Source organism: Bos indicus, chromosome 19 (genome assembly GCF_029378745.1).
Source record: "Bos indicus isolate NIAB-ARS_2022 breed Sahiwal x Tharparkar chromosome 19, NIAB-ARS_B.indTharparkar_mat_pri_1.0, whole genome shotgun sequence".
Classification (NCBI taxonomy): Eukaryota; Metazoa; Chordata; class Mammalia; order Artiodactyla; family Bovidae; genus Bos; species Bos indicus.
The window spans coordinates 22,933,555-23,154,044 of NC_091778.1; the positions used below are offsets into that span (position 1 = coordinate 22,933,555).

The 220,490-nt window shown below is 51.4% G+C and overlaps 2 protein-coding genes across 13 annotated transcripts; one reads left to right on the forward strand and one right to left on the reverse strand.

Annotated features, from left to right (window-relative positions):
• The first annotated feature begins 6,582 nt into the window (after nucleotides 1-6,582).
• Nucleotides 6,583-195,226, forward strand: ABR (ABR activator of RhoGEF and GTPase). 6 transcript variants are annotated; one of them, XM_070772792.1, is made up of 23 exons: nucleotides 6,583-7,821; nucleotides 94,829-95,013; nucleotides 120,679-120,777; nucleotides 128,678-128,863; nucleotides 134,431-134,538; nucleotides 137,322-137,382; nucleotides 142,812-142,864; nucleotides 143,435-143,575; nucleotides 145,718-145,839; nucleotides 147,488-147,653; nucleotides 151,633-151,755; nucleotides 152,093-152,168; nucleotides 152,622-152,726; nucleotides 153,447-153,521; nucleotides 155,938-156,035; nucleotides 156,500-156,631; nucleotides 186,044-186,103; nucleotides 186,375-186,484; nucleotides 187,206-187,345; nucleotides 188,481-188,615; nucleotides 189,654-189,759; nucleotides 191,872-192,019; nucleotides 192,589-195,226. In XM_070772792.1, exons 1-23 carry the CDS (start codon nucleotides 6,765-6,767, stop codon nucleotides 192,676-192,678), a joined length of 3,576 nt encoding a protein of 1,191 aa, XP_070628893.1. In that variant the 5' UTR covers nucleotides 6,583-6,764; the 3' UTR covers nucleotides 192,679-195,226. The 6 variants fall into 6 exon arrangements, with proteins under 6 accessions (XP_070628893.1, XP_070628894.1, XP_019836764.2 ...); XM_070772793.1 differs by lacking the exon at nucleotides 6,583-7,821 and adding an exon at nucleotides 44,777-45,401; XM_019981205.2 differs by lacking the exon at nucleotides 6,583-7,821 and adding an exon at nucleotides 50,796-51,132.
• Nucleotides 195,227-196,618: 1,392 nt separating this feature from the next.
• TIMM22 (translocase of inner mitochondrial membrane 22) lies at nucleotides 196,619-202,866 on the reverse strand. Of its 7 annotated transcripts, none has more exons than XM_019981208.2 (4): nucleotides 202,450-202,828; nucleotides 200,394-200,590; nucleotides 199,710-199,782; nucleotides 196,619-197,679 (listed from the first exon to the last, which is right to left on the reverse strand). In XM_019981208.2, exons 1-4 carry the CDS (start codon nucleotides 202,685-202,687, stop codon nucleotides 197,603-197,605), a joined length of 585 nt encoding a protein of 194 aa, XP_019836767.1. In that variant the 5' UTR covers nucleotides 202,688-202,828; the 3' UTR covers nucleotides 196,619-197,602. The 7 variants fall into 7 exon arrangements, with proteins under 7 accessions (XP_019836767.1, XP_070628897.1, XP_019836768.1 ...); XM_070772796.1 differs by lacking the exon at nucleotides 196,619-197,679 and adding an exon at nucleotides 197,697-197,964 and having other exon boundaries at nucleotides 199,710-199,835; nucleotides 202,450-202,866; XM_019981209.2 differs by lacking the exon at nucleotides 196,619-197,679 and adding an exon at nucleotides 197,704-197,964 and having other exon boundaries at nucleotides 202,450-202,849.
• Between the last annotated feature and the right edge of the window lie 17,624 nt (nucleotides 202,867-220,490).

A 220,490-nucleotide genomic window follows, 5' to 3' on the forward strand; every position in this document is an offset into this window, starting at 1 on the left:
GGTTGCGAGGGATAGGGGAAGGGGAAATGGAGAGTTGGTGTTCTGTGGACATAGAGTTTCGATTTTGCACGCTAAAAAGTTCTAGGGATCTGTTACACAGCAATGTGAATATAGTTAACATGATTGTACACTTAAAAATGGTAATGAGAGTAACGTTATATGTTTTTATTACAATTGTTAAAAATAATAAAACACTTAAGAGGTGTAAGACTTATACATTAAAAACTATTAAACATCACTGAAAGAAATTGATTAAGACCTATCCCATGGTCACAACCCACCTGCCAGTGCAGGAGACACGAGAGATGTGGGTTCAGTCCTTGGGTTGGGAAGATCCTCTGGAGGAGGGCACGGCAACCCACTCCAGTGTTCTTGCCTGGAGAATCTCATGGACAGAGGAGCCTGGTAGGCTACACGTCCATAGGATTGCAAAGAGGCAGACATGACTGAACTTAGCACGCATGTATTCCATGGTCACAAATTGGAAGACTTAATATTGATGGGATGGTAATATACCCCAAATTGATCTACAGATTCAGTACAATCCCTATTGAAAGCTCTGATTTTCTTTTGCAGAATGACAAACTGATCCTGAAATGCATATGAAAATACAAAAGGCTCAGAATAGACAAAACAATCTTGAAAAAGAAGAAAAAAGTTGGAAGACTCACACTTTTTGATTACAAAACTAACTACAAAGTTACAGTAATCAAAACAGTGTGGTAATAGTGCAAAGATAAAAGGTATAGATAAATGAATAGAAGTGTGAGTCCAGAAATAAACCCATATGTTTATGGTCAATTGATTTTCTGTTTTTCTTGAAATATAGTTGTTTTAAAATATTATATTAGTTTTAAGTGTACAACATAGTGATTCAATAATTTTAGGTTATACTTCATATCGGTTTTGGTGGTTTAGTCACTAAGTCGTGTCTGACTCTTGCAACCCCATGGACTGTAGCTGGCCAGGTTCCTCTGTCCATGGGATTTTACAGGCAAGAATGCTGGGGTGGGTTGTCATTTCCTTCTCCAGAGGATCTTCCTAACCCAGGGATCAAACCCAGATCTCCTGTATTACAAGCAGAATCTTTACCTACTGAGCTACCAGGGGAGCCCTGGTAGCTTCATATTAAGTTATTATAAAATACTTCATATTAAGCTATTTATAAAATATTGGTTCTATTCCCTGTGCTGTAAATTATATCCTTGTAACTTCTTTATTTTACACCAAGTAGTTTGTATCTCTTTATCCCCTTTACCTATCTTGCCCCTCCTCCTACCCCTCTTCCCCCAAACTCCCTGGTAACCGCTAGTTTGTTTTCTGCATCTCTGAGTCTGTTTTTGTTTTCTTATAATCTTTTGTTTTATATTTTATTAATTAAAAAAAATTTTGGCCTCACTGTGTGGCACATGGGATCTTAGTCTCCTGACCAGGGATCGAACCTGCACACTCTGCATTGGAAGGTGAAGTCTTAACCATTGAACCGCCAGGGAAGTTCCATAGTCAGGAGATGATTCCAGGAAGCAGGAGTGAGGGAGAGGGAGACAGACAAGAATGGAAATCCAATAGAGAGCCCATCATGGATTGGTTACCACTGTGAACCAACTGTCATTCCTCTTGAAGATCCCTGAGCAACGATGCAGAGTATATGCCTCAGACAGGCTCTCCAAAGATAGGAGCCTGCAGCATTTATTAACCAGTTCCCATTTCCACCAGCCATAGGTGCCCCAGGGATAACTTGCCCCCTGTAGAAGCTTCCATCTGGGATGCTTGAGAAACATCCTAGGGCACAAAAGTGGAGAGTAGTAGGGGTGGGTGTTTGCAGTGAGACCCCAACAGCCATGGGAACTATCTGCTGCAGAAATCCACGATGGGCCAAAGGGAGGTCGCACAGAACACAGAAAGGGTCTTCAGACTGGGGACCTGAATAGGTGCAGCAAGCAGAAGAAATTCAAGAAATGCGATTGGACAAGTAAGCTGGGGTCAGAGGAGCCATTGTGAAGAATCTGATATGCCAGGTTACAAAGTTTAAACTTGATTTGCCAGTCTCTGGAAGTTAATGATGCTCAACAAATATTTATTGAATGAATGAATGCCAATAACAGATGCACCTGGGCCAAACCAAAGCTATTGAGATTTAGAATCTAGAAAATTAGCTGTATGACCTCTAACCTCTTTGATCTTCCATTTCTCTCTCACACTACCTTGACAATAACACCTTCTTCACAGGGTTGTGGTGAGAAATTAGATGCAATCAAAGCCATATGGCCACTAGAAATGTGGACTCAATAAATGTCAGCCACTCTACCCTTGCCCCCATGATGACCCAAAGCCAAGTAATAAAGCTGAACTATCCACCAGCTAGAGACAATGAAGTTTGCTCCTGGGATCTGTTTACAGAAGATGAATGTTGGCATTTCTGGCTATATTGGTCCTCGTGGAAAAAAATTAGTGGTATTGGTAACCACTTCCTTTGACCAAAAGGGAATCCAACTGCTGCTTTAATTAAAGGACAGAGTTGAAACTATCCTCCCAGGGAAATTACAAATTCAGAAATTGATGCCTATAGGAAGTTATAGGGTTTTTTCCTTTGTATTTAAATATGAAAACATCCTCCAATCAATATGCTGTTGACTAGGGTTATCTGTCTCTGCTATGTTGCATTTCTCCCCCATTCTGAAACCTTTTCTTTTTTTTTTTTTCTGCACCATGCAGCATGCAGGATCTTAGTTCCCCGACCAGGGATGGAACCCACACCCCCTGCAGTGGAAGCTCAGAGTCCTAACTATTGAACTGCCAGGCAAGTTCCACCATTCTGAAATCTTGTTGTTGTTGTACAGTTGCTCACTCATGTCTGAGTCTTTGTGACCCCATGGACTACAGCACACCAGGCTTATCTGTCCTTCACCATCTCCCAGAGTTGCTCAAACTCATGTTTAATAAGTCAGCAATGCCATCCAACCATCTCATCCTCTGTTGCCCCCTTCTCCTCTTGCCCTTAATCTTTCCCAGCATCAGGGTCTTTTCCAGTGAGTCGGCTCTTGGCATCAGGTGGCCAAATTATTGGAGCTTCAGCATCAGTCCTTCCGATGAATATTCAGGGCTGATTTCCTTTAGGATTGACTGGTTTGATCTTGCTGTCCAAGGGACTCTCAAGAGTCTTCTCCAGCACCACAGTTCAAAAGCATCAGTTCTTCAGTGCTCAGCCTTCTTTATGATCCAACTCTCACATCCATACATGGCTACTGGAAAAACCATAGCTTTGACTAGACAGACCTTTGTTGGCAAAGTGATGTCTCTGCTTTTTAATATGCTGTCTAGATTTGTTATAGCTTTCCTTCCAAGGAACAAACATCTTTTTTAGTTTCATAGCTACAGTCACCGGTGGCAGTAATTTTGGAGCTCAAGAAAATGAAGTCTGTCACTGTTTCCATTTTTTCCCCATCTATTTGCCATGAAGTGATTGGATTGGATGCCATCATCTTAACAGAGGCCAAGATGCTTGTGAACTCTGCTTGATGGAAAACCCCTGCACTGGCTGGCTGTGGACACTGAAAGCGCTTCAGTCCCTCCCAGTGGACAAAGATAGTGGTGGCCTCAAGAAGGTAGGGACAGTGTCTTCAAAACATGAAACAAAGGTGGGAGAAAAGCAGCAGCTTGAGGGACTAGGTGAAGGACTGAGAAATCACAGGAGCTGGACACTCAACTCAAGTATTTGAAAACATATCCATTTCCCCATGGCAATCGGTCACAAACAGTAATGAGTCATACCAGTGACACACCAAATTAAAAAAAGAAAGAAAAAGGAAGAAGGAATGTTGGAAAACTGAGTAAACACAGACTTTGTCCAGGAAGGAAATGCCAGAGTTGAGAAGTCTCAGTGGGAAGCACATTAGCTCCCAGCCTGGAGTGATTCACAATTGGAGTAGGAATTGCAAGGTGAGAATCCAGTCATCTGCCTGTTCATTCATTCATTCATTTCATTCAACAGTTATCAGCTATCTCTCAATCACGCTCTGCAAGCAGCAGCAAGAATACACACGTGGAAAAGACACAATCCCTGACCTTGAGAGCAGCTGTGAAAGAAAGGGAAACAAAGATGTCACTGATAATTGCCATGAAGTGGAACAAGGGCAAAAAGATAAAGCTTTGTATAAGACGGAGTGTGACATAAAGAGGAGGGAGAGGGACCAGAAAAGGTTTCTCAGAGATAGAGCCGTATCTTAAAGGAGAGTTGGAGCCCCCAGGCAGCAGGTAGTTCTGCCTGTGTGGAGGGACAGGAGTTCTAAGAGGAAAACGGTACATTTAAGAACAAGATGTCTTTGCGACTTCCCTGGTGGTCCAGTGCCTTCCAATGCAGGGGCCCCCAGATTCGATCCCTATTTGGGACCCTAAGAGCAGCAGCGGGACAACTAAGCCCGAGCGCCATAAATAGAGAGAAGTCCATGTGCTGCAAGTAAAGATCCCACGTGCTGCAACTAAGACCTCACACAGCCAAAAATAAAGTAAATAAATAAATTTTTTTTTAAAAAAAAGAACAAGGTGTTTTGGGGGACAGCATGGAGTTGATAAAGCTTAAGCCTACAAGGAAGGCAGAGAGGTGGGTAGAGACCAAAAGTGGGAAGATCTCCTTTGTGGGAGAGGAGTCTGGACTCCATCCTGGAGGTGTGAAGAGCCACGGGGTGGGGGTGGGGGGTGGGGAAGGGTTTGAACAGAAGAGTGACAGTGTCTCATTTGTGGTTGCATGCCTGCTCATTCGCTTCAGTCATGTCAGACTCTTGTGACCCCATGGACTCATCTGTCTCATAGACCCACCAGGCTCATCTGTCCATGGGATTCTCCAAGCAAGAATATTGGACTAGATTGCCATGCCCTCCTCCAGGGGATCTTCCCCATCCAGGGAACGAACCCCAATCTCCTGCTTTGCAGGTGGATTCTTTATTGCTGACCCACCAGGGAAGCCCCATTTGTGGTTAAGAAATATCTTTCTGATATCTTCCCATTAACCAGCCTTGAGGGACAGCCTGAAAGGGATTGAAAGGTGGAAGAAGGATGGTCTGTTCAGATGGTTTATATGAGCAGCCAGTGGTGAGAACTTGGAGAGGAGGGGTCACTGAGTTTAACTCCAGTCCCCAAAGGGCACTGTGGCCAGGAAGAATTCCTAGCTGCCAAGTCACTTAAGCCTCTTACAGGATCAAATTCCTCATCCTTAAAATGAAGAAAATGTGAGTCACCAACAAGGTCCTCCCTTGCAGAGAGCATGAGACAGTTGATCAGGCCCTCTCTCCGAAGACAGTGGGACCTCACCAAGGACCCTGGAGAAGGGGTGCAGCCAGGTGTGAAGAGGTGGTGAGGCGGGTGAGGCGGGAGCCCTCCCTCTGCCCCACTCCCAATGTCAGCCCAGCCCCGGGTCCCCAGCTCCTTTCTTTTTCTCTTCAGAGGAATTGTTGAGGCCACAAAGAGGAAGCAAAGTGGAGGGTCCTCTTAGACGCCCAGGTCAGCGTCTAAGTCCCCTGCCAGCCCTGGTTTGATTCAGTCACAAGGAGTCACATGGGGGTATCCTCAGCTTTGAAGTCACAGGGGCCTCTAAGCAGAGTCACTTGGAGCTGTCATCCTTGCCCGTGTCTCCCCTGAAAAGCTCTAGTGAGCAGTGGAGAGAAAGCTCTAATGGATCTCAAACACACACACACACACAGTCTCATCCCGTTTTGGATTAAGGAGCTCGGTGATTTTGGACATGTTAATTGTGTGTGTATGCTTAGTCGCTCAGTTGTGTCCGACTCCTTGCGATCCCATGGACTGTAGCCCACCAGGCTCCTCTGTCCATGGGGATTCTCCAGGCAAGAATGCTGGAGTGGGTTGCCATGCCCTCCTCCAGGGGATCTTCCCAACCCAGGGATCGAACCCAAGTCTCCCTCATTGCAGGCGTATTCTTTACCGTTTGAGACACCAGAGAGGCCCGAATTAGTAGTTCAACGCGCTCAATAAATCCAAGGCAGGGACAACCCCGCCGGTTCGCCGACGGCTCCCTTGACACCTGCCCTCGCCGCACGGCCACATCGCCTTTCCCGCACCTTTTCCTTCTTGGTCCCAGGCGCCGCCGTGACCCGGACGGGCAAGACTGCGGAGGGCCGGGCGGCTGAAGGTTGGCTGCGGCCCAGGGCGCCCCCGCGCGCTCCCTCCACGCCGCTCTCGCCTCCCTGGCCTCGCGGCCCCGCGCTCGGGAGCGGAGAGCCTGTGCGGTCTGCGCCGGCGGCGGCGGGAGCTGCGCAACGGGACTGGCCGGGAAGATGCGAGTCGCGCCCACGGCGGCCGCCTACGGGGTGGGCTGCTCTGCAGGCCCGCTCCGCCGGGCGCTCTCGCAGCCTCCCAGCTGCCCGCGCCGCCCAGAGGCGCCCGCGAGGCTCCGCCCCCGCCGCAGCTCTCCAGACGTCGGAGCCCGGGGGCCGCCGGGCACTGAGCCCCGGCCGCAGACCGCGGGCTCCTCGCGTCCTGCCCCCGGGGGCGGACCCAGGGCCCCGAGGCCCCCGCCTCCGCCGCCGCCGGTGGCCGCTGACGTCAGGGAGGCGAAACCCAGAAGAAGAAGAAAAGGGCTCGAGGGCGGAAGGGGAAAAAAACTTTATTATTATTATTTTTTCCCTTATTTTCTATCTGGAGCAGAAGTAAAGAGCAGGCGACTGCGTCAGCGCGGAGAGAGCCGGGCGCGACCCCAACCCGCTGCGCGCGGAGGCGCTGGGCCCCGGAGGCCCGAAGGGGCGCCCGGCATGTGGGACCCCCAGGACTTTGAGCGCCACTGGCGGGCCGAGTTCCCTGGGGAGGAGGTGCCCGTTATGCAGCTGGACTCGGTGCTGGACATGGAACGCGAGCTGGAGCGCAGCAAACTCAAACTGAAGTGGCTGCAACAGGTGCTGGCCGAGGAGAAGTTCAAAGCCGTCTACCTGCAGGCGGCCCTGGAGAAGCGGGACCTCGGCTGCGGGCGCCCGGGGGGCGGACTCGGCGACTGCGGGGGGGCCTCCGCGGAGGAGCCGGCGCCGGCCCGACCGGAGCGGGAGCCGCCGCCGCGGCCGCAGCGCGAGGAGAAGGGCGCAGCGGGTGGCGGTGATGGAGACCCCCGGGGCCCCTCGCTCCCCGACCCGGCGGTGGCCGCCAAGACCGAGAGCCCCCCCTACGCGTGCCTGGACCTTCCCACGTGGCCCGGGGCGGCGGGGGCCGGGGGCGCGGTGCGCAGCCTGACCGCCGCCATCCACCAGCAGCTCCTGCAGCCTCGCCTCCTCTTCAGGCCCCGGGAGGACTGCGCGCCCCCAGGCCACCATGGCACGGCTCCCGGCGCCCGGAGAGAGGAGCGGTCAGCCGGGCTCCGCGCGGGGCGGGGCTCGGAGGAGGGCGAGGCGGACGCCGCCTCGGGCGCGGACGATGGGGGCGACAGCAGTGACCACGATTTCGAGATGGTGGATCTGAACGAGAAATTCGCCCTCAGCCAGTTGCTTGTGGCCCCTTGCCGGCCCGGGACCTGCGATGAGGCCGAAAAGCCGGCGCGGGCGTACGGTTCCCATCGCTGGATGCACCTGATCCTCGGGGGCCGGCGGCAGGTGCGCGGGAGTCGGGACCTGGAGCAACTGGAGGCAGAGGCCAAGGACGGGCGGGGCTCGCCCCCAGCGGCAGAGGAGCCCCCCCGGCGTCGGGCTCGCGAGCACCTCCCCCAGTGGCGGCGCAAGAGGTTCCTAGGGCTGCCCGAGCGGGACTCGCCCAGCCACAGCTCGCCCGAGAGGGGCAGTGACTGCAGCCGCAACAGCTCCGACCACGAGGACGGCTCCTTTGCAGGTAGGCGCACCCCTGTGTGCATCCTCGCCTCTTGTATCCTGTATCTTGAATCTCCCACCCCTTCCTGGCACACCCTGATGGTCCTGTTTGGCCTCAGGCGCCTGAGCAGAAGGGAGACATGATTTACGTGTGTACCTTGAAGGCACTTGTAGAACTTAAAAATGATGGTGCAAAGTGGATTTCGGTTGGGCGAGTTTGAGAAAATAAACATTATGACGATGACAGGGGATGAAAAGATGATGCCCTCGACCACACCGTGCGAGGAATCTTTCACTTGGGGCCTCAGCCTTTCTACTTCATTGCAGCATCACCGCCACCCCCACCTCCAACTCATCCTCGCAGGTCGGCTAGGTTCCCCGGCGCCACAACTGATATCCTTCCCTGCACAGACTCCAGCGGTTCCCATTTCCCTAGATTCCTCGATATGGAAGTCTCAAACTTCCACTTAATTTTCTGAACGGCTCTCGCATCTTCTCCAGCCTGTAGCTTGTGTTCTGGCCAAAATGAAGGAAGCTCTCACGTTGGGAAAGGTCCATTATACCCTCAGCACCCCCTTCCTTTGCTGACTGTCTCCTTCCTAGAAGGCAGCGCCTGGTCTGTCAGCTTCCTAGGAGCCTGAGTGGGAAGGGGAGGGCTTAGAATCATAGAGTTTTTGAGCTGGCGGAATGGGCAGAGATCATGCCTACAGCCGGGCCTTCCTTTGATAAGGAGGAAACCTAAGCTCAGAAAGATTAAGTGCTTGTTGGAGCCAGCTGGGACCTCCCCTGGGGCCTCCTGTCATTTTCTTGTTTCTCCTCATATCTGCCCTGTCTTCTGAGGACAGGACCTGAGCTTAGCCATCTTGTGGTGGAATCCCCTTTCAATGGTCAGCACGGTGCCTTGCATATCAGTTCAGTTCAGTCGCTCAGTCGTGTCCGACCCTTTGCGACCCCATGAATCGCAGCACGCCAGGCCTCCCTGTCTGTTACCAACTCCCGGAGTTTACCCAAACTCATGTCCATCGAGTCGGTGATGCCATCCAGCCATCTCATCCTCTGTCGTCCCCTTCTCCTCCTGCCCCCAATCCCTCCCAGCATCAGGGTCTTTTGCTCAATACGTATTTATTGAATAAATGGATGATTGCATTGAATTGAATGCAGTCTCCTGCCCACCCAGCTCCCCACAGGTCAGGAATGGGAAAGGGGCCCAAGAGGAAAAGACAGATAGGAATGTGGGCTGTCCTGTGACCAATCCTCTGCTGCCCCAGGGACTGTCAGAGTCTCCTCAGCCATAGGGAAAGCATAAACTGTCCTCTGGTTGGGTCAAGCCAGGAACTTAAGATGTTTTCCCTGTTCAGTGAAGGATTAAAAAAAAAAAAGAAGAAATCACTGATGCTGGGATTCTTCCAAAATCTCCATTATTAGATCTTATCTGGGTGAGCTTGCATTTGAATGAAAAACTGTCCACTTTGCTAAAAGCACATTTGGAAGGGCCATCAAGTCATCTGTTGTGATCAATTATGCTTATTCATTAGCAGAGATTGGCTGCTTCTCCCATAGGCAATGCTTTTGCTGCCCATGCTAGTCACATTTTTATGTGCCCCCTTTAACTTAGAGTCTGAAGATTTCATTCTAGTGCCAAGTTCCAAATGCCCTCCATAGAGACTACCCAAGGGGCCCAGGGCCGCTTTAGAGCTGGCTGCAATCCCGTCTCCCCGCAGACCCACATCAATCAGTCTGCCAGGTGTGCCTGATGCACTGCTTTTCCCCCAGGTAGTGGTTTGATTTCTGTTCTCTCCTCTCTCCTTAAGGGCACTCTAGCACATAGAGCACCTTGATTCAGGTTGGAAACTAATTCCCTCTGCCCTAACGATTTACAAGAGGTGGTCTCTCTGGGTGGACCACCACCACCACCAACAACAAAATTTCCCTTCCTCTGAATTGAGGACTCCAGCCAGGGCACATGTCTGGCACTCATGGCATTGGCTCATGGTGCCTGAGCTGGTTTTCAGGCTCCATTCCAGGATCCTTCTGCAGGGCAGGCTTGTGTAGGGAGCCCTTGGAAAGCTGCGTGTGGGGGCGCTGCCTCGTGTCTCCCAAACCTCCCCAGTGAGGAAGCGAATAGAGGTGGACATGCATATTCATACAGGCATGCAAAACATCCATGCACTCCTATAACAGGTATACACACGTGCACATGGTCACATACGAGTGTCACGTGCACAGAGTCTAGGCAGAAGAGCCTTCAGACATACAGAGGGCGCTGGAGTGGAGAGGTTAGAGGACAGGCTTTTCCAGCTGTGGGTGACAGCCAGCCCACTGGAATCAGCATGATGGGGAGAGAAAGCGTCATAGGCCTCCTCTGGCTGCCTGCCCTTGGCCTTCCCTGCTTCACTTCTCTCCATAGCTCTTGCCAAATTACCATCTCAGATGCTACAATTTTGCACGTGGATCTTATTCATTCTCTCTCTCTGGTAAAATGCAAGCTCCAAAGGGCAAAGATTTTTATCTCTTATCCACTGACATAGCCCCAAAGCCTAAGAGTGTCTAACACATAATAGGTGTTCCATAAATATTTGCTGAGTGATAGTTTTGTTTTGTTTTTTTTAATGGAATGGAATAGAATGGAAAACATCAGAGTGCATTGCATACAGTAATGGTGAGTGGTAGTCTGCTTTAAAACTTTGTTTCGGTTCTGTATACTTGTGAATGTATACTGGCTGCTGATGTAGAATGTATTTCATGCTAAGGGCTGGTTCTAAAGATTTGAAAATGCTGATAAAGACCATGGGCTCTGAAGCTAGACTGCTTGTATGACCTTGGGAGAAGTTATTTGAATTTTCTGTGTTTTGGTTTTCTCATCAGTTAAATGGGACTAATAAACACAGGTGACATCATACCATTGATATGAAGAATAAATGGGATATCATTTCTAGAGGGCTTTGAACAGGGCCTGGCAATAGTAAGTACCCATAGTATTAACAAACTACAACTAACTACAACTCTGGGTCGTTTTCTTTGAGTCAGTGCTTCAGAGCTTTCCACTCTCAGATCATTCTGGATCACGGGTGGTTTGTGTTTTTGTGTTTTTTTTTTTTTTCCTAGCCAGGCTCTGACTCTTTCTAGAATCTTCCAGAAGCAGGGCAGGACCCAGGGCAGGGTGGTGATCTTGGCTTATGAGGCTCTCTGGCTGGATTGGCCCTTAAGCTCCTCCCTCTCCACCAGGAAGCATGCCCATTGTCACTACTCAGAGAGCCTCACCCCATCGGGTTTTATTGCACAATTCAGGCTTTGCTTTCCTCTCAGAGTTTCAAGGAGAGAGAGCATGTGAGACCTCACATAAAAAGGCCCAAAGGCAGAAGTGCCTTCCTCCTTAGAAAAGGGTCGTTTTCTCTTAGCTGAGCTGCAGACCCCCGTACCAAGACACATTTGAGTTTGTTCTACACATAATAGACAAATCAGGGTTTGAGTTAGAATGCCAGTTCTTCTTTCTTTATTTTTTAAAAGTGTTTATTTATTTGGCTGCCACAGGACTTAGTTGCAGTGCATGGCAAGGCGGATTCTTACCCCCTGGACCATCAGGGAAATCCCTAGAATACCAGTTCTTTTAGTATCTTCCAGTTCGCGTCTTATTGCCCTGTTGGTACTGAGGCCATGGATGGCATGAATGAAGGCGGCAATGCGAACGGGGTGGGGCTGGGGGCTGCAGAGCTAGAATCAGCCGTGTTGGGTCACATGTGCTGTGAAGACAGACCCACCTGTGTGCTCAGGCTCAGCCCCGCAGCAGGCGTGAGGCCGTGAATGAGCCGCTGGCCTTTCTACATCTCAGTCTCTATTAACAGAAATAACAAGAAAAGCTAACGCTTCCTGAGGGCTTGCTTTGTGCCTGTTCCTGTTCTAAGCATTTTACACGTGTTAACTCATGTATACCACACACCAGTTTCATAAGACGGGCCCTACTACTGTTTCCATTTTATGTATGAGAAGCATGAGGCTCAGAGGGCTTAAATAAACCTGCCCAAGGTTACCCAGCTTGGGTACCTCGGTAACCCACAAGGTTACCCTAAGTGGCACTTAGGATTTGAATGAGTGCAGTCTGACTTGCAAGTCTGTGCCTTTAAACACCAAGCTATACTGCCTCCAATGATAGCACTTACATCTCAGGATAGTTATGAAAATGACGTACAATAAAATACTTAAAGAGCTGACGACTTTATTCACACACTGACCTTTAAATGCATATGTGTGTATATATGTGTATTCATATATTATTTTGTCACTAAAGTCCCCAACAGACCCCAGTTCATCTGCTGAGGTCAACCATGAGGGTTGCCGCTTGCCCATGGGACTCCTCATGGACTTGGCCTCACAGGTGAGCAGTCTGCCTGCTGGATTTTAGGTCTCCCCGCCTCAGCTGGGAGCTCTTGGGCTCCCAACAACTGGCCAGCCACATGTGGAGGCCCTGGTATTTTCACTTTCATGTTGGCATGCTTCTGTATCACCCCTGCTATCTGCACCCTGGGTGACATGTCCTTCTTCAAAGTTTATGTGTCCCTTCTGTAGACTATGGTGTCCCCTCTGCCACACGTGGACCAAAGTGCACTCTCCCAGCAAAAGCCCACGTTGACTGGCAGCGCCATTCATCTGGTATTCTGATCGTCATTCAGATGATGAAGTAAATATCATTAATATTTTAAATTGGTAGCATTTTTTTTTTTTGCTTGCATTAAACTTGGCTTAGTGGAGGACAAACAGTCTTATTTTTGCCAGCCCTCAAAAATCCTTCGTTCATTTACTCATCCATTCCACTCAACAAGGATTTATCTGAGTCTTGCTTTGTGCCGGGTCTGTGTTAAGGGTCAAGACTGCAAAAATCGGTGACCTACCCTCAAGGTTCTCGTTGGCCTTTTTGCTTCTAGGGTAGAAACTTTTTTGCTTCTTTTTAGATAAAGGAACAACTTTCCAGTAGGTAACTTGTTAAATCCTGAAATGAGTGACTAAGTAAGGCCTGTCATTTAGAACCTCAGTGACATGCAAGGGCCTCAAATGAGAAAGGATCTTAGATTTGGTCTGAGAGTCTTCCTGCGCCTCCTCAGTCATATGAGGATCCTCGAGCCCTAAAAATAATAACCTCAGGGTCACACGGTCATGACCCTCAAGCAGAGTCTAGGAGCCAGATCGGGGCTCTTTCCATTGTAGCCGACGGTCTTTTCTTTCTTGGGATTTTAAGCCGAGAACGCTTAAGATGTGAGTCCTGTCGAAATCATAGTAACAGGCGCAGCAGACTGTCTCATTTAACCTCATTTAGTGGGTGGAAGTTATTCTTCCCACTCTGTAGATGAATATGTGGAGGCTGGGAGAGGTGAAGACATTTACCCAGCCTCAAACAGCTTGTAGTGGAGACAGCATGGAACTTGGATCAGTCTTACAAAGCTGACACTTTCTAGCTTCCAATATGTAAGGCTTTCCTGAGCCTGGTGTAGATTTCCAGATTTCTCTACTTGGGAGGCCCTGGCATTAGATTCTGCCAGGCTACCAAGGGAGACTTTTTATTCTTAATCTTCATGGGAAATATATTTCCTACTAGGTACTCATGTTACCTAGTTTATTTGTAACCTGATGGATTATTTTCTCTCTTCCCGTTAGTGACTAACGAGATTTTTGCTTCAGGAAGAAATTCTTGTGTTCGGTGGCTGTGTCTGAATGTCTTAACTCAAAATTTTCAGCCTTAGATGTGATAAAGTAATTTTTTCCCCCTATTCTCTGTTGTGGAGAGATATTAAAAAAACTGTTAGAGATATAGGAGCTGGTGGCTGGCTACAATTCATTCATAACCGAAGTGATGCGGATGCCATCACTGTTTGCTTGGTTTTCTAATGCATGTTCCACCATCTTAGCGCTGTCTACATTTCATGAACACCAGCCAGCCAGGCAGGTGTGGGTGAGCTTGTTAGCAATGTCTTCCTCCTCTACAAGTAGTAAATGCACCCAAGCCTGAAAACTTTTGCATTCCTCTGATCTGTTTTTCTTCTGATGAAGAGTCTATTCACAAAGCAGTGGGCTCTGTATTTAACTCTGCATCTTTGTGTATGTGTGTGTTGTTGTTTTTAATTAATTTATTTGGCTGAGTTGGTTCTTAATTGTAGCATGCAAGATCTTTTAGTCGCAGTGTGTGGGATCTAGCGTCCCTATCAGGGATCAAACCCAGGCCCCCTGCACTAGGAGCTCAGAGCCTTAACCACTGGACCACCAGGGAAGTCTCTGGATCTTTGTGTTTTGAACTCAGGATCTTCATACCTTTTCCTGGCTTTGAAAGAATGGTGCAAACACTTTCCGCCTCTGAAGAATGGGCTGGATGTTGCCTAGCTTGCAGGGTTGTATGGCTTCCCTCGGACAAGTTACTGACTCTCTCTAAGCCCCAATCCCTTGTCTGCCAAGTGGAGGTGATAATGATAAGACTATATGATACTCTTGTCATGAAGCCACAGTCAGATAATGTGTGTAGAGTCCATACGCACACAACAGGGCACATAAGTGTTTAATAAATCTTAGATGGTGTTATTGTTACTGTCTTAAGTCCAGGAATTTTCAGTCGGCTGACCCAGGCCACAGCTCACACTTATATTTCTTCATGGAACGAAGTTCCCCAAGCCTCTTCATCTGCCTCTTTCTCTCCTTTCTTACCTCGCTCCAGGTCCAATGATGTTTTGCTCCTTCAGAGGGAGCAAATCTGTGGTCCCTAATCCTTCCCCAATCAAGCCCTGTCTCCACTGCAAAACCATCATCTGTCTTCTCCTTACTTCCTGTTCTCTAGCCTCTTGGCTTCAGCCAGTGCTCATTCTTGTCAGTGTCTTTTCCAGTGCTTTTTCTGGCATTTGAGATGCCCTCCCTCCTTTTCTTCCCCAGTTGTGAGTCTTTCCTTTAAGGCCTGGCTTTTTCTGTGGAAACTTGTATTAGTTAAGGTATGGGTTTGCTGCATTCAACAAAACCCCCAAAAAGCAAGATAGAGGTTTCTTTATCTCTCATATAAAGGAATTCTAGAGGCAGACAGTCCAGGGAGAGAATGGCGAGCCTATAATTGTCAGGAATCTACGTTTCTTTTTGCTTTTCTGTTTCAAGGTTCCTCATGGTCCAGAATAGCTACTGGAAATCCAGCCATCACATTCTTGTTTCAGACATGAATTAGAAGAAAGGGGAAAAGGACATAAGACTGAGTAGCAGCTGTTGGTCTGCCTTTTAAGACACTTTCCTAGAAGCTTCTCTTGACGGTTTTTGTTTAGAGTTCACTAGCCATCTCTAGCTACAAGGGAGGCTGGGAAATGTAGTATTTTATCTGGGCATATGGCCACCTCAAATAAAATAGGGTCTCTGTTGCAAGGAAAAATGGGAGAATTGATATTGAGTAGGCAACTAGCAGCTTCTGGCACAAGCCTTTTCCAAGTACTCCAACCCATCTTGTGGTTCCTCGAGTGAGCCCCATACTTACACAGTCGTTTTATTATTGTACCATCTATTGATTCATTGACCCAGTGAACAAATAACAACGGAACCACTGCTCTGTGCAAGGCACGATGCCTTTATATGTTTACTGTAAAGTGTTGCTCTCAAACTAAGAGGTTAGCTGGCTCCTCAAAAGCAGGGATCATGGCTTATCCTTTTTCTCCCTCACAACAGTATCTATCTTTCACAAGGTTGGGTGCACAGCAGGTACTTGATAAGTTGTTTAGTCACTAAGTCATGTCCGACTCTTTTGTCATCCCATGAACTGTAGCCCGCCAGGCTCCTCTGTCCATGGGATTTCCCAGGCAAGAATACTGGAGTGGGTTACCATTTCCTTCTCTAGGGGATCTTCCCTTGATAAGTAGCCGGTTGATTTTCTAAGAGTCACAAAGGAGAAGCTCAGTGGAGACTTAAATTCCAGCGTGGTACTGTGCCCGACGATTCTGGTTATGTAAGATTTGTTTTGGGTTCAGTCTGGTTTTGAGGAACCATAGCAAGAGTGGGACCTAGGTCACCTCTAACCATCAGGGCTGGGTGTTGTGGCCACACAGACTTGACCAGGTGTTGGGGTGGATTTGGCTATTTAGGAAACGATTCTGTTTGGATTCTAAACTAGAATTATAGGCAGAAATGTCGGTGCCTGACCGACTTTCTTTACCACTGCTCTGTCTGTGTAGCTGTTTTTTCCATTGCGTGAATTGCTCGCTATTTCTGCACTGCGGAGCTGCAGAGTAAATCTGCAGTCTTTCTGCAGTGAGCAGAGCTTTGGTTCGTGTTCCTGTCTTCCCATTTGATCCCTGCTCTTGTCTGCCTGAGATAAGACTGTCTGAAGGGAGGTTGCCTAGAGCTTATGTCACGTCTTGCGGCTGCTGCAAAAATGATTGTTTTAAAAATTTTATTGGCACTTAGGAAGAAAGAAACTAGAAGATATTTTGCTTCTACTACCTGCACGGCACTGTGTTAGATGCTTAACCTACGTGATCACATTTAATATTCAGAACAGTCTACTGTTCTTTTCTTACTATAAAAGAGGTAATACTGTTCTCTGTTTTGCAGTTGAGGAAACAGACCTGTTAACCAACAAGCCCAAGTTTGCTTAGGGCTAAGTGGTGGGACTGTTTATTCTCCCATCCGAATAATTAGCTAATTGATTACTTTTATTGAGAGAGAATTCACATGCCATAAAATTCACCTGTTTAAAATGGACAGTCAAGTTTTGTACTGTATTCGCCAAGTTGTGTAATCGTCACTCTGTACTTCTAGACCATTCCCACCAGTCAAGTGGGACTGTTTTGAGTCCAGGCTTCTCCTACAACTGTGCCATTTCATCTTCTAATTTGCCACATGCAGTGATTTAAAATAACTAGACCGGATTTGGGGCAACATCAGGGCTAGTTTGGGTGAGATATGTACGTAAAAAGAGCATCGCCTGTTAAGTCGCTTTCTTTCCATTACTGTAGCAGTCCTGGTGTCCCTTTGAATTGCTGCAGAGTGGGGCTGGCTTTAATTTCTCTGGGCCCCATCCCTGCTTGTGTTGCCTGAACTTGGAGCAGGGGGCAGAAAATCCCTCATTCCTGCCCTGGGAATGTGATTGACATGGTGAGAGGCACCCTTATACTGACCTGTATCTTATTTGTCGCTGTAGCCCCAGAATGTCATAGTTCTTGACATATAGGAGGTGCTTATAAATGTTCATGAATATGCAGAGGTTTATTCCATTACCTCTAATCTAAATCACTGCCATAACTTATTGTTCTGCCCTTAGCCTTTCTCCTCCAGCCCCAGTTATCTTCTGCGTTAAAGACAAAGTGATTATTCTAGCCCCTAAATCGAATGAGATTAGACAGACTGAAGTGATCATACTAGCTGTCTGGCCCTTTAAAAGACTTTCCCCCAAGTCCTACCTAGCAACTGCTACTTTCGTGCTATTGGCCAACACTGAGTAGTATGGCCTGAGCTGCCAGGAGGGCTTAGAGAATCACGAATTTTCAGTCTTCAGCGTCTATAGTAAAGAATGTTAAGGGAGAAGGGGAACTGTGAATGGCTTTTGGAAAACCAGTGCAGTGTTGGCCCCACAATCCTTGCCTGAACTTGCACATTCATTTGAACAGTTATAAAATGGATTAAAATGGTTTGCCTCTCTGTTCCCCTGCTGGATTTCAAGTCCGTAAATTGTGTACATTAGATCATCATTTTAGAAAATTCTAGTATTCCTGCCTCTAACACAATGCTGGCATATTGTATTTAATGAACAATAAGAGAAAGACTGTGGGCTTCCTTGGTAGCTCAGTGATAAAGAATCTATCTGCCAATGCAGGAGACAGGAGTTCAATCTGTGAGTTGGGAAGATCCCCTGGGGAAGGAAAGGGCAACCCATCCAGTATTCTTGCCTGGGAAATCCCATGGACAGAGGAGTTTGGTGGGCTACAGTCCATAGGGTCGTAAAAGAGTTAGACATGACTTAGCGACTAAACAACAAGAGAAAGATTGTTTATTTTTCAAGTAAGAATTTCATGGACAGACTATTGGGGTCTTTAGCATTTAACACCTTTTTCATTTTCTCTGCCTCTTCTTCTTTACTTCCCCTTCTCCTCTTCTTTTTTTTTTTGGACAAGTAGGACCAATCGGGGACATATTCTAGAGCTTATGATTCTCAAGGGCTGTGTTGTGCTTTTCTTCCTGAAGCCATTTTCAAACATCATCATTTCAAACATCAGCCATTTCAAACACGCCCCAGGGAGATTTTGAAATGTGCCCTCCGGCTTGCTACCATATCCATCCTACCTATTGAGAATTTGCCATTTTGCATCCCTCTTTCTGATAGAGTGTGTTGTTTCTTGAAGGTGGTCAGTGCAATACTTCAGATCTGCCCAACTAGGCCTTCCCCAGCTAATGAAGATCTGTGCTTGTCATTAAGACCATAAACTAAATATTTAGATTCTCCTTTGCTGTCTAGGAACACGGTAGGTAGGATTATATTCATGATTCCCTTCAAAATGAGTAGGACTGTTTGCCTAGTTCTAACCAGTGAGTTTGAATGGAAATGATGTGTGCAACCTCCAAAGCAGAGCATTTAGTGTTGGAGTGAGACTCTTCAGAGCACTCTTTTTCATTGGCTACTGCAATATATGCTGTTCCAAACAGTAGCAATTCCGTTATCCTGGGTCTTAGAGAGAGGGCAATACAGAGCAGAGCTCCTATTCAACCCTCAGTGGACATATCCTAGAGTGAGAAATAAACCATTGTTATCTTAAGCCACTGAAATGTTTGGTGCTATTTGTTACTGCAGCATTACCTCATTTATCTTGGCTGATACAAACACCTGACTTATATTCATACAGAAGAATGTCTCCCTGAGCCTCAAAAATCAAAGTAATGTCCTGGAAATCTCCAAGTTCCCTTCTCACTAAGGCCAAGTGGTAACCATAGCTGTTTGTTTATATATTTGAGAGGGTGGGTCTCAAAAGTGTGAAAAACAATGTCAGAAATGGCTGAACATTTGTTTCATTCAGTGATTTGCTAGAAGGATTTATAAGACTCAGGCTTCCCTGATAGCTCAGTAAGTAAAGGATCCACCTGCAATGCAGGAGACCCCAGTTCAATTCCTGGGTCAGGAAGATCCGGTGGAGAAGGGATAGGCTACCCACTCCAGTATTCTTGGGCTTCCCTTGTGGCTCAGCTGGTAAAGAATCTGCCTACAATGCAGGAGCCCTGGGTTCAATCTCTGGGTTGGGAAGATCCTCTGGAGAAGGGATAGGCTACCCACTCCAGTATTCTGGCCTGGAGAATTAGGGTCACAAAGAGTCGGACACGACTGAGCGACTGAACTGAACTGAACTGAAGAGTTGGACATGACTGAGTGACTTTCATTTTCACTTTATAAGACTCAGTAGCAGACTGTACTCATGACTAAGATTTTTTTTACAGAGGATTCAGAGAAAAAGCAAGAAAAAAAATGTGTGTATCAACAGACTCCAGAGAGGTCCAGCACAGGCCTTTGATGCCCTTCCTTGTCTGAGGCCGTGTTGGAATGTTCTAACAGCAAACTATTAATATGAAGACGTGTGGAATATCTTCCCTCAAAGCACTCTGTTTGAATCTCAGGTTTGAATTTTTTTTTTTTTACCATAAAGAATAGATTACCTCTATGCAAATTATTTTATTTGATTGACAGAATAAAACATAGTTTATGGCAATAATATTTTATCCTAGTATTTACTCAAATAAACAACCCAACTTTACACCTAGAGGAGTTAGAAAAAGAAGAACAAACGAAACCTGAAGTTAATGGAAGTAAAGAAATAATAAAGATCAGAACAGAAATAAATGAAATATAGAATTACATTAATTCTATAATAAATATAGAATTAATTCTGTATGGAATTAAATTATAGAAGTAGAAAAGATCAATGAAACTAAGACCAAATTCTTTGAATAGATAAACAAAACTGAAAAAGCTTTAGCCAGACTCATCAAAGGAAAAAGAGGACCCAAATAAGTAAAATCAGAAATGAAGACAGAGAAGTTACAGCCAATACCAGAGAAAATACGAAGGATCACAAGAGATTATTGTGAATAATTATGCACTGACAAAATGGAAAACTTAGAAGAAATAGATGAATTCCTAAAAACATACACTATCCATGATTGAATCAGGAAGAAATACAAAATATGAACAGACTACTACCTGTAAAGAAATTAAATCAGTGATTAAAAACAACAACAACAAAAAGCTCTCAATAAACAAAAGTCCAGAACCAGGAAGCTTCATAGGTGAATTCTACCAAACATTTAAGGAATTGACATGTACCCTTCTCAAAGTGAGGGCTTCCCTGGTAGCTCAGCTGATAAAGAATCCGCCTGCAATGTGGGAGACCTGGGTTTGATCCCTGGGTTGGGAAGATCCCCTGGAGAAGGGATAGGCTACCCACTCCAGTGTTCTGGCCTGGAGAATTCCATGGACTGTATAGTCCATGGGGTCACAAAGAGCTGGACACAACTGAGTGACTTTCACTTCACTTCTCAGAGTATTCGAAAAATTTAAGAAGCAACACTTCTGAACTCATTCGATGAGGTCAGCATCACCCTGATACTAAAACCAGATGAAGATACCATAAGAAAAAGAAAATTATAGGCCAGTATTATTGATGAACATAGATGCAAAAGTCCTCAACAAAATATTAGCAAACCAAATTCAACAGTACATTAGAAGGATGGTACACCATGATCAAGTGGCATTTATCCCAAGGTAGCCAGAATGATTTAATACCTGCAAATCAGTCAATATGATGAACCATATTAACAAATTAAAAAATAAAAATTATATGATCATCTCAATAGATGCAGAAAAAAGCTTTTGATAAAATTCAACATCCATTTATGGTAAAAGATGTCAATGTAGTTAGTATAGAGTGAACATACCTCAACATAATAGAGACCATTTATGACAAACCTATAGCCAGCATTGTACTCAAAGCTTAAAAGATTTCCTCTGAGATCAGGAACAAGACAAAGATGCCCATTCTTACCACTTTTATTCAACATAGTATTAGAAGTCATAACCATAGCAATCAGACAAGAAAAAGAAGTGAATCCAGATTGGAAAAGAAGTGAAACTGTCACTTTTTACAGATGACACGATACTATATAGAGAGAAAATCCTAAAGATACCACCAAAAAACTATTAGAATAAAAGTTTTGAGGCTTTTTATGAGGAACTGGTCACATGGGCATATTTGGCTAAACAGCCAATCATGGCAACCAAATAGGGACCCTTGAAATGTAGCTAGATTGCATTACCAATCTTGATATTTGTGCACTGCTGACAAGCATGGTCCGTTGCTCCAGATGCAAAATCATGAAAAGGACACTAGAAGTTTAAAACCATGTGGATTATGCATGTGTGATCAGTCATGTCCACCACAGTGTCATTGTTCTAGTAGAATATTAACTTATTTGTGACAATGGAATGCACAGGGATTTTGCACATTTGGAATTAGCATGACACTCAGAAAAGTTCCAGAAGTACAATGCAATTTTCTGGCATCTTTGTCTGTTGATTAGATTTGGGGGGCCTTCCTCACAACCTACTCAACCACTTATACTATTATTTCAAATCATAAAGAATAGACTTTTTGAAACTATCAGTCTGTAATTTGGGAATACCTGAGTATAATGATATTGTTTTGCCATTCTGAGTGTTTAGTAGAAGTATATATTACACACATACTTTAATCAATACAGCCCCATGAGGCTAAGTATTATTATTCTTATTCTATAATAATAATGTCTAGAAACATTGAGTCACTCAATGAGTGACTTACCCAATGAGTCACTCAGCTAATAAGGAACAGGGTTACGATTAGAGCCCAGCTCTTTCTGGAGTCAAAGTTAGTCTACTCCATCTCGCCACTAAATCTTCATCTTTCCAGGCTACAGCTACTCATTTCTAAAATAAGGTGATTGGACTAGATGATGTTCCAGGCCTAATTTCATGAACACTAGTAAATTAGATGGGCTAGGACTCTGTACCAATGGTTTTAAGAGCTTGGCTTTGAATCAGAAGAACCTATTTTGGATCCAAGCTGTAGGCTGCTTATTATTTTGTGCCCTTAACCAAATTACTTCATTTTTCTATGAACCTATTTTCTTTTCTGTACAACAGAGATAATCATATCTCACCTGATGTTATAAAGATTAAATGAAATAATATACAGAAAATATGTAGCATAGGGTCTGGCATACAAGAAGCTCTGCATAAATGTACAGTCACTGGTATGGTGCTCAGGAGCATGCGGTCTAGGACCACAATGCTTGGGCTTGAATCCCAAGTTTGCCACTTAACTGCTGTGTGACTTTGAGCTAACTGAAATTTTTGGGGCCTTAGTTTCCTTATCTTGAAGAATGATAATAATATGATGAATACCTAATTAAATTGGTATGAGGATGAAATAACCTGATATATAAAGCACTTAGCACCTGACATGTAGTAAACAGTATATGTTGGCGAATTTTATTATTATCATCATCACAGACATTACTGGTTTGGCCACGCGCATGAAATATGTGCATGAAATAGATGGTAAGGGGATCGTGCTCATCTTGTTGCCTGGTCATATCCTTAATTGAAACCCGAGGCTCCTGGAAATCCTGCAGTTTGAATAATCCAAGAGCTGAAGCAGTGGAGCGTCCAATTACGGATGCTTCACAGCTGCAGGCCGGGGAGGAAGGTGAGGGCTCAGCACTGTCGAGCTGAGGTTGTGGTCCTATTAGAAGAAAGCCCTGCTTTGTATGCAGCTGCCTTGCCTTCAGTTTGGCTGCATAATTGTGCCTTTTTGTTTTATTTTAAAGCATCTCGAGGAATTCAGAGCCCTTTCCCGCTGACAGTCAGCCGAGAAGGCCACAGAGTGTCACGTCTCTAACGAGCCTCTCGGCCACTCTGATGGCTCCGTGGAGGCAGCCAGGCGGGGAGCGTGCACACAGGCCCGTGCCCGCAGCCACAGGCTCCCTTTGAGCCCAGGCCACCATGCTGGACTTCATTATGGGGCTCCCCATGCACCCCCAGGACCCCCCACGCCTGTCCTCATTGTCTCAGAAGGGCATGGTGTTCTTCCTGAATGCCGGGCTTGTTGGTAACCTTTGTGGGCTGGCAGTGAGAAAACAGAAATTAATTATTCATATCAGTGGGCCTGAAGGAGCTGTTGTTTGCAGAGTTGACGCTTCTTCTGGCTTCCAGACCCAGAATTCCCCAGGGGCCTTTGGACAAGCGGTAGACAGTGTGGTCCTTGGAGACAGCTGTTCTGAAAGCAGGAATGGCAAGTGGCTGGCCTGGCCCCGGGCTACATGCAGTCTGTTGATATGCTTTGTTTGGGCTGAAGGGGGTTAAAATTTTTTTTAATTGGGAGATTTCACATAAAATTTGGATTTTCTGAGTTTTCTTGAAAGATAGGAAGGTCGACAATACGTGTGAGCGGCACTGAGTAGCTGACCCCTTGAGACTGGACATGATTTCACTGATTGTCTCAGCTTCATCCACCTTTATCCACCCACATTGTGAGATGTGTGTGTATTGTGTGAACAGAGCTGCCTGGCCTTGCATCCTGCCTCTGCCACTTACTACCTGTGTGACTTTAGGCAAATTATTTAACCTCTACGGGCCTCAGTTTCCACATCTGCTAAATGGGGGTTATAATTGTTTACCTCACAAATCTGTGAGAACTAAGTGAGTTAGAATAAGTGCTTAGAATAGAGTGTGCTTGTTACATAATAAGAACGACCTAGGTGTTCATATACGCTAGTATGACACTACATACCTGCCGAGCATTTTAGACATTTGAGATGATAATCAGTTTTCCATAGAAGAAAAAATTGTATTTATTACCTAGTGTGCCTCTTAACTCACTAATAAGTGTTTCCTCCCTCTTCCAGTCCCCAGTCTCAGCACCTTGGAATTAACATGCCCACTCTAACAAAATGCGTGCCTAGTCGCTCAGTCATGTCTGACTCTGTGACCCCATGGGCTGTAGCTCGCCAGGCTCCTCTGTCCATTCTTTTCCAGGCAAGAATACTGGAGTGGGTTGCCATGTCCTCCTCCAGAGGATCTTCCCCTGGGATCAAACCCACGTCTCCTGCATCTCCTGCATTGGTGGGCGGACTCTCTACCACTGTGCCACCTGGGAAGCCCCTCTGTGATGAAGTATCAGCGGCTTAACAGGCTAAGTGTAGTGTCTGCACGTGTTCCTGGTGGGCTGGCTTGCTTCATGGTATTGCTGAGAATCCAGGCTTCCGTACCCCCTTGGATCTACCCTCCTCTGGATCCCTGTCATTCTCAGTCATCAGAGGGCACTTGGCGGCAAGAGAGTGAAGGCACACTTGCTTCTTAACTCTCTCAGCCCGGAACAGATGCCCATTTCTTCTGTTTATGTTCCACTCGCAAAGATGAAGCACGGGCCCTCTTAGATGCAGGGGTCCTGGCACGTGTAGCCCCTGGTTGAGTAGTTGGTCCCCAGCAACAGCCTTACTCTGGGGAGGGGACTGGGGCAGGAATCTCTGGTGGACCCTCACTTGTCTTTGCCACCAGGATCTTATTAAATAAGCCTCCAAATCGACATCTCCTTGGGCCTCTTTTCTTCCATTTCACCTATGAAATGTCTGCAAGGGTGAGTGCATTGTTTTGGGGGTTTTTTGATGGGGGGAAGAAGGAGAGAAACAACTTTTTTTTTTCATTTTATGCTTCAAATTCACACAGACTATGAAAGCACTGATTTAGGATATCAGAATTAGATTTGAGCAGTTGTATTTCACCCGTGTTACTTATTTGGAAAGAAATAGAACTTAGGCATTGTGCTTACATATATATTGAAATAGCTGCCCAAGTAATGGGGAAAAAGACATTTACAATCAGAATTTTTATTTTCAAATCTTAAGTCTCTCTTTGCTTCAAGTTAATTGTACACATTTAGCATTTAGCCTTGTTAAGGTAGGTAACTTAAAACTTAAGGCAGGACTTGCCTGGTGGCACAGTGGCAGGGAATCCACCTGCCAATGCAGTGGGCACAGGTTTGATCCCTGGTCAGCGGAGATTCCACATGCTGAGGAGCAGCTAAGCCCGTGCACCACAACTGCTGAACCTGCATGCTGTAACCACTGAAGCCCACATACCTAGAGCCTGTGTTCTGCTACAAGAGGAGCTCAAGCACTGCAGCAAAGAGTAGCCCCCGACTGACACAACTGGAGAAAGCCCGCGCCAAGCAACGAAGGCCTAGCACGGCCGAAAAAAACAACTGAAAGGGAAAGAGAAAGAGCAATAAAATAAACAGTAAAATATACTAGTATCATAAATTCTAAATATTGATGAAAGCCAAAATAAATGTTTAGGTTGGAGCAGTTCTCTAATACCTAATGGATTAGGACCGAAAAAAAAAAAGAGAGGAAAAAAAAGAAGCCCCCATAGAGCATTTCACACTTCCTCAAAATAGAATCTTACATTGATGCCTTTTTTTTAAACCAGTTTCTTTAGAGCCACACAGCCTGTCATCTTTAAAGACACGCAGTCACTGTGGGGTTAATACAGTGTCTCTGCCAGTATAGAAGAACTTCTTCTGAGTTAGGAATGATCTTCAACCTCTGAAGCCTTAATTCAGACTAAATAATATCTGCTTAGGCACCTGCAGCAGGGTCATCTTCCTGCTGTTAAGTCCCACCTTGATGGACAGCTGTCTCTAATGCTGAATCACAGCCTCTGGGTGAGTTGATTGCAGGCACCACGTGGAAAGAAAACTCAGAATCTGCAGTTTTTCCTCTGACCACTTCCTGTCTGATCCAACTCCCACCCTGAGCACATTACAAAATCCAGAGGTTTTAGAAACTGAAAAGTGGAAATAGCCAGCTTTCTCCCTTGGTACCTGGGCTGTAGTTTGGGACCATGTCTTAAAGAAAGATCCATTAGAAAAAACTGTGGCTCTGTCTCATGGTCAGAGGGGCTGATGCTCCGTGACTCCATTCCAGAATAGGCTGGGGAATTTCACAGTCCTTTCGCTGTTTGGTGAAAATAATCTCCGGAGTCCAAACTCTGGTCCCAGATATGGCTCCTACCCCAGGACTTGCTTTCACACCTCAATTTAAGACTTGTTTCATTCTGCCTCTTACTATGGTAACTTCAGTGACACCCCTACCTCACAAGGCTTGCTGAAGGTAGGAACTGTCTTCTAGGGATAAACAGGGTGGGCTCTGGAGTCAGATTTACTAGCTGTGAGGATCTTTAAAAGTTATTTCACCTCTGTGCCTAGTGAGCGCTCAGTAAATAACTCATATTATTATTTGTCCTCTGTTATCCTAGCATTGGCCACTGCCTTATGCATCCTACCTGCTTGTCACGTGTTTGCTGATTAACTTGAAAGAATAATTAAGGAAATTACTAAACTATCATTCTTCTACTTCTGGAATCATCTAGATAAAGTACTGACTGCAACTCAGAATTCTCTTCAGGAAAACTTTAAAAAGACAGATTGCTGTTGCCACATCCCATTGAAGTGGAATCCTAGTGGACAAAACCTGGAATCTGAATTTTAACAGGTCCAGGGGGATTCTCAGTAGCCAGCCCGGCTCCCCAGAGTCCGGGAGGCTTTGCTGGGTGCTTAATATGAGGTGGTGGTCAATGCCTGGTGTTTTTTGTTGTTGTTTTTTGATGTGCATTTTTATAGTTTTATTGAAAAGAAAATTTATTACAATTACCCCCAGATATGAAAAGGCTATCTAAATTATATATATATTTTTTTCAAAAAAGTTTATTGTGGTAAACTACACATAACAAAATTTATCATTTTTAACCATTTTAAGTGTACCATTCAGTAGTATTAAGTACACTCATAACATTTTGCAGCCATGACCACCATGTATCTGTAATTCTTTTCATCTTATAAAACTGAAGCTCTGTACCCATAAAACACTAACTCTCCACCCCCTACTTTCCACTGGCTCTGGCAACCACCATTCAACTTTCTGTCTCTAGAAATTTGTCTGCTCTGTGAGTACCTCCTAGAAGTGGAATCATATAGTATTTGTCTTTTTGTGACTGGCTTATTTCACTTAGTGCAGTGTCCTCAAGGTTCATCCATGCTGTAGCAGATGGCAGAATTTCCTTCCTTTTTATGGCTGAATTATATTCCAGTACACACCACAGTTTGTTTATCCATTCACCTATCAGTGGACACTTGGGTTGCTTCCATGTTTTAGCTACTGTGAATAATGCTGCTGTGAAATTGGCATACAGGTCTTTTTGAGACCCTGCTTTCAATTCTTTTGTGTGTATACTCGGAGTTGAATTTGCTGGTTCATGTCTGGTGAGGCTGTTTCTGTCCATACAGCCCAAAGGTTGACATTAAATAGGAAGCCAAAAAAAAAAAATCTCCAGTTTACTTAAGAACTTTAGATGCTTCTAAGCAAAAGGAGGGGAAAAAAAGCCCTTTTAAGTTTGTGTGAGTAGATAAAGAATTGCCAGACAGTTGATAAAATAATCCATTTGTTTTTGGAGCCAGCAGGCAGTCAGAGGGAGGAAGCAGCCTAAGGTGACCTTTGGCCTGAAGGCAAACACAGCAGCAGAAAGCTGAGTGAGACCTGGGCAGTGGTACAGAGAAATCCATTGAGATCTGGCCAGGTGTGCTTTGGATCGTGTAGGTAACCCTCTTGCTGCCCTGAGATAACGATCATGGGGTTTGAAGGTATCAGGTATCAGGTGTGACTGTGAACTCATTCATTCTTCCTGCTGAGCTCCAGAAAGAAGAGTACTGAGGGAGGGTCACATCTTTCCAGCCAGGTGACACACGACAGTCCCAACACAGGCAGGCTGAATTTCTGCCTTTCCGAATTCCATTACTTTCTGTCTCTCTCAAAGAGATCAGCCTTCACTGATTTAGATTTCGGTGGCATGAAATACATGTGTGTGTGTGTGGTCTTTGGAAGCAGGGACCAGTGTGGTATTAACATGACAGTTTTGCTGTGATGTGTAAATTTGCTGAGTTTATCAATAGCAGACCTGGTGGACTTTGATAAATGGTACGCTTTCTGGTATTTTTTTGAAAGTCACTGTGAGAACATGGAGTACTTATAACCTCTACACCCATCAATAAAAAGGTCAATAAAATACCTTCACTCTAATTTTCAGTGTCTATGAGGTATCTAAATCACCAAGTATTAGAGGGTTAAAAGAGAAGAATTTGGACAATAAAACACTACCTACTTCAAAACAGGTTCCCAAGAGTAAAGCATTGTGTGTCTGATTTTTTTGGCTATGAGAGATCAATTCTGGGCTATCATAAACTCCTATCTAGGAGAAAGGGAGACAGGCACCAATAAAGCAACTTTATGGACACCTGAATTGTGCCAAGCAGTGAACCAGGAGGGGTTCAAACCTCTGCTTCAAGGGCCTTCAATCTCCCTGTGGAACTAGGCTGGTAAGCTGGTTTTCACCACCTAAATGTATAGACAGTAGAGATCCATGCTATGGGCTTGCCATCTTCAGCTGCCTCATAAGACCCAAGGTAGGTCTCTCCAAACTGTTGGCAGCCAGTGCTGTTCAAATACTAACCACATCTTCGCTGGTTGACCAGTAGTTATGAAACTGGTAGCACCTGCTCCGCAATGCTGAGGGCACATCCCCTGGTACTTTTGCTTCTTTCTTCAGCTCCGGTGCCCATGAGCCTACCAGCAGGAAGTCCTCCCAGATCCTCGAAGCTCTCCTTTACAGAGTCAAAGAGGGAGCCGTCCTTGGTGCTGGTACACCCAAGTGGGCAGAGGACGTGGGTCTCCTTAACCAGAAGGACTTCTCACTTCACAGGCCAGCAGATGCCCCTGGGACACAGAGGTGGCGTGGGAATGCACTGACCAAGACCCCACACAGGCTGCTGCTATTCTTGGGGAGGAGAATGTCCATCCCTCCACGCTGAGCTCAGCTGGGGAGCTCCTGATGCCTTCGTCCTTCAGGTCCCAGGCAGAGCTGCTTCCCATGTGTCAGTCTGCCTGGGGAGGCCAGACGGGACAAGTTCTAGCCTCCACCACTACTTCCTTTCCATCCCTGGGGACCCTTAGAGGGTCAGGCAACTTCTCTTTTCAAACCCAGGCAGGCCTCTGATAATCTCTTTCCTAGACTGTAGCAGGGAGGCCCGTCTCTGAAGTCGGTGGCTCCAAAGTGGTTGATCTTCCAAGAGAGGCTGCCCAAGGAATGATAAGGTTATAAGGTCTGTGATTCCAAGAGTGTTTTTTCCCCAGCACCTCTCTTACTGGAGAAAAGGCAACAGGACAGATCTCATCCTTAGTGGGGTATCCCAATTTCTGCTACTCCAAACAACGCCACAGTGGAAAACCATGAATGGTATACAGTCCGTGGGTACACCTGCGTGAATATTTCTCTAGAAAATAGACAGGGAATTGCAAAGTTGAAAAATATTTGCATTTAAAATATTCATAGTTAGGACTTCCCTGCTGATCTAGTGGTTAAGAATCCACCTTCCAATGCACGGGAGGCAGGTTCAATCCGCAGTAGGGACACTAAGATCCCTCGTGTGTGTGCTCATGCCACAGAGCAACTAAGCCTACGCACCACAACTAGAGAGAAGCCAGAGGGCTGCAACTAAGACCCGAAGCAGTCAAATAAATAAATAAACAATTTTTAAAAGAAATAGCTTAAGAAGATGATGCAAATCACCTAAGCTTTTGCATATGATAAGTTTGCAGGAAGAAAGCCTGGCTTGCTGCATGACTCTACCCCTTCCCCCATTATCCTCTATGCATAACTTAAGGTATAAAAACTACTTTGGAAAATAAAGTGCGGGCCTTGTTCACCAAAAAAAAAAAAAAGAAATAGCTTAAAATATTAAAAAATAAGTAAAAACGTTCAGTTCAGTTCAGTCACTCAGTCGTGTCCGACTCTTCGCGACCCCGTGAATCGCAGCACGCCAGGCCTCCCTGTCCATCACCAACTCCCAGAGTTTGCTCAAACTCATGTCCATTGAGTTGGTGATGCCATGGAGCCATCTCATCCTCTGTTGTCCCCTTCTCCTCCTGCCCCCAATCCCTCCCAGCATCAGGGTCTTTTCCAATGAGTCAACTCTTCGAATGAGGTGGCCAAAGTATTGGAGTTTCAGCTTTAGCATCAGTCCTTCCAGTGAACACCCAGGACTGATCTCCTTTAGAATGGACTGGTTGGATCTCCTTGCAGTCCAAGGGACTCTCAAGAGTTCTCTCCAACACCACAGTTCAAAAACATCAATTCTTCGGCGCTTAGCTTTTTTCACAGTCCAACTCTCACATCCATACATGACCACTGGAAAAACCATAGCCTTTACTAGACGGACCTTTGTTGGCAACGTAATGTTTCTGCTTTTTAATATGCTGTCTATTCTTATTTCCTCTTCTTTGTTACATTCAAAAAAGAAAAAAAATGAGTCTTGCTCAGTGATGTATTTCTTACAAACTCAAAATGGGTCTGAGGGAGTCCCAAGAGACACTGGGGTCTCTCAGCTCAGCTGTACTGTCCTCTGGCAGCTGTCTTCTGGGAGACCTGAGTGGGCAGGACCTAGGTGTATAATTTGAATTTCAGGCCACCCACATCTGGATTTCAGATCTTCCCTTTTGCTAGGACGTGTTAATAAGCCATCCTTGAAGTGCCTCCAGGAAAAGTTTCTGGTGCTGGGGACTCTTAACACTTTCCCCAAGTGCCCTGGGGGAGTCCTGGAGACCCTGAATGTGGCTTCAGCTGGGAAGAGCTGGAGGCGAGGTAGAGAAGAAATGGGGCCGGCCTGGCGCCTTGGGCAGGTGGACCTGTGCCTTCTCCCTCACTTCCGCTCTGCTCCAGGGATTTCCCCAATGGACCCAGCACCAAGTCCAGAAAATGAAAACTCTTTAACCTATGTATTTATTTTAAAGACAGAATAAAGGCTGGAGCTGGTTTCACCTCCCCCTGTCACTTCTGCCGCTTCCTGCTGTTTGGCCTAGGCGTGTCAAGACCCACAACAAATACTACACCCTCGGTTTTGGGGAGAGCCTAGGCCTTCCTTCACCACCACCCCCCAAATGCTGAGGCCCCCAGAGCATTGTGGCATCTGGCTTCCTGCGAGAATTCATTTGCATCGCAATTAACTGCGTAGACCTCGGAAACCCAGGCCGCCTCGCCTACCCGGCTCCTCCTTGAGCTGCAGGCCACCAAGGGGTTTCTGATTTGATGTCAATTAGTCATGCGTGCAAGCGGGGGCAGCGCTGGTTGCCGGTTAGGTTTAGCTGCCGGTGCTCAATTTCACATTTAAATGCCGCAGCCCCCGTCACATGACCCGGAGCCTGCGGCCCCGCCCCCTGGAGGCTGGCGGAGAGCCCTGCTAGGGTCAGAAGCCCCATGCGAGGGGCGCTTCCCCAGGATCCTCTCCATTAGTTCATGTGACCTAATGGAGAAGCTGGTGGCAAGGGGAGCGGAATTTACCATTGCTGCAGGCGTCTGGGGCCGCCTCCTTTAAATGAGAGAGCCATTAATCTTCAAGCCAACTGTTTTCCAGCCACCGTGATTCTAAACCCTAAACCTAGGCAGGCTTTCATCAAGGGTCTGCGGGTTAGAAATAGATGATAATGAATCATCTTCCCTTTCTAACAGGATCATCAGATTTCATGGAACATTTACCAAGAGCTAATACGTGAAAGCATGAGAAAGCGTTATTAAGCGCCAGTGGGCACACTGTGTGGGAGGGAGGATCCTTCAGAAGAGTGTGGGGAAGTTGGACCTTCTTGTCCACAGGGGAAATACCCTTAAATGCCCTTAAATATGAACGTGTGTGTGTGTGTGTGCATGTGTGTTTTCCTAGCTCATTTATGTTTGGGTACTGTTCGCTGAAGAGTATATGAAAAGACAGGAGGGATAACCTTTCCATTTGCAGTTTAGAATGAGCCATCACACTTGAAGTTCAAGCTGAGCAATAGACATTTTCTGTTTGATGTGAGCTATGGGGTTCTAGCATAGGTGAATCTGTTATAAGAGGTCCTTCTGGATCACATGTCCATTTTGTAATACTCAGACATACCTTAAAATTTATAATTTGTGTACAAGTTTGTGTAGTGTGTGTGCGTTAAGGGGGAGGTGGATATGAGAATTTCAGATTTTAGGAAATTTTTTTTCTTGGTCCAGGATTTTTTTTTTTTTTGGCAGCACCATGTGGCACGTGAGATCTTAGCTTCCCGACCAGGGATTGAACCTGTGCCCCTTGCAGTAGACGCACAGAATCCTAACCATTAGACTGCCAAGGAAGTACATTGGTCAAATATTTTGATTGAGTATTTACTTTGGGTAATACAAGGTTTATCATTTTAACATAAAATTGTTGCTCAGTCATGTCTGACTCTTTGCAACCGCATGGATTGCAGCACACCAGGCTTCCCTGTTCTTCACCATCTCCTGGAGTTTGCTCAAACGCATGTCTGTTGAGTAGGTGATGCTGTCTCATCCTCTGTTGCCCTCTTCTCCTTTAGCTTTCAATCTTTCCCAGCATCAGGGTCCTTTCCATTGAGTTATGTCTTTACATCAGATGGCCAAAGAATTGGAGCTTCAGCATCAATCATTCCAATGGATATTCAGGATTGATTTCCTTTAGGAGTGACTGGTTGGATCTCCTTGCTGTCCAAGGGACTCTCAAGAGTTTTCTTCAACACTACAGTTGGAAAGCATCAATTCTTTGGTGCTTAGCCTTCTTTATGGTCCAACTCTCACATCCGTACATGACTACTGGAAAAACCATAGCTTTGACTATACATACTTTTTTTTTTTTTTGCTTTGAACACATTTTAACACTTCAGACTTCAATTTCCCTTTTTCTCAAAGAGGGTACTCTATCTTGGTGCCCTGGAGAAAATTCTGTTTCTCAGGAGAGCTTATAAATTGTACTCAATACAATTTTCAGCTTCCATTGCCCCTGAAATCTTTCAAGGACCTTTAGCAATGTGGAAGTTCCTGCCTCACTCAAGTATGACAGTCCTGACTTGAAGGCAAAGAGATTATGTTTTTCTTTTTCTTATTCCAGCTGCTATTGAATAACAAAGTACAAGGAGACACACTTAAGAAGAATAGGGTTGCTTTGAGACTAAAAAATGCTTAAAAATTAACTCTGCAGTAACAATGAGACAACTACAGAGAACAAAGAGTGTGGTTTGGCTTTGGGGGCCTCAGTATCAGTCATCGTGTCTCTGCTTTAGGCTTGCGGTAATCTTTTCAGCAGGCTGTTTCACTTTTTGCCTTGTTTTGGCTCACAAGAGAGAGGTATAAAGTGTGTGTGTGTGCATATGCAAAATTCAACCCACATAATGTTAATAGCTATAATAACTTTGCCTGGGTGGATGGGGCAGGCACTGCCCTGGGGGTATTACATCTGTTAATCTCATTTGATCCTCTCAACCGTGCTGTTGAGACAGCTACCATTACTGTTATATTACAATGAAAGAAATTAAGGCTCAGAGAGGTTGAATTGCTTAAGGACACCAGATCTTGAACCCAGGTCCAGAACCCACATCCTGACCTTCACCATTAAGCTCTGCATCCGGAATAGAAGCAGCCCAGAAGCCGACCCTTTGAGGCTGTTGCTGTTGTGAGCCGCTCTGGGCAATGCAGCTACTTGCACTGACCTGGTAGCAGTGCCCCGGGGAATTAGCAGGTGTCTCTACCCCCAGGCACCTAGGGTGGGCTAGCCCAGGTTCGGAGCATCAGAGAAGAGCTGCTACAAAGGTGCAACCAGACATTGGTTGTGCCAATCTTGTCAAAAGGTTCCTGTTGACAGAACTGTGTTGGCAGTTCTGTCTTTGTAAAAGTAAGTATCAGTCTCCGCCTTGGCTGAGAAACAGGAACCTTTTGACAAGATTGGCACAACCAACTTCTGGCCCAAGCTGTGGCATTCACCTCCAGGCTATCAGTTCTGCCTTGTCAGCAGTCATGCCCAGCAGGTAAGGTGTCCTCCTGGGACGTGTGCCCTCAGCCCAGTCTGGGTGTGTGAGTGAATTCACCTGGACGTCGCCTCACTTCACCTGAGATGGGGGCTGGCATTGCTGCCCTAGAAGGGGTTCACCTGATTTTTTTTCTTGGCAGTGTGAGGGCTTCTAAATTCAGAAATGCTTATGAGGGACTTCCCTAGTGGCCCAGTGGCTAGGACACAGAGCTCCCAATACAGGGGACCCTGGGTTCGATCCCTAGTCAGGGAACTAGATCCCATGTACCACAACTGAAAATCCTGCATGCTGCAACGAAGAGCGAAGATCCTGCAACTGAGACCCAGTGCAGCCAAATAATTAGCTTAAAAAGTAGAAATGCTTCTGAAGCCTGTGGTACCTTGAGAGCGTTTGTTGGAAGCAGAAAACCATCTCCTCCAATCCCTCTCCCAGAGCTTCCCGATCTGGGTGCCTAGAACTCAATGAAGGTGTGGAGAAATATTGACATCTCAGCCTCAGGCCAAGTCATGGGGCAGAGGAATGGCCCTCCTCACCTCTGACAGCTGGCAGCTTCGTCTGCTTCCTCAGGGTGCTCTGCAAACACTGGCATTTCCTGCATGTGCCACCATGTGAAAAAGGCGCTCCTCTGTCCTACCCTCCTCAGATGGGAACAGCCTCCACTCTTTCTGTCTCTGCCAGGGTTTAGGCCTTGGGCAGTGAACTCACGCCTGAGTTTGTCTCCCATTCTCCCTGCTTCTTCCTCCCCTCCTCCTCCTCAGTTTCCTTTGCTGATGTCACTAGGACAGCCCCTCCGAGGCAAGTGGGTAGCCCCGGGCCACCCCAGGACTCCCAGCCCCCTACCCCGACCCCAGCAGCTCTCAGCTTCCTACTCTGCAGATGAGACTTTACTTGTGGTGTCCCTGGATGGTGCTGACCAGCAGCTGATGTCCCTCCCTCCCCCAAGGAAGCAGCGACATCTCCCTTGCACTGTGAACAAACCTGGACAGTGAACTAGTGTTTCCACATGGGAGCTTATCTTTGGGTTTGGGGTCAAGGAGGCCCTGAGCAGAGTGAGGTCATAGCTTATCTAGGTAGCACAATTGGCCTGCTGGACATCACAGGACAGGCGGAGAGAATGAGAGCTGGACAGGCTGAGGATCAGCGGTCGAGAAGCTCCTGCGTACGCTTTGGAGAGCTGCTTTATGACTACGTGAGTGATAGTTGCTCAGTCGTGTCCGACTCTTTGTGATGCCATGGACTATAGCCCACCAGGCTCCTCTGTCCATGGGATTCTCCAGGCAAGAATCCTGGAGTGGGTTGTCATGCCCTCCTCCAGGAAATCTTCCTGACCCAGGGATCGAACCCACTTCTCCTGCATCGGCAAGCTGGTTCTTTACCACTAGCACAACCTAGGAAGCCTCAGTATATACACTAGCATGTGTGAAATAGACAGCTAGGAGGAACCTGCTGTGCAGCACAAGGAGCTCAGCTCCGTCCTCTGTGGTGACCTAGAGGGGTGGAATGAGGGCTGGGAGGGAGGCTCAAGAGGGAGGGGATATACGTATACATATAGCTGATTCATGTTGTTGTACAGAAACTAACACAGCATTATAAAGTAATTGTACTCTAATTTTTTTAAAAAAAGACCCCTTTGTGCACGTACCAGCAGGGGCTGAAAAATGCTAACGGGGTGGTACATTCACAGATCACATTTTACTCTTTTATTGTCTAAATTTTTTTTAAATCGTGACTTTATTAATTTCACAACAGGAAAACCAAATTGTATAAACTTACAGTTTGAAAAAAAAAAAAAAAGCCAACTGCCTATACACTTCACACCTTCCCTGAGGTCTCTGATGCCATGTGAAATGCATACAAATGAGCAAATGACGGGGTGCTAATTGCAGCATGGCTTCTGAGTGAACAGCTTGGGTGTTCTCACAGCAGGACCTCAGCCTGGTTCCTGTTTCCCCATTCATCCCAGCCAGCTGTAGAGCCAGAGAGAACTTGTGTTCCAAAACAAGACATCTGTGACCCTGACCACTCCCCGACAGAAGCTTCACCAGCTCCCTGGGAAGAACAGGCTTGCGAAGGAAGTGTCTCGTCCTTGGGACCAGGCTCCTTTGCCTGCAAGATTAGGCAAGCCAGGTGGACAGTCAGCTGCTGTTAGTGGCCCGGGCCGTGTTCTCCCAGACAAGGCAGAATCTCTTCCCTTTTTGGTCCTGAAAGCTACGTTAGAAGTCAGCAGAAATGCTGCCCACATGTCCTGCTGTTGGCGTTCGTGGTCTTGCAGGAACCTGCTGGCGTGTACAGCACCATGTGTGGCCCTGGGAGCCAGGAGCCCAGCCAGGGCTTCTCTGTGGCTGCTTCCTCATCTGTGGTTAGTTGCCGTGGGAGGCAAATAGGGTGTCATTTTACAAAAGCATCCCTCTTACCTTCAGAAAAAAGCCAGCTCAGACTCCTTGCGACCCCATGAGCTGGAGACTGCCAGGCTTCTCTGTCCATGGGATTCTCCAGGCAAGAATACTGGAGTGGGTTGCCATGCCCTCCTCCACGGGGTCTTCCTGACCCAGGAATTGAACCCACGTCTCTAGCATCTCCTGCCTTGGCAGGCGGATTCTTTACTACTAATGCCACCTGGGAAGCCCCAGCCTCCCTCAGGGTACCCAGAGAACTAACTTCCTGTGTGGAGGTCTTAGCCAACCAGCCCCAAAGCCTCCTGTCTCAGCAGCTTTGCTCCAACAGTGCATTTGCCCGAAGAGCTGGGGACCTGAAGGGCAGAGAGGGCCTGGAGCCACGTCCAGCTGGTGCTAAGAAGAGGCTCCACGTCCTTCCTGGACTGTAAAGAGTGGCCACTACTATCTTCTGCTTGGGACTGCCTGGCATACAGCCCATGGGCAGGGGCCTCCTGCAAAACAGACTGCTGTCTAGGGAAACAGAAAACCCAGTCAAGACATCATTTGGGGCTGCACTGTCTCTCCTGGGTGGTCCCAGAGTGGGGAGGCACCCCTGAAGGCCCTGGGGTCCAGAAAGGGGACTGTTCCCAGAAACCCCCATCCCTCTGCTGGTGACCTATAGGCACCCCCATGTAACAAGCATGTGGCTTCTTGGAGGAAAGAAACTTGTGTAATCAGATAGAAATAGGAACCTGAAAAAGAACTCAGTGGGGCATGGAGGGGATTGGGCAACGAGCTGTCTAAAAGACTCCAGGCCATGAGAGCAGGGTTAGGGGGAGGAGCCACGTTTCATCCAAGTCATAACTAAGATCTAAGGATGTCTCCAGAGCTTGAGACTTTGGAGGGGTGAGGAGGCAGAGGGACAGCGTCTTCCTGTCTGCCACCCATCAGACTAGACATTGGGTGTGGGGCCCACCGTGGAAGGGATGCGCAGGGGCAGACAGCTGAAATCATTCAGCAGGAAGCCGAGGCTGCTGCAGCTCCCAGTCCTCACCCTCTCCACCCAGAGCTTGAGATCAGGCCCTGTTTCCCAGTGGCTCTGGAAAAGAGTCTAAGCTCCTCTTAATAACACTCAGCTGAGTGGGTAAGACCACACTCCCAATGTAGGAGGACCCGGGTTTGATCCCTGGTCAGGGAACTGGAGCCCACATGCCACAACTAAGACCCCGTGCAGCCAAATAAATAAATACTAGAAAAAATAATACTAATTCTCAGCTGAGCCTGGGCCAGGTAGGGCTGGGGGCTGCCTTTGTATGAGTGATGTCTCAGAGACTTGCCAACCCCTGTAGCACTGAAGGGGCTTCCCAGGTGACGCTAGTGGTAAAGAACCCACCTGCCAAGGCAGGAGACATAAGGGACGCAGGTTTGATCTCTGGGTTGGGAAGATCCCCTGGAGGAGGGGATAGCAACCCACTCCAGGATTCTTGCCTGGAGAATCCCATGGACAGAGGAGTCTGGCAGGCTACAGTCCTTGGGAGTCTCAAAGAATTGGACACGACTGAAGCGACTGAGCACGCACGAACACAGCTCTGAAAAATCCTTCTGACCAAGTGGCACTGCAAGGGGAACTGAAATTCCTCAGAGCCTTTACCTTTTGAGGTTCTGTGGGAAGGTTTCTCAGAAGTACAGGGTCCTTCCCTAGGAAAGTGAATCTCTTTTCCCTCACCAGGTGGTGTTATCTTCCCACAGACATCTACCTCTGTTCAGAAAACAAAGAAATTTCGAGAAAAGTTTTGAGCATACTGATCTTCTTTCTTTTTCAGGGCCAGGACAGTGAAGACATGAAAAGTTGGATAGCATAGGATGTAGAGCTGATACCCCAGTTTTCTCCTGCTTTCCATCAAGAGGGTCTTCAAAGGTTAATTGTCCTTAAAATGCTCCTTACCATACTTGGCTGAACCTGAGCCAGGCAAGGCTGGGGGCTGCTTATGTGAGAGACATATCCCTGAGACTTGTCGTTGCTCCATCGCTTAATCATGTCTGACTCTTTGCAACCCCGTGGACTGTAGCCCACCAGGCTCCGCTGTCCATGGCGAGTCTCCAGGCAAGAATACTGGAGCGGGTTGCCGGGTCCGCCTCCTAATGTATTGCAAAGTACTCTTACCCCCAGGGATACTCCAGGTTCAGGCCTCATGACTAAGGAGTAGTTGAAAGATCCCAGAGCTGATCAGACTTCAGTTGAGGAGAAAGAGGACGGAAATACATCTTTGTGTTTGTGGCTTTTTTGGGGGGTTGGGTTGTGGGGCAGCGTGCCAGGTGGCATGCAGGATCTTAGCTCTGAACCAGGGATCAAACATATGCCCCCTGCTGGGGAAGCACAGAGTCTTAATCACTGGACCTCCAGGGAAGTTCCTTTGTGCCCTTTTTTTGTCTGGAGAATAGCTCTCAGAGCTCTGCTGATAAATCCATGTTAGCATCAGGTGTCAAAGCTGCCTGGTATGCCCAGGAACCTGACTCCCTTGCCAGTGAAGAATCTTGTGATGTCAGAGGCTAAGATGCCTTCTGCCGCGTCAGGACTGGTAGACAGGCACAGTCATGTGGTGGGTGTCTTAGCTCAGGCTGCTGTAACAAACTACTATAAGCTGAGTGGCTTAAACAACAAGAGTTGCTTTCTCCCAGTTCTGGAGGCCGGGAAGTGCAAGATGAAGGTGCCAGCATGATCAAGTTCTTGGTGAGGTGAGGCCTCTCTCCCTGCTCGGTGCCTCCATGCTGCGTGTCCACATGTCAGAGAGAGACCTCTGGTCTCTTCTTTTTTTAGGGTATTTCTTTCTTTTTTGGGGGGTCATGCCAGTCGGACACGACTGAAGCAACTTAGCAGCAGCAGCAGCATGCGGGATCTAGTTCCCCTACCCAGGGATTGAATCCACACACCCTGCATTGGAAGCATGAAGTCTTAACCACTGGACCACTGGGGAAGTGCCTTTCTTTCTTTCTTTCTTTGTTTTCTTGGTTGTGCTAGGTCTTCATTGCTGCGAGCGGGAGCTTCTCTGTGTTGCGTGCACAGGCACTAGAGCCCGCAGGCTTCAGAAGTTGCGGCTCATGGGCTTAGGTGCCCCACGGCATGTGGGATCTTCCTGGACCAGGGATCGAACCCGTGCCCCCTGCATTGGCAGGTGGATTCTTAACTACCAGACCACCAGGGAAGTCCCCCTCTCTTCTTCTTCTAAGGGTAATAGCAGTCCCATCATGGGGACCCTACCCTCGTGACCTCATCCAAACCTAATTACCTCTCAAAGACCTTCAAATACCTTCACATGGAGGAATAGGGCTTCAACCTCTGAATTTGGGGGGACACACAAACATGGCACCCCACTCCAGTACTCTTGCCTGGAAAATCCCATGGATGGAGGAGCCTGGTAGGCTGCAGTCATGGGGTCGCTAAGAGTCGGACACGACTGAGCGACTTCACTTTCACTTTTCACTTTCATGCATTGGAGAAGGAAATGGCAACCCACTCCAGTGTTCTTGCCTAGAGAATCCCAGGGACAGGGGAGCCTGGTGGGCTGCTGTCTGTGGGGTCGCACAGAGTCGGACGCGACTGAAGTGACTTAGCAGTAGCAGCACAAACATTCAGTCCATAAAAGCCTTTGAGAGCTTGGCCTCTGCCCCGAGACAGACCTGAGTGTGAAGTTGGCTTTTGAGTCTCTTCTACAAACTAGACTTTTGAGTCTCTTCTACAAAGTAGGGGTGATGATTGTGTCTGCCACATCGAAGTGTCATGTATCTATGGTCAGAGTGACATAAAAACGTAGAATGGTGGTGAGCAGGGCCTAGAGGACAGCGGAAATGGGGAGATGTTGGTTAAAGGGTACGAACTTTCAGTTATAAGATGAATGAGTTCTGGGGACCTAACGTATGACATGGTAACTCTAGTCAACAATACTGTACCGAATTCTTGAAATGTTCTCAGAGGGACTTCCCTGGAGGTCCAGTGGCTAGGGCTCTGAGCTCCCAGTGCAGGGGGCCCTGGGTTTGATCCCTGGTCAGGGAACTGGATCCCACATGCCGCAGCTAAAGACCCTGCACGCCACAACTGAGACCCGATGCAGCCCAAGAAATAAATAAATAATTTAAAGAACTGTTCTCAGAGAGTAGATCTTAAGTGGTCTCACCACACACGCACAAGTAACGATGTGTGATGGCAAACGTGTTACCTAACCTTACTGCGGTCATCATTGCACAATGCATACTTATATTAACTCATGACACTGTAGACCCTAAACTTACACAATGTCATTTATCAGTTATATCTCAATAAAGCTGGAAAGAAAAGAGTAAGAGTCGTGTGCTCAACACAGTACCCGGAACATAAATATTGGTGAAGCCAGGGACATGTTGCCCAAAGGGCTTTCAGGAATGGATGTCAATGCCCCCAAACTCACAGGGAAGGGAGGTGGCCCTGGGCCTTTGTGGGCACGGCAGTGGGGAGGAGGTATCCCAGACAGGCTTCTCTATAAGGACGGGCCTAATAGATTCTGTCGTGTCCCTGATTCACGCTGAGGTCACACGTCAGATTAGCAATATATTCCCCTAGTTCCCAAAAGAACCTTCTCCCCAGTCATTCATCTGGTCCCCTCCTCACCCCCTTTTTGCCTCCGTGTAATTGCTTATGCTCTCCTTCCCTCCAGAATGCCCTGTCTCTGCACCCCACCATTTTTTGCCAGCGATATATGAGACATTCTTCCAGGCCCGGGGTTCAGATGGCACTTCCTTCAAGGAGCGTTTAGTCATCAACTCAGTTCCATCAACTCAGTTCTCCCTTCCCTCCATTACATACTGTCCAGACTACTCTCGGGGCCCAGCAGCTGCTGCCTTGCCTCTTGGTGACTTCTGGGCACATCTCAAATCCACTGTCATAGCATCCTGGGCAAAAGAACTCCAGTCCGCTTTATATAGGGTTCAGGGAATATTCAGTGGGGTAATGAGTAACTTTTCTAGCCCTCAAAACCCATGGAACTTTCTGACGTCTTGGGCCACTGAGGCATAGGAAAGAAAGCTTTCCTCTCTCTCCTCAGCTATTTTCTGGTTGCTGTCTTTCAAAGACTCATAGACTGGGCAACCTTCACCCATGCATGTCATAGTGAGGAAACCAAGGCCCAGAGAGGGAAAGAATGTCCCTTAAGGTCACACAGCAGGTTCAGCGGACTTGTGTTGGGGAGAGGGAGTAGAGCGTTGACGTTACTGTGATCATCCAGGGCCTTAACACATGCAGCCCTTAGATCAGCCGAGCCGCAGTAAGCGTGTCAGTGTTATTGCTGGCTCTGTTGTTACGGTTCTTCTGTACTTTATTGTCAACCCCTCCTCCTCCCACCAGGTCCTTTCCTTTCATTTCAGGGGAGAGAAGTACACGGCGGGTATTAACCATGCCAGAACGTCTTTACGAAGCAGTGGGTGAGAAGCTGGGCTGGTACTTTAGACGACTAACCATCTGGATTACTGACCCCAGTGGCCTAGGGTGATTTTCTGGACCATCATAGACGTCAGGCCCAACAAGTCAGACCTGGACGAATAATTGGGTGTTGTATGTGTCCCTGTGCTGTGCTGAAGAGAAACTGAAAGGAAACCTGCTTCCCTTTTTGCAGGTGCCAGCAGACCGGCTGAGTCTGGCATGTTGCCCTCCAAGCCTCTCAGGCCTGCTCAGTGGTCACCTCGGCTCAGTGCGTGCAGCAGCCGCAGAGGGTCTGCCCAAGCTCCGTCCCTCTATCTGTCTGTCCATCTGTCAGGCAGCCTACAGAAGCTCTCAAGCTAGGTCCTTGGGAGGACAGGGTGTCCAGAATCAGTTTCCATTGTCCTCCCATCACAGGGTTGAAAGCAAGATTTCCCATGTGTCCAGCTGTGTGTGTCCAGTCACTTCGGTCATGTCTGACTCCTCGGTGGCCCCACGGACTATAGTCTGCCAGGCTCCTCTGTCCATGGGATTTTCCCAGTAAGAATACTGGAGTGAGTTGCCATGGCCTCTGTCCAGGGAATCTTCCCAACCCAGGGATCGAACTCACATCTCCTGTGTCTCCTGCACTGCAGGCAGATTCTTTATCACTGAGCCACCGGGTAGGAGGGGCATCAAAGTTATCACTGGGAACCGGTGAGGGACAGCTTCAGCTGACAGCCCCACTGGGACTGGGGAGTTGAGTCTCAGAGTCCACATCCTACCGGGAGGCGAGACAGGACAGGCGCACACACCAAGAGACCTCTTTTTCCCAGAGGAGGACTACCATTTGCCTCCCTCGTCTAAAAACAAAATTAAATGCAAACTGGGGGCAGGTCCAGGAGAAGGACTCTGAGAATGGAGACCAAAGTTCCCTTAGTGGGCTGAACCATTTCTCGGCTTCTATTCCATTTCCGTGTTGGTGTCTGATTGGGTGAAAAAGAGTACAGCATCCAGTTCTAGCTGCTGAGCAAGGGAGCCCTGCGCACTGGGGAGTTTTCAGTTGGGATTTCATGTGAGCAGTTAGAGAATTAACTGGAACAGCAATTCTCCTGCCCCAGATCTGACTCTAGGATCCTGCTGTTTGTCTGAGTCTTTCCGAAGAGCGTGACCATTCTATTCTCAACACGATGTTCCAAACGGCCCTAACAGTTCTTTTTCAGTTGGTAGAGCTGGGTTGGCTGAAGCTTCTGTACTCACTATTTTAGGGTCTTTGCGACCAAGAGCGTATTTGGCCATTCATTCATGCATTCATTTACTGACTCATTCATTGTACCAATATTTCAAGGTGCCAAGTGTATAGTGTGAACAAGAGAGATGAGGTTCCCACTTTCTCAGAGCTCTCAGTCTAACAGAAGAGATAGGCATTAGGTGATTTACAAGAGCACTGAATAATCAGAAATGCAGGGCTCCCTGGTCTGATAGTTAGGGAGAGCTTCCTAGCGAATAGCCCACACACCACAGTGAAGACCCAGTGCAGCCAAAACATTTTTAAAAATTTAAAAAGACTAGAGGGAAGAGTAGGAGATACCCAGGCAGAGTCGGGTGGAACATTTTGACCAGAGATACCATCCTGTACAAAAGTTCTGAGAAAGCAAGAGAGAGCCAGGAGGAAAACATGGCAGATGAAGCAGAGAGGAGGTGAGGGGCCAGGCCACAGAGCCTTGTGTGCCACTACAGGGATGTGGTTTTTCCTTCTGACAGCGATGGGAAGTGTTCTCAAGCTGCTGTGGGATGCTGGAAAACTGTTTCCTCCACCTGATCATTCTAGCTATGATGTCAGCCTCACGAGCTTGCGACTTCTCAGACCAGCAGACCCAGCTCAGATGTGACCACTGTGGGGCTTCCACTCACCACAGCAGACAGCATTTCATTTCTTTTTTCTACCCTCTTCCTTAGAACTTACGTCATGTGTGTTGGTTTCTCATGTCAGCTGCTGGCAACAGACTGTGAGACTAAGCTGATCAGTCCAGGACAGGCAGCAGTAAGCTTGGGGGAAGGAGAAATTAGGACTCATGACCAGGTTTCATGATCAGCACCTGCAAGTGCCTTATGTAAAACATGGATGTCATGGGACAGTTTAGAGACAGTGCACTGGGCTAGGTTGAGTCACCCATGGGGGAAGGAAGGCAGGGTATTCCCTTGAGGGAAGAAGCGGCTGATCCTCTGTAATCTCTTCTCAGAATCCATCTGCTGGTTCCCAGCGGTCTGAGTCAGGCTGCTGTCCAGTCTGCCTTTCCCATTCAAGGGGAATGATGACCCAACGCATACTGGGGGCAGGTGTGTGCCTAGCTTTTGGGGTGGGACAGCCAGGGACTCTGGCATCCCTGGTTAAGGTGGCCTGGGCCAGATCAGTCCCTCTCTCCACCTCAAACGTTATAAAGGTAAAGTGTAGGGAGGACACCAAAGGCAGAAAGATGGGGAAAAGAACAGGGTGGGTATGAGCTTGCTAAGGAACCTCAGCAAGTTTCCAAAAGCCTCTGTTCCTCCTAACCACATAGTGTCCTTAACGCTATTGGTATCTGGGGACAGACATTCTTTGGGATGGTGCTGTATATTGCAGGATATCTTAATATCTCTGGCTTTATAATGCTCCTCCACATTTCCAAATACCTCCTGGTGGGGCGTGGCATGGCATGTGTGTGCTCATTGTGTCCAACCTCTTTGTGACCCCATGGGCCTCTAGGCTCTTCTGTCCATGGGATTTCCCAGGCGATAATACTGGAGTGGGTTGTTATTCCTTCTCCAGGGGATCGTCCCGACCCAGGGATCGAACCTGCATCTCTTGCATCTCCTGCATTGGCAGGCGGATTCTTTACCTCTAATTGAGAGCTACTAACTCCACTGTTTATGGGGACAGGATACATAGAGCTTTGCCTTATGTCCTGCAGATGGCTGACAGAGAGACTGGATAAGTCCCCGCATTTCCAAATATCTTAATGAAGCTTTTGTCCAGTGGGATGGTTTTTCTTCCCAGGCCACTCATGGGGGCTCTTGCTGTCTCCTGGCCCCAAATGGAGCTCCCCCTGATTTCGATAGCCTCTTTGCTCACAATGGTAACCTAACAGCCCTGTGAAAAATCCAGTGGATGAAGCTGAGATTTTATTGCAGACATTTCCAGGCCTCTTGGCTGGACCGTGTCCAGGGTGGCAGGACAGTCTGCTGGCTGAGGCGCTGCTCCGTTGGACCACCAGATGGCGCTCGGGAGCCCCCCCTTGTCTGCCGCAGGACCACTGGGGGCAGAGGAGACTGCAGAGGGAACTCATCTTAAAGAGGCCTGGTCCTTAAAGAGACAGGGCCACACACCACGAACTTGAACGGTAATCCCGAAACGAGACTCTCCTGATGACAAGCAACACTGGCTAGGCTCTGATGCTCCTTTGTCCTCACTTTCTCGAATGTTGAGCCGCCACCTCTTGGAGCTGGTCTCATTGAGGACCTGCCCTCAGCCCCTGCGGGCCCCCCCTGGACCTCACAGGGACGGGGCCAGCCTGGCTGGTGGCGTCAGAGCTCCTGGCAGAAGAGCGCGGGGCTGAGAGGCATCTGCAGAACTCTGGCTGAGACAGCAAGAAGCACAGCCAGCTTCAGGAGAATAGTGGCCACGGGAGGGCAGAGGGCCAGCCTGTGAGCTCTGGCCCCAGATGGACTTGCCTCCGCTTCACTCGGGGCTGATAAGGTTGGAGCTGTTGAACTTTGTCTCTGGGTTCTGGGGACTTGGAGAATCCTTCCGTCTCTTCTGTCTGCCTCTTTCCAAATGCTGATGGGGACGCTGTGGTAAGTCATTTAGGAAGGGGGGGTGGGGTGCCAGGCCCTACTGTTGATCCCTCGGATCAGCTCTCGGAAACCTCTGTGTTGACCCCTGGGTGGAACAAGCCGAGCCATGTCGGATGAGGGCCACTTTAGCTAGAACTTGGCCCGAGACCCTCCCGAAATTGCAGCTTGCCTAGTATGCTCTTCCCAGGATGCTGGACTCACTGTGGCCCTAGCCATGGGAGTGGCACTTCAACTCAGCTCCCAAGAAACGTGGGGGGACGTGGGGGGAGCCTCACCACTGCAGGGACCTGGATGTCACCAGGCTTCTCTCGGCCATGGTACTGAGGGAGGCAACAAGAAGGTGAATGGAATTTTCTAGTTTACATCTTACCATGACTCTTACATCTTTCCCATGACTCAAGCTGAGATAAACTTTGGAAGAGAAGATGAAGAAGTGGGGAGGGCTTTCAGTAAATCCATGCTCCCTGTAGATCTCACTGCCTGCTGGAAGAGTGAGGAGGCTGGGAAGAGACGGGGAGGAAGAGGGCAGAGGACAGAACTGTTAAGCCAGACCTGCCCACTTAGAGGTGACCCAGGAGAGGCCTGGGGCATTTTCTTCTCTTCAGGCCCAAGGGCTAAGGGTGAATCTTAGAAGAGTAAGCACTGCTTTGCTCTGCTGAGCTTAAAGGAAATGGAGCAAGGAGCCAGAAACAGGCCATCCTGGGGGCTACTGGGCAGATAGGAAGCCTGAGGGACATCCATCTGGGTGCGCACCTACGGATGGGAAAACTGAGGCTGGCAAGTCTCAAGACTGGCCTGAAGCATAGAAGCAGTGGGGTTTGGCTGGGACTGGAGTTCAGGAAATTGTCACTGGATTGATTGCAGCCAGCTTGGCTCCTGGATCATCTGGCCCGATGGAGGAGATGTGGTTTTCTCTGGGAACCAGTTCTCATTTTGCTTCATCACTGGTGGCTGTGGGGGGTTCTGGAGTTACATTCCTCCTGTAGCTCTGATTGCTTCCTCCCTGAGTTTAACTTCACTCTGTTTATTCATTTTTAGTCACTCATTGCAGCCCAACACAGAGATTACCCATGTGGACTCTGGATTCAGAATCTCGGTTCATTTCCTAGCTGGCCAATAGCATACCTTCCTGTTTCTATGGGAAGGAATGGAGAGAATGGCAATGCCTATCTCATTGGCTTATTATGAAGACTGAGGGAGGCAGTCTATGGGAAGCACATGCAGCAGTGCCTGGCACTTTAGAAGTACTCAATCAAAGTTAGCTGTCGTTAGTTTTATTTATTCAGCATGTATTATTGAATGCCTGTCTATTGGGCTTTTGGCAGAAAACTGATCCAGGGGCATGGTGTAGTTACGACTGCCTTAGAGGTCTACCTGAGCCTCATTCATCCACTGGGCAAGGTGCAGTGAAAAAACACAGTCCCAGGTTTTGGGGTTTTTTTTGCTGTGCTGCACAGCCATGGGTGATCCTAGTTCCCTGACCAGGGATCAAACCCTTGCCCCCTGCATTGGAAGCCCAGAGTTCCAACCACTAGACTATCAGGGAAGTCCCTCATCCCAGCTTTTAAAGAGCTGATCTGCCAGGAAAGATACAAAAGAGATTTTGTCTATCTGGTCAGTTTTTTGGTTTTTAATTCGAATGCGGAGACCACCCCCACCCCACCCCGACCACCTGTATATCCCACCTGCACACCCTGGTGCTCCCTGCAGACCTCAGAGTGGGGAGAGGTGCAAGGACATCCTTTTCATCACCAGTGACCCCGCAGGGACTCCAGGCCTTCCTATTGTTCCCAGTGGAGCTGGGTTGCTAACAGTGATGGGGGAAGAGAAGTGGAAATACCTAGTTTTGGTTCTAAGCATGGTCCCGTTTTTTCCACCCTGGCCAAGTGGTTGGTAGAGGCAAGAGCTGGATAATGGAGAGGTGGGGCGTAGCACATCCTTGGGGGTTATGTAAGGGCAAGACTGCTGACCTCAGATGGGGTATATCTTCTTCCCACTTGGCCCACATCATCAGCCCGGTGCTCCTGGCAACCAGCCCTTAAAAGTGAAAGTGTTAGTTGCTCCAGTCATGTCTGATTCTTTGCGACCTCATGGACTGTAGCTCACCAGGCTCCTCTGTCCATGGGATTCACCAGGCAAGAATAGTGGAGTGGGTAGCCATTCATTTCTCCAGGGGATCTTCCCGACCTAGGGATTGAACCCAGGTCTCCTGCATTGCAGGCTGATTCTTTATCCTCTGAGCCACCAAGGAAGCCCAACCAGCACTTAAATCCCCCTTAAATATGCTGATGAGGCAGGAGCAGCCGCTTGCTGTGGGAGGTGAGGAGCCAAGGACAGGCTGAGTACACAGGCCAGAGGGAGGGCTGGGAAGGTGGAGTGTGTTCACCCAAAGGACTAGGCAGCAAATGGTTAGTGCAGGCTTGGAGGACGAGCTGTGATGGGTGCTCAGTGCCTTGGGGTGCATGGGCAGGTCCACACTTAGCTGAATCAGGGTAGCCTGTCCACAGGAACATCCCCCAGCTACTCTGACAGAAGGGGGTTGCTGGCAGATCACCTCACCTTGGGCACAACGTGGGTGAGAATGGCTCTAACTCCTTCCTTCCTAGGATGTGGTACTGGGTCTCCCCCACCGCCTCTCCAGTCAGTGCCAGGAATCTGGAGGTTTCTGTTCTGGTCTCCTGTCACCCTGCTGCTTCCGCACACTTGTCCTATAGCCAAGGTTAGAGTCAAGCCCTGTGGTGGTAATGTCCATTGGAAGCCATCCGATGTAGCCATCAAGGGATCTTGATGTAACCGCCCTTTCCTGGGACACATAGGTTTTGAGACAGTTGTGCAGAGATGGAATAGGACTGGAAGAGTTTTCTAGAAGATAGTCTCTAACCCATGGTCCAGCAGAGATTCCCAGAGACCTCTGCCACCGTGCTTTCAACCCTGACAGTGGAGATAGCATGCGTGGCCCTCCGTTTACTGTCTGGATGGGTTACTTAGCTGCTCAGGGCCTCGGTTTGCTCATCTGCTAAATGGAGGGGACTGAGATAATAGTGAGGCTGTTGTGTAAGCAAAGCGTTGAGATGCAAGCCAGGTCCGCTGCAGGCACTCTCCGTTAATTATCAGAAGCGCTCCTTCTGATCGGCCTCTAAGGTCCCACTCCCCTCCCCCTATATTGCATTCTGCACTGGAAGGTTTGGAACAGGATTGGACAGAATGTAGGGGAAAAGCAGAGCTAAGGAGAGCAACTAACATTTTAGCTTGAAAAAAAATGCTGAAAATAGCTTGTTTAAGCCTTTGTAGATAAAAATGTAAAATGTATGCAAATGTATGTGACTCACGCAGAAACATACATCCATGGCCTCCTCACAGTCAGTGCCCAGATGTCGCCATCAGGCAGTGTTCACAGAAGGCCCAGGCTGCCTTGGGGAGGGGTGGAGGGTGCAGGGGGGTGGGAGGTGGTGGAGATGTTGGGGAGGGGGGCAGTATTGCTGCTTACCTGGGCTGGTATCCTGCTTGCACCTTTCTTCTGGGTTCTGTGCCTTCCGTGTGGGAAGAAGAGAGGCCCTGGGCCCCTCTCTGCTCCTCCGTCTCACCGTCCTCCCTCTGGTTCCTCCAGGAGCCCGTTTGCTTCCTCTCCCATCCCAGCTCTATTTCTGGAGCATCTCATTGGAGATGCACGCCCCCCTCTCTGCCAAGCTCCAGGTGCCTGCTTGCTTGGTCCTCCCAGTCTTGTGTGCAAGTCAGAGATGGTGGGAGGGTGACAGCTGAGCAGGGAGACCCACAAGAGCCAAAGTCAGAGCCCGAGCCCAGAGGCCTGGGGTGGGGGAGAGCCCAGTGGATGCAAGGAGGGGCCGGTGTGACCTCCAGGTTGAAAAACACCCACTGTAGCCACCTGCGGATGCTTTGCACCCCCAAAGCATCTTCCCTTGCATCTTCCCCAGGGGCTCACCCTACCTCTGTGAGCCCAATAGCCCCCACCTCCCCTGGGGCAGCTCTGGAGGTGCTACCTAAGCTGCTGCAGGGGCTGGATTCAGGCTTCCTTTCAGCATCATGCAAAAGGGTCTGCTTCTCCTTTTAAGAATAAGATCTGAAACTAATGCCATACTGCATGTCAATGATACTGCTTTTCATTTTTTTTTTTTTTAAAGAATTAGATCTGTGGTTGTTTGGAATGATGAGAATAGCATCCCCCCCCCTCACCCCAAATGCTCTGGGATGCTGACAACACTCCTCCATGTAGAGGCCAGGTGAGCTTCATCTTGTAGGCTTGTCCATTGAACTGGGTCCCCTACAGTCACTGCCGTATGGCAGCTTAGGGATGAGGGGTGGAAGGGTTTGCTGCATCAGCAGAAACCTCACTCTCTGAGGTGAAAGCAGGGTAAGTGGCCCAGGGCGGGTGTTCCCTTGTGGGCCCACTGCCTCCTTTCCCTGGGGTTCAGGAAACAAGCTTCCGGCCCCCTGCCCTGGACCACCCTAGCCTGACCCTCAGGCCCCTCCAGTCCCTTCTTCAGGGTCATTTGGTCCAAGGAGGCCTGCAGCTGAGTTGCCTTGGGTCTCTTAGAACCAGCACCCAGAGGAAGGCATAAAACTCTCCGACTCCAGGTTCTTCATTGCCTGTTTTTTTGGGGGGTGGGGGGCCGGCGGTGGTCTTAGAAGGAATTTTGTTTCAGGGGGTCTCTTCTCAGAGGCATTTTGAGCCCAGACTTCCCTCAACTTGTAATTATGCACCCTTGGTGTTGGGAGACCCAGCGGAGACCCTGGGGTCTCTCCTCTAACCCTGTTTGTCCTCCACGCCCCTCGACGACCCCCTCGGCCTCCTGCCTTCCTCTGCTCGCCGCCTCCCTGGTGTGAAGGGCAGGGAGCAGCCTGGCTTTTAGGTCAAGAGTGTCTAAATAGACGAGGCAATGTTAAGGTTTGGAAGCAAAGAGTCCTTGAGCAGCCAGCGCTTCCCGCGGGCGGGCTGGACGTTAACCCCGTCCGCGCCGCTCCCCGGGCTTGCCGAGGGGAGGGGCCAGGCAGCCGCACTGGCCCCTGAAACTGCGCTTAGAGATCCTGGGGTGGCAGGTGATGTCACCCCTGCGGGCCCATAGGTCTCCCCGCGGCACCTAGTCTGCGGGTTGCCAGAATTTGGCCAAGCCCAGCGAGGGGAAGGAAGAGGAGTCTGGGTCTGCGTCGCCCCCCGGAGACCCCCGCAGACCCCCTCCTCGGTCACCCGCTGGAGTCCCTCTCCGGGTGGGGGACACCGGCTGCTCCCCGCACCTCCGCCGGGGGTCTGGAGGCGTGCCGCGGCGGGGGAGGGGGCGCGGGAGCCTCGCGCCGATTGGTCGCGGCCCCCGTCCCCCGCCCTCCGCCCCTGGGCTCCGCGCAGCCCCGGGGAAGTTGCTAGTTGGCGGGCGGGCTGCGGGGCCGCAGCTCCGGGATCCGCAGCGGGGCTCGCGGCGGCCTCAGGGGCCGGAAGGGCTCCCGGGGGCGCTCACCGGCCCTCGCCCGCCCTCCCCCTCCTCCCGGGCGGCTCCGATCGCTCCTCCCTGCTACCTGTTTCCCTGCCTCCCCCTCGCCTCCACCCAGCGCTCGGCAACTTCGGCCTGCGGGGCCCGCCGCCCGCGCCCTCCCTCCTTTGTTGTGCGATGAGGGTCGGGTTTCCGATCTGACGGAGCCTTCGCCGCCGCAGCCGCGGGCATGGAGCCGCTGAGCCATCGGGGCCTGCCGCGCCTCTCCTGGATCGACACCCTCTACAGCAGTACGTTGTGCGCGCGGGCCAGGGAGGCCGGGCGGGAACGCGTCCCGGAGCCCCGCGTGGAGCCCCGACGGCCCCCGGGGTTCGCGTTGCCCGGCTTGGCTGGAGCGGGCTGGGAGCGGCGGGCACGGCCGCCCAGGTGCCTGGCGGGCCGGGAGGCGGGAGGAGCGACTTGGCGCCCCGCGATTAGTCGCGGATGGCGTCCCCAGAGTGGACTTCCAGCCGGAGCGGGGGTGAAGGGGGCGCAGTGGATCGACGGGGCCAGGAGAGCTGTGTTACCCCTCTCCCACCTGTTGTGTAACCGAGTTCTCCCCAACCCTGGAGCGGAGGGGAAGAGCCCCGTAGTGTGTTGACCCTCCGCTCCCCGACTGGCTGCTCCTTCTGTGCACGCCGAAGCAGAAAGGCCATTTTGGTGAAGTCCTTGGCGCCTGGACTTTCTCAGGGACACCCTCAGGCCAGGGTGTTTCGGGGTGGGGGTGGGGTCGTATGGTAAGGGAGACTAGGTGTTGATCTCCGTGGGGGCCGTTTGGATGAAGGACCTGAAAACCCCCAGCTCAGCAGTCTTTCCTGCCAGGCTCATCATCATCCCCACCATCACCCTCCTTCCTCCCCTACCCCACCCCCCAAAAAAGAAAAAAAAACAAAAACAAAAACCCTTCTCCGCGTCTCCACCCCCCTTGTTCCCAAATCTGTCTCTATCATGTGATTGCTCTTGCACTGGTGCTGGGGATGTGTAAGTGATCACGCCTACATTCTGGGGGCTTATGCCCAGCCTTGAGCGCCCCCTTCCCCTCACCCCCTTCCCCCCACCCCACCCTCACTCTTGCTTAGGTGGCTAAAGCACTGCATTTTGCCCACCCCTCCCTTGAGACATCGTCCCCAAGCTTTCAGTGATAGAGGAAGAAAGAGGGTTCTACTGGCTCCTGAAGAAGGTAATAAGTGGATTTTACCCTCCCTGGTTGCTTCAGTGGAACCGGCCCACTTTCTCTTGCTGGGTCTCCCAGCCTAGGGTCCCATGGGGCAGGCAGGTGGAACCAGGTTCCCCCTTCTGGACTCTAGATGCCATGGAACAAGGCTACATGTCAGGGTTAACCTGGTTTGAATGGTGGGGAGAGTGGACAAGTTGATGCCTTGAACCCCAAATTCTTGCCCTGGAGGCTTCTCAGTACTCATTACCCAGCCTCTGACCTCTGTATCCCCTTGGGTCCCCATCATTCCCCATAGCTTTTTCTCCCCCATCTTCTCCTCCTCCCCCTCCATCCTTTTCCCTCCCCGCTCCCAATCTGTTTTCCCTTCCTTTCCTCCCCCCAGCAGCTCTCCTTGTGATGTTCATTCTGCTTTGGTTTTTCAACATCAAAAGAGCAAAGCCGGATCCCCTGGGTGTCAGTCCTGCGCCAAGCCCAGCCACTCCATCTGCTCCTTCCCCTGCAGAGGCCAGCACCATTGGGTGAAGGTCAGGGTCCACGGCTGCTGTGTGGCGTGTGTGCACACATGTGTTTGCCTGAATGGGGGCACACATCTGCTCAGAGCCCGGCTGCAGATCAGCTCCTGACCCCAAAGGGAGGATTAGTGACCTCCTCTTCACTGTGCGCTTGCAAAAAACAGTCATAACAATGCCTCATATTCACATGCAGCTTATGTTCCTGAATATTTCTGGCTCTTTGCAAAACCCAGTCCTTCTTTCCCTATTTCCCAAGGCATAGACTCCTATGAAAAGCTGTCTCTGGCTTTCTCTTCATTGCCTTAAAGAAGCCTCCCCTGCCTGATCAATTCCAAGTTTTCCTGACATCCTCCACTCTACCCCAACACCTGTCTCTCCACCCCACCTCCCCCCAACACATAAACAACCTGGAGCAAAGCAGCAAAATTGCTTTGAAAATGTCCAGCTAGAGGAAGATGCGATTGGAAAAGGGAATTCGACTGAGGGCTTCTTTGTGGGGGGTGCCTGTTAATCAGCCCTGACTCAGGCAGTCTGGCATCTGAGCTGTCTACCCTTCTGCTGCTGCCTTGGCCTCTGGGCTCCTGGGGCAGCCTGGATAGAGGGGAGGCGGGGGGCACTGGCTTGGCAGCAGTGTGAGGAGTCCTTGCCTCCTTCTTCCAAACAGCTTATTGGAGAGCTGTAGAATGAGGTTTCCTGGGGAGGTGCAGTGCAGTCATGTTTGGGCTGTTAGCCATGAAGTTTCCTCTTGACAAGAGCCTAAATTAAAACAAATACCCGAGCTGTCATTTGCCTGGCGGCATGGTTTTATGGCTCCCCGAGGAAGTTCCCATGCCTCTCGGGAAGCTGTTTGGTTACAGGTCTCACTGTCCTGGGGTGGCAAGTCCCCACAAAAGCCACATCCATCAGGAATCATAAAGGGGGTATACACAGGGCACAGGGTGCCCAGGATACTTCTCAGGGATGTGAAAGCCCTGGTGGCAGTGATAGTGGCATCTCCAAGGACCTGCTGTGTGCTAGGCACTGTGCTGGCTGCTCTCCATCCAGTCTCTGCAAACCTCACAACTCTGCTAGACGGGTAGTCTTATCTCTCTTTTACGGGAAAAGTGGCTGGCTAGGCTCAAATCATTACCCTAGGTCACATGACTGATAAGTGACAAAGCTGGGATTCAGATCCTACCCTAGGATGTTGAGGAAGACTCTTGAGTGTCACCCAGATATGTCTGAACTTATTCACAGTCTTGGAATGGGGGACATCTGTCACGCTGGTCCTCTGTCTCAGCGTTGTCCCCAAAATGGTCCAGCAGGGTAAGGGGTCTCAGTGATTCTGAGCCTCAGTTGACTCTATGTCTCTTGGAGGAACTGGAGACTGGTCCTGAAGCCAAGGCAGGGGTGTTTGAGGCTCTGTCTGATTTCACTGAGGTTGGTGGTTCTCTATGCCACTGGTTCTCTATGCCAGCCCCTCCCTTCACACACTTCTTGCCTTTGGAATTGTCAGCTCATTTCTTTCTGGCTTTAGCATCTGTACACACTTCCATGGCAGGTTGATGGTCCCTTGATAAGGGGTAGATAGCAGACTCCCTCTTTCCCCTATAGTTGAAGTCCTGAAGGTCTGCAGTGATGGCGCAAAGAGATGGTTTGGCTCCCAGCTGCCCGTGTGGATCTCGGACAGACTGGAGCAAGGTCTTGGCCCGTGGTCAGCTAGCGTGGTGGATGAGGGTTCCTGCCACCCCACTTCCTGTCCCTAGACCATTCATTTTCCTACATTCACGTCATAGCATCAGCTGTGCCTCTCAATGCCTCGTCTAGATTATTTCCCTGAAGCTGGTGTGTTTCTGTCTGCACGAAGCTGTTGTCTTTCTCTCTGTATGTGTTCTCTGCCTGTGTTCTTCATTTTATCTTCTCTCTTTCACCACTCCTTCCACTAAATACTTACCACTTTCTCTTGGCTTCCTTCTGTACCATGGGATCAGGTTGGATCGGGCTCTGAAACTTTCTCTTGTCCCTCTGAGTGGAGATGAAAATCTTTCACTATATGTTCAGGATTTCTTTAAGAGAGAACTGAGGACTAATTTAAGGTACATTTAAGGTATCCCTTTGCCCTTCTAGCCTCTTTTTTGTCCCAGGAGATTTAACTCTGGCCTCAAACATGCTGACTCTATGGAGCCAAGCAAAAGCCTCTATTATTGGGATGTCATAGAAGGCAGAGCATGATCATCTGTTATAAAAACCTGCCTTTCGGAGCTCACTTCTGTTACCTGAAACAGCATTTCCAAGGGAAATTTCTGTCTCTGGTGATATTTTTATAACCCCTTACAGACTCGGTGCCCTGTCTAATGGCCAGGAAACCATTTGGGGCTATGAGAATACAAACCCATCTCCAGATGACCATGAACCTGTCTCAGTTTCCCACCATATTCCTATGTTAGCTGCACCAAAGACCAAGCCACTGACCTGACAGTCGGTGTGGGCTTGATCAGGGCAACTCTCTTACTCAGGCCACATCAGACTAACCCAGTGTGTGCCAGTGAACACCTGCAAATGGATGCTTTCTTGTCCCGTGGTGGCTAAGCCCCAGTCATTTATTCCTGTCTGTCATCACCAGCCCATAATTGACATGACTGCTGGAGTCCCATAGGTGGGCCTGGCAGAAGAATTAAGTCTCCTACTCAGAGAAATGTAGTTTTTCGTCATTGTTGTGATTGCTGGTGTTATTGTTCTTTAGAGATAGGAAGGAGTGACAAGAACATTTGTGAAGAATCAGCTAGGTGGGTAGAAGATGGGAGGAGAGTGGGTAGGAGGGAAAACTTGGGTTGTTCTCTGAGTCCGGGGGCGATTCTGACACCTTTGTTATGCACACTCCTCTTTAGAGTGAAGCTCTGATGTCTCACGTGGGTGCAATGGAGATTAATTGGTTAATATTTCTCGAATGTTTTGAAGAGGAGGAGTGCTATTGAACTGCTCAGCTGTCCAGCTCATCCCAGCTTTTGTCACTGAGCAGATCCACGAAAGGCTGCCCGAGGAGTTTGGAAGGGGCTGGGAAGGGTGCAAGGGGACGGGCAGGAGCAGAGTGTTGAACCAGGTTCTTCGCTGGTGCCTGGCCCAAGGCCTTGTGCCGTAGTAAGCCCACAGTAAGTTTTGGTTGCACGAGTGAGTATGAGAGGGAAAAGAAGACTTCTGGGTTCTTGACTTCTTTAACTCCTTACTCCATCCGAAACCCCAGAAACTCATTAGCTGGCCCATTCACAAGTTTCCGGCTGTGTGGATTTGGTAATTGTAGTAGCTTGTAGTGGAGTCGGAGACCCCCCAGGGGAGTCCCACGCATTGCTGGGGCTTGTGATTACGTGATTGGAAGCCTTCGCCACCAGCGTTGGTGCTGCAGCTGTTTGGCTTGGCTTGAGCCCTTTGGGGTAACAGGCAGCTTCAGGACAACCGCGTGTCATCTCCACATCATCAGCTGCCTCGGCCAGGCCCCTGGCTCTGGTCGGCTGAGGTGATCCATGGGGCTTGGAGGACCCACCACATTCTACCTACAGGGTCTTGGCACTTTCCACTGAGTACCAGGGAAGAGGCCTGCAGGCTCACTTCTCTCCGGGGCTGCATAGAAGCAGCTGATTTTTCTTTTGACTTGTGGCCTTGGTCTGCCCTTGCTTGCATTCCTTTGGGCAAGATATGGCTGGATGGAGCCATGGATGCCCTGGGGGCAGTGGGAGCATTCTGCTTGTCCCCGCAGCTCGGGGAGAACCTGATCCTGTAAATGGGGGAGAAAAAAGAAGTCAGGGCTACAGGCAAATGATAGGATGCACCTGGATAGGAGGGTTGGGGATAGAGGTTCAAGCCTATCCCTTGCCCAGGGCATCTGGCACAGAGCCCGCTGAGATGGGGCCAGCTGGACCCGTGACCCACTGCAGATGGGGCAGCCAAATCTTTTTCCCCAGGCTCAGACTTCATTTGGGCCTCTCTTGGTTTTCTGCCCTTGCCCTTTATTCCTGTCTTCTCTTCCTGCCGTTTCTTCCCTACCACACAGCTAGATGAAAAACGAATATGGGTTTACTGGCCACATAGAAACTGACAGGGTCAGCATGGTCTTTGGGAGACAGGGTGGGCTCCGTGATGACCTAATTGGTCACATGCCCTTCCCCCTTTCCTCCACCCTCACCTCTGAGGTCTTCATGCTCCTCAAGACCAGTGATCCTCAACCTTTTTGGCACCCTGGGTGGGGAAGATCCCCTGGAGGAGGGCATGGCAACCCACTTCAGTATTCTTGCCTGGACAGAGGAGCCTGGTGCGCTATGGACCATCACAAAGAGTCAGACATGACCGAAGCAACTTGAGCACGAACGTGAGCTGTGGGTGTACTCAGGACTGCTGGTGAAGAATGTGACCATAATTACCTTCATGGGATTGAAGGGCTGATCCTATTAGTGTGCTGGGCTAACCCCTTCCTCCTGGGCATTGCCTCCTGGCCAGCTGTGAGGGTTTAATGGATCAAGATCATGGAGACCGAAGATGTTGTATAATTAAGCCTAGTTATTTTCCGAGCTGGGTGTAGCCACTCCCCACAGCAGCAATTGATTTCCTCACTTGTGGTCACCCTATTCAGTCGCAAGTTACCCTGGGCCTAAGCAGCATACAGTCCATCGTTTTGAGTGAATGTCTCCCTTTGAAGGTACAGCTTTAGGAGAACAATCCCTTTCTGAGAGGTCAGGGGTCTGGGTGACTGTGTGCTCTATGTGATGGCACCTCTGGAGTTGTGCTGTGGGACCTCTTAGGGACGTATGTCTGAGCTCTGCAAAGCCACATGGAAACCTCATCCATGGGTCTCTCGCAACCACTGGGCCCAAGGAAAAGAAAGCCCAGTAGTCCAGCCAAGCTCATAGATATTAGATTTCTCTGTTTGGTTTGGGAAGAATGGAAGAAGCCATAATGTTTAACTAGTCCTACTGTATATCAGATGCTGTGCTAGGTACTTCCTTACATTACCCTAACAACTCACCAAGCCACCTTTTATCATCCCCCCGGCCTATGGATGAGGACTCCAAGGCCTTGGGAGGTTAAGTTATTGCCGAAGGTCTCCTGGTTTGAGCCGGGTCAGTTCTCAACTGTAGCTGAGTTGCAGATGGCTGCACCTCCACCTATAGCCGATTCAACTGCCAACAGCAATAATGATCTTAGCCAACGCCCATGAGGACCTACTGTGTGTCAGCACGCCCCTGGGCACTGCCCATGTGTTATCACTAATCCTCAGTAGTCCCTACCTTATGAGGTAAGAAGGAATTATCACTACAGGGAGGAAACTGGGACTCAGGGAAGTTAAGTAATTAATTCAAGGTCCTAGAGTGCAAGCCAGGAGTTGAGTGTAGGATTGGCCTCATTTATATGTATATATTTATTTCTTTATTTCGGAGAAGGAAATGGCAACCCACTCCAGTACTCTTGCCTGGAGAATCCCACGGACGGGGGAGCCTGGTGGGCTGTCGTCTGTGGGGTCACACAGAGTCGGACACGACTGAAGCGACTTAGCAGCAGCATTTTTATTTATTTGGCTGCATCTGCATCTTAGTTGAAGCATGCAGGGTCTTTATCCTTGTTGTGGCACTCAGGATGTTTAGTTGCAGCGTGTGAACTCTTAGCTGTGGTATGGGGACCTAGTGGCATGTGAGATCAAACCTGAGCCCCCTTCACTGGGAGCATGGAGTCTTAACCACCGGACCACCAGGGAAATCCCCTGGCCTGACTCTTAACCCCTTTCTCTGACTCCCTTGGGTTTCATGGCAGCTGGTATTTTGTGGAGGTTGATTGATCTGTTCATCTCTCTAACTAGAAGGACAGCTATGGAGACGGTCTTGGTCCCCCCATGGTATTCGGACAGCTCTCAGCCTTCAGGTGCCCTGTAAGTGCCCACTGGCTGGGCTGCCTCTTCCTAAAAATGGATCCCGAGGAACCCTCCCATGGGTACTTGGAGCCCCTATCCCAGAGTTACCTCGTCCCTGGATTCCTGGCAAGAGCTACTCTGTGTTAACCCCAAAATAAATAAAGAGGAAGGAGAGAAAATAGACTGGGGGGCAGGGGCGGGCAACAGCTAAGGCCCATTTTCAAGAGCCCAGCAAGGCAAAGGACAAATGGGTGGGGACTAGGGAAGGCGAGGACTTGGCTGAGCCCTGGCGCATTGGCTCTGATCTCAGGCCTTTTTAAATTCACCTCCACAGTTTCCAAAGGGAAATAAAGCGAGCTCTCGGCCATAAATCAGGCCACCATGCACCAAGGTCCTTTTCTGAGGCCCAGGGCCAGTTGGGCCACAGATCCAGCTTCTGCATTTGAACTCACCCACGCACAGCATGCTAATGATGGGGTGGCTCCAGCGCAGGCCCAGAGTCCCCTGCCCAAAGTTCAGGCCTCTGTGGAGGCTGGTATCTGGGGCCTTCCACTGTAGCAGGCCCCTCTTTGGGTGGAGCCAGAAAGGCTAGGACATGATCTGAGGGTTTGCTGCAGAGGGTTGGTATGTGGAGAGTTTCAGGGGTGATGATAAACGGGGTAAAAGCCTGTCCTGAGCTGACCACCCAAGCAGGAGGATAAAAGTGTAGATGAGGGGAGGGGAGGGTCGCCTCCATTCTCTTCCTTTCCCTTTGCTGTTCAAAATGTCAGTCAGCTTCCTTCCTTCTTAGTCTGCAGTCGTTTTTAGGAACTCCTTCTTGGTAGGGTGTAGGGACCCATAAACCACCCCCCTCACTGGCTCTTCTGTTTGTAGAGAGACTAATGTGAAATTTCAGCTGCCCCACAGTCTTAGGCATTCCTGACTCCTTCCTTCCACCACCTTGAACTTGCCCCAGCCTTCTTCCTCCTGCTGCCCTGGTGTGCGCCTGCCCTCCGCTTGAGTCCGGGATGCAAGCAGACCAGAGGCTCCACCTTGACAAGTGCATCCTTCAAGTGCCACCCGGTGGTGAGCTCTGTCCCCTCCCCCACCCAGAGCTTTCTCCCGTTCTTCCGGCCCCGCCCCCAGCCTCCTTCCCCCTCTCCTTCGCAGCTCGTCGATGGAAAAGGCATCTTTCGGGGAAGGCCAATGAAACAGGGCTGCCCAAGCCGGGGAGGGATGAGAAGGCCTGGAGAGGGAATCCTGTCCCTCCAAAAATGGCACGTTTCACACTCGAGCGTCTCCACTCTTCGTTCTGGGTTGATGCTTGAGCCTTTCCTCACCTCAGCAGGACCGGGAAGCATCCATTTAATAGCTCGTGGGAGGGGCTGTTGTTATCAGTTCTGTCGTGAGAGAGGAGCCAGAGAGCTGTGATGGGACCTGGAGATCTGCTCATGGGTGGCCTGGCCAAAGGAGTCAACTCCCCTCCTCCCCCACTCCCCGCCTCCCCCACTCCCCTCCTCCCCCACTTCTCCCCCCTTCCCCCTCTTCCCCACCCCACCATTGGAATTAAATTAGCAGAGGCCAGGGGCCCCTACCACAGGGAGATTGGGCTAGATATGTGTGTGTGTGTGTGTGTGTGTGTGTGTGTGTGTGTGTGTGTGAAAGTCACTCAGTCTTGTCCAATTCTTTTCGACCCCATGGACAGTACAGTCCATGGAATTCTCCAGGCCAGGATACTGCAGTGGGTAAGTTAGCAGAGGCCAGGGGCCCCTACCAAAGGGAGATTGGGGTAGATGTGTGTGTGTGTGTGTGTGTGTGTGTGAAAGTCGCTCAGTCTTGTCCAGCTCTTTTCGACCCCATGGACAGTACAGTCCATGGAATTCTCCAGGCCAGGATACTGGAGTGGGTAGCCTATCCCTTCTCCAGGGGATCTTCCCGACCCAGGGATCAACCCGCAGTCTCCTGCATTGTAGGCAGATTCTTCACCAACTGAGCTATCAGGGAAGCCCTGGACTAGACGAGTGACTCACTAACTCTTTGGACTACTGCTCGTACAGAATACAGACATTTTACACTGTGAGCCAGGGCGCACACAAACTGAAACAAAAGTTTATGGGATAGTGCTTACTGTTTCATCACATTTGCAAGGTACTCATCATTTTGTGCCCTTCTAGTCTGTTCCAGCCCACTGCATTAAAAACAAACCCGAGAAGTGTTGGTCATGACCTACGATATTGATTTCATGACCTGCAATAGGAAAAAAATAAGTGGACGAGATGCACTGTAAGGAATAATGTATGTACCACTGTTGTGATTTTTGCCAGATTCACACACTTCTGTCATTATGGACTGAACTGTTTTTCTTTCCACTTGATTCATTATTTTAAATATCATTTACCTAGAAAGAAAAAATATGTATCTCTTGCAATAGTTTCCTTGCAAATAAATAATACTCAACAGTGTTATTAGTTCTAGTTATACACTGTTGCCCTTGGAAGGCTCTAGGTCTGAGCCTCCTGTGTCTCTGTTTAAACGGAAGGACACAGAAGATAGATATTAAAGACATACTGGTACCAAACAGTAGCAGGAAAGATTGAAAGAAATCAGGAAGGGAGTAATTTTCTCAACATGTGCTCTGGTGTGCTTCAGTGCAGCATGGCAAGCAAGCAGGTGCTAATTAGAGGGCTGTGGCATCCGCATCCTCTGCCTCTATCCACCTGGCGTCCTGGGCCCCATATTTCCTGAGCTGGGAGAGGGGAGGGGAGAAACTGGTTTTTCCTAGGAACAAACATACTAGAGCAGATTCTCAAACTCTATTGTGCATTTTTTTAAAGATTATTTTTTTATATGGACTTTCTTTTTTTTTTTTTGGTCTTTATTGAATTTGTTACTGCATTGTTTCTGTTTTGGTTTTTTTGGCCACGAAGCATGTGGGATCTTAGGTCCCCGACCAGGGATTGAACCTGCACCCTCTGCATTGAAAGGCAGACTCTTAACACTGGAGCGCCAGGGAAAGTCCCTGGTGTGCATCTTAATAGCCTGTGTGTGCTTAGTGGCTCAGTGTCCAGCTCTTTGTGACCCCATGGACTGTAGCCCACCAGGCTCCTCTGTCCATGGGGATTCTCCAGGCAAGAATACGAGTGGGTTGTCGTACCCTCCTCCAGAGCATCTTCCCAACCCAGGGATTCAACTCAGTTCTTCCACATTGTAGGCGGATTCTTTACCATCTGAGCCACCAGGAATAATGGCCTGAGGATCTTGTTAAGATGCAGATTCTTATTCAGTAGGACTGGGCTGAGGCCTGAGATTCTGTATTCCAGCAAGTTCCTGGGTGATGCCAGTGCTGCTACTGCTGGTCTAGGGACCACAATTTGGGTAGCAGGGCCTCAGGGTTCTTTATACCCTCTCCTAGGGACCCTGATCCAAGTCAGACCCTTCTGTTTCCCAATCAAAATGATGAAGCCATTGATGGGACACCTGGTGAGTACCGTACCTGAGCTGGTGCTCCCACATTCACAATCTCATTTCATTCTCACAGTAAACCTGTGAAATGTTGTTACTCTCATTTTAAGGAGAAGAGGGAGTGGCCATTGTGACTGGCCTCTCCTGGGGACTTTGCCGGGGCAGTGGGGACACCTGCCATGGGGAACACCCTAAATCCCCTCTGCCTACCCTCTTCCTGAGTGACAGAAGCCCAGGCAGCTGGCCTTCATGAGTTCTTCTGTCTAGACAAAACCTTTCCTGTCCCTACCCCCCAACATCCCCTGCCCAGAGCAAACTTTGGTGTTAATGGAGCAGAAAACCTCAGTTGTTAATTTTCTAGTGCATCATTGAGAGGGTTAATGAGCAACCAGCTGGTGTGCCACCCAGCTCTGTGGAAGGCATTTTCCTTTGCATTTGGTCTGCAGACGTTTTGCAGACTCTGTGGCAGCTCCTGACTTGGATGAGTCAGTGGGCATCTTGTGCCATTTTTGGGTGCAGAACTTTTAGAGACCCAAAGCAGGGGCTTTATTTTTTTTTTTAATTAAGTTACCGTTGGCTGCACTGGTCTTGGTTGCTGCGTGTAGGCTCTCTGTAGTTGCCAGGAGCAGGGGCTACCCTCTAGTTGAGGTGTGTAGGCTTCTCATGGCAGTGGTTTCTCTTGTTGTGGAGCACGGACTCTAGGGTGTGGTCTCAGTAGTTGTGATGCACGGGCTTAGTGACCCCATAGCACGTGGGATCTTCCTGGACCAGGAAGTGTCCAAACCAGTGTCCTCTGCGTGACAAGGTGGACTCTTAACCGCTGGACCACTGGAACTTTGGGTCCTGTCTTCGCTCTCTGGAAAGGATGGACAAGATGCAAATCTGATGAGGAGCTATATCTTGCCTGAGGACCCAGGACGGCTGGTCAGCTCCCATCACAGCCAGGCCCTTGCTGCAGACACCTGAGCAAACTCCCTCCCTGACCCTGAGATGCCATCTCCATCCAGTTGGCTGGTACTACACTCAAGCTGGGGGCTTCCCAGGTGGTGCCTGCCATTGCAGGAGACATAAGAGATGCTGGTTCAATCCCTGGGTTGGGAAGATTCCCTGGAGAAGGCCATGGCAACCTACTCCAGTGTTCTTGCCTGGAGAATCCCATGGACAGAGGAGCCCGGCAGGCTACCGTCCATTGGGTTGCAAAAAGTCAGACATGACTGAAGCAACTTAGCACGCACACATGTGCCCACCCACACTCAACCTGCTTCCATCTACTTCTCCTCTGCCCAGCATTCCTCAGTGGGGCATTTTCTTCCCCATCCAATCCAAATGCCTTCAAGATATTCCCTGTGCTGTGGCACACCTCGCACTATCCATTCAGATTTGTCAGCATCCCAGCATCCCCCTGCTCTAGCCACTAAGACCCCTCACCATTCCACAGCCAACCTCTGTGCTTAAGCCTCAGCCCTGGTTACCACCACCTCCACGAAGCCCCTCTGCCTGATTATGCACTGGCTTCAGTGAGCATCCCAGCTCAGAACCTGAACACTCCTTGCTTAGGCCAAGTCACTGAGCCCTTTTATCTATTGTTTCGTAGTGTTTACCAATGTAGGCTTTGTGCCTGTTGTCATTTCTTCTCTGCCAGACTGTAAACTCCTTAGAGGCACGAAGAATAACAAAGGCTGCCATTTATAGGGTGTCAGACAGTGTCCTTAAGCACTTGACAAACAATGTCCCATTTAATCTTCAACCCCCCTGCAGAGTTCTCAACTATTTTTATCCATTTTCCCCCCAAGATTTTGGAGAGGGTAAACAGTTTTCCTAAGGTCACCTGGCCTAGGAAGAGCTGAGCTGGGCTCTAAACCCAGGTCTGTGTGATGCCTTGGCTTATGCTCCTCACCAGAGATTCTCAAATGCCAGGGCCCTCAGCGTGAGAACCTGGGCTTGGCCGCTGGCATCTGTGTGTTTGCACAGCTCCTCTGCACACCCAGTCTGATTTGGGGACTGACTCTTAACCACTGCATGCACCTCCCTTTTCAACACTCAGCAGTGCCCTGAGCACTTGAGAGCTTGGAAATGCATTATAGGGGGTAAGGGGGTATGAAGAGAAGGACGCTGTAGGGGGAGATGCTCTAGGAGAAGGATGTGTTGTTTTAATATAGGGGCCACCTAAGAGAATCACGGGGCAGGGAGGATGCAAGGAGGCAGTGGAGCTGAGCGGGGGAAAACAGATGGGGAGTTAGAAGAGGCTATTGGAGGGACCTCCCTGGTGGTCCAGTGGTTAAGAATTCACCTTGCAATACAAGGGGCGTGGGTTCCATCCCTGGTCAGGGAACTAAGACCCCACATGGGATCCCACATGGTTGGAGCAACTAAGTTTGTGTGCTGCAGTAGAGAAAGACCGTGCACTGAAAGGAAGAGCCAAAACAGCCAAAATTAAGTAAAATAAAATGTCTCTTTTAAAAAAAAACAGAAAGAAAAGGCTATTGGAGAGGTCAAACCATCGACCCTGTCTCTGCCCCAACCATAATCCAGGTTGACCCACTAATCAGGTTGACCTCACCTTGACCCACTAATGAGCTGGGGCATCTTGTAAGGATGCAGATCCTGGTACAGCAGGTTTGGATAGGGCCTCCTGTTTGGCATTTCTAACAAGCCTCCAGGTGATGCCCGTTCAGTAGGAAGGCCCTGGATTTCTCAAGCCCTCCTGGAGGATCTGATTCCATCACTCACTAGTCTACCATCTTCCTGCCTCCCTCCTCCCTAGAGGATAAAATCTAAACTCCTTAGCACGCATGGTGGGAGCCTTTTCAGACACTGTCTCCAGCCATCTCTAGCCTTACCTCCTGCTCTCTTTATCACACTCCCCACCCTGCAGCCCCACTGAATTCTTCACAGCTCCCTAGACACACCACCATCCCCAGTCAAAGCTGCCTGCTTTTTGCACAGGCTGTTACTTTGCCTGGAGGCATGCGCTTTGGCCTTTCTCAGCCAGGTGAGGATGAAGCTGAAGGTCACCTTCCTGGGAAGTTACAGACTGGGGAGTGGGCTCTAGACCCCTAGCTCTAAGAGAAGCCCCCTGGAGGTTCTTAGAACCCTTCTTGTCCCTGCTCTCAGCAAAGGTTGGCCAAGGTCCCTGACCCTGCAGAGGAATCAGGTGATTTCATTGTCCTGCTTTGAACATTTGTTGTGTCTTGTCACCTTCCACTAAAAATAGAGCTGAGAATGACTGAAGTGGAGCCCCAGTCTGGTCTGGGAGAGCAGAGTGGAGCAGGTGGGCCATTCTGCGGAGCCCACGAGGCCAGACCATCTGTGGGGGCTCTGGGAAGGGGGCCGTGTGACCTGGGCCGGGGCTTCCCAGATGCTGTGGTCATGCCCTGGGCTCTGAGAGGCCAGCCCATAGTTGCTTTCACTTTAAGCTTTTCTCTCCTGGCTGTGGAAATATTTCAGGACTTCCGGAGAAGTTTCCTTTGGTGCTTCCTGAGTTTTCTCCTGGGCTGTTTTGCCTCCAGGTTTCAGCCCCAGCCAGGGGCAGCTCCCGGAAGAGCTGAGGGTGCCGCCCTGGCTGACCACAGCCCCCACGGGGACTGCCTCCCGAGCTCCCTCCCCTGCAGGAAGCCCCCCCCAGTGCACTGGTTTTGGGGAGCAGTAGACCCCTCTCTCTGGAAAAAAAAAAAAATATGTCTCTTCCTGCATTCAGGCTCCTGCCTGGGGGCTGAGGAGCAGGTTCTGCAGGTGATGGAGGGCTGTATCTCTGATTCCTGAGCCCTTCTGAGCACAGAGCAGCCAGAGGGCATGGGACAGAGCCTTTGAACACTTGCTGGGACAGTTACCTCGGGTGATTAACTTCACCTCTTTGAGCTTCCTTTTCCTCTCGTATAAAATGGGAACAATCTTATCAATCCCACCAGTAGGGTTGCCCAAGTTTTTGGCAAATAAAAACACAGGATGCCCAGTTAAATTTGAAGTTTAGTTAAAACAATGAATACTTGTCTTAGCAGAAGTATATCCTATGCGATATCTGGGACATGCGCTTATGTGCTCAGTTGTGTCCAACTGTGACCCCATGGACTGCATGTAGCCCGCCAGGTTCCTCTGGCCATGGGATTTCTCAAGCAAGAGAACTGGGGTGGGTTGCCATTTCCTTCTCCAAGGGATCTTCCTGACCCAGGGATCAAACCTGCGTGTCTTGCATTGGCAGGCAGGTTCTTTACCACTGAGCCACGGGGGAAGCATTTGGGACATACTTACGCTCAAAACTTGTTACTCGTCCAGAGTTCAAATTGTACTGGGTGTCTTGCACTTTACTTGGTGTCCCTACCTCTGGATGAAATGGTGTGTATGTAACACTTACCAAGAGACCCAACTAAATGTTCCTTGTTCATCTCATTACTTCCCTCTCTCCTCGGCCACCCCCTGACCCCGAGAGGCTGAGCTGTTTGTTTCTTTGGAGTAGTCATAGAAATATAGAGGTTGTTTTTGTAGAGCTGACACAAAAAGTAATGAACGACTAGTGAGAAAATGCCAGTAAAAATAGCTGTCACTTACCCAGCACTAGCTGAGTGTCCCACGATGTTCCAAGCACTTTCTGTATGTTAACCCCCTTACTCTTCACAGTAATCCTATGAAGAAGACACTTATCTCCACTTTCCAGATGAGCACACAGAGGCAAAGAATAGATAAGTAACCTGCTCAAGGACACCCAGCTAGTAAGTGATGAGCTGGATATGAACCCAAGCAATCTGGCCCTCATATCGTTGGTGTTAAATGGGACAGTACACTGCATCTTGCCTACCGACTGCCACAGCTAAAGATGTAAAGTTCCTTTAAGGCCAAGGACGTGGAAACCTCCAGAGATGGTTTCCCAAAGCAGGTGATAACACAGCGTGCTCCCAGAGCAGGGTGTGACTTCCCAGGGTCCCCTGAGATCCTGGACGGAGACAGGGTTCAGTCAGGCATGAGGAGCTCACGCTGGCGTTTATCATTTCCTCCCCCCACCACCCCTGAATGTCACAGAGGTACGGGCCATGTACCAGGTACGGGACTGTCACCTGGGGGCATGAGCTGGCCCCAGGGGATAGTTCATTCCTGGAGTCCTGCAGACCCTAATCAAGTCCTTTTCAATCTTATTAACTCACAGATAACTGTGTCACAATAGGATGTCTTCTTGAAATTCTTCATGATTCTCCAGGATAGAATGCCTTTCCTTTGATAAAGTGAATGTTAGCTTCCCTGGGGGCTTAGCGGTTAAGAATCTTCCTACCAATACAGGAGACCCTGGTTTGATCCCTGGGTCAGGAAGATCCCCTGGAAGAGGAAATGACAACCCACTCCTGGTATTCTTGCTTGGGAAATTCCATGGACAGAGGAGCCACGAGGGCTATAGTCGATGGAGTCATGAAAGAGTTGGACATAACTGAGCGACTAAAACAACAGCAACACTCAACAACAAAATGAAGTTACTGGGGACTAGAAAAATACCTAAGGGGCTCAAGTGGCAAAGAATCTGCCTGCAGTGTGGGAGAGCCGGTTCAATCCCTGGGTTGGGAAGATTCCCGGGAGAAGGAAATGGCAACCCCCTCCAGTATTCTTGCCTGCAGAATCCCATGGACAGAGGAGCCTGGAGGGCTACAGTCCATAGGGTCGCACAGAGCCGGACACGACTGAGTGACTAAGCAGCAGGGGCAGAAAAAAATCTAAGAGTAGAAGGAAGGCAATCCACGTGCCGCTGCCCCAGCCCTGAGATGACGCCTTCCTCCTTGCTCTTCCCTTTCTGGCCTTGCTCCTTGCTCAGGGTCTGGCCTTGCAGCCTGACTGTGCGTTCCCAGCAAAACCTAGGCCAGAGCATGATGGAACTTCGAATGTCCCAGCACCACCCCTGGATGCTTATGCCAAAGGGAATGGTGAATCAGAAAGAGCATCTGGAAACCAGGAGGTGCTATCCTGCCTTTTCTAGAGTCTTGGCTGGCTCTTCACCCCCGTCCACCCCAGGAGCAGCAGTGCGGAAGTGCCTGTTGTTGAAAGGGGCTGCCTGGCCCCATCCCAGCTTAGGACTGGAGCTCAGTTTCCAGCATACTTTGTAGGTAGCTCTAGAGGCTCTACTTGGCCTGAAGCCCAGAATCCAAGTCTTCCCTCCTCTTTTCCCACCACAGGCCTCCCCCAGGCTCAGCTTCTCAGTGTTGTGGTCTTTCCTCACTTTCTGAGGGTTAACTCCAGTTCATTCACAGAGAAATCTGAGACCGAGAGCTTTGCCTATTGCCTCTGCTCCCAGCTCCTTCCACGTATCTGCTGTCTCCCTTTTTTCCCTGTCCCCCAGAGACTACTCGGTAGGTGCTTGTTGGCAGGTTCAGAGAGGCCCTGGTTCATTCATCAGGAGATCAGTGTCCCCAACCTGGTAACTTAACTGCTGTATTTGTCAGGGCAGCAGAACACAGATGGCACACTCAGCCTGGGGGTTTGGAGAGAACTTGGAATAGGACTATGACCAAAATGTGGGCAGAGCGAGGGGAGGGTCTGGATCCCACACCTGGAGACACAGAGGCCCCATGGGTGGCTTCCTGGCAAGAGCTGCAACCTTCAGGGAAAGCACGCAGCCTGGGTGGCCCACAGGGAGGAGCTGCTGGGAGAGAGAGCCCAGCCTGGCACCCCTCCCTTCCTGTGACCTCCGGCTGGGGCAGAAAACAGGGTGGAGAGCCAAGGAGAATGGACCTGGAGGGGTGTGCTCCAGGTAAAATGATGCTCTCTGGATTTTTCCCCATTTGCAAAGGGAGGGTTAGAAATACCTACCCCAGGACTTCCCTGGTGGTCTAGTGGTTAAGAATGTGCCTTCCAATGCAGGGGACTTGGGTGTGATCCCTGATTGGGGAACTAAGATCCCACAAGATGCCCATCTAAGATGCCCACTAAGCCAGTGCCAGCAACTATTGAATCCGCATGTAACAAATAAGACCCAATGCAGCCAAATAAATAAATATTAAAAAAGAAAGAAAGAAATGCCTGCCCCATGCATGTCCTGGGGTTGTTGTAAAAATCAGCTGAGATAATGAACAGTGACGACGTGTGCTCGTCGAATCATTTAATACCAGAGTAAGGGATAATTGTTGTTGTTGATAAACACTCACTGGGTTCCCCCCACAGGATGTGTCTTACACATTCTCACTTCTTCTGGGGAGTCTCATTTTCAAGGGACATATGGGTAAAGGAACGAGAAATTGCAGAATTGCAAGAGCCTGGATTTGAATCCCAGAGCCCCTGCTTAATGTTCATATGCATCGAGCAAGTCATTTAATGAGGTTCCCTGTGGTGAAATATACCTCACTGGGGTTCAGAGGAGAATGGATGCTGTCATTACCATTAGCCAGTGCTCGGAGGATCTACGAGCATCCCTCATCCTTCAGCTGATGGGATGAGGGGTTAAGTTTGTCCCCCCCAAAATGTGTCAGTCTTAATCCCTCACATTCACCCTCACTCATGTGAAAAAAAAAAAAAAGTAAAAATGTTAGTTTCTCAGTGTACCCGACTCTTTTCAACCCCATGGACACCAAGCTCCTCTATCCATGGAATTCTCTGGGCAAGAATACTGGAGTGGGTTGCCATTCTCTTCTCCATGGGATCTTCCCGATTCAGGGGTCAAACCCAGGTCTCCCACCGTGCAGACAGATTCTTTGCCATCTGAGCTACCCGGGAAGCCCCCCACCCGTCACAGACTGAGGTAAAACCACCATCCTAAATTTTGTGTGAATCATTCCCTCTTTTTCTTTAGAGTTTTATCACTCAGGCATGTGTCCCTGAATTATATAAACGTAGTTTTGCCCGCAACTTATATAAATAGACTAATAGTAGAAGTGTTTTTCTGTGACTGCCTTTTTCTGCTTTAAAGTATGGTTTTGAGACTGGTCTTTGTTCTTACCTATAGCTCTAGATGATTCATTGTCAAAGCTGCGTAGAATTCCCATTATATGAATAAACTACAGCATATTTAGTGGTAATAATGCTACACCTCCGTTTTTGGACAAAATCCTAAATCGGAGAATCATTTTACTCTACAACGCAGCTCACACACCTTATATATATGTACACATATCTATTTGAATTAGTTTCATAAAATCATCCGCCCTTAGTATGTGAGGTGCTCCTTTTCAGTCCGTTTTAAAAGTGGTTTGCCAGGTGAAGAATCTGCCTGCTGGTGCTGGGGACACAGGTTCAGTCCCTGGCCAGGAAGATTCCACGTGCCATGGGCAGCCAAGCCTGTGAACCACAGCTACTGAGCCCCTGCTCTACGAGAGGAGAAGCCACCATAATGAGAAGCCCATACACCACAATGAAGAGTAGCCCCGCTCACCGCTACTGGAGAAAGTCCACTTCCAGCAACAAAGACTCAACACAGCCAAAAGTAAATAATTAAAAAGAAAATGACCTGTCAAACTGACTGCATGATCCACTAATGGGTCAAGCTGCAGTGGCTGGATGCTCTCCCCCGAGTGTCCAGTTTGGTGGCCACTTGCCCAGCAGACATGCCCAGGGCATGGCCCTGCTGCTTCCCTCAGGGCTGTCTGCCCACTGCTTGCCACGAGACCACGGTGGTTCTCGTCCTTCCAGCTGTCCAGGCTATAGGCTTCTTCCCACTCCTGTTGGGTGTGTTCTAGCTATGGCCTTTCCCTTGTAGTTGCTGCATCTCATGGACCATGGCGTGAGGGACATCAGAACCTGGGAGCGTGTTAGAATTGTGTGTGCAGTAGAATTACTGATTTAGTCAGGTAGCAAGAGAGGGGGTGGTGTGTGGAATCAGACTGTCTGGATTCCAAGCTTAGCCATCCAGTTGCTGTGTGACCTTGGGTCAGACATGTGACCTGTGTCTCAGTTTCCTCATCTGTAAAATGGGGAGATTACAACTGTAGTACCTACTTCATAGGGTGGTGTGTGGCTCACATGAGTTAGTTCATTGTGTAAGTGTGGGCTATTATTACTACAGAGCCCAGCTGGGCATCGGGGCCAAAATCTATCCATTTCTTTGTTAGCATCCCTGGGCACAGGAGCTATATTGGGAAGAGGTCAAAATACCCAGTTAAAAGAAACTTGGAGGTGGCTAGAAGAGCTGGTTCTGCGCTCAGGATGCGTGTATTCAGATCTCAGCGCCTCTGTTAACTAGCCATGTAGCCATGGGGGATGGGGATTGAATGCATTACTACGTGGACCAGTCATATGGTAAGTGGGTAACTGTCTGCCCACCAGATAAAGCCTCCTGAGGGTGGAGGCTGAATCTGCTTTGCTTCCCAGTTGTGTCCCTACTACGTGGCACATAGTAGGTGACATCAGGTTATCTGTCAATTGAATGAAGGGAAGCTGTGTTTACCTTCCTTGGAGAAAAGTTTATTCAGCTCCTTCATTTATTTTTTGATTAAGTTGGGTTATGTGTCTTTTGATTGTAGAACTGTGAGATTTCTTTATATAATGTAGCTACAAGTCCCTTATCAAATATGTGATCTGCAGATTTCCCCCATTCCTTGGGTTGTCTTTTCACTTTTTTCTTTTTATGTTATGCGTATTTTATTTGTTTTATTTTTGGCTGCGCCACTTGGCATGTGGGAACCTAGTTCCTCTGCTAGGGGTTGAAGCCGTGCACCAGCAAAGTCCTTCTTTTCACTTAATGGTGTCTGGTGAAGCACATGCGTGCTCAGTTGCTCAGTCATGTCTGACTCTTTTCTACCCCATGGACTGTAGCCCACCAGGCTTCTCTGTCCATGGGATTTTCCATGAATACTGGAGTGGATTGCTATTTCCTCCTCCAGGGGGTCTTTCCCACCCAGGGATTGAAGCTGCTTCCCCTGGTCTCTTTCAGCTCCTGCATTGCAGGTGGACTTTTTACCACTGAGCCTCCAGGGAAGTCCCCCTCTGAAGCACTGAAGTTTTCAGTCTTGATGGCGTCTAGTTTATCTCTGTGTTCCCTGTTGCTTGTGCCTTTGGTGTCTTATCTCAGAATCCTTAGCCAAATCAAGGTCATGAGCTTTACCCCTGTTTTCTTCTAAGAGTTTTGCAGTTCTTCTGTTTTGAGTTAATTTGTGTGTGTGATATAAAGAGCCCAGCTTCATTCTTTCGTGGGTGGATATCCAGTTGCCTCAGCACCATTTGTTGGAAAAAACTATTGCATGATCTCAGCACCCTTGTCAAAAATCAGCCAACCATACATGGATGTGTTTATTTCTGGACTCTCGAGTCTACTTCATTGATCCGTCTATCTAGAGAGCCACCTCCATCTCTGACAGTTTACCGACTCTGCCCATCTGCTCTCGATAGTCCTGGAAGCCCCCCCCGCAGGAAGTGCTAAGGGAACATCCCACAGCCCAGCGCGATCTCCCTAGTGGCCCCTGAAATTAATCACTTTTTGCATCTGTCAGGGTGACCACGGGGAGGGCCCAGTGTGACCGGCCCTTAAGGGCACACGGGGGAGGGTTCCATGGAGATGTGCTTTCCCTCCCCGCACTGGCAAGCCTGCACATCTCCTCCCAGAGCAGGGTGCAAGGTCCCAGAGCAGGGCTGTTTGTGCTGAGGCCCATCTCCTGATTGGGTGGATGCCCTTGATGCGGGCCAGGTAGGAGGGAGCCTAGGGCGGGAAGTGGCCGTTGGGATGGAAGGGAGGGGAGCATTCCTGGCACTAGAGGCATCTTCGGCAGGACTGCGGCCTCAGGAGGGAGAGCCTGCATCCATGGGTAGGCATGGGGAGGCTAGAGAGGGCCACTAGTATCGCCAGGCTGTGGCTTCCATCCCCATTTCCTTATGTGTATCTGTGTGTGTGTGTGTGTGCTGTGAGCCGGTGACTCAACTCCCATCCTTTCTGAGGGCTTGTTTCTTCTGGTTGCAAGACTTTTGTGCTCTAAGAGGTCAGTGGCTCTTGGCCAGTATGTCCTTGGTGGAGTACTTTGTTATCTCACATTGACTCCAGCCAGTGAATAAGACTCCCCAGGGCAGCCGGAGACCCTTGTGGCGTGGGATGGAGAGCTGGGAGGATAGCTCTCCGTGGTACCCTGGGGATGTTCTAGCTTGCACAGAGGTCCAGGTTTATGGAACCCAGGCAGAGAACGCACCTGAGCAGAGAAGTGTAAAGTTGTATTAATGCCGTTGGGTTTGGCAGGGCAGGGCTGCCTGTGGGCTGAGCAAAGTGAGCATGCCTAGCTGGGGGGGTGCCGGCTCAGAAGGGGGAAAGGGCGCCACATGTAGTAGAGACGCCCAGGGTTCAGTGTGTCCCCTGTCCCTCCAGGTCTCCTGAGGCTTTGGAGATGAATCTTCCCCGAATGACAGCCACTGCAGTGACACTGTATTTGTTAGGGACCTGGGAGGAGAAACCACTTCTTTCTTCCTTAGATCCCTAGAGGCAGCACTGGGGGAGAGCAGAGATTTCTGTAAAGTGCGCCCCTCTCTTCCCTCTTCAGTTGTTCTCCCCCCTTGCCCGCCCCCGAGTGGGAGCAGAGCGGTGTGAGCTGAGTTGGAATTGCTCACTGCCTGAGAATTGCATCAGCCCCGCCTGGCAGGCTGGAGCGGGAGCCAGTTGCTATGGTGACCACTAGGCTTCAAACCAGTGAGAAGGATGGGTTAGTCTCAGGGTGTGGTTTTCTTGCCTTGGGATGATGACTTGGGATAGGCACACGGGGTCTGAATTCCTAGCCTTTCCAGGGGAAGATGCATCATCTGCTCAGGTGGGCTTGATAGACAGCTGCTCCAGAAACTGACATTGCCCAGGTTGGATGTGTGTGACGGAGGACACAATTGACTACCTTCCACCTCCTACTGGGGGCTGTGGGTGATTTGACCAAGTCAGCCAGCTTCTGGGGGAAGGGAGGGGACCAGGATGCAACCTTTCACCCAGAATGGAGGGCTCCTCTGCATCCCAGCCAATGAAAGCTGCTCAGGCTGCATCATGATTTTTTTTCCCCCCAAACCACCTGACAGAGCTCATCGACTTGCTAAAGGTAATGGCTGCTTGGCCAAGCCAGCACCATACTCTTAATACTTAGTTCCGATTTTGCCTGCAGTGGGAAAGGAGGTAAAAAGTCCACATTCTAGCCACACTGAGCACCTTCTGTGTGCTGGGTGGCACACTAAACACTAAACACTGTCTCATCATTTCATTGTCTCCTTACCGCTGCACTGACCAGGCTGTAGGTGATGCTGTCCATGTTCGGCAGGGGAGCAAGCCCTGTGACCTGGAGAGTTTAAGTCACTGGCCCAAAGACAGCCTAAATCTTCGCATTTTATGTCCAGCGTTCTTTTGGATTCTAGATGCCCTTAGGACCAGGGATTCTTAGGATGTCCAGTAAAGAGACACGCAGTACGTCTTCTAGTGGAAAAATCTTGGCCATCTCTCTCCCCAGAGAAAAACAGTTTCTAGGTGGGGAATGGTTGACTGGAGCTATTTCTGATTTCTGAACGGGAAGAATGAGAGATGTGGGTGTTGCCTGCGGACAGAGGCAAACTCAGGAAGCAGTTGGTGAGGTCAGGACAGGGCGTTGACAAAGTCCAGACTTGGTATGGAGACAGCCGGGGATTTCTGCCTGGGGCCCTTGAGGGGTGCGGACCAATTGCCAGATGAGTTCTCAGCAGAGAGGGGTCTGGTGGACTGGTCTGGAGTAAGATGTAGAAGCAGAGGACAGCTAGACCCTCAGGGAGAGCCTGCCAGTCAGTGATGAGATCTGACTTACTGAGCGCATGAGGCAGAGTACCAGTAGTTAATACCCAGAGGGGGGCGCCACTCTCTTAAGTGCACTTTAGATGTTACTCATTTCATTTTCACAGAATCCCTGGGAGTTTGGTTGGTACTGTTCCATTTTGAAGATGAAATACAGGCATAGAGAGGTTGAGCGACTTGCTCCAGGCCACACAGCGGGTTAAGAGGTAGCGCTGGGGATTCCAGCCCAAGCAGTCTGGCTCCAGAGTATGAGTTCTTGACCAAAATATTCTACCATCTCTGCTTGTACCTTCTGGAAAGCTGATAGTGAGTTAGCTTGTGTGGGCCACCCTGAGGAGTGTGTATGGGCATATGTGTCTGCACAGACATGCGTGCACACACATGCATACCCACACGCGTGCACCAGTATAGTGGCAATGGGAGGGAAGGCTCGTGGCTCTACTTGGGAGCTTCTCTGTGTTGGTGGCGGCCCCTGTGTATTTGTCGGGGGCCCAGGGGGACCTGTACCTGTGTGTGATGCCCTTCCTCCTTCGCTGCCTCCCTGTGTGTCTCCCAGGAGGCCAGGCGCTCGGTGTAGAGCTGTGGAGGATATTAAACTGCAGACCTTGAGCCTGGATGGCTGGCCTAATATCAAAGGGCCCAAGGTTCCAGGAAGGAGCTCAGATCTTGGGCTGAGGGTGAAGAGCGGCCCCAGGAGGAGCAGGCGGGGAAAGTGGGAGCACAGTTGTTGTGGGGAGGGGCCATTCCCTTGTGCCTCTTTTGGTGCTTGGGTCACCTGTGTGCTGCCCACACAACATGCAGCTGCTCTCAGACCAACTGAGCTGCCTATCTTCCCCAGGGGCAGGATTGTAGGGAGAAGTAAGATAATAATAAAAATAATGAAATCAACAATAATAACAACCAACCTTACTTACTACGTGGCAGGAAAAGGAAATGGCAATCCACTCCAGTTCTATTGCCTGGAAAATCCCATGGACAGAGAAGCCTGGTAGGCTACATACAGTTCATGGGGTCGCAAACAGTTGGACACGACTGAGCGAATTCGCTTTTCACTTTCAGGCAATGGTCTTAGCGCCTCTACTTGGACTAACTCATTTAACTGTCCAAAAGCTCTATGAAATAGTTTTATTATTATTATCTTCATTTTATAAAGGAGGATGCTAAGGCCCAGAGAGGTTAAGCAAGTTGCCTGACATCACACAGCTAAAACTGGGATTTATGTTCCCAGAGCCAAGCTCCAGGTGGCGCTAGCGGTAAAGAACCCACCTGCCAATGCAGGAGATGTAAGAGACGCAGATTCCATTCCTGGGTAGGGAAGATGCCCTGGAGGAAGGCATGGCAGCCTGCTCCAGTATTCTTGCCTGGAGAATTCCATGGACAGAAGAGCCTGGTGGGCTACACCCATAGGGTCAGAAAGAGTGGGACATGACTGAAGCAACTTAGCATGCACACACAGCCGGGTTCCAGAGCAAGTGCTAGGAAAGCACAGGACACAGCTGTGCCGTTTCATGGCTCCCAAGGCAAGCCTCCGGATCTTGTAACCCTTTTCTGCCTCCAACTCAGAATCTTGTTTTTATTGTCCCGAGAGACTGGGCTGTGCACACTGCCTGCCCACAGGTCCTGTGGGTGAAATGTGGCCTCTGACATCAGCCAGTTTTTGTGGGAGCTGTGCCCCCTCCCCCGCTCTCCCCCTTGCTCAGATGCTCAGGCACGGAAGGGACGTTTCCAGGAACTCTCCGGGGAGCTGAGGTAATTAACAGCCCCTGCTGCTCTGGCCTCACCCAACATCTGCCTGCACACAGGTAGCTCCAGGGGTAGGGTGGGTCCCACCAGCCCTGGAGGCTCGCTGCTTTTCTCTCTCCTATCTTGTCTGACCTGTGGTCTAAAGCCACCCTTGTTATGAGGGCCAAGATGAAACATGTCTTTTTCCTTGCCACCACTTGCCCCTCCTAATCTCTGTCCCTGGCCAGCCTCTGGGCCATGTCTGGTCCTGAGCTCGAATCTCAGAGGAGGCTGCCTTCCTGTGTGAGGTCAGGCATCTCTTGCTTCCAGGTGGGAGGAAGGAGCTGTGTGGATGTGAGTGGAGGACTTGGGGGTGGCAGAGGAGTAGGGGTAGAGCCAGGGGTGACCTGGGGCAAGTATCATATCTGGCTGTGACCCCTGGGGTTCTGCATGCTCCCTGGGACACTGCCACTGGCATTGGCAGGTGGAACCTGTAGTGGGCGCCTGGGTGCCGCCTGGTGGGGGAAGGAGTATTGAAATTGGAGCTGACAAATGCCTGGCAGCCCCTGCCTAGAGCAGAGCCAGGCTTGTCTTGTGCCAGGAAGTTGGCAGCATAGTTGAAACAAGCTATGAAGATGGAACGTGGCTTTGTAACTCAGAAGATGGCTCAAAAGCCCTCTTTGGAAGCTGATGGGCTCCAGGTCTAGTTTAGTCCCCTTGTGCTGTGCTCTGCTTAGTCGCTCAGTCATGTCCGACTCCTTGCGATCCCATGGGCTGCAGCCCACCAGGCTCCTCTGCCCATGGGATTCTCCAGGCAAGAACACTGGAGTGGGTAGCCATGCCCTCCTCCAGGGCATCTTCCCATCCCAGGGATCGAACCCAGGTCTCCTCCATTGCAGGCAGATTCTTTACTGTCTGATCTACCAGGGAAGCCCAAGAATATTGGAGTGGGTAGCCTATCCTTTCGCTATGGGACCTTCCCAACCCAGGAATCAAACTGGGGTCTCCAGCATTGTAGGTAGATTCTTTACCAGCTGAGCTACCAGGGAAGCCCTCTGCTAATTCCCATGAAAGAGTTTCTCTGCTGTTGCTTCTTCCCTCTGTGCTCTTTTTTTTTCTTTCTTTTTTTTAAAACAATGTTTATTTATTTGACTGCTCTGAGTCTTAGCTGTGGCATATGGGATCTATTTCCCTGACTAGAGATCAAACCTGTGCCCCCTGCATTGGGAGTACAGAATTTTAGCCACTGGTCCACCAGGGAAGTCTGGCTATGTGCTTTTTTTTTTTTTTTAAGTTATGTTTTATTCTAGTTTTAAAGTTGCAGTAAAACACATATCAAATTTACCATCATAATCATTTTCAGGTATGCAGTTCAGTGGCATTAAGGACATGGTTGCACAACCATCACCACCATCCATGACCAGAACTCTTTTCATCTTGCACAACTGAAAGGCTGCACCCATTGAACACTAACTGCCCCTTCTTCCCCCTCCCGTAGCCCCTGGCAACCATCATTCTGCTTCCTGTCTTTGAATTTGACTGAGAACATCATTATAAGTGGAATCCTACCGTCTTCTTGTGACTGCTTATTTCACTTAGCGTGATGTCCTCGAGTTTCATCCACATTGTAGCACATGCTGGAATTTCCTTCGTTTTCAAGGCTGAGTAATATTCCACAGTGTATATATGCCACAATTGGTTTATCCATTCATCCATCAGTGGACGCTTGAGTTGCTTCCACCTTTTGATGGTTGTGCATAGTGCTGCAGTGAACATGGGTGTTCCCTGTCTACATGGGGCTTGCTTCAGACATCAGCAATAGGCCATCCTTGGGGTTTGGCCAGGGATGGGCCCTCGGACTCTGCCCCGGGAGAGTGGGTGGTTCACCAAGCTTGGCGCCCTGGTGTCTATTTCTACCAAAACTAAGACGTCAGCACTCTTGGCCTCAGCCTGCTGCTTGAGGACATTCCGGATTTCCTTCCCCTTTGCCTTTGGAAGAGGGTGCTGTGTCCCTGGTTCTCTCTTGCAACAGGAGAGGAGCAGCAGGGGCGCACCGTGAGCCTGGCATGGGTGGTCCTGGGAGGAAGGGAGTGTCAGGCGCTGGGTAGGGGACATGGAACCTTTCTGAGACTGGGGTGGCTGACTGACCTCCCATGGAGGGGCTGGAGGGCAGGCTGGTGATACCAGGGAACCAGCGTGGTTCTGAAATCCCCGTGACTGAGCACAGGCAAGGTCTGCTGCTTGCTCACGCTGGTCCACGGCAAGGACGGCAGGGTCTGCTCCACAGGGTTACTCAGGGACCCAGCCTGACGGAGGCTATAGCATCTGGAACCCTCGGCCTCCAAGGTCACCGCCGCAGGGGAAGAAGGAGAAGGAGAATTGTGTACAGGGGCTCATCAGAGCAGGGGGAGGCAGAGGTGTCAGGGCCTGAAGGAGGTGGGCGTGTCTGTGTATGTGTGTGTGTGTGTGTATGCATGTGGGCAAAGAGCAGAAACGAGCTGGCTGGGGGAACCCCATTGCCCTTCCCCAGCCTAGCCCTCACCTGGCTTTGCACCACCCAGAGGAAAGATGACTTTGGTGTTTCAGGAAGCAGCCATTGATTTGGGGAGTTCCCCTCATCTCCCCTCGGTGGGTGACAAAAGGAAGCAGGAGCAGGCGAAACCCCTGGTCCTCTGAAGGGAAGAGAGAAGGAAGTGAGTTTTGAGGTACCTTCTTATGACCCTGGACAATCATAGAGATTTTTTTTAGGGTCTAGGGAGACTCTGTGTGGAGCACCAGCACACTGGACTGAATGCCAGCGAGCCGGGCAGCGATGCACAGAGGTACAGGGTGTCTGAGGATGTCCGGGTGAGGGTGTACAGGTGTGTGCAGGTTGGGAATGTCTTGGCTGATTCTGCAGAGAGAGGCGGGAGCCTGGATTTGCCAGGCTCTGGGATTGAAGGGATGATGTCAAAGGTAGGGGCAGAGATTCTGATCCTGGCTGCCACCAATGTGTGAAGGCCTCTTTAAACGTCTTACCAACCTCTCTGGACCTTGTATTAGATATTTGTCCTCTGAACTGGCCCTGCCTTCTTCTCAGCATTAGATTGAGAGTCATTTAATTTTTCATAAATACCCCCAAGGACTCATGAAACCATATATGGGAGAGGGGCCCTGAGGAGGCCAGCCCAGGCTGGTGATAAGTGGACTTGGATCCGAAGGTCATTGTCATAATGGTCCTTTGATTCTTCCTCCTGCGTCGCCTCCTGGCTGCTTCTTCTCCCCCTGGGGGGCCCAGTCGCATTTCCTACCAGCAAGCCGGGAGAGAGGAGGAGGAGGAGCAGAGCCTTAATAAATCAAATCAGTCCAGGATCATTACTTGTTATCAATTCATGACAGTTCAGAGGGGAAGCAGGAGGCAAGGGAAAGCTGTTAACTCTATCAAAGGTTAGAATTCCTATAGGATTTATCAGTGACCTCCTGGCCTCAGACCCTAAGTAATTGAATTGGCTATTATGGGATGAGATTAGAGGATTTTTAAGGGAGTGTATCAGCCGGATGACAGTTATCCAGGATCCACTGTGTGTGAATGCTGTCCTGAGTGCCATGAATAAAATGAAGTGAATAGAAGACGGCCATCCTTGTCTTCCAGACTTCTGCCACCTAGTGGGTAAGCCGGAGTATGTGCTGTGCTGTGCTTAGTCTCTCAGTTGTGTCCGACTCTGCGACCCCAGGGACTGTAGCCCACCACGGGATTCTCCGAATAATACTGGAGTGGGTTGCCATGCCCTCCTCTAGGGGATCTTCCCCACCTAGGGATTGAACCTTGGTTCCCCCATTGTAGGCAGATTCTTTTACCATCTCAGGAGGAGTATATACCAAAGACCAAATGAATATGAACTTGACTTTCTTCGTAGAAGAATTTTTTTTCTTCTTTTTTGGGTCTGATTGGCTAATGTACTGTTTGTGAATACTCTCCTTGTTTGCTATCCCTCCCTGATCTTCAGGGCAGCCCTGTGGATTGGGCAGGGCAGCCGTGTCATCCCCATTTTACAGTGAGGAAGGAGGGGCTGTGTGGGGCTGGGACCAGAACCCAGATCTGACTTCTGGCCCCAGTGTCCACTCATTATATCCCATTGACTGGCTGATGGTAGCACAGCTGGGGATACTGAGTCCTGCTTGGGGTCTGTTCCTGTCACTGTGTCTGGTACATAATTTAGGAGCTGTTTGTTGAACGACTGCTGCCCATTTATACATGAAGTAGGTTTTTCTCCACTGTGGTGAGGTCATCTAGTCGTTCTGCACCATTATTCCTATATGTTTTGGTGGACATATAACTGCATTTCCTACAGAATAATTAGGAATTTTAGGCCCCTCTACCTGAGTGGGGAATTAGGTCAAGTACAAAAAGCAATAGACTTGGTCCAAAGAGCAGGCTTGATGGTGTGGTTCAGTTGTTTCTTAGCCAGGTGGCTGTGGATGAGACCCAGAACCTCTTTGAGCCTCAGTCTTCCCCTGTGTAAAATGGGCGAGTAATATCTACTCTGACAACATCCCTGGGTTTTGAGAATGAAATGAGATCCTGGCTGTGGGCTTGATATGTACTGTTAAACATGGTGCAGATAATAGCATTTCTCATTTGTCTCTCTGAGCCTGGACACTGTGAAGCCGCTCTCCTTTTTCTGCCCAGGGCCGGTTTTGGCGGGTTCCCTATCCCTCGCCTGCCTCTTCGGCCCTTGCTACGGTTGCCCCCAAATCTAGGACTCCTTTGTTTCAGGCCTTGGAGTCCTGGCTTCTCCAGGCGGCCACGGTCTCTGCCTCCTTCCCCGGGGGAGCCGGGAGGTGGAGGAGAGGATCGCGTCACCATGGCAACCAGAGAGGCCGAGCCGCACCCCCGCGGGGGGTCTGAGCCTGTTCTCAGCAGCGGGGGCGAAGCCAGAACCGAGCGCTCGGGCTGAGCGGCCCGCACCTCCGGGAACCAGCTGTCGGGGCGCCTCTGCTCTGTCTTCCTGTTGCTCCTTCGCGTGGCTAGTACCCCTGCACCAGGCCTGCCTGGAGGCCTGTGGGTGAGGAGGAGACCATCCTGCGGTCCAGGCAGCTGCTGCAGGCCGAGGCTGAGCCCCCCAACCCCGCCGTGTGAATGTGTCAGGGGCTGCCCCCTGTGCTCGCCCAGAGTAAAGCCCTGTCTGTGCACCTCCTTCGCCTCTTCACCAGCAATCCTTCCAGTCCTTCAGGGCTTAAGTCAAACCTTGCCTCTTACAAGTCACCTCTCCTGTGCTTGTCAGACAGCCTGGCTGATGGCTTCCTGGGGCTGTTTTGGCATCGAGTTTCATTTGACTTTAGGGGCTGTGACCTCGGGGTCCTCATCTGAAACTGGTGATTCTCAACCTTATAATACATTAGAATCACCCGGGGAGCTTTTAACAGCCCTGCTGCCCTGGCCACCCCTCACCAATTTAATATGGATCTCTGGCTTGGGAGCCAGACACCAGACTTCCCAGGGAATTCCAATGTGTAGAAAAGGTTGGAGCTGGTGTCTTGAAGTTCACATTTTATTTTATTTATTTTTTATATATATTTTTAATTTTGGCTGCACTGGGCAGCTTGCAGAATCTTAATTTCCTGAGCACAGATCGAACCTGCACCACGGTAGTGAAAGCGCCGAGTCCTAACCACTGGACCACCAGGAAATTCCCAAGTTCAAATTTTAAATACTCCTGTGGCCTGTGACGCCTTGCTTGATGCTAAGCCTACTGAGTGCAGGCTGACCAATGAACAGTTGGGTCTACTGATGAAGCAAAGCCTGCTGGAGCCTAGCCCATTTGTATGTTTTCAATGCTCCGATTTGCTTTTTGTTTGTTTGTTTATTTTTCAAGGACTAGGAGATCCCGAAGGGCCCTTATTGCTCAGCAAGAAGACTGGGGTAGTGAGGATAATAGTTACTTTTTAATTTAGCACCTGTCGTGAACCAGGTGCCTTGCTTTGCATTTATTTTTTCATGTTGTTGTTTAGTTGCTAAGTGGTGTCTGACTCTTTTTCACCCCCATGGGCCACCAGACTCCTGTGTCCATGGGATTTCCCAGGCAAGAATACTGGAGTGGGTTACCCTTTCCTTCTCCAGGGGATCTTCCTGACCCAGGGATCAAACCCACGTCTCCTGCATTGCATGCAGATCCTTTACCACTGAGCCACCAGGGAAGCCCCTTATTTTTTCATGCTACATGCTGGGTTGCTTTAGTTGTGTCCAGCTCTTTGCACCGCTATGGACTGTAGCCCACCAGGCTCCTAGCTCCATGGGATTCTCCAGGCAAGAATACTGGAGTGGGTTGCCATGCCCTCCTCCAGGGGATCTTCCTGAACCAGGGATAGAACCAGTGTCTCTTGTTTCTCCTGCATTGGCAGGCAGGTTCTTTACCACTAGTGCCACCTGGGAAGCCCTACTTTTTCATGGGGACCCCGCAAAAACCTCATGAGGTATAGGCATTGTCTGTTATCCCTATTTCACAGATGAAGAAACTGAGGCTCTGGAAAGTCAAGTAGCTTGCCCAAGGTCACATGGCTTTTAAGTGACAATACTGGGATTGGAACCTGAGTCTGACTCAAAGCCCAGGCCCTTGACCACTGTCCTGTCTTGGCTCCCAGCTCCCTCTTCCATCAATTGTGGAGCAGGAGGTGCTGAGAATGAGGCGACTTGACCTGTGGGAAAGATGCTGGTCTCAAAAGGCCTCACCTTGGTGCCATGCCACCTCTGAGGGGACTCCCAATGGGATATCTGGGGTCACAGGGCCCTGAAGGTGTCCAGCCCGCTCTCCGGTGCCTTCAGCTGACCTCTACTGAGGATTGCTCTGCCCAGATGCTGTCCAAGTTCTTTCACCCCCATGACGTTTAATGTCCCACAGCCAGCCTGAGACATGACACTTATTCTTGTTTCAAAGAAGCTCAGAGGGAGGCCAGAGCCGACTAGCTGATGATCCGCAGAGCAGTTTTCCGGGTTCTATGGCTGCTCAGTTCCAGACTCCGAGTCTGCCTTGACTGTCTTGGTTTCCACCAGATTGTGGGGGGAGGGGAGGGCAAGGTTCATAGCCCTGTGTACCCCTCAGCTGTGTGAAGGAGATGAGGGCCACCATGAGGGTCGTCAGCCTCAGAACCGACCCCACTTGTCGGGGGTGTCCTGGTTTGCTGGGAAGGTGGGGGGAGTTTAAGGATTTGGGAGGAAATGATCCCTTGGAAGGGGGGCATGGCAACCCACTCCTCTGTCCAGGAAAGCCCCATGGACAGAGGAGCCTGGCAGGCTGTAGTCCATAGTGTCACAAGATTGGCCATGACCAAAGTGACTGAGTGCGCACGCGCGGCAGCTCTGCGTACCTCCTGGGGGAGGGGTTAACATCGGGAAACCACCTGCTCATGGTTTCACAGCAGCGTCAGCACCGGCCTGAATCAGCACCGGCCTGAATCCACTGCCCGGCATCCAGGGGAGGTCTGAGAAGGGGGCAGAACCATTTGCTGGGAGCTGGTGACAGGAATGGGCTTCCCTGGTGGCTCAGCGGCAAAGAATCTGCCTGCAATGCGGGAGATGCGGGCTTGATCCCTGGGTCGAGAAGAACCCCTGGAGGAGGAAATGACAAGCCACTCCAGTATTCTTGCCTGGAGAATCCCATGGACAGAGGAGCCTGACGGGCTACAGTCTTTGGGAGTCGGACACGACTTAGCAACTTAACAACAGTGACAGGAATGGCAAATTGGAAGGACTCTAGTGGTGCAGGAGGAGGGATTCCAGGACCTCGGCTTCAGCTTCACCAGCCTGTTCATCAGTTCCCCGAGCAGAAGGGCGTGGTCCTGCCCCGTCTTTGAAGCTCTGTCCCCTCAGGGAACGGCCTCTTCCTTCCCCTCTTCTCTCAGTTCTTCAAGGCGCCCCCAGACCCTTCGACAACTGGCCCTCTCCCTCAGGCTTTGCCACAGGTTGCCTCTTCCCCTCAAGGGCCCTGAGAACAACCTGCCCAGGTGGTGGGTTTTTTTTTCCCCTTCCTATTTGTACAGGTCGTACCTATTATAATGGTTGAAGCACAGGTCCTAGAGTCACACCACTAGTATTTAGACTGGTTCTCCATTTAACAGCCTTTTAAACTGTGGGCAACCGAATTAGCCCCCTATGCTTTCACTTCCTTGATTATAAATGAGAATCATAATGGTACTGCTTAATTTGTTTTTTTTTTTAATTAAAAAAAATTTTTTTTTAATTTATTCAGTTATGCCAGGTCTTAATTGCAGCATGCAGACTCTTTGTTGTGGCATGCGGGGAACCTGGGCCCCCTCCATCGGGAGCTCAGCATCTTAACCACTGGACCACCAGGGAAGTCCCTTAAAAATCTTTTTAAAGTGCACCAATGTTAAGTATGTGGTGGTGGTTTAGTTGCTAGGTCGTGTCTGACTCTTGTGACCCCATAGACTGTAGCCTGCCAGACTCCTCTGTCCATGGGATTATCCTGGCAAGAATAATGGAGTGGGTTGCATGCCCTACTCCAGGGGATCTTCCCGACCCAGGGATAGAACCTGCGTCTCCTGCATTGAAGGTGGATTCTTTACTGCTGAGCCACGAGGGAAGCCCAATGTTAAGCATACAGTTTAATATGAACTGTTACATACCTCTACTCATGTACCCACCCAAATCAAGTTGTAGAATGTTTCCAGTAACCTGGAATGTTCCCTCATGCCCCTTCCCAGTCAATACCCACTGCCTTCCTCGGCCCGCCCACAGGTAGCCTCTCCTGTGAACTTTCATCACCGTCGGTTTGTTTTCCTGCTGCTGAACTTCATAGGAATAGAATCATGCGGTGTGTGTTCCTTTGTGTCTGGATTCTTTTGCTCAGCATATTGTTTGTAAGATTCGTCTATCACAGAGTTGCTCTGAAGGTGAAAAGAGGTGCGTGCACAGCCCAGGGCTTGACAAGGCACGGATGGCAGTGATGCTAGAACCACCCTGCGAGGTCGGGAAGCGGGGATGGTCTGTGCCCCTGGCTCTGTTACCACCTGACACAGCGAGTGGCATATGGAGACTTATTTTTGGCTGCACCAGGTATGAGTCCGGCACATGGGATCTTCGATCTTTGTTGCTGCAGCACTCGAGATCTTTAGTTGCAGCATTCAAACTCTTAATTGCAGCATATGGGATCTAGTTCCCTGACCAGGGATTGAACCTGGGCCCCCTGCTTTGGGAGCACAGAGTCTTAGCCACTGGCCCACCAGGAAAGTCTCTACATACAGAGACTTTTGATGCGCTCTGAAGATGTTTGATGCTGTGTTAGTGGGAAGCATGGTCAGGCCTGAGCCTCCCTCTGCTGTCTCCAAAGGTTTCCCCACCCCCACTCCCATTGTCAGTTCTAAGGCAGAAAATGAGTTTATCAGCCTTTGTCCCTCCCCTGCTGGTAGGGAAGGACCATTCCACACCTGGAACTCATCTTTATCCTGTACCCACAGATTCTTAGAGTGTCCAAGAGGAGATGGGAAAGATCCCTCAAACTGTCCTCAGCATCTCTTATGGGGTTCGGGATACCAGGATAGATTCTTGGCGATGTCCATCGGTCACTGGACATTCTCAGGAAAAGGTTGTAAATAGCTTGACACCTGTGTGCCTCCAGCCATCTGGGTGCCCCTTCCTCCCCCTTGTGCCCACTAGAGCTGGAGGTGGTAGAAGTGAGGGCTGGTCATTTGGGTTTGAACCTACTGCCTCTGGCCACCTCTTCACATTACCCAAAAGGAGCGTGTCTGAGATGGTCTGACACTGGTTGGTTCATATCCTGGCATCTGGCAGAGACTCCATCACAGGCCTGAAATAGGTAACTCTGTGATCACATGTGGTCCCAATCTGGATGATTCTTAGGCAATCTGGAGGTCACAGGATGCTGCCTGCATTGTAACTGGACAGGAACATACGCATCAGGAAGAATTATCTAAAGTTAGCGATGCTCGGCAACAATGTGGCTGGTGAGACCCCACTGTGGATAATGGTTCAAATCAACTCTCCCCAGTGGGTCCTGCCTGACGCTTAGCTCACAAGGCCCTCGGTGTGCTGGTCTGTGCCCACTTCTCCAGCGCTGTCTGCCCCTCACTCCCTCTGCTCACTCAGTTTTCCAGCCAGGCCAGGCTATTTATAGTCCTCCTAAGGGGCCCTGCTGTTTCACACTTTGTGCCTTTGCCAAGCCTCTTCTTGTTGCCTAGAACTCTGCTCCTGTCCCCCATCTGCCTGGCAAGCACCCACACATCTTTATTCAATTAATTATATTAATAATAGCAGCTAAGCTTTATTGGGTGCTTACTATGTGCTAAGTGCTTTGCCTGCGTTATCCAGCTTAATCCTCAAAGTAGCCCTGTGCGCTCCATCTCTACGTCATCCTCTTTCACAGCAACCAATTTCCATTTGTAAGTGGCTGCCTCTGAGCACAGAGCAGTTAGGAAGTGATGGAGCCCGGATTGGAGCCGCACCTGTGTGAACCCAGGGTTCTTGTTCTTCGCCACAGTGATAAACTACCTTCCTTGGAGTATCACCCAAGCCCATCCAGCCACTCCCTCATCCATCCTGTTTCTTCCTCCCACCTCTCTGCCTTGCCTGTGAGGTGCTTCTGTCATAGCATCTAGGAGGTTTCTGTGCTTACTGGACTGTCTTCCTCTACTGGGCTGTAAGGATTTCACTTAAGACTGTGTTCGTTTTAATTGGCAGGAAATCCAATATATAGGGGCTTATAGTTCCTGTTTAGCAAGAAATGAGGTAGGCTGTTTCTAGTGTGGCTCCTAGCTCAGTGAAAGTGAAAGTGGCTCAGTAGCATCAGGGAAATGTCTGTGTTCTTTCTTGATTATTTCCTCATAGCAGCAGTATGGCCACTGGAACTCATCACATCTGAGTTGAAGGTGAAAAGTCCCTTTTTAATTGTTAAAGCAAATGCTTTGCCAGAGGCCTTCACTAGCATCTCATTGACCAGAACTATGTCAAGTGGCCATTCCTGGTTGTAAGAGAGGCAGAGAAAGTGGATATTTCGCCTGGGACTGGGTTCATTGTCACTTCATAGAAAACCAGCATGAGGGAAGAAGAGAAGCTAGATACCGAGTAGAAGACAAGCAGTGTCTGCTAGTAGCCTAGAGAACAGAGACTATGAATTATTAATGATTTCTCCCAAATCCTTAGAATCTGAATGCTTTATAATTGTTTTGTGTTGTTGCCTTTTAGGCAACATACAGATATAAGCATACAAACTTTTTTTTTTTCCAAATACTTTGGCCATCTGATGTGAAGAGCCAACTCATTGGAAGAGACCCCGATGCTGGGAAAGATAAAGGGCAGGAGGAGAAGCGGGCCACAGAGGATGAGATGGCTGGGTGACATCATCGACTCAAAGGACATGAGTTTGAGCAAACTCCGGGAGATGGTGAAGGACAGGGAAGCCTGGTGTGCTGCAGTCCATGGGGTCGCAAAGAGTCAGACACGACTGAGCGACTGAACAACAACATTCTGTACATACTATTGTTAATTTCTTTTTTTATTAATAAGCTGATGTAAATCATCCATATAATTTTTAATGACTACGTAGTAGTTCATCTTGATGAAATACCATAATTTACTCAATAATTCCCTATAATTATTCAGCTTGTTTTTAATGTCACAATCATAAACAGCCCTGTGATTAATAATCTTATAACTTTATTTTATGCACATTTACAACTAATTTCTTAGTACACAGTCTTAGATTATGCTGGGTTAAAATCTGTACCATTGGAGAAGGCAATGGCACCCCACTCCAGTACTCTTGCCTGGAAAATCCCATGGACGGAGGGGCCTGGTAGGCTGCAGTCCATGGGGTCGCTAAGAGTCGGACACGACTGAGCGGCTTCACTTTCACTTTTCACTTTCATGCGTTGGAGAAGGAAATGGCAATCCACTCTAGTGTTCTTGCCTGGAGAATCCCAGGGACGGGGGAGCCTGGTGAGCTGCCGTCTATGGGGTCGCACAGAGTCGGACACAACTGAAGCGACTTAGCAGCAGCAGCAGCAGAGAGAATCAACACAGCAACTAGTCAAAGTCAAATAATCACTCTAGCCAGTAATATACTTCACTCCCCCATCCTGGGAAGAATTTATATCAACAATCCAGAGACCTGAAAGAGGGAATAGAGCTAAACATGTCAGATGTAGGTTTTATCCTGTTAATCTTTCTGATTTCAAGGTTCATCTGTGGTACTTTTATCTTAAACTCCTGTAAACCAATGTTGTTGCTTTAAGAAAGTGTTGGTTGCAATCAAATTTTTTTCTGTAATCAAAACAAACAAACAAAAAATCTGTACCAGGACTTTCCGGGGCGGTCCAGTGGTTAGGAATCCATCTTCCAGTGCAGGACTGACTTGGGTTCAGTTCCTGGTTGGAGAACTAAGATCCCACATGCCGTGGGGCAACTAAGCCCCTTACCTCAAGTAAGCCCTTACTTACACACCTCAAGTAAGCCCATCCTGTACAACTGGAGAATCTCATGCACTGCAACAAAGATCCAGTGCAGAAAAAAATAAACAAAAACTATACCAACTATTAAAGCTTTTGATACCAAACTGGCTCCTGAAAAGTTGTGCCAGTTGTACACATCCTCCAAGAAATTCTAAGAATGCCTGTTTCCGTACAAGTTTGGGTATTTTCCTTGCTGATTTGATAGGAAAATTGCAAAGTATAGAAGTTTGCATTTTCTTTGGTTACAACTGAGGTTACATTTAACATTTTATATATATATACACACACATATTACACACTGGGCACTTACAGTTCTTTTAATTTTCTGTTCATTTCTCTAACTCATTTAGCAAGTTGAGTTTTTCTCATTGGATTGCAAAAGCACTTCCTATATGAAGGAGACAAGGAGTTTCATAGGAGAAGGGTTCATACTGAGCTGTATTTGAAGGCTAAATAGGACTTTGCCAGGCGGACAAGGGGTGAAGAGGGGGTTCTAGGTGTAGGAGCAGCACGGGCAAAGGTTCAGAGGTAGGAAACAACGAGCACGTTAGGTCCCTGTGTTAATGACATAGGGCTGCCAGTAGAAAAAATTAGCATAAACTTGGTGACTTAAAAACAACAGAAATTTAATTGCTCAGAGCCTGGAGGCCAGAGTCCAAAATCAAGGTGTTGGCTGGGCCACGCTCCCTGCCAAGGCACTAAGCTGGGGAGAATCCTTGCTTGCCTCTTCCAACTTGTGGCTCCAGGCGTCCCCTGACTTCTGGCTGCATAACTCCAATCTCTGCTTCCATTTGCACATGGCCTTCTTCTGTGTGTCTGTGTCTTCTCCCTGCTTTACCTACAAGGACACGTCATCTGATTCAGGTCCATCTGAGTCCAGAGGGCTTCCCCGGTGGCTCAGCGGTGAAGAATCCACCTGCAATGCAGGAGACACGGGTTCGATCCCTGGGTCGGGAAGGTCCCCTGGAGGACAGCATGGTAACCCACTCCAGTGTTCTTGCCTGGAGAATCCCATGGACAGAAGAGCCTGGTGGGCTACATTCCATAGGGTCGCAAAGAGTCAGACAAGACTGAAGCAACTTACCACGCATGCACGCAGTTAGTCTAAGATCATCTCTTCTAGAGATCCTTAACTTAATTACATCTACAAAGAACTTTTTCCTAAATAAGGTCACATTTATGAGTGCCAAGGTTAGGATTTGGATATATATATATATCTCTAGGGGCTTGCAGGGACATACCTAGAAAATGTCTGATATTACAGAACAGCAGAATATGACTCTGTAAAGGAAGAGGCAGATGATGACCATGAAAGGCTTTTTGCTGAGGAGTTTGGCTTGGCCCTTGAAGTGAATGGGGAAATGTTGAATTTTGAATCATCAGATCTGTAGTCTGGCACTCTCGGGGAAAGAGTGTTGGTATTGTCCTTATAAGAGTTGATGGGGATGGGAAAAACGATGGGGAGTGGGGATATCTCAGGGTGTAGGATATGAACAGGAAGAGGGAGGAATCTGGAATGACTCCTTGGTTTCCAACTTGAGTAATCTAGCACATTAACTTCAGGGAAAGGTTGGGTTTGAATTTCCTGGGGGTGGAGATGTGCAGGAAACGATCAAAGAGATGGGTCTGTAGCCCAGACCTCTCCCTGGAATATAAATAAAATTTGGGAGAGGGGAGTAAAAGAAGTAACAGAAGCTTGGAGAACACCAATTTCTCCCCCTCATTTTCTTGTGAAAAATTTCAAGCCTACATAAAAGTTTAAAGTATCTTATAGTGAACACCCATGGACCCACCATCTGGAGTCGATAATTATCATTTTTCTCCACTTGCTTTATCACACATCTATCCATTCCCTCTTGAACATCATCAATGCATCTTGTTTTCTATGTATTTTAGGGTAAGTTGCAAACATTAGCTACGTTTCACTTCGACACATTAACATGCAAATCAATCACTAGAGTTCAACATTTAGTGAAATGCACAAATCTTAAGTGTACTATTTGATGAAGTCGATGAATGCATCACTGTGTACCCATATATCCCTGTCAAGATACATTTCCATCTCCTTAGAAAATTCCCTGTGCTCCTTCCAGCCAAATCCTGTCCCCACCTGACCCCTACAAGCAACTGCTATTTTCTTTTTTCTTTTTTTTCAAGCATAAATTAGTTTTGTCTGTTCTAGAACTTCATGTAAGTGAAGCCATACAAGATGTTTTCCTTTGTATCTGGCTTCTTTCACTTAGCATAATGCCTGTGAAGAGTCATTTCTTTGTGTCTCAGTAGCTTGTCCCTTTTATTGCTGAGCAGTATTCTATTATAAAGATGTGTAGTTTAGTCACTAAGTCGTGTCTGACTCTTTGGGACCCCATGGACTGTTGCCTGCCAGGCTCCTCTGTCCATGGGATTTTCCAGTCAAAAATGCTGAAGTGGGTTGCCACCTCCTTCTCCAGAGGATCTTCCCAACCCAGGGATCAAACCCACATCTCCTGCATTGGCAGGCAGATTCTTTACTACTGAGCCATCAGGGAAGCCTGTAAAGATGTGTAGGAATAACAGTTTGGGGGAATTCCCTGGTGGTCCAGTGTTTAGGATTCAGCACTTCCACTGCAGGGGGCATGGATTCAATCTTTGGTTGGGGAACAGAGATCCCACAAGCCAAAGGTGTGGCCAAAAAAAAAAAAAGAATTTTTTTAAGGGATGGACAGAGAGATAGGATTCTACCAAGGATACTAGAAGGAACAGTGAAGGCAGTAGGAAAAGCACCCAGATAGAATGTCAAGGAAAACCATCTGGATCAGTTATAATTAGGTTTGACTACATATAACATAAAAACTAAGTAACAGTGACTTAAATAACAGGCATTTTTCTTCTCTCATTAGAAGAAGTCCAGAGATAGACAGCCCTGGGGTGGTATGTTGGCTCGCTGTGCCATCACTGGCCCAGGCTCCTAGCTTTGTGCTCAGCTGTATTCAGCACTGGCTTCTATCCTGAGGGTCACCTCATGGTTCAGTATGGCTGCTGGAGCTCCAGCCATCCTATCTGCCTTCCAAACTGGTAACAGAAGGAGGAAGCATGGGGACGGGGGAAACATACATTCTAGGTGAAGCAATCTCAGAAACTTTCCTCGAAGTTCTACACATATCCACTTAACACTCATTGGCCAGAACTTCATCACATACTCTGTACCGCTAGGAAGAGCAGCCACTGAGCACACTGCCACTCCAAGATAATGAGATTTCTGACACTAGGAGGGGAAATGGATATTGGCTGTCAGAAGCCTCTTCTACCTTCTCTCTCTTTGTTATAGTATTTATTTATTTTGCACTGGATCTTAGTGGCGGCACGCGGGATCTTTGATCTTCATTGCAGCTTGCAGGATCTTTAGTTGTGGCGTGAGAGCTCTTAGTTGTAGCATGTGGGATCTAGTTCCCTGACCAGGGATGGAACTTGGGCCCCCTGCATTGGGAGTGCAGAGTCTTAGCCACTGGACCATTAGGGAAATCCCCTTCTCCTTCTTTTGACACCTGGTGGCCTAGCCATGTCCACTCAGCCTTCCTGTCTGGGGACCTACACAGATTGAAGGCTGTGCTTGGCAGATTTACATCCTCCAAGTTCCTAGGGCTCCTTCCTTCTTGAAGGGGTGGTGTCTCTATCTTTTCTGTAGGTCTGTCTTTTCTGGTAGGAGTTTCCAGGGTCTCTGGCTGGCTTCTTGGGCTATTGGGGTCTCCTGGAGTGTGAAATGAAAGAGGCAGTATCCATGGGGAATTTGCAGAGAGCTCTATGGGCATTCTCTTCCACCCCTGGGTATCCCCGCTGCTGTGGCTGGCACTCTTCCCTTGCCTATTTGGTCAGCCTCCCCTGACAAGCAGGGCTTCTTCTCCAATCCTTGTACTGATGGAAAGAGATTCCTCTAGAAAGTAATGAGATTCAGAAGGGGAAAGATGGCATTTGGAGACAGACAGACTTGGGTTGAGATCCTTTCTGTGCAAAGCTCTCTGAGACTCAGAGACTCCGTCTGTGAACTGGTGGTAGTGAGAGCAGCTTCACCGACGTGTCTGGGCTGAGCTGTGGTCCATGGCTCCCACTCTGATAAGGATGAATTGGGCACACATCGGGGAAGCTGGCAGCAAACTTCCCACCCTGTTATGACCCAGGCAGTTCCAGACTGTGCAGTAGAGTCCAGCCTCACCACCCTCCCTGTGGCCCCTCTGCCCTTGCCCTGGGGAAATGTCCTGAGAGTGAAGGCGCTGGTCCTGTGACCCCTGGGAATTGGTCAGTGTAGAGGAGAATCAGTGCAGCCTGCTGGAGTCTGAACTGTTGGCCAGAGCAGGGTTCACCATGGCTCACACCCCTGACCTTGACTCCAGGCACTAATAGGGCAGCCTGGAGCCTCCTGGAGGACAGATGGAGGGTTAATGTGGCGTTTCATTCCCTTGTGCTTCTCCAGAGTGAGTGCATCTCACCAAACAGCCAGGCCCCTTCACAGTGCCAGACTCGGGCAGGCTGAATACTGTGGCTTTTCTTCCTCCCTCTCGGCCCCTGAAAACAGGAGAATTCCTGTGTGCCCCCATCAGTGGGTCCCATTTCCCGAGTGCAGGGCACACATATCCCAGCGGCTGGGTCGCTAGGTCCTGTGGTTCTTCATGTGCATGCCTGTCCTGGGAAAAAAAATAGTAGCTCACAGCCCTGACAGCTTAGTGGGCCGTCGGCACAGGAGAGGAAGTCAGCAGGAACAGGTGCAGTGAGGCCGTGGGGGGCGGGGGGGCGGCCTCAGCTGCCAAAGGGCCAGATTGGATTGAGTGTGGCCGTGGCGGGTGCCCTGGTGACCTGTTGACACCATTCTCAGGCTGCCGGCTGCCCCGGGGGCCGGCGTGTTTTGACAGCGGAGGAGCCAGGGCCCCCACTGAGAACTTGGCTCCAGCCTTGGACCCGAGCGGCACAGTGCATTCCTCTGCCCATTCACTCTCTGCACGTTTCCAAGGCCCTGCCGCGCGTCGGCCGTGGGTGCTGGGCCCTCAGCGAGGGCTGACACCCAGTCCCCACCCCAGGGGTTCAGGGACAAATGGGCAGGATCACCAGGGGCGCTAGAAGGCCACACGCTGTAGGAGTTCTGAGCTGGGACACCAGGGAGGGCACCCTGGAGGAAGTGATGTCCGAGCAGGTGATGGGACAGACCCCACGAGGGGTGGGGGTGGAGGAGGGTCCCTCAGGCCGCTGCAGGAGAGACCTCGCCACCGATGGAGTCAAATGGAGGCCTTTCTCAGGTGCTGTCCTGTCCCGGCTGCCCCACGGACCCGGCCTGCTGTCCAGGGAGGGGGTGTCTATGCGGGGGCCCTGGCCTCCAAGTGGTGCTGGCAGCTCCAGCAGGGTTAACGGCAGCTTGACTTCCCTACGGCCTTCTTTGCCCTCCTTCTCCGAAGGAAGCCTCCGTGGAAATTACAGAAATAAGTGCCGGCTTTTGAGGACTCTGCTGTTCCACCAGGTCCCTGCCAGGCCCGGGCGGCCTTCTCGCCCACGTTCTGCCAGCCTTGGGCTCCGACCTGCGCGGAGCCTTGTTCAGAGGGGCCAGGGCTCCCTCGGGGGCCCTTCCTCAGCCCCCACCCCCCGAACCCAGCCCTGCTCCCCACCAGCCAGGGATGGGGCTCCGTGTACAAATGGTACCCAAGGAGGAGGGGCACAGGAAGTGACATCGCTCGGCCCGCCCCCACCTCCCTGCTCCCTATAAAAAGCAAAATGGTGACTCAGAGAGGAGAGTTGGAAGCGTCCTGCCTCCTGCTCCCACTGCTAATTTTTAGACTTGGAATTAGGCAGGAGGCAAAGGAAACAGCAGCTCGAAGTACGCGACTGACATGTTATTAAGCGGGTGGCAACCGCGGAGCCGCCCCCCCTGGACTCCCCGCGGCCCCTGAACCGCAGCGCCGGGTGCCTGCTGGCGCCCCGGGCCGCGCAGCCCTGCCCGGGCCGGGCGTGGATGGTGGGGCTAGGGCCATGGCAGCCGGGGGCCGCCGCCGCCGCCCACTGCGCTACCAGTCCCTGGCAGCCCTGGTGGAGGACTCTCAGTGGCCTTTCTTGTTCCTTGTCTCAGACTTCAGCTACGGGGCGGACGACTACGACGCAGAGGGGAATGAGGAGCAGAAGGGGCCCCCGGAGGGCTCGGAGACCATGCCGTACATCGACGAGTCGCCCACCATGTCGCCGCAGCTCAGCGCCCGGAGCCAGGGCGGCGGGGACAGCATCTCCCCCACCCCACCCGAGGGGCTGGCACCTGGGGTAGGTATCCCTGCTTTTCCTTCCAGGTTGGGGAAGAGGGTGTTTTGTGGGGAGGAGGAGGGGTAGGCAGGCATGGTGCCATGGGCCAGGCTCTGCTTGGGGTGCTCCTGGGGTGCTGGACTTGGGAAACTGGGGCCTGGCCATTCTTGGTGCCCTTGGGTCTCATTCTGGTCCTGGACTCTCAGACTAGCCCTCCCCGATCAGCCCTCGCCTCCAGCCACCACCTGCTGCTCTCTGTGCCACCCGGTACCTGTCCCTGCCTCTCTACCAGCCATCTGCTTCCCCCTGCCTCCTGGGCCCCTCACCTCTTTCAGCCTTCTCTCTCAGCTCCTCTCTAGCAGGATGGGGCCTCGTGGAGGGAACAGGCTCTCCTCTCTGGGCCCCGGGCCGGGCACTGGCTCCATATGTGACCTAAAGGCTGTAAAGGGCACAGATGCTGGCTCAGCAAACCAAGGCTGGCCTGGGTGCCGGCCATGGGTGGGGGGCGGTGAGCAGCCTCTGTAGCATTCCCTGAGGACCCCGGCCCCGTCCAGCCCTCCTCTGCTGACTCTGGAAGGGAATGAGCCCTCATGGTGTCCTCCTCTCCTCTTGTCCACTGGTGAGAGCTGTGCTCCAAAGAGAAGCGTTTCAGGAGCAGTACTGAGGATGGGCTCTGAGACAGGCCCGGGGATAAGATGTGTGGAGGTTTGCAATCCTGGTAGTTAATGCTGTTCCTGGCCACAGGGACCGGCTTTGTCTGGACCCAGCTTGTGCCACGTGTCTGATACACAAGAGAAGTGAGACAGAGGGGTTACTGGGGGCTGTTCTTCTGAAATTGGGAAGAATCAAAACCATTTCTTCTTCTACCCGGTGGAGGGGGGGCTTGGATTGCTCGGTCCTACTTGGTAAGGGCCCTGTCTGGCTGTGTTTTGTAGGGAGTCCCCTTTCTTCCCTCTAATACCCTTGAGGAGCAGTTGCTGAGATGCTGGGAGATACTTGTTTCTCTCCTTCAGGGCCCAGTGCTGCTCGCCCCAGCCGGAAGGCTGCCTGGACTCTACCATTTCTTGAGAAACCCCTGCTTCCCTTCCTCCCAACCTCCTCGGCCACCCTCCACCCCTGCGGAGAGCTCTCACCCCCTCTTTGCACACCAGGGTGGCTGTTATAGCCTTTGGCAACAAGGGCCTTGGCAACCAGCTTCCCACTTGGGGGAAGCCACATTGTTGCCATGGCAACAGAGGCCTAGGCAGAGCTTATCAGCTGCCAGGCAGTACAAGTTTGGAAAGGGATGAGGGGGGGCAGGTGGGAGGAGGAGATGATGGGCAAGGGTATTGGTCAGGCTCAGGCCCCCCCACAACCAGCATTCTGGGGTGCTGTCCTGTGGTCCTAGGGAAGGGTGGCAGGTGAGAGACAGCCATCGTGGACCTGCAGGGCAGGATTTGCTACTAATGGAGGAGAGGGTGCTCTGGGACCTGAACTGACTCCAAGCAGGGGAGGCAAGGTGAAAACTGCTTTCCGACACTGCCTTTAGGTCTCTGACCACATCAGGGCTTAGAGACATCCTGGGGAGTGTCCGTCATTGCCGCTGTGAGCAGACACAGAAAGACTCACTGCAGGACTCAACCCAGCACCAGGAATGCTGGCTGAGAGCTGAGAACGTGTGGCCAGATTAGAACTGCTTGCTGGAGAGAAAAGCCGTTTCCTTTCCCCTCTTTGCCTTCCTCCTTACTTCCTGTCTTGTCTCCTTTCCTTGTCACATGACTACCTTGCAGGAATGCTTGTCCATCAACTTTTAGATGCCCTGGTGAAAGGTACTCAGGTGCTTTCTCTAGTGAAACAGATCCCAGGCATAACAGGAAGATGCCCCCGCCTGGAGCCCTGGGGCTTTGGGGCAAGGACTTCCTTTACTACAATACTGCCCATTTTGCTTGGTGACTCACAAGAGAAGAACTAGGTTTGAGGACTAAAATCCAAGAAATGCTACAGTGAAAACTGACCAAAGGGCTTGGAAACCCCAGGATTAACTTCTGCGCCATTGGCTAGAAATGATACAAGATAGGGTTGGGAAGCATTAATCCAACTTGAAGATCCCAACTGAAGATTCCAGCCCCATGCACCCCCCTGCCTGCCTGCCTTCTCTCCTGAGTTGCCTTTCTGCCCTTTCTGCTGTGCCACTGGCCCCATCTAGTGGACACAGAAACTATTGCTGTTTATAATGGGGTGCTGGAGAGTTCACATACTTCTTCCTGAGTACTTAGGAACTGTTTCAGCATTATAAAAAAAAGAAGAAGGAAAGAAAAAGAAAGCCAAGGTTTCTGCTACTTGGCTCTGCTCATTTGGCCAGGCAGGTCCCCTCCCTGCCAGGCTTCCTGTTGGGGCGTTGGGAACAAGGGGATTTTTGGACCAAATCAGATGATTGTTCTAGACATTCAGAGATATGGCCTTTCGCAGCCGGGCATTCCACAGCCAAATATGTAGCCGACTTGTTCCTGGAAGCCCAAGGAACAAGTCATTGCATTAGAGTTCTCCAGAGAAACAGAACCTTTAGGATACAGAGGAAGAAGAATTGATGTATTAAAAGGAACTGGCTCACTAAGATCATGGAAGCTGAGAAGTTCCAAGTTCTGCAGCCAGTAAGCTGGAGGCCCAGGTGAACTGATGGAATAGTTAGTTACAGTCCAAGTCCAGGAGAGTTGATGGTGGAAGTTCTAGTCCGTATTGAGTCCAAAGGCAGGAGAAGACCTATGTCCCAGCTCGAAGACAGGCAGAGAGTGAATTCTCCCTTGTGCATGCATGCCCAGTCACTCAATCATGTCCGACTCTTTGCGAACCCATGGACTGTAGCCCACCAGACTCCTCTGTCCATGGAATTTTCCAGGCAAGAGGAGTGGGTTGCCATTTCCTCCCCAGAGATCTTCCCCACCCAGGGATCCAACCTGCATCTCCTGCATTGGCAGGCGGATTCTTTCCCACTGAGCCACCTTGAAGTGAATTCTCCCTTCAGTTCAGTTCAGTTTAGTTCAGTCGCTCAGTCGTGTCCGACTCTTTGCAACCCCATGAATCGCAGCACACCAGGCCTCCCTGTCCATCACCAGCTCCCGGAGTTCACTCAAACTCATGTCCATCGAGTCGGTGATGCCATCCAGCCATCTCATCCTTTGTTGTCCCCTTCTCCTCCTGCCCCCAATCCCTCCCAGCATCAGGGTCTTTTCCAATGAGTCAACTCTTCGCATGAGGTGGCCAAAGTACTGGAGTTTCAGCTTCAGCATTAGTCCTTCCAGTGAACACCCAGGACTGATCTCCTTTAGGGTGCACTGGCTGGATCTCCCTTGCAGTCCAAGGGACTCTCAAGAGTCTTCTCCAGCACCACAGTTCAAAAGCATCAATTCTTCCCTTATGTCACCCTTTTGGGCTATCCGGACCTTCAACTGATTAGCTGAGGCCCATCTGGACCTTCAACTGATTGGGTGAGGCCCATCCACATTGGAGAGGGCAAACTGCTTTGCTCAGTCAACTGTTTCAAGCATTAATCTCACACAGAAACACCCTTACAGACATACCCAGAATAACATTTAGCCAAATGTCTGGGCACCTGTAGCCCCGTTGGTTTGGCTCATAAAACCAACCCTATGGTCAGACTCTCCCAGCAGCTCAGAGAATGGCAGGGCCATGAGCTTTTGATAGATGAACATGTGCTGCTCTCTAGCAGTGGGACCTTAGACCAGTATCATAACCCCTCTGACCCTCAGTTTCCTCATGTGTGCTGCTGTTGCTACTGCTAAGTCACTTCAGTCATGTCCGACTCTGTGCGACCCCATAGACGGCAGCCCACCAGGCTCCCCCGTCCCTGGGATTCTCCAAGCAAGAACACTGGAGTGGGTTCCCATTTCCTTCTCCAATGCATGAAGTGAAAAGTGAAAGGAAAGTCGCTCTTCCCTTTGGTTCCTTTGTGACCCCATGGACTGGATCCCACCAGGCTCCTCCATCCATGGAATTTGCCAGGCAAGAGTACTGGAGTGGGGTGCCATCGCCTTCTCCATCCTCATGTCTGCTGCTGCTGCTAAGTTGCTTCAGTCATATCCGACTCTGTGCGACCCCATAGATGGCAGCCCACCAGGCTACCCCATCTCTGTGATTCTCCAGGCAAGAACACTGGAGTGGGTTGCCATTTCCTTCTCCAATGCGTGGAAGTGAAAAGTGAAAGTGAAGTCACTCAGTCGTGTCCGACTCTTAGCAACCCCATGGACTGCGACCCACCAGGCTCCTCTGTCTATGGGATTTTCCAGGCAAGAGTACTGGAGTGGGGTGCCATTGCCTTCTCCACATCCTCATATCTAAATAGGACTAAATACCTGAAGGGTTGTTGAGAGGACAGACTGAGATAGCCCCAGTGAGGCCTGTAGAGCTGGGCCTGGTGCGCTGTGGGTACTCAGTTCTTGGTGATGGCGGCCCACAAGACTCTCCTCACCAGCCTTAAGAGGGGTAAGGACCCAGTCTAATGAATGTTTGTGGGACAACGACTGACTCTGCTTTTGCAGTCTCCTTTCTGGGGTTGGCTCTGTCCTCGCAGGTGCAGGAGCCCAGATGAAGCTGGGTCTCTGGTGTCGGCGGGACACATGCTCCTCGCTCCCCAGCTCACCGCTGCAGCCTCACTGTGCTTCGTGCCTTAGACGTGCCCCAGTGTGCAGCCCAGTGAGGTGTCAAAAGTGAAGCCCAACGCCCTGCAGAGCATTCCTTTCCCCGAACCCGGGCTGAGCAGAGCGCCCTCTGGTGGCTTCAGCAGAGGGCCTGCTTTCACCCTGGGAGGGAGGAGCGGGGCTCGCTCTCAGTGACAAGCGGGTTAAGTGTTTCTCCGCCAGGACCCTGGTCTTACAGAAAAGCATGCGCCCTGCAAACCATGGACTCCTCGGACTCCCTTCTCGGGAGGCACACTGCAAAGGGGTCACAAGGCAGAGAGAATATCTGGGTTTTCTTTCAGTGCCACCACTTTCTAGCTGTGTGACCTAAGGGTTGTCACTCAACCTCTCTGAGCTCCAGTTGGCTCATCTATAAGGTGAAGATACTGAGAATTTCCTTTCTCTTGACCTCACACAGCTGTCAGGAAGCTCCCATAAGATGGTGCCAGGTGGAGCGCTTTGTAAGGTCTGTACGTGTTAGGATTGCACTAGCTGCTGAATTGAGGGCTTCACTCTCCACAGGGCAGGACAGTTTAAAGATGGGTAGGGGATATTTGAGATGATCACCATTGTCGTCCTTCTCATCCCTCCCCCTCCCCCAATACCCTTTGTTCCCCACAACTACTTACCCTGGGCCTTTTACATGGGTTGTCTCGCGTAAGGCTCACCACAGCCCTATGTGGGCTTCCCTGGTGGTCCAGATGGTAAATAATCTGCCTGCAATGTGAGAGATCCAGGTTCAGATCCCCGGGTCAGGATGAGCCCTTGGAGAAGGGAATGGCAACCCACTCCACTCTTCTTGCCTGGAGAATTCCATGGACAGAGGAGCCTGGAGGGGTACAGTCCATGGGGGTCACCAAGAGCTGGACACGACTGAGCAACTAACACAACAGCCCTCGGTGGTAGATGCAATGATCATCATTTTTACTGCTGAGGAAATGGAAGATCAGAGAGGTGACATATTTGCCCAAGACCAGCCAGAGGAGCCAAAGATGTATTTAAACTTGGGTCTTTCTCTTTTTCTTATTTTTCGCCCATGCTGGCATGTGGGATCTTAGTTCCCTGACCAGGGATCGAACCTGCGCCCCCAGCACTGGAAGCTCAGTCTTAACCACAGGACCACCAGGAAGTCCCTAAATGTGGGTTTTTCTGATGCTGGAGTCTGTGTGGTGCTGCCAAGTCCAGTCAGACAACACCTCCCCTTGAAGATTTCCCAGCCCATGGCTGAGCCCTCTGGTGTTTGGGGAGTGTGCACAGTTACTTGAGGGGCACGTCTGCCCTGTTGACATCAAGAGCTCTGATCCCCAATCATCTCTGTGGACCCTATCAGCGCCTCCTGGCCGCCTAGGGGTGTTCACCCCGTGTTGTAGAATTGAACCAACCAGTACCAGGATGGCCGGGGAGCAGGGAAGTTAGGTGGATGCAGTCTCAGGGAATGAAGCTGGGATGAATCGCTGCCCCTTCTTCCCTTCCTGGTCTGTTCCGAGGCTTGTGGTTTAGGATTTGAGGTTGCAGGACAAGGAACTTCCTTCTAGGTGAAAGGAGAAGCCACGTGGAGAGCCAGGAGCCTCCCAGCTGGCTTCCCAGTATGCTCCTTTTGGATGGTGTTTGAGGCCTGGGTTGGGAGGCTTTGGGGCTGCCCCTGATCTTCACATCTCTCAGGGGTTTCCAGCTGCAGATAAAACCAGGCATCACTCCTCAAGTTACCAACCTCCTGCCTCAGCAGCCTTGCTCCTCATGGCTCCTTTCTGGATCTTTGGTCCCGCTGCAAAGAGAAGGAGCCTGCCTGGCCCTGCTACTTGCCAGGTGCTGTGCTGAGTGCCCGGCTTCATTGCCACCCAGCCCTCCAACTGCTGGAGGAGCCCCCATTTTATAGATGAGGCATCTACGGCTCAGGCAGTTGCTTGGCTTATCCGAGTCAAGGAGGATGTAAATAGGAAGTGGGTAGACACAGTGTCTTGGTTGTGGCCCTCAGCCCCTCCACAGCTGGCCTTCCCTGGCCTCTCTGGCTCATCGCCGCCCGCCCAACCCCCCCCCCCCCCGCCCCGCCCCCCGCCCCTCTTCACATCTGGATGGGATTTGGGCTTCCCTGATTTGCCACACCTGGCCAACCTGGAGCATCCCTGTAGCACTCACGGCCTGTCTGGGGGCTCCCTCTCCCTGCTAGTGTGCTGAGATCGTGGTTCATTAACATGCTTCACATTTGCTAGAAAGGCTACTTCCAAAGCAGCCTGTATTCGGTGAAGGTCGGTTCATCTCCTGCAGATCCCAGGACAGTGGATAGGAGAATGAGCCCAGCCAGACCCATCCTCTGCCCTTGAAGCTCTGGAGTCTTTGAGGGTGGGGCAGGGAGGCCAACTGACCTGCATAATTCACACCAACAGATGTGAAATTGCCCCGAGAATGCCTTCACTTTGAGACGTTTGGCCACATAGTTGAGCCGCCAAGGGGCAGAGGCTGGATGGCCTCTGGGCTCTACCAGGGCAAAGAAGGGCAGGGAATGTCCCTGTGGTAGGCTGGATCTTACCTACGGACTCTCTTTTCCATCATCTTCACCTGGTTCCTCTGGTTTCCCAGGTGGCACTAGTGGTAAAGAATCCACCAGGAGATGTGGGTTCGATCCCTGGGTCGGGAAGGTTCCCTGGAGAAGGAAATGGCAACCCACTCCAGGATTCTTGCCTGGAAAATCCCATGGACGGAGGAGCCTGGCGGGCTGTATAGTCCATGGAGTCACAAAGAGTCAGACAGCTGAGTGACCCAGCACATCATGCACGCACGCACCTGGTTCCTCCACTAGTGGGCGCTAGCGCTTTCTTTCCACCATGATGCTCTGATGATGAGCTCATGTAGGGGTCCCCAACCTCCGGGATCTAATAACCTGATGACCTGTGGTGGAGCTAATGTAATAATTGGAATAAAGGGCATAATAAATATAAAGTATCTGATTCATCCCCATACCATCTCCCCCCACCTGAGTCCATGGAAAAACTATCTTCCATGAAACTGGTCCCTCTGTACCAAAACGGTTGGGGACCACTGCCCTTGTGGACTTTCCTCCCACAGGGTTATGAGCTGGTCACTTCTATCTGGAAGGCCACACAGATTCCCCACCCCCACCCCCCACCCTCCTGCCTGTGTGACAGAAAGAAGAGGAACACTTGCACAGCAGTTACAGAAGGCTGGGCCCTGTTGTAGCGCTTTATAGACACTGACTCATTTAGTCCTCACCACACGCTGGGAGGTAGGCACTGTGACTGCCCCATTTTCCAGATGTGAAAACTGAGGTACAGAGAGGTGACACAACCCACCCGAGGCCCCAGAGCTGATGAGTGGTGGCTGCTCATCTCCGTGCTTCTCTACCAATTGTCCAGGACAAGTCTTGGTGCGCTCGATTGACGTCTTCCTGGCTCTGTAAGTTGAAACAACCAGTAGAGTCCCAGTCCCACAGCTGTAAATAAGGATAAATCCCTCCTATCTGGAAGGGCTGCTGGGAGGACCAAGAGACACAGCAACTGTGAAAACACAGTCTGCATCCCCAGGAGGACAGCTCCTCAGGTGATCGTTGTCTTTGACCCTCTCCCAGGATGTGAACCCAGTTCTCTGTGGGTCCCCAGCTCTGGCTGTCCTTGGGCCCTGCCACCCCCACTCTAGTCCTAGCAGAGGTGGCTCAGCGTCCCCCTCCCCCGGCATGCCTGGGAGGCAGAGACCCCTCTGGAGGGTGTCACGGTGGATGCGCAATTTCCTCAGGTACCATCCACCCAACCTGAACCTCTTGATTTATCTTCTTGGGAGACCCTTTGTCTTGCCCTGTAAACCTCCTGAGGTCAAATCTATTAACTATGTGTTTTTCTGAGCACCTACCCCCCCCCTTTTTTTTTTGGCTGTATCTTGCAGCTTTCAGGATCTCAGTTCCCTGACCAGGTTTTGAACCCAAGCCATGGCAGTGAAAGCCCAGAGCCCTAACCACTATACCACCAGGGCACACCTTTTATAAGCTCTTGTTCTGGGTGCTGTGGCATAAACAGGAATTGCCCCTCACCCCCCCGCCCCCTTTCACACACACATATGCACACACATGCACACAGTCCCTCAATTTCAGGGTTTGAGAGATGTATTAATACAGCATCTCAAGGAAGAAGCCATGTGGCCTCAGGTGGGGGAATCAAGGAAGGCAGCATGGAGGGAGGGAGCCTCAGAAACTAGGTAGTGTTCTGCCTGGGCACTGGTCAGGAAGGACATTCTAGATAAAGGGGGCTGTTTAAGTTCTGGAATGTAGGAAGACCTCTGGAGGTGTGAGAAGAGGGGAATGGTCTGGTGGGGCCGGAGCACTGGGTTCACTGGATGAGGTGGGAGGTGAGGCTGGGATTGGGCTAGGGCTCCCCTTTCCTGCACTCTCCACACCCCAGCACCCCTGCCAAAGGAGAGGAGAATAGCTGGTGCCTGCCAAGGACTCAACACATGCCAGACACTGCCCCACGTGTACAAGTCCTCCCAGCAGACCTGGCATATATGCTATGCAATATGCAAGTCGCTCGGTCGTGTCCGACTCTGTGTGACCCCATGGACTGTCGCCCACCAGGTTCCTCTGTCCATGGGATTTTCCAGGCAGGAATACTGGTGTGGGTTGCCATGCCCTCCTCCAGGGGACCTTCCTGACCCAGGGATCGAAATTGCATCTCTTATGTCTCCTGCATTGGCAGGTGGGTTCTTTACCACTAGTGCCACCTGGGAAACCCTCAGCAAACCTAGAGTTGGTGTTAGACTTATCCCCATTTTACAGATGAGGAAACCGAGGCCTAGAGAGTTTGAATGACTTGCCCATGGTCACACAGCTGGTAAGAGGCAGAACAAGGATTCCAGTCTAAAATCCAGGAGAGTTTTTTTTGTTTGTTTTTGTTTTACTGTATAAACAGTGTCGTGTACTGGCTTATATCCAACATTTGCTTCATGTGATTGAACTCTCTGGGATGTTTGTAGTGACTTCTGCTGTAGCAGAAAAAGGGAAGTCAGAGGGAGGAGGCTGATTATCAAGATGATGAACCTGATTGTATCTGCGGTGGATGCTGGCCCTGGGTCTACTCGTGGCACCGGCCTGGGGGTCAGTTCTCATTGGCCCAGGGTCTGACGAGCTCTGGAAAACATAGGGGTGGGGCTTGAGTTCCTGCTAAGGAAGTAGGAGGGGCCAGGGATAAGCAGAGAAGAGGGAGCGGGGGCTCCAAGCCAGGATCAGGGCTGGAGGCGAGACTGCACCTGGCCCTTTCAGGGGACAGCAAACAGCAGAGGTGGTTGTTGTCAACAGTGTGATCAGTTGAGTCATCAGCAAGGGCCCCACTGTCCTTGTTTGGGCTGACTTGGTGGCTTCCTGCTGGACACAGAGTGAGCAATGTGTTAGAAAGAGTAATCTGATGTCAGCGGGAGGGACACATTGAAACGCTGTCCGGTCACTCCCAGTCAGATTTTTCCATGCCTGCCCTTAGCAATGCTGTCAAGGCCATGCCTAACCTGACCGCTTGACTGCTGCCCACCTCTGCAACCTCATCACCAGCCCTCCAGCTAGAACATGAGCTCCGCCATGGAGCTCTGTCAGTTTTGTACTGAAATGTTTGCTCATTGCAAACTCTAGTACCTAGAACTGTGCCTGGCACGTCAGAGATGCCCATTAAGTACTGGTTGAGTGAATGAAGCCTTGCCACCCAGACTGAACTCGTTTCACTGTGCCTCATGCTATCCTGCCTGTCCGCGAGTCACCGCTGGCATGGCTGGTCACTGTTGATTTTCAGGGAGGAGTTTTGTTGTTTTAATCTTTTGGCTGTGCCTTGTGGCATGCTGGATCTTAGTTCCCCAGCCGGGGATCCTATTGCCCCCGCTGCAGTCGAAGTGTGGAGTCCTAACCACTGAACCACCAGGGAAGTCCCAGGTAGGAGTTTTAAGGCCACCTTCTCTGGAGAACTTCCTGTGACTCCCCTTTGCCACATCAGATGTGCGTGTCTTATGCCCCCAGAGCTCAGTCTACTTTCGCAATTGTAGCACTTAACACACTTCTTTTTTTAACTTCTTTATTTTTTGGTTATATCACAGAAAATTCTAATTTTATAGAAATGTATAATATGGAAAGTGAAAGTCTCCTTAAGTCTCCTTTTACAAAGAGAATATCTGTTAAGAGATGGTTGTATATTTTTCCTTATTTTTCCAAGTGAGATATTATATACATAAGATACATTTCTATGTATGTTTATAAATACATTATACAATATATATATATTTACTTATACATTATATATTAATATATAAATACATTATATATGCATTATACATATATAAGCACATTCTATATATATGTGTATATGTATATATTGTTGTTTAGTCGCTAAGTCGTGTCCAACTCTGCGACCCCAAGGACTGTAGTCTGCCAGGCTCCTCTGTCCATGGGATTTTCCAGGCAAAAATACTGGAGTAGGTTGCCATTTCTTTCTCTAAAGTGTGTATATGTGTGTGAGCATATATATATTTTTTAAAGTTGGATCATACTATTGATACTTTATGCAATTTGCTCTGGTTATTTTACTTAATAAGTCTTGGGCATCTTGCATATCAGTAATTAAAGACTTACCTCATTCTCCTTCACAACTGTATGTAGTGCTTCTTTTAACGGATGTACCATAATTCACTTGGCCAGTCCCCTTCAAATGGACATTTGGACTGTTTCCAGTCTTTCACTGGTTTAACCATCATTGCAGTGAACATCTTTGTGCAGAGATCTTTGAGCCCTTGTAGAAATGTTTTTGCAGAAAAATCCCTTAAAGTGGAGGTGCTGAGTCAGAGGGTGTGAACATTTTAAATCACAATAGATATTTCCGAGTTATTCTTTCTGAAAGGGTTGTACCTCAGCCCAATAGTTCTGAGATTGTACCCTTCCCCTGGCCCTACCTTGGCGAGCAGTGGCCAGTCTGTCCCTGAGACCGTCAGCTCCACGGAGGTAGACAAATGCTCTTGACGGTGGCTACGTTCTGAGCGCTACCCCAGCGCCTGGCAGGCACTGCGGGCAATGAATAGATACTTGTTGATGGAGGGGGAAGGGAATGAGGGGATGGAGAAGAGTGTGAAAGAAGGCTGCTGGGTTTGGGGAGAGTAAACTGTTGGTGGCTTGGAAAAGTGTAGGCTTGGCAGGTGTCCGAAATCTCAGTCTGTGCCCCTTGCCCATGGGGGAGCCCATGCCCCTCGCCCTCCACGAAGTGGTTCCCGCTACCCCTCTAAGTTCATCACCTGCCCGTTTTCTCTTCTGTCCTCCTGCTGTGTTTCCTGGGGTTCCTTGCAAAACATTTTCCTCCCTTTGCCTGGAAACCCTTCCCCTTTTCAAGATGCTGCTCAGAAACCACTCTCCTGTGAAGCTTTTCCTCTCAGGCAGGATTAGTGCCTTTGTCCTCTGTTCCCGCTGTGTTGACCAGTGAGAATACTGCCTCATCTGTTTATAGGCCCGTCACCCTCTCTGAGTTGAGTTGAGAGCATTCCTCGTTTTCATTTTTTTGCCGTGAGGCATGCGTGGGATCCTCCCCAACCAGGGATTGAACCCATGGCCCTTGCAGTGGGAGCTTGGAGTCTTAACCACTGGACCACCAGGGAAGTTTGAGTTGAGAGCATTCTAATAGCAAGGGCTGTGTCCCCCAGGTTTGTGTATTTGTAATGCCAGGCCTTCTCTGGGTATGAATGAACCGTCAGATGGACAGACAAGATCAGGAGTCAAAGAGGAATATTATTGCAGCTGTGTAGTGTGAGATGCTGCAAACCCTGCTTGGGGTGGTGGCTTTGGAAAAGGAAAAGAAGGAAGCACTAAGTGACTTGGTAAAAAGGATGTGGGGCCTGAGGGAAGGAACAGTCACAAGATGGTGACCCCACCAACAGAAGTGGAGGAGCCAGAAGGGGAAGCTGAGTGGGAGAGGGAGAAGGCTCGTTGGGTCTGGAGAGGTGGCGTTTGAGGGGCTGCCAGTGGGGCTTCCAAGTGAGAAGAACCAGCTGACAGCTCAGATATCACGCTGGGAGCAGAGCAGGGCGCTGGGGCTGCAGATGGGGACAGGCTAGCAGCGACAGGGGATGAGTTCCCCAAGGGTAGAGAGCAAAGTGCAGAGGCCTGGGTCCAACTGGGTGACTCCCATCTTCTAGGGGCCAGGAGAGAGAAGGGCCAGCCTAAACCAGAGTGGTCAGAGGCAGCATCGACATGGCATGGGAGCTGAGGGGTTTAAGAGCATCTAGACTGCAGAGGCCAAGGAGTAGAGAAGGGGGCCTGTGACTTGGGAATACAGCAGCTGTGAGGCCTTTGGAGCAGGCGGCTTCTCTGGAGAGGAGGATCAGGAGCTAGGCGGAGCAGGCAGAGCTGCAGAGGACACAGGGAGGAAGCCCGGTCCAGGGCTGGCTCAGGGCACGGGCCAGGGAAAGGGAGGGGATACCCCCTGGGACTTGTGAGTCATTCCCACCAGGGGCAGGACTGAGGGCCTTTGAGTGGAGTCTGTGTGCCCAGGGGAGATGGAAGGGCACTCGAGTTACTCACTGGAATTTCCAGCCAACCCCAGGACTGGTGGAGTGGAGATATTTGGATATTCAGGGAGCAGCTTCTGAGGTTTCAGGGTTCAGAAGAAGTGGGTGTCGATCCTGCCCTGCTGGGGAGGAGCCTGGGGAAACAGAGGGGGATACTTCTAGGAGACCCCCTCAGGGCCCCTCATGTTCCTTTGGGTGGGGGAAGGCAGACGGGGGGCCCCCGGGCTGTTAGGCCCTTCTCCCATGCCACCTGCTTGTCCGACCAGTGAGGGCAGCCCCATATGCCATGCACTTGGAGCCTGCAGGGTGGGAGACTGGCACAGAGCCCTGGGCTGGCACACTTCTGCCCTGGGGAATGCCAGCCCTGGTTGTTCCCAAGCCCTGAGAACAGCCTCACCCGCCCACACCAGATGAGGAATTGTGGCTCTTCTGATGTGCCCTGGCTATATATAACCCAGCCAGGGCAGGGACAGGGACTGATGGAGAGGGCGGGTGTAGGGTGGGGTGTGCCCGTGTGGAACCCCGTCAGCCCTGAGGCCCCAGAGAACTTACGCCAAATCCCTTGGTCTGTATTTCAGCTACAGTGACAGGGAGAAATCTTTTACTGGAGAAGACAGGTTTTCAGCTGTAATAGAATGGCAGGAGCCCCACCTAGAGATCATAACTTTCAAAGATTTTGGGGGAAGTTGGGATGAGAAACCACGTCCACCTCTCTCCTTTTCTCTCCTCCCTCTTCCTCAACCTCTCCACCCAGCCTGGAGGCTCAACCAAGGACCCTATTCTCAGCTGAGATACTCAGTTGGAAGGAGAGGTGATGACCCCAGGTGGGCCCAGGGTGGCCCATGGTTGACCCCACTGTGGAATGCATTTCCAAATGAGTCCCAAAGAGCTGGACTCTTCCCTCTCTGGCCATACACCTGCCACCAGATGGGGATGCACCATCGCATAAGGAGGTCCTGGTAGACACACAAGGCATTAGGGACAACTTAGACACTGCGTCATTAAGAACCACACTGGCTGGTCCTGGCAACTGTGTACTGAGAGTCACTTGTGAGCTAGAAGCACAAATCCCTGACTAGAGACATAGTTTGGGGGCTGGTGGGAGATTGGCAGGATGGGGGCAGGTGGGGGGTGCTTGAAAGGAGTTGGAGCTTCAGGGCTCATTACGCAGAATCCAGAGTGTTCACTTGACCTGCCTGGTTGGTGGCACTTACTATACAGGTTTACAAAGTGGTAGACTGATCATGTGTGAAGCTGAATTTGATTCCAAGATACCAGGAGGAAATGGGACAGAGGTAATATTCAGGACCATCCTCCAACACCCTCTCCCCACCCCCCCACCCTCACCCACGCGCGCGCGCACACACACACACACACACACACACACACTCCCAAACTTCTCTCAAAGAAACAACCAGTTGTAAGAAGGCAGCAGTCTTGTCTGTAAGCCTGATTCAGTGCACAGATGTTTCATTTAGACTGCACCTTGTTTCTTCTGCCATGGTTTATTTTTTATTTTTATTGTTTTGATGTGGACCATTTTTAAAGTCTTTGTTGAGTTTGTTACAACATTGCTTCTGTTTCATATTTTGGTTTTTTGGCATGTGGGATCTTAGCTCCCAGGCCAGGGAACCCGCACCCTCTGCATTGGAAGGGGAAGTCTTAACCACTGGACTGCCAGGGAAGTCCCTCTGCCATCATTTTTAAATTGAGAGCTCTCACTTAAGAATCCAGATTCCGGCTTCTCTGGAACAATCCAAGATCCGGGGTGGAGGGGGTGGGGGCAACCGTGAGCCTGCACTGCCCCTGGCAGCCAGCAGCTGGAGCTGAGTGACATTTTCTTGAATTCACCTGGTCCCTACCTGGCTCATTCACTAACCGATCTTACCCACACCCTCCTGGGGCCTGGAGTTTGCAACCTTTGTCCTAGATGTTGTGTTGTGAAAGCTTTTCCCAGCTGCCGCCCTGAAACTCCTTCCCGGCAAGAGTAGGTGGATGTATTGATACATCTCTGGATGGGGCCAGGGGGACCCGGGGATGTGCGGATGCATTTAGCTTCTGGAAGCATGGGAAGCCAGGGGAATCAGGCTGGGATGGGCAGGGCTGGCGATGCTCGTGATCCTGGCTTCAGTGTACCCTTCTCTGCGGGGCTGGTTCTACTGGGCCCAGAGGCCCTTCCTGAAGGAGAAAAGCCCCAAAGAGGTGTGGTGCTGCTAATCTCAGCAGCATCTGTAAGAAAGAGGTGTGGTACCTCTGGCGGCCCCAAGCGGTCCCCGCTGCAACCCCTGGCTGGCACTTGTGCTTCTGCCTCGGGAAAGCAGGTCAGGCCTCCTTTGCACAAAGCCCCAACCACGGTGGCGATGGAAACTATGGTTTCTCACCAGGCCTAAAGGTGTCAGAGCCTGGGGCGGAAGTGACTAGGGGCTGGTCGGCATCCCAAGGTGACACCGAGGTTGGCCAGGGGGCCCGCGAGGCTCTGCGGGCAGCTGCTCCTCCGCTCCGCCCCCGCCCGCCGGCCCGCCCAGCCCGCGGGGCCGGTGAGGGGCTGTAAATAAAAGCCTGTCTCTGGGAAGCGGACCTCCCCTCCGCGCCCGGCCCGGCTGCGGCCTCGTCGCCCCTCCTCCGCGCTCCCGGAGCCTCCCGCCGGCCGACTGGCCCGGCGACCGCAGAGAGGGGAACGGCTCCACCTCGCCCGTCGAGTCGTGCATTTCCTGCCTTGAGAGCGAACGCGAGCCTCGGCGTCCAGGAGGGCGGGATCCGAGCGGCTGGCGGCGGCGGCGGGGCGCCCGGGCCGGGCTGGGAGCGGCGCGGGGAGCGGGGCCCCGCCTGCCCGGAGAGCCGGCGCGCACGGCGGGCAGGGGCGCGCGGGCCCCAGGATCGCGGCGGCGGCGGCGGCGGCGGCTGGAGCTCCCCGCAAGAGGCGGCCAGGACCCGCGGGGCCGCCCCGCTTCCCCTTTCTCCGGGAGGGCCGGGAGCCGGCGGCCCGAGAAGGTTCATAATGGACCCTTTCATCGGCAGCCGGTGGCCCGGCGCCAGGACGGACTCCGGGGAGGCCCGCGTGCTGGTGTAGGCCTGCCCCGCGCGCTCTTCCCGTCCCCGCCGGCCCGCCCCGCTCCCTCCCGGGCGCCGGCGGCCACGGCTGCTGCCGTTGCTGCCGCCGGGACCCCGCTTCCTGTTTGCCCTCCGCGGCTCCGGCTGCCATGGAAGAGGAAGAGGAGGCGATAGGCTTTTTGGACAAGGTCCTGGAGGATGAAGATGTGTTTCTGCTGGAGGAGTGCGAGCTGGGAACCCCGACCAGCCCCAGCTCAGGGTCCCCCTTCTTGGTGACTGTGAAGGTGGGAACGTGACACGCCCTGGATGCTTGTCGGGGGAGGGGGCAGGGCTCGCAGCTCTGACTGCAGAAATGGCTGGTTTACGCACCAGCCTCGTGGCTGAGCTGGAGCACCCCAACCGGAGAGGGGTCCGGCGCCCGGCCGCCCGCCCGTCAGGGGATGCGAGGGGCTGTGCTCTGGGCAGTTTTTCCCGGGGGAGAGGTGCAGTGCCGGCCTCCTCCCCTTGGACCAGTTGTCCTCGGAGGGGAGTGGCTGCTGGCTTTCCCCAGACCAGCTCGGGGGCGGGGGGTGGCGGTGGCTTTTTCTCTGGCAGTGACATGAGTCACCTGGGGGGCACGCCAGGGGTGTGAGCCTGCTTTCCTGCCCCCCACCCCCCCTCCCCAGGAGCCAACTGACCTGAAACCAGAAAGCTATAATTCCTTGTTTCCATGGCAGCAGGGGGATAAGTGCAGTGGGAAGTTCAGGCCAAGGGGACCCTTGCTCTTCCCAGCTAGGAGACTTGGAGCATCTGGGCCAGGGCTCCGGGTGTTTGGAGGGATCCAGAACCAGGGGTCACTGGGCTTCCTTGAAGGAAAAGAGTTGGATGAGCCGAAAAGGGGAGGAAACAGCCCACTTGGAGGCCAGAGTTGGGTGGATAAGGCACTTTACTCAAGGTGGGCACTGGCAGGAAGCATAACAGCCCACCGACGCTGGGCTGTGGGCATTCTCTGCAGTGGTGCCCTTGTGTCGTTGGAGAAGTTGCCTTGAAGGTAGAGTGGGAGGGGCGGGACTGCCTCAGACCCCCTCCCTTCTCTTCACCTGCGCCCCAGGGGCTGGGCTTCCCCTTGAAAGCACACCAGAGCTGCACACCACACTATATTCTTCCTTTCCTTCACCTAGGCCCGCTTCTAAGATCTCTGACCTCAGTGTTTTGCTCACCTCCTCCCTATTCTGCGGCTTGAAGGGAGGGCCAGTGAGAACGTTTGGCAGGGAGTTTGCAGGCTGCAAGCCAGGCTACCTAACACAGAGCGCCTGTCTGTGGGCCCCGGCCCGTCTGCCCTGGCAGCACTTCACCCCAGAGGGCTTGGTGCACAGAGCCTTGCTGTGGGCAGGAGGCAACTGTCACTGAGCCTCCCTGGGCCCCTTTGTCCCTCCTGTAAGATGGGCATCAGAGCCCTGCCCCATCCCGGCTACAGTCTGGTTCCGAGGAGGAGCTAATGGAGGTAAAAATAGACTGCAGGCCCACGGTAGATGGCTGATGTGTGGAAGGGGCGGAGCAGTAGCTGTAGGCCTGGGTGTGGGGCAGAGAGGAGCTATAATGGGAGGCTGGCAGTGGCTGATGCCCACCCCTGGGCTGCTCATCTGGTGCTAGCCTGGCGCATTGGAGTAAGTCATGTCTCGAATTGGGCCCCTGAGGCCTTGCCCTTGGGGTCTGACCAGCCATCCCAGGAACAGGATGGGGAAAAGTCTGGTTATGAACCAAGAGCACCTGCTGGGAGTTTAGTGGTTTGTGGGATGGGACCTACGTGGGTTCCTAATGGTCCTTCCCTGAGACGCCCTCCCCAGTACAGATGGGACCCCACTCCTGTGCCGCCTTATGGGTCTCCTCCCTGGTTTATTCCAGCCTAGCCCATATTTCATTCTGTTTGGAACTCCAGACTCCGCCTCCTTGATTCTGTTCTCCTCGAGGGCAGAGCCCTCTTGTATTCATGGTGGGCACTGCACAGAGCCTGCTGTGTGGCTGGTGTCCGGTGGATTGGTGGGTTGAGTGAGGCTCGATGTCCCTGGCCTTGTAAGAAGGAAGCATGTGGATGCCATGGGGGCTTAGGTACACATCACACCTAAAAATGCTGTTCCTCCCGGAGCCCTGTGAGTGCCTGGCTGAGTCCTCCCTTCTGCCTTGCCGCCGCAGTGTTCCTGTACCTACCTGACTCCAGGGAGAAGGGCCCTTTCCTGAGTGTTGGAGAATTCCAGGCCCCCTGTCTCAACCTGAACACATCTAGGAAGCCCTTCACCACCACCAGGCTTGCCCATCTATAGAGGGAAAAGCAGGCAGAAAGCTTGCTGATTCATTCAACAAACACTCAGGTTCTCTTCTAGTCAAAGCAGGATGCCTGGCACTGGGGAGGAGAGGAGATGAGAAAGACTTGATCCTCTCTCATAAAGAGTTCAGAGCAAGGGGCAAGTGCCCAGATAATAGGAATATAAAGAGAAAATAGGCAGAGCCAGGAGAAGGGTTCTGATAAAAGGGTACTAAATTCAGATTAGGAGAGGACGCTTCTCATTGAGTCAGGGATGGGTGTGGGTGTGGGGGTGGGCATGTACACCTGTGAGGTCAAGGCTCCTTTCTGGACGGTGTGCTTCTGTCCCGGGCTTGGCACACTCCTGCTTGGTAGACTCTTCTTGACACCTGGTAGGAGTCCAGGGCCGTTCTCTCTTTGCTGCTATTACTTTACTTCAGGAGTACTTACCTTCAACAGTGTCCAAACACCAGTCCTATTATACAGGTCAAATCAATCCTGTTTTCAGTGTAGTTTCTGAGATGCTTCATCCTGCCCAGGGGACAGGTATGAAGATGGCTGTGGTTTTCTCCATGGAGCTTGGGGCTGGAGCTTGGAATGTGTTTCAACTCACACCTCCCTTTGGGGAGTTAATAGTCTATAAACTAAGAATAATGCATGAATACCGAGAGCAGCATCGCCCCCCTCCGTAAGGTGTTATGAACCTCCTCCAAATCTTACATACGATTCTATTTAAAGGTACCTTGGGCTGATAGAGGCCTTGCTATGTAAAAGCTGCTATTTAAAGGAACTCGATTGTCAGGAATTTTTTAATCCTTTTGTAATGCAGATTAACTCCTCAGGTGAATTCTGTGCCGATTTCTAATGGATTTTCAACTGCCTGTGTTTCTGTTTCACTTGTCCAAATCTCTGCTCCCCCCGACCACGTGTAGCCATGGCCGTGCCTGTGTTTCCTACTCAGGTTTTTCCCTGAAGTGTGAACCACAGATGAGATGATTTTAGGTAGCACCTAGATATAGATTTTGCATTTTAACAGTTAAGCATACATTTTAATGTATCTTAGGAAAAAAATAAGAACTTGATTGGTGGTCCAGTGGTTAAGACGCCGAGCTTCCACCGCAGCTGGTGCGGGTTTGACTTGTACATCTTTCCTGTGCGTTCAAATATAATGCTTGGGATAAGGCTGTGTTTTTGTTTTTGTTTTAATTTCACTTATTTTATTTCTTTTGGGCTGTGTGGGTCTTTGTTACTGCACAAGCTTTTCTCTAGTTGCGGCGAGCAGCGGCTACTCTCCAGTTGTGGTCTGTGGGCTCCTTATGTGGTGGCTTCTCTTGTTGGGGAGCCAAGCTCTAGAGCACATGGGCTCCAGCGCTTGTGGTTCCCAGGCTCTAGAGGCAGGCCCAGTGGCTGTGGTGTAATGGGCTTAGGTGCTCTGCAGCATGTGGGATCTTCCTGGACCAGGGACTGAACCCGTATCTCCTGCATTGGCAGGTCGATTCTTTATCTCTGAGTCACCAGGGAAGCCCAAGGCTGTGCTTTTAGAAGCCAGTTGTAAAGAACAGTATTAAGCAAGCATGCTGGTGGTATGTGAGTATGACACAACTGCAGAGATGTGGGATGTGAAGTATTGCTGGATCCCGTGGGGCCTGCCTGTGGCTTCAGACAGCAGGGAGCCCGGAATATGGGGCTCCGCCTTTCAGGAGAGTCCCCCAGCAGTGGCCCCTGTCCTCTGCCTTCCATTCTGCTGAGGAACTAACTGAAAGAGAACTTCCCGGTGCCTAGGGCTGGGAAGAGGAGAGAATGGCTGAGTTCCCTGCATCGACTCAACTCAGGGAGGGGCCAGCTATTCTGAGGCTGATGCTCGGCGTGGACCCAGCGCCTAGACTCAGTGGCATCGACTCTGGCCAGACAGCTGCACCGCCACCTCCTTGCTCCTTGCATACTGGTGTGGCCAATGGGCTGAGTTCTGCTGTTTGCAGAGCCACTTGGCCTAAGGTGGTCCTGCCTGTTCAGCCCACATTGCTGTCTTGGAGGAGATTAAGGCTCCTAGAGACAGTGTCTTGATTTGGCCTGGAGCCAAAGCCTTGGAGGCTTTATTTAGCCCAGACTGTAGAAGACCAGGCCAGAGCCAGCTGAGCCTAACTTGCAGCTACTGTCCCCTTCAGAATGACTTGACCTCTTGGATTTGGGGCCTCAGGCTGTGACAGCCTTCCAGCCCAGCAGATTGTGTAAAATGCTGGCCATGATCGAGCCCACCATGGCTGCTGAGTTTCATAAGCTCTGCTTGGGGAGGAAGTGGGGACAGTGTCGCCCAGAAGGCAGCTTCCCTGTGTGCAGGACTGGCAGGCAGCCTGGCACAGGCTGTGGGGGCCCTGAACTCCCGAGAACTCCCCCCGGTGATTCTGGGCATGTAGGCGCCTCTGGCGGGGGGTCTTTGGGGGTCAAGACTGTCCTCTCCCCTTTTTTCCCAGTGCTGGGCACACAGTGAGGTATGAGTGAATGGATGCTGAGCCCTGGTGGCTTTTTTGTTTTGTGGCCACACCGTGCGGCAGGCGGAATGTTAGTTCCCTGACCAGGGATTGAACCCAGGCACCCTGCAATGGGAGCACAGTCTTAACCACTGGACCACCAGGGAAATCCTGGGGCCTAGTGTTTTATGGGATGAGAGTAGCCCCAGGAGGACTGAAAAAGGAATTGTGAATTTCCAGGCAACTCCAAACCAGGAACAGGTGGGGTCTGAGGAAAGTGAAGATGGAAGAGGATTGGGGTGTTAACTGAGAACAGGTTAGCTGTTGGTAAAATGGTTAATTTCACATCCTTTTCCATTGCCTCCATCCCCTCACCAGCCAAAACATCAGAATGAATACAGCCCAGAGTGGGGCTGCTTGGGAGTGACTTCTTGCTGCATTTGGGGGGATTCTTTCAAGATTGGACTCCGAGGTTGGAGTCTCATGAGGAGGGGGTCCTGCTGCACTGGGCTGTCATGGGGGCTGACCCCAGGGCCTGTACTCGTGCCTGGGGTGGAATGTAAAGGCTTGGTGGGAGCCATGAGTCACCAGCTCTTCACCCTGGACTTTGTCCAGCCAGGCCTACAGTTAAGCTCACACTGTGCCCCCAAGTGACTTCTGGAGAGCGTGTTTGCCAAGCCCTTGGGCACATCCCGGGTTGGCAGGGAACAGGAAGGGAATGGGATACAGGAGGGAAGTGCTGGCCCCCAACATAGAGGGCTAGTTCCCACTTGTCAGGCAGAAGCAGCAGGGTCTGACCTTGACCTCCGCCTCCAGGGCCTGTGGGCCCTGCTCCAAGCTCCAGTCTCGGAGGTGGTGCTGCCTGCCTGCGATTCTCATGGCTCTAGACAGCTGGCAGTTTCCTTTCTCTGTGCCTTAGAGGGATAATGATAACACCATCCAGACTGCAGGATTCCAGAGAGTTAATCCTCGGAAAGCACTTAGAACTGTGCCTGGTACTTGTGAAGCCAGCGATAAGTAACTATTGTTTTTCCCTGAACCTTGGCACCCATACTGGTCTCCTAATGCTGCCGAAAGCAACTACCACACATTTGGTGGCTTAAAACTACACAGATTTATTCTCTTGCAAGTCTCAAGGGTCAGGAGTGCTGCATTCCTCCTGGAAGCTCTAGGAAAGATGACCTGTTCCCTTGCCTTTTCTGGCTTCTAGAGGCCCCTGCATTCCTTGGCTCGTGGTCCCATCCTTTGTCCTCAAAGCCAGTAGTGTCACATCTTTCAGTTTCTCACTCAATCTCTCCCTGTCCCCGCCCCCATCCCCTCTCTCTCTCCTTCTGTGAGCTAGTCGCCTTTTCTCTGACCCTGACCCTCTTGTCTCCTGCTCATAGATCTCTGGCATGCATGCTGTGCTGTGCTAAGTTGCTTCAGTCATGTCCAACTCTTTGCGACCCTGTGGACTGTAACCCACCAGGCTCCTCTGTCCTTGGGATTCTCCAGGCAAGAATACTGGAGTGGGTTGCCATGCCCTCCTCCAGGGGATCTTCCCGACCCAGGGATCACACTCGTGTCTCCTGTGGCTCCTGCCTTGCAGGCAGGTTCTTTACCACTGAGCCACTGGGAAACCCCAAAAGGTCTCTTACCTGGGCTCTATCTGATAATCCCAGGATAACCTCCCCACCTAAAAATCCATAGTCACATTTGCAAATTCCCTTTTGCCACTAAGGTGGCATAGTCGCAGGCTTTGTGGCTGAGGAGGTAGACATCTTTGGCAGAATGTCCAATTATAAGATCAGGTTTTATTTCAGAGACTCTGGGAAAGACTGCCTCCAGCAAAATTGCTAACTGGTTTGCTGATAGCAGATCAAGAGTTCCTCACCTGGGGAAAGGGTAGCTAGGCCTGTGAGAACTTGCTAGGCAGCCAAGCAGCAGGCAGGAAGCAGCTCTCCTGGGACCCAGGAGATTTCTGATAGCTTCAGAAATATGAAGCTTGGCATAGCTTCAGCTTATGCTAAGGGTATGTGCTTAAATGCCCAAAGAGGGAACTGTTTGAGATTCTAGGTAAGCATCTGAAGCTTGACAAAGGAACATAAGAGTGAGGGAATCATCAGAGCAGGAGATGAGCCCTGAATTTGGTGTTCAAGGACCTGGGAGGAGAAGGGAGTCCCAGCTCTGCCACCTTCTGGCTATGTGATTCTGGACTGGTCCCCTCCCTCTTTTTAAGTCTTATTTGTTTGTTTCCATTTGTATCATGGAAAAATATAGTTACCCCCGTCGGAGAGGTATTTGAGAGGGCAATGAAGCTGAATGAGAGAGTGGAAAGAACTTACAAGGCTTAATAAGTGTCAGGTGCCCACATGTCAGGAGCATCACGTGGTGCTGGGCTTTGTGGGGGGAGGGGGCGGATTCCGGAGGAGCAAGATACAGGTGGCCCTGCAAAATCACCGGGCAGGTAACAAGATCAGGCACGTGTCAGGGGCAGCGGACTGCCTCCTTGAGAGCCGAAGCTGCAGGGCCAGGGCCTTCAGCTGTGCCTTCAGGAGAGAAGTGCTCACGCGGGAGAAGGCATTACAGGTAGCAGAGTCAGCTAGAACCAAAGTCTGGAGGCTGGAGCACTCTGGCCTGTTGGAAAGGCAGATGGCTGTTGGAGAGATCAGAAGGGTGGGGAGAGGTGCTGGGAGCCATTGCAGGTGTTTAAGGAAAGAATAAGCTGGACCCCATCACACTTTATAGTCATATATTGATACTTACTCGGCTTTTGTTTTTGTTTGTTTGCTGTAATGTATTTATTTTTGGCTGTGCTGGGTTTTCGTTGTGATAAGCAGGGGCTACTCTATGGTTGCAGTGTGGGCTTCTCACTGCAGTGGCTTCTCTGTGTTGCAGAGCACAGGCTCTAGGTCAAGTGGGCTTCAGCAGTTGGGGCACACAGGCTCAGTAGTTGTGGGCTTAGTTGCTCCGTGGCATGTGGAATCTTCCCAGACCAGGAATCGAACCTATGTCCTCTGCATTGGCAGGCGGATTCTTATGCACTGTACCACCAGGGAAATCCTTGGCTTTGGTTTTAACGTGTTTCTTTCCCACTAGATTATAAGCCATATGAAAGTAAGGGCTATCGAATGCTTGTTTCCCACTGTATCTACGGGATAGGTAGGCATGTGGTGCATGAATAAACGAATGAAGAACCTACTTGAATTTCCCAGTAATCACTTTTTGCAGTATTAAGTCTTTGATAAGCATCAGGTGTAGGCTGGCATTCTGGGAAGACTGATGTGACTCTGAGTGCAGTGGAGGCAGGAGAGAGAGGCAGAGGGCAGTCCGAATCCAGTGGGGACTAGGTTGCTGTGGGCCTCAATTACAACAGCGAAGAGGGTGGAGCAGAGGAAGGAATCCTCGTAAGAGATGAGCTAGAACACTTTGAAGGGACTGGGGACTCCGTGTGGCAGAGGAGAAGGAGAGAAGAGGCTAGGAGTGACTTGGGGATCTTAGATGACAAGAAAAGTTATATGTCTTTTCACTCAGAAAAAGTGTTCAAGCATTTTCTCTGTGCCAGGAACTGTTGGTGGCACTTAATACTGCGAAAAATGATTACTGGGGAATTTGAGTAGATTCTTCACTTATTTATCTATTCATTCAACACATGCCCCACCTATCCTGTAGATACAACGGGAAACATTGGCTAGTTGGTGGCCATTCAAAGCTAAATGGGGTATGATCTCTGCCATAGAGGAGAAAGAATTCTGGAGCGGGGAGGAGGCCTGTTGGGGTCAGGAGATGCTGGGGGCGGGGTGGGTACAAGGGGTAAGGTTGAGGGCCCACAGCCAGCACCTTCCATTGCAGGATTGAGCTCCTGGGGGCAGGAAGATACAGTCAGAGGTGTAGCTGGAAGGCCGCTTGGCCGGGAGTCCCATGGCCACTTCCATCCCGTCATCTCTGACCCTACTCCTCCTCTCTCTTCATACATGTCTTCATCGAGCACCTTCTCTGGCCCCTGCTATGCTCTCCAGGTGACCATGCCCATCTCAGTCATGACTCTGATTTCCCTTAACTGACTGTTTCCCCTCCTCCATTAAATTGCTCCCACACATGGGCTCAGGTTCTTTTTTTTACCTTGCTCACTATTAATAAGGGTGAAAGGATTTAAGTCGCTCAGTCGTGTCTGACTCTTTGTAACTCTATGGATTGTAGCCCACCAAGCTCCTCCGTCTGAGGAATTCTTCAGGCAAGAATACTGGAGTGGGTGGCCATTCCCTTCTCCAGGGGGTCTTCCCAGCCCAGGGGTTGAATTCAGGTTTCCCGCACTGCAGACAGATTCTTTACCATCTGAGCTATCAGGGAAGCCATTATAAGGGTGCTGTGCTAAGTTACTTCAGTCATGTCCAACACTGTGTGATCCTATGGACTGTAGCCTGCCAGGCTCCTCTGTTGGCTGTGGGTTTGAGCTCCTGGAGGCAGGAAGATATAAGGGTAGATGGGTATCAGATAAGGAAGCATGGGGGAAAAAAGGATGGAAAAGAAATTAAGCAAGAAGGGAGCAGTAGGAGTATGGATGATTTTTTTTTCCTTTTATATTTCTGTGTTTTCCAAATTTTCTATAATAAGTATTTGGCTTTTGCCCCCTTACAAAAATGTTAAAGAAGAGTGGGGGAAAGGCAAGAAAACAGGCTGCTCAGATTCTGATCTGCTTTTACAGGTGGAAGCAGGGAAGGGCCTGGAGATGAGGAAGCTGGTTCTCTCGGGGTTCCTGGCCAGTGAAGAGATCTATATTAACCAGCTGGAAGCTCTGTTGCTGGTAAGTATGTATTTTAGGGTCTTTGTGCTCTGAGACTGTGTTTGGAAGTTGGAGAGAGAGAGAGGTGGACCAGTCCTTCCCAGGGCCGGGGTCTGTGGAACTGCTCTGCCTACGGCTTGGCAGCCAAGGTCATTGCCAGAAGAGGCCTGTGCCTCTCGATCCCAATTCTCCATTACTTACCCTGGGAAAGGTGGAAGAAGAAGCACCACCTGGTTAGGGGTGGCAAACACGCCATCACCCCTAACTACAGTGCAGACATTACTAATGGATCACAGTGCTCTGTCCAGGTGGGATCTTAGCCTCTGCGTCCAGCTGATGCTGTGGGCAGTCTCTACCAATCAATCACGTTGAGGCCTCTTTGTTATCCCTGGTCCCAGTCCTTCCTCCTGCCTGGAATGGTGAACTATTAGCACCATCCTGAGGCCTTCTGGCAGGAAATGAGGTGGAAGGCTGCCTGTGTCGTTTTCAGAAGCACCATAGCTCTGAGGCATTAGACAGACCGCCGCCCTCTGTGAAATGTGCCTTAGTTTCTTCTCCAAGCTGGAGGCGTTGTTGTGAGAATCGGACCGGGAGGGGAAGAATACAATGTTTTCAAAAGGTAGAAGTAACCACAGATGTAAGATGTTTTTGCCTCTGAAGAAAGTGCGTATTAGATGCATCTGGATATTATGCAGAGTAATTGTGCGTGGAAAGTTCTCTGCCCGGGGTGTTTTGCAGACTGAGACATCAGATGATACCAGAACAAGGAGGAATAAGAAATGAAGATGTAGATCAGTGGAAAGTACTGTAAGATCTGCATTTATGTACTTGCTGTGATGTGAGCTGCTGTCGCCAGGAATCCCAGGGGGCTTACCAGTTGTTTCCCCAGGAGTAACTGTTGAGGTGTGTCGCCGCTTTGTAACACAGGGGAATGAGTTGGTGGTCAGTCTTACTGGGAATCTGTTGGTCTTCACAGTTATTTCTTCAAGGGAGGAACAGTTTGGCAGGTCGATCAGGACTCTGGTCTGGGGCCGGAGCTGGGGCAAGACTTGACGCTGCCATGAATAGTGGACTTACTGCCCAGCCTTTCAACTATGCGTCTTGATTGCTAGTGGATTGTTCAATCAGCGAAGTGGAGTGAACCAACATTTTAAAACGAACGAGAAAGAAAACGTCAGCATGCATCCCACGTAGTAAGAATAAGTACTGTTTCAGGCAGCTTTTGGTTTATGTGGATATGTGTATGTATGTACTGGGCCATGTGCCTTCTGACGTGTGTTGTTGGTTTTCAAAACCACTGATGGGACTTCCCTGGCTGTTCAGTGGCTAAGACTCTGAACTTCCAATGCAAGGGACATGGGTTCAATCCCTGATTGGGGAATTATAATCTGACATGCTATGAGACACTGCCCCTCACCCAATTAAAAATATTAAATAAAAAAAATTTTTTTTTTTTAAAGCCATGGATAATCTCCTTGAGCCTCAGTTTTCTCATCTGAAGATGAGAGCAATGCCATTACCTTCTCTCTGTCCTTTATGTGGTTGAGAAGATCATTTTGAGGACCTAGTACAATGCTAGGTTCTTAGACACTCAAATATCAGTCAAAGGAAGGGGAGGACAAGCAACCAAAATCCACCTTATAGCCTTTTTTTTTGCCTCACTGTGCAGCATGCAGGACCTTCATTCCCTAACCAGCAATCGAACCCAGTCCCCCAGTGAAAGTTTGGCATCTCAACCACTGGACCACCAGGGAAGTCCCAGAAATAACACCTTATAAACTATGAATTGCTGTGCTAAACAAAGGGTCATGGCTGTCATTACTATGAATAAAAGGATGCATATTTGAAAGAGGCTCAGAGGAACGGCTTTGAATCCCCACCTGATCGCCTGCTGGCTCTAGATCTTCAGCAGATTAATGGACCTTTGTGCCTCATTCTGTCCATCTGCAAACTGGGTATACTCATATTCATCCTTTCTTCTTGGGGTCTTTGTGAGGGGTGAGTGAGTCTGTAGGGGAAGCTCTTTGAGGACAAGTGAGAGCATATTCTATTATTTTCTCCCATTCTTGGAGAGAGCGCAGGTTAGAACCTGTTTGTTTCTGTCCACACACCCGTTCCCTGAAGGAAGGGGAGGTGCATGTTCCCGTTGGAAGCGGGCCCCTCTTAGACTCCAGCTCGGTTCTCATCTGTCGTTGGGCCTGATTTGAGTTCAGTTTGGGTAAAGATAACAACAGATTTAGGGTCCAAGACACTCCCTCCCGGCTCGCCTTTCTAACAGCTCATGCTCTCAAGACAAAAACCGTGAGGCTGGGGCTCCCACTCCCAGGGTGTGACCCAGGGTAGGTCCCTCCACTTCCCCCCAGCTTGTTCATCCTGGGTTGGCTCTTTCTTGAGCAGAGGCAAGGGTGAGGGAGAGACGAGCTAGGTGGCCTGGGCTGTGACTGGTGGGCCCCCTCACAGTACAAGTCTCAGCTGATAAGCCTCGGTTTTAAGGACTCAAGCCCTCTTCTCCTAGAGCTGGGGCCCTTCCAGGAGCTAAGCCCTTGGCTCTTGAGAGGTGATCTGACAAAGGGGTTTGGAGAAGAAAACCTGCCTTCCCGAGCTCCCTCCTCCTCCTACGCCCAGCGCGCCTTCTCTCCACCCTGCCCCCATTCCCACAGCTCCACTAGACTGTGTGTTTGTTATTGGTTTAACACTTCCTGCTATGCAAACGGCTGGGTGTGTATACCCAGGACTGGGGAACCACAGCAGGAGCCTCTGTTCACGCTGCCTGGTTTGCTGGCCGGGCATGGTTTGGTAACCTCCCAGCACCTTCCAGTTCCTGGTGGGCTCAGGTTACAAGGAAGAGGGTCTGGGAGCCTGGGCTGAGGTGGAAGAAGGGAGGCAGGAGACCAACTGCACTTCATGCTGCGTGTCTCCAGGCTGGTTAGTGAGCTGGGTGCTGTGGCTGGGCTTCCTGGGCCTTCAGCACCTCCCACCGCTGGGCCCCTCTCTCAGACTCCCCTCTGGAGTTTGCTTTGTCTCTTATCTGTAAAATAGGTTCAGGATGCCCCCCCTACCCCCAGCCTCTGGTGACAGTTAGCAGAGTTGCATGTGGCAGCCTCCAAGCCTTTTGGAATCAGAGGTGGAGGAAGTGGGCCGATTTCTCTCCCCTGTTTCGAAAGGCAGAAAGCAAATTGCTGGGGGACAGAGCGAACAAATGACAGTGTGAAGTCACGAACAAGTTCAAGCCCGCCTGGCCCGCCTCCCTGAGGAGCCCTTCTTGGGACACCCAGTTTGTTTCGGAGCATGCGTGCTGAGTCGTGTCTGACTCTTAGCGACCCCATGGACTGTAGCCCGCCACACTCTTCTGTCCGTGGAATTTTCTAGGCAAGAATACTGGAGTGGATTGCCATTTCCTTCTCCAGGACACCCAGAGCCAGAGTTAACTGATCAGATGGGGAGCCAGCACTGCATCCTCTGTTGCAGGATTCTAGAAGCAGGGCTAACTGAGTGTGCTCTGTCAGGAGAGCAGGACTGGAGCTGCTCTGTCAGGAGAGCAGGACCGGAGCCCAGCTCAGTGTGGGGCCGCCTGTGCCTTTCAGCCAGCCCTCCCCGCCTGAGACCTATTTTCAGAGCTTCACCAGATAAAAATAACTGCCTCCAAGGGTCTCAGGCCAGCCAGGGGCACGCATACAGCACTTCCCCACCCCCAAAGGCCCCCAACCTTGTCCTGAGAAGCCGGCCTGACGCCCCAAGAGCTGGCCTTGTCCATGTGACCCGCCCTGCTGAGCGCCGGCTCTTCCCCTTTTGCAGACGGAGTGGGAGTTTAGGAGGAAGCAGAGTGGTTGTGTCTTGTCTGTTCATAGCCCTGAGTGCTTCCCCTGCAGTTTCTGAGAAATCCTGACCACCCCTGCCTTTCCAGGCTGTTCTTTCCTATTTCCTTTATTCCCACCCTGGGTGGGATTACACCCCAGCAGGAACAGGGACTCTGTGGTGACTTGGCCCCTCACCTGGACCTGGGTTGTGGTGGTGGTTGTTGAGTCGCTCAGTCGTGTCTGACTCTTTGCGACTCCATGGGCACTGCAGCACACCAGGCTTCCCTGTCCTTCGCCATCTCCCAGAGTTTGTTCAAACCCATGTCCACTGAGTCAGTGATACCATCCAACTATCTCATCCTCTGTCATCCCCTTCTCCTCCTGCCCTCAATCTTTCCCAGCATCAGAGTCTTTTTCTAATGAGTCAGCTCTTCACAGCAGATGACCAAAGTATTGGAGCTTCAGTATCAGTCCTTCCAATGAATATTCAAGGTTGATTTCCTTTAGGATTGACTGGTTTGATCGCCTTGCAGTCCAAGGGACTCTCAAGAGTCTTCTCCAACACCACAGTTCAAAAGCATCAATTCTTCGGCATTCAGCCTTCTTTATGATTCAGCTCTCAACATCTGTACATGACTGCTGGAAAAACCATAGCTTTGACTATATGGACTTTTGTCAGCAAAATAATGTCTCAGCTTTTTAATATGCTGTCTAGGTTTCTCATAGCTTTTCTTCCAAGGAGCAAGTGTCTTTTAATTTCATGGCTTCAGTCACCATCTCCAGTGATTTTGGAGCCCCCAGAAATAAAGTCTGTCACTGTTTCCATTGTTTCCCCATCTATTTGCCATGAAGTGATGGGACCGGATACCATGATCTTAGTATTTTGAATGTTGAGTTTTTTTCACTCTCCTCTTTCACCTTCATCAAAAGGCTCTTCAGTTCCTCTTCGCTTTCTGCCATAAGGGTGGTGTCATCGGCATGGGTAGATAGAAGTAAAAAAGGATAAAGTCTGGGACTTTCCTGGTGGTCCAGTGGTTAAGACTTCACCTTCCAATGCAGGTGGTGGGGGTTCTGTCCCTCGTCTGGGAGCTAAGATTCCTGTATGCATGGGGGCCACAAAACCAAAAACATAGAACACAAGCAATGTTTTAATAAATTCAATAAAAACTTTAAAAATGGTCCACATCAAAAAAGTCTTAAGGATAAACTCTGATCAGTCCTGAGAGCCAGCTCAGTATCCTTCACAGAGCACTGGGGCCACGAGCTGGATGGGGCGCCTGTCTGTGGTGGGGACAATGCTCTTCCTTTCTCTTGGCCCAGATTCCCTCTATCTCCTTCCTGCCTGCAGGCTTCCCCAGGCCCCGCTTCTCCACCTGCTCAGAGCTTCCCTCCGAGGCCCTGTTCCCATCACCTCCTCTGTGAAGCCCTCTCCAAGCTGGGCCAGGACAACCTTGGCACCGGTTGGTTGGTATTTGCAGTCCAAGTTGAGTAATAACCGTATCTTGCTTTGTGCACAAGAACGTTTCATTTGTGCTGGTCCACCTTACCCGAACAGATTATAATGTTCTGCAGAACAAGGACTGTGAGTCATACAAATAATCTCCAAAGGGAAAATTGGACCCTGTCAATCCCTCCAGGGAAAGCCAGGTCATTTCACGGGCTTTTTAGCCGCATTCCTTCCCCTGTGTGATCCATGCCTTGCTCACCCCTCCAGCCCTGCTTTAGGGCTCTGCTTGCCAACCCCCTTGCTCGCTGCACGCAGGGTCACCAGCCTGCTTCCAGCTCCTCTCTCTTCCCGAGCTATTCCTGCCTCAGTCTCAGGCATTGGGGAAATCTGCCTAGAATATTGTCCCCTTTGCTCCTATGCTTCCATTTCAAGTCAGCATCCCCTCCTTGTCCTCCCGCACGACGTCCCCTTCTTATTTCCTTCACTGCATTTATGTACGATCTTGTGTTTGATTGTGTCCTTGTGTTTCGTCTGTCTCCGCTTCTCCATGGGAGGCTTCATGGGGGCAGTGACTAGTGAAACACTGAATAACCTTCCACACAACCCCGGTCTGGCCCCACGTAGGCACTTGGTCCATTATTTGTGGAGTGAATACTAATCATAGTAGCAGCTAGCATTTATTGATTGCCTCCTATGTGCCAGGCATATGCTCAATATTTTATATAAATTATGGCTTATGGATTTGATAATATTATCCCAGTTCCACAAATAAAGTGACTTTCCCAGAGCTATCAAGTGGCAAAGTTGGGACTCTGGCCCACACTGCCTGGCCTGCACCAGGTCAGACCCCATCCAGCGTTCCCAGCAAAGGGCTGGATGCGAAGGCCTTGTTCGTTCCAGCACTAGGAGGGTCAGAAGGAGGACTTCTGCTTTTTCTTGCCTTCATCCTTCTGTCTGGACTTTTTAGAGCTGGGAGGATGGGGAACCAGAAGTCAGAGCGTTGTCTGGGTTTTTAAGTAGATGGGACTTCCTCATGTGGACAGATAGATGGAAAGATACAAGGAAGCCTGGCATTGGGCATCTGGCTGCTGCGGCTGGCTCGAGCTGGGGTTTGGGGGGCAGGTGTCTTCTCTCGGGGTGAGCCAGCAATAACTTGGGCCTCCCTCCAGAGGAGGTGTTCCCTGAATCCAGCCTTGAGTTGCCCATCCTCTGCTTGAATGCTTCTCTTATCAGAAAGCTCACTACCTAATCCTGTGAGATCATGGAGGGCGGCTTTGTGAGCCCATAACTGCTCCTGCAACTTCTCCTTTCTGCTCCTGGGTCTCCAGAATGACCCAGGTTAAGTCAAAAGCCTCTCTCCACCCAGCCCTTTATCTACACGCGAGAGGAAGAACACCCACCATGTCTGACTCAGGCTTCTCTCTCCCAGGTAAACTTCTGCCCCCCACACCCTCCCCGCTTGTGCCTTCTCTGTGGGAAAGGTTTCCAGACCCTGTCCCCCAAGGTGGACAGTCTGGGCATCTCTGGGGACTTTAGGGCTGAAAGAAGATCAACCATGGAGGAGCTCCTTACCCTTCAGTATCACTTTTTGTTTGTTTCAACTATGCATTTTAATACCTATTTTTCCCTGACTAGAAAATAAATATTTACTCATTGGAGGTAATTTAGAAAATACAGGGACTTCTCTGGTAGTCCAGAGGTTAAGACTCCATGCTTCTAGTCCAAGGGGCATAGGTTCAGTCCTTGTCGGGGAACTAAGATCCCACATGCTTCATGGCAGAGCTAAAAAAAAACAAAACTAAAATACCGAAATCACATTGAAGAAAACATATCCAAGCCTCCTTTTCCCTTAATGCTGGGCTTTAAAATGATGATTTCTGCTCTCAGCAAGTGTTGGGAATGGTCTTGAGTTTCTGTCTGTCACCTCACCCTCTCCACCAGCAGGCCTGGGAGCATCTTGGTGTAGACAAGCAGAGATGACAGATTGTCTTGCATGTCGGCCTTGGCGTTGAGAACGGGTCTGAGGCTACAACCAGGCTCAGTGAGAAGGATGTTGTGATCGCTTAGTCATGTCTGCCACAGGTCCAGGTGGGACAGTGGTGTGGGTGCCACCTGCTCGCCCTCTGTATACCGAGTGATGGGAACTTAAGATGTCAGTGCAGCTGAGATCGGTTTGGTCCCTTAGAAACTCTGTCCCCCAAGTCCTAGAATCATGTTCTGTTTCTTGAAAGGAAACAGCTAAGGGATTGAGTTCTCACTCAACCCTCCTTCCCACTGAAGCACAGCAAGGGGGTTTATGACTCCGAGCCTGAGGCCATTGTGGAAGAAAGCTTTGGATCCTGTTAGACCCTCAGGCAAACCCACGACAGGCTGGGAACCTGGGCCCCCTCGAGGGACCAGGGTTGGGAGAAGTGTGTCCAGGTGCTACCCCTTGGGCCTGGCAGAGCTGCCGGGCCAGGCTCTGGCTATCAGGTGCCCTCTTCTTGCAGTTGCTCGTGGCTTGCTCGGGCCTGTGACATCTGCTGCTAGATCCAAACCGAACTTTGGGTGTCCAGCCCTCAGTGGCCTTGTCTGGGGGGAACTTGGGCACCAGGAAGGCCTAACCTGGGCCCTGAGCCTGCTGACCCTCCAGTTTACTTGCCTCTCACTTCTGCTCTTTCTTCCTTCTCTCTTCTAGCCCATGAAACCTCTGAAGGCCACTGCCACCACCTCCCAGCCCGTACTCACCATCCAGCAGATCGAGACCATCTTCTACAAAATCCAGGACATTTACGAGATCCACAAGGAGTTCTATGACAACCTCTGCCCCAAGGTGCAACAGTGGGACAGCCAGGTCACTATGGGCCACCTCTTCCAAAAGCTGGTGAGTCTCCTGTTGATGGAACGTGCTTACCTGGGGCCTCAGTGGAGCCGCTGGTGTTGAGAGAGAACCGATTGGCCCCAGACCTCCTTGGCTTTCTTGAAGGCCTGGGTTGTCGGTAATGCCTAACATGGCTCCTGATGGGCATTACTGACACTGGGTCATTCTGAGTCCTGGAGAAAAGCCTGGGCTTTTGCCTTGTGGGGAACCTGCCTCATGCCTGGGCTCTCGGCCTCCCCAGGGAAGCCCTAGAGTTCTTCTAGGGCTGCCGGAGACAGGCCATGTACATGGGTGCCCCTGGCAGGGGGCTTCAGGGCGGAAGGCTCCCCTGCGGGCCTCAGCTGATGGAGGGGCATGTGCTGGGTGGAGGGGCAGGCATCCCTCACCTGAGACCTCAGACGTTCTCCTCACTTCCGTGGTACCTATGAAGTGAAGAGTTGGGGTGGAGGGAGACAGTGTCAGCTAACGATCCTCTGCTGAGGGCCCTGGATGGAAAGCACTAAAAGCCCAACCCCCTACCATGGCCGGGCAGGGAGAAGGAAGGAGGAGGCAGAAGTATCGTGTGGCTTTGGTGTTGGGAAAGGCTGCCTGAGGTCTTAGCTCCCGGGGCTTCCGTGACACTGTCTGCTCCAGCTCAGTGTCTGTCTCTGGCAATGTCCCCCGAGGACCCCCAGTCAGACCCATGGACCCCCCGCAATCTGGCTGTGCCCCCCATAACTTCGCCAGCCCAAGAGGCAGGATGGAGCATAGGAGTTGTGGTCCTGTCCTCTGGGTGTAAGTGGTGGGGGGCAGGGAGCAGGGGTAGGACTTCTCTGCAGGGGTCGGACCCGTTGAATGGATAGGCCTCTGCTTTTCTTACCCAGAGAAGACTCTTGCTTGGATGCTCCGGGGCCACAAGCTCAGCATGCTCAAAACTGAACTCATTGGCTCTGAGGTTCTTTGCTGTCTTCCCTGCCTCTGTCTCAGTGGGTGTGGCCACATCCCATGGATGGATATCCGTGACTCCTTAGGACTCATCCTTGGCACCTCCCCTCCCTGCATCCCTTAGAGTCCACTTCTTTAAAGCTCACGGCCACCTGCTTCTCTCCACCTGCTAGTGCCCTCATCTGGACCACTGCTGTGGGCTCAGGAATGCATTCTACCCCAGGCCTGCCTCTACCTAGCAACAGGAGAATGTTTTCTAAACTCCTGCCTGGACCTCACTTCCTCCCTGCTCACATCCCTTCAGGGGGCTCCCCCTTAGCCATTGAATAAAGACCAGCCTCCGCTGTCTGGTTTATGAGACCCTTTGCTGCTGGCCTCGATCCACCCTGTTCTCTGGCTATTGCCTTCCCCACCCTGGTCTCTCAGTTCACACAGCAGATACACTTGACCTCTCTGTACTCGCGGCTCTAGCCTCAAATGTCCTTCTCTGTCTTGTCTGGCATCTCTGGTCAGTTTCCAATTTAAAAGTGACCTCTGTGGAGAACGCTTCTCTAGCCCCTTGAATGCAGCTGCTGTGCTTACACCCTCCATGAACATGAAACTGCCTGACTCCCCAGAATATGCTCCAGGAGGACAGACTGTGTTTTCTTCAGTTTGGACTCTCAGAACCAGTCTAGAACTCAATATGTGAATGAGTGAGTGAGTGAGTGAATGAATGAGTCAACAAATGAGCCAATGAATGAATGGGCGAATGGAGTACACCTTGTTCTTGGCCCCTGGGGCCAGGTAGAAGTTGGAAGGGCATTGAGGAGACATCACAGGACCTGAGGTCCATGTCCTGAGGGACACACAGAGATAAACACAGTTTCTAGATCCAGGTCACAGCTGAGTTGGAATCCAGGCTCTGCCACAGGTTAGATGTAAACATGTGACATTGGGCAATGTACCCAGTTTCTCCTGACTCAGCTTCCTCGTCTGTAAAAATGAGGCTAATAATAGTGTTTACCTTGTTGGATTGTGAGGACTGAGTGAGTTAATACCTAAAAAGTTCTTGGAACAGGACCTGGAGTATAGTAAGTTAGGAAATACTTAATATTTAGTCATTATCATTACCATTATTACTATTATTACTGCTGTTATTACTATTGTTAGGAAGAGGCCCCCGCAAAAGGCATTCTTGCCAGGGAACCCCACACTTCCGGTTCTGGCAGCCCCCGAGTACTAGCCCCCGTTCAGGGATGATGAACACCCAGTCATCACCGCCCACCTGGTCCAGGAGCCTGTGCTGACTGGCTTGAGGGGGAGTCTCTCCTAGCCCTCAGAAGGGCAGAAGAGAGGAGGGTGGGGGTGTGGGAGGAGTGAGTAGCCGGGAGCATAGTGGAATGCCTGCCCAATTTGTCTTTGTCATTTGGACCCTGCTGTCACCAGGGTTCCCCCTTCTGGTTTGAGCTCCACTGGCTTGGCCATGTATTTGCTACCCCAGCCCCCACCCCCCACTTCTCTTCCCCTGCCTCATGAACTGACGCCTGAAGCCCCTGAGCCTACGGGCTTGGGAGAAGGCCGGGGCAGCCCAGGCATCTGGAGGCAGTTTCTTTCCAGCTGGCCTCTGGGTATTTGATTATCCATTACTGAGAGAGGGGAATTAGCATCTCTGTTATTTGTTTTATGAGATCACCCCCGTGCCAAGCTGCTGTTTCCAAAGCAACCTCCACTTCCCAGGGAATGGCCCAGGCAGGCCAGGCGTCGGGCCCCGCAGACTCGGGTGCTCCATGCAGATGGCGGTGCCTGGATGGCCGGTGACCCCTGCGCACAGGCCTTCTGCCCAGGGGGCTCCTGCTTGCAGCCTGTTAGGGTTAGGAAGGTAGCATTCCACCCTGAGCACCCAGCCTTTATCCCTCTCATGGAAAGGTGGACAAGGAAGATGTGTACCTGGAAGGATATCAGTAATCCTGGTTTAGGAAGCAACTGTCTAGCACAACCCCTGTAGCCTAGGATACCAGGGGCCAGGACACTCCCTGGAAGAGGAAACGGATTCCATCCCTTCCCACCCCTGCCCATTTCTGAAGTCTGGCCCATCTGGGGCTGAGACCTGCATGGCTCTGGCCCTGGCTTCTTAAGCATCTTGGGTCTCACTTTTTCCTCTGGCTTTCCTGGGCCCCGCCTGCCAGCTTCCTTGAGCTGTCTCTGCCCTGGAGGGCTCCAGGTTCCCTAGCCCACCTCTTTGGGTCCTTGAGGAGTGCAGGTATTGTGCAGAAAGCAGAGTCTGTCTGGGCAGGCCTCAGGGGCAGCAGACTTCCTCCCCTACCCACCCTTCTCCCCGCACCTTGGTGGGTAGAAGGCCCCAGCAGCTGAATTTCCTTGCTACTTCATTGAAAAACAACTTAACCAGAAAATCTAGAGAATAATGTAGCAAACAACAATACACTCACCTCCCAGAATTAACAGACACTAAGCTCTGAAGAATTCAGAGCTTGTAGTAGTGGTGTTAGTCACTCGGTCGTGTCCCACTCTTTGCGACCATGGACTGTAGCTCACCAGGCTCCTCTGTCCATGGAATTCTCCAGGCAAGAATACTGGAGTGGGTTGCCATTCCCTCCTCTAGGGGATCTTCCTGACCCAGGGATCGAACACGGGTCTCCTGCATTGCAGGCAGATTCTTTACGGTTTGAGCTATAGCAACTCTCTGAAGATACAGGGAAAGACTTTTTAATCAAGAAGCTAAAGAATTACAAATGAGGATGAAGTTAGTCTCTCTGCCACCCTTTCCTCTTGCCCTTCCTCTCAATCTAGAAGCAGCTACTGGCGTGAATTTGGTGTGTAGTCTTTTAGGCTGCAGTTTGTGGGTTTTGCTACATATCTGTATCTTCTTAAAGCATTGCATTTACTTTTAAAGTGTAGAAAAAAATATGTATATATGTATCATATTTTGCCATTCGATCAGCATTCATTTTGAAACTTGTCATCGTTGCTACACAGAGATCTAGTTCATTCATTTTAACTGCACAGTGTGTATGGGTTCCTTTCTTTGTGAGCATTGGTTTGCAGTCTTTTCACAAAAGAAAAAATGAAGTGGGTAAAATACCCATGTTTACATTTCCTTGGACACACACACACATGCAAGTTTCTCTAGAGCAGTGCTTTCTAGTAAAAATAATAGTGTGAGCCACATATATAATTTTTCTAGCAGCAGCCACACTCAGTAGAAATAAACAGGTGAAATTAATGTGAAGAATATATTCTATTTAGCTTAATAGAGTCAAAATATTACCATTTCAACATGCAGTCAAGATTAAGGAATTAGATAATTTACGTTCTCTTTTGCATACGAAGCCTGTGAAACCCAGTGTGTGTTTTACACTCACAGCCCACCTCCGTTTGGACTAGCCACATTTTAGGTGCTCAGTATCCATGTGTAGGGCTTCCCTGGTGGCTCGGATGGTAAAGAATCTTCCTGCAATGCAGGAGACCCGGGTTAAATCCCTGCGTCGGGAAGATCTCTGGAGAAGGGAATGGCTACCCACTCCAGTATTCTCGCCTGGGAAATTCCATGGACAGAGGAGCCTGGCGGGCTACAAGTCCATGGGGTTGCAAAGTCAGACACGACTGACTAACGTGTAGCAAGTGGCTCCTGTGTTGGACAGCGTAGCCCTGGGGTCTGTATGTAGAGAGGATATGCTCAATAGGCTGAACTGAACATATTTTCAACCTTATTGGTTATTGACAAATTATTTTCCCAATAATTATACCAATTTACACACACCCACAGGCAGTCTTTAAAAGTTCCTGTTTTCCTACATTCTTTCTGACTCTTAATATCATTAGACTTTAACATTTTGACCAGATTGATGGGTATGAAATAGTATCTCATTGTGGTTCAATTTGAATTTCCGCCCTTTGCTCCTGTAAGAGGAAACACACATGCACAGCACAGAGAAGGCTTTCCATAAATACACCTGCAGAATTGAATTAATGAAACTCGGTTTCCCCTTTTGCAGTAAGGGCTGATGGCATCTGTTCTGCCTCCCCGAGAAGGCGAGGCTCTGTGTGGTCCTAAGCCGGGGAAAGCTTTGTGTTAGGTGCAGACTGACATGCAGATGTGTAGAGGAGAAGGACCTCTGGCTCCTTGAAGGCTGAGGAGGTGGGGACAGGGACCTGGAGGCCAAGGGAAGTGGGGACTGTGCCTTTAAATGCAGTTCCCCAGTCTCAGCATGGGGAGTGGAGCCTTGAGCGGGCCACACGTGCCCACCCCCCTTCCCAGTGCTTCAGCTAATTCCAGGATGTGAAAGACGTGTGAGGCATTAAGGGGCTTCAAACTGTGCAAGACTTTGATGATGCTAAATAAAGCCAAATGCTGCTATGAGCTGAGTTTTAGCAAGCCAACAAAGGCCCTGCCCTGCTCCCCCCAACCCCACAAACCCCCTTGTTAACCTTATTGGCTGAGCCAGTTTCCATGGAAACTGTGGAGTTCAAAGGGATGCCGTAGTATGTTCATTCCTGCCTTTTCTCTCTGCTCGCAGCTAGCCATTTGGACTGAGTTAGAGGTTCTGAGCGCTAAGGGAGCTCCAGGTGCTCTGGTTATGCTTTCATCCATTCATTAATCCTTTCTCCCCATCCCACTCCTGCCCTCCTCTCTCTCCGCCCTGCAGGCCAGCCAGCTTGGTGTGTACAAAGCATTTGTGGATAACTATAAAGTCGCTCTGGAGACAGCTGAGAAGTGCAGCCAGTCCAACAACCAGTTCCAGAAGATCTCTGAGGTGGGCAGCTCCCTGCACTGCCACCCCTACGGCTCAGGGTTTTGAGGGGCTGGTCAGAGCCTTCCAGACTTAGAGCCTCTCCTCTTCTGCTTGCCCGTGAGAAAAATAGTTCTCCTGATGGGTAACAGCCTGACATTTGCTTTTTTGCCCTTGACATTTTCCTTCTTGATATAAGAATATCAATTTCTATATGATTCTGTTATTTTTCTGTTATTTTGATTTAGGTTATTCTGTGTTAGAACAGGGGAAGCAAAAAGAAAAAAGGCAGCATTCTCCCACACTGGGGTAACCTTAAGCAAATCAGTTCCCTTCTTTTGGGCTTACTTCCTCTGCTGTAGAATGAGCTGTCTGGATTGGTCCAGCTTACCCCAAGTCTGCTTGACAAGAACCACCTGCCCACTGTTTGAAATGCAGATCTTCAGGCACCTTCCCTGGAGCTTCAATTCAGAAGGTTTGGGGCGGGGCCCAGGAGTCTATTTTGTTTTTAAACAAGCTTGCCCAGGTGATTTTTATAATCAGAGTGGCTTGAAGGAGTCTGGACTAGGTGATCCTTTAAGATCCTTGAAATCTCACAGAGAGAGGACAAGGGCCCTTTATCTGGAGAAGAAGCTCTAGACCCTCTGGCTAGGAATATGCCTGTCCTTCCTGGGGAGCATCCAGTCCCAACTCCATCCTCCTCTACAAGGCAAAGATGTGGCATCATCTGCCGTCAACACTTGTGTCCAGGAAGTGTCCTAGAATACTTCAGGAACACAGCCCAGCTCACCCCTTGAGCCAAAAAGATCTCAGGGATATGCCTTAAGGCACTGGCTTTACAATCAAAGTTCCCAGCTCCAAGCTCAGGGTAAGAGAATGTCTGGTTCCAAGGAGAGGGAGCTCTTTCTGCAGTTTTGGAAGTCCTTCTTTATAGGCCTCTCTTGATCCTTTGCTTTCTCAGCTCCAATGCTAGAAAAGTTGGTGAGATGCAGGATAATTTTCAGGAAGCTACAGGGTTATACCCAAGTTTGGAATCAGCCGAGAGGGAACACATGTGTTGGGCAGATGGAGATGAAAGTGTGAGCTTGATTACCCATCAAAGCTGGATTGAAATAACATGGATGTGGATCTGTAGCCACACTGGGTTTGCTAACACTTCCCTTCCACGTTCAAACACATTTCATGGGGGCAGACAGAGGAGAGCTGAGCTCTGTTTTGTCTCCAAACCCAGGGGTCAGGTGAGTCACCTTCTGCCTGGAAGGATGGCATGGAGCGAGGGGTAGGAAGGTCCCAGTACATGAAACAGTGAGGCTGGAGAAAGGGTGGTCCCTATCTGTGTTCGAGTGGCCCTGCCAAGGCTGCCTGGGTGCCCGGGTCATGTACTGTCCAGAGAGTGGGAGAGGGTCTCCTCTTAGCCTGGGCTGGCTGCCTGTTCTCTGTTCCCCCTGTTTCAGCAGCAGCAGAAACCCCTGTGCTCATCGCCAAGCTCCCCTCCAAGCCAGCCCTACAAGGGCAGAGCGAGGCCCATGGCCGGCTGCCAGTGGCTTCTCACCCTGACTCATGCGCGGTCGCAGTTGCTCCCTACTAGTGCTGCCGCTTCATTACTGCAATTAGGCCCTTCTCTGCCGCGGAGTGATTTTGTACTTCTAGGCTGCGCTGGAAGCGCGCATGGAGAAAAATTCCCTAAAGCTGGGAATCTAGACACCAGCCAGAGACACAGCCTTGAGAAGCTGAGGAACCTCACTTTTCCCCACCCCCATGCCCCAGGCTCATCCCTGGGGGTTTTCTCTGTCTAGAAACAGCTTGAGGCAGGAGTAGCAAGTGTAGAGTGCCCGTGGCCTGGGCATTTCCTGCCAGGGAGAGCAGACAGCATCACCTGGTACCTGACTTGGCCTCACCTCACCCCCGCCTTCCTGCTGACAGTCCCCTGGGAGCCCCCACTCCATGTACTCAGTCTTCCAAGGTGGGGATTGCGTTACGACTCCAGTTACAGGCCACACTGGTCTACTGGCAAAGGGCTGGAGCTGGAACCTCTGTCCTGAAGGCAGATGAAAGAGGTTAGGATCAGATAAGCCATCCCTGGGGCCTGTTGCCAGCACCCCTGTCCCTTTGTGTGGCATCCAGGGGGGGTGTTGCTGTTTCCTTCCTGGCAGTTTGTGGGCTTGGATGTCCAGCCCAGGCACAGTAGGTGGGGAGTGCAGCTGGGGCTGGTGGCTGGGTGAGTCCCTCTCGGTATGGGTGAAGTAGAGGTCGGACTGCCCTGCACCTCTCGGCCCCAGGCGCACCACGTCCCTGCTGCCCCCATAAAGGCGTGTGGGACCCCTGTCTCCTCCTCTCCAGGGCTGCTCATGCCCAAAGACCAGCTGGTATGCTGGTGCTTGTCCACTAAAACCCTGTGTGCCCTGAGCTGCTGTGCAGCAGTGGCTGCTGCTGGGGGTGGGGAAAGGGTGGTCCCATTCTTGCTCATCCTCTGAAGGCCCTCCTAGTCGCTGAGGAGGGGCTTTAGGGGACAGGCCTGAGGAGCACTGACTGTGATCACAGTCCTCTCTGGTCCCCAGAGCCCCTCCTTCTTGCCTGCATCAGCCACTGGACCCTAGGAGGCTCCAGGAGTTGACGGGTGTGGCCAGGGGCTCTGGAGTCAGAGAGGCAGAACAGAGCCCACCCATGTCTGTTAGTCTTTGTCTCTTTGCTCCTGTTTGCACCCCTGGGTCTCAGAGCCCTGTTTCCTGCTGTGTTCACCATGGGGAATGGGGAGGCCCGGGGTGGGGCTGGGCCTGGTAGAGTGATTCCTCTCCTCTGTTTGGCAGGAACTCAAGGTGAAAGGTCCCAAGGACTCCAGGGACAGCCACACGTCAGTCACTATGGAAGGTACTATGGGGAAAGGGTTGGATTAACAGTCACCTTCCTTTGTCTGGCTTTGTGCCTTGCTTGTAGGTGTGCGCACACGTACTCACACGCGCGCGTGTGTGTGAGTGTGTGTGTGAGCGCGTGCACGCGAGGAGGAATCCAGCCTCTGTCCCCAGGCAGCTGGCCAGCTACAAACGTGCTCCTCCTTAGGATGCCAGCAGGCGCCTCGCTCCCCTCCTCCTCCCCGCTCCACGCGCACCGCCCTCCCTCCCCTCCCCCTGGCTAGAGGCGCACTCAGAAGCGGCTGCTTGGTTCTGGAGGCTGTGCAGCCGCAGCCGCGAAGGTGGCTGAGTGGCCGGGCCGCTGAGGGGAGCGGGGGAGCCCGGAGCGATGGCCGCACGCTCCCGCCACGGGGACGCAGGCTGCCATGGAAATACTTCTCATCATTCGCTTCTGCTGTAACTGCACCTATGGTAACCCAGGCCCCCTCTCGCGGGAGGTGGGGGTGTCCTCCCACCTCTGGGGGCCGGATGGAGTGGGTGGATGGAAGGGGTGGAAATGTGGCCGGCAAGGGGGGCTGGGGGGCAGCAGGGTAGGGAGGGGGAACAAGTGGCTGGACTTGTGTTAAGCCGCGGGCGGCCAGCTTCCAACCTGGAGTTGAAGTCTGGGGGCCCCTCCAGGCAGAGGGGGCTTGGAAATGGGAGGACCGGGCTGAAGGGGCCAGGCTCCTCCGAGGATCTGTGGGGGGAATTCGCGGCTCAGCTCCAGAAGCTGGGAGCAACTTCCTGGAGAGGCTGTCAAGGAGAGAAAGTGACAAGGCTGCACCTGCAGGGGTGGCCACCCCGGGGCTGGAGAGGGGTCAGCAGGGGCCGACCGGAGAGGGCCCGATGGTCCAGATGGCAGTGCCTTGGGCTCGGAGGGTGCCAGCTCCTGCTGGAGGGAGAAGTTGGGAGTCTCTTTGTTTCGGGCGAGAGGAGAGGATGGTGAGCGACCAGGGTATTGTGTGCTTGGAGCGCACACGCTGCCTTGGCTCTCTGCTCTGTGCACAGGCGACTGGAGAACGTGAATATGGTTGGGAGCAGGAAGGAATTGGGTAGCCCCCAGGGGGTTCGTTCTAACCACTGGAGACCCTTGAGCTGAGGTCTTGTCGCTTAGTGCAGAAGGTCCGCGGTGAGTGCTGGTGGGAGAGGGGGGCGTGGCAGGTTCTGCTTTGTGAAGGTCACACCCCCACTGTATGATGGGTGGGGGGCCAGGGGGCAGACGGAGCATCCTCTGCAGCTCCCTCAGGGACAGGGGTCCCGAGACAGGTGTGTGCTGCCACCCAGGTTCTCGGCTCAGAGGAGACTGGCACCAGCCTAGGCAAAGAGGTAGGTGTCCGGAAGCCGGCAGGCCCCGCCTTCCAAGAAAAGAGGTACCTTCGGGATGACCCAGGCTGCCTTTGGCAGGGGCATAAGGGTCAAGTGATGCCCCCGGCCTGCTGCTCTGGGCCCCTAGGGCAGACGGCTGGTTTCAGGACCGTCTTCCCTCCCACCAGGCAGGCGTTTTGTCTCAGCTTCTCTCAGTCACTTTGCTTTCATGTCTCCGTGGTAACCTGGAGCTCCTTGTTGAAGGCTGAACAGAGGCGGGCGGCAGCTTGCTGGAGGAGCGATGCTGAGGTTTTCCGGGCTCTTCCCTGCGACCTCTGTGCACAATCAGCTGTCCCCTCCCCTTCTTAGATGTCCTGTATAGAAGACTGCTCATGATGGAGAGAGACCCTGAAGTCGTCCCTCTCTGGCTGTCCAGCTGGACAGCACGGGGAGCACTAGTTAGCGGGCAGAGGCTGCCCTGGGCCCCACCCCTCGGCTCAGATCCTGACAGTCTGGACTTGAAGCTGGCCTGGTTGAAGATCGGAGGGGAAATGCCCTTCTCGATCTGGCCAGGGAGTTGGTCAAGTCTCCACTCTGCTTCTCTAAAGAGGAAACAGTCGGCCCTTTGCTTCCTCTTTCTTCCCCAAAAAGGAAGCTTAGTTTTAGTGAAACAGGCTCAGGACCTGAAGTTCAGGGTTTCTTCCACCCCTGAGATGAAGTCAGCTTCAAAGTGTGAGGGGTTAGGTGCAAAGGGGCCCTTACTGACCACCCTGTTTGAACCTTCTCAGCCCCTCCAAAGGGTGCTGGTCTGACGTCTGAGGGAGGCTGAGTGACTTAGGGCTCACTCTGGGCTTGCCTCATAGCTCAGTCAGTAAAGAATCTGCCTGCAATGCAGGAGACCTGGGTTTGATTCCTGGGTCAGGAAGATCCCCTGGAGGAGGAAATGGCAACCCACTCTCCGGTATTCATGCCTGAGAAATCCCATGGACAGAGGAGCCTGGTGGACTACAATCCATGGGGTCATAAGAGTCGGACAGGACCTAGCAACTAAACCACCACCACTGTGGTTGTCTGCCTTAGTGGTTAGGTACCGAATGTCCACTCTCCAGGGCTCCATGCCAAACATGGTTGGGGGGGTGGGAGGCAAAGGGAGTCTGACTCAGGCCCCTAAGGAGGGGGCTCACCTTGGCAACAAGAGAGGCCAGCTCATCCACTCCTTGATGAATCTTTCCCAGAACCCTCTCAAGGACCACTGGGCTTCTGCTGGTGCTACCCTCCCCCATGGAGGGGGACGGCTCAAAATTAGGGAGCAGTGGTAGACCTACATTCAAAACCCAGCTGCCTCTTACAGCTTTGTGATTGTGAGCAAGTTACATAAAACTTCTTTGTACTTTGGAGAATTTTCTGCATATGTAAAATAGGACTAGTGATCATTGCTTTCCTTTTTTTTAAAAAAAAAAAGTGTATTTATTCCTTTATTTGTTTATTTGGCTGTGCCCGGTCTTAATTGTGGCACATAGGATCTTTCGTTGCGGTATGTGGGGTCTAGTTCCCTGACCAGGGGTTGAACCCGGGGCCCCATGTATTGGGAGCGTGGAGTCTTAGCCACTGGACCACCAGGACAGTCCCTTCCTTTTTTAATTAAAAGGAAATAGCACATGTAAAACAGTGCCATTGGACACGGAGTAAAGTACTCAGCAAGCTAGAGAGAGGCCCACCTTGCACAGGTCATGGTTTGTCTTTTAGGCTGTGTGAATGTTGGTTGTGAAAGTCCTGATTGGGGAAGGCTTTTAGGAGGAGGGGGAGAGACGGGCATTGCAACTTGGTCAATGGTGTGTGCCCCAGAAATGGGAACCACATGTTGAGGAGCAGGGAGAGGGGGAGGAGCAGAGGCAGGGAGCAGGTGTGTATGGGGCGGGGGGTGAGCTGTGCACTCTGCATTCTCAGGGGAAGCAGGTGTGGGGCACGCCCATCACGGCCGCCCTGGTTCCCTCCATATCTGACTGCGGCCCTGGGGCCTTGTCCTTGCTCTTGGCCTCTCCCCACCTTCCTCCCAGCTGCCCCTCCCCAATCTGGGGCTGATACAATAGGACTCATTCCATGGCCACAATCAAGTGGACTCTTGAGGTGACTCGAGGCATATTAATAACCCCTCTGAAACCCAACCTGCCATTTGTGCAGACCTCTGAGCTTAGTCAGAAACCTCTTCCTCCTGGGACCCAGCAGAGGGATGGAGGGGGCTGACACTGCAGTATCAACTTTCTCTGGGCAGGAACTCGAGGCCCACCCTGGCTGGTGTCTGCTGAACTTGGATTTTCTCTGGGTCTCGGGTTCTCAGAGAGTGATTTCCCCCTGCCCTGCAGATGGGCTGAGCCACAGGTGGGTACCCTAGACCAGGGGTCCCCGACCTCCAGGATCTCATGCCTGATGATCTGAGGTGGAGCTGATGTAATAATAATAATAAATCAGAGTACATAATAAATGCAATTCACTTGAATCACCTTGAAACCATGCCCTTCTTCCCGTCTTCCAGCAAACCAGTCCCTGGCGCCAAAAAGGTTGGGGACCGCTGCCCTAGACAGCCTCAGAACTTGCCCCTCCTGGGCTGGTGACCGATCTGTATCCTCATTGGCCCAGGATAGGCCAACCTGATCTTGTCCATTCTAGCACCCATTGCCCTTGGACAGGGAGGGGTTCTAGAAGTTGCTAGATTAAGAAAGGGCTGCAAATAAATCATGGGAGGTGTGTTTGCCTGAAGCAGTGGTTTTCAACCCTTATGACATCTCAGAATCCACAAAGGAGCTTTGTAAAAATGCTGATGCCTGGGTTCTGCCCAGCAGAGCCTGCTGTTTAGCTGATGGGAGAGGGAAAAAGAGGCATCTGAATCTTTTGAGAGTTCCCCACTGATTCTAACGGGCAGCCAAGCAAAGCCAGCAGATGAGGCTCAGGGCACACCGCTGAGACTGCATCTTCTCCGTAGCCAGCAGTTGTTTCCAAGTGACCATTTAGCAATGCGCAGGGTATTAATATCCAGGGCCTTGGGGAACTCTTTGGTTTGGGGGCTGGCTGGAACATGAGTGTCAGCCCTGGTACCTGTCACAGCCTGATCCCATGGGATACCCACTCTGGACCTCCTCCCCAGACCAGCATCCTGCCTCTTACTGCTCCTTCAGCAGGGGGGCAGAGGTCATGACCCCGTGGGCAAAGGTGCAGGCCCGGAGCTGAACCACCCAGGCTGGGAGGGGCAGGGCGCAGCTGCCGCAGGAGCTTTGTTCGGAAGTGTTGGTCGGCCAGCTGCCGCCTTCACCTGTTCCCTTGAATCCTGGACATCCTCATTTGGTATCCTGGTCGCCGAAGGGTGTGGCCTGTGGTGTTGTGGGGAGGGGAGGTCGTGCTGAGCTTGCATTTTCCAAGCCTCTTCAGGGGCTCTCTGACTCAAAGCCCCACCTGAATTCCTTTCGGAAATCTTTACCCCATCAGCTGCCACTTGAGAACAGAGCCTCTCCGTGGCCATCAGGCGTGCCTCCCTGGTCCTCAGCCAGGAGGGCATTGAGGGCACAGATAGGGGTCTTCCTCGTGGAGATGAGGTCAACAACATGGGTCAGAACGAAGCATGACGTTCCCAGCTGGTGGGGCCAGGCCTTGGACCAGAGGGATATGAGAATGATGGGGTTTGGGGACACCTCCCTCCCTGGGAAAACAGTGTCTCCTTCCTGCAGTCTGGGGTCCTGGGTGTGACCCCCACTGTCCTGGAGCTGTTAGGGGTAAGGCTGTGTGATTTCAGCAGAGAGTCCAGAGGAGCATCTGTGTCTGCTATGAGCCTGGTCAGGCTGGGACAGGCCTGGGGGACAAATAGGCCTTCAAGAAATCATGTCTAGTGGGAGTCAAGATGAGGTGGGTGGAAGGGGCCGAGGTCACCAGAGCTGTGTGTCCGTCTTTTGGGGTGAGAATGGAGGCGTGGTTGCTGTGGAATCCACTCTGGCCTCCTGTGAGTGGACATCCATGCAGGGGAGGGAGGCGGCTCGGGGCACAGGCTGGCCCTTCAGGTCTCAAACTCCTCCCTATCTTTCATCTGACCTGTCCCTGTTCCTGCTTCCCCAACAGCTCTGCTCTACAAGCCCATTGACCGAGTCACCAGGAGCACCCTGGTCCTACACGTGAGTGTCTCCCTGCCGAGTGGCCAGGGAGGGCTTAGGAGTGGGTGGGAGACTGAGCCCAGGGTGCACAAGCGCCGGAGTCACTGACAACAGCCCATGCGGGGAGTTGGGCAGAGGGTCCCTGGGCCCTGACTGCACCTGCCTGGCCTGTGGTGACCAGCTGATGGGCCCAGGGCCTAAAAATAGCTTGGCCACTAAGCTTGACTTTTGGCCAAATGCTCCCTGGGAGGCAGGCACTTCCTGCCTCCTCATTCCTTGCCTGGTCTCCAGTGTCCTTGGAGCAGCTGTAGGGTAAGTGGGGGGTGTCTCTCCCAGCTGCTTGGTGAGAGGAGACTCCACCTGGTCTGCACCACCAGGGAGAAGAATAACGACTGCAGCAGTAATAAAGGGGCGCCACTGCCCTGCTGCTCTGACCCTAATTCTTAGCTCAGCGTTTGCAGGCATGACCGAGTCAGAGTAAGGTCCCTAGTTGGCCCCCTTGGAATTCTTTCAGTGCGGATTGAGTTCTCCCCGCTGTCTTCTCGCTCAGCCCCACCCCGCTCGCCCATCTCACCACCCCATCCTTCCCAGGACCTGCTGAAGCACACACCTGTGGACCACCCAGACTACCCGCTGCTACAGGATGCCCTCCGCATCTCCCAGAACTTCCTGTCCAGCATCAACGAGGACATCGACCCCCGCCGGACTGCAGTCACAACCCCCAAGGGGGAGGTGAGCTCAGGATCTAGTGGGGCTTGGCCCCCAGGGTGAGGAGGGTGCCCGGCACCAGCTCGCCCATCCCTGCTCTCCTGCACACATGGGCACCACCGCCCGATGCCCGGTGGCTCTCCAACCCTGACCGCTCAGTCCCAGCCAAGGACAGGCCTTCAGGTCCTGGGCCAACCGCTTAAAGTCCAGCATCTCATTAATCTTCATAATGGTCCACGGAGGCAGATGAGGAAACTGGGGCCTGGAGAGTCTCTCCAGGTCTCCCGCACAAGGTCTCCTGGCTATCAGTGTTGGAACTGGATCCTTTAGCTCGGGGTCCCTGACCTCTGGGCCGTGGACTGGTACCTCCTATCACATCAGCAGCAGCATTAGACTAGACATAAAGGGCACAGTAAATGTGATGAGCCTGAATCATCCCGAAACCATCCCCCTCACCCTCCGTTTATGGAAAGTTGTCTTCCACGAAATCAGTCCCTGGTGCTGGAAAGATTGAGGACCGTAGCCATAGCTGGGGTGTTCTGTCAGCAAGCCTCAGACACTGACCCCCGCACCAGGGCTCTGTCTGTCTCATTCTTGAATGCAGCCACCTCTTCTGGGCAGCATGGTGTCCTCAGAGTCCTCTGGAAAATAATGGCTCAGGCTGAGGGAGCTTGGAGAGTCAGGGAGAGGTGGCTGAAGCTGCCAGGTGACTGAACTGTCCCAGGTGGGCGCCTGGATGTGGCTAGCAGCTCCAGTTCCCTGGGGGCCCTTTTTGCTAGAGGAGTGGGGGTGCCTCAGTGAGGGGAAGCAATTTGAAGAATCAGAGGGACAGTTAGCTGCGTGGGTCAGCAGCCTGACCCACATATGGAGCTTCCTGTCCAGAAGAGGTAATTAAGTGGTGTTCAGGAGTGAAGGCTGGCTGCCTTTCTGCTCCTTTGTAGTGTTTATGAAGTTCCAGTGTCTCCTGGGGAGGGAAGTAATGAGGGGCAGGATCTGGGGATTGGCTAATGGGACCAGCGCGCTGTCCCTGCATGTAGCCCCAGCCCCGGTTTGCAGACCCTGGAATGTCACCAGCTGGTTTGACTCTGAGGATGTCTGAGAGATCTCCAGAGGCCCTCGAGCACGACCAGTTTGGGATCGTTTTAATAGTGAGCTCTCTACGTGCTCACCTACATACGCAGCATATATAGGTCACACAGAGAAGCCCGAGACAGACCGTGACAGCCCCACAGAGGCCCGCGGGCTCAGGGTGGTGGGGAGGAGGCTCTGGAAGTTATGCGTGGAGCGAAATGCTCCAGACCAGCCAGAGCCCAGGGTAGAGACAGCTGCAGGATCCCCAGGACACTGCGACAGCCCCACGGAGGGAAGCCCAGGGTCCCCCATCCAGCCGCCTGAGGCGGGTTGCAGAAGCCACTCAAGAAGCAGAGGCCTGAGTGGTTCTGCAGATCAAAGTTCCGCTGTAACGAGATCAACATCTTAGGCAGAGTTAGGGAGGCGTTTCTAGGGTGGAGGTGGGTGGGGTATGTATGACCCAGGTGGGTCCATCCAGGGATGAGCTGTTGAGGGCTGCGGAGAAATGGAAAGCTACCACTTGCGGATCATATATTACATGCCAGGCACTCTACTGACTGTTCTACATATACCATGGCTCCTATGCTATGGGGGCCAATGTCATTGTCTCCGTTTTACAGATGCTAAGACTGAGGCTCAGAGAAGTCGGGGAACTTACCCCCAAGATCTCAGCCAGGAAGTGGCAGAATCTGGATTTAAGCCCATGGTAGATTAGGTGTTAGCTATGAGCTCAGTCACGTCCTACTCTGCAACCCTGTGGACTGTAGCCTGCCGGGTTCCTCTGTCCATGGAATTTTCCAAGCAAGAATACTAGAGCTGGGTGCCATTCCCCACTCCAGGGGATCTTCCTGACCCAGGGATCAAACCCGCATCTTTTGCATCTCCTGCACTGGCAGGTGGATTCTTTACCGCTGTGCCACCTTGGAATCCCCAAGCCTGGGTGCCTGACCCCAAAGCCAGTGCTGCTAACCACCAGGCACTATGGTCCCTCCCTGGAGCCCTACCCCCACCCCCACCCCAACCCCCACAGCTGGATGGGTGCAGGCTGGGCCCTGGGCTGACCCCCCTGAGCAGGCGGGGGTGGGTCTCTCTCAGACGCGGCAACTGGTGAAGGACGGCTTCCTAGTGGAAGTGTCAGAGGGCTCCCGGAAACTGCGGCACGTCTTCCTCTTCACCGACGTCCTCCTGTGCGCCAAGCTAAAGAAGACATCAGCGGGGTGAGTGTGCAGGGGGGTTGGTGGGCGGGGGGAACTAGACCCCACCCCCCAGTGGAGCCTGTCAGCAGCCTGGGGCCATCTGCATTTTTTTCCCCCTTTTTAAAAACATATTAATTAATTTTATTTTACTTCATAGCCTTTTTCTAAAAATAAATCATGGTTTTAATTATAAATATAATACAACCAAATTATAGGGGGTGGGAAATAAACCCTGTCACCCACCCGAACATAAGCATCAGTCTCCTGCTGCTATATTTCCTTCCAGTTTTTTTTAAATGTTCTTATTTTTTTCATATACTTGTAATCAGAGTGAATACCCAATTTGGGGCTCTGCTTTTTCCATTTCACGTCATAAGCATTTTCCCTGTTGCTGCTTAATCTTCATAATCATCATTTTACTTTCCTGCATGATGTTACAAGTGGATATGCCATAATTTACTTAAGCATTCTCCTTTTATTAGACAGCTCTAAATTTTTGCTAACTGCAATTCAGTGAATATTCATTAAATCTGATTCTACCATTTATTGAGTGCTTGTGCCATGCCAGGTGCCATGACAAATGCTTTGAATATATTATTTCTAATCTCCCCAGTGACTTCACAAAGTAGGTATTATTATCCCCATCTCACAGACGAGAAAAAAGGCTTAGGAAAGTGAAATAAGTTGCCCAAGGTCATAGAACTAAAGTAGAGGAAATAGGATTTGAACCTTCATCTGACTTGAAAGCTGCTTTTGAGCTCCATCTCTGTACCCAGTGACTAGAGTGTCTCTGTCACAAGCAGAAAAGGTTCTTCAATATGTATTCCTACGGTCTTCCAGCCTTATTTTCTTACCACCTATGGTGTGCTGAGGGAGGCAGGCCACAGGCTTAATATTGCAGGGAGGTACAAAGCGAAGTCCTGGGGAAAGTGAGAGAAGGAGAAGCTATTATTCTGAGTTTCAGTAGAGGGGATGACGTTTGAGATGATTCTAAAGCAGAGGTGACAGTCGTAAGCACACATACCTCTGCGTTAAGTCCTTTGCCCACGGCAGACATTACTAGTGGATCACAGCACTATTTCTCGTTGGACCTGGATGTGGCTTTATAATCCTCAACTCATTATCCCATGTGACTTCTATTGAGAAGAGGTGGCATTCAAAATTACATCTGTATTGTATCTCTAGCTAAGAAGATAAAGAATGTAAGTTATGTATAGAGAAGCTGGAAGGGAAGGAAGAGTTGGATGGGGAACAGGAGAGACCACTCTTGCTGAGACACTAGAGGTTTGGGCTGCCTAAGAATGTCAGTCGTCTTGGGCCAGAAGAATGTCAGGCTGGAGGTCCAGAGCCCTTACCGCTGCCTGACCATGCTGCTGCTGCTGAGTCGCGTCAGTCGTGTCTGACTCTGTGCGACCCCAGAGACGGCAGCCCACTAGGCTCCCCGGTCCCTGGGATTCTCCAGGCAAGAACACTGGAGTGGGGTGCCATTGCCTGACCCTCTGACTATCATCATTCCATGAATGTTTCCTGATCAGGCTCCTCAGGGTATGGATCATTCTTGCCTGTGACGAGTTCTCAGTCAGTCCCTGTCAGGTGGTTTTGGTTCTAGCGATTCGAGCCTGAAGACCAGTTCCTCTGTGGCTCACATCTCCCTCTGACCTGTTTGCAGGAAGCACCAGCAGTATGACTGCAAATGGTACATCCCCCTGGCTGACCTAGTGTTTCCATCCCCTGAGGAGTCTGAAGCCAGTCCCCAGGTGCACCCCTTCCCAGACCACGAGCTGGAAGACATGAAAATGAAGATCTCTGCCCTTAAGAGTGAGATCCAGAAGGAGGTGAGCAGAGCCTGGCATCAGCTGGGGCTGAGAAGTTGGCCATTTTCATTGCGGACCTTGGAATTGGGTGTGCCAGGGAAATGGAGGAAGAAGTGATAAAATTTGGGAGTCTGACAAGGGAGGCAGGATGTAAGAGAGGAAGGCCTTTCTTTACAATCTTCAAGATAACATGTCTGACCATGACACATGAGCACTGGGCAGTTAGAAGTCGGGCCAAGGAGTCAGTGCTCAGAATTTAGTGGGGTTAATTATGGGACGTTTCCTGGGGAACAGTGTATGCCAAACACTGCAAAAGCAAGAGGAGAAAAAGTCTTCTTAAGGAAAAGCAGGATGTGTGAGAAAGGAAGGGCCTGGGAGTCTCCTCAGAAATTGACAGGTCGAGTAGGCAAATAAATAAACAGGCGGCTTTGGAGATCACTTGGTCTAAAAATGCACAGAAGCTTGTATCCTGATAGAGAACTGAGATTCTGTCAAACATACATGGAACATTTACAGATAATTTAACATGTATTAGGCTGCATTTTGCTGTTGTTCGGTTGCTAAGTTCATGTCCAGCTCTTTGTGATCCCACGGACTGCGACACATCCGGCTTCCCTGTCCTTCACTGTCTCCCTGAGTGTGCTCAAATTCATGTCCATTGAATCAGTGATGCCGTCCAACCATCTCATCCTCTCTTTCCCCCTTCTCCTGCCCTCAGTTTTTCTCAGCACCAGGGTCTTTTCCAATGAGTTGGCTCTTCCATCAGATGGCCAAAGTATTGGAACTTCAGCATCAGTCCTTCTAATGAATATTCAGGGTTGACTTCCTTTCAGATTGACTGGTTTAGTCTCCTTGTAATCCAAGGGACTCTCAAGAGTCTTCTCTGGCACCACAATTCAGAAGTGTCTGTTTTTTTGGAATAGGAAATCTCAAGTTTAAAAAAAAAAAAAAAGTGTACTGGTCATGTTCACAAACAACAATGCAGTAAATTAGAAGTCAACAACTAGAATATAGTTAAATTATATACCTGGGAAGTTAAAACTTTCCAGGTAAAGAGGAAATCAAAAGGGAAACTGCAAATTATTTAGACCTGCATGAAAATGAGAGCACTCCATATTAAAACCCAGGGGATACAGCCAAAGCACTCTTTAGAGGAAAATGTACAGCCTTAAGTTCATTATATTTGAAAACAGTGGCTAGAGGAAAACACCCAGAAGGAACCTTCCCCAGGAATGGAAAGAAGAGCATGGCGGGGCTTGGTTAGTTGGCCTTGTTGCTTCTCTTCACCCATCCAGGCTTGGCTTAGGCCTCGCGTCCCCACATGAGCCTTCCCCGATGTCTCCCCACTGTTGGAGGTTTCGGTTGGGTGCCTGGCTTCCTGGTTCTTGATGTTTACCTCTTTGCTTGGCGTTATTGGTGCTGAGTTGTTATTGCACACTCTGCTGTCTCTCTTCCCCACTAGAATTTCAGCTCCAGGGAGGGGACTGTTTTCTTCAGTTCTGTGCGCTAATGCTCAGTTGCTAGCCTGCCAGGCTCCTCTGTCCATGGGACTCTCCAGGTAAGAATACTGGAGTGGGTTGCCATTTCCTACTCCAGGGGATCTTCCAGACCCAGGAATCTAACCAGCGTCTCTTGCATCTCCTGCATTGGCAGGCACATGCTTTATCACTGTGCCACCTGGGAAGTCCCCTATGTCCTACTACTTAACATGTAATAAATAGGTGCTTTATGAAAAGTTGTTGAAGGACACATGCCCAGATGGCTTCTAAGGATTCTTTCAACCCAGATATCTTTCTCTGAACAGAGGAGAGGAAAACCACAGTAATAACCCAGGGATGTTTGGGTCATGAGAATGTCCTACCCCTGTGGCTCAGCTGGTAAAGAATCCACCTGCAGTGCAGGAGACCTGGGTTCGATCCCTGGGTTGGGAAGATCCCCTGGAGAAGGGAAAGGCTACCTGCTCCAGTGTCCTGGTCTGGAGAATTCCATGGACTGTATAGTCCACAGGGTCGCAAAGAGTCGGACACGACTGAGCGGCTTTCACTTTCACAGTGTCTAGGACTGGGGTACACCTGCCCGGAGGGAGCCCCCTGAGCAGCACAGGTGTCCTCCTAAACAACCAGCCTCAGGGGAGCCTATTTCCTCAGTTGGGTCTGCCAGCATCTGCACATCAGGGGCATCCCGCATGCGTGTCCCTCACCCGGTCCTGGGAGCTGCAGGCTCTGGCCCTCCGTCCTGCCCCATGTGTGCAGACGTGGCGTTCTGCTTCATTGAATCCATGCTTACTGATGGCTGCAGGGCTGCGCCAGATGCTCACAGACCTCCTCATCCAGTGGAGAAGGCACACATTCTTCTGTGTGACTGCAACACGTGACACAGCGTGATGAGAGTCACTGGAGATGCACGGTGTTGTTCTCTGAGTCACAGAAGCAGCAGCAATTTATTCTTTCAATAATATTTTTAAGCCTAATTTTTTCCCTAATCCCCAGTGTCACACTGACTTCTTATAACAAGAAATACAATACCAAAGTGCGTAGAATAGAACTTCTTACCTTCCCCCCATCATTCCTAGTTTGAGATATATTCTTCTAGACGCTCCTGTGTTTACACGTGTGTGTCTATGTATTTTTTGATGAGACTACACGTGCCGTTTTGCAGTTTCATCTGTCAGATCCTTTTTCACAACTGTTTCCTGTTCTCACTCGACGGCACAACATATTTGGGTCTTTAGATGGGTTCTCCTTCTTTCCTCGGCACTTCTATTTCTTCCCGGCAGATCCCCTACGAGCGGGATGTCTGGGGCAGAGGGCTTGCGCATTTCATCGCCAGGTTTACGTCTGCAAAGTTTGCATCCGATCGTGTTCCCTCCAGCAGTGTGTCATCATCTGTTCCCCCACAGTGTCACAGCACCGGCTGTGAGCAATTGTCACAATTCTGCCAGTCTAGTGGGTAAAAAAAAAAAAAAGCAGAGATGAATTCTAGCTGTAGAGGATGGCATTGGCACTGAGATGTGAAGCATAATAGTGGTTCATAAAAGGGAAGGGATCCTTTATACGATACAGACTGGAAAAACTGGAGACAGCTGAGATGGGGAGCAGCTTGTTAGAGAGCAGGGAATAATAGTGTGAGCCTGGGGTGGAAGATGTAGGGGATGTGTGGCGGGCGTGGAAGCTAGAACCCAGGCCTGGGGAGGCCCCATGGGGCCAGAGGCAGTGGGGGCTTTATGCTGAAAGGTGTCTGCTGCTTTTAAGCAGGCGTCTCGGTGGTACCCAGAATTTAATTTATGGAGATGACTGAGTGATCGCCCAGAGATGTTCATGCCACTGGAAGATTTTTATTCCTTAGATTTATTTTATTACTTATAGTTCCCAGGAGTAGGTGGCATATGCCACGCCACGCAGGGCTATGTGGGAAAGCATGGGGTTCGGTCAAGAGACAGAAGGAGGGACTTGCCTGAGAGTCCAGTGGTTAAAACTCTATGCTTCCAATGCAGGGGTACAGGTTCCATCCCTCGTCTGGGAACTAAGATCCCACATGCCATGCTGAGTGGGCAAAAAAAAAAAAGAGGCAGAAGGAGCATGGCAAGTGCGTGGCCCAGAGCCTAGATTGTGTTTTCCACAAGAAACAGCTTAGGACTGGCAAATTGAATAAGTCAGCAGGCTCTGGGCTAGAGCGGTCATATCTAGTTGCCCTGGGGTACTTAGGGCAGAAGAAATCCTGGCTTGTGTTAAAAGAGAGGATAAGGGGTGTGGACTCCAGACTGACTGGTTTGCACATGAAAGATGCACTCACAGGGAAGTCATGTAGTAGCCTAGGAATTAGCATGTCCTGCGAGGAGCATTTTTTTCTGTGGCTGATTGGCCCTCCCAAGACATCAAATTGTCATAAAATATAGGAAAAAAAATGATGACTGTACAGAGGAATGCTGTATGTAGAACTACAGGGTGACAAGTGGAGTCTGAGTGCAAGGAGAACCGCCTGTGCCCTCTGTCCCCTGCAGAAAGCCAACAAAGGACAGAGCCGGGCCATCGAACGCCTGAAGAAGAAGATGTTTGAGAATGAGTTCTTACTGCTGCTCAATTCCCCCACAATCCCGTTTCGGATCCACAATCGGAATGGAAAGGTCAGAAAGGACGGAGATAAGGACAGACAGCCCCCTTCCTCCAGGGCTGCCCACTCGCTATGGCTCCTGGCCCTGAACCTTCCCAACAAGGCTGCCATGGCTCCTGCCCTGGACTGCCTCCCCCACTCGTGGAGAGCCAGTGCCCTCTGCTGGCCATCACTGGCACTGCCACTCTCATCCCCTGGCTTCCTAGGAGGAAGGCCTTCCTCCCACCTGCCGCCTTCTCCAAGCCTAGGGGTGCCTGGGTACAAAGGCGCTTTATTGGGGGCCCCAGAATCCAAAAATGTCCTGGGTCTGACTGTGGTCACTCTAGTGAATTCTCATCTCCTCTCTTCAGAGCTACCTGTTCCTACTGTCCTCAGACTATGAGAGGTCAGAGTGGAGAGAAGCGATTCAGAAACTGCAGAAGAAAGGTAATGCCCCACCTCTACTCTACGCTGCGCTGCTGGTGTCCGTGGCAAGAGAGGGCCTTCTGCATTTCCAAGCACTTTGATGTCCACTGGCTCCTCTGATGCCAGGGCAGTAACATCTTAACTGATGTTACTGATCAGTTGAGGCCCAAAGAATTTAGGTGATTTGCTTAAGAATGTATAGTGAATTGTCAGCAGGACTGGACCCAGAGCCCAGAGTTACCCGTCTGTCTTGCTGTCATGTACATAATTCATGAACCTCTCCAATTAGATCCTGCGCTTCTTATCCTTGTGGCAGCACCCCTGACTCTCCCCAGCTGAGTGTCTACTCCCCCTTCCAATGACCAACTCTGCTCTTAGAGCTAATCTTTTTTTCCTGAAGTAGCCCTCAAAGAAGAGCAGTGGGTCCTAGTGGACCTGTGAGGACATTCCGCTCTCTCTTGGCTCCTCCTACAGATCTTCAGGCCTTTGTCCTGAGCTCGGTGGAGCTCCAGGTGCTCACAGGATCCTGTTTCAAACTTAGGACTGTACACAACATTCCTGTCACCAGCAATAAAGACGGTAAGATCTGGAATCCGAGGTTGCTCAATCAGCGGGTCCAAGCCCCCGGGGTATTGCCAGGGCCTTCCACAAACACCTAGCTGGTCACTTGGCTACCAGTAGCTGACCTCTGCTCCGCTGAGCTGGGAAGACTCAGTTGCCAGATACACAGGGAGTTTGAACAGATGTTTTTCTCTGCTGAGTCCCTGGATGATGCCCAACTCCTCCCTGGCGACCTCTGGCTGAAGAGAAGAATCTGGCGTCCTGGTGCACTGGGACTGTGATGTTAATATGTTTGTGGAAGCAGAAGGCTAAGCCTGGGGCAGGGTGGTGGTGGAGCACAAGGTGTGGATTAGAGTGTGAGAAATAAGGCTGGACCCGCTCTTGGGCACAGAGTGACTTATGTTGGTTAATTTCCACTTTGGAAGGCTAGACTGAGGAGGGCAGCAGTGGGATAGGCAGGATTCATAGGAGGAGGGAAAGTGCTCCCAGGGATCGGGACTCCCAGCCCAGGAGGAAGGTGTGGACTGACCACCCAGGCTGAGTGGAGGGAGTGCGTCAGCTCGCACTCCAGGCTGCAACAGACTGTGGACACTTCTTCCTCTGGCCACCAGGTGGTGCTGTCGGACCGAGGCGCAGACTTGCTCCCATCCTTTGTGTAACCAACCAGCCAGGGGTGAGGCCCGGGAGGAAGCAGGCCTCTCATCACCGTCTTCCCTGGGGGGCTTTTCTCTCTTGCAGACGACGAGTCTCCAGGGCTCTATGGCTTCCTCCATGTCATCGTCCATTCTGCCAAGGGGTTTAAGCAGTCAGCCAGTAAGTACCCATGACCACCTGCCCCAGGAAGAGGCTTCGTTGTTCATCCTTCCTGTGGACCCATTGCATGGGGCCTCCCACCTGCTCTGCCTTGGTCTGCCCAGGCTGGGGCACTGCCAGCTGCTTTGAGGTGTGGCATTCCCCTAAAGGTCAGGAGCTAGCTCCTCTTGGCAGGGGTTCATCCCTGCGCTCTGTCTCCAAAGTCTGCTCTGCCCTAAGCCCTTCTCTACCCCCAGGTATCAGAAATATGGGGCTCCAATCCCACATCCGCAGATCACAAGCTGTGTGACCTTGGGCAAATCTCTTAACCTCTCTGAGCCTTCTCTTTTTTCTACAAAAAGGGCAATACTTACCTAAGAGCTGGCTTAAGTATGAGCTTTATGTATAGGGCCAGTGCCCTGCTACTACACATTCTTTTTCCTTCTTTATCACCATCTGCTGCGTCCATGCAGTTCTTAGTATTTTACAAGATACGGTTACATTTTTATCTAACTTTTCTCCCTGTAGGAATTTGTGAGTTAGGCAGCTAATAGTTTCTTCCCATTTGCCAGATGAGAAAACTGAGTCACAGAGAAAGAAAAGGACTTGGTATTATATAGGATCAGAAACCTGACTCCTCTCCCTCCCTCCTCTTCCCCTCTGGTAAGATCTGCCCTCTGCCTCTCTTCCTACAGCGCACCACACAGAGGGTATGCCATTGACTTGCAAACAGTCATTCAATTAACATTCTCTGTGACACCTGGATTCCCGCAGCAAATCTGCCTGCCTTCTCTGTGTTCCTATCACCCTGGGGCAGCACCTGTCGTACTTTTTTGTCACTTAAAATGTGCTTCATGCACTGTGAGTTCTGAGAGGACAGGAGCCACGTCTCCTTCATCGCTGAATGAACAGGAGCTCAAAATGCTGAACGAAGTAGTTTATTTCCAGATGCCTATTGTGCTGCCGGGTCCCTTACTAGGTGCTAGAGAAAATGCAGATGTGGCCAGTGAGCTGACAGTGGTTGGCACATTCAGAGCTTTTTCGGGTGCATTATCTGCTCTGAGCCTCCTGGCACCCTTTCTAGGTTGCTGATGCCATTCCTACTTGTCACACAAAGAAGCTGAGGCCAGAAAGCTCCAGGGACTTTCCCAGGGCGGCCCAGCAGAGCACACAGATGATGGAGTTGAATCCATGCCTTCTGACACCAAGGCCCATGCTTTCCCCTCTAGAGCACCGTTTCTCTCAGTGTGGCCAGGGCCCCCTCGCGCATCACTCGGGCTGTGCTGGCGAAACAGCACCAGTTTCCAGGATGCCCCCAAACCCACAGAATCTGCTGATGGGGGCATTGCCTGGGAATATTCCTCATCAGTCAGCTCCTTGGGGCTGCTCCACACACCAAGTCTGCAGCCCACTGAGCTGGACGGGGGCCCTCATGTCTCCATGGTGACCAGATGTCTCCCCCTTCCTGTCTCTCTGCCTCCTGTCAGCTGGAATAGGCCTCAGGAGCAGGCCCATTAGGGTGGGGCGTCCCACTCCCCCAGAGCAGGGGTCCGACCTCTCAGACTGGGTTGGGGTGCTCAGACACGGGGTGAGTTACGGCTCCAGAGTCTCCCTTGCCTCCAGCCAGTCCTCACCTCCCTCCGCCAGCCCCCTGACCCGCTCGGACATTCCTTCTGACTCAGGCTTTGTGAATCTTCAGTCACGGCTGCTTGTCCTAGTAAACTGATCAGGTCCACACAGTCCAGCCTGGCCTGCAGGCACCATCATCTTGACCGGAGGAGAGCAGTCAGGCACAGAGAGGGGGTGGTTTGCGCAGAGCTAGGATTTGACCCAGACAGGCCGACTCCAAAGCCCTCCCTTTTATACCAGAACTAGTCCCTGATGGGGATTCCCTCACAGGGGAGCCAGTGAAGGGACACTTCATGCCCATCCATCTCTCAGCAGCCCAGACGCGCTCTCTGCTCTGATGGGGGCCCGTTAGGCCTTCTGCTTCATTCGCCTGTTCACCTGCGCCCTGCTCAGATACCTGCTGTGCTCAGATACCTGGTTACATCCAGTCTCCATCACACACAGTGAGGGACAGCTCTCCCCAGTCTTAGCTCTGCAGGAGAGTCCTGATGGAGAACAGCCCAGCTGGGTAGCTCCTGGGGCCTGGGAAGGGCATGTACAGCCACCCTCTGACCTCCGCCCCCTGCCCCTGATTCACACTAGAGGACTGGCTGTGGTTCCCCAAAGTCACCCCCCAGCACACACCATTGCCTTGGGAAACAACCTAGTCAGTGCCCAGGGAGGGGCAGGCTGCGGGGCCTGAGGCTGGGCGTGCATGTGGATTTGCAGAGCGCCCACGGGAACCCTGGGAAGACTGATGCATGATCCCCCTTCCCTCCTGGGTTCCTGAGCCCTGGGCCTCATTCGGTGTCTCTGCCTGTCCCCACAGACCTGTACTGTACCCTGGAGGTGGATTCCTTTGGCTACTTTGTCAGCAAAGCCAAAACCAGGGTGTTCCGGGACACAACAGAGCCCAAGTGGGACGAGGTGAGTGGTCCCCGCCGGGACCCCGGGCTCATCCCCCACCGTGCCCACCCTGCTCCCGGTGCTCTTGTCCTATTGTCTGGGGATGGCCAAGCCTGCTGCTGGGCCAGCTCTGTCCCTCTGCCCTCCCCTCCCTGCTCATCTGGCTTCTGATCTTGGGTTTGTGTCTAGACACAGGGTTATATTATAGTTCGGGGTCTCCCATCCAAGTACTAATCAGGCCCGACCCTGCTTAGCTTCCAAGATCAGATGAGATAAGGAGCGTACAGTTCAGGGTCTATACTCCCCTTACTCAGTGATTCCTAGGCCTCCGGAGCTCCAGAGAATGAGGAAGCTGCTCCAGACCTCATGACGTGGTCCTCATGGGCCCGCCTCGCCCCCTCTCACCCTTGCAAAGGTGGGGCCCACCCTTGCTGGGAACCCAGGTCAGCTGCAGGTGTTCAGCATCCTGTCTCGTCTTTCCCCAGGAGTTCGAGATTGAGCTGGAGGGCTCTCAGTCCCTAAGGATCCTGTGCTACGAGAAGTGCTATGACAAGACCAAGGTCAACAAGGACAACAATGAGATCGTGGATAAGATCATGGGCAAAGGGCAGATTCAGGTGAGAAGCAGGCGCGGCCAGGGCACCAAGGCAAGGGTGCCTGGGAGGCAGTGCCAGTTGGGAAGGTGTCCTTCTCTTCTACCTTCTCGGTCAAGGTATTGGCCTTTGTGACTTGGGTTCACAGCTATCTTGAGCCAAGTTCCCCGAGGTCGTCATTCTCCCCCTGCTGGAGATGCTGTCGTATTCTAGCCCCAGAAGTCCATGTGTGCCTGGTTCCTTGGGCTTCCACATCTTGTGCACTCAGGTCATCCACACTCCTGCAGGGTAGCCTGGAAGGATGACAGTGCCACTGTTTACACATCCAGTCTGTGGCCTTCTGATGGCTCTTTTCCAGAAATACTATGTTAAGAAGGATTCTGAGGTTGTATCGTGAATGCTGTGTTAGATTAGCACTGTCTGCCATGGAAGCAGTGAGACCCCAAGCATGTGCCGCTTTGTTGGAAGGGCTGAGGATGTAGCTGGGCTGCTAGGGGCTGACCTCTGACCCCACTGCAAGGTTTGCTGGGCTTGACTCGCCTGTGCCAGGAGCTTGTTGGCTTAGGGTGGGTCTTGTGGTCCAAGCAGATCCAGATAGGTCCTGAGTCCAGATATATGCACCACCCCAGCTCTTTTTCTTTGCCTTATAAATGTACGTAGGGAAAAGGGCTTTGTTTGCAGCCTGTGAGTTTGGAAATTCTGTTAAAGATGGTTGCTGTTCACTTAGCCTGTCAAGGGGATGTAGGCTTGGAGGCGTGGCGTTTGGTGTGGAGCCGTCCACATTCTGTCTGGCACTTTGTGTGGCCTTGTGCTTATCACACAAGTGGCCTGGTTTGGGTGTGGATTCTTTGACCGTGCAATCAAGGGAATCCGTAACTGACACGCCCTGGGATTGAGCGGTGGGCATTGGGTGCTCTGGGCTTCTTAGCAGCTGTGCCAGGTGTCCTCTGGGTGCAGGAGCTGAAGCTGAATGATGCTTTTTCCCAGGAAGCGTTTGTTCTCTGATGCGCTGCTGAGGCCGCAGAGTTTGGTATCTGACTCTTGGCTGGGTGTCCTCAGAGGCAGTGTCCCCTTGGGGGCTTGTGTGCTCCCCCTACCCTGTCTCAGGCACTGTGTGTGAACGAGGAAGATGGCACTATTCGGTGGGGGCCCGGCCGTCCGCCTCATGACACCCAGTGTTCCTGAGCATAATCCCTTCTTAATGCTGAGGACCTGCACCTCACTCTTCAGCACCGTCGCCAGGGAGATGGTGCTGCCAGGCAACCAGGAGCCAGTCCTTCATTATTTAGGGAACAGGAGCTGATGCGAGCGAGCTCTAGATTTAGTCCCGGGAAGCAACTTCCTGCAGAATAATGACTGGGAGCCCCATGTCCACGTCCCTGGGCTGCCCATCTGGCCCCAGGAGATGCCCAGCCAAAAAGCATGACGGTGCCCATGCCCTCCAGGCCATTAGTGGCTATGGGATGGAAGGGTTAAAATGGTGTTCTGAGCAGCCAGCTCAGGGAGCACCATGGACGCCAACCCCCAGGGCTCCGCAAACCCGGATTCCAGGGCTCGATGGCCTCATCCCCACCTGGACTCGCAGTCCTGTCACTTCCCTCCCTCTCGCTGCTGTCAACTGCATGGGCCCAGGGGAAACACGCCATAAATCATTACATCTTGGAGACAGGAGCAGATGGAGGTTGTGGGGGAAGGGGAAGAAGCCAGGTTATGTTTGGCAAAGCCGAGAGCGCAGTCTGGTAAGGAAAACGTTTCTGTGTTTAAGCTTCGAGGAATGTTAAACGCCTGGGAGTTGATATTAAAAGAAACACAAACCTTCCTGCTGCCAGCTGACCTGGGCCTGTGAGCGGCCAGTTCAGAGCCAGCGTCCTCTGGAGGGCTTTGAAGTCGCCCAGCCCTCAGCCCTCTGAGGCCCAGCCCTTGGTCTTCAGCCATGGAACTGTCTTGCCCGCCTTCTTCCTATGGATGGGGTGTGGAGAGGGGGTGGTCTGTCCCCACCAGGGGGTGCACCGTGCGTGTGAAGTCCACTCACCCTTCTGAGGATGCCCGGGCTGGGTTGGAGAGGCTACACGGAGCCATTTCCACGTGGCCAGGCCCCACGGAGCCATGGAATGGTCTGTTCCCACAGCTCACTCCCACCTCCCTTTCCCGCTGGTGTCCAAGGAAGGGAGTTGGCACCAGCCTCTGGCACTTGGTTCCGTGCCCCTTCAGCAGGCGCCAAGGATGGCACTAAAGGTGGCCTCACAGTAGGGGCCGAGGCCTTGGGGCCATTCAGCTGGCCTGAAGGAAGGCAGGGGGAGAAGGCCCGCCCCCTGTGGCCCCCACTTCTTCCTAAGGCCCTCCTCTCAGCCCATCCAGGGAACAGCCGGAGACCCCAGGCATTTCCTCCCAGGTGAGCTTCCCTCTCTGGTTGGCGGTGGGGGCAGGGACCCCAGAGTGGCAGGCTGGGGGCGAGGAAGGGGCGGCCTGGAGTGACGGACAAACAGCAGCGCTAATCACCAGCGTGTGTGTCCAGCATTTGCACTCTTGGAGGCTTGTTCCCAAATGTTCTCATGTGGTCCTTGCAACAGCTCTTCCGGGAAAAGGACAGTCGCATCCGCCCCATTTACAGACAAGGACGGAGCGGCCCTGGCGTCTCTACTGGCAGTGCAGGAAAGGCCCCGCTCTCTCCTCTGCGCTGTGTCCCCTTGGGCCAGGCCTTCAGGGAGTCCCCCAGCCTGGGTGAAGGGCACTGCGGTGGCTCGTGGCCTGGGGGAGGAGCCGGGGCGACTTCCCATCCCACATCCTGCTCTGTGGCCTGTGTGTGTGCTCAGTCACTCAGTCGTGTCCGACTCTTTGTGACCCCCCTGGACTGTAGCCCGCCAGGCTCCTCTGTCCGTGGGATTATCCAGGCAAGAATACTGGAGTGGGTTGCCATTTCCTTCTCCAGGGGATCATCCTGACCCAAGGATCGAACTCATGTCTCTTGTGTCTCCTGCATTGGCAAGCGGGTTCTTTACCACTGCGCCGCCTGGGAAGCCGGCTCTATGGCACATGGTGAACAAAGGGCTTCCTTTGTCTGGAGTCCTCTTACCTCCCAACGAGGGACATTTATTGCTGCCTGGTGTACCTGGAAGGAAGCAGAATGAGTGTTCACGGGAAAGAGCAGGGGAGGGGGACTTCCTCTGCTTCTGCTGTGTGCCTGGCACTGACTGGCTGCTCTGAGGTGTGGGCGCCCAGCCTCAAGGAATCTACTGCCAGATTGGAAAGACAAGCGTATCCCTATATGCCAGGCTGCTCGGCCACAAAGCAAGACGCCAGAGACGATGATGGAGAGGGTGATGATGATGATGGGAGGGGCTTGGGAATAAGAGCCCTCCCATCAGAGAGCTTTCTCTGACCCCCACAGTGGGCTAATACAGCGGTTACCCCAGGGGACCTTCATAGTCTCCTACAGGGTAGGAAAGTAATCACAGTTTAATTTTCTTGGTTTTCCTTTTTGGCTGTACCGGGTCTTTGTTGCAGTGTGCCGGCTTGTCTGCTTGCAGCCTGTGGGATCTAAGTTCCCCAACCAGGGGTTGAACCTGTGTCCCCGGCATTGGGAGCTCCAAGTCTTATCCACTGGACCACCAGGGAAGTCCCCTTCACAATTTTAAAGTTGAGAAAGCTGAGGCAGAAAAGGGTTTAGGAACCTGCCGAAGGCCAGGCAGCTAGTAGGAGAGTGGAACTCTCCAGGGCCTCTGCCTGGCCCTCCCCAGGGCTCTCTGTTCCCCGCACTGTTCCCTGCATAATAAGACACAAACTTATGCCCCAGGAATTCAAACGAGGAGAGATCCTGGTGGGCAGGAGTTAGGGAGGCTTCCAGGAGGAGGTAGAGTGGCAGAGGTTTGAGAGCTGGGTTTTTTTGATTCCCAAAGCTGTGTTTATATTAAAAGGAAAATTGCAATAATAATAATGAGGCTTGAAACACAATCACAAACCGTCCTGACTCCCACTCCTCTGAACCAGCCATTTTATTTTGTGCCTTTTCCCTTCCTTGGGATGTAGATTTTTTTTTTTTTTTAAAGGGATGTAGATTTTTATGTGGTTTTAATGATAAGTGCATATTTTATCTTGTTTTTTCTATTTTCACGTAACATTATCATAAACCTCCTTTTTTCTAGGGCTGAAGGTAGTCTTTATAATTGCCTTGTTTTGGGGTTACATTGTCAAAAGTACTTTATAAAAATCATTTTGCATAATGGCCAGCCCATTAATTGCCATTTTAAGGCTCTGTTATTCTAACAAGGTGGGCAGGCTCTGGATCAGCAGAAAGGAGTGGGGATTCTGGGGGAAGGGCCCACGTGGCCCAGAGAAGGGAGGCAGGAATGCACAGGGAGTGTCCCAGGAAATTAAGGAGCCCGCCTGCCCTGCGCTGAAGTTATGGTGAGCAGTGCCAGTAAGAGGGAGGTTGAAGGAATGAATAGAAGAGGAGGGATTCATAGTGTTCATGTCAGCAGGAATTCTGGAGGGTTTTTTCAATTCTGATTTGCAGGGAGCAAGAAACTGAGACCAGAGAGAGTGAGTGACATAACCGCAGTCACACAGCTGTTTAGTGGTTGAGCAGGGGCCCCAGATTTGGGATCCTGGTCCCAGTTTGGTCTTGCTTGGTCGGCTGCTGGCCAAATGAGGGAAATGAAAACTCTTGGATGGGGCAGTGGCAGACTGGGATGTCAGCCCATGACTCAGGGGTCTGCCCTTTGTCACTGCAACTTTGGTAGAAGATCCCCCCAGCGTGGAGCGTCTCTGATCACCCCCTTCCTTCCCCAGACCTCCTCCTTGCTGCCCCGCCCAGCCCAGGAACCCCTCAGCCAGGAGGCCCCCCTTCCTCCGCCTTGGCTCCCCAGCCCCAGGAGACTCCTGCGTGTTTATCCCTGTCTATTTCCAGCCCTGCCACTCCGGGCTCCAGATGTGCTGTCTCAACTGGGACCTGCTCGCTGGCCTGTGAGCTTATTCCCAGGATCCAGCCCTGGTTGACTGGCCAGGCCAGAGGGGAGAGTTCTCCCGAAGGATCTCACAGCTCAGTTCCTGCCACTGACTTCAGACCGGAGAGGGGTCTGAGACCAAGGAGCCCCTTCATGCCTCTGCTCCCCCTTTCCCAGTTCAGCCAGAAGCCTGGGGATGGGCCCCCAACCTTCAGTTCTCTTCTCCCTGGTGGAAGGCAGCTACACTCCTGTGAGCTGACTGGGGGCTGCCCTCCCCGGACACAGGAGAACTCAAGACCCCAGGGTGAGGCAGGGGCAGGGCTCCAGGCCCAGAAGGAAGCCCCAGCTGTCCTGATGCCTGGAGGGATAACTCCCTGCCTCCCCCCGACTGCCCCCCACTCCCCCAGCCCTGATTGCAACATTCAGGCCTGATGAGAGCCTCCGCCCTCTCGTCTTCCTCCCATCTGGAGCTTGAAGCCTGTGTCTGAAGCGGGAAAGGAGAGTAATTTCTTTGACATTCTTGACCTGGCTACTTGGAAGCTTATGAGGGGTTAGTTATTAGAAATGACACTCAGGGAGGAGGTCATGAAGGCCAGTCCCCTGCCTTCAGAACTAAGAGTATTCTTAGAGCCCAGATTGGCTCATCTGACAATATCTAGACCCACTTACTTTTTGGTTCAACAGTGATAAAATATATATATATACTGTGAAATTTTCCATTTTAATAATTTTTAGGTGTACACTTGAGAGACGTTAAGTCCATTCACATTGTTGCGTAGCCATCATCACCATCCATTTCTAGAATTTTCTCATCTTCCCAAAAAGAAGCTCTATACCCATTACACAGAAACTTTCCATTCCTCCTCCCCAGCCCCTGGCAACCAGCATTCTATCTTCTCGGAATTTGACTATTCCAGGTAGCTCATGTAAATGGAATCCTGCAGCGCTTATCCTTGTGTGACTGGCTTACTTCATACAGCCCAGTGTCTTTAAGTCTGGTCTACGTAGTTTGATAGAACAACAGACTTTCCTTCCTTTTTAAGGCTGAACAGCGCTATATGTGTAAACTGCATTTTGCTTATCCGTTCATCCATCGATGGACGTTTGGGCTGTTTCCACCTTAGACTTTACTTTTTTAAAAAATTAATTTGGTTGTATCGGGTCTTAGTTGCGCCACGTAAGGTCTTCACTGCATTATGTGGGATCTTTCGTTGCGACTCTCAGGCTCCATAGATAGGGCACAAGCCCCGTGGCATGTGGGATCTTAGTTCCCCAACCAAGAATCAAACCTGCGTCCCTTGCATTGCAGGGCAGATTCTTAACCACTGGACCACCAGGGAAGTCCCTGACTCTTACATTTAAGTAAGGAAAGAGCATAGTTTCTGAGGATGGAGTTTCTCAGCTCCTTCCCTCCAGGCCCAGGGTCACCATGTCCCTCCCCCACCCATAGTTGCTATCTCTCTTCGGATGTAATAGGAGAGCAGGCCTCCACACCCCCAGGACACAACTGGTCACTGTTAGCTTCTTTTTTTGAAAAAGCATCATTTTTTAAGTTGAAGTATAGTTGATTTACACTGTTGTGTTAATTTCTGCTGTGCGGCATAGTTCCATGGTGGTTTATCATAGGGTACTGAACATGATTCTCTGTGCTACACAGTAGGACCTTCTTATGTATCCATTCTATATATAAAAGCTTATATCGCTCACCATTAGCCTCTTCCAGTTAAAGAAAAGAGCTGCCCCACCGCTTTCTCTCCCCCCACCCCACCCCCACCCTAGCTAGGCCCCGTCTCCTTGGGTCTCCTTTCCTTCCTTGGCTGCCCTCCCTTTGGTCAGTGGTTTAGAAAGATTGAGTGTGGAGTGCGGTTTACCCTGACAGTAGAGGAAGAACCCTGGACTGAGAGTCGGAGAAAGCATCCAGGTCCCTTGACCTCTGGGGGCCGCAGTTTCTTCATCTGTTAAATGGGGACAGTTACCCCCACGCTGCCTCTGTCATAGGCTTGACATGAGGCTCAAAGGATGGAATGTCCCTGAAAGAGCTGGTCAGTGCACATCCATGCTTTCGCTGGTTTATCCCTGCGTTTCTGCTTGTTGAGCTCCATCTAAGTGGCAGGCACTGTGCAATAGATGCAAAGAATGAACGGGACCTCCCCACATAGTGAAGAGAGCAGAAGAGAACTGGGATCATTCAGTCAGTGTTGGAGGGGCTTTGAGGCCAGATGGATCTGGGCTTCAGTCTAGCTTTCTCCATTCATTAGTTGGGAGAACTGGTTACTTGACCTCATTGAGCCTCAGTTTCCTCACCTGTAAAATGGGCTATCAAGAGAACTGAATGGGAAAGTGCGTGAGGCCCTTTGCAGGGCCTGGCACAGAGTCTGTCTAGTGACGTCAGCCTTTTGCCTGAGCCAAGCAGGACCAGGTCCACTGTCCTCCACCTTCCTGTGGGTGTTCTGCGTGTAGCTTGTCAAAGCATTCCTGCCTCCAAAGGCTGTCACCTGCGAGTGGCCCCTGTGTTTGGGCCTTAGGCTGGCCAAGGCCATGTCTGTTTTCTTAGGCTGGTGGATCCAGACGGGCTTTGATGAACCAACCTCTGAGGGGGCGGGAGGTCAAGGTGGGGGTCCTCACTGCCTGCCAGCCTGAAGTTTCCCTCCTGTGCCCCTACCCCAGGCTAATTAGTTCCAGGCTTGTCCCCTTGGAGCTGTGCTCACCTCGGCTTGGTGCGGTCAGGCCCAGAGTGAGTGATGAGCTGGGAAAAGGGGGTCATTGTTGGAGGGAGCTGCGTCTGGCTTCAATTGCTCTGCAGGGCATGCGGGAGCTGGGAGTGAGCATGGGTCAGGAGCCTGCTGGGGCGGCAGTGCAGGGCTACTCCAGCCCAGTTCCCTCCCTCTGGTCCCCCAGGGCCTGTTGTCCCCATTTGACTCTGCCCGAGGGTCTAGCGTGCCAGCTCTATTGCCTGGGGAGCTGGGCTCTGGGGTGCTAGCTGGGTTGACCTGGAACCCCTTCTGCTCTGGTTCCTCAGAACTGGTACCACAAGATGCCTGGATCCCTCCATGGGTGGAATGACCAGAGGGGCGTTACAGTGGGTCCTTGGCACCTTCTCCCACGCATCCTTCAGGGCACACCTACCACAGTTGTGCCCTGTCCCCTGAGAGTGGCTGGTCTTGGCTAGGATTAGGGGCAGCTGTGAGAAAACCTTGCCTGCAGGGGCAGTCAGAGCTTTCATCCCAGCCCCGAACGCCCAGCCTGGCACCTCGCAGCCCTAGGCAGCTCCCTGTCCTGGGACACCACAGTGGTCGTGCCAAGTGCGGCTTTCCAGGCTCTCCACTGGGAGATGGGCCCCTCCCTGCCCCCAGCCTGGGCTGGGTGTGCGGGTCCTGGGAACCATCTGCATCTGGAGTCCGTGCTTTAGATCCCTGCTGCCAGCTGCTCTCATCAGGTCCCCGGGGGGCCCCCTCCCTTGGCTGCCATCATCACCCTGTGCCAGCCTGGAGGCACCAGGACTGTTCCCCTCCCTGCTTCCAACACCCTCCCCTCCTCCTCCCAGGGCCCAGGTGATTAGAGCTGTTTCGGATCCATTCTCTGTTCAGTGCCTCACCTGCCATCTTCACAGCAGGTCTGGACGGCTCGGTTGTACTTGGAGTGGGCAGTGGGGTTGGGGAGAGCCAGGGCCAGAATACCCTGAGAGGGCCTGTCCTGCTGTCCACAGGCCTCCCTGAACTTGCAGACGACTTCTCTTCCGGCCCCTGCTCAGCCGCCTTCGTCTCCCGGGTGTTCCTGATCTGGGGAGCCTGGGCTCTGCCAAGTGGGTTCTGGAGACAGGAAACATTGGGCAGGAAGCAGATGGAGGCTCAGGTCTCCTCTCTCCCTCCTGCCCTGCATGGGAATGCCCCCTTGGCAGGCGGACGTGGTGCCCACTCCCCCGCCCGCCTGGCAGGGGTGAGAGACAGCAGAGAAACTGATCCACAGAGGACTTGGGAACTGATTCCGGCAGGCCCCGAGAACACACAGTCCTGAGTCTTAACAAACCAAGGGAGGGTGTTGTCCCCTAGACTCAGAGGTGAAAGACTCGGGGTTTATCGCCCTCCACCACCTAATAGCAAAGTGACCTCTCCGAGTGCTTCCTCTTGGACCCGTGTGAGGCCTAGGTGAGTCCTTGTGGTGACAACGCCTGGCTTACTGCATGCTCCAGGAACCACTAACCTCCCTGCAGGCGGAAGCTGTGACTCCATCCTCCTAGGATGGTCCTGCTTTTGATTTGATTCAAAACCTTTGAGAAGAGGATTTAGTGGGGGAATTGCCAAGGACTCCCCAAGTGAGGGCTGAGGCTGGACATGAATGCAGATCGGGGGCACCTTAGGTGGTCTCTGCTGGCCTCCCTCACTGCAGGTGCTGCAGAGCCTACCTCCACCCCTCACTCAGCCCAGCCTGGCCGTGGCAGGAGCTGTGTGGTAGCTCTCTGTGAGGGTCTGACCCCCAGGCACAGCCCATTCCATGTGGGCTGACACAGGGGAAGCTGGGCATAGCCTCTCATACCCTTAGAGGCAAGAGCTGAGCTGTGCTGGCTTCTGGGCAGAGGTGACCCAGAAAACACCAGCTAGACTGACTCCATGAGATAAGTGTTAACCCTATTGTAAGGCCAACGAAGGGAACCCACACCAGCAAAGCAGAGACCCAGAGCTTTGTCAAAGCAGAGAGAAAAGTAGAGCTAAGACATAAGTTTCAGATCCAGTAGTCTGACCCAGAAGTTTCCTTAAAAAGCCCCTAATCTACCCACCTTGGAGGGGACCGAGGGGCAGTGGCTGTGGAAGAGGAATAGTAGTTCTTATGGGAACGGTCCATCCGCTTAAAGAAGGACCAGAGGCTTCAAGGTCTGCAGGCCTGGGGGCTACTGAGGTGACCTGAAGTGCCCCCAAGGCAGGGAGTGGTGGACAAAGGCAGTGGGAGTGGCAAGTCCTGTATTCCCATTTCAGCCAGGGGCTCCCTGCTTCTGCCCTTAATTGATGGGGGCAGGCGTAAGAAAAGAAAGCAGGGTGTGTCCTCTGCTTTAAAAAAAATTCATCACTGACCACTTGTCCAGTCCGGGCTCCTGTTTGACAGGTGTGAAAGCTTCGTCCAGAGAGAGGGAGTGGCTGCCATAGTGGTTCCCTGGCTCCCAAGAACTGTCTTCTGCTTGTTTGGAGCTCAGTCTTGGGTGGGAGAAAAAAGAGTTGTTTAATAATAGGGAAAGAGAAAAAAGCATGGAGGCTCAGGGGACCCTGAGCTCCTTTCAAACCCTCCTGCCTGAGGCTGTTATGTTTTCAGTACACGGCCTGGGGGGCCCCATGGAGTGCTCTGCCCACCCGCTGCTATGTGGGAGCCCCCCCTGGTCAGGCGCTTCCTTCCTGGGAGCAGGAGCAAACAGGTGGCCAAGGGGGTCTGGGTGTCAGTCTGGCCGTGAATTACATCATGACTTGTGCGGTAAGGAATGGATCGGACATGTGGTGGGTGTGCTCTGCCCACTCTGTCCTGGGTGGGTTTTGTTTGAGGTAAGCAGGATGTTCCCAAAGGCTCAAGTGGATTTGCCATCCTTTTCCGTGACCAAATGTGCTGTGAGAATCACTCGGGGTTGCCAGGGACGCGCCATCAGGACAGCCTGGCAATGGACAAACTCTGTGGCTCTCTCATCCTCTCCTGGAGCCCCCAGACACTCCAGAGACACACCAGCCTGGGGTGGCCGCGCAGAGTGCATGGGGAGCAGCGCGTCATTTGCACTGACTTGTGACTCGGCTGGGCCTTGGGAGACAGGAAGTACACCTTGAGGTTAGGCTGCGGAGCAATGGCCTTCGAATCCTGGTGGCCCCCTGACCCAACACCTTACACCTCGGGTCAAAAGCTGCTCCCCACCCCCGCCCTGGGTGGCCATCTAAAGCCACCAGTAGCCAGTTATCTGCAGAGTCCAGGCGCCAGAGCTCAGAAACCTGCAACCCCGTGCACACTGTTAGCAGGCAGGACTCAGGCTCGGAAGTCCTGGCCTGGATGCCTGGGAGAGTCCTCCGTTGCTGACACTTATCTCCTCGGAGGGCAGGTCAGTGGTGGGGCAGCCAGGGCTTGGTTTGGAGTGTCACAGCTCCGAGTGAGCTGCGTCCTGGGTCCTCCCCACCTGGCATGTGGTGGGTGTCTATTCAGTGATGGGTGACTGGGTAAATGAGTGAAAATGTAGCTTCTAGGATCAGCTCTGCCACTGGCTACTTGGAGACTTTGAGCAAAGTGTTCCCATCTCCAGTCCTAACGCAGGCCTGGCACATAGCAGATGCTCGGAAAGGATGGAGAAACGTAAACGAGTCTCCCTTTCTCCTTCTCTGGTGATCTCTGCCCTTCCAGTCCACAGTCTGGGTCAAGATGGGTGCAGAGCAGGGTGAGAACACCCATGAGCAATGCAGGGACCCCCGAGCTGTACATCTTAAGGGCACTCTCTGCCTCCCTTTCTCCTAGTTCTCCTGTGGTGTGCCGCCCTCCTTGCCAACTCACACGCCCTCTGCATGGGCTCCTGGGTGCTGCGTGCCCTGCTGGTTCTCTTTCTGGCTGGACTTCCCTCCCGGTCCTCAACCTCAGCGCCAGCCCCGGCTCCTCTCAGGCTCCAGCGCCAGCACTTGGCCTCTCCAGGTCGCCCCTGGGGGCTGTCTCCTGCCCCCACTCCCAGGCTGTCCTCGCTGGAGTGCCCGTGGACTTGGTCTAGCTGGCCGCTCAGGAGCCCCCTTTCCTGCCCTCGAGTCGTTCGGCTGGAGGACAGGGATGGGGAGTCAGGGTTCCAGCCTGCACCGAGGGGAAAAGGAGGTCAGTCCAGAGAAGCTGCAGCAGCTCCGCAAGGTTCTGAGAAAGAACTTTCCTCCTCGTGTTCACGGGCTGGAGGACGTGCCTGGAGCCGTCCCTGCCCCCCGCTGTCGCCAAGGCAGCCCGGTGGCAGTCCCTGCCTCGCCTGCCCACACAGCTCAGCTGCTGCTATTCCCCGTTGACCTTTTTTTCTTCAGCGATGCCGCTGCTGATCACTTCAGCCCGATTTTTGCCTCCATCACCGCTGTGCTGGGTGGCCGGTCCCAGCCACCCCAGGTGTCTCCCCCTCCCTCGGGGTAACCCAGGGTCCTGCCCGCACCTCCCTGGGGACGGCCCCTCTCATTGCTCTGGCGGAGAGCCTGGGGAGGGGGGTAACGAAGGATGGGATGGTCTACTAAGAATGTTTTTAATTCCAAAGGCAGTGACATCTGTTCGTGTGGGCCTTCCCACCCAGGCTCTGTTTATCCAGTCAGGGGGCCCTTGCTCATCCTCAGAGGCCGGTTCTGCCAGGTGTGGCGGGATGGACAGAGGGGGAGGGGGTGCTGTCACTTCCTGGGTGGCCGGGACACCCAGCGAAGCTGAGGAAGGGTCTGTGGTGCTCTGGAGGGACCAGAACTCAGACGACCGCTTTTGAGGAACTTCTCAGGAACATTTGTCTTGCACAGCCCCCCACCCCACAGCCTGCTCCTCAACCATTGCTTCCAGGAAGGAGTGAGTCAAGCTTGGGGAAGAGAAGGCAAATCTGTGCTGTCCCTGGAGGAGAACCCCCAGCCCACGGGGAGGAAGGAAAGATGAGCATCTCAAGGGAAGAGCCTCCCAACAGCTACCCATCTGCTAAGGCGCTTATGTCACCATGGAGACCAGTTGGCCATCTTTCATCCAATCAGAGCTCGATTTACCCAGACAAGTGTTGAGTCTGGAGTTCCTAAGACAGACAAGTATAAGGCTTTGGGGACAGGATCTGCACCGTCCCCCTTCTCCCACACACCTGCTGGGGGACGCACCTTGCACAGCATCCCCTACCTGCACCCTGTGGCATGTGACCCAGATAGAGGGCAGAGAACCTTAGAAAGCCAGCGAGGGGCCAGTTCTGAAGTTAACAGCTGGCAGTGCCCAGCATGGACCACGTGTCTGCAGCAGGTGAGCATGGTCAGCAATTATAATGGCACCTTACCAGCCAGTTACACAACCAGCTGAGGGATGCAGAACAAAGCTGGGGAGGGTGACCTTTTTTTTCTTCTGGCCCAGGCCAACCCCTCCTCCTCCAGGAAGCCTTCCCTGATGCCCTCTGGCTAGAATTTTTCTCTCCTTTCTCTCAACTTCCATGGCACTTGATCTGTGCTTTCCTTGTGGCCCAAGACAGGGTTTTTGAGGGCAGAAAGACAGTGCTTTGTCCATCTGGGTATGGCACGTGGTAGTTGCACAGCTGATAAATGCTAAATGTATGAATGCCTCTCTGTCTCCCATTGGAGGTGTTTAAGCCTTCACCTCCTCTCCTCTCTTGGGCTGTCAACTTTATCAAGCGCAGGCCTTTTTTTTTTTTTTTTTGGCTGTGCTGGGTCTATGTTGCTGCACTTGGGCTTTCTCTGTGGCGATCGGGGGCTACTCTTCGTTGCAGTGATCAGGCTTCTCAAAGGTGGATCCTCTTGTTGTAGAGCATGGGCTCTAGGTGCTCGGGCTTCAGTAGTTGCCACACACCGGGGCTTTGCTGCTCTGAAGCATGTGGGATTTTCCCGGACCAGGGATCGAACCCAAGTACCCTGCATCGCCAGGGAAGTCCCAAGCACAGGCTTTTGGTTCTTCTTTGTGATTTCAAGAGTCAGGCACATAGCCAGGCTGTAAGGCAGTGCCTCTTGAATGAAATGACTGGGATGGAGAGGTGAAGACCCCAGGAATGAGTGAAGCCTTGGAGGAGGTGGGTTTTATGCAGCTGGTGGGGGAGGAGGGGAAGCTGCTGGCCCCTCATGGGGTTGGAGGAAGACTCTCTTCCAAGGTAGCACCCAGGTTCCCTGGGGGAGCAGATCAAGAGTAGGTCAGGCCCCAGGGGACATAGGCACACCCCTGCCTCAGTGGGCTTCTTCCCCTCCCCCTCAGGGGTTACTGGGAGAACTGTGGCCCCACTGAGCTGCACCGGCTTGAGCAACTTGGGCTCAAGTAGGGAAAGAGGGTCTGTGCAGCCTTGGCAGCTCAGCCCTGTCTGTGCTGTGCAGAAGGGGGTGTGAATAGTGGAGCTCTGGTGGCTGATTCAGCTACCCTGCAGGGACCAGCAGAGTCCCAGGACCCTGCCTCCACCACCAGGGCACAGGGCAGTGCAGGGCCAGCCCCCAGCACACTGGAACGTCATCCTGATGGCGAGGGCCTTGCCAGACCTCTGTTCGTGGCCCAGCCTGGTCTGGGCAAGTGCTTACCTTCTCTGTACCCTTAGTTTCCTCAAATGGAAAATGAGGGTGCCAAGACATACTTCCTAAGGTCAGGGGAGCTGTGAAGGGTTAGCGTGGTACCTGTCGCCTAGTAAACTCAGTGAAGGGTCACCTTGTCGTGACCAGGTCTTGGTTACCTCTGTGATGAAGCCCCTGCTTTTTCCAAAAGCACCACGGGCTCCGACGTTAACCCAAAGACCTGCGTGCTGGTTGAGATTCAGCTGGTGTATTCTAGATGCCAAGGGGCTGATTCTGGGCCCCCACCTACCTGCCCTGGGGGCCTCACCCAGCTCTTCCCCCCACCCAGCTCTGTCCCCCCTATCCCCTGAATCCAGAGAACCAGCCACCCTTCAGTGGTGGGGAGCCCCAGGGTCTTTGGAGGAGACCTGTCACTTGCCAGCTGAGTGTCCGTGACCTCAAGCAAGAATTTCACCTCCCTGAGCCCCAGTCCTCACAACTCTAAACGGTAACACCAACGTCACAAAAGTCACGAGGCTTCCACCTAAGCGGATATTTGAACGTCCTTTGCACGGGACTTGGCTTATGGTTGGCACTGCTGGTTTCCTTCCTCTGCCTAGTCAAGCTCTGGAGGGTGTGACATCCCAATGCCTCTGGCTTGTTTGGACCCTAATCATCTGGGGTTCAGGCCTTTTGCTAAATGAACACTGATCAACTTGAGGGTGGAGGAGAGCAGGTTCTTCCTTTGCTGTCCTGAGGCACCCGGCACACAGTGGCTCACTGCTCCTTTGTCAGTGGGCTTTCTCCACCGCTAGCAGCACAGCCCCTTTTGTGGCTTTTCTGGTGAAGGGCACCGGCCATGGTTAAAAACCACCGTGAAAGAAGCACCTCTTGCTGGACATTCGTGACCAGTGTCATCCTTGGATTTTTTCACTCAGGTCCCCAGAGAAAACCTGTAGTAGCCAATTCCTTCAGGGCTGCGAATGCCCAGGAAGCTGCCCAGCTAGGGGGTCTTCATTATTCTTTACACAGGAGGAGATTTGTGAGTGCCAGTCCATGCGGGTCTGGCCCGGTCCCTGAGTTGGCATCGCTGGAGGCGTCTGGGACCAGAGTTGGGGGAGGGAAAGCAGAGCTCCAGGGCAGTCCCAGTTCTTTGCCCGGGACAAGGGCAGCTGTTGATGGCTCCTGGCACTGCAGACCCCCTCTGGCTTCCCCTAGCCGCCGCCTCAAACAGCTCAGCCGCAGGGCGCCGCTGTCTGGTGGGGAAGGGGTTAACCTGGGCTCTAGTGGAGAAGGGACTGGCTGCTTTCGCCGCTTGTCAAACTTTATTTAGTAGGGGCTGAAGGGAGGGCCTCGGGGTGGGTGAGGAGGAGGCCCGGCCTGCCAAGAGTTAAAAGCGGGAGGTTGGGTGTTTTGGAGGGGGCAGCCTCCCGCGCCTCCTTTGAGTCACTTCCTCCGGTGGGGGCGGTGGGGGCGGGGGCTCCCCGGTGGCCTCGGGCGCTGCCTGCGCGGAGAGCTCGCGCTGGCAGCCCTCTCGCCTGGCCGGACCTGGCCGGACCGCAATCCAACCGAGCGTCTGCGGGGAGGGAGGACGCAGAGGGAGCGGAAAGGGGCGCCCCGCACCATGCGCTTCCCTGCGCGGCTCGAGTAACTGCGCCCGCCTGCCCGCCCTCCAGCGGCTCCGGACCCCTCGGCCGCCCGCGCCTCCCAGTCCCCGGAGACGAGCTGGCCCCGCAGGCTGGGTCGCCCGTCGTCGGGCCCGGCTCTGCCGCCACCACCGGCATGACCGACGTCCTGCCCCAGCCCGACTGCAGCCTGAAGGCAGTGTGCGAGCCCCTGGAGCGCTGCTGCCTGGATCCGCTGGAGGAGCCGGGGAGCAAGCGGCCCCCCAACACCGGCGCGCGGCTCTGGGGCCGTGTGCGCAGCAAGCTCCTCCGCCAAAAGGTGTGCGAGGGGGCCGGAGCGGGTGGACAGAGAGGGACTGAGGTCGGTGGGGGGGTGCTGGGCCCCTGGGCATCCCCTTTTGGGAGCTCATTGCGCCTCCTGCCTGCCCATGGGGTCCTAGGACAGAGGCTGGGGTGAGCTGTGGGTTGGCTCTAAACGGCCTCAATATGAGTAATGCTGTTGCTACCCACACCCCTACTTTCTCTGCATCTATCCCTGTCTTAGGAAAAGGGGAATGCCTGGCTCCTTTCTGAGTCTCTGTGGGCTCAGAAATACGAACTGACAGAGGCGAGGGGCCCCTGAGTCTCAGTTTCCTCTCCTGCGCCCAGCCCAGCCCCAATCCCCTGTGTCCAGAACGCAGTTGGCCGCACCTTTGCTGAGAGGCAACCTCAGAAACACCTCAGTGCCACTGGCCAATGTGAGGTTTCTTTGTGTGAGGTTGTGGGGAGGTCGTGGTGCTGCCGGGTCTGGGGGCTCTAGGCTGCCTCTTCAGGGACCACCCAGAGGCCTGCTGGCCCAGTGCCAGCCAGGCACCAGGCAACTCAATCAGTGTGCCAGGGGTTTCCTGACCCAGCGGGCAGCTCAGACCAAGCCAGGGCAGACTGCCCGTCCTGCCTGTCGCCCCAGACCTTGGGTGGGGATGAAAATCTGAGATAGAAGCTGACTGTCCTGCAGCTGGGCAGGCTGCCGCGGGGCTGGCTTTGGGCCCTGGCATGGGGCATCTGAGCAAGAGCCAGACCAGTGCCAAGCACAGTGAAGCGCTTGATAACTGTAGACCAAATCAGGTACCTCAGCAAGTGTTGCAGGGTGCCTGCCCTTCAAGGTAGTGATAAAGGAGGCTTGGGCTGGTCTGTGTGACTTGGTGGAGATTTGCACATCCTCCTATAGCTCCAAGAGGGACCCCCTGGCCAGATTCTCACTGCCAGGCAGCATAGAGGCTCCTGGCACCCGTAAGAAAAAGTGATCTTGGGGCCTGTTGGCTCCTTGTCTAGTTTCATCCCCTGCCAGTGGGGTATACGTGACCTCCCAGAGGTGACATCAGTCCTGGAAAGTGCTGGGCAGCAACTTGAGCTGGCCCGCAACTGGCCCCTGTGTCACCTTCAGCCTCTCCAGGGACCAGACTTGCAGAGCCCTGCTGGCCTCAGCGGCTCCCAGAGCCCCTCTGTGCTGAGACAGCTGTCTGTGCCCGGCAGCTCGGAGCCATCCCCTGCCTGGACCCCCTTCTCACCCCCTGCTGAGGCTAGCAGACACCAGCCCTAAGCTCGTTGTCCATTTCCAGACCTAGAGCTTGGCAAGAAAGGGATCCTGCAGTTTCCTGGCCCAGTGCCAGCCAGAGGCTTTCTGGTTTACCTGCCCTTTTTTTTTTGCGGGGGGTGGGGAGGAGGCGGGGAGAGGGCTGGCAGGTAGGGGGCAGTTTGTCAACCTAAAAACTCCAGACTTTGAGTTCTTCCCTTGTGCAGTAGTGAATAACAAAATGAAAAAGTCACTTGAGGAATTTTTCAGCCAGCTTCGCCTCTTTTGGTATCTGATAGCTCCTTGGGCAAAGGGTGGCAGGCCAACCAAACTGGGCTGCCAAGCTGATCAGCGTCCGCACAACTGCAGGGTGGCTGTGGCTCTGGGATGCTCCGTGGGGCAGATGACTCAGTCCCCTAGCCCCTGCTGTGCGACACAGTATGTCAGTATCACGGACACAAGGGTCTGTGCCGTGGGTGACAGAGGGGCATCCATTCACCCTGCTGTGCCTGGGGCTGGTAGATGAGCAGGCAGACTTGTGGAACCAGACCTGCTGCCCACCTCCTTTCTTTTCCCAGCTGCATTAACCTATTTTTTTTTTTTTTTTTTTTCAGTGCAGTAGGCTCACTGCCAGATGAGGGGGCTGGACTCAGACAGCAGCTTAGGTGGTTGGGGGAAGGGAGCCAGGTACTGCCCAGCCTGGCAGGAGGGGTCTCCTCATTAACTCCTCATCCAGCTTTTTTGCCACAAGGATGTGATGCTGTGGATGCCAGAGACACCTGTGGCCCTCCTGCTGCCTCTTAACTAAAAGATTCAGGAAGGCTGGAGGGGGGTGCAAGTGACTCATCTGGGGACCCAGTGCTGGGGCTGAAGAATCTGTTTGAATGGGAAAAGCCCAGTGTTATCAACCTGTAGAGCCTCTGGCCCCAGGAGTCCGCAATTGCTGGAAGAGGGGTGGCAGGAGCCACTGGCAGACTCTCCTTTGGGTCCTGGGTGGGGGCTGTGGTTGGGGTTGTGCTTATCCCGGAGGGTAAGGCTCCTGGGGCTGGAGCTTTACACTAGGCTCTTACTTGGCAGTCGGCTTGTTGTGCAAGCGCTTAGCAGAGGAGACACGTGGCATTTGAGTTTGTGGGTTCTGCCAGTGCTCTCTGCGTTTAACTTCACATTTCTACTTTCCTTTTCCTTTTTTTTTTTTCCCCCTTGGCTTTAAATCACGCTCAGGGAGACCAGGCTCAGTGCCTGATCTTTCTCCCATTCTGCTTCTTTCTAGATCCTTAGATTGCACTTTGGAGGGAGAAGGGCTGAAAGAGGAATCCCATCCTGTCCCCAGAAGTGTCCACAGGTTTTAATGGGGTCACTTGTGGGAGCCAGAGAGGCTAGTAGAGCCCCACGGAGGCAGTGGCCAGGCCAGAGCTTTTTGTCTCAGGAGTGGGGGGTGTGGGTGGGCAGGAATCCACGCCCCTGCTGTCGCCCTGCAGCCCAAGTGGAGACGTCGAGACCCACACCAGGCCAGATACTGGCTGGAGGTGGAGGCTTCGGCTGAACTAGGAGGGTCCAGGGGAGTGGGGGAGAACTGAGGATGGTTCCTGATGACCCTACCTCTGCTTCAGGGGTCTGGGAATTACCCACTCCGAAGAGCGTCTCTCGGGAAGGCAGAGGCCAGCAAGGTGAACTGAGATGTTTCCTGCTGAGCTCCGGGATAGGGCCACCTGCTCTAAGATGGGGTTTGCTCCCCTCTATTGCTCAGGAGGGTCAGAGGTGCTACCCAAGAAAGGATGGAGGGGGTGCGGTTTGGCCCGCTCATCTGGGGAAGCTTAGGGTTCAAGAAGGTCCCTTTCTTCATCATCTTGAAGGCATCCACTGGTCAGCTCCTGGCACCTCCCAGAGTCTGTCATTTAACCTGACAGTTCCCTTACAGGTAGCATCAGGTATGCAAGCCACGTGCATGTCCCCAAGGTTCAGTCTGCCATTTACTGGCTGTTCCAGGCACGGAGAGTACAAGGGTGTTGGGGTAGAGAGATGTCTCAGGCTCATTTACTCTTACTCCATCATCATTTCCTTCAGCGTCTGGCTGTGGGCATCAAAAAAGATCCTAAAACCTTAGGCAACAAGATATCTCTCCTGCCCCGGCTGCCCACCTCCCTGCCCCCTTGCCCCCATCTGGCACCCACCCCACACACCTTATCTGCTGGACGGAAGGGACCTGCGTCCTGTCTTCACCATTCACACGCCCACTCACACCCCTGTAGTCATCCCTCGGCTGCAGGAAAGGGGCAGTAACACTTCTCTTGAGGGCTGGAGACCCCCGTGGGCAGCCCATTTCCTCCCTGTCCGGGCCTCTATGTGGGCCCAGGATGGTGTCCACCCTGGCTGGTTTGGGGGCCTGAAGGGCAGAGTAGAGAGATCTTCCTGTGCTCCTGCAGCCATTATATTAACACATATTCCCCAGAGGGAGAAGATCTTACTCCTGGGGCCTCACAGGTGGTCTCCGGACCCCTGCTGCTCCCACTTCTCCCTGAAGCTGGCTCCCAAGAGGCCTGTTTGATTCCACAGAGCAGGAGTCCTCCACTCAGAGAATCTGATGACAATTATGGAGCCCTGCCTAGGCCCAAAGCCAGATGCATGCACAAACTCTCTGCTGTTTCGGGCTTCCCTGGTGGCTCAGATGGTGAAGAATCTGCCTGCAGTGCAAGAGATCAGGGTTTGATCCCTGGGTCAGGAAGAACCCCCGGAGAAGGAAATGGCAGCCCACTCCAGTGTTCTTGCCTGGAAAATCCCATGGACGGAGGAGCCTAGTGGGCTACAGTCCAGGGGGTCACACAGAGTCGGACACGACTGAACGACTCCCACTATCCTGTGCTGTTTCTGAGGTCACAGATCCCTTCACAGAGGAGGAGCCCCTGCTCTTAGTGCACTTGGCAAGCTGCTGTCTCTTGGCTCCTGGGGAGGTTAGAAGGGGCGCCAGCCCTCTCCAGCATCTCCACAGTCCGCAGGTGGCTTGGCCAGGCAGCCATGCCGGGCTTGGTGCCCCTGGCTTTTGAATGGCTTCAGCCCAGCAGGAGCTGAGTCTGCCAGTGCTGCCCAAGCCCAGTAGTGCAGAACTAGCCAGAGGTCGCGAAGCCCCAGGAGAGCAGATATTTTGGGAAGAGCCCAGAAACTTCTGCAGGTGTCCATTTGGGGGAGTTGCCAGGTGCGGGTCAGGGCACACAAGTCTGGCCAGGCCCAGTCCTCTGCTGAGTGGCCTTGCCGTCTGCCCAGATTATCGGGAGCTAATCAGCAGGTGCTGTTTGGGCTTCCTTTTCCCTATCAAATCTCACTGGGAGTTGTGTTCTGATGTCTTCTTAGCACCCAAAGGAACACACATCCCCATATCTGGAGCCTCCTGCCCCAATCCCCAGGAGAAAGCCAGAGTCAGCCTGGATCCTAGTTAGCCTTAGACTAAGGCCCCATTTTCCCTGCCCCCCCCCACCCCCAAAGGTGGGCATAGAGAGGTGGGAAGTGACCGTGGAGTGCTAGGGGAACTCTGCTGCAGAGAGGCCAGGAGGCCCCCTAGTCCCTCAGCGCTCAGTCGTGTCCAGCCCTTTGCAACCCCATGGACTATAGCCTGCCAGGCTCCTCTGTCCCTGGGATTTTCCAGGCGAGAGCACTGGAGTGGGTTGCCATTGCCTTCTCCAGGGAGCCCCACAGTGGTTTCCCTGATTCTGCTTTGGCTAAGAGAACGTGGGACTCATGCCTGAGCCAGAAGCTGGAACCCCCTCTCTGCTGAACGGTGACCAGAGCCAGGGTCCCATGGCAGCTACAGCTCCTCTTCCCCTTGAATGCCTGAGTGTCCCCTCTGTGCTCTGGCCCCCTCCTTGGAGCACCCCCACCTCCAATCCAGGAGGCCAGAAGAAAGAAAGGCATTGGGCCACTGGGAGTCACGAGGCCTTGTTTTTCTAATCCTGAGTCTACTGTCTTAAGTTGCTGTGTGACCTTGGGCAAATCTCTTCACCTCTCTGGTTCTCTGGCCTCAGTATAAGAAGGATCTGAACAGGATGATCTCCTAGATCCAGTTCATATGATGATTTTGGCCACGTCTCAAGATTCCTACGCCTAAGCCTTAAAACTCTCAACACGCTGGGAAAGTCTGGGTGGAAGAGGTCACAGGGCTACCCCTGGGCCACAGCCAGCCATTCACTGACCACAGGAGGAGAGAGGTGAGCAGGAGTGTGGGGCTTCTCAACCCCTGTCCCGAAGGACCCCTGGCTTAAGGACATTGCTTTCTCCAGCCTATATACCCCGATTCATTCATTTGGCCTTGGAATACTGATGGGGCACCCTCATGTGCTGGGCACTGCAGAGGCGGCCCAGGGCAGAGAGGCCTTGCTCTCATGGAATTTTCTGTCCATAGGATTAGTCAGGCAATAGATGAGATCATTTCATGCTGCACAAGTACTGTGAGGAAGATAAAATTGGGTAACAGATCAGAGAGCAAAGCGGAGGGGAGAGGCCTCACTTGAAAAAATAATTTTGAACTAAGACTTAAATGACACAGATTCTTGAAAGATCTGGGAAGGGTGCCTTCCAGGCAGAGGTGAAAACCCTGAACTGGGGCAACCATGGTGTGTTTGGAGGCAGAGAGAGGCTGCATGGAGCATAGAAATGACCTTGGACAGAGTGGGCAGCGGCCTCGGAGGAGCTGGGCTTTTAATCTAAGTGTGGTGGGAAGCCACTGGGGAGGTTAAGCCCAATTTTAGTGATGCAGACACGTTTTGAGCATGTACTGAGTTCCAGACATCATTCTTATCTCTCGATGTGATAATTCCCAAGATGCTGATAGGCTTAGAGGGTGACATGATGAGGTCCCATGAGTGGCTTAGTGCAGGAAGTGCTTTCACCGCTCATGCCCCTGTGCAACCCAGGGCTCACTTGAGTTTTTGGCCGTTTCTTCATTGTCCTGGTTGGTCACAGAGCCCCATCGGGATCAAGGCTGTGTGCCCTGGGTGGGGAGCTTCCGGAGGTGTGGAGCCCCACCTCGCAAGCTGAGCCTGCAAGTGGGGAGGACCTGGGGAGAATCCACCAAGGGGCCCCTCAGAGTGGGCACAGGCTGGGGGATTGCTGTGCCTCGTTCCCACCAGCAGGCTCTGTGCCCAGACAGTGTTCATGGAGGGGCAGAGAGGATGAGGTCAGTTTCAGAGGAGGACTTTTCGTAATTCTTACCAAACCGCTCCAAGTCCAGAGGCAGGCCCCTGAGCCCACAGCAGTCCCAGAAGCCCTTGTCCTCTCTGTGGCCGCAGCGTGACACTCCCCGGATGTACCTCGGGGAGCCTCTTGCTTGGGACTCTGACCTCTAAGGTGGCCCCTTCCCTTTGGAGACAGAGCTGCTGGGGGCTGCCTCTGTGTTTCCTTAGCCCTGTGTGTGCATGTTCAGTTGCTTCAGTCGTGTCCTTACTCTTGTGACCCCCTGGACTGTAGCCCCCCAGGCTCCTCTGTCCATGGGATTCTCCAGGCAAGAATACTGGAGTAGGTTGCCATACTCTCCTCCAGGGGATCTTCCCAGCCCAGGGATGGGACTCTTATCTCTTATGTTTCCTGCATTGGCAGGCGGGTTCTTGACTACTAGTGCCCCCTGGGAAGCCCTGATTTAGCCCTGACCAGTTCCTTTTCCTAAGAGTGACCCAGCTGGTGTCCCTGAGCTGGGGCGGGGCAGCTTCCTGGCTGTTGGTTACAGGCCTCATTCTGGAGTGAAGTCTGCAGGCAGGGCGGGCATTGGAGGCCGGGGCCCCAAGGCTCGGGGAGAGATGTGCCCACTCCAAGTTTCAGCCTGAGGGCTCGATGGCAGCGCAGGGCAGGCTGAGCCCTGAAACGCGGGTCACCATGGGTGCTAACCTGGCTTCAATAAAAGCCACATTCAGAGCTGCCGACCCCTTCATACGTGGGCCTCTGGGAACTTCAAAGTTCTGGGGGGAGGGGAGGCGAGCAGAGGCCAAGTGGCCTCATGCCGGTGCCACAAGCCGTCAGTAGCTCACCCTGCAGGGCGGGGCCGGGGGGCAGGGGGACACAGCTTGCTTGGCCTTATGGTGGGGGGCCTGGCCTCTGGGAAAACGGTGAGTTTACTGAGCCTGACCCTGGTCTCCCCCTAACACAGCAGGGTGCAGGCCCAACGCCCCCCTCCTGCTCCGCCCTGCCTCTCTGCAAGTGTCTCTCGAATGGCCACGTTGACAGAAGCTCCAGTGCCCTCCCGGGGGGTGAGGGGGCAGGGAGGCAGGCTCTTTGCAGCGCCATTGTTCGGCCTGTTGCCAGCCCATGCCGCTCACGCTTGTGGTCTGCCCCAATGACAGGCTGGCTTCAGTGTCCCAGGAGGACCAGCCCAGAGCGTGTGGATGCACTTTGGGGAGGGCAGGGGAAGGCCAGCCAGGACCGCCACCGTGGCCACTGACCAGGAGCCCCGGGAAGTGTACGCCCATCAGACAACACACCTGGCTCAGGGCCTGGTCTTCACGACCCAGCGCTCAGCCTCCGTTCCCCAAGACACAGCCACACACCTCTGCCTTCTGTGTGTTAAGTTGTTTATTCATTTTGACTGCACTGGGTTTTCGTTGCTGCGTGTGGGCCTTCTTAGGTGTGGTGAGCGGGGGCTACTCTATATTGCGCCGCATCAGCGTCTCGTGGTGGCTTCTCTTGACGTGGAGCACGGCTCTAGGTGTGCGGGCTCAGTGTTGTGGCACGTGGCCTTCCTTGTCCCATGGTGTGTGTGGAACCTTCCTGGACCAGGATCGAACCCGTGTCCCCTGCATTGGCAGGCGGATTCTTAACCCCTGGATCGCCAGGGAAAGTCCCGCCTCTGCTTTCTATTCAGTGTCCCGTTCACCTGTGAGGGTGACAGCTTTGGCCATGCTGGGTCACTGCACTTAATTTTCAGTAGCCCTAAAAACAACTCTGGGCTTCGAGTGAAGTCCACGCCACCGCCCAGGACAGGGCCCGGATGCCAGGCCCTGGGTGCAGAGGGCAGAGCATGTGCTCAGTGAAAGAAAGGGTGGGAGAGGGCCCAGGGAGGCGGGCTCCTCAGGACTTGTGGGGCTTGTGCTGGGGAGATGACAGTGATACGCTGAGGGAAGGGGCTCAGCGCCACGGGGCTGTAGGCAGGGAGGTGGGGGCCCCTGTCACCTGCAAGCCCCCCACGTAAGCTGCCAAAGTAACCACCGCTGCTCTGCGCCCCCCTCTGCTGGGATGGCAGCTGCCAGTTCTGACGGCTCACCGCCCCCCTCCTCTGCCCCCTCCTCGTGGATTAAAGGCGCCCACGTGAGGCCCGGGATAGGAGTGGGGGAAGGGGCGGCAGCAGAAATCACCAGGAGAGGGTTGAGCGAGCTGCGTGGTGGAGGGAGTGTGGGATGGTGGGGGGACAGTGCCCACTGTCAGAAGGACTCTGACTCGAGGGAGCAGGAACGGGGCCCCCAAATTCACTGATGCCTCCCAGGCACTGGGAGATGGCCGTGAACAGCCCTCGAGCCAGAGAGAGGGAGGGCTTTGGGGGTCTCCTGTCCCAGGCTGGGGAGAAACGGGCAGGAGGAAGGGCTTAACCCCTGAGGGCATTTCTGAAATGAAGGTGGCACCCACCACCCGGAGGGGGTTTGGGTGCCCACAGGGCAGCCTCCTCTGAGCCCCCTGCCAGTCTGGGGAGCCCATTTCCTGTCCTGAACGTGAGGCTGCTGACGCCAAGAGGGGAAGGTGGCCTCCCAGCCACCTGCCGGTTCTCTGGGAGACTCTGTAGACACCTTGCCTGGGATGCGGCGTTCCCTTGGGGGATGGCGGTTCTTTGGGGGATATCAGTCCCAGAGGGCAGCAGGTTCTCCTTGGGAGAGGTCTGAACATGCAGCCAAGACCTCACCAGGTCTCAAGGCAAAGGCAGAAAGGACATGGGTGAGCCGCTCCCAGAGACTCTGTTCGGCCACTCATTGGTAACGTTCTCCAGGATGTTCTGGGACCTGCTTCTGTCTCCTGCCTGTGCTCCCTGGGGGTGGGCCCGTGGCATTTTTGTGACCTGTGTGGTGAAGGAGGCGCTCTTTGATGGGGGATCTCCCCAGCCTGTCTCGTTCCCGCAGGTGATCTAGTGTCCCCCTGGTACCTGGTCCCCAGGTGAGGGGACGGCACCTATCTGCTGGGACTGGATGGTGAGCCATCGATGTTCCTATCCACTGACATCCAGGAGGCTGGCTCCTCCGCCCCCAGCACTAATCTAATCAGGAAATAGCAAAGTCCACTTTTCCCAGGGGTTATAAATAACCACAGCAGTTCAGACAGCATCATTTCTCTGGAAAATGTGCCATGTCCGTCTCTACTCCGCACCCTCCCTTCTCTGTATTTAAATGACATCCTGAAATAGACTTGATTTCTGGAGTTGTGCTGGCCTCCCAGGAGACAGGGCTGCGTTGTCGGGGCGCTGAGGGGCTGGGTCGCCCTCCCCACCGCGGGTGCCAGGGCCGCACCTGCAGAGGGAAGTCTGGAATAGGGTGGTGATGGGACTCACGGCGAAACGTGACGGTGCCACCTTACCCAGACCTGGCCTGGGACAGACTGCAGCAACAGCAAACGGTCCAGGGGACAGGGTGGTAGTGTGGCAGGGAGGCAGAGGGGAGTGAGCATCCCTGAGGCCTGGAGTTAACCTGAGAGGGCTCTCGGGAAGAAACAGGGCTGGGACTAAGCCTTCGCATCAGGCTTGCGAAGGTCCTGTCTCAGATGCTTCCAGGAACACGTGGGGTTGCTACTTGGCATTTGGAACAGAAGCGAGGGGGAGGGAAGGAATGAAAGAATCGTACTGGAGACGACCTGCCAGCCCCCAGGTCAGCCTGTGGTGCCAGACGGTGGAGGCCTCATGTCTCCCTTCCAGATAAACACTGATCACAGCAGCTGCCAGAGGCGAAGGCGCCAGGCTGGGTGCTGTACATGAGACCTTGCAGGTCTAGCCAAGCTGAGTCAGGGAGACTTGAATTTGCACGCCAGCTCTCACTTCCTAGACATGTGGCAGTGGGCATACTCCTCATTCTTTTAAAGCCTCAGTGTTCTCATCTGTAGAATGGAAACAGCTAGGAGGACTTGTACCTCATGGGCCTGATGATTGAGCAAGATGCTGTAAGTAAGGGGTTTGTCCTGGAGCCAGACTTACAGGAAATGCTTACAACATATCCGGTCAGTGTTACTGTTTTCCATAGCAACACTGAGGCAGGTGTGGACACCCTGCCCCACCGTGGGGAAACTGAGGTTCCAGTTAAGTGACCTGCCCAGATTCGCACAGTTGAGTAGAAGAGTGGACATTTTGACCCAGATCAGTCTTATTCTCAGTCCTTGCACTTTCCCCGCCTGGGCTGTGTCCTCATGCCACTTCAGGTCCAACCCCGGGGGAGCTAGGGCAGGGGAGGGGCCCTAGGGGCCAGGACCACGGAATTGACTTGAGGTTTACGCTGATGCCAGGAGAGACCTACATGAGAAGGGGGTGGTTGTTCCAGAGTGTGTCCCCCAAGGGCAGCAGCCGCCTCCGCCGGCAGAGGGCAGTGGAGATCTCTCTGCTCCAGGTGGTCACTGATGGAGGACAGGGCTGGGGATGCCCTGAGGCTCTGTGTCCAAGACCTGGCATTCTGGAGGCGACAAAGAAGCTGTCAGGGGCAGCCCGTGCCACAGGCTGTGGGACATAAAGGTTAGGGGAGGGAGGTTCCAGGGGCCTTCCAGAATAGAGGGCTGGGGCAGCAGCCAGCCAGTGAGCCCCGCACTCTTCCTTTGCATGTTTGAGGAGATGCTCGGTCCTCTCCACACGGCTCTCCGTCTGTCCTGTTCTCCACTTCCTCCCTTCTCCGGGCAGGGGACTGCCAGCCGGAGGCAGGGCCTGGGCTCAGATGCAGGCCCCCAGACCCCATTGCAGGCTTAGGTGCCCCCATCCCCAGCAGGTATGTGGTGATAGAAGATGGGGAGAAGACTTACCAATACCTCGAGCTGTTAGAAGCCCCAGGGCCCAGGCCACGCTGGGCGGACCCAGACTCTAGTGAGGGGCCTGTTAGAACAGAAGTGTTCAGACTATGCTATATAGGCCCTGGGGGTGGGAGTCATCCAGGGGTACGAGGGCAGGAGCATTCTAAGAGAATCAGCTTGCAGATCCTCAGCTCCCGTAAGTGCTGCTGCCCCAAAAGTGACTCACCAGCGAATGGCCTTACCCCACCCCTTGCTCTGCAGAGGAGCCCAAGGCCCCCTGGAGACCCCTGCCCAGGGCTCCCAGGGCCCCTCCGTGACAACAGGGGGGCCCCTTAAAATGTTGATGTGGGAGTTGAGAAGGTAAAAGACTCAAAAGGCTGGGTTTCTGATCCTTTCACAAATCACGTAATTTCCGGTTTTTTGTTTCCACCAAAGTGGCAGAATTGTCAGCTGAGAGACCATTTAAAATAAATATTGATAATATGCAATTTAAAGCAAACACCGAGGAAAGAGGTTAAAGAAATGCAAACATTGCTATAATGAAACTATTTTCAAAAACGAAAGGAAAAAAAGGACTTCCCTGGTGGTCCAGAAATGAAGACTGTGCTTCCACTGCAGGAAGGGGGCGTTCAGTCCCTGGTCTGGGAACTAGGATCCTGCATGCTGTACAATGCGGCCACAAAAAACCCAAAAAACTATTTTGAGCCCCATCTGTTTTATGTGAGCAGATGTTTCATCTTTTACATCTTAAAAAACCAAACCAAAAAAATAAAAGTATTGAACTGAAACCCCATTTCACCCTAGCAAAAAATAATATGCATGTACATACATGAACTAAAACAGAAAAAGCACTCTACCCAATCTCATTAAGAGATGTAGCTCCACCAAAATGGTACTTTGCTGCTGAATGTTTATTAAAATTTTGAATATGTTGGTTAAATTTTTTGTTACATACTGCTGATCATTGTAATAGTGAATCCAGAATATGTTTTGAACATTTGGAGCCTTGTGGTTTCAGGAAATTTCTCGTTTGTATTTACACAGATGTTTTCGTTGAAGCAAAATATAATAGGGTGAAGAATAAAAGACTTTAAAAAAGAAAAACACAAACGAGGGCATAATTCTTTGGGTGAAATAGACTAGAAACACAAAATCAAGGAGAAAAAGGAATGTTACAGGTTTCTACGAGGGAAAGAGAACTTGTTTATGTGTTTTTTAAATGGATGATGGTGAGTATCAAATCACTATGGCTTTTGGATTCCACTGAATACATTTAAGAGAATGATGTAACAGTTTTGTTTCAAGATGTAAATATTTACATTATTCTGGAAATTATGTTCTTTGCAGCTATTTAAACTTGATTTGGAAATATTCAGATGTTGACTTAAAAATGTGCCAGGGTGTACATTGTTTTTCCAAGTCAGTTTATGGATGGACAAGGAAAAACATTCGAAGGCCCCTGAGCCAGAGGAACGAGCCCTGTTTGGTCACCTGCGAGGGATACCTCTGGGCCTCCCCTGCCATCTCCACCTCCCTGGGGCTCCTGCCCAGTTTGGGGGCCCCCTCTACAGCGTGTTTGCTTCCTGGGAGACCAGCCACTTACCTGTTATCTCAATGAGTCTTCACAATAATCCAGCAAGGCAGGGTCTTTACTGGCAATGAACAGACCAAACAAATGAGGCTTAGCAAGGTAGAAACTTCCCAAGGTCACCCGGCCAGAAGTGGCTGAGCTGGGGTTCAGACCCAGGGCTCTTCTTTACTTCTGCGTGGCACCGCCTCCTGTTTACCACCTCCAGGTACATGGGCTGTGCCCGCAGCGTTCCTGACCCCAATACAGGCAGTTGAGCAAGTTTCTGATAGACTGTGAGCCTTAGTTTGTGCATCCGTGAAATGGGGTGATAGTACACCTCTCCCAGGGCAGGGTCAGGAGTGAATGAGAGGTGATGGATGAATGCGTCTAAGAGCGCACCCCACCTCCTTCCCAGAGTTGGGGGAATCCTTCACTAACGGGCAGGAAGGACCTGGGGCGTGGAGCCTCTGAAGGACTGATGTCAAGATGAGCATCAGCCCCCAGTTCCATCTTCCTGAACTTTTAGCCAACGTCTGAGCCTGAGGAGCAGGGAGGTGCTCTGGTTTGGTCTCTGCTGTTACCTCTCTCTCTTTCTCACCTTCTCTTTCTTTCTCTGCAGCTGGATCCACAAACTGTAGAAACCAAGAACTGGCACACCGATGTGATTGAGATGAATGGGGTGAGTCGGGCGAGACTGGAAGTGTCTGCACAGTGGGTGGGCGGCCGAGCCTCTGGCTGGTGCCCTGGGGTGCTGTCCCTCCCCCAACCCACCCACCCCCTGCCCCCTTCATCCAGCCCCTCCCCCCTCTCCTCTACCTGCACCCTTCCCATTCCCACCCTGTGAGTGTTTCAGGGAGCCCCCGGGTGCAGTCCTGGGGGGCCCCTGTGTTGGGGGGCACTCCTTGGGCACTCATGCCCTGGGGGGTTGTGCCTGCCTTGCCCCCAACCAGATCAAAGTGGAATTCTCCATGAAATTCACTAGCCGAGACATGAGCCTGAAGAGGACCCCCTCCAAAAAGCAGAGCGGCGTCTTCGGTGTGAAGATCAGCGTGGTGACCAAGTAGGTGCTGCGTCTGGGGTCCCTGCCAGCCCCGCTCTCCAGGGCCCCTGCCTTCCAGGCCCCCCACCCATGTCTGGCACGCCAGCAGTCACCCTCCAGTTCAGTAGTCACAACGGCCACTTGGATGGGCAAAAGTGGCCAGCAGAAGTGTGTTCCCTGCCTCACACAGTGCTTTAGAAATAAATGAGCCAGCACTTAAAGACACTGGGAGGTTGCACGTGAAAACCCCAGATCCTCAGCATCCTGTAATAAGTGGGGAGATATGACAGATGTACATCTATGTCTTGGTGTGGCAGCGGCTGGCTGGAATCCAGAAGTGGCTGCCCCCCAGGAGAAGGCATCCTTCAGCCCCCTCCCCTCCCTTTGTCTTCAGGGTCTGGCCCACCCTGCTCTGTAGGTGACCCACTGGGTCCCCCTTAGTATTTAAATATGAACCCTCTGTTCTGAGGAAAGCTCTTACTTCAGGCTTTGATCTCCTAAAACTTCCTGCCTTTGCCCCTGCTGTCCCTCAGCACCCAGGCCTGGGGTGGGCTGTGGCGGCGGGTGGTGGGTGGCAGCATGGCCTCTTTCTCAGCCCTTTCCTTGTCCCCCATCTCCTGATACCAGAGGCCAAAACGCTCCAAGGCCACGGTTTGCAGAGAGGGAGGGGCTGCATGCAGGGATCACTGGGGGCCCCCTTCCCCTCCCTCCCCTCACATCCTTACCCCACCCCCACCCCCAGGCGGGAGCGCTCCAAGGTGCCCTACATCGTGCGGCAGTGTGTGGAGGAGGTGGAGAAGCGGGGCATCGAGGAAGTTGGCATCTACCGGATATCAGGGGTGGCCACAGACATCCAGGCACTGAAGGCCGTCTTTGATGCCAGTGAGTCTGGGAGGCCCAGCCCGGTGGTTGTGGGGAGGGGGCGCTCCGGCAGGTTCCTAGAGCTGGTGGGAGAGCGTAACGAAAGCAGGAGGCTTCTCCATGGAAAGACCCTGACTAGCCGATGGCAGAGGAGCCTTGGACTGTACACTCTGGCCCGGCATGGCATGGGGTGGACCATTGCTGAGTCCTTGTGACATGGGCCTGCCCTGCATTTTCTCATGTAATCCGTTGCCCTCCAGTCTTGCCTCCGTTGCTACAGATAAGGAAGCAGAGCCTCAGAAAGGCCAAGTACCTTGCTCAGGATTACTCAGTTCATAAGCTTTGAGCCTGATTTAAACTCGGATCTTGCTGACTCCAGAGTCTGTGTTCCTGGCTTTGTTGCTGGCCTCCCAGGCTGCAGGGAAACTAAAGAGCTTTCAGCCGGGCTGGCTGGCTCTGGCACCCCCACCTTCTGCGGTTCCCCAGTGCCCTTTGGGAGAGGCGCTGCTACCTTTCACTTTGACTGAGCCCCTCGGTGGGAGGGCCTGACCTTTCTGGTTCTTTCCCCCATCTTGCCATTCAGGCTGCAGCAACAGCATTGCTAGCAGTCAGGACCCCTGAACTGGCTGGGCAGTGCTGATCCTGTGGGAGCTGAGAGGGGGTCTGGTGGGTGTCTCCAGGCAGCTGCCAAGCAGACATGTTCAGGGAACCTGGGGGTGGGGGGGTAAGCTGGGGACAGGCTGGCACATGGCTCCTCTATGCCACCTGGAAGCCAAGGCTTTGTCAGAACATGATTTTAGGCATAAAAATGCGCAGTGCCTTCCAGAGAGGGGCTTAGCGGCGGGGAGACTGCAGCTGGAAGGGGGGCATGTGACACGCGGTGTGAATGTGGCTCCAGGACTCTGGATGGTGAACTGTGCTCCCCTCCCCTTCTCCCCCACGGAGCTGAGTCACAGACCACCTGTGGGCACTACCTACATCCTGCCTTTGCTGGGGAGACCAGACCAGAGACAGAGTGGGTTGGGGGTGCATGCCCCAAGCAGGCTGTCTCAGGTGGATGGGGGGACAGATCGGGGCTCCCTGTCCCGCTGAGGGCTGCATGGGGGTGGGAGGTGGCTCAGCCAGCACAGCCCCTGCCCTCCCGCCGCCCCCACAGATAACAAGGACATCCTCCTGATGCTGAGCGACATGGACATCAACGCCATTGCCGGCACCCTCAAGCTCTACTTCCGGGAGCTGCCCGAGCCCCTCCTCACGGACCGACTGTATCCCGCCTTCATGGAGGGCATCGGTGAGCAGCGGCGGGGGTCTGAGGGTTAGGCTGAGCCAGGCCTCCCTGACCAGCAGAGAGAATGAGATATCTGTGCCCACCTGCCCACCCCCCACCTGGCATGTCCATCTGCTCTGTGCCTTGGGCCCACATGGCCTTCTGGTGCTCCAGAGGCTGGGCCCACTCTACCCCTGCCCATCTCTCCTCGGGGCTGCCCTCTGTGCTTCCTCCTTGGACGCTGACCTCCTTGTTTAGAAGCCCTAGGACCAGGGAAATCTGCCCCAAGGGTGTGGGGTCCAGGCCCAGGGAGAAGCGAGCCTGGAGTGCACTCGACACGGCGGTACCGAGCCTTCCAGAAGAGCGCGCTCTCTTCTCTGACCCATGCCCAGGGTTGGGAGGAAGCCAAGGGCCCTGCCTGGCAGGACTGTGGCCTCCCCGCAAGCTGGGCCAGATCCAGGCCTGGGCGCATCCCTCCTGCCTTGCCTTCTTTTGGGCCAGTCAGTGGAATGAAGAGCCAGCGGAAGGCGGGCCGCTGGCAGGCTCTGGCATCAGAAGTGCTTTAAAAAGAGAACATTTAGGGAGTTAATTCCCTGGTGGTCCAGTGGTTAGGGCTCTGTGCCCCTCACTGTCCAGGGCCTGGTTTCCATCCCTGGTTGGAGAACCAAGATCCTGCAAGCCGAGTGGCGCAGCCGAAAAAAAAGAACATTGACGCCAGGGGCATCCTTGTATCCTTACAGACCAGGGGTGGAGTGGCTCCAGCCCCACAGGCCCACACCCTGCAGGGAAGAAGGGTGTCTGCTCCCCACCTGCCCGCCTCCTGGCTGGGTTCCAGGTCATGAGTGGGGCCTCCTGCAGAAGCCTGTTAATAGCCCACCCCTGGGAAAATACCAGCCCCATCCCTGCTGGGTCTGCCCCCCTGACCCCTAGCAGCCCAGGCTTTCCCCCCAGAGTCCCTCAGCCTCCTGACCCCAGGGTCCCGCAGCCTCCTGACCCCAGGGTGCTGGCCAAGGCCTCCCCGCCCGGAGCCCAGCCCCACCCCAACCCCTCGTGTCCCTGCAGCCCTGTCAGATCCTGCTGCCAAGGAGAACTGCATGATGCATCTGCTCCGCTCCCTGCCCGACCCCAACCTCATCACCTTCCTATTCCTGCTGGAACACTTGAAAAGGTAATGGGCAGGGGCCCTGCCCAGTCCGGGGGGTGGAGGGGGGGCAGGCTCCAGCTGGGCAGGACACGTGCCCTGGGAAGCCACATCCTGGGCACCTCCTTGTGGGTGCTGGTCTCTTCTGGGCCACCGCAGCCAGGTGAGAGTTTGCCCTTCAGATTCTTGGCATTCAGATTCTTCTGTTTGGAGAAATATTTGGATCCCAGGGGCCACCTCAAATATTGGCCATAGAACAGTTAGAGAGGCAGGGCTAGAGCCAAGGACTGTAGGTGGAGTTTCCAGTCAGTAGGCCACTCAGTCCACTTAGCATTTTTTAAACAGAGTAGGAGAGACAGCCCCAGGGTGCACTGCAGAGGGCAAGCGTGCATGTTGTTCTGTTCAGTTACTCTGGTTGCGTGTGCTGGATGATCGTGTAAAGCGTGTGTGTTATTATGGGTCACAGTCCGAAAAGCCTGAAGCCCACTGGTCTTGACCCACACCTCATCAAACAGGTAGGGAATCTGAGTCCCCAGCTCGATGGGGACTTGCTGGGGTTTACCAGTAGCTCTGCCCTTGGAGTCCACATCTCCCAGATCCTAAACTGGGGTCCATCCCACCTTCTGCTCTGCCCCTTCCACAGTCCGGTCAAACCAAGAGCTGCCAAAGCTGACACCACCTAAGTTAGGAACGGAAGCTAGCCCTGACTGTGACCTCGTCACTCACTTTGGAGCCCAGGACTGGCCCCAGGTGTGAGTGGGGAGGAGACGTCCCCAGGCGTCCCTTAAATCCACTTGCCATCCAGGACCAGGGCACCCCGGTGAGGGGCTCTGAGCCCTCAGGCCCCCGGTGGCGGCTTGGCCAGGCCAGGCCAGGCTCTGGAGGGCCAGCGGAGACCTGGGAACGCCTGGGCTGCCGTCTTGTTTTTCCCATTATGAGACATTTTCCCTCTGGTTTGGCTGGGACCAAGGTCCCAACCAATCCCCAGATAGTTTGGCGAGCACTGTGGGGAGGACACACAGAGGAGTGGGGAGGAAAATTCATTAGGTTTTCCACCCTGGGAACCGGGCACAGTCTGTTCCCACATCTGGGCGCCTGGCGTGCGTGTGTGTGTGTGTGTTTGGTGAGGGGCAGGGCCAGCTGCACAGCTGCCTCCTGGCATGGCAGTGTTTGCTCGTTTCCAAGGCGCTCAGCAGGCGCATCCACGGCTCCTGCCTGGAGGGTGGGGTGATGCTGCAGTGGGAGTTGGGGTCAGAGGTGCTGCCTGGGGCGGCTGGGTCTCACCCCAAAACATTGCCTGGGATCGGGGGGAGGTGCAGGGTCTCTGATGTGTTGGGTGGTACCGAGCCTGCTGGACACCAGCCCCAGATGGCAGCCCCTGCTGTCACTCGGGAAATAAGCTACAGACATCTGGCTGATCATGCAAGAGAAGCAGAGGAGGATCCAGGAGGCAGCTCCGGGATCCCAGGAGGCAGACCCTTCTGGAAAAGCTTGGGAGGACAGGCCCTGGGCTCCATCTGTGACGAGGGATGTTCCTGCCACAGCGCAGCAGGCAGAGCCTCTGGCCTTTGGCCTCCGCCCCCTGGGACTCCTCCTCTGGGCCCCTCTCCACGGCTGGGCTGATTGTGGACAGCGCACAGGGTGGGGAAGAGCATGGGCTCAGGAAGCAGACCTCTTGGGTTCGGATCCCTGCTCTGCCACCTGCTGGGTCACCTTGGGCAGGCCATTTGACCTCTCTGTACTCTGGTTTCTTCATCTCTCCAGGGGGGATGAAACTGTTACCTACCCAAAGGCTTGCTTGTGACAAGCATGAGTTATTACAGGGAAAGTTCTTGGGCCTGTAATAGTCTCTCTGAGGCAAGGGAGAGTTGGAGTGGGTCCTTCTGGCTCTCGCAGTTTACCATCAGTTCAGGGGGTGGCCCAGGAGCTGGGAATCTGTCAGTGGAATGTACTGGAACGTAGCTGGGAACATGGGCCCTTGGCTGAGTCCCCTCCTCACGGAGCAGTCTCTACCTTCAGGAGAGGGCGGGCTAGTGACCCCCTCGGGGAATCCTCCCAGGAGCAATATTAGCCAAGGGTCTGGAGCTCCACGTGGCGGCCAGACGTGACTTGTGTTTCCGCCCCTCCCGTCCCTTTCAGGGTTGCTGAGAAGGAGCCCGTCAACAAAATGTCCCTTCACAACCTGGCTACCGTGTTTGGCCCCACGTTACTGAGACCCTCGGAAGTGGAGAGCAAAGCACACCTCACATCGGCTGCCGACATCTGGTCTCACGATGTCATGGCGCAGGTACCTCCATGCTGCACGGGCCTGTGGCAGGTGCAGGGGTCAAACGAGCCCCCCCTGAGTGGTGGACTCCTACCCGCCTCCTATCCTGAGCAGCGGGGCTGATGGATCTGTAGGATGCCACCAAGGAGTCAGGGCTCTGGATGGTCCTGCTAAAAAGTAGGCATCTGGACCAAGAGCCCAGAGGATGGGTGTCCCAGATACTGGTTGCAGTCCCAGGAGCTGCCTGAGCCTCGGGAAGCAAACCCAGGGGTGTCAGGAAAATCTGGGGCCTTGCCCTCATGTGTGGAAGTTGGGGGGAGCCCGGTGAGACCCAGGGCAGGGTCTGGTCTGGAACAGGACTGAGGTTGGGGAAGTGGCCCTGGACACCCTGCCCTCTGCCCTGCATCACCCCCTACTGCCACAAACGGGCAGCCACACCTGGGCTTCCAGGGAAGGGTAAGTGGCTGGAGCCAGCCAGAGGGGAAGCAGGGAGCCACAGGAGCCCAGGCCAGACAGCGTGTCTTTTCAGCGGGTCGGAGGAAGCCCTCGGGGTGAGGACCCCAGCCTCAGTCTCCCCTGTCTCCCCACAGGTCCAGGTCCTCCTCTACTACCTGCAGCATCCTCCCGTCTCCTTCGCAGAACTGAAGCGGAACACACTGTACTTCTCCACTGACGTGTAGCCCGAGGTGGGAGCGGCTGTGGGAGGGCAGCTCCGAGCCAGCCTCTCCAGCCAGGGACCCAACCCAGACTTGAAGGACTGCAATAGAGAACTCCCAAACCCAGCGCTCCACACTCCAAGGGACACAGATTTCCAAGAACTGGAAGACGTGTATCTTTTGTGCCACCTTGTACAAAGCCAGCCGACCCGGCCCCGGCCCCGCCACGCACCCCGGCTCTGCCCTCCGTTCCTCTAGTCGTGTCTAATGCTCCGTGCTGTTCGGGAATTGTTTTACGTCTATTTGTCATGCAGAAAAGGTAGTGGCCGACCCGGTGTGGGCACACAGGCAGCCTGCTTTGTTCTTTGATTTCCTCCAACACTTTCTTTCCTCCTGAGTCCGGTCCAAAGGCTTTTATTTTGCGCTCTGTAACTGCTGCCAGCTTCGCCTCTCTTGGCCCTGCTCCCAGATCGCAGTCTCCTGGCGGCCTCCCCTCGGTCTTCCTCTGCCCCATCCTCCCCCCGCCCCGCCCCGCCCCAAGCCTGCCTGCATGCATTTGCAGCTTTGGTTTTTGACCCATCACCTCGAAAGTTCTGAGGCGGCCTTGGGCAGCGGTGGCGGGGGGCAACCGGTCCGATGCTGCCGCCCCCCACCTGTGGAGGCGCGCCTGTCCGCCTTGCTGCCTGTGCAAATGTTGGACAAGGAGACAGACTCGCACTGATCCTCGGCTCAGCACAGGCTGGAGAGCAGATTGCTGGGATTTTTTCCACCTGAGAACCTCCGTTTCTGGGGTGTGTCTGTTCTGTCTCCAATCCCCGTGAGGCGCCTTTGACTGTTTCTTCTCCTGCTTTTCAGTTTTTCTCCTGCTGTTCTATTTTGAGTGTAGAGACTCACCAGAGACCTGCTGTTAAGGCAGCTAGAGGGTCAGGAAAGAATCGGGGGAGGTGGGAGAGTCAGGTTGCCAAGGAGACAGAGCAAGTGGGCTGTTGAGAGGAGTGCCAGGGAGTGCTGGGCATCCTGGGCTGGGAGCAAGGAGTTGTCATGGCGGCTTTTCTGGTGGAGCCAGGCTTCTGGGAGGGCAACCACGAGGGCTGAAGCAGACGTCTCGAAACAGGCAGGCTCCGTCCGAGAGGGCTAGCCCTTCCTGGTGCCTCCCATACCTCGTGGTACCTTTGCCTTAGACGTTACACACTCCACAGCCAAGCACTGCCATGGGGCAGCCCCCACGGCCACGTGCGCCCCAGGGCCTGGGAAAGTCAGGCGCGGTCCAGCAGTAGCCAGCCGTCATGGTGCTGCCTCCTGCCCCTGGCTTCTGAACGCAGCCTGGTGGGTGAACTCGGGGGAACTCTAGGAGTTGGGGTGTGCCAGGTACCTGCCTGTCTCGGGACTGGGTTTTGCAGGGGACCCTGGTGGTGGATGCTCGACTCATCCGCAGGGTCCTATCCCCATGTTGAGGGCCGCTGCTCAGTACTGGAAAGGAGAGAAGCGCCTGCAATGTGCAGTTTCTTCTCTCCTGAGCAGCGCTGCCAGCCTCCAGCAGTTCACCTGGGAGGAGACAGCCCTGGCAGCAGGGGCTGGAGCTACAGGACAGGGCTCCCTGGCTCTCCTGAGACTAGATTCCAAGCCCTGGGGGTTGGGGAGAAGAGCTCCCCATAGCTTGAGCTCAGGGCGGTTTTAAAGAAGGGTTTGGGGCCCTGAAGCCTTAGTACCGGCTCAGTGAAAGGAAGGCCCCGTTCTTGTCTCGTTTACACCTGTGGCCCCGGCGTGGGCAGAACGGTACACATTCTGTGCACATCGGAGGATAGATGCCCAAGAGGAGAGAGGTACTGACGCCCTGGCTGCCTGCTAAGCAGCTGAGCGAGGAGCCCCACTCCCTAAGATGAAGGGCTTGGGCCACAGGTGGAGAAAGAATGCTGCAGTCTGAACATCCCCCATGTCTGACCATCCCTGGAGCCTGCTCGACACTCGGGAGCCGGCAGGTGGCCTGGAAGGTTCTTGCTTCCACAGCCCCTAACTGGAATGAATTGGAGCCCCACCTAGAGCTATTTACAGCCCCTAACAGGTGCCTCCCACCTTCAGCGTCAGGTAGCTACTGCAGCCCCCCAACCTCTTAGGTGATGAGAATGGGAGGAAGGCTGGAAGGGCTGAGAAATGGGAAAGGCTCAGCATATTTATCAACGACCCCCAGAACCAGGAGGGGTGGGTACCAGACCTGGACTAAGCTGCGCTGAGGAACAGCCCATGGGTTCTCCTGAGCGACAGGGACTGTACAGAATCCCAGCCATTGTGCCCAGCAGGGCAGGCTGTGCCGACAGGAGCCCACAGACAGGCTACAGGAATCCACACACCTGTCCTTGCTGGCGATGGCTGCGGGCTGCCGGTGTTGTGCTGTTACAGGTATGATGGGACCCTTCATTAATATTTGACTTTCATAAGTTGGTAAGGATATATTTTTCTTTGGTCTATGTTCTGTTTCAACTTATGTAGATTATTATAAATTGATGTAAGCCACGTGAGAGGAAAATGTTAATAAAAAAAAAAAAACCTGCAAAGCCCTGATATTTGCACACAACTCAGCCCTGCGGTGTGGACGTTTGTGTTCCCAGGAGTCCAGGGAAGATCACCAATCTAAATATTTAACTCTTCCAGCTGCATCCAGATGTGAGTTTCCAAGAATCTCCTTACTAGTGAACTCCCCCTGGTGCGTCCCTTCGGCCTGTGGGGACCATGGCAGTTTGGGAGATGAGCCCACGCCCTCGCCTTGCTCTTTCACAAATGCCCGCAGCTGTCACCAGCCAGTTCTTTTCATGAAAATACAAATGCCCCACCAGAGACCTGGCCATCAATATGCCTCAGAGATGGCAGGAAGTTGTCTATTCAAGTGGAGTTTATTTTATGCAAACATCTCTACAATTTCCTTGGAAATTGCAGGTCTTTGGGGCAGCCTGCTGGCCTAATCTCTGTTGGGGAGGCTGGATCCTCTAGAGGTCCCAGCCTCCCTCAGGAGAGCTAGCGGGGTTAATGTCGGCTCCCACCAGCCTCAGCCATTGGACACTGTGTTTATTCTGGAGATCGGGAACAGATGTCTCTGAAAATTGGTGTTTGGTTTATGAGCTCATACTGCCTCCTTAGCCATCTAAAACAGGAAACTATTCATCTCCTCTCCTGACTGAATAGTCAGAGTGGACAATGCTTGGCTTATTGAACTGACGGCTACTGACAGCCCAGGACTCGTCATTCCCAAGGCAGTCTCGAGGGCAGCGGTGCTTGTTCTTGGTCGTTTGACCCCATGCGCTAGACTGGATTGTAGACGCCAGGCTTCTGGCACTGCTGACAGGTGGCAGGTAAGAGTGTCTGCGCTTGCTCTAACTGCTTACAGGTGCCTTGTTTAGGGACAGTGGAGGACCCACTCCAACATTTGTTCTCAGACCTGTGAGGATTCTCCAGGCAGCCTAGCAGCAGTGAAGCCTCTTGACCGAGACTGGGACAGGCATTCTATAGAACTACTCCACCTCCTCCCCCTGAGAAGGGCACGAGCCTTGTGCACTAGCTCATGCTCATTCCAAAGGCAACAGCAGACAAGGCCAGAGGAAGGTGTTACCAGCTGGGCTTGACATCATCACTCATGTACACACACACACACACACACACTCAGGATGTCTAGATGGTTCAGCTGAGTCTGAGTTCTGGTTAAGGTTTAGAAGACAGCCCACAGTGGGGGAGACAGCCAAAAAAGGCACAGGAATGACTCTATGGGATAAAGGAGACAAGACCACTGGCTGCAGGCGGCTGGAATTACAGGCCCCCACCGTGCTCCCTGCTGGTCTTAAGTTCATCTTCACCCCACCACCAAGGCACCAGAGCAACGCAGCATCTGCAGCACGTCCCGATTGTAAAAGGGCGTTTTTTTTGTGTATAGCACACAATTAGGCTGAGCTGCTACTGTCAGAGAAAGGCTACCAGGTCAAGTCAAAAACACCAATGTTTAAGTAAGGAACAAACCCCTGACATCAGAGGAACAGGGTGCTGGTGAGCAGCTCCTGAACACAGTCTGGTTGTAACCAGCGGCTGCTGGAACTGGGTCATCAGGATGACCACAGCAACACAACCCTCACAGTCTGTCCTTGAGGCGGGCCTGGGCGGATGGTCAGGGCAGAACACCCACATGTGGCTCAGACTGCGGGCGTTCCCACCGGCCAGCCCGAGGGTTTCGCAGACGAGGCCAGCAGGGTTACGCGTGGAATGTCACTGCGTCCTAGGACACGGTTAGGCCAGGCTTCTTCAGCGGAAGGCTGGGCCACTGCAGCAATCTCAGTGAGGATAACGCTGCTCTGCGGACCCTGGGAGTCGAGCATTCCCAGACTTCTCAGGAGCTGGCTCATGCTTTCTCTTTGGATGTTCAATCTTTGGGCCACCTGGTACTATTTTGGGGAGTTGTGGAATTTGAAAATAAAAATAAGCCAAACTTCTGAACTGTAATATAAATACTTATACACATACATCTATATAACAAGGATAGCAGGGCACTCAACAAAATGACACAACCGGTCGGACGGCACGGCTCCACTCGGCCCTGCCCTGAGGTCTGAGATGGGTGGCTGCAGGCGTGGGTCAAGTCCCCTCCATCCCCACAGCACCACAGGCTTCGGGCTGAACCTTTGTGGGACTCAGTTCCTACAGGTCTACACGCTGACTCCTTGACTGCCCAAAAGAGAGAGTCTGGCATGGCATCTACCCTGCACAGACTGGCTCGAGTCCAGGTGCAGACAGCATGGCTGCTCAGAGGTAGCCGGTTGTAGCCAGGCGGCTCCCTCACAATACCAACTATGTGAGAGAAAACAAATGTCTTCAGTCTCTGAAGCAAGTGCCCTGGAGTGGTGCAGAAACTGCCCTCCACAGAGCAGCCTTGATCTTGGGCTGCCATTGTCCTTGCCGGACACCAGTGTTCTCACCGTAGGTAATAGTCAATCGCAGCGGAGAAAGCAGCGAAACCTCCACAGCCGATGACCCCAGCCTTCAAGCCAGCTGTAAAGCAAACACAAATGACATTACCTGTGGTGAGAGACGCTGGGTCAAGCTGCACTCAGGAAGAGTCTGGGTACTTAGAGATGTAAAGAAGCTGGTGAACATGTTCTCAGTCGTTCAGCATAGCAGAGCTGGAAGACTTCAGTGAGGCTGTGCACACGAGCTGATCCAGTGTGCTTTTATCTAACTGTATGTTCGTTTAAGTTTCTCATTCCAAAGAACTGCGATTTCTAGTCTCGTGAAAACAGCTCCTCACAGGCAGGAAAGTGGTTAACAGAACCAGCCCTTGGAATCAAGTGAAAGCATATGGCCTGTTACTCTGATTTGTTTATGGAATAAATTCCTGGGAAGGTGATCAAAGCAATCCCAGAGGGAGCTGAGCCTCTCAAAGGCCCTGACAAGGCTGAGAGATGGGAAGACCAAAGAAGTTACGCCATAAATCACAAATGGCTGTGTGAGGAGGAGAATCAGGTTTTAATGACAGAAAATCATCCTGCCTTTCAGAAAATGAGAAAACAGCCTTTTTGCTTTGGGTAGGTCTGGGCACAGCAGATGGAGAGTGGCCCAGTGACAGACACTGTTGGGGAAGTTAAGTCACTGACGCCCTGCTCTGCACTCTTGATAGATACGCCAACAGGGAGAAGTGGCAGGGAACCAGTTTCTTGGTTGCTTACAGTAGATAATCCAACATTTCTAGGATACCTATATTTGGCTTTCAAAGGGTGAAGATCTAAGAACCCTAAACTGCAAAAACATTACTGTGAGAACTTATATATAGAATTAAAATGACTACTGCACAGTATGAAGAAAGATGCCTGTTTGAAATGCGTGGAGCTGAAAGTTAAGCAGAGCTTGCTGTTTGGACAAACGGGCTTCCCAGGGCTGAATGGGGTCCAGCTATGCTTCTGTTCTATCCTGCAGAGCAACACATTCCAGAGATTACTTATTATTATGAGTTCTTCCCATATGTTCAATATGGGGACAGTTCTTTATTCTAAGATAGATATAGTTCTCCATGGGTTTCACCTGGGGCTATTTGTCCCCTAGCGTTTCTCATGATGTAGTCTGCATATAAGTTAAATAAGCAGGGTGACAATATACAGCCTGAAGTACTCCTTTTCCTATTTGGAACCAGTCTGTTGTTCCATGTTCAGTTCTAACTGTTGCTTCCTGACCTGCATACAGGTTTCTCAAGAGGTAGGTCAGATGGTCTGGTATGCCCGTTTCTTTCAGAATTTTTCACAGTTTATTGTGATCCACACAGTCAAAGGCTTTGGCATAGTCAATAAAGCAGAAATAGATGTTTTTCTGGAACTCTCTTGCTTTTTTGATGATCCAGCTAATGTTGGCAATTTGATCTCTGTTCCTCTGCCTTTTCTAAAGAAGATCCAACCAGTCCATCCTAAAGGAGATCAGCCCGGGGTGTTCATTGGAAGGACCGGTGTTGAAGCTGAAACTTCAATACTTTGGCCACCTCATGTGTAGAGGACTCACTGGAGAAGACCCTAATACTGGGAGGGATTGGGGGCGGGAGGAGGAGGGGACGACAGAGGATGAGATGGCTGGATGGCATCACCGACTCAATGGACATGGGTTTGAGTGGACTCCGGAAGTTGGTGATGGACAGGGGGTCCTGGCGTGCTGCGGTTCATAGGGTCACAAAGAGTTGGACGCGACTGAACTGACTGATTTGTCCCCCAAGGTACACTGGAAACACTTCTACTTGTCACCACTAGGGGGTGCTACTGGCATCTAGTGGGGAGAGGCCAGGAACAAAACTCCCCTGGGCCAGCAAACACTCCTCTGGTCCAAAATGTCATCAATGCCAAGGATCAGAAACCCTGATCTAGATACTAGAAGTTTCCAAAATTGAGTTAACACAGAAAATGTGATTTACTTGTCAGGAGAGGAGAATATCAAGTTCCACATATGCCTTGAGCTGTCATTGGAACACTCATGTGTTTGGAAATCTCAACTTCAGCATGTTGTCCAAGGCCACAAAGAAAAGCATGTGAGAATTGTTTACTAACCTCTGAAACCAATGGCTCCTCCAGTGATGCAGCCACTAATGACACTGTTCTTCCAATCTGATTTTCCCCGGTACTGTGGGTGGAGAAGAGCAGTTCAGAGCCAAAGAAACAAGCCAGACAAGGAAACTAAGGAAAAAAGACAGGGTTTTTAGCTGGCTAATTTAGTCCCTCCCCAAAGGAAACCTATCTTTTTTTCTTTCAAAAGTATAATTCCTAAAATTTGAACGTGTTCACAAATGCTTCCTGCACACGGTACCAAAGCGCTGAGCCAAGTGTCACATTTGAGAAGTAATCAGAATCTCTTCTCAGGTTCCCCAGTAAGTCTTCTTTAAAATTATTAACCAGGAATTCTCTGGTGATCCAATCCTTAGGACCCCATGCTTGCTTCCATTGCAAGGGGCCCGGGTTCCACCCCTGGTTGGGGAACTAAGACACTACAAGCCACGAGGTGCAGCCAAAAGCAATAGTAAAAAAATAATTAGCCAACTTCTGGCCTATAAAAACAAAAAATAAGGCAAGCCCAAATCACAAATTCACAAGTGTACATTAGGGACTATTTAATGGAAACTGAATCTAGCGAGTATCGGACACCTCTGACCTGCTGTCTAGTAGCACTGGGTATTTCTCTTGAGAACTCACAGGATGGAAACAGGCAAGGCTTTCTCAGGAGGCAGGGACACTTACAGATTCTACCAAACATTCAGTGCAAGAAAACATGGCGCCCACAATGGCAAAATTTTTGGCATAGGACATTCCTCTCTGGCCCATGTCTTTAAGAACTTCTCTGGCTGTCGGCGTGCGGTAAGGATCCTTAGGGTCAAAGCCCACGTTGGTATCGATGCCAGCGGTGAACACCCCAAATGCACCTCCCAAGACAAATCCTAAAAATGAACAGAGATGAAGATTTCCTTGGCACGTTTTTCAGATGACTGTAATAGGGTCATACTCAAATTGCACCTTTTGGATGGCCGCCAGTGAAGAGGATACCCCGTCCCCTTCTTGCCTCAGAAACTCTCCACTGGCCTGGTTTCCACATTACAAAATCCAAGGTCAATCTAGTTGGCAGCTGCTTCTCTGACTCTTTTTGTATTTCTTCCTCCTTTCATTTTCTAACATTCTTCAAGATTCCATCTTTAACCCTCTTTCTCTCTCTACACTCTCACACGTAAACCCTCAAGTTCAGGTATCAACTTTGCAAATCACTCCCTTGACAATGGTGACATTCATAAAAGTCATTTCGTAAGTACCATATACCAATCATTGACACTTAACTGTCCCAGCCTTACTTATTCCTTGCAGTAATCCTGTGAGGTAGATACCATTTTCCATTCCTTTCTGTAGTCGAAGAAACTGAGGCTCAGAGAGGTAAACTAACTTCCCTAGGGTCACAAAGTTCCCAAACGGCAAATGCCACACTGTGGTCCACAGCTGACCTTCCTGAGCCTGCTGGACATTTCCACATGGATGTCCTCTCGCCACCTCAAGGTCAGTATGTGTTCAACGAAATCATGGACACCTCCCCTCCAGACCTCCCAGCTCACGGCTCCTGTTCTTCAGTCACTCCCGCGCCAAACTTCAGGCGCACTTAAGGCTGTTCCTCTGCTCCCTCCTGTGACACTAAGTCCACAATTATCATCCAGCCTAGGGCCTTCATCACTTCCACCCTGGAGCCCTACAAAGACTCACTCATTATTTCAATAAGATATGTAAGAGATCTAGGGTAGAACACAATGATGAACAAAGACCCAGTCCATGTCTCACTGAGCTTCAGTCTAGCAAATTCCCTATATGGTCTCCCTGCCTACTGACTTTCCTTCCCTTTGCACACTCCACCATGAGTCATCAAGCTCTTGGTAACTCTAAAAACCCATCAATGACTGCCCTAATGCCTACAGGCAAAAAGCTCAACCGGCACCACTCCACCCCAACTTGAAATGCCATTTCTCTTTGTCTACCCTCATTCTCTTAATCCTTCAAGACACAAGCTCCAGTCTCACCTCTTGTGGCCTTCTCCCAAACAAAAAGATCTTTCTTCTTTCTGCTCAACTTCACGTTTCCACCCTCACTATATTCGTTTCTTAATTTCCTTTCATTTCAATGAGACTTCAACTCACCTGCAAATATCAGCCTCTTAGCACACAGAAGGGACGCCTACATTCTCAAATCCTCAAAGGATTAAAAAACAAAACAAAAACATGCCAAGTCCAGACTTCTTTCCCCCTCGTTCCAGCTGTCTAGTCACACTGAGCTCACTGGCTTTTCTGTTTTTTTCTAGCCTGAAGTCACTTCCGGCCAGACCTTTGCAAGTGCTGCGCCCCAGGTCTGCAGCACTGTCCTCCTTCTCAACACTCTCCTTTCTGTATATGTTAAAATATTAGCTTCATGAGAACAAGGCTCTTGTCTCTCATTCTGTCTTTCCACCGCCTGGCACGTGACAGCTGCTCAGTAATAATTTGCTGAAAAGTAATTATTTTATAGCGAACGAATGAATGAATGAATGAAGTCAACCATTTTATAATCCCCAGGTCCCGACCCAGGACCGATTCTCTGATCGAATTTCCAGAGGCGAAAGCCAACCTCGGGGTCTAGGGAGGCGCTGCTCAAGTTCACTAACAGGCGGGGGTGGGTCAAGGTCGCGGCCCAGGGCCCCCTCGCCTCCTAGGTGCGTGGTCTTCTGAGCAGTGGACCCCGCTGCAGCCCAAGCCCTCAGCCTCCCAAGGGGCCCTTGGCCCCGCCTCACCTCCCACGCAGGCCAATGCAGCCTTGAAGGCACAGCTTTCCATCGCCCTCTCGATCATCTTCTGCTCCTCACTCTTGGCTGGACTCGGGATCCCGCCCAGGCTCCCAGGCTCCAGGAGCCGGGGCTGACGCTTGTCGCCCACCAAGTACTGCAGAAGAAGGCTGTACTGCAGCGGAGCTTCGGCGGAAGCCGCCGCCTCAGGTGCGGATCCCCCAGCCTTGGGGGCGGTCGCTGCCATGACTGTGGCTGCCCAGGAAACCTGGCGTTCTTCTTCCCGCAGCAGATTCCACAAGCTTCCCGTCGGGCCTTGCGCGCCCAGCCACCGTGCCGCAACGGCAGATTCGCCACACCGAGCGAGCTCGAGGAAGCCGCGGAAGTCAAGTCCGTTCGTGCACACCCGGCGGAAGAGCTATCATGTTCTCCCAAAACCTCCTGTGAATACTGAGTCAAGCTTGTGAGTCATTCCTAACGACACTGACAAAAGATTTCGAATCAACAGACAGCGCCCTCTTCGCGGCTGCACGCGGGGCGTACTGGAATTTGTAGTTCTGAGACACTTACACCCCAGACATTTCCCAGGAAGCCCTGCGCGGGTACGCGCGTCTCCGCCACCTCTCGAGCTCCTGCCGGGCGGGAGGGCAGGAAGGCTGCAGCGTGCCGGGGCACCAGCAGGGGGTGCGCGCGCCTCGCCACTGTCTTTCCAGCCTAGAAATTCCCAGAGTGTGTTGTGAGATGCGGATGGGGTGAGGTGCTTTGCAAATTAACATGAAAACGTGGTATGAATGTAAGGAATAAATGTTTTATTCAGTAATTGAGCCGTTGAGGGGAGAGAGAAGGGGCCAAAAAAATGAGTGAACAAATGAGTGAAGTTTAAGACAAAAAAAGAAGAAGAAAAAAAAAAAGGAAATCCCCTGGCTATCCACTGCTTGTTGCTGCTGCTAAGTCGCTTCAGTCGTATCCGATTGTGCGACCCCATAGACAGCAGCCCACCAGGCTCCCCCGTCCCTGGGATTCTCCAGGCAAGAACACTGGAGTGGGTTGCCATTTCCTTCTCCAATGCATGAAAGTGAAAGTGAAGTCGCTCAGTCGTGTCCGACCCTCAGCGACCCCATGGCCTGCAGCCCACCAGGCTCCTCCGTCCATGGGATTTTCCAGGCAAGAGTACTGGAGTGGGGTGCCATTGCCTTCTCAGGACTCCGTGTTTCACTTCCCAGAGCCCTGGTTCCAGCCCTGATGGGGGAATTAAAAATCTCTCAAGCCGCGCAGCCAAAAAAAAATTAGTGAAGCTAGCCGAGTTTAAGCACGAGGTGGTTATGGCCAGATGGAGAGCGAGGGAGGCCGAGGCTGCTACTCCCTCCAGCCAGTTGTTGTCAATGGAGTTGACGATGTGGCACTAGCATTGCGGTGAAAGCCACTTATATTATGCTGAATCAGCTGAAGTGTTTACTAGCTTGCAAACTCAGAACCTGGAGGTTAACTGAGAGATAGCACCGTGTATGAACCCAGTAGTTTCTGTGGTACCAAAATGGATCCCAAACTATTGTATTGATCCAGACTTGCAGCATATCTGGTTGTATCAGCTAAGAGAAACATAAATGGAAACAGAAGATGGGGAGGGTAGCCAGTCAACAGAGACTGAGAGACCCCTTTGGCAGCCAGAGTTGTCTGTGTCACCAGGCAGAACCTACAGTTCACCCTGCTTCAGCTCCCACCAGACCATGAACCCACTCATCCTAACTGGTAGCTTCCCAGCTGTTGAGTTCATCATTGCACTCGATGGCTCAGCTGCATTTGCTTTGAAGTTTCTTCAGTTTCTGTGGAGCTCCTCTCTCCTCATTTTGCCAAAGCTTCTCCAGCTTGTCAGTCCTCTGTGCTGACACCTCTCCGCCTGACCCTTTCCTGTTGGTCCCCTCGGGGCTTCATCCTTTATCCTCACTCTGTCTGGGCAGCTCATCCACGCTCCTGACTTCTACTACCACCTGTACTGCAGGGTGCATGCAGGCATGTGTGCTAAGTCGCTTTAGTCATGTCTGACTCTTTGCAAGCCCCTGTACTGTAGCCCACCAGGCTCCTCTGCTCATGGGATTCTCCAGTCAAGAATACTGGAGTAGGTTGCCATGCCCTCTTGCAGGGGATCTTCCCAACTCAGGGATTGAACCAGTGTCTCTTCTGCATTGTCAGGCAGATTCTTTACCACTAGTGCCACCTGGTAAGCCCCTGTTACTGCAGCAGTGACTCTCAAATCTTCATCTCCAGCTGCAAGCCTTCTCATCAGCATGGGAACCAGACATTCCCTACAGGCATCTTTAACTCAGCACAACCTGCCAACCACCCATTCCTTCCAGAAGAGTGAGGGGTCCAGGGTTCTGATTCACGCAGAGGTCTTAAGAGCCAAAGTTGGATCTGAGAGAAGTTGGGACAGACTCCTAGGCAAGTCTCAGGCAAGGTGGCCTTGGAAAGCAAGGAACGATCTAAACAATTAATCCCTGGGATGAGTTAGAGAGCAAGAGTCAATCCCACAATGAAGAGTCTGCATCAGAGTGCAGATGAGATCAAAGTCAGCAAGTGAAATCAAAGTCACCTGCTTTCCGCAACTAGAAAAAGCCTGCACGGCAACAACAAAGACGCTTGCAGGCAAAGATAAAAAAATTTTTTAAAGCTGTGGTACCAGTGTGACCATGGTGAGGCGGGGAGAAGCCTTTTCTGGAACATGATGGCCTGGATCACAGAAGGAGACACACATACCCTGATCCGGTACCTCTCTTCCCCCACCCATCTCCTTCCATAGGTGGAATGGGTTTCACCTGATGGAAAGCTTGAACCTCTTCAAGCATATTCCACAAGTAAGAAGTTGTTTCCCATCTCTGTTTCCCTGGCCTGAACCTTTGCCCGTACTCTAGGGACTTTATCTGGTCATGGCCTCACGGGAGTCCAGTCGCTCTCACGTTGTCTGTTCTGGCCACAGGGATACAGGGTTGAGGCAGCATCTCAGTGGGTCAGAGAGAACAGGAGACACTTCATGATAAATGAGATTCACAGAGAAGTCAGAACACTCTGAATTGATGACCCATCACTTGGACTGATGGGTAGTGGCACAGATGGGGAGGTGCCAAACTGGAGGAGGGCCTGATCATCTCTGGCCCTGGGTGTCTGGGAGAGCCTGGCTGGCCTGTAATTGCCTCAGCTTGTCAGGAGCCCAGGAGTAAAAGAAACAGCATGAGTGGGATGGAATGAGGAGGTCCGAGTTGAGAAGCACAGTGTGTCCTGTGTGGATTTGAGTTGTATGTGAATTTGGTAACAGCGATTCGTCTGAATAGTCCCGTTGCTAGCAGGAGGTCTGGCCACATAGGTAACTGAGTAGCCAACTGAGTCACCCTGGATGGTGGGTACTGGATAAGTGACTTTGTATTTAAAGGGCCCTGATCCATGTCCTTCAAAATCAGAGGACAGCTAGGAGCTAAGGATGGAAATATGGCAGCTGAGAAACTCATGGAAGAAGATACTAACAAGAAGTGGCTGAAGCTTGGCTGGAGCAGATGCTCAGGAACCCCGAGAAGGTGACAGTATTCACCAGCATCCCCAGGATGACTTCCTCTTCATGTGAGGAATGTAGGTCAGAGAAGAAATCCAAGGATATTTGAGAATCAAAACTTGGTACGATCCTGGATTTCCTTGATGGTGCAGTGGTTAAGAATCTGCCTGCCATGGGTTTGATCCCTGGTCCAGGAAGATTCCACATCCTACAGAGCAACTGAGCCCGGGTACCACAGCTGCTGAAGCCTGTGAGCCTAGAGCCTGTGCTCCACAACAAGAGCACCCACTGCAGGAAGTCTGAGCACCACAACTAGAGAGGAGCCCCCACTCGCCACCACTGAAGAAAGCCTGCTTGCAGCAACAAAGACCCAGTGCAATCAAACATAAATAATAAAATAATAAATATATTTTAAAAAAAGACTTAGTACAATTCTGGCACCCCCTGTCACACGTGGTCACATAAGGCAGTGGGTGAGCTTTAACAGATGGCCACCTGAAGCCTGGCACATTTGTTTGGCTAGAGTTTCTGGTTAGGAAGGAATGATGGTGAGACACCCCATCCGAACAGAGGCTGCCCCTACCTGGATGTACTGCCATATTGCTTCACTCTCCGGGCACAAAACTGTCAGTGATCCCTTTACCCACTCGTCACCATCCCCAAAGCCAAAGTTTTCCATGTCCTGATAGATGAATGAGAAAGCCTGGAGTGCTCTGGGTTTAAGAAGGAACTTTCCTAGGAGGAGCACAGCAGGCATGCAGCTTTGTTGGGGCCTGGGTCCAGGCAGGGCAGGTATTATTTTCGCTTGTAAATAACTTCTTTAGCCACAGTTCAGTCACTTGTGAGCTCTGTTGATCTGCAAGGAACACTGGCAGGTAGGCCTCTGAGCAGACGGAAGAATAAGCCTGTCATTGAATGCAGTGCTTGGGCGTCAGTGCCCTGTATGGATGAGAAGAAGCTGTAAGATTGAGAGCTGGACCAGGTCTCAGGATGCTGAGGCCAGCCTGGGTTTTAGAGGGAAACTTCCATCCCTCCATCCAAGAGAAGAGACTTTGGCCCCAAATGGGCTCTGTGAGCACTCAGGAGGCAGCACCAGTGTGAGGTTGGCAGGAAATGCTTTGGACTGTAAACTGGGAGTGAAAGGACAGAAGCCTCTCGCCCCAGTAGGAGACCTCAGAAAGCAAAGATCAAAATAAAGAAATAAACACACTAACCGTCGAAAAAGAAAAAGAGCAAAGATCAGCCTGAACCCATCAGGGGAGCAGTTAGCCAGGGAAAAAAAAAAAACTATCAGATTTCCAAATCAGGCTCCCCAGGGTTAAGGAAGCAGATCTGAGAGGCAGAAGAGAGGGTTCATCTAACGGGGTGTGGCTTTAATCGTGCACCCACAGGCAGATCCTGTTGTAGGGTTACAGGTTTCAGGTGGACCTGAGTTAGAACTTATTTTCCTCCTCAAACCTGCTCATCTTGAGCTTCCCACCGGGTGAATGGTGCTTCCATGTGCTCCATTAGTCTTAGATTCCATTCCTCCTGCATCTCCTATACACCTTTTAAATGTTTTTTATTTTTTTAATATAAATTTATTTATTTTAATTGGAGGCTAATTAGTTTAAAATATTGTATTGGTTTTGCCATATATCAACATGAATCCACCATGGGTGTACATGTGTTCCCCATCCTGAACCCCACTCCCACCTCCCTCCCCTTACCATCCCTCTGGGTCATCCTAGCGCACCAGCCCTGAGCATCCTGTATCATGCATCGAACCTGGAGTGGCGATTTGTTTCTTATATGATATTATACATGTTTCAATGCCATTCTCCCAAATCATCCCACCCTCGCCCTCTCCCACAGAGTTCAAAAGACTGTTCTATACATCTATGTCTCTTTTGCTGTCTCATATACAGGGTTATCATTGCGTTAGTATACTGTATTGGTGTTATTCTTTCTGGCTTACTCTGTATAATAGGTTCCAGTTTCATCCACCACATTAGAACTGATTCAAATGTATTCTTTTTAATGGCTGAGTAATACTCCATTGTGTATATGTACCACAGCTTTCTTATCCATTCATCTGCTGATGGACATCTAGGTTGCTTCCATGTCTTGGCTATTGTAAACAGTGCTGCGATGAACATTGGGGTACACATGTCTCTTTCAATTTTGGTTTCCTCGGTGTGTATGCCCAGCAGTGGGAATGCTGGGTCATATGGAAGTTCTATTTCCAGTTTTTTAAGGAATCTCCACACTGTTCTCCATAGTGGCTGTACTAGTTTGTATTCCCACCAACAGTGTAAGAGGGTTCCCTTTTCTCCACACCATCTCCAGCATTTATTGCTTGTAGACTTTTGGATAGCAGCCATTCTGACTGGCGTGAAATGGTACCTCATTGTGGCTTTGATTTGCATTTCTCTGATGATGAGTGATGTTGAGCATCTTTTCATGTGTTTGTTAGCCATCTGTATGTCTCCTTTGGAGAAATGTCTGTTTAGTTCTTTGGCCCATTTTTTCATTGGGTCGTTTATTTTTCTGGAATTGAGCTGCAGGAGTTGCTTGTATATTTTTGAGATTAATTCTTTGTCAGTTGCTTCATTTGCTATTATTTTCTCCCATTCTGAAGGCTGTCTTTTCACCTGGCTTATAGTTTCCTTTGTTGTGCAGAAACTTTTAACCCATTTGTTTATTTTTGCTTTTATTTCCAATATTCTGGGAGGTGGGTCATAGAGGATCCTGCTGTGATTTATGTCGGAGAGTGTTTTGCCTATCTTCTCCTCTAGGAGTTTCATAGTTTCTGGTCTTATGTTTAGATCTTTAATCCATTTTGAGTTTATTTTTTGTGTATGGTGTTAGAAAGTGTTCTAGTTTCATTCTTTTACGAGTGGTTGACCAGTTTTCCCAGCACCACTTGTTAAAGAGATTGTCTTTTCTCTATTGTATATTCTTGCCTCCTTTGTCAAAGATAATATGTCCATCAGTTCAGTTTAGTCACTCAGTCGTGTCCGACTCTTTGCGACCCCATGAATCGCAGCACGCCAGGCCTCCCTGTCCATCACAAACTTCCAGAGTTCACTCAGACTCACGTCCATCGAGTCAGTGATGCCATCCAGCCATCTCATCCTTTGTCATCCCCTTCTCCTCTTGCCCCCAATCCCTCCCAGCATCAGAGTCTTTTCCAATGAGTCAGCTCTTTGCATGAGGTGGCCAAAGTACTGGAGTTTCAGCTTCAGCATCGTTCCCTCCAAAGAAATCCCAGGGCTGATCTCCTTCAGAATGGACTGGTTGGATCTCCTTGCAGTCCAAGGGACTCTCAAGAGTCTTCTCCAACACCACAGTTCAAAAGCCTCAATTCTTCGGCACTCAGCCTTCTTCACATAGGTGCGTGGATTTATCTCTGGGCTTTCTATTTTGTTCCATTGATCTATATTTCTGTCTTTGTGCCAATACCAAACTGTCTTGATGACTGTGGCTTTGTAGTAGAGCCTGAAGTCAGGCAGATTGATTCCTCCAGTTCCATTCTTCTTTCTCAAGATTGCTTTGGCTATTTGAGGTTTTTTGTATTTCCATACAAATTATGAAATTATTTGTTCTAGCTCTGTGAAGAATACCATTGGTAGTTTTGTAGGGATTGCATTGAATCTATAGATTGCTTTGGGAAGTACACTCATTTTCACTATATTGATTCTTCCAATCCATGAACACGGTATATTTCTCCATCTATTAGTGTCCTCTTTGATTTCTTTCACCAGTGTTTTATAGTTTTCTATGTATAGGTCTTTAGTTCTTTTGGTAGATATATTCCTAAGTATTTTATTATTTTCATTGCAATGGTGAATGGAATTGTTTCCTTAATTTCTCTTTCTGTTTTCTCATATTATTGTATAGGAATGCAAGGGATTTCTGTGTGTTGATATTATATACTGCAACTTTACTATATTCATTGATTAGCTCTAGTAATTTTCTGGTGGAGTCTTTAGGGTTTTCTATGTAGAGGATCATGTCATCTGCAAACAGTGAGAGTTTTACTTCTTCTTTTCCAATCTGGATTCCTTTTATTTCTTTTTCTGCTCTGATTGCTGTGGCCAAAACTTCCAAAACTATGTTGAATAGTAGTGGTGAAAGTGGGCACCCTTGTCTTGTTCCTGACTTTAGGGGAAATGCTTTCAATTTTTCACCATTGAGGATAATGTTTGCTGTGGGTTTGTCATATATAGCTTTTATTATGTTGAGGTATATTCCTTCTATTCCTGCTTTCTGGAGAGTTTTTATCATAAATGGATGTTGAATTTTGTCAAAGGCTTTCTCTGCATCTATTGAGATAATCATATGGCTTTTATTTTTCAATTTGTTAATGTGGTATATTACATTGATTGATTTGCAGATATTGAATAATCCTCACATCCCTGGGATAAAGCCCACTTTGTCATGATGTATGATCTTTTTAATGTGTTGTTGGATTCTGATTGCTAGAATTTTCTTAGGGATTTTTGCATCTATGTTCATCAGTGATATTGGCCTGTAGTTTTCTTTTTTTTGTGGCATCTTTGTCAGGTTTTGGTATTAGGTATTTGGTATTAGGGTGATGGTGGCCTCATAGAATGAGTTTGGAAGTTTACCTTCCTCTGCAATTTTCTGGAAGAGTTTGAGTAGGATAGGTGTTCGCTCTTCTCTAAATTTTTGGTAGAATTCAGCTGTGAAGCCACCTGGACCTGGGCTTTTGTTTGCTGGAAGATTTCTGATTACAGTTTCAATTTCCGTGCTTGTGATGGGTTTGTTAAGATTTTCTATTTCTTCCTGGTTCAGTTTTGGAAAGTTGTACTTTTCTAAGAATTTGTCCATTTCTTCCAAGTTGTCCGTTTTATTGGCATATAATTGCTGATAGTGGTCTCTTGTGATTCTTTGTATTTCTGTGTTGTCTGTTGTGATCTCTCCATTTTCATTTCTAATTTTATTGATTTGATTTTTCTCCCTTTGTTTCTTGATGAGTCTGGCTAATGGTTTGTCAATTTTATTTATCCTCTCAAAGAACCAGTTTTTGGCTTTGTTGGGTTTTGCTATGGTCTCTTTTGTTTCTTTTGCATTTATTTCTGCCCTAATTTTAAAGATTTCTTTCCTTCTACTAACCCTGGGGTTCTTCATTTCTTCCTTTTCTAGTTGCTTTAGGTGTAGAGTTAGGTTATGTATTTGACTTTTTTCTTGTTTCTTGAGGTATGCCTGTTAAATGTTTTTTAAACCCATCCTTCCTTTTTAGACTCAATGCTCTGACTTAGCCTCTAGTCAACTTTCTTTCAGTAATTAATAAATTTTGGATGCACTGGATCTTCACTGCTGTGTGTAAGCTTTCTCTAGTTGCCATAAACAGGGGCTACTTTCTAGCTTTGGTGTCCAGGCTTCTCATTGCAGCGGCTTCTCTTGTTGTAGAACACGGGCTCTAGGTGTTCAGGCTTCAGTTATTGTGACCCACAGGCTTAGTTGCTCTGAGGCATGTGGTATCTTCCATGAGAAGGGATCGAACTCGTGTCCCCAGCATTGCAAGGCAGATTCTTTAACCCCTGGAGCACCAGGGAAGCCCTCTAGTCAATTCTCACTTAATAATTGACTCTTAATTGTTGTGCATGCCTCTGGTCTTGTTCTTCTCCAAACCATCCACAGGATGGTCTTTCAGCACCAAAGCGTGATCATATGTCCTGCTCAGAATCTTCTCTGTGTCAGAGTAAAGTCTATATTTGATGTGTTGCTTCTACAACTTGTGCCCAGGAAGACATATGCTTCTGTCCAAGCTTAGTGCTTTCTTGAACATTTCCATTTCCAGTGGTCTTCTTTCCATAATCTGTTTTGGATCTGGAAGTGGTGGCTCAGAATCATTCCAATAACGTGTGGTCTTTAGTGTTTGTGAGGTGAATTTGGACTTTAGGACTCCTTGTCATTTCTTTGATTTGTGCCCAGTTCTCAGTCAAGTGTAAATATATACAGTATTCTTGCCTGGAGAATTCCATGGACAGAGGAGCCTGGTGGGCTTTAATCCATGGGGTTGCAAAGAGTCAGGCACAATTGAAGTGACTTAGCATAGCACAATACATATATATATATATATATATATATATATATATATATATGTAGGAATTCCCTGGTAGCTGAGTTGGTAAAGAACCTGCATGCAGTGCAGGAAACCTGGGTTCGATCCCTGAGTCAGGAAGATCCCCTAGAGAAGGAAATGGCAACCCACTCCAGTGTTCTTGCCTGGAGAATGCTATGGACAGAGAAGCCTGGCAGGCTCCAGTCTGTGGTGTCGCAAGAGTTAGACATGACTTAGTGACTAAACCACCACCATATATTTAAATTTTATTTTTAACTGGATAATTACTTCACAGTATGTTTTCTGCCACACATCAGCATGAATCAGCCATAGGTATACATATGTCACCTCCCTCTTGAACCCCTCTCCCATCTCTCTCCCTATCCCACCCCTCTAGGTTGTCATAGAGCACCCACCAGCTTTGGGTTCCCTGTGACATACAGCAAATTCCCACTGGCTATCCATTTTACACATGGTAACATATATGTTTCAATGCTACTGTCTCAAATCATCCCACCTTCTTCCTCCCCAACTTTCCAAAAGTCTGTTCTCTATGTCAGCATCTCTATCAACCTTAGATAGGTTCATCAGTATCATCTTTCAAGATTTTATATATATGCATTAATATGTGATATTTGTCTTTCTCTCTCTGATTTACTTCACTCTATAATAGGCTTTAGGTTCATCTACCTCATTAGAACCAACTCAAAAAGCTGTAGAAATACAGCAAGTAATATTCCATTGTGTATCTGTACCACAACTTCTTTATCTTTTCATCTGTCGATGGACATCTTTGTTGCTTCCATGTCCTAGCTATTGTACGTAGTGATACGTGTGTCTTTTTCAATTATGGTTTCCTCAAGGTAAATGCCCAGTAGTGGGATTGCTGGGTCATATGGTAGGTTTACTCCTAGTGTTTTAGGAAATCGCCATACTGTTCTCCATATTTAAAAAAAAAACAAACTTATTTAGGCTACACTGGGTCTTAGTTGTGGCATACAGGATCTTCAATCCTCACTGTGGCACACAGGATACTTTTTAGTTGGGGCAATGCAGGATCTTTTAATTGCATTATATGGAATCTTTAGTTGTGGCACGTGAGATCTATTCCTTCAACCAGGGATCGAACCCAGTCCCCTTGTATTGGGAGTGCAGCGTCTTAGCCACCGGACCACTAAGGAAGTCCCAGAAAATGTTTATTATTATTTCTTAATTATTTATGCCTTTGACTTACAATATAGCCATGGTGACAACAGAGGTATCCTGTGCTGTCTCCAGTGCCAAATCCTTAGACTCCAGCCTGATTCTGAAGGGTGATCTTAACATTCTGGAGCAGATTTCTTCCAGAGCATAATTGTTTGGAGGTTTTATTGACTAACAATCAGACTTGCTTACTATCTCTTCTGCTGTTGCTTTGGCTTTGCTTATGAAAAGCTGAATTGGAAATTTGGCCTATAGCCTGGCAGCCTGGTGGATGGTTAGAGCCTACTCCAGAATACTTGTGTAATGAAGCACACACACTGCTATATCTGCAGTAGGGTCACATCGATGACAAGTTGTAATCCTGAGATTTGCTCTGAAAAGTGTTGGCGGCAAACATAAATATGCATAATGTGTTTGTAGCACTTTGCATTTCTGACTCAGACAAGAAATACACGGCTTGAAAAACGAGAGACCAGACTCCTGCTTTGCTGAGGGATAAAATGAAATCTAGAAAGAACTATGATGGTGAATTCCTAAAATTACATATCAAGTGGGTGCCAGAAAGAGAAGGAGCACACTACTCTTGTAACCAGGGAGGACAGCACCCCTCTTTCCCTTCCCCTGTCTTTTTTTTTTTTTAATATTTATTTGGCTGCACTGGATCTATGTTTCAGCACATGGCATTGTTGATCTTCATTGTGGCATGCAGGATCTTTTTTAGTTGTGGCACGTGGAATCTAGTTCCCGGACCAGGAATGGAAACATGGAGTGTTATCCACTGGGCCACCAGGGAACCTCCTCCCTTCCCTCATCTTGATCTTTGTCAAACCTTGCCTGCATATTTTGCTTCTTTCACCTCTCCATCAAACAATTTCCCTTATCAGTACATCTGCCACCAAAGACCAGGTTTTAAAAAAGGAAAAGATAAAGGAGATGCCAAAAACTGTACTAGAGAATTAATTTACAGGTAAAATCTTTTTACAGGGAACTTCCAATTAAATGGAATACATTTTTTAGGGAATTCCCTGCTGGTTCAGTGGTTGACTCCAGGCTTTTGCTGCCGAGGGCCCACATTCAATCCGTGGTCAGGGAATTAAGATTCTGCAAGCCTTGCAGTATGCCCCCCACCCCCTGAAAAGGAATACTTTGTTTCAATCAGTTTTTACTCAAATTTTGTTGACTCAATTATTTCTTGAAGTAAGTGGACTTGGAAAACTTTTATAATCAAAGTGTTCATTGTGTGCTAATAGCTTTGTTTTAATGGCATCTGAATGTGTGTGTGTGTGTGTGTGAAACACTTTGTCTCTTTTATTCTGAGATGTCCTGATATTCTTTAAATATTCCTTTCTCCACTTGTAGCAACTTAACCTCGAATAGGTTCTTATTTGAAAATTCAAAATATACTTTCTTTTTGGACTAGAATAATACCTTCCAGATTTTTCTCACATTTATTCCAAAGTTCTTCAATTTCCTTCCCTAAGCAACCTGTTACTATTTTTAAATGTCCTTCCAGATATATTTCATCCATATATAAACTTTACATTTATGTATATATATACATTTTTCTCTCCACTTAAAAATTTACAAGTGGTTGCTTAGTATTTTCTACGTATTCTGCACCTTGCTTTCTCTTGTGTTACATCTTAGAGAGATGTCATACCAGTGTATGTGATGGTGAATTTTGTGTGTCAACTTGACTAGGCTACAGCATGCCCTGGTATTTGGAGATAGTATATTTCTCATTTGGGTTTCCTTTTCTGGCCCGTTTTTTTTTTTTTCTATATTAATTTTTATTTATTATTATTATTTTTTTTACTTTACAATGTTGTATTGGTTTTGCCATACATAAACATGAATCCGCCACGGGTGTACATGTGTTTCCCCATCCTGAACCCCCCTCCCACCTCCCTCCCCATACCATCCCTCTGGGTCATCCCAGTGCACCAGCCCCAACCTTCCTGTATCCTGCATCGAACCTGGACTGGCGATTTGTTTCTTATATGATATTATACATGTTTTAATGCCATTCTCCCAAATCATCCCCCCCTCCCTCTCCCACAGAGTCCAAAAGACTGTTCTATACTTCTGTGTCTCTTTTGCTGTCTCGCTTTTTAAAACTTTTTACTTTGTACTGGAATATAGCCATTTAACAGGGCTTCCCTGATGGCTCAGTGGCAAAGAATCTGCCTGCAATGCAGGAGACTCAGGAGACGCTGATTCAATTCCTGGATCAGTGAGATCCCCTGGAGGAGGGCATGGCAACCGACTCCAATATTCTTGCCTGGAGAATCCCATGGACAGAGGAGCCTGGCGGGCTACAGGGGTTGCAAAGAGTCAAACATGACTGAAGTGACTGAGCATGCATGCATAGCCGTTTGACAATGCTGTGATGGTTTCAGGTGAACAGTGAAGGGACTCAGCCATGCATAAACGCGTGTACCTGGTCTCGAGACTCCCCTCCCATCCAGGCTGCCACACAACATTGGGCACTCTGGCCCATTGTTAAAAACATATGTATTTATTTGGCTGTGCTGGGTCTTGGTTGTGGCACTCAGGATCTTTGTTGCATTATGCAGATCTTTTTGGGGGGCTCCAGCGCAGCAGTTGCGATGCGTGGGCTCTGGAGCACGCAGTCCTGGTAGTTGCAGCTTACCAATTTAGTTGCTCCATGGCATGTGGGATCTTAGTTCCCCGACCAGGCATCGAACCTATGTCCCCTGCATTGCAAGGCAGATTTTTAACCAGTGGACCACCAGGGAAGTCCCTCGCTCATTTATTGAGTGACCACAAAAGTTGCTGGTTTTGAGTGGAGTCCAGAAAAAAGGATGACTCTGCAGAAGGTCCAGGCTGCTGTAGAAGCTGCCCTGTCTCCCGTCATATGACCCATGAGATCCAGTGGTGCTTGAGGTAGGTCAGTGGCAGATAGGGATGCTGTTTGGAGCCTTTGGCAGCCGCTACAGGTGAGGCAAAGAAAAGTAGTTATTCACATTCTCTGTGGATAGCTACTCTCCTTTGGAGAAACCACACATGGCCTGCTACTGGGTCTTCACAGAGGCTGAATGCTTGGGCCATGAAATTACCATGCTCCCTGAGCTGTCCATCATGAACTGGGTGTTATCTGACCCACCAACCCATAAAATCAGACATGGACAGGAACACTTCATCATCAGGTTGACGTGGAATATGTGTGATAGGGCCTAAGCAAGCTCTGAAGGCACAGGCAAGTTACATGCTCACAGAATTCACACGGTCTTACGATGCTCTTACCACTCTGAAACACCTGGTTTGATGGAACAATAGAATGGCCTTTGGAAGATTCAGTTACAGCACCAGTTAGGTGATAGTACCTTGCAGGGCCAGGGTGAGATTCTCCAGAATACTGTGTATTCTCTGAATTAGCATCTAGTGTATGGTATATAGACTTTATATTGCAGTATTTAAATATTGTTAATTTTACATGATCGTGTTTAAGTATTGTGCCATCAAGGTGAGTAAACATCCTCAAGGAATCACTATCTCTTATGGGGAAGGAATGAGTGCGGTTTTGGTTGCATACAGTCAAAGCTCAGCTCTTCATAATCCATATACTTGTATCATATTTGGCGGGATCATGATCTTGGTATTATCTTTATTTAGAGAGAAAGTGTAGTTTAAGGAGATGCATAGTGCCAAGTTGATAAGGGGTAGGCTTGTGATTTCTGCTTTATTGACTATGCCAAAGCCTTTGACTATGTGGATCACAATAAACTGTGGAAAATTCTGAAAGATGGGAATACCAGACCACCTGACCTACCTCTTGAGAAACCTGTATGCAGGTCAGGAAGCAACAGTTAGAACTGGACATGGAACAACAGACTAGTTCCAAATAGGAAAAGGAGTACGGCAAGGCTGTATATTGTCACCCTGCTTATTTAACTTATATGCAGAGTACATCATGAGAAACGCTGGGCTCGAAGAAGCACAAGCTGGAATCAAGATTGCCGGGAGAAATATCAATAACCTCAGATATGCAGATGACACTACCCTTATAGCAGAAAATGAACAGGAACTAAAGAGCCTCTTGATGAAAGTGAAAGAGGAGAGTGAAAAAGTTGGCTTAAAACTCAACATTCAGAAAACGAAGATCATGGCATCTGGTCCCATCACTTCATGGGAAATAGATGGGGAAACAGTGGAAACAGTGTCAGACTTTACTTTTTTGGGCTCCAAAATCACTGCAGTTGGTGATTGCAGCCATGAAATTAAAAGACGCTTACTCCTGGGAAGGAAAGTTATGACCAACCTAGATAGCATATTGAAAAGCAGAGACATTACTTTGCCAACAAAGGTCCATCTAGTCAAGGCTATGGTTTTTCCAGTGGTCATGTATGGATGTGAGAGTTGGACTGTGAAGAAAGGTGAGCACTGAAGAATTGATGCTTTTGAACTGTGGTGTTGGAGAAGACTCTTGAGAGTCCCTTGGACTGCAAGGAGATCCAATCAGTCCATTCGAAAGGAGATCAGTCCTGGGTGTTCTTTGGAAGGACTGATGCTAAGGCTGAAACTCCAGTACTTTGGCCACCTCATGTGAAGAGTTGACTCACTGGAAAAGACCCTGATGCTGGGAGGGATTGGAGGCAGGAGGAGAAGGGGACGACAGAGGATGAGATGGCTGGATGGCATCACCTACTTGATGAACATGAGCTTGAGTGAACTCCGAGAGTTGGTGATGGACAGGAAGGCCTGGTGTGCTGCAATTCATGGGGTCGCAAAGAGTTGGACACGACTGAGCGACTGAACTGAAGTGAACTGAGGCTTGTGATACTTAATTTTATGTGTCAATTGACTGCGGTATGGATATTTGGTTAAACACTATTATAGGTATGTCTGTGGGGGTGTTTCTGGATGAGATTAACACATGAAATAGTAGACTGAGTAAAGCAGATTGCCCTCTCCAATGTGGGTGGGCCTCATCCAATCAGTTGAAGGCCCAGACAGAACAAAATGTAAGGGAGAATTCACTTTCTCTACCTGCCTTCGAACTGGGACATAGGTCTCCTGCTGCCTTTGGACTCAGTAGGGACTAGAACTTGTACCATCAGCTCTTCTGATTCTCTGGCCCTTGGACTCAGACTAGAATTAATTATACCATCAGTTTTCCTGGGCCTCTGGATGACTGACTGCTGATTTTGGGACTTCTCAGCCTCCATGATCATGTGAACCAATTTCTTGTAGCAAATCTATGTGTTGGTTCCCTTTCTCTGGAGAACACAGACTGATACAGTGTATACAGAAATCTTAATTCTTTTCAGTGACTAGATTATATTCCAAATGATGAATGTGCCATCTTTTATTCCTCCTCATTGGTACATAATTAGGTGCTTTCCAGTTTTCCAGTCTTTTTCTAAGTCCACCAATGTATCAGTAACTATCTGTACATATACATCTTTTTTTTCCTTTTCTTTTTTTTTGACCTGGCCCATGTGGCATATGAGATCTTGATTATCTGACTAGGGATCGAACCTGTGTCCCTGCAGTGGAGGTGCAGTGTCTTAACCACTGGACCGCCAGAGATGTCCCAACACAGATATATTTTTGTGCACATATGCTTCTAGTCCTGAAGACCAAGGAATGTGATTCGTGAATCTTACGGATTACAAATATGTATTTGTCCAGTGCATGTTTTGTCTGATATCACATGCCTTAGAATGCAATTTCTCAAAAGGAAAACTCTGTAATGTGTATGTGCTATAAATGTCAGGCATGTTGTGGTTCCTTAACACATATTTTAAAACAATAATAGTTTGCAGAATAGCCAGTAAATTCATGTGACATAATTAGCTAAATACCAGTAGGGGTATTTTCTTTAAGTGGGTCTCTTGAACCGCAGATTCAGAGAGCGTGCTCTCCATAAGTCGAAGGATGTTGGCTGTTCTTTACAGGAAGCCCAGAGAGTCCTTCAGGCTTCTTCTTATAACAAACACCCACTCGAACTACGATTTTGGAATCATTTCCATTGCAAATCCCCTCTTTCCACACCCCTTTAAAAGGCAGCTGCAATATTTGGCATGTAACCAGGGCCTGCTGCACCAACAATTCTCTAAATTTTATTTATATTTCATGCACAGTATGTTCAAACTCTCACTTTCCCAGGTGCCAGATGCTGGTTTGGACACACTCCAGTGGAAAGTGCTTTCCTGTAAAATAATAAAAGGAAAATGCTGAACAAACCACCTCTTTATACAGACTTGCACCTAGTATACCAGAGTTAAGTACTGTAATAATGACTTCACTATTTCCCCCAATTTGCAATCCCCCGAATTCCCTCCTCACCTCCCTCCACAACAAATACTTTGTCTCTAGGCATCAATAAGATGCTATGGTCCTCTTACATCTCTTCAGCATTCACTTGAAAGCATCAGGGTATAGGAGTCTGTCTTACATGCTTTGGATCGCACCTGATGCAACCCATCCACAGGCATTTCAACTATATGATTTGGATGAGAAAAGAAAACATTTTAACCCACTTCCAGAACTTTAAAAAGATATCTAATAAATTAATGTCTGTTATGTTAATGGCTTTTATATGTTTTCACTAAAAAGTGATGCTTTCCATGTGTTGGTAATAATATTGTCTCTGCAGTCACACAGAATTTTGCCAGGACTCTCAGAATGAACTCGGAATTCGCCTTTGTCATAGGGTTCTTGCCTGCCTAAAGGCAATCCTCAACCCAAAGAGCCTACTTATGAAATGAGCAGCAGTGTTAGGTGGATACTGAGAAAGTGGCTATCATTCAAGAGATTCCCAGTCCACCCGTGGTGTCTACCTCCGCCTCTTTCACCAGTTTCTGTGGTAACATTTCACTGAGCTGAGAACCAGTACAATTCCTTGTACTATTCCAGAAAAACTGGGAACCTTAGGCATGAAAATTTATGTTTGTGCCAAAAAGCTTGTGGTTATATTATGAGGTTTAAATGAACTCTTGTAAAGCGGGTTATGATTTGTGTGTGTGTGTGTGTGTGTGTGTGTGTGTGTGGAAAGCAGCTATAAAATACAAATATTATGCTTGGTTGCTGGTATCCCGTTGTCTTTTCTTGCTCTTTCCACTAGATGGCGGTGGATGCCCAAGAAATAACTTGCAAAGGGCTGGTGGAGGGCGGTGAGAGGGGTGTTCTTTTCTTTCACTGGGTTGTTGGTAGCTGAGCTGGCACGCTCTTGTTCCTCTGTTGCGAGTGGGCATGGTATTTTTCTTT

Excerpts from the sequence above, each read along its gene's own strand:
- TIMM22 (XM_019981208.2), bottom strand. The coding sequence starts at position 202,687 with ATGGCAGCGACCGCCCCCAAGGCTGGGGGATCCGCACCTGAGGCGGCG. Across the intron at positions 200,591-202,449 it reads TGCATTGGCCTGCGTGGGAG|GATTTGTCTTGGGAGGTGCA; the intron begins GTGAGGCGGGGC and ends GTTCATTTTTAG. Across the intron at positions 199,783-200,393 it reads CTGAATGTTTGGTAGAATCT|TACCGGGGAAAATCAGATTG; the intron begins GTAAGTGTCCCT and ends CTCCACCCACAG.
- ABR (XM_070772792.1), top strand. The coding sequence starts at position 6,765 with ATGTGGGACCCCCAGGACTTTGAGCGCCACTGGCGGGCCGAGTTCCCT. Across the intron at positions 7,822-94,828 it reads CGAGGACGGCTCCTTTGCAG|ACTTCAGCTACGGGGCGGAC; the intron begins GTAGGCGCACCC and ends TCCTTGTCTCAG. Across the intron at positions 152,169-152,621 it reads TCAGAAACTGCAGAAGAAAG|ATCTTCAGGCCTTTGTCCTG; the intron begins GTAATGCCCCAC and ends CTCCTCCTACAG.